Consider the following 287,452-nt stretch of genomic DNA (forward strand, 5'->3'; position numbering starts at 1 on the left):
AGAGAATTTAGGACATGATAATTTCCTAATGAAATTGATTGACTCAGTTTTAGGCAGCCTCTCCCTCTGCTTCAGGTCTACAGCACAAAATCTCTGTTTTCTTACATGGGCTTTGCTTCTCTTTAGGACATCCTGAGTTTCATTTGGTTTGCTTCTGATTTTTACACATACAGAAGTAGAAACCCTGAAAAGTGGCCTGTGCAACTTTTAACCTTTGTTTTAACTTCTTCTGATAACAAATGGATTTTTATTGTTCCCTTTGGTCTTAGAGACTTATTTTTTCCTCTCATCTTTCCTTGATCTACTAATGAAGAACAAGCTCCCAAAAGAACTACATTCCAAGCAGCAAGAGTTACTTTGGGATGTGTAAATGGGGAAACATTTGTCTTGAGAGCAATAAGCATGGTCAAAACTAACACTACCAATGTGAACACCTTGTTGGCATAAGCATATTGTGTCTATGTAGACAAAATGAAGTGGTGTCCTTTAGTTGCATTAATCTCACCTTTTACTAACATGTTTATAGCATTAACTTGTATGTTTATGATTGGGGTCTCCAAACATCCGTTAGTGTCCAAAAAATCTAATGTGGCCTCTTTTGGCTCTGTGCTGTTGAGTGACTTCTGTCTGGAACTTGACTAGCAGGCATTTATTCTCTCCTTACCATTTCAGCTCTTGAAGGCAGGCTAATGGTGATGATAGGATGCAAAGATATTAGGGAATATTCTTCATCATGTCAGAGATATGCAGAGGAGATAAGACTCCTTATGCCTGTTTTGCAACCAGGGCTGAGGTTATTTCCCACATCCAGGAAGGTTGTTGGAAAGATGAATGTATTTGAAACTGACACTGTGGTAACACAGAAAGTATTTTTAAAATAGTGCTGAGTAAGAGATGCTTTGTTTCTTAAATGGTTTGATAAAATTTTCTCCTTTACTGCAGAACTTGAAGACCTTGAAAATCTGTCTGTAGTCCCTGATAAAAGGTGTGTATCTTTACTACAGTTGCCCCATGGCTCTACCTTTTCTGCTGGAGCAGCTTTCCAGTGGTTCTTCTGGCTGGGGCAGGGAAAGTTGTGGGAGTGGTAAATTGGGCCTTCTCAAGGAAGGGGAAGGAATGCTGCTTGACAGCAAATGTCTCTGGTGCTTGGCTTAGCAGTGTTTCTCTGGTCCCCTAGTCTTGCTGGAGGTGGTGTCTGTGGCTCTTCAAGGGCCTGAGTGTATCAAAGAAAGAGGGTAGGAATGAAGGAATGGAGAAAACTTTTCCTGGGTGCAGAAAAGACAGTGTAGATGCTGATGATGTGCTGCTATTTTTCACTGACAGTATTCCTTACCTTTCAGATCATCTTTTGAACCAGGCTGCAATTCTGCTGAAGCAACAGCCCAGGAGTTATGCAGAGCTTTCAGAAAATACTGGTTGCAGACAGACTCTGCAGTTCAGCTGTCTGGTTGCCTGAGCTCATCTAAGCAGAGAGTGAGTCTGATCTGAAAACAACGAGCTCTTTATTCAGTTCCCCAAATAATCATGGTCTCACTGCAGCTGCTTCACTGCTAGGAAAAGGAGGAAGCTACATAAAAAAAACCAAAACAAATACACATGAGTGCTTACAGTTTATTAGTTCACTTTATCTAAATTTTTAGAAAATGTTTTCTCTCTCCAGCAAAATTCAGCCCACTTAAAACATGTAGTTGTGAACAATCAGGATGTGCTTTCTTCTGGGACTGATATGAGGGATTTTGAAGGGGGACTACATGCAGGTGAAAACTGAACTTTAAAATACTGGAGTGTAAAGGGAGATAAAAATCTGCTATAGCATTTAACATATGTCCAGTTGATGGGCTGGTTATCTTCATGAGCTTGTCTTTCCCAATAGTCTGTGCTGAAAGAAGAGATTCCAAGAGAACTTGAGTCCAGTTTGAATCTGGCTGAAGAAATAAAGATCATATCCAAGTTGAGAGGATCTTCTGGCTGGTCCCCACCAAGATCACAGATTATATTTAATATTCATCCTTCAGTCAAGTAAGTGTTGAGGAATCTGGGCATTGTCATTTAGTATAGCACGGGGAAAGCTGATGGAAGGAGCTTGGGTGATTAACAGATCTCGTGCATGTGCAGATGAGCTGTGAGCAGGTCTAGAGCTGGTGCATGGCACAGCCTTCTGCAGTGTCTGTCACCAGCCTCACTAGAAAACAGATGGCCTCTTTTTCTGTCTCTTGGCACATCCTGATTAACACAGCATGTACAGTTTGCCATGTGATAATGCACGTACTCTTTGGTGTTACAGTGGCAATGTACTTAGCTCCTGAAAATTTCATTTTGTGACACTACCTGGAGAATATTTTTGCCTTTCCCTGCTGTCCTGCTAGTATTTTATGGATAGCTGGTTTTCAGAAAGTGAGGGGAGGCAGCAGGTCATGTGTGAGGAAATGGCTGTCTCACCCTGTATCAAATGCTGTGAAGTGCACACAGTAAGCAAACTGGCTGTTCCCTGTGTTGTTGCAGGTACAGTTGCTTTTTCAGTTGCAAATGTGGATTTCCCCTCTCCAAACCCTATGATACTGATGCAACCTTAAGAAATGGAAATAATAATTTAAAAACAATTTTTAAATTTTAAATTAATTAATAATATTTTAAATTTTAAATTAATAAAATTCAAAAATTTTAACTTTTTAAAAAATAATAATTTAAAAAATAATTTACTTCTTTCAACAAGCGTTACAGAATATCCCTTCTTCATGTGAAGGGGTAGAAGTCAGCTCCTGAGGTGGACGTTCTCCCTGGTGCCAATGTTAGCTCTTTTGCACTTTGGAAGAATGTTAATTAAAACTGTCTTTTGGGTGCTGAATGGTCTAACTATTTGCCTCTGTATACAGGAGAGATGCAGTGGTGGCTGCTCAAAACTTTACATGTGTTGGCTGTGGAACCCCAATAGAAAGCAGTAAGTATTACCAAAACTGGCAAGAAACCCCTAATAAGTGCAGTACTTGTACTGCAATCAGTACTGTAATCACACTTTAATCCTCACCAGCACAGATGTACCACAATTTTTAAATTATCTGAGCTAGAAGAAAAATCTCATTGTTGGATGTGCCTGCAATAGTAAAGCAGACAGTGGGATCTTTCCGGTGTCTGGAATTTTTCATACAATACAGAATACAATACTTGATAGATGTCCTTCTCATAAACCACAAAAATTCATAAGTCATAAAATAGAAAAAAAAATATACAAAAAAAATCAAGCTTCCTGGCTGGAAAGTGCTGGTTTTGCATAGTCCAGTTGTTTCTTTTAATAATTCTTTCCCTGTGCCAATTTAGACGTTGCCAAAAGTCTCTTTCTGGGGGCTGTAGGCAAGCTTATGGAATCTGTGGTTTTGTTCTTTTGGGGTGTCTTTTTAAAACTTTTTGTTTCTTTAGATCTCGATGACAAAAACTGGTTTTTTTATTTAATTCCTGATTCTTTGTGAGAACTGCTTGAAAGCACAATGATTTACAGAACTGACAAACAGACCTTACCTAAGAAATCTTTGAAGTGGCTCTTAAGTCTTGCTCTGGGTCAGCTCACAAGAGTAGCATTTGTGGTGTCCTGTAAAGTAACAACAATCTATGATAGCATATTAAGCTGAGCAAATAGGAGATGCTGTAATAGCTGGGAAAAAACCCACAAATCTCTTGATGTGAAGAGGTATTGTGCCAACATGACTCCAAAATTGGTGGAAGTATTTTTGTTGTGTATTTTATATAGTGTTTCTTTTGTGGTTAAAGCAACAGGGTTTTTCTAAGATGTTATGTTGATAATTATAATCAGTTGAACAAATATGGAATTGAGGGAAACTTTCTGTTCTAATGCCAAGTACAAGCCTTGTACATGTGTTCGCCACAATAATAAAACCCTCTACTGAAAAGAATAAAACAAAAAAAAAAATCCCTTTCTCTGCATTCCAGTAGATCTGAGTTATTTAGACAGACTGGAGTTATGTCCCATAAGTTTTTGAAATACTCAGAATTTTATTGCTGTCTTCCTGCAGAATATATCAGGAGACTCCGCTATTGTGACTACCTGGGGAAGTACTTCTGTGACTGCTGCCACAGCTATGCCCAGTCTTCTATTCCTGCACGAATACTTTCAAAGTGGGATTTCAAAAAATACTATGTCTGCAACTTCTCCAAACACCTACTGGACAGCATATGGCAGCAACCCATTTTCAATGTGTCATCTATTAACAAAACCCTCTACACGAAAAGTAAAGAAATGGACAGGGTCAGGGTAAGTGTGGATTTTTTTTTTAATTAGGAATTTCTGGGTCTGAGACTTTCAGGAAGAAGTCCTTAGGGCAGGATGTCCTCTGTGTGCATGTAGTAAGGAGAAGGGTTGTTTTTTTCTGACTTATCCCATCACCACTTCTGGGACTTGCCTGCTTTTCCCTCAGGTGAAGGGAGCAAAGAGAGGTGTTTCCAACCTATGCCAGAGGTCTCCTTAGCCCTGTTTTCTTTGGGAGGTGTTTCCTTTGTGGTTTCTAGTTTTAGTGAATATAAGGGAGTTGGTCTTCAGCAGTAAATATTTACATCTTTCTGGCTTTTGGCTGTTGAAAAGTTATGTAATTTTGGAATGACTCCTTAATTTTGTGGGCCATTCGGGGAAACATCCTTTGCTTATGTATGAGCTGTACCTCCTACAGCTTCAGGAAGAGTGTTTTGCTGAAGATTGCAAGTAGGCATGTGTTCCCTTCTTGGCTGAGGAGCTTTCCTGGCTTATCTGTTCTTACACAGGTGTGGGTCTAGCATGCATCAAGACCTGCAGCCATATTTGGCATTAGGACTTGCTTCACTTGTCAGGAAATAAAAATAGTCTTTGCCTGTTTTGGCTTTCGTGCATTAGAAAATCCATTTGTTTAATACAATGCTAAGTGTAAAGTCCCTTTTTTTAGGTGTGGCTTAGTACTTGCAAGGGTTACAGACTCAAAAGTGGTGTTCCTCACTTAGGAATATATAAATGCAATGCTTTTGATTTAAAAACAGCTTTGTTTTTCTCCCCCATCTTTTAGGAGGCGCAAGAACAGCTTTTTCATTTAAAAAAGCTTTTGAAAACATGCAGGTTTGCTGAAAGGTATGGACTGTGATTATGCATGAAAAATAGCTTAATAAAATGTACATTATGTGCTTATAGAGCCTTCTTCTCTAGAGACATTTGGGTGCAGTTTTAAATAAGTTGATATGATCATTAGAGAACTCCAATAAAAAAACTGCCTTCTATTGCACTGCAAATGTTGAGTGAAGTACAAGTTTTATGTGGTAGCTGTTTGTTGTAATATAGTTTGGTTTTAAATGTTGAGTCCTTTTAGTTAGATGAGTATTTTTTCCTGTTCTGTTTCTCCTAGGTTCTCGCTCCTTAAAATGTCAAAGATACTTACGTCTCTGAGGATATTTGTCTTTAAAAAAATATGTTGGCTTTTTTAAATTGAAAAGTGTGTTCCTTGAGCATTTAAAGATTTCTTCCAGAAATCTGTCATAATGCTCAATTCAGTTTATTTTATAAAAATGAAAGTAGTAGTAAGCAGTAGTGATAAAGACCAATAGCTCTATTTCCAGAGTTCACCTGCTCAGCACAAGCACAGTGTCACCCAGTAGTGACCTGTGCAGGATAAAACCCCTCAAAGTCCTCTTTGCAAAGCAAATAAATAAGCCTGGCTTATTTTATTAGATACTATTTGGGATTTTGCCTACTGTTCCTGAGGCAGGAGAGAGCCCTTTACACATTATTTATGGATTGCTGGGATAACTGTGTATGGCAACTCCAAAGCTGAGGAATGCATGTTTAAAGCAGAGAGTTTATTCTAAATCCCAAACCTTCCAATTTTTATTAAAGTGATTTCAAACTGGGAGGGGAGGTAGATAGCAGGAACTTGCCTTGTATAATCCCCATGTGACTAGAGAAGTGAAAGATGCTTATTCTGGAAAGACACTTTAGAAACAACTTTTTGTAACTTTATTTGGGTTTTATTTCTCTTTGCAGTATACTGAAAGAATTTGAACAGGTTCCCAGCCATCTGACAGAGGAGCTGCATCTCTTCTCACTGGATGATCTGGTGAAGATCAAACGAGGGCAGTTACTGCCCCTTCTTAAAGATATTCTGAAGAGCTCCACCTCTCATGTAGATAGCTGTGAGGTAAGGAAAAAACAGGGCTTTTAGTGTCCTTGCAGCTGCTACTGTAAGGAAATACCCCTGCTGCCATTCCCAAATAATTTTTTCTTTGTTTTTAATTCAACCCTTTTGCTGTTGTTGTAGCTCTGTCAAGCAAAGGGTTTTATCTGTGAATTCTGTCAGAGTGCAGACCTGCTCTTTCCATATCAGACTGCCAAATGTAAAAGGTGCCCAGGTATGTTCCAGACTGAATGTTTTTCTTTCTTGGGGGAATTTTGGTGAATAGAACCATTTAGACTTACTTGAAACATTGAGAACTAGCTTGCATACATTGAGAACAACTTTGAGAACTAGAACTGAAAGCATGCATATTTGAAAATCTGCATGTGCATTTGTAAATCATGGACAGCATGTATCTTCAAAAAACAGCCTGTGGCAGCTGTTTCGTATCAGTGGATTTAGAGAGCAAAACCAGGCATTTGCCTGACCATGGGGGAGGCTGTTTTTTGGGTCTAGGCATGAGAGAGAGCTGTTTTATCAGATCTTGCCAGCATTCAGTGTAAATTATTACAGTGGTGGTGGTTGTCCCAGCCTTGCACTGCTTGTGTTTACTTTTGTGCTGATATGTACATGATAGAACACGAGTCAAGGAACACAGCTGTTGATTTTTTTTTTAATTTTATTTTTTTTTCCTCTAAATGCTACTCTGTATGCATAAACAGAGTGCAAAACATGCTTTCACAAAGCATGCTTCAAGTCTGGAGGCTGCCCCAAATGTCTGCGGATCTCAGCTCGGAGGACTCTTTCAGAAACTCCCTGACTGGTGCCTCAGTGAAACTGGGTTCCTCTGACTGTTGGCTTTAGAAGATGCTCAGAGCCAAATCTTCAGGTGCATGATTAGGTGTTAAATAATGTTGTTTTAGACATTACTGTTTTTAATGCATGTCTCCTTTATGGGGGGTAAAATAAAAAAAAAACAGAAAACCAAAAAATAAACGTCAACTTCATTATTGTCATTGAAAACTCACCCTGAGGGAGTTTCATCTTAATGGTGACAGACTGGATGTTAATTTTTTGGGCTGCCTTTTGTTGCTATGTTTTGTCCTTGGATGTAAGATTTTTAATACTGTATTTTTTCATGTAAAAATGATTCATCTCTGTAATTCTGCAGATAATGTATAGATAGTAAGTGAGCGTTGGAAGCCTTTGCCTATGTTCAATTTTGGAAATGGGGAAAAAGTGGTGAAGTACAAAATCATTCTCTGAAAAGCTCTACAATAAATAGAAAAGATTTGTCTGCAAGTTTTAGGCAAATGCTAATCTGAAATTGTTATGGCAAATACTTATTGTGAACCAGTGAATTTTAAGTTTCTTTTAAACACATCAGTTCAACTGCTTGTGGTGAGTTAACTTGGACTGCTGCTAGGTGCTCTTCACACTTCACCCAGCTGCTCTCTCACCTCCTTCCTCAAGAGGACACAGGAAGAAAAGATGGAAGACCTCACAGGCTGAGATACAGACAGGGAGATCACATGCTAGTTACTGTCATGGGTAAAAAAAAAACCTGACTTGGAAAAAATTAAATGCATTGTAAATTAGAAATTGAGTAGGGTGGTGAAAAGCAAAGACTAAACCAATAATTTTCCCTTACCTCATCCACCCATTTTCCAGGCTGAACTTTGCACATTCATTCCTAATTTTTCTACCTTATAGCCTGCCCCAAGTGGTGCCAGGCAGATGGGGAATTGGGGTTGCTGTCAGTCCATAACTGCTCCTTTCTTCTACTCCTGCCTCCTCACACTTTTCCCTTTCTCCAGTGTGGATCCTTCCCATGGGCTGCAATCTTTCAGGATAAACCTGCTCCTGTACAGGCTCTCCAGGAAGATGTAGTTCCTTCAGGAAATATTCATGTGCTCCAGTGAGGTCCTTTCCATGGACTGTTGGAGAATCTTTGCTCTGATGCCTAAGGCACCTCCTCTTTTTTCACTAACTTTGGTGTTTTTGCTGCTGTTTCCCATGCTCTTTCTTAAATACAGTTTTAGCAGTATCACCATCGTGGCTGAGGCTCTCAGCCCTGTTCTGTGGTGTGTCCATTGGAGCTGGCTGGAAGCAGCTGTGTCTGGCATGGGGCAGTCCTGGCCTCTGCACACACAGGCCACCATGCAGTCACCCAGTGCCAACATCTTGCCACCTCCACCAGCTACTCCACTCTGGAAGTTTCTTTCCAGAGCACTTGGAAATGTGAGGAGAGATGGTGAGTGATCAGGAGAGATGCTCCTGTTTAAATCCACCCTCACGCTTGCAGACGGAGTCCTTGCCTGAAGGTGAAGTGCTGGAAATTGAAAGCAGCTTTCTTTCCCTGCCCGGTTGGTTCCTTCTAATGAAGCCCTTGCCTTCAGAAAGGTAGAACAGCTGCTCAAACCTGTAAAACCATTTTTCTGTTACTGCTGTGAAGTACCAATGAACAGAGAAATCCCAGGACCTGAAAGTACGAATCAGTGTTCTGATCTCTCCAGCGGGATGCTGTTAGTATTTTGAATTTTTTATTCTCATTTTGTGCATTCTTTCTTGCTCTCCTCATCTGTTTGTTCCACCTTTTAGCAAGGAAAGGATCTGCCACCTGAGAGTTCACCTCTACATTAATGTTTACAGTACTACTAAGCTCACTAACACTTCCACTAATCTATTTTTTTCTGTGATCAAAACCAGCTTACCTACTTACTGCTCTGAAGCAAGATTAGTGTCTCTTACACAAGCTCACCAGTGCAGGGTAAGAGGTGGTGAGAAAGAGCCTGCTTTTGCAGCTGACTGTATTTAATGTTATGCAAGAGTAAATTCTCACTTAAGTTGGGTGCACAACTAACTGAATCACATGAAAGGCCTTGCTTGCAGGGATTTTGTGCTTATGAAGGAGTAGATGTGAATGTTCCTTCTGTGGGATAACCTGCAGGGCAGCTGAGTCTGTCTTTTTCACTATTCATTAGTTTAGAAGAGCTGATCTGGTTTCTGGCTGTGCTTTTCATGAATGTTGAAGTCTCAGTCTACAGGAGTGGAGGAGTGCACAGGAGGGGGAGTGTCAGGCAAAAAGTTTTGTGCATCAAGTGTTGATCCTTCACATCCGTTCAGTTCAGTGCAGGTCTCTGCAGAGCCAGTACAGCTTATCCTCACTAATTATTGCCACCTACTACAACACAGGTTGCAGCAAGAGCAGATCCTCCATGAGTTGGTAAAGCTGGAAAGCAAAAGGCCTGAGAGTATCAACATGCTTATAGGCCAAGTAAAACTGGCTAAAATGTTCTGCTGCTGAAGCTAAAGTAAGGAGGAGGAAGTTGTGAGATGACCACCAGGTTTGTCCCAAGTTGGAAGGAATAACTATTTTCTGTGTTTGAGGGGATACTGCATTTGACTGTTGGGTCTGGAGGGGAATAATACCAAATCCACATTCTTGTGTGCTGGTGAAAGCACAGGAACATCTGAGGCTATTTCACCCTGAATGTCTTCTCTGGTGAGAAGCAAGGTACAGAACTAGACCTGTAAACACAAGGTTTTCTCAGCATTGCTGAGGGAATAGTGTTCTTTATCAGCTGCTATCCTAGGATACCATAAAGCAACCATCATGAAACTGAAAGCATGCATTATTTGCTTGGGTGATGAAGTAGCTTGGACAGAAAGGGATGACTTCTGTGTACAAACCCTCTAAATGGCTTTAGGGTGTTGCCAAGTTCTTTGAATCCAGTTTTGAGGCTCATTAAGCTTTCAGCTCAATACCATGCTCTTCTGAGCATATCTCTATGGGTAAGTACTGAGTTTGGTCATTTCTGAGGCTAAACCAGATAATAAGGTATATCCAAGAAAAGAATTTAAGAAACAAAAGCTGTATAGCTACAGTGAACTTTTTTGCAGGAAGTAAAATCCTGCAGTGCTTATATGTGTAAGCTCTGAATTCTTTGATAGGAGTAGACATTAAAGGGTTAGGAAAACTTACTAAGGAGTAAGTTCAAACTTACTAAGGAGTTGGGCCAGTTCAAAATAAGCTGCCCTCTAGCTAGAGAGCTGAACATGTTTCACAGAGGAGAGTTGCAAGAGACCTGATTGTTCAGCTGTGAAAATTGTCACACTTTTCTGTTTGCACGAGAAATGAGGACCAAAGCTCATTCTTTACTGTGAGTTTTTATGTTGCCATGTGGATACAATGGGAGCACTGCTGAGGGAACTGAGGGAACTGCTGGAGGAGCACTCTCAGGGGCTTTGGTAGCAGAGAAACCTACTCCTAGCTAACTGCCCACCTTACTTCAGAGGGTGGGCAGTTAGCTAGGAGAGAATTCACTTAAAGACAGTATTATTAGTAATTTCCATAGGCACAAGGTTTCAAAGGAACACAATACCAACATCCCGCTCTTGCAGTTAGCAATTTTGCCCTCTTCTCCGATAGTTATTTTTTTATACTGATGTGTTGTATTTTCCTTAGTTTCAGTTGTGAGTTTTCTGGAGGTGGAAGTGCTTTGCTAAGGCTGTGTGCAGTGCATTGAAGCCAGGATTTTTCATGATGCATCATACAGTTATTACTGTAAACAACAGAATAATACTAATTATCAGGTGTAGTACAGCCTCACAAATACAGGTTTTGTTGCCACTGTCAGCAAGTATGTCAAATACTTAATAGTTTTATGAGTCTGTATAATTCCAGGGATGTCTGTCACACCCATCAATGGCCAGGATCCAATAAAAAGTGCTGAATTCAGTATTACAGAGGAACTGAGTAAGAAAAAATGCAGTCTTCTGAAGGCCTTATTTCAATGGTCCTTTCTAGTGAAAAGTTTTTAATTGCCTGGAGATCTTTTCCTCGGGCTGAGAATTGTCCTGGTCAGAACATCTTGATTCCAATTTCCTGCCAGCATCTGCCTGTGATTAAGAAACGGTGAAGTCAGCTTGAGTGATGGACAGATGCTTGCTCAAGAGAGCCCAGGGAACAGGGCAAAATGCTTGTGAAGCATGTTTCAATGTCAGCTTTTAGCTGGCAACAGAATTTTATTCACGTGCCTGTCTTGTCCCAGCACTGTGTTGCTGATGCTGTAAACAGTGTAGTGTCTGGATGACCATGGAGCTGTTTGGACACTTGCAGGAGTTGAGCTGGACTGATTTTTGACAGCTGCTCTGCTTCTACTGTCCCTATGTCACTTATCTGAAATTATCTAACTGCTTTACTTCCCCAAGAAGCAGCAGCAGTTCCTCTTGGATTCCTTTCTCTGCTATTTTAGTCAAGGCATTTCCAGTTGTCCATAGAGGCATAATGAAAGAGAGATAAATCCCCAATGTTACCAGACCCTCTTCTCCTAGGCCTGCTTTTTTATTCACTTTCAAAACCATTTTTGCTTCTTTACAGCCCAGATGAATATCTTTATGATAAAACAAATAATGTAATAAGATACTTCGGCTATTCCATAAGCTAAGGATGATACTAAGGGAGATGTTTGGAGAGGAAAAAAAAAAGAGAAGCAAATCTATTGAGGTGTTGTCAGCTTGAAGAGATGAAAAAGTGCTGGCAGGTCCTTAGGGAGGCTTGCCTACTGCCTTAGGTGACAACACCAAGAAGCATTTCCTCCAAGAAAAGGATCAGAGTGCCTTGCATAAATCAGCAGTAATGTGGTGCTGTGGTCACTTCAAAGCAAGTCAGTGACTGCCAAAATGCACTGTTGTGCATCAAGGAGTATGATGTGGGAAAGGAGAATTTATGTGCCTCACCTGGGAGCTATTTTACTGTGCTCTCATCTCTGGCCAAGAGTTGCTGTGAATCAAGCTCCCCCTCCTTGAGTTCTCAGAAGGTGAAACTAAAAGCAGGAATGGTTTTACTGGAATAGGATATGATTTTAGGCCTCTTACACATTTCATGGATGAGGCAAAAGAATGTGAGTATTACTCTATGTCATAGCACAGAGGATATATATCCATGCTTCTATAACAGAGGATTTCCTAAAAGCTGATTTGGACTGTAGTAATATCTAGCTCCAATTGCAATCTTCTTTCACAGGAAAATACTTTGGCACAGCATTGCCCGGGGTTAGCACAGCATTAACATGGCCAGCATGAAACAACACTAGAAAAAATATTTGTGGTCTATGACTGAAACAGAGCCACAGGGCCACTTAGAAGTGCAACAAAAGATTAAGAAGTCACTGAAGAATAAAACTATGATGGGATGAGATCATGTGTAATTAGAGAAAAGTGTGGATAGCAAAATGCAATCCAGCTGAGGCTTAAACAGCCCTGAGGAAGGTGATGGTCCAAATGGAAGCACATCCCAGATGAAGACCAGCAGACTGAGCAGAGAAACATCTCTAACCCTGAGTGACACAACAGTGATGGAGACTGACTTTCTCAGAGAGGATGAAATGCACAGAGAAGGCTGAACAGATCCTGTCTCTTTCCTATAGTGAAGAAAAATTGGATTATGTTTCATTAATATATTAGTCAACATGTTAGCAGCACCACTCATCAACTGTCCCTCTCACCAAAGAGCTCTGGTTGTCCCAGCCTCCCCTCACAGTGCCTTCAAAGACCCCTGGCTCACTCTCCATGCTGAATAGCCCTGCATCCACTGTAGGGGCTCCTTCTGTGGGTCCCAGCAGTCAGGCACAAGGCCAGTGCCTGAGCTGGACAGGCTGGATTCCCCTAACCCAAATCCCCAGGATTTCTGCATCTGTCAGACTGATGGGAAAGCAGAAATAGCTACCAGCATATCCCACACACTTCCTATTTCAAAATTGCATTCTGGCTACTTAACACGTGTACTTCCTTTTTCACACAGCAAATGTGCACAACTGCTGCTGCAGCAGGTGCTGGCTGCTGATGGACAAGATGTTTCCCTGTGTCAGTCTTCCAGTTACTCCAGCCAGGAGATGGGGAAATCCACAAACAGCCTCTCTGCTGGATCCTGATTGGGCCTTTGATGCTGGGTCCAGGGCCTGTCTCCATGGCAGTCTTGTCTCAGCACTGTGCTGAGTGCTCACCAAAGGAACACGATGACATTATTCCCATATTTTCCCAGAAATTTTCCTTACATTTTCATCTTTCCAGACCTCCTTTCCACAGGGAAACTCTCCAGGCCATTCTACCCTATCTTTTAGTCTCCAAGTTTCTGTGGACACCTCATTCACTACTACCTTTGAGGGGTTCCTAACTCCCACAGCAATGCCTTTTCTCCCTAGCATTTCTCCCTCTTTTTCTGGCATCTGCCACCTGTGGTTGTCTGGAGCCTTCAGCAATCCTTCCTTCTTACCTTGCCTACCAAGAAGGTGCACCTTGGTCCCTGCAGCTTATTGCCTCCAGCTGCTGTCTCCTCTGGGCACTCATCTCAGGCCCAAGTACTTTCCTGCTCTCTCTCCTTGTTCCACCTCCAGAGGAGCAACCCAAAGAACTCTGATTTTCCAGCACATATCATATGAGTTGGCCTTTAACTATTACTAAGAGCCTTCACTTTCTTCAGGACTGAAATCCACACTTGCTGTCTCCTGGGTACATTTTCACCACTCATCCTTTCTTCCAACCTGACCTGCCACTGAAGCCTGAAACACGTCAGCAACTAAACCATGACTGTTTCCCAATGATCCGTGCTCACCTACATAGCTTCCCAGTCAAAGGAATTCAGAATTCAAGCTTAGAGGAAAAAACCTCTTTCTAATGCTGTAAGATGGAGCTCACACTTTTTTCCCACTTCATGTTGATGACAGAGCACAAGCACATGCTTTTGTCTGAGTAAAAAAAACACCTGATTGTAAATCCTCAGACTTCATAATCCACAAGTGCTCTAAACTTACAAATGCTGTTTGCCACACCTCATGAAAAAATGACACTTCTTTTGTCTTCAAAGCTCGGCTATGATCACAGGTAACACAGTATCAGACTGTCCTCAGGGTGTTGTTTTCCAAACCAATACATCCATAGGTGTTGTCAGTCTTTTCTATGCACTGGGTCTTACCAGGAAAACAATTACTGAAACCATGCTAGTGCCTTAGGGCAGATTTCTCAAGCAAGACCTACCATCCACATTTGACAGCAGATGGCAGAAAACCGACCTGCTGGTGCTGTCCCTGTGCTGTGCTATAGCTCATTTCATGCACTGCCCATGCAGGGGCAGAGGGCAGCTGGTATTTACTGTTTGCTTGTCCTGTCCTGCCTGACCAAGGATGTGTGCAACACCCTGTCCAAAGAAAAAATGGCTTATGGCTACACAGGACTTGTCTTCAGAGTTCTGCCTGAATCAGGGGAAGAAAGAAGATGGAAGCTGCTGACACTGAATCATTTCTGATTCTACCCCAGTGAAATAAGGGATTACCTAGGATTTTCCTTATTTTTGCAAAAGAAAAAGAAAAAAAGGGTTTCCCCCTCCCTCCTCTCTGCTAAGCAGGCATCAGAATGAAGCAAGGAGGGGGAGTGGATCAACCCCCTTTCTTTGTACTGTGACTGCAGTGCTGTGACATTTGACACCTGTGAGTCAGAGAGTGAGAAAGAGGTCCCAGCGTCATGCAGAAAGTCAGGGCTGAGAATCCCACTTGAGCAAGAGGCTCTGGTGTGGCATATCACCCTCTGTGTGGTAGTTCATGCACTGGGGCTTCAGGAAATAGTGGAATTTATACACCATCTTGAGCTTCTAGTTATGTGTGAGGGTTGTAGGTTGCTTGTAGAAGCCCCAGGTGGCCAGTCTGGTATTTACTGGTCAGCTATGTGCCTGCAGGTAGGAATGCCCTCATGCCTGGTTCTGGGCTCCTCAGCCATAGGCAGCTCCACACTGAAAAATAAGATATCACATACATTTTATACCCTGTGCAGTGCCCTAGGACTGTGCCCTAAGCCAACATGAGGGCCAAGAAAGGAGTGGTGTGTGTTTCATAGGTTGATCAGCAGGATGTGCCTTTACCTCCAAAGGGATTTGGTACAGTTCACAGGCAGGAAGAATGAGGAAAGCAGTGACTTGTATCTGTTCACCTCCCTTGCCACCAGTGTAAATCAATGAAGCAGAAACCTCAGGTTTCCTCTCATCATGAGAGCTGGAAGATTCTTCCTCAGCTGGGCTCCAAAGGACACTATAGATGGTACAGGAGATGGGGCTGTTGCAGGTGGCAGAAACAGGCACGTGTGCTGAGCAGGGAGCAGTTAAGAGTGAAAAGCAAACATGCAGAACAGCAGGAGCAAGTCTGTTGGGAGTTTTGTAAATGTGATGGGGCAACAGCCCAGTGCTGTTAAGCACAGCTGGTTGCAGTTTTTTCTGTTGTAAGCTCCACTTCATTCCCCTAACACAAACATCTTTCCTGTGCTTGCCTAACACAACTGGGCTGCACAAATGATGGTTTTCTGGTAGGAGGACACAGTCCTGCATGCTCCAACTGGTCCAGTGACCAGCCCTTTGTGTTGGCCTAGAAATCTGTCTGTATTTTACAGGTACAAAATGCCATGGGTGTAGCCACACAGCCAAGGAATGCAGTACACAGTCTGCAATCATTGGCTTTTCCTCTGAAAGCTATGGGAGAGAACATGCTGCAGTTATTAACTGTGGCCCAAATTCTCTCCACTGGCTGTGCAAAATCAGTGCATGAGTGTATGTCACTCACATTGCCCTCAACATGCAAAGGCAGGAGCTCTCAGGGTGTCTTGCTTCACCATCCTTATGTCTGCACATACCTGCTTTTACATGCATGCACACAGAGACACATATTTAAAGGAGCAGGGTCCAGTGTAATACAATCAAGAGATGGCAATTTTAGCTTTGACTAAATTACATCTTGTCTCAAATCAGGCCACATCTGAGAAGCAAGAATGCTGTGTGCTCATCACCCAGTAGTCAGTAATTTCTGCACTATCTAAACATGATGTGTAAGTCAGAATTATATTTTTAGTGATCTCCGGATAAAACAAAAAAGAAAAAACTTCTAACCTCACATAACCTTGGTCCTCTGCCTCCAGAGTACACAATTTCAAAAATCTGAGTTAGTGGAAAGATCAAACTGAGGTCCCCAGCACAAACTAGCTGTAATTTTAATATTTTCCAGTCTTCTGTTTGAGGACCTGTGTAAGCATGAGCTCTGTCTGTAGGCCATCCCATGCAAAATATGATGCCTATGGTCCGGCATGTGGGTCAGATACCTGAAGTTACACTGCAATAAATACTGCTAGTAAAATGCTCAAGTGTAGTTTCAGGGCATGGATCTCATCTAACACCAGCTTTACATTTAAAGGTGTAAATGGGAGAGTTGGGGAGTGGCCTGGATGAGGAGGAAGGCAAATTAGGTTTGAAGGCTTTCAGAGAGGAGATGAGAGGAGCCTTAGTGGTGAGCTGAAGAGCTGTGTATTCCCGAGCAGCAGCTTTGATCGTGGCTTTCATTTCACTCCACCACAGAACTTCTGAGGGTGACATGCTCCGTATGCAAGGTAGGAGAGACTGTGGGCGAGTCAAACAGTGCAAATCTCTCCGAACCTGCCATTCTATGTCACCATCTCTTCTCACCATGCTCCGTAATGTAGTATAGAATTTAAAAATTTAAAAAGCCGAGCGCAGTCTCGACCAGAGGCATCCGCCGCTGCGGGGACGAGTGCCACTAGAGGGGGCTGGCTGTACACAGCTGCCGTGCGTGCACGGCCCGCCCGTGTGCGGGACAGGGCGCACGGACGGCGGGGACAGACAGACGGACAAACGAGGCCCCGCAAACACGCCACGGTGTAGCTGGAGCCACACAAAGTGCAACTCCTGCCCAGAACCAGGGGCAGAACCAGACTGCTGGCCTCAGCAGGGCTGTGCTGCTCTCTGCTGCTAAGGTGGGTGCGCAGAGCCGCTCCAGGCGGGAGAGGAGCGAAGGCTCATCCGAGGAAGGGATGCCCGCCCCCCCAGCATCTCCAGCGGCTGCAGGACACAGCTGCACCGTGTGCTCACAGCCAGCTTGGCACCTTCTCGTTTCTCCAAGCTTGCCCACTTCTATTCCTATATTCCCTTAGCTCCTTGCATTATTCACGTTTTGTAAAAGACACACTGAGTGCCAGCTCTCTGTGCTGCTGCCATGTCAGCAATGCAGAGTACATCCCTGCTGCCCCTGAAGCCTGGCACAGCGGCTGGGAATCTGGGCCAGAAATCCCGAATGCGTTTGGAGCTCTTTCAGTCTGGAGACTCTTCCTATTAATTAATCCTGGAAAGCTTTACAGCCATTCCTAAAATAAAGGAAGAAAATTTTTAAAGTTATCCCTAGAGCAGGTCAGTGTTATCAAATGTTTTTTTTTTTTTTTTTTCTGTGGAAGACACAGGACTACTGTTCCTTAAAGGCATATCTGCTCAGGCAGGATCAGACACACTCCCTGTCCCTGGCACAGCCCAAACTCTCACTTAGAAACCAGAGAGTGAGTATCTGAGAGAGTGCTGCACTTGAGATACTCTTACTACTACTGCTACTACTACTACAGTAGCATGGAAGACAATGTCACTGCAGCTCACAGCTCCTTCTCTGCCAGCCCAGAGCACAGAAGGTCACACATGTCTGTGTTTATCTATGCCTTCATGTGCCTTTGCAGAAGCACCTGCTGTACTCTGTGCTCTGTACTGTACTCTGCAGTGCAGAGTTCACTTTACTCACCATGAGTAGCTAGCAACAGGTGAGACAAAGCCAAAGGTCACTGTTAATTTTACTGGGCATCTTGCTAGTTTCTGGATTATTTTGATTTTCAGCCATAGGTTCCACAGTGTGCGCAAATCTTCTGGAATTACATAAATCCCAAACAACTTTAAAGGAAAAGAAAATTCTCTCTTATTTCTCTACCATGGAGCTTTTCTTTTCCTGTTCCTCTCAAAATAACAGAGTGGTTGTTCAAACTACCTGTTCCATGGTAGGCATTGAAACTGCTGTGGAGTTTCAATACTAGCTATTCCCCTCTGTATGTGAAGCTTTAACACTTAGCCAATGGCAATCTCCTTGCAAGTGACATATTTCCCTGTTTTCTGTGTTTGAATAATACTTATAATTTGAAAAAAATCCTTCAGATTTTCTCTTCTCTGCAATGCCCATGAGTTCTATTAAAACTCTGAATTCCCTCTTGCAGTTCTCTTTCTGCTACATAATTTTCTGCTTCTGCATTTAAATGTCTCCAATTTCACTCCCAGTCCCCACTGCTGTCTATCCCTATTTCCCTATTTCTGGCAGCATGTGGCTGGGTACTTGTAACTGAGATTAATGACTCCTGTGAAAATCCCAGCAGAAACAAGAAGTTGAGGTTTTTACTATGATTAGTCCAGCAAGTGGAGAAAGAGTCACAAAATTACTTCCATCCTTCAGCTCCACAGAAACAAGATTTTGGGTGTGTTAACAGAGTGAAGCCTCACTGTGTCCTTGGCTTGGCCTTTGTCCACAGGCAACTAAATTCTCCTTGCAGCTCCTCAATGCACTTGAAGCCTCCCTGCTGCACACACAGGTGGGTGACTGTTCTGTGGGGACCACACAAGGACACCACTGAGGTGGAGGGGAGAAGGGAAACTGTGTCTGCCCAGCTGAGCAGAGGTTGGAGCAGCACTCACCAGGAAGTGAAAAGCATTCCTCCTTTGGCTGAGGTGCTTTCACTCCCTGTGACCCTAGTGGAGCAGAGCTCACCAGCCACAGGTCAGTGAGAATAAAGTGATACATGCTGGAAAGCAGAAAGGGTGCTGGAGAGAGAAATGGGGGCTACTAGGCTGTTGAGTTTGTGAGGTCCCCAGGATGAGGTGAGAGATAAGGAATCTGACTTCATGTTCTCAGAAGGCTGATTTATTATTTTATTATATTATATTAAAGAATACTATACTAAAACTGAATTAAAGAAAAAGGATACTGACAGAAGGCTTAACAAGAATGATAATAAAAACTCGTGACTGACTCCTCAGAGTTCAACACAGCTTATGGTGATTGGTCATTAAGTAAAAACAATTCACATGAAACCAATCAAACATTGACAATTGGTAAACAATGTCCAAACCACATTCCAAAGCAGCAAACACAGGAGAAGTGAATTAAATAATTATTATTTACATTTTTCTCTGAGGCTTCTCACCTTCCCAGGAGAAGAAATCCTGGTGAAGGGATTTTTCAGAAAATATGACAGTGACACTAGGCTACACAGCCATCATCAGGCATGCAAGATTTGTGGGGCCAGAGAGAGAGGTCAGCAGAAGGCACCTGCCTTTGTGGCCTAATTCTTAGACAAGCAGGAGGCCCATATGTAAGGCTCTGTCTTTGATGCAATTTATCCAGCAGCTGTTTTGGGATAAATACTGTGTTATTTATTTACTGATGCAATTTATCCAGCAGCTATTTTGGGACAAATACTGTGTTCCCATCACTGGGACAGAGGATTACATCTGTGCATAGGAGGGTTTGGATGCAAAGAGGACCTGTGTCACCAGTTTTTCATCTCTTCCTTAGCATTTCCCTCTTCTGTCTTGAAGTCCCACCTGCATTTATTATGCTGTGTATCCAGCATCTGTGAAAAGCCATTTCCAGACTTTCCAGCCTCAAGTCAAACAATATTGACTGTTGAGACAATTTACATTATTGACAATCAAGACACACAACAAAACCAAGGCACTTCCAGCTGAAGGTTATGAAAACACCAGGTTTGGACAAGTCCCATAGGGCCATTCTGGGAAGTCTCTTTCTCCTGTTTAGTCCAGGTTGTAGCTGCAGGTATTCCATGGTCAGAGAAGACTCAGGCACAGGATTCAGTGCATCCGGGCCCAAAGTCTGTTACAGACCTAAGGCATAAATCCTTCAATACAGAAAATGTTTGCCTTTGGAATAGGCAAAAGTACAATGTTTGTTACAGAGATCAAAATAAACCCCTTCTACTGTAGCTGTGAAAAAATGCTGGATTTTGTAATTTAACCAAAGATATTAAAATCTGCCACACTTAATAATAATGTCTTGTAATGTGAGTTGTAATAAAATCAGAGGGGTTTGATTTTTCTAAATTAAAAAAGCATTAGAGTTTCACTATGTTTGTGTGTTGTATCACTGGTACAGATGCCATGTGGGAAACAACGGGGAGAACCAATAAGCCCTTACTGAGCAGTACAGTGGTTGAGCAGTAGCAGATCAGAAGCTGGAGCTCTGATCCCTGTTCTGTGGCAGGCCATCTTCAACATCAAGGCACTTAGGCAAAGTGCTTTTGTTTGTTTGAGGTCTTAATGTTTAGAAGAAGCATCAGACATTTCAGATTTGGGGACTGCAACTCATGAAAAATTCAGGTTTTCTTCCTATAATAAACCAAATGTATTTACTAGAAATGCCAAGATTTATTTGCAAGACCTTCTAAAGTTTGCAAAAATGTTGCAGTTTTGACAAATATGTCCTATATGTAATTTGTGGTCCAGGAATAGAGTCATCAGTTTGTTTTGTTTTGGTTTTTTTGGTTTTTTTTTTTGTTTGGTGTTTTGTTTGTTTGTTCGTTTGTTTTTTGTTGTTGTTGGTTTTTTGGGGGGGTTGGTTTTTTTTTTGTTTTTTTGTTTGTTTGTTTGGGGGTTTTTTGTATTGTTGTTGGTTTGGGGGTTTTTGTTTGTTTTTGTTGTTGAGGTGGGGTTTTTTTTTTGGACAAGCCTTATGATGTAAAATGACATAGTGCTAACAGAAAAAATCTGATCCCTCTCCAAGTATCACTGAAGGAAACACAGGGTCAGAATATAACTTCATTGATTTTACCTAGGGCTGAGTCTGCCTTTCATTTTGATTCAACTGTATATACACTGATAAAACAGACCTTTCAGAGCTGAAAGCACTGATACCATCACTGCTCCAGCTGAGTCCCAGGTTGTACAACAGAACAACATAACATGAGATCTTGTATTTTTAAACTATTTTATCCCATTTACAGTTCCTCTGCTGCAATCCAGATCACTTTTCACAAGGTCCAGAAGACAAGACTCAGTCTGAGACATGAGGTTTCTGTAGCATCTAAGTATGTACCTGCAATGATGAGCCAAAGTCCTTGCCATACCAAGGTCCACTGCAGCAATCACAGACAGTAAAACTCTGCTGGAGAAGAAACTGGGTCAAAACCTTGGCATAACCCTTCTAAAATTATGTACACACACCCACAGCAGCTCAACCTCCTCACTTATAAATGCAGATTAAAGAAATAATCTGGCCTCAGAATGGCTGTGGTTCATCACTAGAGAAGGTGCTTAAGCTTTCCAGCTCCACTTCAGTGTGGGCCCACACCACTGCAGAGGAGCCATTACTGCAGCCTTAATGCACAGTCTGCAGGGCTCCCGTGGGGCAGGAGGCAGGAGTGTCAAAAATAGAAAGATGTGCTGTTCAGCGCTGTGAGGTGGAGAGAGAGGGGAGAAAATGATTCTGCAGTTCCCAGAAATGGAGCTGACATAATTTTGTCTCAGCTGTGAGCTTCAGGTCCGTCCCTCTCCTGAGCAGACTGCTTGGCACACGGCCACAACGTGAAGCTGCAACACACATTTGTCTGGAGGACAGGAGGCAGTGTAAAATCCTAGGAAACCTCAGATACAAGGAAATATTTGCACGCCTGATAAATCTCCCTTAAAAGTGGTTTCATGTTCGTTCAGTTACACTTGATATCTGGATTTGAGCAAACCATGACATACCTCATACCCCATTAATTTTGTGTGAAAGAGTGGACCACTTATGAACTTCCATTCTCCTAGTACTTGTACAATTACTGATCTGGGGTCATCTCTGCATATTTCTTATTCATAATACTCCTTGGGGGAGGCAAGAAAATGGGACATATTTCTGTATTGCTCATCCATTTTTTTTTTTGTTTTGTTTTCTGTCTTTAATGTCTAGGCATTTTTCCTTTGGGTACTTTCTGGAGAAGCAAATGGCAGCCACATGACCAAGCATCTCAGGCTAATGAATTCTGAATATTCTGAATAGTGTTATTCCAGAACAAGGGGTGCAAAAAGTAATTTTTTGTTCAGAGGAATTTTAGTGGAAGATTCAAAATCCCAGGTAGCAAAACAGAGAGCTGGTTCTCTTCAGTGTTCAAACACTTGATTTTTAGGTAACTTGAGGGATCACTAGGCATTTATAGGCTCTTCACACCATATCCAACCTTGACCACATTATTGTTCTCCTAATTCCTATTTGGTGAATCAATAAACCAAGCTGGTATGTACATTTAAAATGCTATGTGTTTCTCATAGTGCACTTTGCATTCTAGACACAATTGTATGTACAGTACTTTTCTAATGATACTTTAAGTACCTGGATTATCTGGAAAAACAGGAATTTGAACATCTGAATTTATTAGACATGTATATACAGATAACATCAAGTTCAGCAAAGAACAAGTCTCATATGAATATTTTTTTTCCTACAGATTCTATTGGGTGACTCCCCATTTTAATTTTTATCTCACCAACACTTCACACTGCTTAAAAACACCCATACGTGCTTTAGAAATACATCTTCTCTTTCCTTATCATAGAAAGCAAAAGTATGTGAACACATATGGTGAGTTGAGGGAATGATCATATTTTGTACAGGAATATTCCACTTATGGCTATCATCAAGGTTCTTGCAAATAGTGGCTGGGTCTACACTACCCACAGCTGTTTCTGGTATGCAGTTATCATCTGCTGTTTTTGTTTCAATGAGACTTTCCCATAGGACAGGAATAAGAAGAAGAAGGGGGCAATGAATCTTTCACATGTATTCAGTGGCATAATTAATATCCAAATACGGTCCAGAGCATTATGATGTACAGATCTGTTTTCATTTTCTGTTGTTTATGTACCTGAGTGTGGGATCTCAGCACATCGTTCCCGATGTCCAGAGATGCCAGGAGAACCCTTGGGGGTCTCGAAAATCCTGGAATGTTGCCAAGAGTGTTTGGTGGCTTGATTTTGATCCATCCACAGAATTAACAAGAGTTTGAGGACTTGAGAATCATTTTAGAGTGAAGGGTATAAAAGGGACACATTTATAGGGTGAAATATAAACTTTAAGGTTTTTGGTACAGGGGGGTTATGGAGACAAGATGGAGGGATCAGGGCGTGTCTCGTCCTTCTTCTTTCTTCTTCTTGTCCTCCATCTCCTGTGGTGATGTTGGCACTTGGGGATTGGTTTATGGTGAAGGTGCACTTGCTAACACGGGTGAAAAGTATTGGAAAATAAAGGTAAATATTATGTACGTAGATTTTAGTATAAAAAGACATGACCGCCCCATGGGTGGGGAGAGTGCCCTTGGCTGCCTTGCAGATCAGACCTCTGTTGGGCAGACAGAAAATTTTGTAGATAAGAAACAATAAACAATCTGAAGATTGAAAAGCTGAAGAGTCCAGACTCGTCCTTTGAAACGCGTGCCACCCAAGAGCCACTCTACCCATGTCCGGGCAGAGACAGACAGCCAGACCCGACACCTGAGGTTCTTGATGTCATCAGGAATAAAGTTAATATCATTATGGGCAACATCCAAATACTAGAGATCTTCTAATAAAAACAGCCTACAAGGAAATAAAATAGAAAGATGAATTGGGAATTAAAATTAGAAATTACAGAGAACCATGGAGTCAGAAAAATACAGGCTGAAGGGGACCTCTGAAGTCATCTAGTCCTGCTCTGCTCTACAAAAGGAGAAGTGAAACTTTTCAAAAGAGAAGTCTGACTGCTAGTAATACCTTCATTTAAGTCACTTATCTGACATTTTGTGGTCTTATATAATTGGCTGCATACACATGCATACACATGATGAGTCAGAAAAGTAGGGAGGGTGAGGATAATGTTTTTAAAAAGTTCGGGAAACTACTGGATTATTTCTTTAGGTCAAGAGTCCTGTGCTCTTGAGGGAGACAGCTGAAGGTCTAAACTGGTGCTGCTCTGAGCAGGGCTTGGCCAGAACTCTCTTCCAGCCTGCATCTACAACTCTGTTGTCCAAAAACAGTCTTTGCCCAGGCAAAAGCTTTATATCTAAGTATATAACTAAACTGTGAAATTTCAGCTTTACACCCCTTCAGTGAAGTTATGGAAAATAAGCAGAATGGACCTGTATAGGAAAGAAGAGTAAGTTATTGAATGACAGATTAAGGCAGACAAAGGTAACATTAAAGGGGTGGAGTCTGGAAAGTGAAACAAAAAGTAGGCCCAAAAGAGACATATAAATTGAATCAGCTTCATAAAATAACACTCTCCCATATTGTTCAACTGTGCTAGACTTCCCTCTGCAACCTTCCTATGGCATACTGGATATATTCACTCAAGAAGCCCAGTCAATTTCTGCACTATATTCATCCTCTAGAGAAGATCCAAACCATTCAAACATGCAATCCAAAACATCTCCAGAAACCAGGCAGGGAAACTTCTGCAGCTTGTTGCTCTTTTACCAAATTCTTTCTTTCATTTATAACCTAGGAAGTTTTATACAAACTCCGATAGGAGAACACCAATCCTGCATTCTTATTATTGTTACATACACTGTCTCAAAGTACATAGATCCTCAGATAATATTTAACTCTTGCCTTATATAATTTCAAACACACTTTAATATATATATAATCTGCCATCCAGTTCCATATAAACCAGAACTTAATCATTTTCACAACAGATACACAATAATGTGTATCTATGCAATGTACACTACCTATTAATCCCTGTAATATTATCAAATATGAATCTAAGGGTTCCAATAAATACAACAAAATCTAAGGGTTATAATAAATACATAGATGAGTGTAAATAATGAAGATTACTATAATGAAATAGAAGTTATATTTTATTTTTATAATTACTATAATTAATAGAAGTTATTTTTTCCAGCAAAAATGAAAATCCAATTCAGACATTCTCACAGGTAGCTGTGAAATATTCAAGACATGAACAAGACAGTCTGAAGAAAAACTGATGTCTAGGTCCCTAGTGGAAGCATTGTGTTGCTTCTTGTAGCAGAAAACTCCTTTTAGCCTTTAGGGTATATTCCTTAAAGATGCATTGCTCATGTTGCTGTGTTCAAGAGTCAATAGCAGCTCCAGTATCTTCTGGAATTGTAACCTCATTGACAGCAAAGTGATCTTGTGTTTCTTACCCTGCCACTGCCTGAAAATGAAATTATTTAAAACTAAATATTAGTGATTTAAAACTTAGTATTAGAGTAGCTGTGTGAATAACTGATTCTCATGGGTGTTTTTTCTGTAGTACCCTTGCCTTAAATTTTCCATCATTTATTTCTTCTTTCTTTTGTTTCATCCCCTTTTGCCATTTCCTCTGTAGCTTTACTGTCTCATGTTCTTTCAGATGCATCCTGAATAATTTTTATGGCACCTGCCCAGCACTGCACCTATTGTGAAATTGTAATTCAACCCAAGTTATGTCAGCACCATTGAAAGTGGTTGGTTCGGCATTTTTCTTCCTGAGTAGACAGGAAGGCTTGCAGCTATGTCCGGCAAATACCAACATCCAGGATTGTTATTCTTATGAACTAGATCTGGGAAGTATCCATCATCTTTCTGCTCTGTTGGGAAATTTCCTTTGGAGGAATCAAACCTCTCGTTAATTCATGCAAACCTGTAGTTCTGGGCTGCAAGTGGAGTAGCCCATGGATATTATCTTGGCTAAGAAGATAGGCTTATCTCTGTTGGAAGCACATAAGGCAAGAACAAATGTGGTCAAACAGGCTGTGAAGTACCAGGGTCCAGCTGGGTATGAAGAAGGGTCCTTTGAGCTGGATTTGCACTTGACCATGGCAAATCTGGTGAACAGTCTGGGTTGTATCTTTGCATTCGATTTTGAAGGGACTAAATGCTCATTGCTGAGGGAAGTGTCTGTTTGCCTGACTAACCCTTGAGCACTGCCAGACCCTTCTTTTCCATTTTCATTATTTGCACTCTTTACTGCTCTAGCTGGATATCTGTCCAAAAAGCCTTCCTGCTGAAGACAAGGGAAAGAAATGTATTTATAATGAGGGATCCTCAGGCATCCTTTTTGATTAAAAGATCATGTGACACATTCTCCATGCCCTATATGCATTTTTCTTGTTCAGAGAAGATGCACCAACAATTGGGACCAAGCATCTCAGTGTTGGAAATCACAAAATACGTTAGGTTTTTTTCAACACAAGTGCAGTTCTCCTGCACACTGTTCTGAATGATGTGCTGTATCCAGTAGAAAAGTTGGCTCTGAAGCAGAACAGAAAGGACAGGTTTTCAGAGGTACCTCGTGAGTTTAATGAAGAATGAATGAGCAGTGTTTGTTCTCCTGTGTGTGAAATATGGCCACTTGTATCACTGACAAGTCCCTGTTTAGGGATCCTGAATCCATTTGCAAGGCGCCATGTGCCAATGCAATGAGATCTTTCACCTGAGAAGTAGATGGGGCTCCTTTGGTGAGTGTTCCCTCCCCTTATGCTCCACATAAGGGTTCCATGTATCACCTAAGCCTCATCCTACATGGATCTCCTAATCCTATTGAATGGGAAAGGCAAATCAGGCAAATACCATATGAAAAAAGGCACCATGGAAGGGACATGTTTGAAGTGTGATGGCAGATGTGAGGTCAGTCGTGGTCAAGGAACAGGAAATTGTGAAAGGAACAAAGGAATAATCTTCTAGAAATTGTCTCAACAGTGACTGTAGGATGGGACACTTCACAGAACTTCAGCCACAGGCAGCTTCACAGAATTTCTTGTGCTTTTTATAGCTGTTGCTTGCATGTCTGTGGTCACAAGGAGGATGATGCCTTAAATAGTCAGATATGACTTAAGTCTATGAAAAACTGATGAAGTTGGTTGAGACAAACTTGAGCTGAGCTCCTTGCTTATCTAGAGCCTGGCTCAAGCAAGGGCTGACAATGAAACAATGCCTGCCTGGAGTGACCTCTGACAGAAGTCACACAGCCTTTACAGCTGCCTCAGCAGGTGGAGGATGATTGAAGTGTTCTTTCTACCTCTGGTGGCAACTGCAAATTCTGGCATAAAGAAAAAAAAAACCCTCAAAAAGCCCTATTTGCATATAAACTTTTGGTCCCATAAGAATGCAAATTAAGAGAAAAGTGACCATGCCTTATATTTGAGTCCACAGTCACCAAAACCCCACCTAGAACATGTGATTCTTCCACTTCATTGGGAAGGGCCAACAGTTATAGTGTAGGCAAGAGGAGTTCCAGGACCAGAAAAAAAAGGAAAAAAAAATGGGGGGCAGGGGAAAAAAACCTCTGCCTGCTTTGGATTGGTCAAGACTGTGTCTCTCCTCTGCCCCTGAAGGGATGCTTAGGTGAGCTTTGCACCTTCAGCTACATTGGAGTGGATATATTATATAGGAATCATATATATATATATATATATATATATATATATATATATGTCACTGATAGATCTGTTGCTGTGCCTTGGGTAGCAACATCCACTAACACTCTGTTGTTAGTGCATTTATCACTGACAATTCTGAACCTGCTTTCCTGTTGCTCCAATCAACTGCACTGGTTTTGAACCTGGATTGTACAAGTTCTTACTGAATTTGACGAGGCTTGTGAGAAACAACTGCTCACTTTGAAAATTTAAAAAGGTTTATTAAGCCTTGACAAAAATACAACAAAAGGACTATATAAGGAAAAATTTGCAGCACTGACAACTGCCCTCATGGATACCTCACAGCCAGTTCATCTTCAAGGTGGATGCTCAGTCTTTTATACCCCTGGGGGTTGCATCAGCCAGCCCTGGCCCCTCCCAAAGTCTGTCAGTCAGCTCTTCTTTGCCATTTAACAGTGGAGACTGATTTCTTTTAAGTTGATTGGAGGTCAGGTGTTGCCATGCCACACCCCCTAAGCAACAAGCTTTTCCATTCCCAACTGCCCCAGGTAAGGGACACATGTGCATCCTTCTTTTTACCTGTCCTAGACAACCCCAGCTGTCTGATGGTAAAAATACGGAGGGGGAAGGGGAACTAGGAGGAGAACACAGGACATCCTAAACAACAACAACATAACTATACACCACTAAAGCTTTCCTTCATATTCACACAATAGTTATCCCTTAATTGTGAGAGCCAATCATCTTATTATCCATCTATAACAGGCTGATAGTGTCAAATTGGCTATAATCAGAAATTAAACCCAGCTACACCCAGCCCCTCTGATCTCTGGGGTCCAGCTGGAGTGCAAGAGGCCTCATTTTCTGCTAAATTTCTATATTCTGATTGCAACAGTTGGCACTGAGCCCTAGTGTCCCGCACCACTGGGAGGTTTGACCCTGGCTGGATGCCAGGTACCCACCAAAGCCAGTCTGTCATTCCCCTCAGCTGGGCAGAGGGGAGAAAATACAACCAAAGGCTTGTGGGTCAAGGTAAGGACAGGGAGACATGGCTCACCAGTTACCATCACTAGGAAAATTTGACTTGGGGAAATGAACTGAACTTATTAACAATTGAACCAGGGCAGAGTAATAAGAAAAAACTCAAAATCTTAAAGCATCTTCTCCCCATCCCTCCCTTCTTCCTGGGCTTAACTTCACTCCTGATTTTTCTACTTTCTTCCCCTTAGTGGTGCAGGAGGACAGGGAATGGGGGTTGTGGTCAGGAGCTACCACAATTACTGAAGGGCTTGGCCTTGGCCAGCAGTGGGTGCATCCTGGAGCTGGCTGGCATTGGATCTGTCAGACATGGGAGAAGCTTCTGGCAGCTTCTCATGGAAGACATCCCTTTATCCCCCCTCACTAAACTGTGCCATGGAAACCAAATGAAAACACTAAGTCAAAGGTTCATTTTATACACCTCACACTGGAACTGGGCTCAGGGCTTTGCCACCAGGGCTATCTCCAAAGACCTCAGTTTAGAGGACCATTGGGTCCTGAGCTACCCCTTGGTTTCTGAACAGCACTGCAGACAGCAGCCAAATGGCTGGGCAGAGGGGAGAAAATTGTTGTGAACAGTTGTGAACATTTTTATCAAGAAAGAAATACTTAGTAAATTATCCTTCACTCAGTCTCTTTAGCTCCACAGTGTTGATGCTCTGTTCCCTTAATGAGGGAGGCTCATTTCTTGGGACCTGCTGAGGGAGAAGTCACTCTTTACACATCTCTGCCGCAGCTTAGCTCTCAAAGAAAGCTGGGACCATTGGCTTATCTCCCTGACTTCCCTGCCCTCAGCCTCAGTGTCTGATGACTTCCAGCTCTCAGGTGGGCACAGCCCACCCTCCATGACATTTCTGCTGCCTTTTTAATCAACAACCTCATTTTGTTACAGCCCCACTTTCTACACTCCTCTGTGAGGGAAAAGCTAGTGACAACACAAAATATTGTCTTTTTTCCAGCCCAGGGCTTCTGCTCTTCAGTCTCAGTCTCACACTTCATGGAGCACAAAACAATTCCATCCACCAAGATGATGGAAGTACCATTGCTGATCAATGGGCATGCTGCTGCATAAATATCTTTCAAGTGTGATAGTTCCATTTGGAGAAATGATCCTTGAACAAACTTTACTGCCAGCTCTTAGATTCCTGTCATGTTTACTATATAAATACACAACCTCTAAATAGCGGTCATCAGTAATATGTACGACTAGAATGAGAGCCAGCACAGCAGAACTTTGATTCCAGATCAAATGTTTTTCTATCATTTTTTAAATGGCTTAAATCATTGAATCACAGCTCTGGTAATGAGCCAGAAATATTTACATGTGTTTGGGCAGCGCCAGACTGGAACTGTATTGCACCTAAACAGATTTTCCCAGACTTTCAAAATAATATTCAGCAGGGCTTAATAATATCAAGGGATATTATATTATCTGACTTTTCATCCTTACTTCTTTAACTGAGTTTTCTTTACTGTTTCTCATACTGTTAGAAAGGTATTACTTTTAATATATTACTGTCACTCCTTTTAATTTAATATTACATAATGAAGATATGTACAGTATGACAGTATTCTAACAAAATGAATATTCAAATTACTTACCATTTTTCTCAGACATCATAAAAACCCTTTTGATGTATTTCCTTCCTCTTTTCTTCACTGACTATGTGAAGATTGAGGAGTTTTAGCTATTTATATACTCCTACCAGATTACAGAAGCAGGATGGAAAAACCCCCAAACTTGATTTGGTCTCTTAATCTCAGTCATAGGGACATCATTGTTTTTCCATGCTACAACTATATTCTACTGAGCTGATCTGTAAAAAAAACCACTGTAAAATTTCTGCATTCTGTTTTTTTACAGTGGCTCCTGGGGCCAGAGGTTGTTGACAGAAGTCAGTGAACCTGCACAGATGCCAGGGTTCTTCTCCACAGATCTGTTTTCAGGAGTGGTGCCTAGTTTCCATCTCATTCATATATTACTTAGGTTAAAAATGTTATAATTAGAGATCATGTTATTGTTTTTCACATCTATTTTTAAAGGTTAGTCCTTAAATATTTAATCAATAGCTACTTTATATAAACTGGAAAGAGCTTTTCATTCACATATATAAGAAGCACACAAAATGCCTGGTTATTTCTAAAGCATACTGCACAGAAAGTTCTTTCTTCTTTTAATTAGAAATCTCTGATCCTTGTAAAATAATATAAGCCAAGATACTTCTTTTCACAGGATTGCATATTCTGAAAAAAGCATGACCATCCCCCAAAATGTCATTTTTTCAATTTTTTCTGAATCCAAGCTGTATCTCACTTCCCCTATGGTTTGACTCCATGTGATCAAATTTTATTTTTCTTAACACCAGCAGTTTTTCCTGCTATGTCTCATATTTTCTGATGAGCTAAGGGGAATGCCTCTATTATCCAGTGGGTAGCATTCAAATCTGATAGGTGGAAGGCTCAACTTCCAGGCCCTGCCAAGAGGACTCTTCCCCAGTTTACATGAGGAGCTTCCCAAAGAGATGCAGGTCATATGGGTCATACTGCAGTCTCCTTCACACTGCTTTGCACTAGGGGGTCAGCTGCCAATCTATCTTCTTCTGTGTCAATTTTAGAGAGCACATGGCATTTGTAACTATGAGCCACAGAAACTGTCTATGCAGTTTACCTTTGTCAACATTCTCCCTTGGTGCAGACAGTTTAGACAGCAGCTTAGGAGGCAGAGCTGCTCTATGGAGCAGCTTTGGCTGCTCAACCATTTCCTGCTTAGCCTTTGTGCCTGACAGATTAATGAAGATATTTCAAAAATCAGAACAAATCTCACAACACAAAACAAAATAAATAATCACCTCTAGTTTCAGGTGCTGAGCTATGAACGTCTGTTAAGATAAAGCAGGTAATAAAAGATGAGAAGTGGCCAAAAAGGGCATTTGTTCTCTTAGTGATAGATTTAACAGTTTTTCTAGTTGTCATTAGTGTTTCAGGAAATAAATCAGTGACACTAATTAAAAAAACCCCAAAAACCCAAACCTGTTCTACTAACACCAAATGCTTGTATTAAAGAATGTTATTCAGCACTTAGGGTGATCCTGTGCAGGGCCATGAGTTGGACTTTGATGATCCATGTATGTCCCTTCCAACTCAGGACATTCTATAATTCTATGATTTATAATTTTATAGTTATATGACCTCTATCACAAAAGGTGAGGAGGCAGTCAGAGTTTTTAATCTCTGAATCAAAAGAGGAAGAGTAAAATAGAGAAATGCCCCATGCCAGACATTGCAAAAGCTCCCAGAAACAGTTTTCTGCTGGATAAACAGATTTTATAAGAGCAACTACTAACCCTGGGAAAAGGCCGAATCTGCAAGTAGTAATTTTATGCTTCTTTCTAGTTTCCTATTAGTTTATGAATGCATACAATGACACTAATTTCAATCAAAGAATCTCTGATTTGGTTTCAGAAATCCTCTTATTAGTAGCCAATTTTAGCAAATCTCTGAGTCACTGTAATTTTCAAGATTATCTATATCCTAAATTGCAGAACGTGTTGGTTATATATTTTTTTTTCCTGTAGGACTGAAAACATCTTAGACATCATACAGTATAAAGACTCAGTCCTAAAGAACTGGAAATCAGAAGGAAAACACAGAAGAGAGAGCACTGATGAAGGTGACTTTGAAGAGAAACCGAAAGTGCCATCAGGAAGCTAATGGCTTACAGAAAGATTTACCAAGATTAAGAAAACTGTCACATACACCTAGAAGCAAGGACACCTCTAGGCAATTTTTTTCCCCAGTAATTTGATTTGAAAATAGATAAACCTGAGACTTCAGTACAATTTTGCATGTGGACAACATTAATTCAAATCAAATGCAGCATCATATAAAACTGTGGTGGAAAGAAAAACAAATACTAGGATGAAAAGAAAAAAGACAGTCCCGAAGTGAATAACGAGTTCAGACCTGACACTTAGCTATTGGGCTTGGATGGCACATAAACAAGGAGCTGGGGAAAGGAAGAAATGGGGGAAGTTTAAAAAGGAAGCTTGGAGTTCAATTATAACCGTGCTGAGTTTGAATAAATGGACAAACATTGCAATAAGATGAGGTACAATGACACAAAAATGGTTCCTGATGTTAACCAGAGGCTGGGGACAGTGCCCTTGCAATAGACTGGAAGCACAGGAGGAAGAATATATAATATTGAAAAACAAAACCCAAACCAACCAACACCAAACAACCCAATAACAACAATAACTCTCTTCCCTCCCCCAATACAAGACCTCTTAGAGACCCAAAGAAGTTGAATTTGAGGAACAGGAACAAAACACTCTATAATTATGTTTGTACTTGATAGAGCTTAGCATTCCGGTCTTTTCCTCTTTGGGATAGCATTTCTGGCACCTGCCACACGGATATGGCACAGGGGGTAATTAAGCTTGGAAGATAGCTCAGGAGGTCTCTAGTCCAAGCTCCTGCTCACTGCAGGGTTGAACTATAAGCTCTGAGTGGATTACTCAGATCTGTAAGCAAGGATGGAAACCCCACAACCTTCTGGGCAACCTCTGGGCCTCCTTCCAACACTGATAAAAACCAAAACACAAGTGCACACCTGACTAGGGCACAAATCCAAAGATAAATGAACTTGCATTCTCTCATTTATAGGTAACCTCTGTGGAAACTGGATGACAGATCAAGGATGGTGAGAAATTATCAATGCCCTGAGCAGCACTGCCTGCAAAATTCCAGGAGGAAGAACAGACTGGAAAAGAAATGAGAGCTTAGGATGGAAGGGGAGTGGAGGAATTCCTGAAGTGAATGTACACAGCACAGCTCAGAGACGGGGAAAGAGGTGAAAACACAAGAGGAAATCTGAAGTTAAAGAGGTTGATGACAAGAAAACTGGAGACTCAGTGGGGGGAGTGGAGGAAATGCAATGAAGAGAAGAAAGCGCAGTGCTTCTGGCAGGGAAGAAGAGTAGAGGTGTTCAAGCTACTAAAGACAGAAAGGTTAAAAGCACATCAGAGAGAGAGGGAACATGATTTTGTCATGAGATAAAAACTGACCATTGTATTTGGTGACATTTTAGGTAAAAACCAAAATGCAATCAGAAGAGAATCGCAGAATATTCTGAGTTGGAAGGGGCCCTTACAGGGATTGAACCCAGGGCCTTGGTGGCACACAAACATGTTTGTAGTTACTGCTGTAGGTCCAATTCAGTTCAAGGCACCAGGCAGCTGAGCCACCAAGACCCACTGGTGCTTCAGGAAGGAGAACAGAAAACTGCTACTGGGGAAACTGAGCATGGTGAAGGATGCAGGAGCAAAGGAAGGATGTGTCTGGCACGAACCTGCCAGTTTGCTCCTTACTCTGGGAAAACAGCAAAGTTGGGGTCTGAAGAAAGTGGAAAAACAATTCCCAGCAAACATATGTGGATCAAGAGGAACCTGGATACAGCTGTATTCTACTCTAACCATGCACAAGCACCCGGAACTTTCTGCTGCACAGTACCAAACCCGGGCGAACACGGATGAGGAGAAAGCACCTGCTCTGTGTATCACCTACAGGGGTACCCTTTAGCAGCGCATTTCACCAAGCAACGCGCTGACTGCCAGGGTCACACACCAGGCTGGCCTTGGGGACGCTCCCGGTGCCGGGGCGTGTCCGGGGCGTGTCCGCAGGGCCTGGGCGGGGCACGGGCGGCGGCGCCGGTGGGAGCGGGCGGAGGGGCTGCGGCTGCGGGAGCGCGCCCGCCCCCCGGCCCGGCATCGCCTGTTGCTGCGCCGCTCCTCGCTGGTAACTATCCTCTGTAATCGTGGTTCTGGATGGAGCAGGTGGTGATGGTGGTCCTTGTTGTTATTATTATTATTTTTTTTATTGTTATTATTGCTGCTATTATTATTATTTGTATGTCCCCTTCGGTGCTCACGAAGAAAAGATTAAAATTAAAGTTGCTATGACGCGGACTCCTCCGGGAGCGGAGTCACCGCTCTTTCGCGGCGGCGCGGTGGGAACCGGGGGGCGGTGCGGGAGTCCCGGGATGACCCTGCCGGCTGCGGGGAGCGGTGCGGAATTCCCCGGATGGCTCTGCCGGCTGCGGGGAGCGGTGCGGGAGTCCCGGGATGACGCTGCCGGCTGCGGGGAGCGGTGCGGAATTCCCCGGATGGCTCTGCCGGCTGCGGGGAGCGGTGCGGGAGTCCCGGGATGACGCTGCCGGCTGCGGGGAGCGGTGCGGACATCTCGGGATGACCCTACCGGCTGCGGGGAGCGGTACGGGAGTCCCGGGATGACCCTGCCGGCTGCGGGGAGCGGTGCGGGATGCCGGGATGACCCTGCCGGCTGCGGGGAGCGGTGCGGGAGTCCCGGGATGACGCTGCCGGCTGCGGGGAGCGGTGCGGGATGCCGGCGGGGGCCGCAGGGGTGCGGGGGTGCGGAGCCGTGCCCGGGGAGCGGGGGAAGCGGGACTGTGCTGTCGGTGCCACGCCGTGCCCCAGCACGGCGGTGCCGCGGACGGTGCTGGATGGGGCAGCAGGTGTAGAGCTGGTGCTGCTTCGTGGGAACCAGGTCGAGCTGAGCCAAACCTTTTCAAATTAATCTCGGCTATATAATTACTTAGAGAAATAGGCCCGGCACCGCAGTACTGATTCAAGCAAGTCCCTTTTGATAGAAATTTTAGCTAGGTACAAAGTCTTTTGAGAATGAGTGACAAATGCAGAATAGGGAAAAGAGAGAGACAGGAGAGGGCAGGGGTGAGGGTGGGATGCTGAAGTGGAGGCAGTTTTAGCACCTCTGATAACTGAAAATATTTTCTTAGGGACTGCTGGGTAGTCTGCCTCTGTATTCTGTGAACACTGACCACCCCCTACAGTTTTCTCTCTCAAAGAATGCTTGGCTCATAAATTTAATCTTAGTATTTCTTTTTTAAATTCACTTGTGTCCACAGGGTCCCACTAAAGACAACTCCTTTATATCTGTAATAGTTTTGAAAATTTCTGAAGGGCACTTGCTGTGCCTCACTATTGAGATGAAGAAGCTGGTTTGCATGTTGCAGATGACTCTGCTGTTTGTCTCCTGCCTGCAAGGTTAGCATTTCCCTACCAGGCTGGCAGCAATCAATTTCCCTCTTTCCTCTGCTTCTCTCCTTCCTTTGCACGTATTCCACTGCATAAAGTGAGTGGAATAGGCTGAGGGGAAAATTTGGATGTCTTTCCTCCAAAGAAGCTGCGTAAATGAAATTAAAGGCATGGCTGCAACATGCATAATAGGTACCAGAGAGGAATTATTTAATGCACCAAAGCATTTACATTTTTCTTTATGTAATTGTCATTCCAGGATCAATACAGTGCCTGAGTGATTTATTTCATCATTGGCTTTTGTGCTTAGTGGTGCGAGGTGGAAAGGAAAACATCCCCACAAACAAATCCAGCCCATTATCTGTGTGCCATGTGGAACCGGGGGCTCTCCCCTGCTGGGCTGTGAGCCCTTTTGGGCAGGAGTAGCAATGCTTGTGTCTGCACCATGGAGCTGCCCTCCCCTGTGTGGTGCTTGGGGCTGGGGTGACACCTCATGTGTCACCACCCTGACACCCCTGTCTCTGAGGAGGAATAGGAGCATTCATGTCTGCCTTGGGGTGAGCATCCAAACCTGGGAGCCCAGGCACACTCCTGAGTGTGCTGGTCAGATGTAGCTGCATGCACTGAAGGTGGCAGCCTCAGGAAGGCTAGGAGGATACCCAAAGGGTGCCAGAATTCTCCTAATGAAACATTTTGCATGTGCTCCTGCCATTGGCAGTGAAATACTGGGTTGCAGACTTCCCTTGCAGGTAAATGTAGAATTGAATACAGGAGAGTGACTTAGGCTTCCCTCCCTGAGGAACTTCTGCATCCTCTATTTTACAAGGAGGATGAAATTTTGCTCTTATATGGATTTCTGGCCAAACATTTCCAGGCTGCTGTGGGATTGTTTTATTTCTCCTTTCAGTTCAGAGGAATAAGGTGGCCTTTGTCTGCAGGATCAAAGCCTGTCTTTTTTTGTTCCAGCATAAAAGACAATTACAAGAGCTGTGCTTAAACCACCATCTCGCTCAAAGGCTTGTGTGAGTTTTCTCTGGTGGAAAAGGAGCCCTTTTCCACTTTCTCTAGCAGACCCTTCCCACAGTGATGGCAGGGGCCATGACAGCAGGTGGATGATGGCACTGCCATCTCAGCAGGTGTCTGGTGTGACAAGACACATGGGAGGATCTGTGGCCTGGTCCCCAGCAGTCTCTGTCATTGATCTCCACTGGAGCTCTGTCTTGGGTGACTGGTGGGATGCTGCTGCTGCCATCAGCTGCTTCCAAAGTATTCCTGTAATGACAATTGGTGAGATGTAGTAAATGGGAATGAGAAGATCAGCAATAGTAGCAGTCCAGCAAGATAGTTTGCTGTACACATTATTCCTGAGTTAGACAACAAGAGGAAACTCAAATGAGACTTCCTTCACCACACTACTGTGGCATGCAGGGTTTCCTGGCCATTAATGCTTTCTCCCTCACAGCCCATCCCCATCTCCATGATAGACCTGCAATTCCTGAATTTTCCCATGTGCAATGCACACTTCAGGTAGCCCTTGATAAAAAATAAGTCCTCAGAAAACACTTGCCCTCTGATCATCCATTCAAATTCAGAGAAAGAAGGAGTGACAGGGAACATGGACAGGGTTTTGTGGGACCACATGCTTGGAGATCAAAGGGAGAAGCTCAGAGCAAAATGTCTTTTGTTTCTTCATGGGTACATGTGTAACCTGTACTACTGCTAAATAATCAGATCTATTTATTTATTTATTTATTAGATAAACAGACGGTTTTTCTCAGGAAAATACAATAATTCATCTGAAACTGTAGTCTCTTCCTTGTTATTAGAGAATCCACGTTTCAGTTTTGAGGGATGGATGAAATAAGTACCAATTGTAACAGTGTGGGTTACCAAAATGGAATGAATTTTCCCCAGAAGCTAGGACCATGCTGCTGGTCTTCCTGCTGACCTTTAGCATTGGCAACAGAGAGAGCACTTAAATGGGAGATTCACAAATTGCTAACAGCATTACAAGCTGGACTCAAAGGATGGATTTCTAAATTGATTGTGGACTCTGCAAAGAAAACATTCTTCTTTTCTCTCAGTATTTTGCTTTTATCAGGCTCTCTCCTGTGCTGCTGTAGGCAGAGCCCCTGACCCAGCCAAGAGCCCTGATGCTGGTCCCACTGCATGCAGGCCTTAAAGCCTGAGTGGAATGGGGAATAGTCCTGATGTGCACATCTGCAGCCTGCAGGCTTCCTCTTTTCCTTTCTCCCTTACCTTGCAACCTGGTGAGTCTGAGTGTTTCCAGTGCCTTCATTTCCTTCTCACTTACAAGAAGACCTCTAGTCCATTTACTTCTTATGGGAAGAAAGCAGCCCACTTAATCAGCATTTTAAATAAACCCCAATTTGTATTTTAATCTGTTTTAGTCATATTTAATCAGCTGCTATTGTGAACATCCTTATACATTTTTTTCCCCCTAGGGTTTTACTCTGAATCAATATTTAACGTATTTGCCTAGTTTAAAATTGATGTGTCTTTGTTGGTTTTCATTATTGACCCTTCAATATTTACTCTTCCTTTCCTGTTGTGACATTTTAGCAGTAGTGGTCCTTTATTAGATTGTGACTGTATGCCCTTGACTACTGCTGTTTCAGGAAGGCACTGAGGTTGTTTGCAGGGCTTTTTCTTTAAAGAAAGTCTCAGAAGAAGGTCAACACATCTCATTTTGCTCTTGCAAGCCCTTTCCTGCAGAAAGTGGACCGTTTTAACTGGGAACACTCATAGGAATGAGCTAAGTAAGCATGCATTTACATCAGAAAAGTTTCCTTCCTTGTAGCATTGAATTTTAATGTGACCCACTGAGTATGAGGTTTGGGTAGATGAACTCCAAAGTTTCCATCCCACCTACATACACACAGTCTTTTCTTCTCAGCATATTTAAACTGTACCACGAGATGGAAAAGCATGGTTAAAACTCAAGTGTCAAAATGTTTGGGGAGAATTATGTGGCAGCACATTTAACATTTACATCACATTTTAATCAGTAAGTCCAAAAGCTTTTGGAAAAGGAGGTCACTGTCATTCTGAATTGATTTTCCCAAAGATAAAGCACTATAAATGCAGTGGTAAAAATATTTGTTTCCAAGACCTGAGTACTTTACAAAATGTGTTTGTTCCTCTAGACAGAAATAGCCATATTTTTTATAATAGTGGAATTTCTTTCCTCATTATAGTTCCTGACACCATGCTGTTGTGTTGCCTAACCTTGAAATGAAAGCAGTTTTGTTGACTTTTTACAAATGCTCCTTGCCTAGTTTGAATTGAATTGCCTATCCCTCTCAGGGCAGATAAAAAACCCCAAAAAGTTTCATTTTCTTGTGTGTAGTAGTAAAAGGGAGCCAGTGTGCTGGGTAAAAGAGGAACTGAGCAGGAAAAAAAACTGAAAAAGAAGCCAGTTACTGCCTTTTTTTGGTTTTGTTTTAATAGTTTTATATGGTCATCATTTTAGGTAGCAAGGAAACAAAACCCAGTGTCTGCTCTTAAGCAGAAGTTTCAAGTTGAATCACTGAAAACATACCTTAAAATAGTATCTTAGAAGCAACTCCTGTGTTTCATGATTTTGTGAAGAAACATGAGAACATTCTCTGATTTTTATAAAGAAAAGGTCCTGAATGATTGATTTTAGGAAGTTGTCAATGTAATTTTTCTTTTGCTTATTGGAAGAACTCCAAAGATGAGATTTCAATGAATTTCAGAGAAATTCTTATTTGCATTTACAAAAAACTAAACAATTTATGTTATAAGCCAAAATCTCTCAATAAACTAGACATCTTTTACCCAACTTTTAAATTCAGAAGCATGTCTATTAAGCATCAGCAAACTCTTCTAGCATTTTTGCCCTGTTGTTTCCTGTACAGTCCTTGATGGCATGACATTCTGTAATGGGATGATTTTTTTCTCTCCTTGCCCTCCCCATACGTGAGCTGTCTTTTTGTACAGGTGGGTGTCATGAGTTCACTCTTCCATTTCTTCACGTCTATCCAGGTCAGAGGTTTCAAAGGAGAACTTGGATTTCAGATTAACTGGTTTAAGAGATCCAGGCATTCTAGAATCTCAGTTCAGCCAGGGTTAGAGAAAACAGCAAAGGAGCACAGCATAAGTGGAAATAGCTTGGGTTACATTTTGCAGTCACAGTGAGGTCATTTGCATGTTAGTGACTAGGTCAGCTTGGCTCTAATGAGCAAAGTCAGAACTGTGATTAACACAGGAAGTGTGAGCAGGGACATGCAATGAGCAGCAGCATCAGTTCATTTTTTTTTTACCCTAAGAATTAAAATGAAGTCGTTTACGTGTTCTTAAAAAAACCCAAAACAACTAGTTTCCCCTAATAGCTCTTAACTTGGACCCAGCTCATCAGGAGGAGTCCTCACTGAGTGCTCTGCTGTGAGGCTAGGAAGAAAAACTCCTGGCTCCTCTTGCCAAAAAGAGCAAGAATCAGAGGAAAGTGTCCCACTCAGCAGGTACCCAAAGCCAAACGCCTTGTCCAGGTGTCTGGTGGGGTTGTCCCTCCAAAGAAGCCATCTCTGACTGTGGGAACAGGCTCCCTTGTACCTGTAGGGAGGGGATGGGGGGGATACCTGAGGTGCCATCAATGGATAATCCTGGGAGCATCTGCTGCCTAGGAGTGTTGCAATAATAACATGGAATCACATGGACAGATGATGGCAGGGCGAAATGAGGCAGAAAAAGAATCACCATGCTCCTCCCTTCCTAATGAGGAGAGGGTGATGCTCACTGAAGGTCTCCCATGCTCATGAAAGAATGTGTCTCAGAACCATCATCAACCTTTAAAAAGCTTTTACTTTTAAAAAGAAATTGTCTTTGAATGTGTGTGTCAGTAGGAAGCCTGGGGTTTGGGTTGTATTGAGGTGTCAGTATGCACAGGGCATTTGGGACAAATAATTTAAAAATTCCTGCAAGAGAAAAATACTGTTTTGCACAATTTGCTTCTTGATAATGGTAAGTGCTTTACACGATGAGGCAGTTATCAGTTTCTTTATTCTTATATTGCAAACACAGTTCTTACATTTTCTGTTTGCCTCAGAGAGATTGCTAGGTCATAAAAGAGATACCAAAGGAGAGATACTTCCCCGAAAATGAGGAAGAGATTTATAGTCAATTAGAGAGAGAAAATGTCCTTACAGAGATCCCTTAGACCTACCTTCAGTCTCCTGTAAGTTACAGGATAGATGACACTTTTTACTTCTGGTTTCTACTATCAGAAGGAATCAAAATATTTGTTAATATGAATCACACTTTTTAAAACAAATAGCATCCTTCTCCTGACTACTTTTCATTTTGGGCATCCATTCAGTTAAAAAGGCAGTGCAGTCTTAATATTGTGATGTGCCCATGAGCCCCAGTAATTTTGTGTGAATGCTACACACTTAGATGAGAAATCAACTTTTCAAGCAAATTCAAAAGCAGCCCTTAGATGAGGGCTGTCATTTTACAAGGTTGTCAGATAACCCTTGCTTGCTGCAAAGCTGTGAATGCCCAAGTATTTGCCTGTGTGTGCAGTTCTTAAATCCCAGTGTCAAGACTTTGTCAACATCCCCTTTCAGAATAACATGCCCAAGATAGACAGGCAGAAGGTCAGAAGAGGAACAACAACCAATACTTAGAGTTAGGCCTCTATTTCAAACAGTGAAAGGGCTCTTTTGGACAAATGTTTTAGAAATATCTCTCTCTTATTTTTTTAAAGTTTTTTATTATTTTTTTGAATGGGAGAAGTAGAATAGATAAGCTGGCAGCAGCTCAGTTGAGCTAGCTTCTTTAAGCAAACTCAGATTTTTCTCAGAATCTCAGAATTTCTGCACTACTGTGCCTTCATTGTCTACATGCACATATTTAATTGGGCCTTTGCAACCAATGGTAACCAGAAATCCTGGTAGCTGACCACCATGTATCTGCCTTGTATTTATCCTCTTATCCTTCCTCAGAGACTTTCTTGTGGTGGGATGTGTGGGCTGTCTTGTGTAGACAGAATCTATGCAGTGGCATTGTCCCAGAAATTTTAGACAGAATTATGGAATAGTTTGGGTTGGAACAAACATTTAAACATCATCTAGTTCCAACCTCCCTGCCATGGGCAGGGACACCTTCCACTAGAACAGGTTGCTCAAAGCTCCATCCAACCCGGCCTTGAAAACTTCCAGGAATGGGGCATCCACAGCTTCTCTGGGCACCTTGTGCCAGGGCCACACCACCTTCACAGTAATTTAACTCTTCCTAAGATCTACTCTAAACCCATCCTCTTTTATCTTAAAGCATGCCCTTGTGAAAATTTCTTCCTCAGCTGTCTTGTAAGCCACTTTAAGTGCTGGGAGGCTGCTAGAAAATCTTGGAGCCTTCTCTTCTACAGGCTGAACAACCCAGTTCCTCATAGGAGAGGTGCTCCAGCTCTCTGATCTTTTATGTGGCCCTCCTCCGGATTTGTTCCTGTAGGTTCATGTTCTAATTTAGGGGTCCCATCTCCAGAGCTGAAGCAGCACAGGTAGGGGTCTCATAACAGTGGAGAAGAGGGGGAGTGTCACCTCCCTTGGTGCTTCTTTTCATGCAAACCACAAGCACACGGCCTTTGCTTAAATGCTGACTTATTTTGCAAGGGCTGGTAGGAAGACCTGCTGAAAAGATGTCCTTTGGTAAAAGCCGGGGTTTGAGAATGCAGGCACCTGTGTGCTGGGAAGGGAGGCCATGAAGTGTGGAAACCCAGAGCACCAGGAATATTTCTCTGTCTGCTCTGGGGTGCCCTGACCCCCAGGGGAGCACTGACTTTGACCCTCATTCATGGAGAAAGTTTCCTAGACTTCAAGATAGACTAGAATCCACAAAAGTGTGATTATAGAGAGTAGTGTAGGTGTATCACGGTGAGAAATTTAGGTTTTGGGATTTTTAGTATGTTGTGGATGGAAGCAAGATGGAGGGCACAAGGGGTCATCCTGGGTTTCTTCTTCATGCTTCTTCTTCCTCCTTCTTCATGGGTTTGGGTGGCATTTTGTAATTGGGCAGAAAAGTCTGCATTGCAGCACTTTGGGATCAGTTATTGGGTTAAAAGGGAAAATAATCTAGGTGTCAGTTCTTAATTGGATAGTTTAGTCTTAAAGAACCTTGTAACAAGAGATTTTTAGACATTTTGTGCCTTCTTATGAAAAGCTGCTGAACTCACAGTAGTGCGACTGTTTTACTCATAAGAAATAATAAACACCTGAGTCCAAACATGAACTACCATCTCAAGTGCCTTCAATCCAGACCCAGAGAAGCTGATAATGAAGTTTTGATGGAAGGCTGCAGAGCAGCTGGTGCGGGGATCTCAGTAAATGCACAATCATTTTTTTCTCATTCATGAGTCTCCATCTCTTGCACTCACTGGAGGAACACACCCTTGGGCATAGGGCAGCTGTAGCATCATGGTTCTTGTGCCTGCTGTTTTCACAGTGCTGTGTTCAGAAATTAACTTGGCAAAGGCATCCCTGGGCTTTAAGCAGAGAATGCCCTTGATGCTGGAATCCCACTGGGATATGGAAGTACACTTACTTTTACAATCAAAGACAACAGCTCTTCAGCAATGGAGGAAACAGAGCTTGCAACATACAGCTGAGACTACTGTGGAAATGTAAACAAACCCTAAATCTAGTCTTTGCAAAGGCACCTGCAAACCCTCTTGTTTAAGTGGGATTTGCAAGCCAGAGTGTGCCCCGTGCAGCTGGGGATGCATTACAGGGTCAGTGTGCTTCTCAGGAGCATGGTGGGTCTCACTTCTCTGGGGAAGGAGTCAGGAAGAGATGGGTGTGGGGGAGATTGTTGCAAGCCATCAGAGCCAGACCCCAGTTTTTCTTCCTCTTCATGTTGCAACTGCAGGAACAGCTCACATGCACAGGAGAGAGAGGAACCAGGCAAATTGGTGGGATCTTCTTCAGTGTGACATCTTTGGTGGTCTGCTATAGTCGGTGTTTCTGTCAGCTAAACAGCTTCTGACAGCTAAAATGGATGTTTCATTACACAACTACTCAGTCATGTAATATGTAATGCTGTGAAGAGCTGAAGAACACACCTAGTTAGACATAAACCTTAGATACTTTCCAGAGTAATGCTTAGAAAAGGATTTAGAGTTCCTGTCCTGTCAGAAACTCATTGCTGCTCACGTGAAGCTCATAACTCACCAGGTGGCCAAGGACACAGAAATGCCTGAAGGAGCATTAAACAAGAAAAAGCAAGTTTAACCATCAGGCAGATTGCTTCTGCCACTCTTGACACTAAACCCTCTTTCCCTTGAGCTATGTAATGATTTGTGCTACTCTTTTATCTCAATTCACCCCTCCTGTGTGTCTGACCTTTAGTCCTGGCTAGCAAAGTGGACTGAAATAAAAAGTAAGGATGCTCCTTCCTTTTCCCCCATGCTTTGCAACTCTCTGAATTATAGTGGTAGAGCAAACCATTCTTCTGTCTGTCTGTTATGTCTGCTTTCTCTTACCTGCTTCTGTCTGTCATCTGGAACAGTGCAAGACCTATGGGAAATCTATCTTTCTTCTTCTCTGTCCTTCTTCAGTTCCTGGAACCACAGTGCCTGGAGTCTCCAGGATCTTTTGTAAAAATCTGCTATAGGAAAAGAGAAGACAGAAAGGTGTGAAGGAAAAAGCGAGCACCCAGGAGCATTCTGGAAAAAAAATCTCAGCTGCATTACACATTCCTCTATGCTTGATGTGCCATGGAGAATGGCCAGCACTTCACCATGGCTGATGCCATTTTCACCCTCAAGCAGCAGACCTGTGCCTGGTCCCAGGTTTTGGGGTGCACTCCTCAGCCAGTTTGTGCATATTGCCCATGGCAGTGCTTGCCAGGTGCTTCAGTGGGAACGTGGCCAGCAGAATGGGCCTGGGGCAATCCCAGCCCCAGGCTCCCTGCATGCCCATGTCCTGTCCTTGGCACAGCTCCAGCTGCCTGGCCAGGGGCAGGGATGGTGGCCATGCCTCAGTTGGCCATACAGGCCAGTTGTCCATTTACAGGTCACAACCTACAGGTGATATTGGCCAGTGGTATCATCTGCAGAGATTTCCTTCATCTTCAGTGTGTCCAGGGGTCTGAATCTCTGCTGTTTGGGAAGAGCTGACCTCAGAGTTGATGGATTTTGCCATTCATTGCATGAGGCACAGATAAATATCCAGGAAGGGGCTAAACAGATCTGCCTGAGCTCATCTCCAAAGCTATACTGCTCAGTTGCTCAGCTGTACAATGAGGAATGGAAACTGGGCAGCAAAGCCAATGGGGGCAGTGACACTGTCCCTTTTGGGGTTTTGGTTTAGGAGATGGGTTGTGTGCACCTGTTCCCTTCTGGTCAGTGAGTGCCTGGGACAGTGGACTTCACTGATGGCTTGGGGGTGGCCTGCAGAGATGCCGTGGTCTGGGGATTTATTTAGTGGGATGCAGAGATGGATTGGACCAAACACTTGCTCCTTGTGCCTTGCTTCTTGAGCTGTTTATACAGGGGATTTTTGGGCAGCTATCTGGAATAGTTTGGGGTTTTTTCCTTGCTTTGTGACAGCAAAGAGGGGGAAAGTGATCACTGTGTGTGTCGCTTGGATAGCACAGGGCTTTTCTCCTGGAAAGCCTTGGTTTCTAAATTTCTGACACCACACACACACACAGACACAGACACACACACACACAAAAATACAACAATACAGTTGTGGAGTTTTTGTTTGCTACTGAATTGTTTAACATTTCAGTTTCCCCTGCGCCTCTTGAACACTTTGTCAAAAGAGCAATTAATGCTTGTTTCAAGTTTGTCTTTTAGATAACACTCCAGCTAAAGTTTTGTTCTCTTTTTCAAGAACAGTCCTTTAAGGGCTCTTTTGAGTCTTCTGACATTTGAAAACACACCTGATGTATTTGCCTCATTAGCTTCCAGTGTGCATTGGCCACAGCAGCACAGAAAATGGAGCATCTAAGTGAGGATGCAAAAACAAGGAACTCCTCTGCTTGTCCATGGATTTGCTCTGAATGCTCTGCCCAGGCAGCTCCTGGATGATATCCACAGGGAGCAACACAAGCAGCATCTCTGGGACCAAACTCATGCACCTGACATGTGTCTGACACCTCACCGTGGTACTTGGTTTCGAGTGGTGGATCTCCCATCTCTCTGTGCTCCCTCAAAAATCTTTCACTTCTGCAGTGAGCAAAATTAAAGGCTGGTCTTCTCTTTTGTAACATATGACTTCTTGTAGGATTTTGTAGGGGGATAGAATATAAGAAAATAAAGATAGTGTAGAAAATAATCTTACCCCTAAGGAGTTGCAGCTGGGCCAATTTTCAAAGATGAGGAACAGGCCTGACTTTAACAGGCCACAGCTGTAGCCAATGAGAAGAAGAGGGCTATAAAAGAGTGGTTGGCTGATTGAGAAGGGAGCTGGAGTCAGTTGGCTGCTTTGTGACGAAGAGTCAGTTCTCTGAGGAGCTGCCCATGAGACACACCAAGAAGGTATGGAGCTTTTGTGATGAGGAGACAACAGTATGGAGCCCCTGCAATAAGATGACAACAGGATTTCTAACTTAGCAACTATCCTGCTATCAAGGGTCTTCCTGACTATATTCATAGTCAGGTGCTAAATATGTTGTTTGCTAAAACTTGTTCAGGCTGCCTCAAATTTTTGCTCAGGTGTGTCTTGGCCACTGTTACTGTCAAAGCCTGGCTGCTGCTCTAGAGAGAGACTTTGAGAATAGGAGCATGCCTTTGGGAGGATACCCTTCAGTTGCCTTGCAGGGATTCTGTATTCGCATCTCTTCCAGCCTTATCTCAGTGGATCTTCCTAGAAATATCAATGCTGACCAGTAGGAAAGGTGTTTGACCAGGAAGATGAATTTTAAAAGAACAAACTAAAAAATCAAGGAAAAGCTTCTTTTTGCTTACTAGAAATTATCAATGCTGATACTAAGAATATAAAGGAATCATAATTGGATTTTTTTGGTGCCAGCTATAATCAGTATTTCTCATTGCTAGAGGGGGCAGCATTTCTCCCTTCCAAAGCCTTTTCCTCTTTTTATTTTTTTTTTTTAATTTATATGTGTCATGGAAGAGATGAATCCCAAATACAAGCTCAGACCAGAAGTCTAGTTAATCACTAAGTAAAAACATTATGAGGACTAGATTTGTTCACATTCCTTTACAAAAACAGAGATGCAACAGGTAAGAGTTTGTTGGATTCAGGGCCTTTGTGAAAAGCCTGACCTCAGATCACAGAATAATACAATAAAAGAATCACAGATTAAGATTAGATTAAGTTCAATGGTAAACCAAGCACTGTCAAGTCCACAATTAAACCACATCCCTGACTGCCACAACTACACATCTTTTAAATACTTCCAGGGATGGAGAGCCAACCACTTCCTTAGGCAGCCTGTTCCTGCCTAGGGAAGAAATTTTTCTTAATACCAAAATAAACCACTCCTGGCACAACCGGAGGCCACTTACTCTTGTTATGTGGGAGAAGAGACTGACCCCACCCTGGCTTACAGACTCCTTTCTGATAGCTGTAGACAGATCCCTCCTGGGTTTCATTTCCATAGGATGCCTCCACTAGAGAAAACACTTCCCCCCCTCCCCAAAACGCAATCTTTTTATTGTCTTCCTGCAGCTTCAGTAGATGCAGGGCATGTTCTTCCTGAGCAAAAGGCTGACACTCAGCAAGGGCATGGACAACCTAGGGCTGGCTTTCACCCTTCACCTGCAGGAGGATGCCTGCTCCCCCTGATGCAGCTCCAGAAGTAGGACTGGCTCTGCAAACACAAAAACACAACCCTGGCAAGGCTGGAAACAAAACCCCTTCAGTTTAGCAGTGCAGGGGGAAATATTTTTTTTCGCATGTGCTGTAGAAACCCCGCAAGTTCCTTCTGTGTTATGCAAAATTTCTCCTCCTGACAGGAACTAATAACTGCTTGTAAGTGTTTCTGGGCAGCAGTTCCAGGGCAAAACTTGAGCCCCAGGCTTGCATGTGAGAGGCTGCAAACAAGAAATGGAGATTCTGAGCACAGTTACAAATTTTATGAGGAATGCTGGCTTTAAAGCTTGAGAGCAAACAAGCAGAAACTGCCTGTGCAGGAGTGAGGAAATGACCAGAGGTAGATGGAAAAGCAGGGAAAAAAAAAAAAGAGACAATGTGTAAAGGAAAAATGAGATAATAACGGAAAACATGCCAAAGAAAGAGGAAACTATGCAAGAATATAGCTTTTTAAAAAGCTGAAAAGAAAAAGAAGAAAACTAAGATAAACACAGAGCAGACAGACTAGGATGTAAAATTTCTAATATGTAAAATCCTATAAAGTCAGAACATAATGATAGAGGAGGAGACTATGTTCAAGGAGACATATGCAAGTGAACCCATGTGCACATGATGCTTTGTTCAGTCCTACAGGTATTTGTGTTCAAATTTTCATCTGGATCCAAAGGAAATTGAATTATTATTTTCTTGGCAAAAAAACTGCCTGCTGTTCAGGAGAACAGTGTAATTTACAATCCTGGGGTTTATTTCTCCTGCCATGGTTTGCAGCAGAAGACAGGTACTTGAAATTTTGGCAGTGGGCTGGCAGTGCCTGAGTTTGCAGTAGAACAGCTTTGTTTTGGCTGTGACAGCCACCCTGTGCAGGGCAGGGGCCCTGGGAAAGCCCATTCTGCTGCTGTGTCAAAGCTGACAGTGGTTCACTCTCCAAAAACTGAGTGAGATTGAGGCTGAAAGTACATGAGAAGGTTGGTTAACCAGAAGTAAGCTTCTGCCAAATCAGATTGTCAAAAATCATTACTTTGTTTCCTCACAGTTTAGCAAAAATATCTGGCATAACAAGAGTAATTAAAAATAAAATATTTTTTGTCCCATCTGTTTCTTATGCTTTTTTACTCCTGTAAGCCTCTGGTCACCAAAGTCACGTTTTCAGGTATTTCCTTCCATCACAAAGTCAAATTATTTCCTGAAAGAAACCCAGAAAAACTAGGAAACACATTGGACTGAGTTAGGCTCTAACCAAGACACTGGTTTTCTTTTGTAGGGCTACCAAAACAGGACAGACAGTATTGTTGCAACAGCCTCCATGAATGACAATTCTAGACCCATCTCCATCTGGGAATGGGTTTATCAGCTGGAAGAGTCACTGCCAGTCTCTGTGGGAAATGTGGGACTTGCAGCTTTCCTGGGAGAGCCTTGGAGGTGTGCCCTTCTCCCACTGCATCCAAACCTGGGAGCTGAGAGTGGCCAGGCTTCTCCAACCTCTTCTTGTCTCTCTCTCACCAAGTAAAACCTAAGATTAGCTCATGCACTCTTATTAATATTTCACTGCTACTCCCCTTTGCAGCAAATGGATGGTTTTGATCAATAATTCATGACTGGGTGTAACCTATTACACTTGAAGTGGGGTGTACACTTTCCTGTTATTTATTTATCATTGCTTTTATTTTACAGGGTGTTTTTTCCCCTGCTATTTATTTTTCACTTGCTTAAACGCCTCTCCTTCAAAGTTCAGACTGCTTGCAGGAAATTAATCTTGTGCCTTATGACTTTTAAGTAAGACTGAGCTCTCTGCAAGGGCCCGAGACTGAGCCACAAGGAAAACTTTCAGACCTGCTCAGCCACTTCAGTGCCAGAGATCTCTTTGAAACAAATGATTTGGGGAATTTGGAAACAAATCCAACTGCTCAAAGCTCATCCATGGCCTCAAGAGCTGCCTGCTTTTTGCTTCACAGGGATATTTGGCTACTTCTGCTGAGGGAACAACCTGCTCCAAGACCAGCAATCAGGTGTTGCCCTGTCCCCTCCTTTGCCACTGGGGGCTGTTCTATTGGAACCCTCCTGAACACAGGTTTTGGGGAGTGTAAATCTTCCTGGGTTGGAAGCTTGCAGGTTGTATCCCCTAGACAGAAGTGGCCTTCTCCTTTGTGGAAACAGTCTACTTATTTGAATTTTGTGGCTCATCTTGATTCACAAATAAGATAGATTGTAGTGAAACTGAAATAAAGATTTCCTTAGAAGACCCTAAGACAGATTACTGAGTATAGGGCTTGGAAATTGAAAGCTGCACAAGCATGGGAAGTCATAAACCAGTCTCCTGGCCTAGCTTTAACAGGCCATCATCCTCCTGGTCATTCCTGTGCCCAGATCCAGGGGAAAGGGTGAGGCTTGGAGAGCTGCTGATCTGAGAATTACCCTACCAAAGTCATGCTTTTCAGTATGACTGAACTTCTTTCTACATTGCTCCTTCTCCAGCCTTGCCAATATGTAAGCCTGGGTGTCCCTCCCTGACCAAGCATAAATGTCTTGTTGCTGATGGGCACTTGGGGCTGCCATATTTGCTGTGTGGCACAGGCTTCATTCACACCTGTGTGCATGGCATGGGCCATCACCCTCCACCCTGCCTCTCCTCTCCACCACTGGGAATGCCCACACCAGAGGCCCACGGCGGTTGGTGACTCCTGCCATGGGCTGTGGTGGTTGAATGGGGGTTGGAAACCAGGTTTCTCAGGGAAGTAGGGCATGGTGGCAGACTCCAGCTGGAGGCAAAGCTCTGGCAGGGGTAGATCCAGCCCACTCCTTCCTGCATGGACAGATTTAGACAAAGAATGAGATGCTCTTGTTGCACCAAGAGGTATTTCATGATACCATGATTCCACCCCCAACAGATCCCAGTATCCATGTTGGGACAGGTTCAGTGGGATCACCCAGCATTGCTTTGCATTCTCAGGGCTTTTTCTGGCATATATAATGCAGGAGGAACACAGTGTAAAAGGTCTGAGTTTCACATGCATTCTGCAAAGCCCCATCTGTAGTATTCTCTCTCCTGCAGAGATCACAGGTGGCATTTCAGGGTACACTGCTAACACAGACCCAGCAGTGGGTCAGATTACCAACTGGCACCTGAGCACATGCCATCAGAGTAATGACTCCTGCTTCACAAAGACTCATTTACCTTTCAACAGCTTTGAGGTTCTCAGGGTCCATAGTCAGAGGCAGTTCAGTGCCTAAATCACTAGTGGTTACAGGAAGTGTCACTGACTTTCATAGGAACAAGGACAGAGTCACAAAATAAAGGTGCAACTCAGCATCAAGCTGTAATGGGAATTAGATCAGGTCCTCTGTACTTATATATGCACAAGATATTATTTGTTAAAAGGAGATAATTTTAAAATAATTTCCATTATTTTGATTTGCCCTAATTTTTCATGGCCCAGGATGTTCCTCTCAAAGGGTTAATTTAAAATTGTGCTGGCATTTAATCAGACACTTTGCAAGGTCCACAAGAAGCTTTCATTCAGCTTAGAAGATCTGTGCTGCAGTCCCCACTCTGCTCCCTACCACACTCTTCCCACCCCAGAGCGTGGCCTACAACCTGTGACCAAATCAGCTGGGGCGAGGAAGAAGTGGCATTGTACCAGTGGGATTTTGCAAAGTAATGGCTTTTGGAGAAAGGCATTTCCTGAAGCAGAAGCAGCCTGCAGGAGGGCAAGTTCAAAATGAGAGCACCAGGAAAGGCCCCCCCAGGAATTCCCGGCCCTAGTGCCCATAAGGAAACAACTGACCTACAGCAGAGCCCAGCTCCCTCCTCAGCTGGGGATCCCTGCAAGCCCCTCCTAGCTGCCAGAACACAGCACTGCCAAAGCTGCTGGACCTCTTCTTAGGCAGATGCCCCAGATCCTTCAAATATAATTCCCATTCATTGGTGGAAGTGGGATTACTGGTTCCTGCCTGCTTTTTGGGTTGTCACTTACTTTGCCAGGAAATATCCAAGCCTTGTGGCAGGAGAGCACAGGCAGTTTCTTGTAGTGGGATAGAATATAAGAAAATAAAGATAGTGTAGAAAGTAATCTTACCCCTAAGGAGTTGCAGCTGGGCCAATCACGAAGGGTTAGGAACAGGCCTGACTTTAACAGGCCACAGCTGTAGCCAATGAGAAGAAGAGGGCTATAAAAGAGTGGTTGGCTGATTGAGAGGGGAGCTGGAGTCAGTTGGCTGCTCTGAGGAGCTGCCCATGAGAAACACCAAGAAGGTATGGAGCTTTTGTGATGAGGAGACAACAGTATGGAGCCCCTGCAATAAGATGACAACAGTTTCTGCCCTCCCCAAGGCAGCTGGTGTGAAGGGGAGGGAGGTGAGAGCCCTTGGCAGGCGAGGAGGCTGAAGTGAAAGTGCTCTGTCACTTGTAGCTGGCTCAGGGGCTGAGGCAAGGAGCAGGTAACTCATGGAAGGCTTTGGAGCCTCTGGTAACACAGTCTGGCTGATCTGCAGTGAAGTATGGCTGCATAAAACAGGCAGCAGGATGGGAGTGTCAGTACTGCCAAGAGTACTTGGAAAGAAAGGCCCTTCAGGCACAGGCACAATAAGGGTCAAGACTTGTGAAGTGGTGTAGTGGTGATAACAGCAGAGAAAAGATTGGTTTTGACCTTTTCAGCTGTGTCTCAGGGGCATGGTCTGTTAACAACTATAGTCCTCCCTCTGCAAGTGATTGAACACAGTGCATGCTAACTTATGGTACTTAATTTATAGACAATCATCTTTGATATTTCCTAATGTCTTTTCCTGTAATTAGAGGGCCACCTCTCCTTTACTTTTTTTTACCTTTAATGGACATAAATCTCAAAGCAGCTGCATTGATATTTTGGCCCTAAGACTGAAGCTGTAGGTCAAGTGTATTGTTTTTCTGAGATGGGACAGTAATGGACTTTTAACTCAGTCCCACAGCACAGCCTGTCCTAACACCAGCTGGCCTGTTCCTAGCCATAAGCATACTTTGTGGCAAAATGCAAGCTATTTATATTGTAGAGTTACAATTCAACACCCTTCTAGGAAACCAGGACTGTAGTAATATCATGCCCTGTTTATAGAGACATCATTCTCATGGAATCCTACATTGTCAGCAACAACACATCATGGAATCCTACATTGTCAGCAACAACACAAAGGTCCGTACGTAGGTACGAGTTAACCAGGTACAGGTAGGAGATAACTATCACATTGTCCCACTGAAATGTGTTTCAGTGCTGCCCAGTAAAATTGCTATTTGTGTGGCATTTTGAGGATGCACAGTGTAGGCTTTAAATAGTGTGTCATGACAGGGCTTCAGCCGGGGTTGTATCTAAAGACTACCTAAGTTTAATAATATTTGGTGAGACAGCATTATTAGCTATACAGTGACAATCCAGCAGGTCTTGAAATGAGGCAGAAAAAGGGATTCATGATCCACATGTCAAATTTTTGTTTTGTGTATGTCTGCCTCATAAATCCATCATACTTTAAATCTCACCCTTGCTCTCCTTGTATTTCCAAGCTTGTTTGAACACTTCCTTAACACAGCTGGTGCCTATGGGATGTGCTGATATTGAATCAGTGCTGAGGACACAATGTTGAGCTCAGTCTAGGTCACATGACTATAAAATACCACACAGCATGGTGGAAACTCTGAGTTGCTCCCCTACCTTTTGCATAAACTGTAAGAACTCAAGAGAGGGTGCTAAGTGTGTTAAGCAAACATATCTGATAAGGAAACACCCACCCCAGTTTTCCTGTGTGAGTAGGATGTTAGATTTAGAGTGCACATCCCTTTGGTGCCCTCTTCCTTATCTCAGAAAAGACATTGCAGCATTTAATGGGATATCATGGAGACCAACAAAAGAAATTTAGGATTTGGAAAAGGTCTGTAAGAAAAAAGCTGGGAGAAACCATCAGGCTCATGTAAAATATCCTAGAAAACAAAGAAGAGGAGCTGTGGCACAGCTTATCAAATAATCAAATACTATAGAGGAAGTATTTTTTCAATAGAAGTGAGTAACCCAAAATGCCTGGAAAGTGTTTCAGTGTACCTCTGAAGAGAGCAAATGTATGCTGATTCAAGGATGGATCTTAATTATGAGGATTTGCTCATGAAAGGGCTTCCTTGAACCTCTTTACAACAGTATGTAGCTCATGGGCTGGTGAATGACAGCTTTTTCATTAAATACATACAGTTTGGTAATTGTTTACACTGCCTGTTTTTAGAGGTAAAAGTCAGAACAGAAGTTTTTGAAAAATCTGAAGGATGATTCTTCAGCCTTTGTAAAGTGGCAAGAATCTTGCTGTTAAGGCAGGACATTTCCTAAAATCCCTGTGGGACTGATTATTAACTTTTCTCTCCTGATGTGTTTTCAGATCTAAGGCTTCTGCAATGCTGCATTGTTGGGGCTTGAAAGATGGTTTATATTTGCATCCATTGAGCACTTTTACAAGTGACCCTCAGTGCATTGGGAAATGTGTCCTTGATCTGTGTCAGTTGTGAGGTGCTGTGAGGAGTGCTGTGTTCTTTCTTAGGCTTCCCTATTCACTAAAGAGTTGGATAAACTGTAGGGAGACACCTGGATGGTACTGGGATGGAGCACAACAGATCAGAGGATAGGGAGAGAGGGCTCAACTTGTTCAGCCTGGAGAGGAGAAGGCTGAGAGGGATCTTGGCCAACCTTGCATTTGCACCAACCTCATCAGAGCTCACAGAGAAGATGGAGCCAGCCTTTTGTCAGCAGTGAACACTGATAATGAAAAGGTCACAAGCTGCATCAAAGGAAATTCCAAGTACTTGCATAGAAGAAGTTTTCCCAGGGAGGGCAGTCCAATGTTGGCAGAGGTTGCATGGTGATGCTGAGGAGTTTCCATGCCTGGTGACTGTGCTCCAGCCTGGCCTGGCAGCCAGCCCTGCCTGGTGGGTGAGGTGTCACTGCTGTTCTGTGCCTCAAGTGTGGCCACCCTTACAGTGAAGAGAGGGAGCGTTTTGAGTGTGCCTGTGTTCCTGAACAAGAGTGGCAGTGAGAGGAAGCGGCACAGAGCAGTGGCCCTTATTGGAGGAGAGCTGAGATGAAGAGGTAGAGACCACAGCATGCTTTGTTTCCTTATAAAGACAAAATCTATTGCACTATGGGGTTTTGTCACCACTCACTTCCCTCTCTGGGCTCAGTTGTGGGCTTGCCTAGTTGCACTGCAAAAAAGGAAGAGTTTCCTTGCCTGAAGTGACAGCTGCTTTGCAGTCCCTCCACCCTACAAGAGGTTTGGTTTCTTTCAGAAGTTCTGCCCTTTCTGTTGGATTTGCAGCTTCTGAGCTCTTCATTGCTCTGACCCACTGCTTTAGCCCAGGAGGTAAGATCACAGCATCTGGTGGTTTTTTGGCAGGCTGCTCTCACTGAGAACCCCAGCAGTTTAACTGCACAGGAAATTGTGGCTGCCATGAAAAAACAGCAGGTTCTGTATTAGTGTGAAGCATTTTCCAGTAGTTTTGTGCACGGCAGTTCTACTGACCTTCAGGAAAGTGTTTGACAGATTTAATTTGGCAGAGTGGCTTTTGGCTGAGTAGAATGGTAGTCTTGGAGTTGGTATTGGCTTGGAAAGGCATGATAAAGTAAGAAGCTATTATTTAGATTGAAGACTGGATCCACGTAAGAAGGGAATTTTAATTTCAGTGATTAGAAACACTGATTCATAAGCATAATGTATTTTGGCTCATAGTGCTTACAATGTAATCTGCTGGCTGTTAGGACATGTATATCAGGTTTTTAGAAATGTAATTTTACTTTCCAGTGGATAAATAAAACTGATTCATATTAGAGCCTGATTGCAGTAGGAACTTCTGCTTTTAAAATAGTGACATGGCGGAGGGGGTCCTAACGTTATATAATGTTATATTTATATACCTTTTAAATCTTGACTGGTAAATCTGGTCAGGCTGCTCCCTTGCCCTCTTTGGGGTTTCAGCTCAGGCTCTGGATGAATTGAGAGTTGTGATTGTCTACAGATATTTTAGGTGGTACTATTGTGAACAGGAACCTCCAGGCTTAGCTATCTTTGTAAGAGCAGTAGCCTTGCTGGTTTTGTCATATAGTGATTCCCTCAGCACATGGATTTGGTTTGAACACTGGAACTTTAGGTCTTTGTTATCACAACCGAAGTCTCAAACCAGGCTGGCTGACTGATCTTGTACTGCTACAGGTGTCAGGTGAAGATGATCTCTAGCAAATGCAGCTGGCTGCTCAGCAGATGAGGTTTGACCACTTTGCTGAAAGCAGATCACACTCTGGCACCCCTCCTGCAGAGGAACTCCAGCAGGTTTCACCTTCCTCCCCTCTTGCCTGCCCACAGGAGCAGTCTGGCCTCCTGAGCTGGGGAAGCTCTCATGAGTAGACAGGAGATGTGGAAACCCCCTCTGTGGTGGGAAACTCCACTGAGAAGTGATGCTAGAGCCAGGAGGGACTGGGAAGTACCTCTGGGAAGTACTGCCTGCTTGCTGGTAACATGAGCAGGAATTTCTGCTTCCATCCTGACCGTAAGGTCCAGATTTACTTAGCTCAGAAGCTGAATGTCAAAAAAGGGATGTGTTATCTTACTGGGTTTGAATCTGCTTCTTCAACTGGACTAGAGTGTCTCCTTGGACTGAACATTATTATGGTCATAAAATGTTTGTCCTTAAATCTAGTGGTGTTGCTCTTCTTCTCTTACTCACAGAACCTACAACACACTCCATTGTCTTGTATTTTGCTCTCAATTTTTTTGACCCCATTTCTTTCTGATTTCAGTCATGAGCAGCTTAAAACAGCTATGTAGCTTGGAATGGAGTTATCTTGTTAGAGAACCTACTGTAGAAGTCATTACCACATGTTTTTATAAGGCATGAAAGAGCTAGGAAGTGATTGAGTAAAGGGGAAGGAAGGAGATGGGGGAGATCAGGGGAATAAAGTGCATTCAGAAGTGTAGCTCATTTTCATACCCAGCTCCTTCATGCAAAACAGCAGACTCCAGTGAAATGCTGATGCAAAACGTAAAATGTTTATCAAAATGAAAAATATTTAGGAGAAAATCTGAAACAGTGTTTAGGTGCTGCAGGATGGAGTACAGGAGGGTCTGTTGGATGCTCTGTGCATTTCCACAGTTATCCAAGGGGAAAGCTGTAGGATGGGAAATAAATTCCTGCCCCTTGATGAAAAAAGTAGGGTGTCCTGGACATGGAGGCTGTGAGAGAGGAGAGTGGCATGTCCAGGCTTGGGGACCATGCCATAAAGCCAAATCATTCTTCAGAGGAAAGGGGAGCAGGAGGACTGTGCCTTCTGCTGCTCCAGGTGCTGCTTGAGTTTCCCACTGCACACTCTCAGCACAGCTCCCAGCACAGCACTGTCACAGGATAGGGGTCCAAGCAACAGCACAGCTCTAAGGAGGGCTATGTTCAGATGTGCTTTTCTTTTTCTGGTCTGATTTTGTGGGTGGAAGGGCCTGGTCACTGCTGGAATCACTGAGGTGTCCTGCAAAACTGAGGACAGAATTCAACTCCTGGCATGGGAGAGACAGCAGCAGATTCATAAATCCTCATGGAACCAGGCAAATGCAAATATGTGTTTGTATCTAAAAACCTCCTTTTTACAGCTGGAACATATTTTTAATGTTTTCCGTGCACAGAGGAACTGTTTTCCTGCAAATGAACTGGAAGCAGAGGCTGTCTCCTCTCTTTCTTGCGTCAGTTACCAGGCTTCCACAGCGCATTTGGGTCACTACTTCATGACCTGACCACTCACCCTCAGGCTGAAGCACACAGGAACAGGAAGAGAAGATTCTATCTGTCTCTCCAAGGTTTTATGCCCATCTACCACCCCAGCTGTGCTGGGATAGAGTCTCATACCTATATCCAAAGCAGACCCTGCAGATGCTCTCCTCTTCTCCCCCCTTTGTTAGTGAAGATGGAACTGGGTGGGACACCTGTTGAATGACTGAAACTGTTTGTCAGTTTGAGAATCAAAATGTTCCTTTATCTATGGAAAAATGTTCTCACTTTAAAGCTAGCTAGTCTGTGTTGATAAAGAGATGAGAAAGATAAGTGACCCAACAAGAAATGCAGGGTACTGGATCAATTTTTTTTTCTTTTTTAAGAAAAATGCTACAGACTCCGAAAAATAATATGCACCTCAATGCTGTCTCCCTAGTAGGATGTATCTGACAGATACAAGACACATAAGGAGAGTATTTTTAGATTCAGAGCTCTGCTTTTTCAATGTCTTAATTTCCTTGAAGGATTAGCCCTTCCTGCCACTGAGTGGTATATTGGAAAGAGATCTCCATCTCTTTCCAGACCCTGTGGATTTTCCCTTCCCTTCCCTACTGTTGATCAGTATTTGATTTAGGACTCGGGCATCAAACTGACAAATGAGGTCCTTTATGAAATGGAACATTAACAAATAACTCATGGGCATTGCTGTATTCCTTCTGAACAGTGATAAATGTATTTTCTCTGTATTTTTTTTCAAATTGTATAAGGAAAAAAAAACCATATGAAGTGCAACATCTTAATAATCCCAGTGCCTACATACATGGCAAGATTTGCTGTTGCAGACACCAGTCTTTTAAAAAACCTTTGAGGTGAAGACTGTCATTTATTGTGGGCTAAATCATGAATCTTTATAATGTACTAGGGAGGAGGTATTTGCCATATCTTTAGAAAGACTCCTCTCTGATTTAAACAGCAAGATGCCACCCAAACTGAAGGTACTGTGATCCAAGTTACCCATTGTTAACAGAGCAAAGGATGTTTCTGTCTACTTTAGGATTTAAAATTTAGCTCAGCATCTTTAAGGAAATTTTAAAAAAATACTCATATTTATCTGTAGTTATTTCAGTAGGGAAACTGTCACAGCCCAACATGCATAACATGAAAAACTAACTTTTTTTAGTGAACCTCGTGTGTTTGAAAATGTTGCAGTTTGTGCTTCATAAATGATTTTCAAAGTCCTTGTGTAAGACGTGTGTCCAATTGGCATGTGGTTCCAAAGGTGTTTGTGTTTGCTGATATTGTCAGCCATGGTGAGCAGCTGTCTGAGTTACTCACCAGCATGGAAGAGACATATGAACTCCAGTTTTCATCTTACATGATGAGCAGAAAAAAAGCTGTCACAAAAAAAAAAAAAAAAAAAAAAATCCCCTCAGTCTGCCTGGAAGCTGTGACACCAAACAAGAATAAAGGACATCGATGGGATTGTTTGTTTGTCTAAGGAGGCTGGGTACCCCGAGCTATCACTTTGAATGATCACTGGCAGCTCGCTTTAATTCAGCATTAAAGCTGCTATCCTATTTTGCTGTGGGTGCAGTATGGATCACCCTGCTGGTGCAGGGATGTAAGTACATTATTTTGATCAGAACTGTAAGAGAAATAACAGCTAATAATAAATATGTAGGAGAAAAGCATGAGAGTAGCAAATATGCTGAGACTGAAGTTTAATTGAGAGATGAGCTATTCTGGATTATGCTAAAGAACATGTTTGGCTGATTGCCAACAAGATGGCTTTGCCTGCTGCATTTTAGTTGAAGGTTTTTGCTGATGAGCACAAGATGAAACTTGAAAATTGAGGAACTTCTAGGCCACACTGCTGTAGTTTTGTCACCTTGATTCTTCTTTCAACATGAGATCTACTGTATAGTTTATCTTTTTGTCACCCTTTAGTGACAATGAAAATGGCAAAAACTTGTCTCCAGGAGGAAAGAATCAGAACCTAGCTCAAAAATCTTCTCTGGTCTCCTCCTCAGCCCTCCACACTGTAGGAAATCAGCTGAGACAAATAATTTGAACAGAAATGCATATGGATATATGGACTTGTGTGTAGACTTATGAGAGAAAGGTAGAGGGAAATATTTCTGGGGAGGAATATCCTATCAGGGATATTCTGAAGAGTGACCAGGAATAGGCAGGCATCCAAAGGTGCAATAAATGTGGGACAAATATTGAATATGTCTGAGATACTCTTGTTTTCCCTTGTACTTTTCTGGCCTTCAAGATGCTTCAGATCTGTCACGAGAGTTTCTGCACCATTCTAAGGACTCTTCTCTCTAATTCTCTCTAATCCTCCCTGCTGATGGCATGATCCAGGGCAGGCTGGGCCTTGGGGGAGGATTGCTGGGGCTGCCTCTTTGATGTGAGCTGGGAGGGAAAGTCTATTGCAGAAGAGAGCTGGGGAAGTATTCCCCAGCCCTTACAGAAAGCTGGATGTTGGAAATTGAATTTGTGAGTGAGAAAAGAAAGAGAAAAGGAGCTAGAGCTATGAGCTCTGGCAAAGTGAAAGGAAGAGTTTTGTGTGTGCAGGGGGACAGTCTCACATTGCCCCAAGAAACAGCTGACAGCTGTTTTGCAACAGCCAGTGCCTCTTATTTCATCAATTTCAGAAAAAATAAGCAAGTTTGAGGAGAAGATAGCAGGAAATTTATATATGCCAGGGAACATGTGTCATGCCCCTCTCCAACAGCCAGACAAGTTATCAGATAATTAGCAAAGTACCAGTGCCTTAACACAAAACAAAGCCCTGATGGTAGAAAGTGAGTAAATTTTAGTAGTGTCTTTGACTTTCTTGAAACTAAATTCACAGTTAAGTTGTTCCTGACTAAACATGTTTGTGAAGGACAATGTTGTCCCATGAAATGTGCTTTTTTGCTTTGGGGAAAGGTACAACTTCATGTCTATCTATGAAGTGCCATTTCATGTCTTCAAGGTTTTAATTGTCTTGCTTGCAACAAAGCTTAAACACCAGAGCAGTGGAGAAAAGTATCAAACAAGGTAACCATTTAATACAAGTCTTGGAAACCTTGACGTTTTAATGGCTTTGCCATTTATTATTTATAGTGCATGGTGGATGTACACTTTGCCAAGCAATGCGTAACCAGGCAGCTCCTCTTAGAATGGCTTCAAAATCGAAAAGAAAATGAAAGAACATCAATATCCCTGTGTTTCAATTTAGCAATTATGTTCAGGTTTAAGATTATTTTAGTTCTTCCTTTATATTCCAGTCCAAAAATAGTTTGTTATTAGATCTCTTAAAACATCAGTGTGGTCATAGGTTCTTCTGAGGATAAGGTCAAATAAAAGGAAGCTTTTAGGGCATGGCTGTGACATATTGGTTTGGAAATGATGGCTGGGAAGGGAGTGCTTTGCTAGAGGCTCTTTTGGTACCAGTTTGCTTGTGTTCTCACCTAAGCTGCTGAGAATCTCTTCCCTTTTTTACACCAACCGGTAACTCAGCAGTCTTCTGAGGAGGAAAGAGTGTATTTGCACAACTTTGTTTTGCTTTTGCAATAGTGGGTTTATGCAGCTTGCCAAACTAGGAAGAAGTGTTGCTTCCAGGCAATGTTGTAATCCGGATGTCCTGAAGCCATCTGAATCTCAGACTGTCTCAGGGAGTTTTCTATTTACCTTCTGAATGTTTATTACCTTCCATTTATTTCTTGTTGGCAGTTCCAGTGCCTTTCTTGCACTGACCCAGGGAGGTGTCTTCCCCATCTCAGCATACTGCCTCAGCATCTAAGCACGTGCTGACTTTCACCTCACTCTCCCTGAGACACTTCAGCTCTTTCACTGATCTTCCATCATACCAAGTTCAAGATTCTTCCTCCCAGCTGCTCCTGATCTTCAATATCTCATCTGTGCTGACAGCTAAGCTGTTTGTCTTCAGTCTACACCAAACTCCCCTCTGTTTTGCCAAACCTCTCCCCCTCCCAGCTTTTCTCTTTGCTTCTGGCCATCCATCACTTTGCTCAAAGCCATTGCCTGGTTCTCACCAGCTGGTTTTCCCTTTGCTCCTTCCTCAGGTGGCTCCTCAACAAATGTTCCCCCCAAAGGAGCTCTTTCAACTTGTTCACATTGCTCATCATCATTGCTCATCCGCATATTCTCCTTTCCTCTTATATCACCCTCTGCATTTTTTCTCTGCATTTGCCTGCTCATACTGATTTTGCAAACAGTTTGGAGTGGAGCAGTGCACTGTGTGCTTGTGAGTTATCAGTGATTGGACTATTCACTCAGGATTGTCGGATGCCCTCTTGATGGGATGCCCAAAGTATTTTCAGTTTGCATGGGAGATGGTGAAGTGCTGAAAGAGGTTGAACTCTAGAAGCATGTGGCTCTGCTCTTGGCTGGTTAAATCAGTAAAAAATATTGGGCCTGACCTCTTCTACTACTATCCAGAAGCATTTTACACCTCTCTGTGCCTCAATATTACCATTTAATGATTTAAGCAAAATAAGCATTTTAAATACTGGAAGGTGGCTTTTTGAAAGGGGATTTTCTCCTTTTTTTGCTGTGTGTTGCTGAAGCTCTGGACTTTCATTCACTTGATTTCCTTATGTTTTGTTTTTCCTACTTGAACAATTTAAAAAGTGACAGTGATTTTTTGTTGGGAATAACTCTGAAGCCTTTAAATCTGAAAATTCTGGTGCCTTTCTGAATCTCACTGTTGTGAAACCACAGTGGGGTATTAATTAGCAACACCCACTGGAACTGACAGGCTGAAGTCAAGAGGTGCTGTGAGGGCGAATCTGTGGGAGAAGCTCAGTTGTGTGTTGGAGCAGGCAGTGACCATCCTTCTGTCACCTGAGGAGAGCCACCCTGCAGGTGATGGAGGACCAGTCCTTGTTCTTGGTGTGCGCCTGAGATGAATCTGATTGCTCAGCTAGGTGTAGTTACCTTCACAACAGTGGTAATGCTGACCTAAAGAAGTCAAAAGGGGTCATTACAGCAAAGCCCTTCATCCTATAATTAGTATAAATGTCCACATATGTAAACATATGTACTTCTAATAGGATTCTCTGTGTTTAACAGATTACTTAATTACATATCAGAGGTCATGACTTCCTGGAAGAGGCCATTTTATGTTGGTGATATTTTTTTCTCAAAGTTACTTTGCAAAAGTAATCTTATAGGCAAAAGCCTGTAAGGTTTCCTACCTCTTAAGCCTAGAACAGTCTTCATGCTTCATTTAAAGCTGTGTTGTGAATTATATTGCTTGATCAAGTGAGTGGACTAGAAGGAATGACCTTGCCAAGGAATATGGACTTTCTGGCTGATAGTGTAAGGTTTTCATGTGGCCAGGTGCATTTTAGTTAACCCACAATTTGTAAAAACACACAGCAGGCAACAGAAAAAGATTGGCAGTGAGGAATCAGAGGCAGGAAAGATACCAGGACGGACCGGGGGAAGAGTATAGATCTAATTTTACCCTAACACACATAACCCACGTTGCTAGTGGATCATAGGGGTTTTTGAAAGGTAGTCCTTGAAAGTATGGTGGTTAGAACCCACTGCAAGAGCAATGGCATCGTGGATTCTGCTGCACTTCTCTAGTTATCAAGGTCGGAGTGAATGAACAGATTTTTTTATTGCTGTCCTCATCCTAAAACCACAGTGATTAGGCAGGAAAAGGGTGCATGATGCTACTGGGAGGCAGCAGACAAGAAGTTAACCACATGAGTTGCTTTTGGGCTATTTCAAAGCTGTGTCCATAGTGGTTTTCACAGACACAAGGAATCAATGCATGAGTTCTGCAGAGCATTGACTCTGAAGCCCAAATAGGCTGTACATAACTCTGTGTTTTTACACAAATTGCAAATCTAGGTTTTGGTTTTTCTTTTTTTTCTTTTTTTTTTTTTTTAATTATGCACTGTGAATTTTAATTTGGGAATGGCATATTTCTGATTTTTTTCCTCTCATTTGATTACTGTATCTACAGCAACCACTTTCCCAGGATCAACTCAGGTTTCCATTCCATTCTATTTAAATAGTTGTTTGGTTAATTAATACTTAAAGAGACATAGGACACTATAGTCATTCTCACAAATATAGAATAATAGATAGTCTGTCTCCTGAATAGTTTCCTCATGAATATATTCAAGGGACAGTAGGACAGATGGGGACATTATCCCCATCTGAAAAAGCAGATGGGGATAATGTGCATCTTCTGGCAGTGTACGTAATGATGCCATAAAAGAAAGTGAACTTTCCCTTCCTGGTTATTAAGGAAAGTGCCTGTAAAGTGAAAGTCTAATCCTTGCTCCTGTTTTATATCTTTGATGAGAGGAAAGACAGGAAAACTCCTTCTGGCCACATGTTCCTAAAGCCACCCAGCCTCAGGCACTAACTTAGGCACCTTGGGAGGAAAATACTTGAACTCCCACATATCCAGGGAGAGAAGTAGCTGACTTTTGGGAAGCCAGACCTGGTGCTCTGAGCACCTTATGAAGGAGCTTCTCTCAATCCCTCCACCTTGTCAGGGTGAGCAGCCTTCTCATTAGGTACCCAAAGGTAAGTGGTGCAAATGTCCCCTGAGGTTCTGGTTCCATCCCAGAGCCTTGGGAAGCACCTAGGGCTGCTTCTCTGTGAGCACTGTTGAAGAAATGACTGGATAAATGTGTTTCCAAGGGGGAATAACAAGAACCAGCACCATTTAGTCCATTTTCTCCATGAGAAATGAAAGTCAGCAGAGGTAGGATTTAATTCCAGTTAATTAGTATAAATAAAACTGTTGTAATTTTGAGCAGGGCCTGGCAAAACAACAGGAGGGACATGGAATTGTATTTCATCTACACAGGATTTTATCCCTTCACTTGATTTCAGGATGCAGAGAGGAGCTGGGTTTTCAGCTATGGTGAGCTGCTCCAAAGCTTTGAAAACCCAAGTGAAAACCTCTCTCTGTTTCATCACAGCTGCAAACCCATAAAGCACCAAATGAAACAAGTGTCTTCTCCTTGCAGACCTGCCCCTCACAGAAGTCAGGATGGCATCAACAGGGCACTTCTCCGAGGAGGAGATGGCAGAGCTGCGGGAGGCCTTCAGCAAAGTTGGTGAGTGCAGCCAGCAGCAAAGGCACTGCTGAAGTGTGAACCTGTGGCCAGCTCTTTTCTCATGGTCTGACTGACCAGCTGTGAGGAAATGGAGTTTGTTCCAGCACTGATCACACATCACCCACAGAAAGCCCTTTTCCTGCCACTGCAGGCCTCCCAGATGAAACCACATCATCTCACTGCAGAGCACTGGCCTCTTACACAGGGGGGTGTTGGGGCTCCAGCAGGATTAAAAAAAAAAACCTCAAAAGCTGTACAGCAAACCATGTTGGAAATATTCTCAAGCGTCTTCCCAAGAATATTGTTTATTCACAACAAATTATTTGGAAGACAAAAAGGTCCTATTTTAATGTAAATTGAGTATTCCCTATGGAAAGGAAGAGTGTGGAGAGGACAAATATGCAGATGGATAAAAAATTTGTAATCCCTTCACAATGACCTTTCAAGCCCTTTCTACCGTGTGTTTTCTTTCCAAACCTTTGACATCTCATCTGATTTGTCTTCTTTAAAGTCACACAGACCCATCACTGTCTACCCAAATTCTCAGAAAAGAGAAAAAAAAGAGAAAAGACAGAATTTCTCACAGCTCACTTAACTCCTATCAGCCTCACTGGATTATGCACTCATCAGCTGTCTGTGCTGATTCAGGTGGTGGTTGGTTGATTTCTGAGCACACAACAGTCTAGTCTGGCAATCTTAAAAATCTGGTCCCTCTAAATGTCCCGTACACCCAATGCCCTGAGAAGGCAAATCACAGAATCCTAGCATGGTTTGGCTTGGAAGGGACCTTAAAGATTATCTAGTTCCCACCCCACAGCCATGGCAGGAACACCTTCCACTACATCTGGTTGCTCCCCCAAAGGCTGGAAGGAAGCTCTCATTCCTCTCCCAGACATTTCCCTCTCCAAGTCCAGATCCTTTTGTTGAATGCCATGGTGAGATGGATGGGATGCTCTTTGCAATCCTTGTTAATCCTGCTACTGATGCTGAGAGCTGACTGTCTTTTTGCAGCATGTGACTCAAATTGCAACTTCCTATGCAGGAAGTCAGCTCACGCTGCTCTGAAATCACCTCAGCCTCCAGGATGGGGAAAAGAAGCCTGCAGAAAAAGAAAGACACAGATACTGAAAAGCAAAATATAAATAACTATATATATATATATACATGCATGCATGTGTATATATATACATCATATAACTATATATATCTATATATATAGATATATATATATATCTGTGTCATAACCACAGTGTTTTAACAGAAACTCTCCACAGAATAAACTCAGTTTGCTTTTTATCTGTGGAGTTTTTCACTAAGTGGAGAATAAAGGGCTATGAACCTGTATTGGTGATCTTCTGATCAAATACTATCCTGTATTGGTGATCTTCTCTACCAAATACTTGCAGGAACCTCAGCAGGAGCATTCATGTTAGCACCATCACAGAGAAACACAGAAATATTTATTTTGAGGATGACCATATGCAGTTCCAGCCTACTTCTGATGTAATTAGATCCAGAAAACAGGCCAAAATCACAAATTATATCTATGGATAAGTGCATATGTGTATTGTGTCAACTTTATTTTCTTTAGCTGTTCTGTGGACGGGATGCTTCCTCTATAGATCACATTTGTCAGTGTGTAAACCTTGGAATAGTAATTCTATCCATTTAAACCTAGCTTTGTTAAGATATTTATATGTCTAAACATATAAATTCATCACTGTGAGTTTTTCTTTGTTAAAAAGTGATTGTAATTATTTCTTGAGTGTGAATAACACCAAAGCAATTGAAAATACCAGATTTCAAGACAACAAATCTTTGTATATAATGTACCTTTCCTTGGATAAAACAACATCAGCCTTTATGTGCAGAAATGGCACTGGGCTGATGTAGAATGTAAAAGTTTGCTTTTATCTTTGCAGATATCAGCGGGAATGGCTTCATTGATACCAATGATTTAACAGAGGTGTTGAAGGCTGCCAATCTCCCTCTCCCAGGATACAAAGCCAGAGAGCTCATTCAGAGTCTGACAACCACGGGGAATGGCAGGATCAGTTTTGATGAATTTATTTCAGTAAGTAAGGTGTTATTTATTTCAGTAACTCAGGGTGATCCCCCAGGCACAGCAGAGGCACAAGCACAGGCTCTCATGGGCACCTCATTAATCCAATGAGTCTCCTCACTGGAAGAGTTGAAAGCAGAAAATAACCAAACTAGAAGTTCTGCAATTTACTGGGACAAGTTATGTGAATACAGCTGCTCATTGCATAAATGTCATATCGTTTAGTTTGGTTGATGCAGCAAGATATAGTTTTTCAGTTATACACTGCAAAAAGATGATGTTCTGGCTAGATGATTACAGAAAGTGTTAGCAGATCAAAACTGAAAACTTCAAGGGGCACTTTTTAATCAAAAAACTTATTTTTCTGGTCTGAACTGGGTCAAAGGCAAATGCTAAAATAGTGGAATTTCCCTCAGGATGGAGAAGTATATTTTTACTTGCTGTTTCTTCAAACCCAAACTGCTGTGCTCCAAAGTAACATTTCTATTACCTAGCTGATCTTTGTTCCCTGATTTGAAAGCATAAAAGCTGAGTTTAATCCTTTTGTACCTCAGCAGATGATACACAGATTATACCCAGAAACCCACTGAAAATACTAAAGCTGCCCTTCCCTATTCATGAAGCAATGAGAATGTGTCTCCTGGCCCAAGAGATCACTCTTTTAGCTTGGTTTAATTCTCCAAAATTCTAAAATCCTCTCTCATGGCTTGAAAGATTTTCCGAGACTTGAAGAGTGATGATGTTGCCAAGTCATTCCGGAAGCAGATCAACAAGAAGGAGGGGATCTGTGCCATCGGTGGCACGTCGGAGCAGTCCAGCGCTGGCACACAGCACTCCTACTCAGGTGGGTGCAGCTGTCCCACCCTGACAGCAGCCAGTGAGCCCTGGCTGCAGCAGCACAAACACCTGCCCACTGCTGGCCCTGCTCACCAGGGAGGTTCCCCACTGCTGGTAACCCATTTCCCTGCACATTTTAGCAGGCACTCATTCTATAAACTCCCCTTGCAACCAGATAGTTCCTGACTTTTTCCCATGGAGGGCACAACTGTCACACAACAGTTGGTTGCTGTCGTTACCTGCTGGGCACAGCCCTCACAGAAGCAGTTCCATGGAGAGGAGGTTCTACCCTTGGCAATCTTCTGCAGGGACAGGAGTGGGGGACTGGCTCTCTCTGGGGAAGGGGGAACAGAGGATGCTTCCAAGGACTCCATCTACCACCTCCTCTGAGCTACTGGGAGCCATGTGAGCTGCTGCTGGTACAGGATAGCTGTGCTTCAGCCCTGCTGAGCTACTGGCACATCTGCCCATTACCCTCTGAGTGCTCTTTGTCAGAGCCCACTCCTGGCCAGGCTTTTCTAGATATTCCACATGAAGAGGATGTAATGTGCAATACAGAATTGTTTGAAGTTATGTGGAGTTTCTGTTTAGCAGAGTGGTACAACACTGCATTCTAATGACAGTGAAAGCACAAATTACCACTTGCAGAGCTTAACATCTGCACTATGCATTTGAACAACAGGGACTTCATTACCAGTCTCTATAATATGCCTGATCTCATGACCCACACAACCCCAGTGAGTGGGAAGGGGTATTGAGGGAGTATTAACCAGCTCAAGCCCTTTGCTGTCCTCCGCTCCTTTGCTGGTCTCCTGAGAGCCTCTTCCATGCAGGGTTTTGTGGATCAGTCACACTGGTGGGAAAGGCTCTCCCAGGAGTTCTGCCTTTGTCAGTAAAACGGTGGTAGAGGCACTGCACAGCAAACTGATGGATTTGATGTTGTGTCCACAGAGGAAGAAAAATATGCCTTTGTCAACTGGATTAACAAAGCCCTTGAGAAGGACCCTGACTGCAAGCACGTGGTGCCAATGAATCCAGAGACAGATGACCTCTTCCAGGCAGTCGGTGATGGCATAGTGCTTTGGTAAATGATACCTTTCCTTCTCACAAATGGGAACCATGAGTCTGCAAGAACTCACATTTCTGTTCAAAGTGAACCTGCTGAATTTACATTAAGCTCAGGAGCGTTTGCAGACTCAGGGCCTTGATAATACTAGGGTTTTTGTGCTTCTTTTATCTTCAGAAATATAAAGCATATTTCATGCTTAATGAGAATTTTTCCTTGCCTCTAGACACTTAAAATTAAATGAAGTAAGTGAAATTTGAGGAGCTGCTTGGTTTTATTTTTGCCCAAGGACTTTTGGTGTTTCACACAAAATAGCACAAAATACTGAGTGCTTCCTCAGACATTTTTGACACAATAAATTTCTTATACAACTTCACCTTGTGGCATTCTTGGCCTCACACCTAAGTACAATCTGTATGTAGCCCAAAATAATTCCTTAAGTATTGAGTGTGTGCCTCTGTGTATATATGTAGAAGCAGAGGGTGATAATCTGTTTTTGTTAAGTAACTCTCCAGCTCTTTGATTTGTCCTGCAATGTAGAGAACCTGTATTTTGTGCACACATAGCTTAATGTATTTCTTGGGGTTTTTTTTTATTTTATTTCCAGTAAGATGATCAACTTTTCAGTGCCAGATACCATTGATGAGAGAACAATCAACAAAAAGAAACTCACACCCTTCACAATACAGGTACTTAAACACAACAAAATCCTTTGCTTTTCCCCTTATGATGCTTTTGTGTAATCACTTGGAGGAAAGGCTGGTTCGGCCCAACACAGTCAGGCAAAGTTGTTTCTGGCACAGTGAGATGCTCAGATCCATGTCATAAAAACATAAAGAATTATATTCACATTTCTTTCCACACATATGAGCAACCTGACTGACCAAACACAGCAAATAATATTCACCAGATGAGAGCTTTAGATGTTTTTGTGGTAGATGCCATATGAATGAATAATACAGAGATAATACAGTGACCAGTTGCAGTTGGAGTATCTCTCAGAAGGCTGAATCCCTCTTTTTAAGACATGACAATGGACCTGAAATCGCAACTGCTGTTGTTGCAGTCTGATGTCCTCACCAGAATATTAACTGTGACTCTGGCAGTACCAGTGCAACATGCCTGGAATCAGACCATTGCTGTTGCATGCCTTTTACAAGCCAGTATTTCACCTTGAATACTGAATCTCTCCTTTATTTCTATCACATGTACATATAGATGATTGTTTGAATGGACAAAAAGGGTGTTAATTTTCACTACTTAAAGTTTATTGTGTTTCTCACACAGCAGTATGTAGAGAGATATTTTTATATGAACAACATCTATGTACCTGGTACAGAGTATAACTAGATATATGGAACACATCTGAACCTAACCCAGTTTAGCCCTCAGCTACTCTGATTTGATGGAACATTAGCCAGACTCAAGTAAGCTCAGAAGCCATTAAATTGGATTTTTATGCTGTATACCTCGTTTTTCAGTTCTAATCATTTTGGTCAGCAGCCTAACTTAATGATGCAGCTCAGATCAATCCCTGTCACATGTATACATGATTTGATCAATATAGCTTCCACTTTAACTTAACCCTTTTACAGCTGTCTGCTGGAGAATAGGCAATTAATTTGAAGTGGTCCAATTTTTCTAGCTTATGAGAATTTACACTATGTCTCTCTCTGCATTTTGTATCTAATCAGATCTCCCTGTCATGACAGCAGTGCTGAAATTCATGTGAAAAACTGCAAAGCTGTGTGATAAATTATATTTTCCAGGCTTCTTTGCCTGCCTCACTTGCCCTCTGTTTACAAAGCACCTTTTGTATACTGTAGACCTGAGGATCAGACTTTCTTATTCCCTTTATTTTAAATGGAGAGGAAATGGCAAAGGAACATAATGTTCCTGAAATATCACTTTTATTTCTGCCTGTCACTGTGAATCACTGAATCCCTCAGCTTCCTCTGCACACTCCCAAACCAGGAGTCCATACTCCAAAGTTCAAAAAGAAAATGTCCAGATATTACCAGTTCTGACCTTGGCTGAACTGCAAGGCTAAAAACTCATCAGGTTGATTCATACTGATTCCTGGGACAGTGTGTTCTTTGCAAACACTGCCAGCTAGCAGCTTACTTGTATCCTAGGTATCAGGGCTTTTGCCGAGTGCTTAGGGAGAGGAGAGCCTGGAATATCTGCCAGTTGATGGGGCTGTAGCTCCTTTCCTCCTCCCCGTGTGCAGGACTGAGCAGAGAAGAGTTTGCCCCATGCTGAAGCTACATCTGTACTTGAGAATGAGCTCGAGCAGTAGCCCTGGGGAGAGCCTGGCCTGGGTAACCAGCATTGAGCCAGGATATCACTGTGGATGTAGCTGTATGCTCTGAGCTCCAGTGCCTTGTGATCTGACATTTGCCACCTCTGCCAAAATGAGGTCCTTTCTGTCTTTGTGTTGAGACCCAGAATCTGTCTGTAAATCCCCAGGAGAGTCTGCATTCCCCTGCCCCTGTGGCCAGACATGTGTCCTGGGCTGCACCAAAAGAACTGTGGCCAACAGGTCATGGGAAGTGATTCTGTCCTTGTATTCCCCTCTGGTGAGCGCCCAGAGTACCCACCTGGAGCACTGCCTCAGGAAAGACGTGGTTCTGTGTGCTTAAATGCATTTACAGTGAAGCTGCCTGCAGATTTCATTCATTTTGGCTGTGCTCCCTTCCTGTAGCCTCAGCTCTCAAGTTCTGCATCATTCAAAAGTTCTCATCTTCCCCTAGGAAAATCTGAACCTGGCCCTGAACTCTGCTTCAGCCATTGGGTGCCATGTTGTTAACATTGGAGCTGAAGACTTAAAAGAAGGGAAACCTTACCTGGTTCTGGGTCTTTTATGGCAAGTCATCAAAATTGGACTCTTTGCTGACATAGAGATCAGCAGGAATGAAGGTATGTATGGCTCTTCCTTTCAGTGCCCCACTGTCATCACTGCAGAGTCTTTAGGATAAAGCTATTAAAAAAAACCGTGGATTTTATTTTTTTTCTTCAAGTATTCGTTGTCTCTTTTCTTGACTGGTGTAATTTTCCTTGCTTTTCACAAGCTTCAGCACTCAGAAGTCCAAGGCTTTCTGCAGAGTTGTGTGTTCAGAGCCTTTTCATGCTCATTGTGTCAGGATGGTGGTCTGCATCCTGACCCAATGAGCATGAAAAGACTCTGAACAGTGGTCTGCATCCAAGTATATTGGTGTATTGGTGCTAAATCTGGGATAAGCAAATCTGCATTCAGGAAGCTTGACTCCTTCTTGCTCCTGATTGCCAAACATCTTTCTTTGTGAAATCATAGTTATAGAATCATAGAATAATTTAGGCTGGAAGGAACCTGTGGAGGTGCACCTTGGAGATCTGACTCAGACATCCAGCCACTTGCTTTCAGCAGTACAACACCTTAAGTATAACATCTTAATGTCAGAGGAGGTAGCTCAGGGCCTTTTCCTGTGTTTTCTGGGCAGCCTGTTCCAGAGCCCAACCACTCTTGCTTTGATTTTTTTTTTTTTTCTAGTTAGAATCTTGTTGGTATTTCCCTTCTGGTACCTTGTGTCCACAGCTCCTCATCCTTTTCCTGGGCATACTGGAAAAGTGCAGATATGGCCCCTCTATAATGGTTGAAGACAATACTTGCTCCCCTCTCAAACCTCTTTTCAGGCTAAATAGACCCAGTTTTCTCATCCTCTTCCCTTATATCACAAACTTCCATCCAAACATTTTTGTGTCCTTCCACTAAACTCGCTTCAGTTTGTTAATGTCTCTTTTACACTGGGGAGCCAGAAACTGGACCCAGCATTCCAGGTGTATCTCACCAATGCCAAAATTCTCCATGAAGTAGCTTCATCATGAAGGCTGTGGGTGTACCTGCAGTCCACACAGCACCTCATCTCATTGCTTTGTTCCCCATGCCTCTGGACAGTCCCTCACCCAACAGTGACGCTTCTTTCCTCCAGTTTCTGTGCAGGTGTTACCTTCATTGCCTCAACCCTTTCACATTTCTGTCCCTTTCATTGCCAGAGCCACCAGTTCCCATTCCTTTGTAGGTAGCCTTGCCCTGCTTATTTGCTGTTTATTTCCTTTCTGGTATTTTCTCCTTCACTTCTCATCTAAGACTTCATCTAAGGCTAGACAAGCCAAGAAAATTCTGATTTTTTTCAGGTTCTCTTTCCCTCATAGCCCTTTTCTGCAGCTGTTTCAGGTAAAACTCCCCTTTCTTGAACATGAGACCCTGTATTTCCAATGAACTTTCATGAGCACATGATATCAAGGCAGTAATACATCCCAACCTCTATGGGAATGATCTGGGATGCACTTAATATCATGTTGGATTTTCCCCATGTCGTATCAAATGGTGGCTCAGAGTAGCTTAGAAGACATCTAATCCACTCAGGTTCTCATCCTTCGTTCATATAAGCTTTTAGCTAATAGCAGTTATTCATATTAATTCCCCAGAGAAGGTCTTTGAACATGGCACTATTAAATTGCATTCCATTTTTATTACTGTCATCTAGTTCGTTCTGTCTGGTTTCCTGATCATCCTCTGTATTGACTATGCCACCTATTGACTATCATCTTCACGTTTTTAGCATGTTGTAAGTATTTGTGCCAAGATAATTGATGCAAAAAAAATGAGAAAACATTAATCCAAAAATCAATCCACAGTCAACTCCACAAGAATCCTTCTTCCGGCCTTCTGGCAGTGTCAACACTGTTCTCTTCATAAAATCCTCTGTTTATTTTCAAATGCTTCTATTATCCCCCTCTAGTCCCCCCACCCTATATCAAATTATCTGTGTAACTCCAGTTATGGTATGTCTCCACTGTTTCCTTTATGTAGCCAACCCATAATTCTTTCAAGGTCTGACAAAAGATACTGGAAGAAAATCAGAGCAATGTAACACACTCTCCCTTTTTTACCACATTAATAATTAGTTTCTATGTTAGTTCTTCTTTGCAAAGCCAGTTCTACAGCCTTTCATGGTCCAAGGTTTCCAGGGTCAATCCTCCCATCCTGCCTGTTCCTCCTCTTGTGAACATAATATCAATTTATCTGCGTAAATAGGGTATCTCCTCAATTGACAGATGAATTAGCCCTACTGTCCCACAAGCCCACGAGGTCATGTGCAAGTATTCCAGAATGCCTGAGTGAATCTAGTTTCAGTATGAAGGTCACTGAGATTTCTTCTATCTAAGCTGCAAAAAGCCTGTGTTCATATTTTCATTCCAAGCTTGCCCCTGTGCTCAGCATCACTGCATCCAGCTCTGCACTTCTCAGCACAGGAAAGACTTGGACCTGTTGGAGTGGGTCCAGAGGAAGGCCACAGAAAGGCTCAGGGTGCTGGGGCACTCCTATGAAGGTGGGCTGAGGGAGCTGAGATTGTTCAGCCTGTAGAAGAGAAGGTTCCAGAGAGATCTTATTGCAGCCTTCAACACCTGAAGGGGCTTATGAGAAAGACGATGACAAAATTTTCAGTGGGGCCTGTTGCAATAGCAAAAGGTGTAATGGTTTTAAAAAAAGAGGGTAGATTTAGACTGGATATGAGGAAGGAGTTTTTTGCAATGAAGGTGGTGAAACACTGGCAGAGGTTGCCCAGAGAGGTGATGGATGCCCCATTCCTGAAAACATTTAAAGTCATGTCAAATGAGGCTCTGAGCAAACTGATTTAGTTGAAGATGTCCCTGCTCATTGTAGGGAGGGTTGACAAGACCTTTATACTCATGGGCAGTTCTTAGACCACACTGAAATTGTCTTCCACTTGTATATGATCCACTACTAGATACACAAATTGCAACCTTGGAATCATTTTATTGATGAGACCCTTTTTCTGTTTACATCTTCTGTCATGCTAACCCAGCTTGAATTTTGGCAATATTTTGGCAACTCACATTTTACAAACTAGGGTAGGAAAATGTGAAAGAGAGAAAACAGTTACACATTTTCTTTGACAAGTATTCACATAATTTTTCTTTTTTTCCTGCTTAGCCTTGATTGCTCTTCTGAGGGAAGGAGAGAGCCTGGAGGATCTGATGAAATTGTCCCCGGAGGACCTGCTGTTGAGATGGGCAAACTATCACCTGGAAAATGCAGGATGCAACAAAGTCAACAACTTCAGCTCAGACATCAAGGTATGAGAAATACTGACCAACAAAAACAAAACAGCAGCCCTACACCCAAATTCCTGCCCTCCACACAGGGACTGTGCACTGAAACACTCCAAGGAGCTGAGACTGCTCTGTCAAGCACATGGAGCTGGGTACATAAAATGCTTTCATTGGGGTTTACCTTTTCACTCAGTAGTATTCCTCCTCTTCCTCCTGACCTCCCAATTATCACTGCCAGCTCCTGCACACCAGATGCCTGGGAAAGGAATGGCTGCTGGCTCTGGACAGGGCATTAGACGCTGTATTTTCAGTTCCTTACCTCTATTGCTCACCTCCTTTCCAAATCTCCCTAAATTACTCGTGACCTGGCTTTTGTTTGGAAAAGCCTGGACCTTACTCAAACATGTAGAGAAAGATGATTGGGCATTTCCAGTTCCCCCACTTGATCTTTCCTTCACCTAGGCTATGTGCTCCTCTGTCCCAACATTTGCTATAGCCCTGAATGCAGTTTTCTGTGAGTTTTAATTCACTGGGACTATTGGGAATACTACAGCTAGACAGGGAGACACTTGCAAGGGTGGGTGTCTGTAGTCTAGGCAGTATTATTTCATATACTCAGAACCTCTTGGGCTTGTGGGTGCAGATTTCAGCAGAGCATTCTCTTTAGGACTTTAGTTGTACCCAGACAGATGTAGCAGAACCTGAGTGGTTCCCACTGATTAATTTCAGACACTAAAACCCAGTGTGAGTCCCAGACAGCATTCCAGATCTGTAGAGGCTGTATAAGGGAGGATATCTGAGCTGGCTTACAAGAAAGCCAGGGGCTGGCCAGCACACCAACCTCACCTGACTTCCCTGCTCCCAGAATAGCATGGGAAAAATCCAGCTCCTGAGGTACCTGGTCATAGGCTTCACTAGGGACTGAAACATAAGCACAAGCATTTAATTGAAATACAGAAAAAAAAAAAACACCAGGGAAGGCAACAGGAGGGGTAGAGAGTCACATCTGATAATGCAATTTTTATTGTAACAGATTTTTGGTTGAATGGGTGGAGGTGACTGGAGAATATCCATGAAAAAGGAAGGGAATGGAGTCTTTCCCATCTTTTTGTGTGCTGGCCAAAAAGACTATGGTTCAGCCGATTAAATCTTCTCTACAACTGAAAGCTAAATCACAATTCTGGTGTTTACAGTTGGAAAAGAAGACACATATTTACAAGATTTCAGTGTTTACAGACATTCTCTAACTAAGTCTGTCTCCCCACCTCACTTCTGTTGTAAATAACCACTTCCTAGTTACAGTACATAGTAATACAGATGTAAAATATTTAAAATAATTCAGGTAGTCTGCTTAATATTTTGAAGAGCATCAGTTGGGTTAGTTAGTCAAGTCCCTAGACATTAAAATGTAGCTTTATTTTCAGTTCTTTGAGCTCTTTTTGAAGTGAGTTAATATTTTCCACATATGGAAGCAGCGTTGTATTTCACAAAAGATTAAAGACACAACATGATAAACCCCTGTCTTGTTCTTGCCCTTTTGCCTGAAAAATGCTGATATTGTTGTCAGTGTTAACTTTTGTCCTTGAAAACTATGCCTTCTCTTCCACAACTGTTCCAGCCTTGCTTTGAAATCCACTTTAAACATCTGCTTTCTCCTTCTGCATTTTCTTTTATTAAATGCTCAGCAGCCTGACTTCTACAGCATTATAAAGGTATGCATTTTCTTACCTCTAATTTTACCTTCAGATTAAGTGAATTCTGATATCATTTTGTTGTTGCTGCCCTTTCTGTGAGTTCCACACACAGTGTTCTTGTCTCGTGTGTTGGGCATTCTCCAGCACATATATATTGTGCTGGAGAAGGGGAGAAATAGATCTGGCAAACACAGCATAAAGTAGGAATTGCTAAGTGCTTCCAGCTTAATTAATTTAATTGTGTAGCCCAATGATCGATGTAATAAAAATGAAGCATGCCTGCACATTGTTCAGGGGAGCACTGGTAAGCAAAGGGCTGAGCTTTAGATGTAATTTTTCTTCCCTTTAATTTCTCTGTCTGTCACAGGACTCAAGAGCTTATTACCATTTGCTGAACCAAGTTGCCCCCAAGGGAGATGAAGAAGGCATTCCAGCTATTACTATTGACATGTCAGGATTAAGGGTAAGATGAGATAAGTTTGGAGTAAATGCCAATATTTTCTGTCCATTACTTGCATTCCTGGCCAACACAGGGCTGCACTGGGATGTCAGAACCAGCAAATTCTTTCTTGCATTGCAACATGATCTTGTAAATCAGAAATCAAAGCTTCCAAAGAATTAAAGAAGAAGAATTAAGAGTTATGTGTTTGGATTTTTGTTAGATAGTAACTCTGGAACTTCAGCAACCATTTAATCACAGTGATAAACTACTAGCATGTAACAAGTGTATTTAAATACATTTATCTGTGAATTTCATCAAACCATCACGTTTATACGGAATATGGCTGTAAAAGCAATATGGTGAGGTGGTTGAATCATGGACAAAGCCCATTTGAAAACACAGACTTGCCATTAGTAAAAGTGGGAATGGGAATAGCTGTAAATCCATCAAGGAGCTGCTTTAGCAGCTAGATGACTGCAAGGAGACCCAGGTGGGCTGGGTGCAGAGCTGGGGGGGTGAGGCTGATGTCCCATTTGTGCTGGGCAGGAGAAGGATGACGTGCAGCGAGCCGAGTGCATGCTGCAGCAGGCCGAGCGCCTCGGCTGCCGCCAGTTCGTCACCGCCACCGACGTCGTCCGCGGCAACCCCAAGCTCAACCTGGCCTTCATCGCCAACCTGTTCAATAAATACCCTGCCCTGCATAAGCCAGAGAACCAGGACATCGACATTGAAGGTCAGGAAAATGCAAATATCTCACGGTGCACCATGATGTTTCCCTTGTGTCTCCTTCTGTTCATGGCTCAGTGCTGTTGGGGGATAGAAGATAAGAAAATAAAGATAGTGTAGAAAGTAATCTTACCCCTAAGGAGTTGCAGCTGAGCTAATTATCAAAGATTAGGAACAGGCCTGACTTTAACAGGCCACATCTGTAACCAATGAGAGGGAGAGTGCTATAAAAGAGTGGGGTGGCTGGTTGAGAAGGGAATTGGGAGTTGGTGCTCTGAGGAGATGCCCATGAGAAACACCAAGAAGGTATGAAACTTTTGTGATAAGGAGACAACAGTATGGAACCCCTGCAAAAAGATGACAACACAGTGGGCTGTAAATTCAGTTAGGGTTTCCTCTCAAAACACTTATATTACTGAAGTATGGTGTTTTGCAGGGCTTTGATTGATGTGTCTTTGTTTTAGGTGAGACAAGGGAAGAAAGGACATTTAGGAACTGGATGAACTCCCTCGGTGTTAATCCACGTGTAAATCACTTGTACAGGTAAGATGAGGTATTACACTTCCTTCAGATGATAAATACAGCCAGCAAGTTGTTTGCAAGAATATAAAAACTTCTGGGCCCTATAAGAATGTATGCTGCTTTGTGTTTCCCAGGAAACTAGGTTTACCTCTGCTAATAGTTGAATTGTGTTTCTTTCCTCTGTTCTTTGGACAATGATGTACCTTTTTTGTTGTTTTCAGTGACCTTTCAGATGCCTTGGTTATCTTCCAACTCTATGAAAAGATCAAAGTGCCAGTAGACTGGAACAGGGTGAACAAACCACCATATCCTAAACTGGGTGGCAACATGAAGAAGGTACAAAAAACTAGAATATCTCCAGTAGTGATGTCTTATCCTCAGTGAATGCCTGAATAATTTCAAACAGCAATGTGGGTATTTATGTTGCTCTACAGTCCCAAGGACAGCACCTTAAATGATTTTTGTGCTTAGTCAGTGGATAATTTTTCATTCTGAAAAAGAAATCTACATTAGACTCACTCGCTCTGTTGACAGGTGAAAAATATTTGTTACGTAAAAAGACTTGACAACTTTTGTATCAGTATTTAGAAACTGTATTTGCAGATCCCTTTTGCTACTGCTTTAGGCACTGATTGTAATGCATCTGGACCATGAGATGCATGGCACCAGCTTAATTGCAGCTGTCTGGATCACTGCCCTCCACATCAAATGAAGACAGTGATGATAAGCATTCTTGATCAGGTGCATCAAGAACCAATCACACAGTTGCTGCTAAATGCAAAGCTTTCTCCCAGCTATCTGGATGAGTAATTGCATCCAGTTAGACCAGAGTGATCAACCAATCTAAAATATTGGCTGGGACACTAATCCTTTGTCTCAGTGCAATGCCATGATGCTGGAGCTACCCATCAGCCTTACACTTTTATTTTCCAGGCTAATCTGCTTTTCAGGCCCTAATAATGAAGTATAGCATTTTCTTCTATGTTAAATGTTCAGAATGGTATTTTTGGGATGGATCTGCCTGCTGGTAGTCAATCAGCTGTTTTATCACAGAGCCCCAATGTTCCTGTTTGCCCAGGAAGATCTAGGCTGAGTGATCCAAAGAATTTAAAGTAATAGTGTCTTGTCCTCTTTCTTTTCTTTTTCCTCTATGTTTTTCACACTGCCTTTGACAGCTTGAAAACTGCAACTATGCAGTGGAACTGGGAAAGAATCAAGCCAAATTTTCCCTTGTCGGCATTGCTGGGCAAGATCTGAACGAAGGAAACCGTACGCTCACGCTGGCCTTAATCTGGCAGCTGATGAGAAGGTGGGTCAGAGCATTTTGGTGTGCTCAGTTTGCATTGCAGTAGTTTCCTGATGCTCTCACTGAGGAGGCTCCACAGGCTACAGCCTTCTCACTCCTCTGCTTGCACTTCAGTGCTAGGGCACAGTGCCCTTCTGCTCACTCCTAGTTAAGGATGTGATCAGAGCATATCTTGTGGGCAAGGCCATTACAGTCAGCTCATGCAGAAGATTATTATTGTCACAATCTGCATAGCAACAAGAAATCTTTATTGCATAGAAGAGAGGAAAAGAAGTTAAAAAGGTCTCTGTATCAGGGAATGGGGACGGTGTCCCAGAAACAAGGAATTGATGCAGAAGTTTTGTAAGCTGCTTCCTGAATGGGCATAACTCAGTCCCTCTCCCCATTTTAATGTAATTCTCTGTGTGTGCATGTTTCTGTTTTTAACAGTGCTGTAATTGAAAGTAAAGGGCCCCAGTAGTTAGGAACTGAATACAAACTGAATTCAGACTATAGAGAAAGGTAGAGGTTTATCAGTAAGATAGTTAAAATAGGGATGAGGTGATTACTTACCATCAGTTTGGGATATCTTTCCAAGGTGTATGCTGATATATAAGCAAAGTACTCCAGGCTTGTTTTCATGCAGAAGGTCAGTGTAATGTGAGCAGAAGGATTCCCTTCTATCTCCAAAATCAGTGATTATTTTTTAAGCACTATGAGGATGAGTAATTTACAATGAGATACATTGAGAGGAATTCCAGGAATTTTAAGTAACCAAAACTTTTAACATTCCCAAAACAGTGATTAAGGAATTGGGGGTGAATTAAACTACTTAGATTAATAATTGTGTTATAATATAAATCATATGCACTGTGAGTGTGTGTGAGGCAAAGGAATATCAGATCATTGGGATAATCCCAGACAAGCTGTGCAGATAGAGGACAGTTCTGAGGTTACAGCAGACTTTGAGCAAATATCCTGGCTTCCCTCCTAAGGTACACCCTGAATATCCTTGAAGACATTGGTGGTGGAGAGAAGGTCAATGATGAAATCATTGTCAGCTGGGTCAACGAAACACTCACTGCAGCTGGGAAGGATTCAACCATCTCCAGTTTCAAGGTACAGGATTTTTTTTTTCAGAAATCTCTGCTCAGGAATCTCTTATCCAGAGTGCTTGTGTGTATGATATATAGATGTGTGTATGGTATACAGATGTGTGTATGCCTATACACACGCACTATACATTATGATATAACTCACTGCATAGCTTGACTATTTTTTCATTCATTTATTTATTCATTCAAGCTTTTAAAAGCTTGTTTAAATACACTGGTTTTATTCAAGGGACTTTATTGTGAAAAAGTAATAGAAATATGATATGAACCCTACAGGAAACACCTTGAATTCCAGTTTGGCTTGGGAAATCAAAGGATGGAGACAGGAATGATGACTGGAATTAAGAAAGAACTGCTGTGCAGTTGGATATGAATCAAAAGCAATTACAAATGGCAGTATTAAAATGAACAATAGCGATACATTTATAACCTGGTAGTACCATCCAGGGGGACCTTGCCCTATTTTGCAAGGTACCACACAAACACAGAAATTTATAGAATGCTTCCGGTTCCACTAACCACACAGTATCTATGACACTTCCCAAGCTAGGGAACACTCTGTGGATATAAATCAGCAGTTTGCACCAGGTGAGGACAGATCCATCAAACTTCGTGTAATGAGTTCAGGAATCACACAGCTGGTCCCTCTCACCTCTCCCATCAGCAGATGTCTGTCAGTGTCATCTCCCCACAGGAAGCAAATGCACCAGCCCTGCACCCCATCTTTTGCTTTAATGACACTGTATTCTATGACAAGGTGACCTGCTTCTTGGATGAGGGAAAGGCTGTGGATGTCATCTACCTGGATTTTAGTGAAGTCTTTGACAGTGTTTACCACAACATTCTCCTGGAGAAAGTGGCTGCACATAGCTTGGACAGTTGCACTGCTTGCTGGGTAAAAACTGGATGGCCAGGCCCAGAGAGTGGTGGTGAGCAGAGTTACATCCAGCTGGCAGCCTGTCACCAGTAGTGCCCCAGGGCTCAGTTTTGGGGCCATTTAACCTCTTATTGATGGTCTGGACAAGCAGATCAAGTGCATTCTCAGTCAGTTTGCAGAGGACACCAAAGTGGGTGGGAATGTTGATCTGCTGGAAGGCAGGAAGGTTCTGCAGAGGGATCTGGACAGGCTGGATTGATGGAACAGGGCCAGTTGTATGAGGTTCAATGAGGCCAAGTGCTGGGTCCTGCACTTGAATCACAACAGCCCCAGCAGTACTACAGGCTTGGGCAAGAGTGGCTGGAAAGCTTCCCAGCAAGAAAGGACCTGGGAGTCAACACTGGCTGAACATGAGCCAGGGTGTGCCCAAGTAGCCAAGAAGGCCAATGGCATCCTGGCCTGGATCAGCCATAGTGTGGCCAGCAGGACCAGGGCAGGGATTGTCCCCCTGTACTCAGCCACACCTTGAATCCTGTGTCCAGTTCTGGGCCCCTCACTACAAGAAAGACACTGAGGTGCTGGAGCATATCTGAAAGGCAACAAAGCTGAGAAGGGCTCATAAATCCTATGAGGAGCAGATGAGACAAAAGGAGGCTCAGGGGAGACCTTATCACTCTCTACAACTGCCTGAAAGGAGGGTGTAGCCAGGTGGGGCTCAGTCTCCTCCCAGGTAACAAGTGACAGGACAAGAGGAAATGGTCTTGAGTTTGCAAATGGCCAGGGGAGGTTTAGATTGGATATTAGGGGGGGTTTCTTCCCTCAAAGGGTTGTCAAGCCCTGGAACAGGCTGTCTAGTGAAGTCACCATTACTGGAGGATTTAAAAAATGTGTAGACATGGTGCTTAGGGACATGATTTAGTGGTGGACTGGGAAGTGCTAGATTAAGGGTAGACTTGATCCTAAAAATCTTTTCAAGCCTAAATGATTCTGTGATGTTTCATCCCTTGGGTAAAACAAAAAATCCTAGAGAGAGTCCTTAGTCTGCCTTAGATAAAAAAAATATTCTAAGCAGCCCTTTGTGAAGATCTAAATGGTGTTTGACTGAACTGTCCATTGCTCTCGAGTCCAGACTCTAGCTTTGTGGGAGTTCTGTCGTCCTGTTCTTGCATTTAATTTTATTTTTTGTCTATGCAGGATAGCAAAATCAGCACCAGCATGCCAGTCCTGGATCTCATTGATGCCATTCAACCAGGGTCAATCAAGTATGACCTCTTGAAAACAGAGGACCTGAATGATGAGGAGAAACTAAATAATGCTAAGTATGTTTCTGCCAAGTGGCACTTAGCATGAGTTACCTGCTCAGGCTGGCCTAACTCTTGTCTTTAAAAATGACTCTGCTGTCCTTTTCATCTGGCACAACCTCATGTGAGAAATACCACCCGAGTTAGAAGCATGAAGGCAGAGGGAGTTAGGTAGTAAAAAGAGTATCAATGGAAATACATTGTGTAATGTTGTAGTTCCTGCTTCACAAATCCCTTGAAAGGATTGAAATCACTTGGTTTCATAAGCTCCTATTTTCTCATATTAAATTTAAAATTCTTTCAGATATCAGGGAACAATGCCAACAAATAGTGAAGAGGGATTAGTGACAGCTCTTTAGTCACCTACAGGTAGAAAAAGGGCATATTTAAGAGAGAAGGGGGAAGACAAGATTCATGCCTGAAAAACTGGTTCTCTAGATGTGGGTATTGATTTTTTTTTTTCCCTGAATGCAAATGATTTCCTAGCAGAGAGTCAATTCTGGGGGCACCTCCCTCTCCTTTCAGAGTTACACAGATCATCTCCTGGTCTGATCATCAGTTTAATTTCTCTTCTACGCAGTAACTACAAAGGAGAAAAGGATGACTGTAAAGCAATCAGAGCTGCCATTATTTTTGTAAAGACTTTTCCCACTGTTCTTTTTCCTTCCATTTCCTACCATCTGTTTTCTTTCTTTTCTTGCCATCCTGTGTGTACTTTCTGTGTATTTTATTTCTTCATTCCTCTCCTGTTCTTTTCCTAATTTCCCACCCCTGTTCCCCCACGTTCCCAATGCTTCTCTGCATTTTGGGGAAAATTTCACAAATATATGTGCTCTGAAATGGAAAGAACATGGGATTTCCTAGCTTTTTTAAATGAAAAAATAGAAGAGACAATGGCTCTGAGAACAGCCAGTGGCTCTGAGCAGGTAGATGGGAATGTCAAGCTGTACTTTCTGGGTATGACTGAAATAAGTCCCCAGATGTTGATTTCCAACAACACTGATTTCCACTGACATCAGCCTTCTGCTTCTGTCCTTGCAAGTTTGTTTATGTGCAAAGTCTGAGTCTCAAAGATTGAAGGGGAGCAAGGTCCATAATGGCTGATTTTGAGGATAATCTTTTAGGGGATGGAAGATTAAATGTTTCATACCAGGACCTGCAGATCCCATCCTGCAGGTAATCAGTGCTCTAACCATCAGGGAATGCACTCTGCCTTTTATTAGAAATGTAGTTCTTTATGAACTTGTCTCATACGTTTCTACAGAAAAGTTTAACTTCGGTAAATCAGTGAAACCCACTCTGGTATTGATCATGTAAAACACTTAACAGGGTGAAAGTTATTGCTACTGCACTAATTTCTGTCTTTGTTTTTTCCTTTTTTTCTCCCACCCCTGCAATACAGATATGCCATCTCTATGGCAAGAAAAATCGGAGCAAGAGTCTATGCCCTTCCAGAAGACCTGGTTGAAGTAAAACCCAAAATGGTCATGACAGTGTTTGCTTGCCTTATGGGAAAAGGAATGAAGAAAGTTTAAAGCACAAAAGACTTGCACTGATGCCTGTTATTCACCCTTTAGATTCCTTTAAACTGGATGCTGTTGTCTGTATCAAATAAATATGCAGGATGCTCATGCTTTTAAGGCATGAATGTTATACATGGTCCCAGGCCATGCGGAAGTTGTGTATTCACATGTATCCAGGAAATACTTTGTTGCTTGATTTCTTTGCCTTATTTTTCCACTTTGGATTACCTATAACCATTTCAAATTCCTAAGCAAGTTTTTGACACTGAGGCCTAAGCATATCCTTTCATTAATGGATACCAGGGTTTTCTGTGGAGGTCATCCAGTGACAGACAGCTTTTAGGACTGTGACATGTTATACTCTGCTTCTGCCTGAAAATGTTGTCGTGCTTTTTGTAGCATTTCTGCCATACTTACCTTCAGTTTGCACCTGGGATAACAAAACAGGTTTCCTCAAGCCAATGCAAGTAGTAGTGACTATTTCTGGAGAGGTAGGATCCTCTGAGGAAATTCTCGTGGAAAGAAAGAAGTGTTTGGTGTCTGTGACGTGTTGCTGGTATGTAAACTGAGCAGTACTTTTCCCTGCAAGTTATGCCTCTGCCATCCATGGCATTACTCACAGATTACATTACTGCTCACCAAAAAAACCACACTGCAGCCTGGTCCTCCAAGAACATCCAAACTCTGGAACCTTGGCAACAAACATTCTCCAAGGGATAATTCATTTTTATGTCATAATACACTTTAAAATGATTGCAAAGCATGATAGTAATGAAAGCCATGTTAAAGAAACTAAGGGAATGTACTCAGTAGCAATACAATGAGAAGTGAACAAAGGGATGCAGAATGACATATTTATGTAGACAATAAAAATTCAAGTGTTAACTTCACAGACTTGCACTCAAGGGGCTGTGGCTCTGATTCAGGAGAGCATTTATACCTGTGCTAGCATAAGAAACACATACTAAAAATGCTCCCCTGAACCCGGGCTTGGATCCTCAACAGAGCTAAATCAGCTTTGCTTTGCAGCTAACAAGGCACTGTAAATTTGCCTCAGTTGAGGTCCTAGCCCTGTCTATGGATAGTCAGTGGGATATATTTGCACTGAATCTCTTCCTTGGCATGAGACATTTACTGGCCTTTACGTGGATTTTACTGTGGTGAAATGCAGAAGGAGGGAATTTTGCCTTAATGCACTCCCGTTGACACAGTTCTCTCCCTCTCCCCCTCCCTTTGCTCCAGCCCTTCAGAAATGCCTTAACAACAAACCAATAGTCTATGACATGAGACATCTCTCCAAATAAAGTGTTCTATAAAGCCAAATGTGTAGTCCTTGCTTTTAGTAGTGGATGTGCTAGTTGGTGTGTGTCATGGAGCTGAAATGGGGACAGAGGTAAAAATAATCTGTGGGCTCACTGAGAATGTGTCTTCTGCATTGTTACTGAAACCACAGATTGCAGAGAATGGAAAGAATTCTTTCCTAGGCCATCTGTGAAAATTCCCCTCTGAGACACTGCCAAAGATGGGACATTGTTCTGGCTGGACTTCCAGTATGATTTCCCCATTTGGTGCACTGCCCATCATCCTCTTTCTTTGCCCAGCTACCCATAAATTTTGCTTCTTTAAGCATTCTGCAATGCAAATATGCTGCCTTGTTTCTGCAGGAATGGCCAGATCCTGATCAGATCTGACTGCCCTGTTCCTCTTAAGAATTTAATACAGGATGAGAAGAGTACAGCATCCTAAATCCCATTCTGTCTGGTATTTCCCAGTATTTCCCAGTGCTTCCAGAGGAGGAGAACATCCAAAGTGCTATACTATGGAGATGTCACCCCAGCTTATTGCCCAGGAAAGGGGAGTTATGAGACCATGGCCCCTACACTACTCCTCCTCTTTTCAGGTGTGGCACCTGCTGTTGCCAGAGAAGAGGGGTGGCACTGAAAAGGCAGCTCCATCCCCTTTGTGATTGACTTGGGAGTCCTTCAGAGGTAAACCAGAGAGAGGAAACTCTGACTGCAGAGCTTCTCTCAGGTGAGATGGCCATGTTTTGTGTGAGTCTCATACACGTGTGTTTGCAAAATGAAGGGGCCATTTTTTTGTTGGATAAATGGTGTAGATCTGAAAGGACTGGGTAATCCTGCCTGAAGACAGCCCTGCTTCAGGTTCCTTGTTTCAGGGAGATGGTGTCACCCCAGACTCAGGGGCAGTCACGAGTGATGAAGTAGATGACAGATTGAACATGGCAGCAGAACCAGGGCAAGAAAGATGGCTTTTCCCTTGACCCCAAATGAATGCAGGTGTTTGCCATCCCCAGAGAGTAGAAGGGATTTTCAGGCATCTTCCATTCACCAGCTTTTAGCAACTCAGCTTTTTGCACAGGGGTAGGATTTTTAGAGGAGTCTGCTGAGATGGGCAGAGAGGAGGCGTCCATACATCATGCAGTCCCACTAGGCAAGGCGTAAGACATCAAGGGCTCTGGGGACTGAAAGCTGCCTCTGCCTCAGGCCCTGGAGAGGGGCCAGGTGATGTACGGTGTTATTTGAACCATGTTTTGTGGAAGGGGCTGCTTTTCCTCCTCCTCCTCAGCATCCCAGCTCCCTGGCACGCATCCCTCCCCGTTGGCAGCGCTCTGCCTGCGGGCTGCTTTGCGAAGCAGCATCAGCGAGCGCCATCCCGCACTCCGCAGCAGGGACAGATCACCACGAGATGGCACTCCCTGCACCCAGAGCTCCCACACCGGCTGCAGCACTGCCATCCTCTGAGGAACGGAGAAAAAACCTGGATCCTGAAGCCTCGGCACAAAGCCAGCACTCGCCAGTGCGCGAAAGGGAGTAAGTGCCGCTGGCAGGGATGCCACGGTAAATCCCTCCCAGATCTTCAGCCCTGGCTCTGGAATCTCACTTGAAAGACAAATCTGTCGTGGCCCTGAAGGTGTGGGAATAGCTGCATTCTGGTACAGGAGTAGAAGTATTTTCACTTTTCAGTGCATTTCTGTTTAATCAAGTATGCTTATTTATTTGATGGACTTGAGGTTTTGCTTTCATGAACTGGTAATAGCAGCCTGTAATAAAGGTCTCTCTCAGCAGGTGCTGAAAGGGTTAAGCCTATGACAAACATCACTAAAAATACCAACCAGGATCTGGAATTTTTTGCTGTTGCTTTCCTCAAACTTTTTCCATCCCTCTTAGAGAAAGCAGCTGTCTTTGGGATTCACTCCCAAATCAAGCTGGCTTTGTAAGCACTTCCATTATTGATTTTCATTGCACAATTAATCATAATTTTCAATGCTTCAAAAAGGCTTAGACACTCACACGAATAAAAATAAAGCATCAGCATTTAGACTAAATAGGAGAAAAACCATGAGAGCAATCAATCCACATGCCTCAGGGTACAGTCTGATCACCAGATGGACTTAGAAGGAAATGTCCCCCCACAGAGTAGTAAAGTATAATTAGGTGCATGATGAGGATTTTACACCTTCTTGTAAATCATCTACCCTAGCTAGAAATCATCTGTTCTAGCCTTAGAAAGGGGACAGCAAGCTGTTTGGCTGGCTGCTGTGCTCTTGTAGAGATAAGGTTTTCTCTATTTCCTCCAGAACTGGGACTGAACCAAAACCCCAACCTGACATCACTCATCCTTCTAAGTGCAGCTTAATTCTGTTATGAGCCTAATCACAAACTTCAGGTCTGGTGTCCACTGCTGCCTAAATGAGCAGCAGCTTTGATCTGGCTTCTGCTTGGAAAATAGAACCTTTGGAAAATAGGTCTCAGTCAGCTGGCTGCAAAAGGCACAGGAGCAGCACTGGTCCTACAGCAAGTACCAGTGACTGCTGCTTTCAGCTTGATGGAGAAATGGATCCTGGTGCCTCCAATGCTGCAAACCCATATGCTGAGTTCCTCAGAGTCAGCTCTCTGTCTTCTCCCACTTCTGGCAGCCTCCTCCACCATATGAAGAACAGACTTGCCAAGAATTTGGGAGCATTTTCCTTCAGGCTGCTCAGCCACTCAAGCCCAGTTCTTTTCAGGCAAGCAGACAAGGCAAGCAGCAGAGAGCAGCACCACTGAATGCCTAACTCTCATTGCCTGCTGTGTGGTGAGCCACTTTGGAGCTAAAGTTTACCCACAAACCTAAGTAGCTGTTCATTAAGCAGGGCATGAATCAGAAGAGCTCTGTGTACTGGTAAGGTGGCATCTGTGGACTTTGTACAGCTTAATGTGAGAAAACTGTGAATTAGGGCCAAGCTCACATTATAATGCTCTACTTTTTTTTTTTTATAATTGTCAATCAGTGCTCGGTGGTGGTTCTCTTCTGCCACCAGGAAACATGTGTTATTCCCCTGGCAATTCCTTGGCTGCTCTGAAAGTAACACACAGCTTAGTTCTCAGCAAGTAAAATTACTATATTTATAAAGGACTGTTTTTCATTGCATCTTATTTACTTTTTGTGCCCTGATAACTTTTCAAAGTGCTTTATGGGAAACTTAATTTGTTCCCAGAATGCAAACTACTATTATTATTCCAGATCCATGATAAATTGTCCAAAGCTTGGCCAGAGTTCACACAGGCCATCTGCTCACTGGTGTTACTACAATATGCCTGAAATTTGTGAAAAGAACAGAAACCTACATAACCAATCCCACCTAGACACACTGAACTCTGGGCATTTGTTAAGGATCTAAAGAAATACAGCAATGAATATCTGTAAATGCACAAAGCACAGAGAGGAGCCCCACACATCCACTCTGGAATTCTCCTAGCAGGTGCTTCACATGTGTGGTGCTGCTTTGATTCATGCAGGCAGAAAAGCAATGTGAAAATGAAAAGCAAAACACCCTGCATGTCTGAGAGGTGGTGAACAAGGCTTAGGAGCATCAGCCTTGCCATGCCTTCTCCTCAAAGCCTGTGTTTGCTTGGGTGTCAGTGAAACCATCCTATGGTTAGGTAATGTGCCTGTGAAAGGCTCAATCAGCCACAGCAGGGAAAACAGAGATCCTGAGGAGGGATGCAGGCCCTGCCCACCAGTCCTACATCCACTGCTTGCTGCTTGCTGCACCGTCAAATCACAAGTGGCGTTAGGGAGATGTGGCCTCAGTGCCCCATAATGCTTCTCAGACCTACCTGGGGTGATGCTGTCCATGCAGTGATCAGATCTTGCATACCAGTGGAATGCCTCTAGAAAATTTCAAAATTTGTAGAAACTTCCCAAATTTGCAGTTGGAGCCAAATTCTAGAGCAGTGATGGTTGTCTCTGCAGTGTGCATCTGCTTGCACAGATTGATGGTGGTGGGGACCACACCAGCTGAGAGGGGTGAATGAAAGAGGGCAGGACCTTTGCTCTATGGGCTTTCTCTTCACCAGCATCCTCAAACAGGCCCTGGCACCTTTCAAACGGGTCCCAGCATTCTCCAAAATCCCAAAGGAAGGGTCCATTCTTATAATCTCTGACAGACGCCATGCAAGAAAAGTAAGCAAGTGCAAGGAATGCAAAGAAGAAAGAAAATTCTGTAGATCCATCCAGAGACAGGCAGAACACATCCCTGCTCCAGAGCTAATTGCATTCTGGGTTTGTGCACACGTGACTTTTGTACACAGAGGGGGAGACAGGTGTGCATCCATCACGTGCAACTTGGCCAAAGTGTGCTCTCTGTAGGTGGTACTTGGACACCTTCCTCAAGTGCTCAGCGTTCTGCTTGGAGTGCTCCTGGGACTCTCTTTGATATCCTTTGTTTACCAAAATAAAACTTGCCTTGCAAGTGCTCCTTGCTTAGACACTGGCAAACAAGTCAAGGTGTACTGGCAAAAAACCAACGTGAGTCACTTGGACAACTGTTGTTTGTGTGGTGGCTTATAACAGACCTTCAGGAAGCAAAGCTCATGAAGAAAGTGTTTAAACAGTACAGACACCTTCCCATTTACCCCAAACCCTGCATACACTATAGCAGCTTTCTCTCTGCTAACCCAGGAGAGCTGGCTAGCAAAGAGAGTAAAAGAAAATATTTAATAAATAAAATAGATTGGCACAACAGAGTCCTCAAACATGTATTTCCAGCCTCTGCTTATACCTATCAGCCATGATTGAAACATACTGCTGAGGTGTGTTTCCTTCCAGGTTAATCCATCATTTTCTAGCACAAGCAGCATCTGATTTTTATATTTGAGAATGATGTGAGGGAGAAGAACAGAAATTTAGACATAGTCCAGATTTTCCCCTCTTGGTGGTTTCATGGGCTGCAAAATTGTTTCCTGAATGAAATAACAGAGGTTGGTGACATTGGCCATGTATGCAAATGATCACAGTGTCCTACAAAGATTAATTGGTTCATGAATAAAGATGAGGAGCTGAGGTGTGCAGGGAGAAATCATTTATCAATTATATGCCTTGGAAAACTGAAAGATGATGCAGCCTTAACAGCTGAATGGGTTTGAAAGGGGGACTTGTAAATTGAGTTCTAATTCTGTTCTGCCACATTCATAATAAAGAGCTGTTACACTAATTGCATCCTTGTGTGGCTCATGAGCAACAGCACTCAGCTGCATCGCACAGTGAGCAACAGAGATCAGAGTTTAGTTAGATTTTAGTCATCTTCTGCCTCATGTGGGAAGGATGCTCACTGGTTACCTTTGGCCCCATCAGTAGTGATAATGCACCAAAAAATGGCAAGAGCCCATCAGCAATTTTCATGAGATTATTTTGCATTTGGATCTGAATTTAAAGAACCAGTATGGACAGCACAGACTCACTTGGCTTTTATGTTCTGCTTCAGTCACACACATGCATCAGAACAATTACCCATCCCTGGAGGGACTTCCTGATTAACTGGAAACAAGAGGATTCTGGAGGATCAAAACCATAACAGACTATGCTAATCCCAAACAAGGAAAAAGATCTGAGGGATGTGGTTGCTGATAACAGCTGACCTCTGCTCCTCCTGCCCCTTGTGAGTGCTTGTTAACAGGTTTACTGTTACAAACAGACAGCACCAGCCTAGCATGGGCTTTAGCACACACTGAAATACAGACTCAGATCTGAGGATCTTGATGAGACTTGTTATTTAAAATCTTGCTGCTGGATACTGTGCAAGCCCCAGGATCAAAGAAGACAGTCACACTTAGGTCACAGTTGAGTATAAGGGAAATCTCATGACACTTGGGTTGCTGAAAACTACAGGAAAAGCAAAGCGACCCCCGATGAAGGGAAGAAATGATGCATCTGACTCCATTGATATCAGAAGGCTAATTAATTACTTTATTATACTATATTATTCTATACTTTATTACACCATATTACACTGAATCTGCACAAGCACTCAACTCCACTCAACTGCACAGAATCTCGTGGCTGTCAGCAAACCGTCCTGACACACACACGTAGATTCAATTGGTCAGTGAATCAAAACACTCACACCAGAATCCAATTACCAATTCCCTTCAGGTAAACAATCTTCCACAATGCATTCCACCTGTGCACAACAAGAGGAGCAGCAATTGAGATAAGAATTGTTTTTTCTTTCTCTGAGGTTCCTCGCTGTGATTCCCAGAAAATATCCTTGGGAAGTTGTGCCTTGCTTTTCTCTGTGAAGAGAAATGTGGCCACAGAAAACCAAGGGTGACACTTGGGAGAGTCACTGGAGATTACTCAGTGGCACTGCTGCAACTGCTTGAGACCATATTGCTACAGCAGTTCAAGAAGTTTCTCCTTTGACTTGTTTTATCTGACATCATTCCAGGGGCTGGCTCTCTTTCACCAAAAAGAGCAGCCTTTTGCAGGAGCCCAGGCACAGCATCCCAGTGTGTGCTGAGGGATCTTGAGCAATGATAGATACCCTGACTTAGCAGGGATAGGTGTGTTGGTCTCTGCTGCTGCCACAATTTTGGGCACTGACATCTTAAAGCACCACACAAAGATGTGCCAGAGCCTGGTCTGGCTGAGGTACAGCACCCAGTCTCTGTCCAGGGGACACTGGTGTTACTACATGAACGTGCAGAGGGAGAGGAGAGACAGCATCCAGTCAAAAGAGTGAAGACATCTCTTTAGAACTGCCTTTAAAGTGTGATTATATTTTTAAAAGCAATGTAATAATGGCATCAGGAGGCTATATATATTAACAGTCCTAATTCCCAGATGCATATTTTTCAACAAAGAAATCAAGAGAATACTTCGTTAATTATCTGCTCTGAAAAGCAAGACCTCTCATCCTTCTTTAAATGAAAGCCTGTGCATCTCCCAGTGGGACCCTAAAAGTTAACACAAACCAACACAACTGAAATTGTCCCCCATTAGTACAAGGCCTCTGGTCATATTTGCTATGGCAACACTTGCATGTATCAGGTCAGCACAGCCCATGGACTACCCAGTGGAGAAGGAATAATTAATTCAAGTCCAGCAAAATCTTTGAACTCTGACAGAATTTTTGACCAAGCAGCTCTTCACCATGGAATGCTGAGTTAGCAGAAGTGAAAAGGGCTGCTGGAAATGATCAGTTTTGATGAATTTCCCAATCAGAGAAAAATAGATTTGTTCAAGAAAGGAGGATTTCAAATCTCCCCAAATTCGACAAAAACCTCACCCTGCAACAGTTTCTAAATTGAGTCTTATTTCCTCCAGGTATTAAAACAGTCTGTGGAAATGCAAGTTAATTTTCAATAAAATAATTAAAATGCCTTAGAAAAAATCAAGCAGCAGTCAAAATTCTCAAAATTAAATGTTTTTATTAACTCAATTGTTTTGACAGTTGCCCTTCACAATGTTTTTTAAGACTTCATTTTTTCTTCCCAGATAATCTGAGAAATACTTCCCAGGTTCTCAGAAGTCCTTGAAGGTTATTTAAAAAATTACTGCTGCAGGTAGAGTTTCCTCAAACACCCTTTTTTTTTTTCTTTTTTTTTTGTATGAAATATTTCCTTTGCATTCCAGAAACCAAAAAGCAAGTAGGAAATCAGTAGCTTTCAAACACCGTGTGAACAGTCTCTTCCAATAAACTGGAGAATTTCCTGGCAAAGCCACCAACACTACAAAAAAGTCTTACAACTACTGTTTGTCTAAAACTCTCTTCTTGGGTAGACAATAGAAGGTGTTCCCTTTTCCCACTTAATTAACAGCCTAAGACATGTAGAGATAGGATCCTTTCCTTTCTTCAGTAAGAGCAACCCAACTCCATCAGCTTTTCAATCTCTTCTGTTAAACCTAGCTCAGCAAATTTTTTGTCATATCTGTACATGAAACAATTCCACATGAAAGTGTGTCTGGATGAGCAAGTTTTCTCTCCTGTATTTTATTTTTATTTGACAGCTTCCTTTTGCCTGTGTGAGGAAAGAGCATCTGAACCACTGGTTTAAAAATCAACCCTTCTGGTGGAGTGCTGCCCTTTCTGGGAATGGCCTCTGTACCTTACCAGAACTTCCTGTTTGTTTGAACAACATCTAGAAAAGATAAGAACTAAAAAGTCTAGGTAAGGCATCAGTGATTTCACTTCCCATGAGCCTTTCTTTGCCTTTCCTTTTGGTGTCTGGTTTGTGCTCAATTCCAGTTTGGGGATTTTCAGTGTTGGTGTATTTTCACATATATTTCAGCATACCCATTGGGGTATGATTCACCTCTGTTGACTTCAGTCACCTAAAACTCAACTGTCTGGCTTAGCACAGGGCTGCCCTTCTGAAACAATCAAAACAAACAAACAAAAAACCCAACAAAACCAAAACCAAACTCAGGGCTGTGTTTGACTTCCAAAGGCCTGGGGCTGCCTGCTTAGGTGGAGAATTGGCTCTGATCCAGACCACTTCAGAGCAGTTCTAGAGGATGTTCATGGATGCAATCTAGTCTGAATTACCTAACCTTAGCTCCAGGGCTTGTTCCCAGCCATTTTTTTACCTAGGGTATAGCTATAACCCTAAGCTACACCTAGAGCATCAAATAATTTTGTTCCCCAATTCACATCTAGGTCTTGGCTCCCTGGTGTCCCCATTATGTACATATTGATGCACTCCTCAGTCCTCTTCTGGAATGAATTCCCTCTGAAAGAGGACTTAAACCAGGATAATTAGCTGTGTCTTAGTCAAGTTTGGATTTTTTTCTTCAAGCATGGAACAGAGATGAAGATCCCTATCTATTGTGGACATACCAAATTCACACAGCTTTTCAGCATGTCCTGTATGGAGACCTGCGGATAGAGATACGAGGAGCAAAATCTTGGGGGCATGCAAAAATTAATAATAATGAGATGAAGAGTCACTTGTACTTTTTCTTGAAAAGTAACCTTTATGACATCCATAAGGAAAATACACTGATGTCAAAGCACCAAAAAAACATATGTTGCTCCTTGTTTTCTCTGCTAGCAAATGCCAGAAAAAGAAGGTTTCCTGTTCAGAATTGTTCTGTTTGGACTTAACCTCATTCCCACTGCTTTGAACCAGATTCATGCTTGGCTGTGATGCTTTATAAGAGAGATGGAGGCACAGCACACTGCTGGACCTCCACAAGTATTAGAGGATTACAAAAGCTTTGTGCTTGCTGTTCTTTCTTATGTCTGTGGTTCGTAGCTGCAATAGAATAAAAGGCTGAGATGACAAAGTGATTTGTCAATATGAAAATGTTCAAAATGTATTTTATCCTCTTGTACGTGGATGACATCAATATGAGCAGCACCTCCCCAGAGAGCTCTGTCATATTGACTTAGCCACCAGGAGCTTGGGGTTGAAGTGAGAAGCAATATTAAATTTTAACTACTCTTTAAATAACATTTTTAAAATCAATAATGTGGGTCCTGAACCCTTGTCTTTTCTATTGCATTTGGTTCTGTTGTGAATGCCATGAAGATGAAGCCTTACCTGTTCTTTTTTACCTTTTTTATCTTGGTTCCAGAGAAGCATGCCTTCACTATTACAAGGTAAAGATCTACTGATGCTACTAGGTGTTCTAGTGTGTGGTGGGTGGGACAGGGAAAGTATTGATGCAAAATAATTCTGAGTTGCATGAGAAAACATTTGTCAAAGGCTGACATATATTTATTGCCCTTGTAATTGGATGCGGGGTTCAATTTAACATAAAGATGGTGGGGGAAATGAAATTATTTTAAGTCTTCTTTGCATCCATAAATCCTGTGTTTTTAATCGTATTAAGACTACTCTTTTTGGTCTAAGTGCAAATCTATTCTGTTCATTCAGTACTTTTGAATGCCAATAAAGGGCATTTGGAAACTTAATGGGAAAAATAATTTGCTTCATTTGCCTTAAAACAAGATCTTAAATGAATTACTTCTTGAGGTAGAAAGAGAAACCATTTCAGAAAGTGCTAACAATCTGTTTTCTTTCCAAAGCAGCTTTTATGATGGTTTTTCCAGGCATAAATCATTTTTGAATAACCATTTGGTATTTGTACAATGTTTCAGAAGCAGCTTTATTGTTACCTATTGATAAACTTCAGAAATGCCCTGAAGCCAAATGCTTTCTTAAAAGATGAGAACATATGTCAGTGATGAAGACAGGCAAAGTGCTTTTATTTTCTGCATGTACTACTGGTTTAAAAACCTGAAATGTTTTAATAAGTAGAACTAAAAGGATAAGGACCTCATATGGTGATTTTAAGCAAAGCTGAACAACCTAGAATTAAATACAACCTGCTCCCAGAACTAAAATATGTACACAAATAAAATGTGAATTATTTCTCATATCCCTTCTGTGATTTTGCACCACTCTGCAGACCTGTGAGAGGTGAACACCATTGAGGTTATGCCTGAAAAAGAGGATATTTCCTCTCCCTTTGTGTTCCAATCATATTTCGTTGTGGATTGCTATGGAGGTAGGAGAGTTAAAGTAGGGGGAAACGAATGTGGGTTTAGGTGAATTCAATGGAACAATATTGCTCTTGAAGATTTATTTATTTCATGTTTAAATAGAACACTGAATATCTGACTCTTAAAGAAGAATATGGTGTTTCCCACTGGAAAGCAGGAGCCTAATCCCCCCAGCCCCAGTTATGAAAATGGCTAAAAGAATGAGACTCATTTGACCAGATGGAATTTTTACATGGCTTTGTGTAGGAACAAGTCCCCTTCACCTTTCTGTACAGGTAGTGGGGAAAAATATGTGTATTTAGAAGGCAATTCATTTCAGGTTAGCAGACACCTTCTACATACACATATTTCAAATTAGCTCACATCTAAATTAGCTCAGGTTAACCCAACCCCTAAAGCACCTGTTTCTTTATTAAGATAGTGCCCAGCTCAGATGAAGATGTCAAACCCATCTAAGACTAACTGAAATGTAACTTACTCACTTACAGGGTAAGATCTGAGTAAGGTAGTGAGGGGATGGCAGCTGGACTTCTACCAAGAGGTAAAAGGGAAGGAAAAAGAATGAAAAACAGGGAGAGAGCCCAGTGGGTCTGTGGCAGAACACTGGAAGAAGGAATGAGAAGGCTCTTTTCAAGGACAAACTGAAAGCAATCAGGGAAGAGGGCATAACAGCAGAAAGAAAAGAAGTCCAGCTGTACAGGGGCAGCAGGTAGGGCAAGGAAACTGGGGGTAGAGGGCTGATTCTGAGCTTGGTATAAGGGTAATAATTAAAGCTTTTGTCTGGGTGTTTTCTACAAAGAGTGGGAAAGAAGATTGATGAAGGAGGGTACAATGCCCAATCAAAGCAGGGGAACTGAGAAAGGCAACAATTAGAGTTTTGGCAGCTAATACTTGCCACACTGAAGTGCAGGAGCAGAATTTTGATCAGCTTATTCAGTGTATTCAGGTCTTATCACAAGAGCTAGGGAGGAACTGTAACACCTGTTCAGTACTTACCACACTCGGATGAAATATTTGTGCAACAAACGGTGGGGTACAAGTACACATCAGCTTCCCCACTATGGTGCTCTCATGCTGTGGAAATCATGCAATGAAACCAGATGCAGCAGGCCTTTTCTTGGCTCCTGTGTGAAAAGACTCCCTCAGCTATGAGAAGACATTCATTTTTAAAGTAGCCTCAACCACACACTTCAGAGTGCACTAAAGATATGGGCAAACTGCCCACCTTGCCTATCCCTGATTGTTTTTTGATGTTCTGTCAAATGATGATGGAGGCAAAAATAAGGTTGGCATGTTGTTGGTTCTGCATGAGAAACAACAGTAATTGCTTGGAGCCTGGCTAAAAGTAAAGACGAATCACCTGGTTGCCAGATGCTGTCAGGTTTCTGCCTGAAATCAGTCACAGCAACAAGCTGTGACAATCATGTTATGCTGCTTGAAAACCTTAGTTTTGAGAGCCTTGCCTGTTTTCTTTTCAGGACAGTCTTTGCATACAGGGCTGGCAGGGACTTTGATCGTGCCTGCTTTATACAGTGCCACCAGTTCCACGTGATTAGATGGCTGAGAGCCACCCCAGCCCAGGAAATGGAAAGAGGGGTCTAACAATCCCCTGAATCTCCTTCTTCTACATGCACAAATTATTTTAATTACCTATCCAATGCAATTTTTTACTACATGACTTGCAGGACACTGATGATCAGGACTCAATGCAGTGTGCTCTTTTTTTTCTTTCCAGAAAGTGAATTTCACTTCTGTCACCAACAGTGGCATCAGGCATGGAGTAGCTGGGAAGCACCATGTCATGGACAGCATGTCCAGACCATGGTTTTCAAATAGAAAGGGAATACAAGTTACTGGGCAAAGATGTGGAGGACAGTGGTGCAGACCATCTGAAATAATACCAGCAGGGGGACACAAATGAGGAGACCAGAAAAACCTGACTGAAGTAGGAATGCACATCTACAAAACATCATGTTTGGCTTTTGCCAAACCTGTGAGGGCTTTTGGCAGACTGGGAGGGCTGATGTCTCTGCTGAATGGTGGCTGAGAAACTCAGGGGACCATAGGAGAGCCATCTTCCTGTTCTCAGCTAGTTTTCAACTGCTGCTGCTGCACTGTGGGTTAGCTGGGGCTGGTGGCTGTGGTGCTGGTGCCAGCTCCCAGGAGCAATCTCAGGGTTCAGCAGTAAATAATGGCTACCAAAGCCCTGCACCATCTTTTTCATGGATTTTGATGACTGGTAGATGCAGAGGCTGGAACCAGATTCAGCATCTTCACTATTGAAGTGTCTTTGGGTTCATGACACCCAAGCCAGGGAAGATGAGGGAGGTCAAGCCTGCTTCTTCCCTTTTGCATGAACTGGAGCTGTTCCAAGGACCTGTGCTTTACCTAAATACCCTTGTTTTTCAGGGATGAAGTTTTGTGGGCTCTCCCACAAACTGATGAACAAGTTGAAGCTCTTCAGGATTTACTGAACACCACTGAGGTAAACAGATTATTCTGTCTCTCTGAACTCTAGGCCAAATTTTCCCCCCAAATGCCCTAATACGGCTTCTTCCTCACAAGAAAGATCTAGCCCACTTCCATTTATTTGTTCTAATACATCAGCTCAGGAAATGCTTGGTTTTAATTTCTCACTTCCTTCTGATTTACATGTGTTTACATAATGTTTCAGTAATTAATTATATCGGAGCTCATATTTCTGCAATTGATTTTGTGTATTAAGGCACTGCAAAACTGGGAAAACACCAACACACAGTAAGTAGAAATACATTTGCTAGGGAACCTCAGCACTTTTGACCATGTGATCATGACCTATATATGGCTTGCACACCTTTAAAGATCAGGACTGGATTTTTGTGGTATTTTTTTAAAGGTAGCACCTGGAAGATAAAAATATCTTAAATAATACTTTTGTATTATTATTACTTCCATCTTTCATTAGATAAAGGAGTATTTAATTAAAGTGAGACATCTCTTTTCTCACCCAATCACACCCTCCCAGTCTGAAGTCAACACTGCAACAAAAGTGTAACCATTTCTTCAATCAACATAATTTACAGGATGATTGAGAATGGGTTTCATATGACTAAGAGCTTTTAAATGTGTCTACACCCAGTCTGTCTCTGTCTCTCTTGGCTCCTATTCATTTTATGCCCACTCCAAAATCCTTCTGCTGTCCCTACTAGCATCTTCTAATCCTTCCCTTAAGTTCTCAGTAATGTTTTGATAACCTTGCTCTTTTCTACCTTCACAAGTCAAGTCACATATACATCTCTTTTTCTGTACCAATATAAACCTCTGCTCCTCCATCTTTTATTTACTGCTGTGATTCTTCATTTTCTTGTACAAGGAGCCCCAAGAAGTCAGGAAGAAGAACTGCAGCACATTCAATGCGAGAGGGCTTGTGGTGTTTTCTTCCAAGTCATTTATGGGAATATGCCAACCAAATATTTTTCATGGGTTATAAACCAGACAATTTGTTTCTATTACTATAAATTGAGGAAGCTATAAGAAAAGAACAGAAAGGGAAAGGGGAAGGGTAGACACAAACAGTAACTCCCAACCAATTTTAATGGTTACCATTTATTGTTCAAACAATATTCCTTGTGCAACTGAACCATAAAGGAAAAAAATAAACCCTATTGTCTGGTGGCTTCATGCTGTATGCCCTAAAAATTCATCCAAGAATTAGGCTGACTTTTTTCACACTCTAAATTTATGCCTAATTTACTGCTAACTGTCACCCCCAGATCTTTCTGTATTATTGGTTCTGAAGTTTCAGTCTTTTATTGAATATGCTGGCTTCTGATTTTATTATTGTAAAATATTTAACTTTACAAAGAACAATCTAATTTTCTTACTTTTCTCCATTTTCTAATCTCTGTATTGCTTCTTCAACTTGACTTATATTCAAACCCCTTCTGGCATTTATTTCCTCGCTGATTAAAGAATCAGAGAATACAATAACTACAAAGACTGGTCTGATCTTCATTAATTCTCCAAATACCCTCAGGGAAAATAACCCTCAGCAGACTTGAAAACATGTAATATAATAACCAGCTAAATATATCTATTATACTAGAAATACTATCTTAGAAAAGGTTATGTTCTTGCCTTTGTTCTTGATTTATGAATTTTTGTGCAGAAGTCATTATAAACCTTTCTTAAATACACACATTTCACTTCCAGAAGTAGCAGAATGCTACATATCACAAGGAACATTAAACTGCTTGTTACACGGAGTCTCTTAAATTGAAAACATATGCTTTGATTGTTTTCAAAATGCTTACTAAATGTTAGCAAGAATATTTTTTCTTTCCTCAGTTAAAAAAAAATAAAATGTTTTTGGAAACTTTGTAGGTCATTCTCTGGCAACCTGTTGTGGTTGAAAACATCCAGAAGGACAGAGAAGTCCATTTCTATGTCAGGGCATCCAGCATAAATAGCATAAAAGCTCAGTTAAGGCAACTGACCATCCAACACAAGTATGTATTTTTTATTTGTTGTCATGAATGATTCTGTAAAGTTGTTTGTCATTTATTTAACAGGAAGTTGTGCTCTTCCTTTGTTATTCAGAGTCTTGATTGGAGATGTTCAAGGAATTATTGAAAAACAGACTGTCAATGACACAGTCAATGCTCGTGGATCTTCCTCATACTATGAAAACTACCATTCAATGAAAGAAGTAAGCTGTTTTTGTTGTGAACATCTGTAGATGCAAAGGATGAAATTTGTCTCATGGTTGAGAATGGATATAAAGGGAAAGAAATCATCAGCAGTTAATAATTACCACTGCATTGCACAACAATTAAGAGTTCTATTTATTGTAATGCCTTCATAGAGATAGAAAGAAGCATCAGACAAAATCTCTCATACGTGTATTGAACTGTCATTCAAAGGCAGTAAACAGAGAAGCAAAATGAAGTCACAAAACAAACATGTAAATATTTAAAACATGAAATCAATAACAATTTAAACAAATAGAACTAAACAGGAATTTCAGGGCTACATTTGGACTGTGTTGTGATTGCATCTTACCGTTGGTTTTAACAAAAATTAGAGTCAGGCATGTGGTAGGTGGGTTGAATTATTAGTTTTTCTTTTCCATCAGATAAAATTTTGGGAGGTAGAATGAATTTAAATCTAGACTACTTTCAGGGAGGAAGGAAAACAGTAAAAAGTAGATCCACTTACTAACTTCACCCTTGCAGATATATCATTGGATGGAGGCAGTAGTGAAAGTCCATTCTGATCTCCTCCAGAAAATATATATTGGATCATCCTATGAAAAGCGACCGCTTTATGTTCTGAAGGTACACCTGTGACTTACTGCAAAAACTTTCCAAGCACTACTGTAAGCAAATGATGGGGTTTAGCCAGGACATTTCCTTAAATCTATACCTACATTCTTATTTTTTGTGATTTTTAGAGGTTCTAAGCTGTTCTAGCAAGATGCGTTCTGTTGCAAACCCATTTGACCAGATTAGGTTCCTTTCTGGGTCACAAGGAAGTTACCACATCTAGGCCATCATGCAAAGGCATGAAATACTGGATACCCTCCTCTGTTGATGTTGAAGCCAATCTAGTTTGTTGCCCTGCACAGCTGATGGCAGACTCCCCTGACCTCAGCTCTTGCTGTAGTCTTGGTGCCTGTGTTGGGACTCTGCAAGCAGCCTGAATGGCTCTGACTGTATGTAAATGTAACCTGGCCCAGGATCAGTCTGAGCTCTCCCTCTTCCATCTTGGTTACATTTTCACTTCCACATTTATGTGGTACCCTTTCCAGTGGTGACATTTGAATGCAATCTCTCTTTTGTCAGATTTCTAAAAGCAAGGAAAAATCAAAAAATGCCATATGGATTGACTGTGGTATCCACGCTAGAGAATGGATTTCTCCTGCTTTTTGCCTGTGGTTCATAGGTCATGTGAGTACATCTGATTGCTGTTTTCAAAGGAAAGCAAAAAATCTTGGTAAATGCCATTTACCTTTGTCCAATTGCATTCTAGGATCCATAAAACCTTAATCCATTTACTCCAACACATGATATTTATGTTTAAGCTGCAAGCATAGCAGAGTGTGTGTGTGTGTACATGCATGTAGATAAGGGTATGTGTGTGTGAGAGAAACACAAAGTCACTGGGAGTAAATGCAAAGGAGCTCAAATGTATTATCAAGCATGAAAGAAACCTCAAAGTATGTGCAGCAAATTCAGCAGAGGCATTTATTGTTATGAGTGGTCAGGGTTGGAGAAGGCATGCCAGGAAAAGCACATGTTTGGTAATCTGCTAGGGCCGTGTCTGTGCTGCCCTGTGGATTGCAGGAGCGCTCTTGGCTCCGAGTCACGCAGCACATGGTGACTTGTGTCCATATTACTGCAGCTGGCACTGCCTGGAGCAGTCAGAGACACACAGGGTGAGCTCAAGCTGTCCTACAACCCTTGGCTCTTCTCTACATGCCTTCCTAGAGCAATAGGTACCCCACACTTGCCTGCTCCAGACATGGCACAGTTCCACACCAGCAATCCACTGACTGTGATGCATCACCTACTCCTGTGTCTGCTGCTACTGCTCCTCCTGACTCCATGTTTTTCACTTGTGCTCCTGCTTTTTTTCTGGATCTGCAGAGAATAAGGCCACCTTCTTCTGAAGGTATTACCCCTGCTAGTGACACCCTCATGTGAGACCTCCAGAAGATGACCAACAACAATCCAGCTGTAGTACCAGTTAATGGACAGTAGAAAATCACTGATGGGTTGAGCCTGTAGATTAAACACTGATGGGATGGGCTTAGATCAACCAGACTTGATGTGTGGCCACAGACAAATAGCCACATCTATCTTTAGTATTTTTATTATCTACACTGCTCAGGAGAGGGAACAAAGGTGCACCAAAAGAAACAACATCCACAGTTTACAACTGGATTTTAAAATACATTGCCTGGGTCTTTTTGAACTTAAGGCATGTCTACTCAACTCCTTATGCTGAGCTGCTGACCTAGTCCCTGGCATGGACCAGGAAAAGGCTCCTGAGGCCTTTCTGGCCCAGACAAGGTTGCCCATTTTGCTCAGTTAATGTTCTGAGATATTATTTATTATTACTTTTTCACAAAAGCAAAGTTCACAGTAAAAATAAACTAGATGGCACTGAGACTTCACAGCCACCAGTACTGTGGTCAGAGGAACAACATAGACGAGTCCTTGAAATGTGAATTATGATTTGGCCATGATGGAACTAAATAATATGAATGATGAAGATAACAATAATGACAATAAAAATATAATAAATTTATTTATTTTTGTTATCAATCACAACTATAAAATCTCAATGCCTAAAATATTTGAAAGGATATTGCAGGAGTTAGGGACAGATACAGCTGAATGTACCTTGTGACCCACTGATAATCCCAGCTTGCAAGGTTCCACTGGATATAAATGCATTTGCCCTTTTCATGCTGCTCCAAATAATTACCAGCTGTGCTGTCATTTTGCCAGTGACATGTCCCTGCAGCATTTTTCAGAGGTAACAAGCTGAACATTTAGGTTCTCCATTCCTTTGATCTAATTTATGTGGTTTAAATTCAAATTTTGTTTCTGTATCTCTTCATGAAGCAATGTTTTAAAATTTGACATTAATACACATCTGCACACAGGCACTAAAATCATCAGCTCTCCCTAGCAAATCCTAGGCATTCTTTATAATGGATCCACTTTTTATAATTTAATTTTGTCGTTAAGATTGTAGAAAGATTGACATTTCTCATTTAGTCAAAGGAAGCCCATTGCCTGAGGATAACTAGGAAGGATTAAAAATGAAAAAAGGTGATCTAAGTAAGGCATGCAGAAAAAAACAAGGATGATGAAGGACTTAGTCTATTCTAATAGTAACAAACCCACTCATCTAGATTAAAATTTATTTCTTTGTTATGGACCAACAACCAGGTTCAGTATCACTAAAGCCTTCAAAATAAGCTGTGAGGCAAAATTAGCAATGTAGATCATACTGACTCTTGTCACATAGTTGCATTAAACTCACAATGCAACCAGAATAAATAATGTTATGTACGGCAGCCATTTGAAGTATTACTTGTTATTTTGGATCTTGCTGTATTTTGGGCAGGAGAGAGGGTTTCTATTACTTACACAGGCAGCAAAAGCTCGAACCTTGCTATTAATAGGCTTCATTTCTGTCTCATGACCACCCACTAACACTAAAGAACTGCAGTGTCTCTGACTGACTGTATCAATTTTTCCTGGTGGCAATTCTGAGCAGAGAGCTACTTTGCTATTTAATCATTTCCATGATGTGATGAGCCTTATCAGACTCAGGTAGACTGCTCTGATAATTGCACAATTATTTTACACATGCCACCAGGTACCTTTGCAGGAAGGTAAGAAAAATAACAATTACAAATGCTTTTAGTATATTTCCCCTGTGCTTTATAGGCAATCCATGTGCGTGAGAGAGATCGGACCATGACAACACTTCTGGAGCACTTTGATTTCTACGTCATGCCTGTGATAAATGTGGATGGCTATGAGTACACGTGGAGCCACCCCTCTGTATGTAGATCTTTTTTGAAAGGTTGCTCAAGGTACTGATTTGCTTCTTATGGGGATTATCATTGTGCATGGCTAGGGCATAGTTATCATCCTGAAACTGCACACCCCAAACTCTTATTCTGTGCTTGGAATTTCTGCATCTTTCCCCACGGAAAGTTTTATTTGTGCTCCTAAACTCACATACCTGCCCAAATGGTATGTCTTCTGCCCTCCTTCCACAGTCCAAATTCCATTGAAATCAGCATGTGATTGCTTCTGATCCTACCCAACATTTCCTTTTATCACCCAGCCTTGCTGGCAAGCAGACTGGTTTTAGAATTTTCCTTGGTCTTCACTAGCACAGGACTGTAGAGGCACATGTGGGAAGTCACATTTAACTAATCAGTGAGGTGGTGCATTGACTCTTCCAGCATTTTTCCCTGAACATGGCTTGTGCGTCTCCTTCCATAGAATCGGCTGTGGAGGAAAAGCCGTTCCTCGCATGGTAACAGCAAGTGCATTGGTACTGACATGAACAGGAATTTTGATGCACACTGGTGTGGTAGGACATCATTTTCTTCCTATTGTACCCCTGCCTCACTTTTGGCCATTAAAATTTTTGATTTTGGAAACATTTTCATGTATTGTTCCGTGAAGTTAAGACAAAGAAAAATGCAGCTGAATATCTGTTATGAACCGGTGACAACTTTCCCAGCTTTAGATAATTCTTTCTGGGACTCAGGATTTTTAATCCCTGGAATTATCTCTTCCCAGCATAACAAAGCCCCTTGCATTGCACCATAACACACCTTGGGGAGGCTGTTGGTGGGTAGAAAGAAAAAGAGAAGAGGTGACCCTTGTCATGTCAGCCAAGGCCTGTTGCACTATCCAGCTGCTCCACTGTGGTATACAAACTGATCAGCTCAGTCATCCTTCCATAATGCCTAGCTGACCAAGATTTTTTGGCCCTTTGTGATTCTTATGAAGACTATATCATGTTTAATTACTGCAGGCACTTTAGTACTTGACAAGATTGTTTTTAGTCAGCAGAATTGCTGCCTTAAAATGTTACCCTATAGATCAGATCTGACTTCACTCAGGGCTGACACTAAAGTCCTATAATGGATTTCAGTCATTGTAGCCCATTGCTAAACCATCCATGGCTGTTATATCAAGAAATACACACATTTTTTTCCCCTAAAGATCCTGAGTGCTTCCAGAAAGTTATTTGGTCTTATTGTGAAGACAGAAGTCATGAATCCTATTTGTCTTCTTGATAATTTGTTTCAGCGTCAATTTTTCTTAAAAATTTTAATTTTGATTTGTTTCTTCAGCTTCCCATTGGGAGTTTGCTTTCCCACAAGATTAAATAATCATGTAGAATTCCCTTTTTCCTGTAGTACTTCTAGATTTTAAGATGTGATCTCACAATCATGTGATCATTTTAAATGAAGCTTATTCATCCTCTCCTCTAAGACTTCTTATCCAGTCATTGAATACTTTTTTTTTTACATCTTCTCCTTGATTGTTTGTAAGAGCACAACAGGTGAGAAATCCTGGAAGGCTTGCAGAGATTTCTACAAGCATGAGAGTTCTTTCCATAGCATGGTGGAATCCACGATTTCTTGTGTTTTAGCACCTTACTCTGCTCTTTCTTTTCATACTCTTGCATTTTTCATGAACAGAAATGCAGAAGTGAAGAAGTAAAGCAGTAAAACTGTGCACTTTTTTTTTTGGTTAAAGGTCCAGGAGCATCTCACTTTGAATGCCAGGAGACATACTGTGGACCCTACCCAGAGTCTGAGCCTGAAGTGAAAGCAGTGGCTCGCTTTGTCAGAGACCACAAGGACACCATTAAAGCCTACATCACCATGCACTCCTACTCCCAGCTGGTGTTGTTTCCATATTCTTACACTACGAACAAAAGCAAGGACCATGAGGAGCTGGTAAGTCCTCCCACCTCCTGAAGTTTCACCCTTATTCCAGAGCTATTCACCCAGCTTGGTCAGTCTTGTAATGAAGGAGTCACCGTGTTGGGAGGATCAAGAATTAGGAAATGACATTTTTCTTGATGTTCTTAACAAATTTAAAAAGTCTGGGCTGGTCTAGTAGTGTGCAAGTCAGCAAGCTGCTTCTGAAACCTACAGAAAAATGAAAATATTTATTCTAGATTGATTATACATCAACAACACCTAAGATCTTGAAGATGCTGCTAGAAGAGAACAACAGAGTCCTGTTGTTCTGGACATCTTGAAAAGATCTATATGTGCAAATGCTTCATTATGTTTTATGGTTTATATAAACTCTGAAATTAATTGGGTGTGTGACCCTTGAAAACACCCTTTACATACCTAAGCAATGAGGTATTCTGGTGGACACTTGCTACTTTTATTAAGGCTTTTGTTTAAGGAATACTTATACAAAAATTGTGTTCGTGGTAGGATGGAAAATATATCCTGCATATGTAGAATTTTACTTTCTTGAGCCACCAAATGACACAGCACAAACTCTCATTGAAAACAGTGGAGTTCAAAACAGAACAGTTACTCTTTTCCTGTAAAGCAGAGAGAGGTGCATTGATTCTGGGCATTTCAGTATTCTTCATGGCTTAACAGTAGGGTTCTCACAATTTAAAAATTTTCCTGCCATATTTGTCAATATTACTTAAATAAAGAGTGACTTAAGTACTGTGGCAGAAAAGAAAAAATATGAGATGAGTGAGAACAAATGGTTTGACAACAGTTTACTGCCAGAAGTGGGGATAAGGTCGCATCTATACTTTTTATCTGTCTACAGCAGAAATACAATCTGTAGCATGGGCATATGCTGAAAACTTTTACCACATGCAGTGGGTTTTCTGGAACCTTTCATATGATTATTTAAGTAGTGTGAAATCCTGAGCACACTGTAAGTAAATTCTAACTGTGTACATTTTATCTATTGTCACAAAATCTTCAAGGTAATAATGTTTTGTTTAATTTCAGGAAAGTCTGGCACAGAAAGCAGCTAAAGCTATAAAGAGGACAACTTGGAAAACTTACAGACCTGGCGCTGGTGCACAAACAATCTGTAAGTATGACTTTATGGCAATGAAAGGCATGACAATATATCCTTGCTAGGATCAGAAGACAGCTTTTGAACAGAAAAAGTTCTCCTTTCAGGCAATTTTTCTATTTTCCTTTCCTCACATAGATTTAGCTCCTGGAGGATCTGATGACTGGGCTTATGATCTTGGCATTAAATATTCTTTTACCTTTGAGCTTCGTGACACAGGAACTTACGGATTTTTGCTTCCTCCTCGAGAAATCAAGCCAACTTGCTTAGAGGCCCTTTCTGCTGTCAAAGAGATAGCTCAACATGTTCTACAAAATTTGTGATGTTGAATATAATTTATTCCAGCACGACTGCACTAAGTTACTCACAAAAATGCAATAAAAAAAAGCTTATCCTTTATTATTATTATTATTATAATTCTTCATACATAGGCAAAACCCCAGGATGACTGCACCCCTTGTATTTTAGAACACATCAGTTTTTTTCAGCCATATTTATATACCTGTCTCTATAATAGTAGCTCACTGCACCACAAGTATAATAGAGAGTAGTGTAAGGGGGAAAAAGCACACATGTCCCACTAGATGATGGGAATTCCAGGTAAAAGGGTCTCTGACTCCCTCCACAGAAGAGATTGCCTTATTTAGGTAATTTGTGTTATTACAGGATTTGGTTACAAGAGAACAGCCCCACTTGCCGTGTCCCCTGTGTGACAGGAAGGGTGGCCACAGCAAGGCGAGGACACACGAGTGGCCAAACCAGCGAGTGGCAGCACCCAGAGGCTGCTCCACTACAGCCAGCCCAGTCCATTCACCCTGCAGCCAAGCACTGGCCTGAAGACTCTGTAAGGAGGATTTAAACCAAAACTGGGCAGGTTTAGATTAAGAAAGAAGGGTTTTTTACAATAAGGGTGGCATGGCACTGGCACAGGCTGTCCAGAGAGGTGGTGGATGCCCCATCCCTGGAAATATTTATGGACAGGTTGGATGGGGCTCTGAGCAGCCTGTTCTAGTTGAAGATCAAGGAAACACAGATTCATTGAGGTTGGAAAAGACCTCTGAGACCATTATGTCCAAGCTACAATCCAACATCACCCTGTCAATACACATGAGTGTATTGCTGTACACTCATGTACATACAATACAATACAATACATGTACAGTATTTCCTTAAACACTTCCTGCTACAGTGATTCCACCACCTCCCTAAGCATCCATTCCAATGTTTAATCATCCTTTCTGTGAAGAATTTTATTCGTAATGTGCCACTTGAACCTCTATTGGTGCAGCTTAACACCAGGTGTTCTCGTCCTGTTACTTGTGGCCAGGGACAAGATCTGGCTAAATCTCCTTTAAGGCGGTTGTAGGGAACGATCAGGTCACCCCCGAGCTCCCTCAGCGCCTCCTCCCGCTCACTCTGCCCCAGCGCCCCCGCCCGCCCCATTGCCCTTCCCTGGGGGCGGAGCCGGGCGCCTGCCCCGCCCTCCCCAAAATGGCGGCGCTACCGCTTCCGCCCTTCCCGCCACCGCCCTCCCAGCTGCGACGTCACCGCCGTCGTCACCGCCGTCATCATCGGCGGCGGCGCGGGCGGCGCGAAGGCCGCCGGGAAGGGCGCGCGGAGGCGGTGGCGGCGGCGGCGCTCCCCCGACGGCTGTCCCGGCGCGCGGGGCGGGAGCGGCGGGTCCGCGGGGGCGCGCGCCGCTCCGCGCGCTCCTCCCCCTCCTGCCCGCGCCGCTCCGCGCTCAGGCCCGGGAGGACGGACCCCCCCCTCGCCCCCTCCCACCCTCTCCGCCCCGGGCGGCGGCGGAGGAGGCGGCGGGGAGCGGCGCGGCAGCGCAAGGAGCAGGTGAGTGCGGCGGGGCGGCCGCGGGCGCGGAGGGTGGGGCGGAGGGGCGGGGCGGCCCCCCCGCGTTCCCTTCCCCCCGCCCGGCCCCGGCCCGAGCCTGGGCCCCGGCCCGTGGCCGCCGGGCCTCGGGTGCGCTCGGCCTGCGGAGCCAGCGGCGGGGAAGGGCCGCGCTCTCGCCCGGCTTGGTGCGGGGCCGGGGGCGCACGGGGGGCTCCCCGAGGAGGGGCGGGGTGAACGCCCGGAGGCGCCATCCCGCCGTGTGCCCGGGGTGCCCTTCCGTCAGTCGGTGGTCGTGCTGGAGTCTGCTTCCCGTGTAGTCCCTGATCGTGGGGGGTTTTGGTTGGATTTTGGTTTTGTTTGGGTTTTTTCCTTCCACTTCAGTAGTGCTCTTCTCCCACTTTCTGGTAGTAAAATAGTTTCTGCTCTATGTGCTCAAGAGGGGCTGCTAATTTCGCTTATATGAATTCACGCACCACCATTCCTTCAGGTAGCGCCTACAGCTGACTCGCATCCCTTCCAGAACTCATAGCCGGGCACGTTGGATTAGTGTGTTGTGGGTGGTCTACTCAGGGCCTCGCCTTTGGCTTCTCGATGGGGTCTCACTCCACCATTGATTTCTTGTCAGCCTTCTGCGAGAGTGCTTGAAGCTCAGGTGTTTGGCTCTCAGTGAGTTAGCAGCCAGCGCTTTGAGGGATCTTGGGCTGGTGCTGGAACACTCACGGTTCCTCTGTGCACATGGGAGTGGACAGACTCAGCCAATGCACCTGAAAACTGAAGAAGTGTGGCTTTATGTGGCTGTGCCCGAGGTAATACACCCTGCTTCTCGGCATGTGTGCAGAGAGTGACGGCACGGCAATGTGCTGATCCAGCTCACAGATAGGAGGTGATGTCAGTTCACTAAGGCAGTCAACTTGGACCTGTCCACTCCAGTCTTCACAGACTGTCTCTTAGTCTGGGGAAACATCTTCTTTGAGTGTGAAGACTTTGTTAGACAAGGCAGGGAATACTCTGTATTTCCTGATATGGTACTGAGGCCCGATGTTTTTATTTGCCTGTGGAAATCCAACCATGATTTTATACCTGTGCAAACATAGTTAGCAGTTGCTTGGTGCTACTAATGGAGAATATCCTATGTGAAATTAGAGGGATAGGTTCAGGTAACTATGGTGATGGGTTACCAGCAAGGAGTTTTTCAATTTGGATTAATTTATAGTTTTCTGTCAAACAGGCTTCTCTGTGTGAGTATTTGACTGCTCTTTTGGAAGGTTCATTATGAATGCATTTTACCATTTTTAGTAATATTTTTAGGTAGTAAACCCATGGAGCTTCTTCAAATATTGCTATTTTATTAGCGATGTGACACAGAAATGTTAACATGGTAATAGCACCCGAAATATTGTCAGTAAAAGATCTTAATTTTAAAAAGTGCAGGGAACCATTCTCAAAGCTGTTATTCAGTTTTCAACACGTATTTAGTTTATCAAGGAGTGTTAATAATGAGTTTGTATCTGAATATCTATAGGACTGAAGTAATTTCACTTGTTATTTGAAATGGCATATTATTTATTTCTTCACAGGTAGGATTTTCTGGAGTGATGTTGTGCATAGTTTGCGTGTGGTGTGGTGTGCATGTGCAGACATTGACATGCTTATGAGTGATGTCTTGGACTTCCTAAAGAGATTTTTATCTCCCTAAATGTTTTCTTGTTTTTTGAACTTTCCTTTTGTTCTGTTACATCTCAGTTTCAAGTTTTCCTGTAGAATCCTTCAGGATTCATTTATTTGGGGGGCTGGATTAGGTTTTTCTAACAGAAAATCAGGCATTTCAGATATCTCTTGATTATGACTTAAGTAGTATCACACTGATTTTGAAGAAAAATGTTAAGCATGCTTGACACCAAAATTTAAGAATGTTGGTAATAAAAATTACAGAATTTCAGTGAATGCTGTCAATCATATCATGCTTCATGGATTTCAGTTCATTGGTCAGTGCTCAATAGGTGCACTCACTTCTCTCAAGTCTGTCACATTTTAGATGATTCATGTAAATAACACTGTGATATGTTCTCCTTCAAATGCTAGTGTAATTAATGTCATTAACAGATTGTCTCTCACCCTGGGAAAGTTATTTCCATTAAAGAATAACATAAATGCATCCGTGAACGAGTTATCCTAGTGTTATGGTATTTCTAATTTATTTTAGTGGTTGTCATGGATTTTATTTATGCATGGAAAAGTGATAATTTACGGTTAAAATTTTAGGTATAGAATTTATTTTAGGAAGATGAAGTTTACTTTGCTTAGTTTCAGAAACTTCATTCTATTTCAGAAGTAGCAGAAAGTTCAGTGCCCCTAAGAGTCAGCAGTGCAATGTCATGTACCCGAAATAAAGAAGTGTATAATATTCTACTTAGAAATTTTTTAATTTTTTTTTTTTTTTAGTCCTGGTAGTAATTATTTGAAATGTTGAGAGTGCTTAAGGCTCAGTCCACACTGGTGCTCACAGCTAATCCCACATTGGTGTTTGATAAGGAGATGGCAATTCAGAGGCACAGACGTCTGATGGAAAGTCACTGCACTGGCCATCAGCGTGGGATTGGTAGCAGGGCTGTGATCATCAGTGGTGAAACAGCACAAGGTGAAAATGTTTCAGAAGGGGAACCTTTATGGGATGTTCCATTTAAATTGTTTTTGGTTGTCCATTAATGTGCAGTCTGAGAAGTTTGGAAATTAAACACATAATTTTTTCCACTTAGAGTACTTGTTTATGAGCAAGGAACCTTCTCAGAAACAAAAAAACTGTCGTTATCCATCTGAGATTTTCAATATTGTTTTAATAGTCTCTTTATTTTTCCAACTCACTTGGTCCTCCAAAAATGAAAATGGGACTGACTGCATTTGCAAACACAGTCTCTGAAATGCATAGTTTGACAAAGTGAAATTCCTCAGTTTGCCTCAGAGTAATGTGTCCAGGCTCTAATCCTGCAGCCTTTGATAACATCTGTATTCACTGAGCAGTGGAATTGCAGTTCTTGTTACATGAGGGCGGCCCTCATGTGATAGTATGTGCATACAGAAAATAATATGCTGTGCACTCACAGCATGCTGGATTTGTTTCTTTTGAATAATCTATCATGAAATATCTCTTCTGTTAATAAAGGATCTATTGTTAATTGCAAACTGGTAGATATGGGCCAGACTATGAGGTTAGAATTGACAGATTGCTACCCAAAATAGCGCAGGTTTTTGTTTCTCATTTTAAGTTGTTTTGGTTTTTTTAAACAGGGGGTTTTACAAACCTTAGAAGATTTAGGGTTGAATGATATTCCTCCTAATTTCCATCTGCAAAAATGCAGGGAAAAAGGCGGTTGGAATTAAATTATCTGTTCACTTAGGATGATGGTGCCTCTTCATCCTCTCTGCGTTTGTAACTATCCTTTTAAGCCTAGTCATCATCATAACTTCCTATACAAGTTAATTCCCAAAAGGTACTAAATGCTGGGTAAAAATTAACATTTAAAATGAAAGTTTTGCCTCTGTTTCCATGAAAACAAAAGTACATTGGAATTGAGGCAAAATTAATATGATTTTTCTGTATGCTGCTACGATGTCAGTGTGTACTTGTGTATTAGATTCATCTGTCCTTCATGTGTTGAACCTTCTCCCAATGCCATTGCCAGTGTCATTTATCTAACTCTTTTAATTTCAGATATGGCTCTTTTAACTGTAACTATTGAATCTAAATTAGGCATTTGTTATATGATTGTCTTATTAAAAATGCTTTTGCATGTGTCAGTTGATTTTTATATCTTCTATTAAAATAATGTGACTGCGTGAAGCTGTAGAAATTTAGTAGTTTTTTCCTGAGATTCTATGAGAATCCTGAAATGGAAGGGTGCTCAGCTAGGTGAGATGTGGTATTGTTTTGCTTTCTAACTTTAATGGTTTATCCTGTCAGACTTTTTAACTATTGCTGCACATTGAGCTGTCCACAATGACTCCTAATTATTTTTCTCAGAAGACTGGACTAATTTGGTCTCATCAAATATTTAGACAAAATCATTTCTCCTTGTGTGCATTGCATTATATTTATTTGCATTTCATCTGCTGTTGTATTACTCAATTCTCTAACTCAATTAGATCTTTCTGGAAATCTCTGTTCTCCACAGTTCTCACTAACCCAAATAATTTCATACTACTGGAAATTCTAATGTTTGACTGTCTGCTTCCACTAATTGATGTTAACCATTGTTTTTAATGTTTGGTATACACCATATGGTTAACTTCTACCCTCCCTGAACATCTTGGTTAATGTCTTGATTATCTGAACCTTTTTTGTGAGATAAAATTCTTCAGATAATCAGAGGCTTGGAGAAGGAGTCAGTAGAGCAGAGGTCTACTGAGAAATCTCAAATACACAGTGTAAGCTTTCTTTCTTCCATTGTTTATAAAGGAGCTAAAATGCTTCACAAGAGCTTCAACACAGCATTTTGCTTGTAGAAAATGCACAGTTGTCAGACTCCTAGGGAAATCTTGTCATGGAAATAACTGTAGGGTTCAGATAATGAAGTGTCCACGTTTTTACATGATAATATTTTGTTTCTCTGAAATACAACCTTACCATATGGAAACTGTGGGAACATATGGCTCATCAGATGGTGAAAATGTGTATTAATCCTCTCTGGTGGATGCTAGTTTAAATGTGTATTACTCTGGCTGTATGGATGAAGTTTGTCATTTGTAACCTGTTTGTGTATGAGGTAGTTTAAGTGTGTGTGTTCTAAATGTGGTGATGCGTGCAGTGCCTAGAAGCAGAAGGGTAGGAGATTAGTGTTTGGCTAATAATGAGGCTGATGGCACATTGCAGTACAACAAAGAGGTGTGCTTTTGGGCTGTATATAAATTGATGAGTACCTGGCAGATGTTCCTAAATTGATTTTATTTTTGTTTTCATCAAGTAGAATGTAAAGAACAGAGATTAGTTTTTGAGGCCCATTTTGCCCTTTCTGTACGATCTGCCTGTAGTGCTAAAAATATATGTTCCTTTTCTTTTCTTTAAATATGGTTGTTTTTTTTTTCACTATAACTCCTTCCTTTCTCAGGTAAGATAAATTGTGTCTTCTTGTTTATCAAAGTTACACTGTATTTCCTTTAAAATCTGTTTTTCTTAATGAGAAGGAGCTACTTTTTGAGCAGATTAAGAAGTGCATCATCATTATGGAGTTGTGTTTTTTCCTAAACTCGTGTAATTCCAAATAGTTGTAGAAATCAGACTGATAACAAACACAGGCCGTGGATGATAGCAAGATGGCTTTCAGTAGGTTGTCATACACAACAAGGGGGAAAAAAATAAAGCTCTTATTTTTTTTAATTTGTTTCAAAACTGGGAGGTGTTTTTAGTGGTTGAAATTGGTTTCTGAGAGGTTGGTGAAATAATATTAAAGGTTCTATTCACTTTAAGTCACTTGAGTTCATGCACCAAAAATACACAATGAAAGAAAGCATCTGTCCTGTATGGTGTTTGCTGCCTAAATGAATAACATGTCATATGATCTTTCCCAAGGGGAAGCTGAAGAATCCAAAGCAGGTCATGAAATGAAATGAGAAATTATCGTTACTGGTGTTCAGCTGACTAGTTCAAGTCAGAAGCATTCCGTGTTATTAGATACATTTCACTCATATATGACTTCTTTTTCTTTCTTCATCACCTCTGCAGCAACTCTTGCAACGTATTTCATACTATTTTATTCATATGAGTTCAGTGTCAAAGCCCCAAACTGAAGGATTTTACAGTTTTGCTTTTTTTTTTGGTTGAAGTAGTACAAAATGTCAAAAATTAGAAGGAAGGTCACAGTGGAAAATACCAAGACCATATCCGATAGCACATCCCGAAGACCCAGTGTGTTTGAAAGGCTTGGACCCAGCACTGGAAGTACTGCAGAGGTGAGTTGTAAAAGTGTTCTTCTTTTCCTCCCCACCCCAGCATCTTCTTTTCCAGGATTTATGTTGTGGGAAAGAGTAGCTCACAAGCAGCAAATACTCAGATGTTACTGAGGTTAAGTAAAGGTGAAAAGAACTCCTTAACATATGGATGTTCAACATGCTAATACTAGAATTTTCAAATACCATGTATTGTGCCAGCTTCTGGATGGAGCAGTAGTACCGTGCATATTAGTAGTGTTTCCACCAGCCTAAATTTTTCTCTGCCAGACCTGATGCTCTTTGTTGATTATTTTTTAAAAATCAATTATATCACTGGTGGACAGAAATTACAGATAAATGGGACTTAATGTGGAGTCATTTGTTTGTTCTGCCACACTCACACCAATGGTATTTCCAGAAAGGAGTGTGAAATTCACCCAGTAATGTCTGTCTCTTAGACACAGTGCCGTAACTGGCTGAAGACTGGCAACTGCCTCTATGGGAACACATGTAGATTCGTACATGGCCCTTCACCACGAGGTAAAGGCTATAGCAGCAGTTATAGAAGGTAAATCAAGAACTCACTTTGAATTCTTCACATGCTGTAGGAAAATAGCTTTTGCAACTCTGTCTTTTGTTTTGTTGGTCTTTTTTTTTTTAAGTGAAATGCTGTGGTGTGCCTAATTGTGTGTTATATCAATAACCAATTGCCTTATGAAGCTGCTTAAAGCAAGTATTTTGGCAATGTGCAGGATTTTTGTGTGTATACAGCTTTAAAAAATTAATAGTCAACTGGATGCAGATTAACTATATATTACTTGAAATGGGAAGTTCAAATACCTTAGTACTTTTTTGTTTTGGCATAGTGTCACTGCAGCTTTCTGGTATACTTTTCTGTCCTGTACTAAAATGCTGGTTTGCCATTACTTACAGCAGTGCTTACACTCACAGCCCTCTTGTCTTTGCTATGTTACGTGATGAATGTCTATTGTTTCTCTCATGTTGTGAGAAAACACTTCTCTTCAAAACATGGCTTTGTGACTTTATCTATCAGATATTGAAAAATGTCCTGTATTGTAGGGGAGATCAAAAAAGTTACCTAATTTTTCAAAAGAGAATATTTTTTGTTATATGTCTCTTCGTGTGTTTCTAAAATTTAATTTTTTTCAACTGTCCTTTGTGTGGCATAACACCTAACTTAACTGAAGCCAAGTATGGCAGCAAGCTTGTAGTGTTCTTTCTATAAAGGACAAAAAGATGGTATGGTTTTAGCATAGTATCTCTTTCTGTGAAGGCTTCACAATTTACAAACAGCTGTCCTTTATAATGCCAATATTACCTATAGATTATGGATGGGCACACTGAAGCATTAAAGAGTAAAGCAACAAAAGGAAGGTTGGCCTGATGTTAGGGTTCTGTGTTTGGTTCTTTTTCCTATTCATATGGCTTGCTCTTAGGATGATCTTGACTTTGCTTGTTTGATCTTCCATTGCTTCCCAGGTGCTAGCAGCTGGGATACAAAATACGTAATACTGAGTTTAATGTTTCTTTTGGTGTGTAAAACATTTTACTCTGTTCTGTGCTGAATGTTCCAAATGAATAAAGTAAGCGATTTACTGGTAGGGATTATATTTTAAAACAGTTAAAATGTCACTTTCTCCTTGCTTTTAGTGTTTGGAACACTCAGTGCGTAGTTCTGCTTGGTCATTTGAAGAAAAGTGACATTTCTTTTAATGATTAAAGCTGTGTTTATGCTTCACTGTCCCCAGTGACATTTAAGAAAAACGTTGATTTCCTTCTTCTTATTGCTAACTTTTTTACTAGGACTATTTGAAAAGTCAAAGGACAAACCTTCCTGCTTATTTGCTTGGCACATTCAGTATTTAATAAAGGTGTTCTTAAAAGTAAAAAGGAGGACGAAGCCCATCACCTCCACACACACCCCACACCCCCCCCCCCCAAAAAAAAAAACAGACAAATGAAAGAGCTGTGCCTGTCTTCAAAAGTTTCCACTAATAGCTCTTGGCCAGGCATAGAAAAAGCTGGTACATAATAAAATGGTGGGGTGGCATTTTCATGCCATTTAACATTAGAGAGATTTTCACAAATGTTATCCAGGCATTTCAAATGCAATTTTATTGGCTTCAGGCAAGCCAAACTAATGCTGCTTCTGCATCAGTTCAGTTAAAGCAATATTCTTGTTCAAGTATCTGGGATAGCAAAATGGCAGTGTGTCTGCATGTGTTCAGTCAGCCTGCCAGGGAGCTCTCATCTGCTTTGCAAGGAGTTGGGTAGGACAGAGCATGTCTTGCTGCCTTTCTGTCTTCATACCTTCTGCCCCAAGTTCCATACCTGCCTGCAGTCAGTCCTTTTGCTAATGGTTTTATCTGACCATAATGCCTCCCATAGTTCAAAACATCAGCAGACAGTAGGAAAACTTGATTCTGAAGTATGATAAAGATTGATTTTAGAGCTAATGCTGCCTCTCACAGCAGGAATTTTAACCTTGCTATAAAAAAAAAACCTAACGTGTTTTTACATGAAGCATACCTGATGATATTATTGAGAATACAGTATTAGATCTGCCAGTCTTCCCAACATCAGAATTTAGGTGAAGCTAAGAGCTGTGTGTAAACATGTTATCCCATGAGGAATTTTGCTCTTTCTGCACTTGTAGATTGTTGGTTAGTTGCTTGGCAACTTCCTGGCTGGCTCCTTCATGCGTTTGTTGAGATCTATGCCATTACTGGGACCTTTTCTTAGTCTGACTGGTCGTCTTTATTTGGGATCATCACACTGCATTTAAAAATCAAGCCAAGCCAGCAGTCATACTAGGAAAGAATGTATGGATTTTGAAATTTCAAATATGGGAAACTGGAAACAGGGCAGTGTTTCTTGAGCAGTTATAACGTGTACATAATACACAAATATTGGTCATCTGCCTCTATGCACGTGTGCTCTCACACAGGCACACAGAAATATCTTCGGGTAGGTGTGTTGCAAGGTCTGCCTGTTGCTGGATACTTGCTCCTGACACTGTAAGAAGTACAGGAGCAAATCAAGTCACTGTTACAAATGTGCATTTCCTAAATGCTGTTAAACATGGAGAACTGAACTGTTGCAAGAAGTAATGCTGTTTGAAATCACTTAACTGCCTTAGAATTTGAAATGAGGAAATTCTTCATTTTAGGCCTTATTTAAAAGATAGGCCCAGCTCAAAATATTAAAAAGAAATTGCATAATGCCTTTTGTGTGAAAGGTTCTGTTTTCAGTTTTTCTGCAACTGAAGGTTGCAGTATAGCTACATCGTCTTAAGCTGCAGAGGTAATTTGTCATGAACTGTTGAAGTTCAACAGTGAGCATGACCTGGAATAACCAAAGATCCCTTTTGGAGTGGGCTGGGAGAAAGTTATGTAGAAATGAAGCTGTGGCACACATAAAAGAAAATCAGCTAGTAGACCAGCTTGTTTTTCTGTGCATTCAGCCAAAGCATCTGAAAACAGTCATGGCTTCATGAGTAATTATTTCTTAAAGTTTGACTAATTGTCAGCCTTATTTTATTAGAGTTTTTGGAGGGTTATGATGTCTTTGGGGAAGGAGAGATAAGGTGATTACCATGACTTTGCTTTGGTGTTCTCCTAAAGCTGAAAAAAGCTTACCGAGTGACAGCAAAACCAAACAAAAAATTGTCCAGCAAACCCCAGGCCTGAATGTGTACCTTTTAACTTTGTGGGTTTTTTTCATAGCTTTTATAATATTTAAGTAGATTTGAATAATGCTTTAGCACAATACCTTTTTTTTCAGCATGGGAGGGAACAAAAAAATTTTTAATTGGCTATGAAATTGGGTACTTTGTATCCAGTTGGTTTGGATACTTTGTTTTGTACCCCAGCCTGTAACTTTAAAAAAAAAAGTATTAGAATGTCAGATGTGACTCTGTAAGGTACGTGAGCTGCACTCAGTGCATGTTCTCTTGCTTTCTCCTTCAGCTAATGGGATTTTTTTCCTGAAGGTATTCCTCTCGAGGAACAGTATTACAAATACATTATTGATAATCTTTCTGCCTCTTAGCTTAATTTTCAGTTTCACTAATCCAAATCCTTTGTATTTGTGGCTTAAATATTATTAAAAATTAAGGTGTTGAATTACACTTTAATGCTGAAAGACAGTTTATTTGTTGAGATAGCTGATGGTTGGGATGCTTCAGAGAGTTTTGGTAATGCAAATAATTGCCTTTTTAATATGGAGGGAGGGGAAAAATACTTAGAGTCATAACCTTTACTAAATCCAGACACTTTAAAGTTCATATAGTCATGCATGCAAAGAAAATAACTTATTTATACATTTTATGCTGGTTATTATTTGATCCTTAGTGATGAAAAAAGCAGAGCTCTACTCTTCTGTACATTTCCTCTGATCTAGATTGACCTGTACTTACAATTTCATGGAGAATTAAATGCTATAAAAAATGAGAGCAGTCATTGATCTTTGTCTCTGTAGGTCCTCATACATTTAACCCTGTGATGCAGTTTAAAGAATTAAATCTAGGAAACAGTGCAGAGGAGGAAATGGAAAAAGTTACTTTTTCAAATATGTGCAGCTTGAAAATGAAATGGTATTAAATTAAATTTTTGTATGCATTGACTGTGAAACAGCCATCACAGAAGTACAAGACTCAGTATCAAGACAAATGTATATGAAGAGAAAATTTGTTTTCTTGAACTGAAAGGTCTTCTGAAACAGTTCCTACATTTCCTTAGCTTAGGAATTTGTTTGAATCACAGAATCACAGAATGGTTTGGGTTGGAAGGGACCTTAAAGATCAGCTGGTTCCGACCCCCCTGCCATGGGCAGGGACACCTTCCACTCCACCTGGTTGTTCAGAGCCCCATCCAGTGGCCTGGAACACTGCCAGGGATGGGGCATGCGCAGCTTCTCTGGGCAACTTGTGCCAGTGCCTCAGCAATGCAATGGTTGTTCTCTTCTAGCACATAAGGGGTGAATGAACTCATGAATCCATACTAAAATTATAGTAGTGTAGGATGTTCCTCCTCCCACATCACAGTAATATCTCTTACAGAAATTATATTGTAAAGGTGCATGACTAGCAGAGTTCATCCAGTATTTTGTAATTAAATAATGAAATAGTTATTAGTGCAAGATGGAAAATGGAAGAGGCCTCCAGGAGTTCATTTCTGGTTCATGGTCTTGCAGCAGTGTTTTCCTGTGTAGCAGCTTCACCTAGACCATGGGAGGATGGTGCTTAGGTTATCTCTGCTTGCAGACTTCATCCACATTCAGAGTTGTGCTTCTCTGTGACTCTCATTGCTAGTCTATAGTAGTTTGATTCTGCATTAATTGTGATTTTACATATATATACGTAATATATAGAGACACTTATATTTATGTAATATATATAAAAGTTGTTGCAGCTTAGATTAAGGAGAAGGCTAAATCTTCAAGTATTTGGTAAGAGTGATTATGAAACACATCTGCATGATGGTCAGAAAAAGGTTATTCTGGATGGGAAGCTGATCTAGAGTAGTAACTGAGTAATGCCATATATACATACAAATAGTTTTTCTTCTTAGAGTCAAGTCTTCCTTGACTTTCTGAAAGGAAAGTTTTTATAATGCTTAAGCCCTTTAGAATGGCATATTTTCTTACGCATCCACCTTGCCTCTGGGTGGGAGGTTTAGATTTTTCTGGATATACTAATAAAATAATAATTAAAAGACAGATAATACTCCTTTAAGAATAGTCCCATAGAACTGGTTATATTATGTTTCTGTATTGTACAGGTCACCAGAAAGACCCACTGGAGATCTTCGGGAAAGAATGAAGAACAAACGTCAAGATGTTGAGGCAGAGCCCCAGAAACGAAGTACAGAGGAATCATCCTCTCCTGTTAGGGTAAGAGTGGAGTTTGCAGAACTCCAGAATCCCTCAGTAACAATTGGGCAGTGTGTCCTAGAAACCTTATTGTTGTGACTTGTAATATTGAAAATGTTTTAAGGAACTGATCATTTTGTACATAGCATATCACATTTTTTGTTATGAAGTGTCTTAACAATTGTACTGTTTTGCAATTTTGTAGTGCTTTCTGGTCTTTTGGTTCCCAAAGATTTTATAAACCCCACAGACATAAAATGTGCTATAAATACTGATAAACAGGTATTTAAAAACAGTGCAGACTCTTTGATTATTACCAAGAAAGTATACTAACCATTGTTTCAGTTGTCCACTATTTTCCCCCCAGCACTTACTCATGCATCCCGACCTAAGTTGTTCACCCCAAATTTGCCTTTGATGAAACCATGCAGTTACGATTGTGCTGGTTCATTTTGCCTTCCTCCTCACATACTCATCAGGCACCCCAACTGCTTAATTAATGAATTTTGCAAAAAATTCATTATTGTTCTTATTTTGTAAGCATCTTTCTGCAACCCTGTGGCCCTCAAATATCAAAATTTAATTATTTTAAAACTGTGTTACCTGTTTCTGATGTTACAGGCAAATAGGGATAGAGTTCGTAGTGTGACCCTGTACCTATGAAGCAGTAGCACCACTGTGTTCCTGCACCGTGTTTAACACCATCTTCATATGAATAATTTTTAAAAGGTTTTATTTGTAAAAAATCAGTTTTGCTTCTGCAGGTATTGACAATGTTCTATCATTTCCTCTTGGTCTGTTCCTACTTGTTGTGTAAAATAAATCTTTTTATGTCAGCTGTAAATAAATCAGCAGCAGCTGCTATCATTAAATTTAACTTTGGCTTACCTTCCAATCATGTTTTCAGTTGCTGTTAATTTTTGTAAACTCTCAATCTTTTTACTGAAATGTGTTTCTTTTATTTTCTAATAGCTTGAATAAACTGTTCAGTTATTGAGTACATGGTTGGTGGGAAAATTTTTTTTCCAACCGTCATTAAAATTTGCTGTAACTTCTGTCCTGGTACAACTCTAATTTTGATGTAATTCTTACTATTGAGTAGTTAACCTTGCTTTTTATAGTGTTCTCTAAATGTAATAATAAAATACTCTTAAACAACTAAAACCCAAGTGAAAGTGATCTGGAAGCAAGAATCTAAAGGAATTGGAGAATTAGTGTTAACGTATCAAAGAATTATTTATAGATTAAGCACACAGCAGAGTAAAACATACTCTGCTTCAATCTCATAAAATGGAAGATTGAGGAAACAGCTGACCTTTTGTTTTAGTTCCATGGAGGCAACTCTCAAAATACAGGATATCAAAGAAAATATTCTGGAACAAATAGATGAAGAGGGACAGTCGTCAAGAGTTGCTTTGCAAAGAACCAGGATATCTAAAAGGACAGAAGACTCAAGTGGCTGAACTGCTAAGAAAAATCTTGCTCCATCGGTACAGCTGCTGTTACGGTGGAGATCTAATATGTTATATTTGCATACTTCATTAAAGCTTTTGGGGTATCAGCAGAGCTCGATAAGAAAACTTTGAAATAATGAAAAGTAGCTTGTTCCATAAGAAGTTTCATAATTTTGGTTAAAAATAAAAAAAAGACCAATCAGAAACATTTCTGCAGACAAAATCTGTGCTTCACCAGACTACTAGACTGAAACTTCGATGGAGAGTAGTGGTTAAGAGAGAACTGCCTGACATAGGTCAAACCTGTTTTGAAACAAGACTTCTGAGGCATATATATAGATAGTCAAAAAATAGAAGGTATAGTATTTTAGGTTTAGAAGCCAGCTAAGGGGAAAATTTTAGATTAATTTGAAATTGAATTACGCATAATGCTATTGTAATTAATTTAAAGAACTATAATTTTAAAGAATGTAGAAAAAAGTTGGACAAATGTTCCAAATTCCAATATTCCAAATGTCAGACTTTGCAGAAGATTTGAAAACAGTACTTGGGATTACTGAAGTCTGAGGAGTGCCATGGGGTTTGGGAAAGATAGTTTTTGGCAGTACAATGGCAGATGAAACTTGGTGTTGGCAAGTGCAAGGTCATGCACAATGAAGAAAGTATTTAAAACAACGAATGAATTTTTTAAAAGTAACTGAAACCACGCAATAGAAAAATAAGTTATTGTGGACAGCTCAATGTAACCATGTGTTCCAAGTGAAGTCACAGTTGTAGAAGCAAACATTCAGGTATATAAAAATGGAATAGAAAATGATTGATAATATGCTGTAGAAATTCATGGTCCAGTTTTATTTGAAATGCTGTTTGGTTGTTATCGCCTGTGTGCAAGAAAATACAGTCAAAGGTCTTCTTGAAGTGGGCAAAGAGGTGAGAAATAAACTGGAGAGAAGAAAGGACATGGGATGAATGTGTGTAATGTATGTTTGAGAGAATGTGAGTTAGATGCGTCATATTTGTACTTTAACCCAGTAGAAAGGGTGGCAAATTAGAAAATGACAAGGGACAATGCTATTTATGTTATATATAATAATTCTGCCTGGTTTTCAGAAGATAGGCATGCAAAGCTGAATAGGTTCCACAAGAATCTAAGACAGTATAACTACGATAAAATCTTTTCAGAAGAGATTTTTTTATTCTTTTGAGACATAACTAGTACAATCTGTATGTATTTAGGAAGAAACTTCCTATACTGGCAGTTTATAGACTATATCCCTTTTTATTTCTTCATGCTTTGTATTATTATTTGCAGAGACGATATGCTGTGTTATGTGGACACCTACATTAAACTCAGTTGTTTTTGTGTTTCTTGGATTTGTGTTTGGAATTACTTCAGCACTGTATGTTAGTGTATGAATCATTATACAAATAATTAGATGAGGTTCCTGCTGTTACTGTATTCAGTTGGAAATTTTTATTTTAAATTATGAGAAGACAGTTATGTTCGTGTGTATGAAGTCTTACCTAAAGTCTTAACGTGGAAGGTGTGTGTGATTTGGGAGAAACAGTGGGAGGAGCTTAATGTACATTTAGGAAGGTTTTTGTAAGGAATGTGTATCACTTGTTTCGTATCTGTGGATTTTGTCACTGTAGCTTTTATTTCCACTGGAAATAGGACTCAGCATTGTCTTCCATCTCTGAAATGGGAACAAATACCACTTAATGTCAGGAGAACTTCAGATTAATTTACTTATGTGTTTCTGTAGCATGATAGTAGTTTACACTATAAAGATATTATACCTGGAGCAAAGTAGTACTGTAGTACTAGCTTGCCCAAAAGGTTGTAGCTGTAATACGTGTAGCTTACTGTAGGTTTAAAGGAATCTGTGCTTTGGAATGACTTTATTTTGCTGCTGCGTGTATGTGTGCAACCTGATAAGGTTGAAACTGAGATTTCTGCAATGCAAGAATTGTAGGTTGTATCAGTCTTCTGTTCTTTCCATCAGTGTTGGCAAAGTAACACTTCTTGGCTAGAAGCATGTTTTACAGATTGGATTAGTCCTTTTGTACTTGGCCAGGCTTTTGTGGCAGTAGTGGGAAATTTATTCAAGTAGACACCAAGTCTTGGGCTGTAGAGGGCTGATCACATGGGACATAGAACTTCAACTTGAATAGACATTAAATAAAATCTCACAGAAGTCAGCCATAATGTCCTGAGTTTTTCCCTTTCTTATGTGGCATCTCTCCTAAACATCAACATATGAAACTGTAAACATCTATCCAACACCTGCTATGTTTAGCTGTATGCATATACCTAAAACCAGCATAGACAAAGTCTACTAAATCATTTCCTCTTAAGACAAGCTACATTGCTTTTTAATAAATAAATATATAATAATGTAAGTATAATGGTTCTTGTCTAGTAAATGACATTTTTTCAGAGTCTTCAGAGAAGTTGTTAACAAGAGTGAATATGCAGCATCTTCAGGTACCAGTGACAGTCATGCTATTGGCCTTTAGGAACTTAACTTACTTTATTCTTGGCTTGTTAAGGGAGAGACAAAAAAGGTCTGTAAGTATATGAAGGGAACATTTAATTCCCATAGTATGAGGGAATCAAATGTGTTACAAGTGTAACAAGTAAAATAAAAGGAATATGTTGAAGATTTTTCAGTGAGAAAAATTAGGTTCTAAACCATCATAACTTAAATTCTTAATTAGCATGCCCCAGGAAAAATATACTCAATTTCTAAGCTGATATTTATTTTTCAAGGTGCAATGTTGTCAAAATCTTTTTTCTTGACAACTAAGCAACATTAGTGTGAAATACCATGCTTCCCCTATATTCAGTATTTCAGTTTGATAGCTGGTTTTGTTCTCAGTTCTTCTGTAGAAATACGATTGTGCCACTACCGAATCTTTCCACTGAAAGGAGAAAATACAGGCTCTTGCAAGATGCTTGTATTGGCTTTTAAGTCTGAGGAGGTAGGCATGATACATACAGGTTGTGTAGTATTTTTAACATGGGTTATTAAATGGGACTTGAAGCACTGACTTGCTGCATGTTCTTTGATGACGAGGTATTTGATGAATTTTCTTTGGGAGATTTTTTTAAATTGGCTTAGAGAGGTTGTCCTACTGTTCATATTTCAGTTTGCTAGTAAGAGGTAGTGTTGAATTAATAGAAGCTAGTATTCACATTTAAGAAATTATGGTTTTGTTTATGTTATAGGGCGTAGTTGAAGTATGTAGAAGTATACAGCCCAGTAGAACAGCTGTGGCCTTCATGGAGGGTGGGCTAGAAAAATAAGAACAGTCTTACAAAAGAAAAGAATGGTTGCAGAGAAGACTTGTTATGCTTAAATATATTTAGATCTCATCCGAGTAATTTTCTTTTAAAGTAATTTGCTTTGGGGCATAGTAGAATTCTGGCCCGTAGACTGAATGTCTTTAGTACATGTTGAGACAGTAGCTTAGTGGATGTAGACTTGTCTGCAGTTGATGTCAGAAACCAGCACGACTCAGTAAGTTATGACCTTCTGCATAATTTTAGAGATTTACATCATTTAACTAGAGATAAGTTTTTAACATTGTTACTGAATAAAAAGGAATAGTTGAATTTTACTCATTTTTGAGTGGCTGACTGCAATTTTATTTTGTTTCCTCAGTGTATTTCTAAGGTAATGTTGAAGTTTTAAATTAAATCAAGATCTAAATACCAATAAGGAATAGCTAGTGAAATTCTCAAGCATCTCCTTCTCTTGATGTTTTTCCCACATACCAACATGAAAGAATCCCCAGAAAAACAAGAGGGCACTATGTGAGCTGAGAACAACAGGGCTATGGGACAGATTTTGCTGTTCTGGTTTCCTGTTTAATAAATTAACCTGAGATACTTTAAGCTTGAATTTTCTTCTTTTGCTAGTAGTGAAGAAACTTTGTCCTGTGTTCCACTTGAGTCCAGGTACATCACACAGAGAATGTTGCTTCAGCAGATGCAGAGGTGCAGCTATATAGCTCTGTACTGGAATTTAGCAGGGACACAAGAGCAGCACAGCATCAGTTGACTTGAAAACATCTTTTTTCTTGTACAGATAGTCTCTGGCTTTCTTAGGTGTTCACAGGACATGGGAAATGGGTGCTACTGCATTAGTTAGACTTCTCTTGGAGACAGTGAAAGTCAAACACAAAGCTGTCAACGGAACTTGATTTGATTGTGTTGCTTTAGAATTTTTCCCCTTCTGCCAGCCAAGTGTCTCTGGGTTTATTTATTATCTCCTCCTCTTCCATATTCTTTATCCTCTGAAGAGTTCAATGGTTCCACTTCTGAGGCTCATCTGCCTTGAATATAAATATTCTTATTTACAGCTGAGAATTCTTGCTCAGGCTGTTAAAAATACACTCTTTAAGTGTTCATTAAACTTCTGGTCTTTAGAACTTAATCTCTTATTTTGGTGCCTATTTTAAACTTTATTCTCTGATATGTGCTTGACTCTTGCCCTGCCTTTAAGCCTTCTTATTTTATGAATGCTTTCTTCTCTTTTCCTCATCTCCTATTTGCATTCTGATTATATGAAATTGCATTAGAACATGTAGCCTGTGGAGTCTCTGCTTGTTTAGGAGAGTATTTGTTCAACAGGCTAAAGGGAAAAATGGTTTTTGTGCTATGAAAAAACCCCAAAATACCATGTAAAATACACCTGCTTCTTCAGGCTTCTTTTGAAATAAAGTTGTTTACTCTAATGCGGCATTTTTCCCTTTATAGAAAGAGTCCTCACGAGGAAGACATAGAGAAAAGGAGGATATCAAAATTACAAAGGAGCGAACACCAGAAAGCGAAGAGGAAAATGGGGATTGGGAAACAAATAGAGAAGGTATGTATTGAACTGACAGTCCCCTGATGCCTCAGAGAACTGTGAGATTTCTGGGCTGTCTGCCAAGTAGAATGCTTCAAGATTTGGTTTCTAAGCAGAATACTTTGATGCAGTAGCTGTTAATTTTTTTTTTTTTTTTTTGAGGAGAACTAACAAGTTACCTGAGTTGGACTGCTACAGTGGTTCAGTGGTTAAACCAACTAGCTTTAAAAACAGGCTTTTTTTGGTATAGTCTACTCCATGGTGAATCTTTCACATTAAGGTCACTAGATGAATCCAAGTTGCATCTAAAGTAATTTTGGAACCTGTCAGTCTGAGAAGAAAGTGGGAACTCCTTTGAATTCAAAAGTCAGCCATTTTTGTTGCATAATTTTTAATGGTGTAAGCTGTCATTAACAAGGTCTCTGTTAGAATAACAACAGTTGAAGGTGGACATCGGTGAAATATTTATGTTTTAAAAATATTGAAGAATGCTAAGTGTCTTGCATTACCTTTGTAGTCACTTCTGTATGAGTTGGTGGGTGGGAGTTTTTGGATTTGGAGGACTTTTAGTACTTACTGAAAGTTTCATTGTTGCTGTGGGCACTTTTTTTCTCTCCTAAGTTTCACTTCTGTTAGAGTCCAGGTTGACCTGATAGTAATGTTACAAGAACTTCTACTGAGCTGTGGTGTTTCTGTAGTTTTCTGAGAATCTGTGTTTCAGAAGTAGTTACAACATTGCAAGAAAAAAATGGGAATTCTGATCCCATTGGAGAGAATTCGCATATAATGAATATATTTGCAATGAATTTCACCTTTTATGTAGTTATGTAGTATGTATGTAGGAAGGGAGTGAAAGCTAATAACTTTTTAATGAAGTTGTCTTTTTTCCGACAGATATTTTCCCAAAATGCTTTTTGGATATTAGACTTAAATATCCATAAACAAAATTAATATAAACAGAGTGAATAAATTCAATTTTCAGTAAGATTTCAGTTGCCAGGTTGGAAGCTTAAGATATTAACTGTCCATGACTTAATGAAAAAGTGTGAGAAATAGCATTTTTTCTACTGTGAAAACCAAACAGTGATAATGTTGTAAAACCAGATGTAAACTCTTGAAGTGTATGTTCATCCAATGAAAGGGTTAATACATAACACCTCTCTTATTTTAAAATCAATGTTTACATGTAATTAATTAAGTATATCAATTGATTTGTAAGACACTGTATTAAATAAACCCCTCCAGTATCATGTGTCACTATATGAATCTGTCTCATTTGAGTTCCCCAGTTAAATAGTGCTCTGCATATTTTCACTCCCTGTGAAGACACACAGTTCTAATTTTCTTGTTATTTAAATATAAAGTGGTTTACTTTGTTTCCCTTGCTTCCTCGGATGAATGTCCATGAAAGAAGTTAAGGTGTTCTTTTTAATGAAGTTTAAGAGTTGAACTTCAGGTTGTATGGAACTAACTGGAATTACTTCAGGATTGCACACAGAATTGGAGAAGAAATTTGGCATGAATGCCAAATTTCCTTGGTCCATTCATGCACTGCTTAAAAGTCATGGAGTAATATTTATGGTTGGCATTTAGTATGCTAAATGTTATTGTTGTATTTTTCATAAGAAATTGTCTACTAATCAATTTACTTTTTTTTTTCTTCAAATAAAGACTCTGATAATGGAGATGTTAATTATGATTATGATCATGAGCTATCTTTGGAAATGAAGCGCCAAAAGATTCAGAGAGAACTCATGAAATTGGAACAGGAAAACATGGAGAAACGAGAGGAAATAGTAATTAAAAAAGAGGTTTGTATTATGTAAATGTGAAATAAGAAAAAACAAGTCATCGGCCACTTCATAGGCTTGTAATTGTTTCCCAGAAGACTTAAAGTTTTTGAGCCACAAATGCACAGTTGTGTTACATGGTAGTAAATAACTGGCACCTATATAATTAGTATGTGACTTGAGTACTTGAAGTGAGTATCTGATCAGTCATCCAACACAGTAACCAAGTTTTCTCCTTTGTGAAGTCAGCTATTAAATGAGTAAGATTTAATGCATTTTAGTAATACAAAACTAGTAAGATCTGTAACAAAGAAGATAGAAAAAGGAAAACACAAGGCATTTCCCAATCACACTTTCCTCCTTGCCTTGTAGTAACAGAATAGAGTGACAGAGACAAAGCTGTAGCTGTTAGAAACTCTAAAATTTTGGGGAAGACTAAAAAAAAAATCCTCTAAGGATGTCTTTCTTTTTCAGACAAATGCGAGTGTTAGTTGTGAGTATACTGATTTTAAACCTTAAGTTACAGTTTTTGTAACATATTACAGAGTGCGTCACCTTCTCTTCCTCCACACTTTGTATGTTGTCTTCCTTTTATGCTGTTCTCCACAAACAGTGTGATGAGGTTGAAGGAGAGATGTACATGGTTCTCATACTCTCTCACTTGCTGAGTTTACGTGCTTGACACACATATCGGCATACAGTTACACTTTTGAGCATCAATCTATAACTGGTTAATTATATTCTTTCCTTCAAGATTTCTCCAGAGGTGGTTAGATCTAAATTATCACCATCACCATCACCACGAAAGTCCAGCAAATCTCCAAAACGAAGATCCAGTCCCAAATCATCATCTTCAGCTAGTAAGAAAGACAAGAAAGCATCTACTGTCTCTTCACCACTTTTGGAGCAGCAGAGGTCAGTATATAGATGCATCTTGCAAGAGAATGAGAAGAGAACCACACTTACATTTATTACTGGAGTTTTCATAAATAATGTTTTCCATTTTCCTTCCTTTCAGTGCCCCTGATTATATAAATTCAGGAGAAGATCTCTAAATTGTGCATTGTGAATCATCTTATGCAGATAATTGTCATATGGATGTAGTTTTCAGTTGATTATTTTCATGGTTTACAAGCGGATCATTTCTCTGAATCTCCAGAATCTTTGTGAGGCAATGAGAAAATATAAACCATTGAAAAGAGGAAAACATTTCTGTTTGAAATGCTGCAGCCTGTAAAGCAGCCTCTCTAAATGTTTAAATTTGACCAATTGCCCATTGTGTTGGTATTGCATGTTACTGTTCAAGATAAAATGTGTGGCTTTTAAGCAGGGAATTTCTGAGAATTCAGGAGAGAATAAGAAGTGAGGAATGTGGGGGGGCAGGGAAGAATTAAGGATAAAATATGTAAAAATCAGGGGATTTTATCCAGCTGCAGTGCCACCAAAGTCAATCACCAAAGCTGCTTCTAAAGTTCTTGCTGGCCACAAGATATTTTGAATTGTTGTTTGCAGCTTTTAGATAGGAAAGAAATTACTGCAGCAGTGTAACCAGACACATCTGTGTTTGGGAAAGTCCCCTGTTTAACCTATTTGTTAAAATCCCCTTTAAATAGAGACAGAACGACATTGTTTCTGCTGCAGGAATGGTATAGCATGTGCTGGTATACTACTGACATATGCAGTGATACCTAGTTGATAGGATTTATCTTAGTGGTAAATTATGCAGAAAATACATAATGTTTCATATTGTGAGATGCATACTCAAGAATGTTTAGATGCTTCATCTTGTCTGGTAGTTAACATTAAATTGAAAACATGAGTAGTTCAAGTGTGTGTGTGTCATTCGGATATTGCATTGCAGAAATGGGAGTATAAACAAGGTACTGTATGGTTTTTGTCTTCTGATGTACACAGTTCATGTAAGGGCATTTTATCTTTGAGAACTGGTTCTCTCTGGACAGGAACAATTCCTATTTTTGTTCACTTCCTTCAGAAAAAAAGGCTATAAATCTAGGAGCTCAACATAAATTTTTACTATCTCTACTCACCTTTCTGTCAAGTGCTGCTATTGAATGGTGCTTGCTAAGGGAGTTGGTAAATCCCATCCTAAAAGCTTCAAGGCCTTTTATGTTAGAACTTTCCTGTCAATGTCGAGAAATTATTGTTTGAAATAGTTGTCAACTCTTCATTTTTATACCCCCCCACCCTGTTAATTTCTCTCTAGGAGTTCTAAAAGTACTCAGAGTAAAAAGAAAGGTCCTCGTACCCCTAGCCCTCCTCCTCCAGTACAAGAGGAAACTCCCCTGGGGAAAAAACACAAGGAAAAACATAAAGCAAAAGAACGTTCAGAAGAAAAGGCAAGGGACGTGAAAGAGAGAGGGCGTGACTTTGAAAGGCACAAGGAGAAAAAAGAGAAGCAGAGGTAAGTTGTGTTGCATCATTAGCTTTTAACTCTAACCTTGCTTTTATAATTAAATTCTATAGAACACTGAATAGTAAGGGTGGTATTACCTACTTTGCCAACAACCTTTTCAGTCCTCAGTGAAGTATTTTCAGTATGTTATGTAGGTGGGTTGATAGACTATAACTAACAGATTGGTAGGTTTTAATTGCATTACTTAGTAAGTTTGTGAAATGCCTCTTTGAAAGCTTCATTATTTCTCAAGAATTTGGATCTTCACCAGTGGAGCAGGTTGTTTGCCAAAATCTTTATTGAAGTCATTCACTGGTCTGATTGCATGCTTTTCTGAAATCTTAGAGGACTGATATCTTCACAAGTTGGCAGTGTGCATTTAAACTTTCCCTAATCTTCAGTAGGTTCAAGTATTTTTGAGGTTGTCAAAGACTAGTGACATTTTAGAATTGCTTCACTTTTGCATTTATACATATTTATATATTTAAAAAATGGTGGACTACTATGACTATTCTATTATTTCCTGGAGCATACATGTCCACTTAAGCTGAAAGATACATGATCTGCATTTTTATGTCCTGAATTTTCCTGATGAAAGTAGGGTACATGTTGTGAAGTTGTACTTTGTAACTGGCATAGCAGACTAAGGATTGGAAGAGCAGTGAATCATGCATTTTTAATTGATTAAATAAATTCCACCATACTTACTTGAAAGTATTTTATTTCTCTCATGATTGCACACTCCATTACTGGAAAGAAGTCACGAGCAATAGAAAGGAGCATTCTAGGTAGTGCTGAAAGCACCATGACAGTACTTGTCTTATCATTGTACTATTACCAGGTATTGCTGTGGTGACTACAGCCTTGTAGTATTCTGTTGGATTTTTGTAATTTTTTTCTCTGTTTTTCACTGTTGGATTTTTGTCATTTTTTTCTCCTACATAATAAAAATGAAGTTGAAATGTCAAATCTCTGTGAGGTATGGTCAGTGAAATAGTTGAAGGTTTTAATGGATTACTTTCATTCACTTGCTGCTGGGATTAGCCTTTAAAAATGTGTTTGAGCTTGAAGCTGCGTAAATAAAGTTCTGATATTACAGAAATTTTTTAATAAGGTAGCAAACTATTTCTCCATTGTAAGAATTCTGATTTACCACCACATGAAATGTTAGGTAAAATTACAATAAGGTTTTTTTTTGTTTTACCATGTTCTAGATTTTACAGTCCAGTGTAGCAAGAAATTTAGTGCATATCTTGCATTCTTGAGATTTGCTAGCTTAAGGTAATTTCATATGTGAGATCATAACAAATATCTGTATAACATTGCTCTTGACATGGTAATCACAGGTTCTGTCTTGGAGGTGTCTGTAGTTTCTTAGAATTGTGCTAATGCCATCTTAGCCCTGTTGAACAAGCTTCTCTTTATGTTTCCCAGGGATCCATCTGAAAGCTCCCGTAGACAGAAACGTTCTCCTAGTCCTGCAGATCACTCTGGCAGCAATTCTTCCCCTTCCAGGGAGTACTCACCACCTGCTGCAAGGCGAAAGCAAACCTCCCGAGCTCCAGCCAAGTCAACCACCCACAAACATAACTTCTCTCCCTCGCGCAGGTGGGAGGTCAATTCTGTGGATTTTATTTCCTTTAATACTTCTGGTTTGGAAACTTCCTCTCTTGGTTTGACTACTTGTTTGTGAGTCTGTTGTGAATGTTTATGCCTCAAACACTTGAGCTCTGAGACTTTTTTTTTTTTTTTGCAATGTTACTACATGGAGGGTATCTGTCATGCAAATGTTTTGCCTTCAGGTAGAACTTCAGAAGTCTGATATGAGATACAGTCAGTCTGTGAGCCTTAGGGAACTTTCTTCCTCCCTAACCTTCCCCTTTTTAAGAAGTGGAACGTGGAAAAATATTTTACCTTTGAGATTGGAAATGGGCAGAGTTTCTTCTAGAATGGGTAAAATGATACGCAGGTCCTGGTTCTGCACCTCTTTCTTGAGAAGCAGTCACAACTGGCTAAACAATGCTGTACAAAGCTTCTTGCAGGAAGTTTTAGGGAAGGTATCATATCTGTTAGTTCTTGAGACTTTGAAAAAATGTTTTACCATCCATTAAAAATGGAATCCTTATTTTGGCCTGAAAGAGTATAAGCTCAGGTTTAGGATGGCAGTGCTAAATACTACTGTAGTCCCATGTTTGTATAATGGAAAGCAAGGCATTCTTATTTTCTGCACCTCTGTTGAAGGGTGGTAGAAGCTCCAGACGTCATACATATTTCTGCATGCTGATTTATCAAAAGCAAAATAAAACCCATCCATTCAGCAATCCAAAGAGTTGTAAGCAAACTGTTTGGCTTTTGTGGTGACTCCATTCAGCTGGAACAACATTGGATTGTTTTATGGTAGATGTGACTGCTGGACATTTTTGCTATATTGGATTCTTCATAGGGAAGAGAGTTCTTCCTGGAGCAGTAGTACGGAGTCTGGAGTCTGCAAAATATCTCTTTGGTACTCTTTTCCCTGGTTTTTAACTTACTCCAGTGTCCTGGTTTCAGCTGGGGTAGAGTTAATTTTCGTCCTAGTAGCTACTGCAGTGCTGTGTTTTGGATTTAGCATGAGAACAAGACTGATAACACACTGATGTTTTAGTAATGATTACCATAGTTTCCCACACCCTGCCAGTGAGCAGGTGCACAAAATGCTGGGAGGGAGCATGGCCAGGACAGCTGACCTGAACTGGCCAAAAAGATATTCCATACCATGGAGCATCATGTTCAGTGTATACACTGGGGGAGTTGGCCAGGAGAATCCAATTGCTGCTCAGAGACAGGGTGGGCATCAGTTGTGGTGAGCAAATATGTTGTACATCACCATTTCTCTTGATTTTCTTCTTTTTCTCTCTCTTTTTGTTATCTCCCTTTTGATTGCTATTATTGTTACCATTGTGGTTATGTTTTACTTTATTTCAGTTTCTAAACTGTTCTTATCTCAACCCAGAGGCTTTACTTTTTCCTCATTCTTCTCCCCACCCTGCTGGGGGTGGGTGAGGGAGTGTGCAAGCAGCTGTGTGGTACTTAGCTGCTGTCTGGGGTTAAAGCATGACATCCAGTATTTTGCTCATCGCTGTCTGCTTGTATCAAATGTTGTGCAAGGGAATGTTAAGCAGGGAAGATAAATGGGCCTTCTGCTAGAAGCAGGGAAGGCGGTTTGAAATACTTTGTCTCTATACCATTGAAAGCCTTCCATGCAAGCCAATCTTCGTAACTCTGAGTCTCAAAATAATGATTTCACAGGGAAAAATAAATGTAGTCTTAGTTTAAAGACAGTAAGTCATGAAACTATTTTGGATTCTGTCAGTCATATATAGCCTTGACAGAATTTTACATTGACTGCTTTGGAAGTTTTACTACTAATTCCAGGTTATCTGTTTCATTTGCATATAAATTGTCATCTTAGAGGGATGCAGGCTACTTGTTTCCTCAGAACAGTGAGATTTTTGAAGATATGTTGTCCAGGTGTGGCTTTATAATCCCCACTCTTTGTCATCTCTGGAGTTTTGTGAAGTAGAAGGGAGTTGGAGTTAAAGACAGTATATATTTCATGAGAAAAGATATTTACAAGTTACTTTGGTGCTGATAAGGGAAAAAATACACCACTACTGAGCCTTAAGACTTGAAGTGTGTTTTTGCCCACGTTAGTCATATTATGAGGAAATTTTTTATTGTTGTGTAAGTTATCTTTAGTTGGTGACAGAATTTCGAAGATCAGAAATATTTTGTGTACGTTTTCTTATTCTATCAGATGTGAGTTTTCCATGTTTGTGTAAATAGTCATGTTGGCTAACATTTTAAGTAGGTATGTGTATGGTTTTTCTGGATCTAAGAACTCCTTGAAGATCAGTCCTTGCAATAAAAGGTATTTAGAAGTGTATAAGGAGGAGACACTTTTTTTGTAAAAAAAATTCAGTGCTGTTGTAAACAAAAAAATCTTACTTACACCTCATAAAAATTATCTGTGTAGTTTTATTATGAACTCCAAAAAACTATTTTATATTGAAGAAAAACTGGTTTTTGTTTGGGAATGGGAAAGAAGATAATGATTTTTTTCCTGACTCCTCCTTCCCTTCCCCTACATTCTGGTAGCTATGTAATACAATTTTGATTGGAGAAAGTTTTCCTGGGCATTAAATAAACAATAATCATTTAAAGATAAGCCTATTTTGAAAACATATACTTGCCACCCTGGAGGGAGGCCAAGTTTGATGTTTTATAGAAACAGCAGGTATTTTCAGCAGTTAGAGGGTAGACAATACAAAAATTATTTTAATTGCTTTTTGTATGGTATGTCAAGAACCTTTTAAGTCAAATTATTACACGTGCCTGTTTTAACTCTTCCTTGCAGGTCTGCTTCTCCATCAGGTCAGCATCATTCTCCCATATCCTCCAGACATCACTCCTCGTCCTCACAGTCAGGCTCCTCTGTTCAAAGACATTCTCCTTCCCCACACCGCAAAAGGACTCCTTCTCCATCCTATCAAAGGACAGCCTCCCCGCCTGCAAGGCGGTCGTCTTCCCCCTATCCCCCACACTCTTCCTCTCCACCTCAGAGGAAGCGAAGTCCTTCGAGACACCGCTCTCCTGCAAGAGACAAGGGAAGGCACGATCGCGATCGGACTTCACAGTCTCATGACAGGCGCCACGAAAGGCGGGACGGTATGAATGAAAATAGCACTTCAGAGTGATGTTTGTTAGTTTGCAAAGTGCATTTTGAAACTTGATTTTCAAATTGTGGCATTGTGTGCACCCATCCCAGTGGCTAGGGGTTGAAGAAAATACTGGCTCTGTTTACTCTGGCTGTGCTGGTGATGCTGTTTGCAGGTACTGTGTAATAATGTACCCCTGGCAGAACTGCTTATGTAGGCTCAACTGATTGTAAAGGTGCTTGAAGGTATCTGTGTAGGTGTTCTGTGTGTAATGCAATGGTGGTGTCAGTAGGAAAGTGATTTTCACAGTAGGCTACACCAAAGTAACTATTACTCTTTTCTGAGAGGTGCCGAAATCCAGTCCCCACTGATGGCTTTCTATTATCTCTGTAATTGACATTAAGTGAGGTGTCTGCAAAGAAACAGCCATTCCCTCTGTTTGGGTAATATGTGATGAACAAACATGCTGTTTGCCTCAAGAGACAGATTACAAAGAGTATGTACGTCAGCTCTATTTTAGACTGGCTGTAAACTTACCTTTCTATTGCAGTAATATTATAAATATGTTGTAGAAAAAACCCAAAACAAAACAGATCCCCAAACCAACAGATTTTAGCAGGGCACTGGGGCCTTACAAGTGGTCTAAATATAGCACAAATGTTTTGGAAGTGTCTCTGTGTGTGTGTAGAAAATAAGAGGAATCCATGATCAGAGGAGTGATGACCCTACCTTAAAATTTTTTAAGTGCTCTTGCTCTTTAGTATGTTTGACATTTATTTTTATTATTCTTACTGTGTTTTGAATGGGTAAATATCTGTAGAGATTCATATTCAGAATAAGATCATTAAAACTTACTGAATGTATAGTTGGATAACCCAGCATGATCTTGTCCTATTTCTGTATTAATTTTGATTTGGCAAGTGTATTTTGAGTATGTTGTTTTAGTGTTCTTTTTGTGCTAAATATTTGCTTGCTCAGATTAAGCCAGGTATATAACATTCTTTTGAACGTTTTACAGAAACAAGAGGGAAAAGAGAAAAAGAAAGAGAAACAAGAGATGATCGTGACTATGACCAAGAGCAGAGTACCTCCAGGGACCACAGGGATGACAGAGAGTCTCGTGATGGAAGAGACCGGAGGGACACGAGAGACACCAGAGATCGGCGGGAGCCACGGGAATCCAGAGATACTCGAGACTCCAGAGACACGCGGGATTATAGCAGGGACACCAAGGACAGTCGTGACCAGAGGGACTCACGCTCCACGCGAGACTCCCATGACTACAGGGACAGAGAGAGTCGAGATGCCCATAAAAAGGATGACCAGTATCAGGATGACTTGCGTAGCTATGGGAGATCCCATGGCAGAGAGGAGAGCTCTCGTGCTGAAACGAGGAATGACTCCAGAAGTGACTCCAGAAATGAGAGCAGAAGTGATAGAATTGGCAGAAGTCGAGGCCGAGGTCCAGAATTATCTGACAAAGGTATTGTGTAATTTAAAAAATTCACGTGTCCCTATCATTAAAGATTGAGCATTTGCATTCATACTGCCTTGTTTGATATTTCATATGCAAGTACTGCCAAATAGTTCATGCTTTTAAAGCTGTGTTCAATTCTGTTGTCATTAAATTAAAACTGTTGTTGAAATTTATAGCACTTCTGTCTTCTCCATTCATTAAAGTGGCATAAGATTGGTATTCTGCCATCCCATTTTAAAACAAAGCCTAACCCTTACATCACTCTGTTTAATGTTTCTGCAACCCTAGGTTTTCCCATTGGCTACAAATACAAGAGGCTGATGCGTAGTGGAAAATTCATAGGTGGTAGTGCATCTCAAAGCACTGGGCAGCAGGTTTCTTATGCTCTTTCAAAAACAACTGCATGGTGTGTGGTGCCTGGAAACCATTTCTCACACACACCCACCTCTCCTTGCTTCACCGCCTTGCCCTGTCTGATTTCCAAAAAGTGTGACTTTATTCTTTAAAATGGTTTCTGAAGTCTGATGCATTAATAATAATAATTATAAAAAACAACAACTTTTAATAATCTATAATTTATTTTGCTTGTTGTAACATTTTCATTGGGGAAATTATGTGCATTTTTTACAGGAGAATGATCTCTGCTTTCTCTGCCTATTCTTGCTGCACTATTAGCTTACAGCCTCTTCAGAATAATTGTGAACTGGCTTTTGGACTGATACTTCTAGTCGGGACACCCCATACTATGACCAGGGCATGAGGATTCAGAAAGTCTTGATTTTGCAGTTTGCAAATAATAACTTTAAACAGTTAAAACATATGAAATTTGAGTTGTTGGTTAAGTAGAGTTTGATGTTACAAACTCTTCAGCCCATGAACAGCTAATTCAAATTTATTAGATGTCAGTACATCAGTTGGTATAAAGTATCAGTGGATTTCCTCACGTGTGGAAGCTCATGTTTTGTGTTGCTCCATCTCCATTAGGAAGTCGGGGGACTAGAGGATCCCAGGCTGATGGTCACAGCAGTAGTGGGAACTACCACGACAGCTGGGAATCGAGGAGTAGCTACGCTGATCGGGATCGCTATGACAGTCGGGATCAAGCAAGGGACTCCTCCTTTGAGAGAAGACACAGTGAACGGGATAGGCGTGACAACAGAGAAAGAGGTATTTTCATGTCTGGTTTTACTCATACATTTGTAGTCAAATGTACATGTATGAATGTGTGTGTTTCTCTCCTTTTTCTATCTTGTTCTGCCCCCACACCAATTCATAAATAGCTCATCTGACACCACACACTGACACTACTCCTATCCTTGACATAACTTCTGTTGAAAGATCATTCATTGGCAGTGTATGCACGAATGCTGTCACCTTTTCTCCAGCCCTATGGCTAGGTTTTGGCATCTTCTGTGTTTATTCATCCAAGTATTATTAAAAAAACTAAACTTCAAAGGATCTCATTGTACAACTTCAGTGTAAAATATTTTTGTCTCCTCCTCCACTTCATGGTTCCACAAGCATGTTAAGCTTAGAGTCATGATTGCATTTTGTTACTGATTCTGTTTGCCTATATAGAAGCATTATGCTTTTGTTCTGTAAATTGCTTGAGTGTGTTTTGGGGAAGGCCTAGACTAGACTAACAGTTATGGACTACTTGTTACTAAAGTAAGTGACAATTTAAATTTATGCTTAATTCAAGTATTTATTGTCTGAGGAGTGGAATAGTGATGAGTGCTTTGCTATTGTCAATAATTATTAACTAAGCATTGATACAGATACCAATGATCAGGAAAACAGCATGCAAGACTTATTTTGACATAGTATGCAAGATGTCAGACTTCTGTACCAGAAAGTGCACGATGTTGGCTTGAAGGAGCTTAGCACCAGCTTACACTCTGGAATATATTTATATTGCTCACCAATTAAGAGAACAGGAGGAGTTAGGGAAATGAAAATAGCGTGAAAATTGAAAGAGGAGCTGTGAAGGCTAAACATGAAATTACAGTGGGTTATTTTCTGCCTTGAATTTTGATTTACAGGTGACAGATACATTCTAGCTGCTGTGTAATTTCAGTTTTTCAAAGAGCTATTTTGTATGCCACTTCAAAAGATACTTTTTAGCCTATTGAAACAGATCTGTTGTGGCTTGCTCCCTGTGAAAGGCTCTGCTTCAGATTCTCTCTCATCTTCAAGGCAGGATTTCAACAGACCTAAACTCCAGGCTTCCTTTTTCATGTCAGCTGAAAAATCCTGAAGACTGAACATGTCCTGGGGGTTGGCTTTTGCAGTCTGGCTTTCATCTGTTTCACCTCCCCAGCCCAAATAAATCCTACAGATATATATAATACAATTCTGTGTTCTTCATATCCTAACAGGTTTTTAATTTATTAAGAAAAACAAACATCCACCTCCAAAAAAACCCAAAACAAAACCCCAAACCAACAGAAAAAAAAAACATTGGAAATAAAAGCATGCAATGACAACAAAATAAATTTCTAGGAAGGAAGTTGCTTTGAATGGGTTGTGTTTCCCTTTGGGGGGAAAAATAGAGAGCATAAATTCAAAATTTGTTGTCTTCTTCCTTAAAAACTTAGATCGCTTTTTGTAGTAGTAAGTCCTCAGAGTTACAATTCAAGACAGTTTCCCTAATTAGACTGCAGTTTTAGTATCTGTCATTCTGAGAAAAATTGAGATATATTTTGATTCTGTGATATGCAAGGAGTATGATTTAAAAATGCAAGCTTGCAAATTTGAGCTGTCTTTATTCTACTACGGCAAATAGGCGAATGTTCCAAACAACCACTGGAATAGTACTTCAAAAAATGAAGTCACGTAAGAAGTGCTGACTAGCTGCACTTAACTGTGTAATACACTTGCAGTGTTTGATTCACATAAGACTTTCATGTGGATGTTTTGTCACCAAAACTGACATAACAAATAGGAGTTACAGAACTTCTTTATAAAAATCTAATACTTGGTATGCAGAGTAAATCATAGTAGAGGTGCTGTAGGGCCCATTGAAAAATATGAAACCTGTTCACAGAACCGATTGCATGGATTGATGGTTTACCTTTTTAAAAAGGCAGAAATGTCACTCAGCTTTGCTTTTAATTTTATGTGGTAACAGGGGAGCACGAAATCATTGTTAATTCACTCAGGGATGAAAATTGATTAAAGTGATGTAAATGCACGTTTTATTGATTTAGTTCTGTCCAAACTCTGCCTGCTCACGCCTAGTGGACATTGTCTCAATTTACAGCAAAGTGCACTCAGCCTCAGAGTAATGGACCGAGAAATACCAATCTCTGTTCATGCCATTTTTTCCCTCTTTTGTGTAGTGTTTTTATATATATGTTGTAGGAAAATAGTTTTATTGATTTGTTGTGGCTCAAATACTACTAATGTGAGCATAGAAATTGCTATGAAGTAGTCAAAACTTATAGAAATGCTCAAAAATATCCAAAATACAATGAAGAATACATAGATAAGTCTGTGGAGAATGAATACAATTGGACAAATCAGATTTCACTATCCTTCTGGATCAGTCATTTTCTGCATGTTTAGTTTTCCCTCTGACTCTAATCCACTGTCTGAACAACAGCAAGCTCAGATTCTAAACTGTAAGACTCTGCAATGAACACAAATTAAAACTTCTGGCAGTCTGCTTCCCCTATCTCATCCTTGCCTCTCCCCTATCTTGTAGATTTGGTTGTGTGTTTCTGTGCAGGGATCTCATCTGTGATGAGACAAGCCAATATTTCTAATTTTGCAGAACTTTTACTCTGTGTTGTAAACAGCTTGAATCCTTGTAAAGTACTTGATTCCTAATAGATTTAGGAAGTAAAATCTTTGTACAGAAGTCTTAACATTTGTTGTGCATGCCATTCCCAGCTTTTTAAGATTTTATACCAGATTTGGAATCATTGAGTAATGCTATAGTAATAGGTACATTGTGAGGCATACATTTGTCTTTTGAAGCTATTCAGAAAAATCTGGTAAAAAAGTAAAGATTTTTTTGGCAACTTTTGGTTAAGTAGGCAAAGCTCACTTCCTAAATGTTGAAAAATTCTTTCAAAATTAGTTCTGCTTTGTGTCTTCCTTCCTCCCCAAAGGGAATATTCAAGTTTCTGCAGGGAGTTGCTTTTCATTTAATGCAAACCAAGATCTAGATTGTCAAGACATAGGCTCTTTTTTATTAGTGCAGGGGAAGCTGTGTGTATCTGTTTAGCACTTGGTAATCAAACCTGCTTGTGTTTGCAGATCAGAGAGCAAGCTCACCAGTACGGCATCAAGGACGGAGTGATGATCTCGAGCGGGATGAGAGGAGAGAGGAGCGAAGGGTTGATCGGTCTGATGACAGGAGAGATGAAAGGGCCCGGGAGAGAGAGCGGGAAAGGGAGAGGGACCGAGAGAGAGAAAGAGAAAGAGACCGGGAAAGAGAGAGGGAGAAAGAGAGAGAGTTGGAACGAGATCGTGCTCGGGAACGGGAGAGGGACAGAGAGCGGGACAAAGACAGGGAGCGTGAGCGGGACCGAGACAGAGACCACGACAGGGAAAGGGAACGAGAGAGGGAGAGGGAGAAGGAGCGGGAGCGAGAGCGGGAAGAACGAGAAAGGGAGCGAGAACGAGAGAGAGATCGGGAGCGGGAGCGCGAAAGGGAGAGAGGTCGAGACAGAGACAAAGAGAGAGACCGCCAGAGAGACTGGGACGACAAAGAAAAAGGAAGGGAAGAACGCAGGGATAAGAGAGAAGATATTCGAGAAGAAAGAGGCTCAAGAGATGTCCATGAGGAAAGAAAATCCAAGTGAGTGGATCTAAATGTTACTTCAGTCAAAGAAAAAAAAAAAGGTAGTCTTTTACTGCTGAATTTGGTAAGTTAGTAGAGAAGGGAGTATCTTAAGGAAGAAGACAACCTATTTATGCATAGGCTTGGTCTGGGGCTGTCTCCCCTGCATCTGTGTGGCACATGCTGGTAGCCCCCAAATTGGTACTATGCTGGTGAAGTTATTCCAGTGTTTTGTTAGTGCTGAATCATGGAACTGCTCATGAGCTAAGAGTTGAGTCTGACAATGTAATTTTCCCTTTTATGTATGCTTGCATTGTCTTGCCTTTAATAATACAATCACTAATGGAAACATAGTAGAAAACTGTGGTACATTATGAAGTCTGAAATTCAAATAGCAGCCATCTGGGTCGGGGTTTGTGACTTTGTTAATTAAATTTCTTTGGAACATACATTACCCTTTGCACTACCAAATTTCCAACACCAGTGAAGGCGTGAAAAATGTCCCCAGTGTTGTGTTGTGCTTCCTTTAAGTGCGTAGCTGTTACTTGGAATGGCAACTTAGAAAACTACAGAACTTCATGACATCTTTAAATGTCTTCTGTATGAGGTGCTTAGACTTCAGGAATTGTATTGATGATAAACTCAAAGCATCCTAAGGAAATTTGATGGTTCATGTTCCTTTTGCAGGAAGCGTCACAGAAACGAAAGCAGTCCAAGTCCCCGTCAATCACCCAAACGTCGCCGTGATCATTCTCCTGATAGTGATGCCTACAACAGTGGAGATGATAAAAGTAAGTGGGAGTGAGCTCTCTCTGCAGCTGGACACAGGTTATCCTCTGTCTGTGGAAAATAACTTCCAATTTTAAACAGAAAAAACATGGGGAAAGTTTTGTAACTGTTCTCCATATTTTTATGAGCACTACAAATTTTCTTCATCTTAATTTGTCATTTATCTTCATTTTGTCATTATGTGCTATTTCTACCAGGTGATAGTGACTTCCACATCTTCTGTGTAAGGTGCATGTTTACCGAATTGGAAATTGTCTTTTGCTGCTGCAGCAGTAGAAAAACCTAAGAAATCTAACTGAAGTAATGGGCTATGTGTTTTAATGGACACTTTTTTTGGCATGCAGAAGACAGCAAATGCTCACATATTCTTCCTACACAATGAAGGCTATGAAAAAATGTTCTTCTTAGAACAGGATGTTCTTTTCCTCATTTCCTTCTCATTTTGCAGATGAAAAGCACAGACTCCTGAGCCAGGTTGTGCGGCCGCAGGAATCCCGGTCACTGAGCCCCTCTCACGTCACGGAGGAGCGGCAGAGTCGCTGGAAAGAAGAAGAGCGAAAATCGGACAGAAAGGAAAGTTCCCGACGCTATGAAGAACCAGAGTTTAAAGACAGAGTTTCTTCAGCAGATAAGCAAAGAGAGCAGCCAGATGCTTCAGAAGGTTCCCGGTCCAGGGTTCAGGAAAATCTTGGACACCGTCCTTCTGAAGAAAGAGATGCTTCTGATAGAATGCATGATGACAGCAAGAAGAAATCTAAAATACAGAAAAAGGCCACAAAGAAGAAGAAAGATGATGACAGTGGGGTGGAAAGGTACACTAATGAACCAGCAACCGAGGAAAGCCAGGTCTTTTCCCCTAAGAAAGGTCAAAAAAGGAAAAATGTGGAGAAAAAGCGGAAGAGATCTAAGGGTGATTCTGAAGTTTCTGATGAAGAAATTGTTCCACATCATAAAAAGAAAAAAGGCCCAAGAACCCCTCCTGTAACTAAAGAAGAACTGGTTGAAGCACCACCTGAGAAAGCAGTGGCAGAAGCCCCCACGAAGAGAGAAGATACAACATTTAGTGACTGGTCAGATGAAGATGTTCCTGAACGTGGTGACATTGTTGTTCCAGAAAGAACCACTGACGATTCCCACAGAAAAAGTCACAGGACGAGGGTAGAAAAGGTGGAAGCCCCTCATGTTACTATAGAGGATGGACCACACCGTAAGCCTGTGGACCAGAAGCGCAGCAGCAGCCTCGGCAGCAATCGGAGCCATGCCTCCAGCAGGCTCAGATCCCCCTCCAATGAGTCAGCGCATCGCAGTGGAGACGATCAGACTGCACGGAAGAGGATCCTGCACAGTAGCTCTAGGGACAGGGATAGGGATAGGGACAGGGAGAAGAAGAGCTTAGAAATCACTGAAAGGAAGTCCCGAATTGATCAGCTGAAACGAGGGGAACCCAGTCGCAGCACATCTTCAGGTAATAAGATATATTTTAGTGAGACTGACCTATCATTCTGTGTACCAGTCCCAAATTGTTCTTCGTGGCTCTAATTAGTGTGATAGGAGAGGGAGGTCCTGTCTGCATTTCATTGTAAAACTAGAATGAATTAAGATTTCTGCAAGTGTTAATATATTTGAAAAGCTGATTCTCAGTGGGCAGGATTACCATTTTGTTTACACCAAAACATTCAGTTGGATTTGGTTCATGCTGTCTGGGGAAGAACGTAAATTGTAGGACAGAAAAACCTCATGGAGAAAATGCTTGTGCTAACAGAACATTGAGGTAGTTTTATCATCTAAATAATGTTCTTAAATTTGTTATTAGTGTTAATTTTGGTATGGAAATTCCTGAAATTATGCAAAATTAGGTACATTTTTTATGATTCCTGTTAGGCATACTTTTAATGCACATGGAAATCATCTTCATTACAAATCAAAATAGTCACTTTTTTTTGTGTGTAGTTGCTGTGAAAAAAAAAATAGGTAAAATATTTTAAAACTGAAACAGCATCAATACAAAAATATTTTCTTCTGAAAGCATTTTGGTTCTCTGTTCTTCTCATGGATACATGCCTGAAATTATTTTTCTGAATTCATCATTTGTTAACTAAAGCATTTGTAGCTTTTAAAAGACATGTTATAAAAATTTGGAAGTGGCAAAAGTTACCTCATGTTTTTCAGTAAGGTTAAATCTTCTAAGGCAATGTGAAAGCATTGCTAATTTGAAGATGCTTCTTTTGAGAAGTATATTTTCATTCCTGAATCTTTAAAATGCTTTGGTCTAGTAAAATGGTATTACATTTATGTGTCATAGTCATGCTTATATATATAATCTTTTATCCAGATCGTCAAGATTCAAGAAGCCACAGCTCAAGAAGAAGTTCCCCTGAGTCAGATCGTCAGGTTCATTCCAGATCCGGGTCCTTTGACAGCAGAGAAAGGCTCCAGGAGCGAGATCGACATGACCACGATCGAGAACGAGAGAGAGACAGGAGAGAGGGGAGACAAAGGGACTGGGACCGAGATGTGGACAAGGACTGGCCAAGGAGCCGGGAGCGAGACAGACTCAGGGAGCGAGAGAGGGATAGGGAGAAAAGACGGGAGCTGGAGAGAGAGAGGGACCGACAGCTGCCTGATCCTGCTGAAAGGGAGAGAGAGAGAACTCTTGACATCTCTCAAAAGGAATCAACAAAGCACAGTGAAACAAAACTGGACAGGGATCACGAAAAGGAGTTTGATGGTGCTTGCCGGGACTCAGCAGCTTCAGAGAAGGAGAAAACAGACAAAGATTTAGGACCTTCACAAGGCTTTGAAGATGGAAATGAGGCCGAAAAGGTAGAGAGTCTAGAAGGTGAGCTATTCTGGGAAAGAACCTGGACTAACAAGTGTTTTCTTCTTTCTCTTTTAGCATAGTGCTAAATAGAATAATTTTCTACTGAAAAGCTTATTGGCTTCAGCTTCTCTGCTGTGGAAGCAGACAATGAGAGAAATCTGATGAGCATCTTTCTTATTGTTAGTTATGTTAGTGCTGTTTCTTCATTTTGAGAGAAGTCTTGAAGCAAAGAAGCATTAATTATCTGAGCTAATTTCACAAAAATGCAATGTTTCGGAATAAGCAGTTTACTAAAAGATAACACCAAAATTTAATTGCCTTGTTATATCATTTTAAGATCTGTTTCTTATTTTGGGAGTGACAGGTAATGAGTGAAAAAGAAAGAATGTGGACTTGGAACTGTTTCTTAGGGGTTTTTTTCTGCCAGAGCCCAATTATCAGAACTGTTTGTCTGATTAGTAGGTGAAACATATGTATGGCTTGGCACAGTAGTCCCAAAATAACTTTCCTGAGGTAATCTTACAGGTATTTCCAGATCTAACCTTATCTGAGGTGATCTCAGTAATATCAGCTGAAAATGCAGCTTCATTTTGCTGGCCCTAATGATACTGGGGTAAGTGTGTTTAGAAAGGGGCAAACACTGACAAATTCCTAGCAGTTTGTTACATGGATTAGAAGCTTGAGCTTTGCAAGAATAGGGAGTTGGGAAGTGCTTTTACATGAACAGCATAAAAGAAAGAGTCTAAATCCAGAGTAACTGGTGCATGTTATGGTTGTGCTCATTGTGTTTGCCGTTCTTGGTAAGAATTACCTGTAGCGTTCATTGTTGATTTGGGCAGTTAAATCAAATGCTGTCTCAAGAGCGTGGTGAGGAGTATTTAGTACTTAGGTCTTGTACCTGATTACTCATAAAGTGGTCTTTAGAGGTGAGAGATCCTGTTGGGAAAGTTTCATTTAAGGAGATTATCTGTGGAGTGGAAGCACTTGACAAAGACAGTATTTGAAATGAGCCTGGAAAAGCCTGATTTTGCTACAATAGACAAAATTAACTATTTTTAAACTAGAGGAAAAGCATGGTGTGATAAATCTGAGGGTACCATGTAACTTGAGAAAAGAGGTAATGAAAGGCCATTCTTAGGTGCATGACCTGTTCCCAAGAGGGCATCTGTAACCATATAGGCTGTGCATGTTAAATGTGTTCTTAGGTCTAGCCTTTCAGTTTTGTTGTGTATTCTTTTGTCTGTTTTTCAAAGGTTGTGTTCTAAATTCTCTGCAGGTTATTATCTGTAGAGTGTTATGGTATATTTAGGATTTCTTATTTTTTTTAGGAAAATCTATTTTGTAAAATATTAGATGGCATTCCATTTTATTAAAACATTGTATATAGCATGGTTATGATTTTCTAAGGTTTAGTATACTTCATTATCTTCATTACTTTGTAACTCCTCTTTACATTGCTCCATTCAGCTGATGAGTGTGTTGAGTTTTTAATGCAGAATTAATATAAAAGTACACTTCCACATAAGAGTGGTAAAAGATAGTCTAGAAATTATCAAATTTTTACTTGAAATTCAAAATACAAAATAATTTTTAAAAATTACACATTGAGAACTATGAATTGTATTATTTTAAATTTCTTAATACAGTAAATTTTTAATGGGTCCAGGCAAGTAGTACTGGTAAACTAGTGTATCTGGTATATCAGTGTGGATGCAGCAGATGGATCTTACAGGCAGTGAATATTTAAAGTTATAAGACACAAAATGAAATCTAGTGTGGATCACCTTATTCTCCTTTCTAAAAAGGAAAAACTTGTTAGAAAACTTGTTAGATGGGCTGATGTTAGGAAGGTATGTAGTATTTACTTGGGCAAATAAGTGTTGTATATTGTCTTAACAAAATATGTCAGGATATTACTAAATTATCTTAATGTTTTGAACCTAATGTGTTTGCTTTAGGAGTGAGCTTAAATGATACTTTAGATGCTATATGCTTCCTCCAAAGCATTGCCAGATGGTTTGAGTAGTTTGTTTATGCTCTACTGGTTTGTCTTTTACTTGCTTTTTCCTTGCTCATTTTTAGGTTAGTTGAGGTTACTACTTTTTCTTCTCTCACAAAAGCAAGCCGAAAAGAACCCCAAAGAACAGGTGGGGAACTTAAAATGGAAACAGTTTCCCTCTGGCTGAGGGAGCTGGAAGGTATCAGAATAGTCATTCACAGAGGAGGATCCCTGTCAATTCTGTCCAGTTTGTGTGGCACAGCTCATTGTTAGTACCCATGGTGGAGAACCATAATAAAGCTTGAGTTTGGAGCAATGGAATTTTTAAGTGCTTGAGTCAGATTTTTCAGTCTTGGAGGTGAGAGGATGTCCCTTTTGTGAACTGCAGAATTCAGTGTTTGAGTGTCTTGTGTTCATAGGCCCTAAGGAATGTTTCCAAATAAAGCACATGTATTTGTGTGTGCAGATAGTATGTGGATGGAAAGGAGGGTAACAGCTAAAAGAAGTTTGGCATGGCTTTCTAAAAGCTCTTCTAGTGACTGCTACAAAGAATCTAAAATTCTGTACATATTGTTTCATCCAGGCTACCTGTTACCTTTTGTATTTTGGAGTTTTGTTAGGGCCTTTGGACTTAATCCTGATTTTAGATTAATATGCTAAAGCATCTGAAAGACTTTGTGGCAGTAACTTAATTTTTTATAAACTATTTATTATTGTAAACTTCATGTCTGCTATCAGATCATCAACATGTATGTTGTGAAAATGACCTTCTCTGAGTAGTTTGACTAATACTGCACCAAAAAATTGACCAGTATATGTAAAATTCAAACTGCTACATTGTGTATGGGAGGTATAACTTCACTGTTTCTCTGGGTTAATACCAGTTTTTATGTTGAATATACTTGTTCTTAAAAGCTAGCAGTTTATTTTGCTAAGCCTTTTTGTCTTCACACAGTGTACAGGACGTTTAGAAAACAGATATGATTGCTTTAAAGCTACAGTATATATCTGTCTCTGTAGGAGGAGAGGATGAGGCAAAGACTAATGATGTGCAGTCACTGGGGTCTGGTGCTGGAGAATATGAGCCTATCAGTGATGATGAACTGGATGAAATTCTGGCAGGTGATGCTGAAAAGCGTGAGGATCAACAGGAGGATGAGAAGATGCCTGGTAAAAGTATATCAACCCCCTTTTGTGATTATTTGAATATAAAGATTAGATCCGTGTGCACATAATGCTGTTGTGATGTTGACAGTATTTCTGAATTAGGAGTGCAGTCTGTGAGCAGATTCTGTCTGTGCTTGAATGCTTTCAAGTGCATGGGGAAGAATGGAATTGCTTAATTGTCCTAAGTTCAGTTGGGTAATCTGGGCTCTGTGAACTACCTTTCTGAGCACTTAATTTGAATCCATCTTAGCACGTTCAGTTGTACTTTGACTTTCTGAATGCATAAGTAATATCTCCAAACCTGCTGGCTAAGCAGGATCTGAGCAACCTTTCACGAAGAGATTGCAATAAAAATAAAACATAATATTAGGCATGGGTTGAGTTTTTTTAATCCATATAGCTTTTTATTTCTATTTCTTTTTGTATTTCTGCCATTTTCCACCCATCCAACTGAGTTTTGCCATTCTTACATGAAAGGTCCAAGAGGTCTGCAGAACAAAGTTCGTCTAATAAATATTGCTTTCAGGAGACAGCTGTGTGCACAGCATGTGAAATTAATCAGCGATAGTAAGGGGTGGTGATGTGATAACTCATTCTCTGTCAATGTTTTTGCAGATCCAGTGGATGTTATAGATGTAGACTGGTCCAGTCTTATGCCAAAGCAGCCAAAAGAACCACGTGAGCCTGGGGCTGCGCTCTTAAAATTCACACCAGGTGCTGTTATGTTGAGAGTTGGCATTTCCAAGCGATTGGCAGGACCAGAGCTCTTCACCAAAATAAAAGAGACATGCCAGAGAGTGTTGGAAAAACCTAAAGGTAACTTCTGCGGGGATTAAACTGTCTTTTTGGTGTAGTGAAGAAGTCCTTACAAAATGTGCATTAGTTCATTACTTTAGGTTTCAAAGACCACAGAAAGTGTATAATGAGTATTGTATGAAAATTACAGAAATGTGATACAGCAGCATGTTAGTCAGATTAGTGTTTTGATTTCAGCAATGGTGAGGAAGTCTAGACTAATAAACAAAACAAAATTGATTTCATCTTAGTAGAATATTGTGGAATATTTGTGAGACCATTCATGCTTTCCTAGCCTAAAGTGTATTAGCAGTTTCTTAGAGAGCTAAATATCTTTTCCAGTGAACTGTATTATTATGTAGTAGTAGTATTTCAAGAAAGACACAAGATTTATTATTCTCATTCTAAGGATCCTTTCTAGAATTCATAGATGGGGGATTTGGATCAGAATGAAGGCACTAAGTTAAAAATGTATATTATACCTCTACTAAAAGTGGGAAATACAATAATTTACAGGTTTGGAATTTGAACAAAGTGTATGTCATAAGACAGGCACAACAAATGGCAAAGGCATCAATTGTACTAGTGCTGTTTATTACAGTTCTGAGTGTTAGCAGGGCTTTTCCATGAGAAGGAATACTAATTTTTCTCTTTCACATCTCAGGAACTAGTTGAGCTGCTTGCAACAACTTGCATGGTAGAATGGTTCTTTTGGGACAATGAAACATTTGCTTTCTATAAGACCTCTATGCAAATGATTGCAGGATCTAAATGTTAGAAAATTGTGGCTTATAAATAATAGTATCTGTGGAGCTCATGTTTTTTAACTCAGTAAATTCTAGTTCTTAATTTGAAACAATGCCTTTCACTTTACATTATTCTTTATGCAGTTGTCTTGTTCTGAGAACCTCACAGTCTCAGATGGGGGGGGGGGGAAATATCCAAAACTTTTAGCTGTGGTAATCTCCATCTTGAGCCATTTAAATTATTTAACTGTAGGAATTGTGAGCTATTACACCTGCTCCTACATTTTTTTAATCAAATAAAAATACTGAGTCTTCCTGAGCATACAAACTCATATAGTCAAGGTATGAACTGTGTCTCTCTCCCTGTGAGCTTTAATTTCACTGTATACTTCAACAGTTCTTACCAGGGATTCCTTGCAACAGCAATTGCACTGCAGGATCACTCCACCTGGCTGTTTAAAATGATCCTGAACTAATCTCACCAATCTTTGCATGCTTCCCTAGAAATAAAGTTCTTAGTGATGATAGGAGGCTCTCCAGCACTGCCTTTGTATACTTGGATTCATCAGAACCTTGCTCTGGAGAGGATGGGGGATTTGAAGTGCCTCTCTTGATTTCCCTGTGCTGTGTGTGTGCAGTCTCACACATCAGAGTTCTACACTGCCAGTAGGCTTTCAAGTGTATGCACTTCCTCTGCAATCTGCCAGGTGAATGTTCTCTGTATAGAGATTACAGAGCCACAGCACATATAGTGCAAAGAAACGCACAAATACGGTGCCCTGAAAACTGAATGAATCGGGGCTAGGTGTGCTCAGTGTGTGTAACAGTGCAAATGTAGCATTTTCACTCTGGACTTCATGGTTGTATAGTTTGTCTCCCTGTCTTATTCCTGAGGTTGGTGTTCCCATCTTTGTTCTTGTTGAGGAATAAATTGAAATATTTCTGGTAATACTATTAAATGCAGAAAGTAGGGAAATGATACCTTGTTTCAGGGTGTGCTTTTCAAATTATTTTTCCTTTGGAACCAAAAATCTGTAGTATGTGATGTGGTGGTATTGGGATTTTTAGCTGACTTGCCCTCTATTATATGCAATTGTTCCTCTAAGGATATGGACCTGCTTACTTGCAAGATATGCTCAGCAAGCATCTGGCATCTGAGAAGACTCTGCAAGCTGTCCATGTTACCTTTGAAGTGGCCTTTTTGTGTCTTGTCACTTATTTCCATTTTTTGATTGTCCATTGAGGTTGTCTTTGACTTCAGTGCAGTTCTCTTTAACTTGCCCTTCATTTCATGTAACTTTCTTGTTTCTTTTCACCTTGTTTAAAAACTACTGAGTTTCATCCATGTTCTGAGTGGTTTAAAAAATGCATATTTGCCCTCTCAGCAGGATTGGACTCAGCCATGTACCTTTCCAGCTTTTTGTCTATTACATGACAGTCTTCCTATTTATTGTAAAGGGGCTATAAATCAATGAGCTCTGGTCTAGCCCTGTGTGCTCTTTTAGTCTTTGCATTTCATAGAAACAGACTTGTTGCAGGGCAAGATTCACCTCACAGCCATCTTTTCTAAAAGTGTTCTTTCTGTGCACTGTTTCTTCTGGTTAATGTGTTGAAGGACTGGTCTGTCACCTTGAGTTCTGTTAAATGCTTTAGGTGAGCCAGTAGGAAGGGGTAGTCCATTGGCAGCTGCTAACTTGTTCTCCAGGTTCATCCACCACAAATGAAAAAATTATTCCAGATAGTTGTGTTTCACTTCTGCATAGCCATACAAAAACAGTGTTGACACTAGCACAGTTACCTGATGTCTTGCAAAGAAGTGAAACTTGGGCTACTTTATGATTAATGCAAGTGGTAAGCAAACACCTTTTGTCCATCACATGTCTGACTATAAATCATACCCTGTCTTCTGTCCAAAGCTGTCACTTGATTTTTAGGCTTCCCAGTGATTGCTGTCTCAATATTGCTTTCCAGTGCTAAAACTAAATACAAGGGTATCCATCCTTCCCTTTCCATGGTGAAGGATTTATTAGTGTTATTTTATAAACTCAAATACTCTTTTTTTTTTTACCAAACCTTGATACTGTTTAGAAGGCAGAAATACAAACAGTAAAAACGTTAAGAAAATTCATATGATTGTGTGGTGCTGTTCAAAAATACCATGTGTATATTAATCTTTGCAAATCTCGATTCTTTCTAGATGCAGAAAACCTTTTTGAGCACGAACTGGGAGCACTGAACATGGCTGCGCTTCGGCGGAAAGAAGAGAGAGCAGGTCTTCTCAGCAATCTGGGTCCTTGCTGCAAAGCGCTCTGCTTCCGCCGGGACTCTGCAATTCGGAAGCAGCTCATGAAGAATGAGAAGGCAAGTGGTCTGCTGACAGGGCTGGGTCAAAGTGTGGGAACACAGATGCCCCAAAGCAGAGCTTTTCTCTGAGAGATAATTTTTGTGTTTGCTGTTCTGAAGGAGATCTAGTCCTTTCAATAATAAACTGACTTTTATTTAGAGAGGTTGCAAGGTATTTATTTTTTATGTAAAATGAGAGCTTAATGTAAATTTGAGACTAGAGCTAGTTCCTGTTTCTTATAATTTTGGTGTTTAAATTCTGGAGATACATTTTCTATATTTAGAGTATACATAATAAAAATAATTAGGTAAAATATTATTTCAAAAGTAACTGTTGAATGACTTTCTTGCTTAAGATTCCATGTGGTTTTATAAGAATTGTAAGAATCCAAGTTAAAATTAAAACTTCTGCAGTGGGTTTTGTGATTTTGTATTCTAGTCGAAAAATCATTAATTCTCCAAGTCTTTTCTAGTGGTACGATTAGTATGATTAAACCTGTAATTATTGAGAGTACTTGAGGTTAATTTCCCAGCTTGCATATTAAAAGACATTGTTTTCAGCTCTTCCTTTTTTAAAATTCAATTTCCAATTTCAACAGGGTGCAACAAAACAAACTTACACAAATTCTGCAGCAATGGACAGCGACTTGTTACGGTTGAGTCTACGGTTATTCAAACGAAAGACTGTGTGCCAGGTTCCTGGGCAGGAAAAGACAGAGGACAGCAAAATTCCACAGCCAGCTCTCCAGCAGGAAGTGTGTGTGACTTGAGAAAATGGCTGCACTGGCACTTCCTTGATTTTGAGTTGATTTCTCACTACCAGTGTTGGTGTTGCTGTTTAGAACTGGTGGTTATAAAGCGGCTCCAGAAGATGAAAGGAAATATTTCATTTGTACACAGTTAAGAGTATTGGTTTTAGATGTGAATAGGAGTGAAAAATTGAGACTTCTGTATGGAGGTCTTCGCAATTTTTGTAATATTGAACCTTACACTGTAACATAAACCTGTTTTATGGTGCATCAAGTGTAATAATGTGAAGATGTCTGGGTTTAGCAGTTTATAACATCAAATGATATTAAACTGAGGAAAACTGTCGGTGTATCTTTTTTTCTTATTATGAATGGGTATTTCCACCACCACCTTGGTCCCTCAGTACACTTCTGAAATTTGTTAAATAGCTGTGAGTCTGTTTGCCTTCTTTTTTCCAAATCCTCTTTCTTATAGTAGCCTCTGGTGTGGATTTGGATCAAACTCTAGCTCTTTTCCATCTTTAACGTGGTTTTTTAATGTAAAGAAAATTTCCTTTAATTCCTTCTGGACACAAAAGCCTAGTCCAGTCAGTTAAGGCTCTTTTTTGTTGATTAAAGAGAAAGTTAAAAAAAAAATAAACCAAACCAAAAAAAAAAAGCTTGCAGAAATTATTTATGAGCAGTTTCTATACTTATGAGACTAACTGCATTTTGGAAATGCTGCCTGCTTTCAAAAGGACTGACTGGTGCATATTGAAAAATATCTGAAGAGGAACGCAGTCATTGGTCACAGCCAGCAGGGCTTTGTGTGGAAATTGCTTTTCAAACCTGATTTCCTTTTACAATAAGGTAACCCTACTTGGTTGATCAAGGAAAGCCGGTTGATGTAATCTGCTTGGATGTCAGTAAAGTTTTTGGTACTGTCTCTCAAATACCATTCTGGACAAAAGGGATACCCAGGACGCAGCTGGATAAGCACATCATGTGATAGGTGAGCAACTGCCTCATGGATCAGGTACACAAGGTTATAGTGAATGGGGTGACATCAGACTGGTGACTGTCACTGTGGGGTTCCACAGGGCTCCATCCTCAGCGCTGTGCTCTTCAACATCTTCATTAAGGGCTAGGTAAGCTTCCTAGTGCTACTAAGTTGGGAGGAACTCTTGATTCCCTGGAAGGCAGAGGGGCCCTGAAGAGAGACCTGGATAAATTAGAGATGGGCAATCACCACCCATGTGAAGTTCAACAAGAGCAAGTGCCGGATTCTGCACCTGTGATGGGACGGCCCTGGAAGTACAGACAGACTGGGGAATGAGAGGCTGGAGAGCAGTGCCATGGAAAGGGCCCTAGGGGCCCTGATTGATGGCAGGTCAGGAGTGCCCTGGCAGCCAACCCTGTCCTGGCTGGGGTACATCAGGTACAGCATCACCAGCTGGGCAAGGGAATGGATTGTCCTGCTCTGCTCTGAACTGGGGTGGCCTCACCTCGAGTGCTGGGGGCAGTTTTGGGTGCCACAATATTAACAAGACATTAAACTATTAAAGAGTGTGAAATGAGGACAGTGAGGATAGTGAAGGGCCCTGAGGGGATGCCATAGGAGGAGCAGCTGAGGTCACTTGGTCCATTCAGCCTGGAGGAGAGTGGAGACCTTGTTGTGGTTTTCAGCATCCTCAGAAGGGGAAGAGGCGGGGCAGGCACTGATCTCTTCTCTCTGGTGACCAGTGACAGGATCAGAGGAAACAGCATGAAGCTGAGATGGGAGGTTTAGGTTGGATGTCAGGAAAATATTCCTCACCCAGAGGGCGGTTGGGCACTGGAACAGCTCTCCAGGGAAGTGGTCACAGCACCAAGCCTGACAGAGTTCAAGAAGCATTTGGACAAGGCTTTCAGGCATATGGTGTGATTCCTGGGGTGTTCTCTGCAGGGCCAGGAGTCTGACTTGGATGATTCCTGTAGGTTCCTTCCAGCTCAGGATGTTCTGTGATGATTTTTATATTCTGTTAATTATCAGGGCAGATCAATCCCATGCAGCAGCCTGAGGGTGTTTCATAGTTGCTGAGTTTCAGGAGGTTTTGTATGTTAGGTGTAGAGGCAGTGACCAATTATGTTTTTGCTGGTTATTAAGATTTCAGAGGCATGTTAGGGACTTGTCAAGCCTGGGCTCAATTTTGTAAGAATTGTTTTATTACAAAAGGGGTGAGGGATCTTTGGATCATACCAGTAAGGTATCTTTAGGTAGTCTGTGTTGTCCTCCATATGAAACCAAGACTTCTAAAACCTCAGACTGAGTCTCTGTATACACCTCTGTACTTTTCCTGGCATTAAACTTGAACTGTTACTTTGAATTCTGCTCAGAGAGGATAAAAAAAAAATCAATAGCTATACCTTGATACTGGATTGCTGCAGAACAACTTGCTTTCGTTGTTCTCACACAGGTTGAAAATGAGTTATGAACCACTAAATTTTTTGACAAGTTTATATCAGTTTCTTATCCTTTTTCTCCACTTGGAACCAGCACACTGTGGTGGGATGTTGAGTCTGCTAACAGCAGGTCTGTCTCACATCTGTTGTGATTGCTGACAGTTGTATTGGCTTCAAGCAAAGGCCTAACTATGAACAGCAATGCAATTCAAATACAGAGATTTCTTACTATGATGCTTTCTGTAACACCTAGTGCCTAAATGTTCTTCCACTACATTTAAAGAATTGTTGAATAAGACATGAGGAAGTTTCTAGTTCTGTTTTTAGTTCTATTTTTTTGAGTGCCCATGCAGCAGTGTATAGTATTCATATCAAATATAAATAATGTGAGAAATCTCTGCCTTCTTTTTTTTTAATTCTTACTAAATTATGTGATTCAGGCCAAACTTAATTTTATGTTTTTCACTTGCTGAACATTCTTAGCTTGCTAACTATTATTTGTGATGTCATTGATGATTTTATATACGCTTATAAAAAAATAACGTGTCTTAAACGCTGTAGCACCTGAGCAAGAGTTAACAAACCAATTCTATTCAGCATTTAAGTGTTCTCACCTGTTTTATATATAGTATAGTAATGCTGCCTTTAAGCTGAAAGTATCAGATCATTGCTACCAATTATGTTAAAGTCTATTTTAACCTCTGTCTCTAAAAGACATAAAAATATTTGATAGCTAGAAACAGCCTTATCTAAGACCGCAGTACACAAAATAGATCAATGGTGTGGCATTTAATTACACTGTGCTTTAAACCATTTTCCTGTAAAACAGTCAAAGTGTATATATGCGCTTAGTTTGGAGAAGAATATTTCACATTACCCTAGAAAATGCAAAATAAAGTAGGTCTGATGGGCTACTATGAGTATCTCCTGAAGTGATAGGGTCCCATCAAATCCAGTGCTGACCTGTACCATCATTTGTTGGGATTATACAAAGAATAGTGCTGAAATTACCTCTTACACACTTTCACTTTTATTTAATTTGCAGCACTTACAACTGAAAAAGTATGTTACAGTACTGGGAGAAAACATGTGTGTTCCTGTGGGAAGCACTAAGATTTTTTTCAAGCATTTCCCTTCACCTGGCAGGAATTACTGTACAGGTAGAGCCCATTAAGTGTGAAGTTCCTGTGTATGAGTATTTTGGTCTCCATCATTTTAACTAAAAGTAATGTTTAGTTTGCAGGGAATGTAAGTTAAAAACTGTCATTGGATAGTTTTACAATAGCTTTAAGAAAAGGAGAATTGCCCACATCCCAATTTCAGAAAAGGGCATAAAACTTGTCTGAACTGCAGACCTTGCTTTAGGACCTCCCATCTTTGGACCCTACACACCTTCTCTGTGTTGATCATCATTTCTGTGACAGGTCTTCTTGCATCTTTTCCTTCTTCCCATTTCTCTCCTAGCTTGATTTTGTGTGGAAAAAGAATGGGTGGAAGAATTTTAGTCATTTCACATTTTGCAAGGCTTCAGGAGGATACAAGAGACTAATGTATCTGGCAGTGGGTCTAAATGCGTGCCTTGGGTGCCCCTTTGTGCTCTGGCTTCAAGTCAGAAAACATGGAGAAGCATCTCTCCCTACTCAGTTTCTTCTTTTAAGCTGTGGCAGTGACTTTAAAGCAGTCCCTGAACCAGATTAGAGACATCTGCCCTCTCTGCTGCTGAGCCCATGCTGTGCCTAGTTGGATGATAAATTAGTTTTAAGGATTCCTGAGGTGCCACTGGCACGTGGCACTGCAGGACAACGATCTGTGCCTGTGCTGGTGCATGAACCAGGCTTTTGTCCCAGTGAAATGCTGGGGCCAGCTCCTGCAGCCAGAACAGATTCAAAGGCAGAGCAGATTTTTAGAGCCTCGAGACACAAATGGGACTATGACCTGTATCTTGGGGTAGTGTCACATTCATTATCCCAAACAGTACTTTAGGGCTATTGCTGCTTCAACTAGTGAAGGGAGATAGGGATTTTGACAGTGGGCCATCTGCACAGTGTACTCAAAAGGCAGAGTTTAAACAATTTTGCTAGATTAAGGCTTTTATTTGAATTGCCTTGACACAGTTGTATTCTCCTGTAGGGATGCCCTTCAGCAGGGAACAGGCTGAGTGGAGCTGGACACAGCCTGTGTGTTCAATTCCAAATTTGCTACCAGCTAAAAGAGTTCAGGAACCTCTTGTTTTGCAGTAGCAAGTCAAAGTCTGTTTTTCAAAGGGTCCTTTCACAAAGCAGCTGTTTTTACTATGCAAGTCTTTGTTTTAATGCCAATTGGAGGGCCAAAGTTATAGTACCAAATGCTTGGTCTCACTGCACACATTGTAAAGTGAGTAAGGGATTGTGGGCAGTGTGGGTGTCCAAGTGTTTTTGGATGCAATTTGGATTTGAATGCAATTGAGAATGGCAAATGAATTGTTAAAATAATAATAAAAAGCTCTAAGCAAAGCCCTAAACTCCAAAGTAAAGCAATGTAACCAAACGTCAAAATGTGAGGAGTTTCTTCAACAACTAGTCCCCAGAAAATTTGAAAATTGGTCCCATCAAACTCTATAAAGGAGACCAATCATGTGGGAGAGACAAATACTAAAACAAATGCCCAGAGTTTTATGGAAGAAGACTGGTTTTGTACTGAACAGCCAGTATTATTGCCTCTGTCCTATCAGCAGGGATCAATTGATGAAAGGGGGAAGATAAACATCTTCTGGAAAAGCTCAATTTCTTAATATCAGTTTTCACTGCTGGGGGTGCATCTACCACAGGCTTGCTTTCTTTCATTAGTGATGGAGCTGAGGTATTACCTATAAAAATTGAAGTGTCAGAATACATGTTAGTACAAACTGCTGAGGCACAGAGTGATGTGCTGCCAGATTTTAATTGTATATTCATATGTGAAAGGGCTGTGATAGCTGCAAGCATGCAGATCCTAACCATGGGAAGACTGAAGCAAAGGATTTTGGATGAGGATTTTAGGAAAGCTCTCAGCTTTGAGTGGAATGGAAAATGTTCTTCTCAGTGACTTAATGATTCAATTCATTGTTTGGATATATTATGGGTATGAGGAGTGCTTGGGGCACTGCCTGGAAAGTACTTGAGGAAGAGAGTAACAGAAATGGGGCATATTTGAGTGATTTTGAGTGGCATAGGTTGTAGTTTTCAGCCCAGGACCTTGGCTTTACACTCCTAGAAGCTGGGAGCTCGCTCATCAGAATGGAGGCAGAAGGATCTAGGTGTGCTAGGTGAGTACATGAACCACTGGTGAAATAGCTCTGGAAACAGGCTGTGTGGCTGTAACATGATTCCAGATGGATGTTTCCAGCAGGGAGAAGAGTGGTTTTACTGCTCTCTGTAGTACCTGTGGATTCTCACCTGGTCTGCTCTGGTCTGCTTCCCTGTGCTTTTAGAAGCTGGATTCAACCTACAGACTCAAAGAGCTCTGAACATGAGGAGGAGCATGGAATAGGAATTCTGTCTTCTGAAAAACTGAGAAATGGGGAGAAAAAAACTGAAGGTCAGAAAAAGAACAGGTGGGAACCTACACTGCTGATATGTATTTTTAAGATGGCTACTGAGATCTGAATAGGTGCCCACAGGATTTACCTTCTCTCTGAGTTGCAGAGGTGCTTTGTGCCAGCACAAAACATACAGTTGGCTCTTAGACATTGTGCCTACATCTGTGCCTTGCATGCTCACAGAAAATGTGCTAGCAAGAGGTTTCAGAGGACTTCTGAAATGTCTCACACAAGGTTAGCAGGAAAAAATTAGCCTGTGTTGAGTGAAGAATAAAGAAATGACATGAATTTAAAATTAACAAGGAAACAGAAGGAAAAATAGAGGATTAACTGATCATGTCTCATCACAAACAGCTCACAGTGGGTGACCTCCCTGTACATTTGTGATTTGGGAAGGAGCTGACTGAGAAGCAAGATGAGAAAATTTGCAAATCCCAATTACAACTGGAGGGAAACCCAAGGAGATGTGTTCGCTGCCATGTGGCTCATTCATTTAGCCCATTTCAAGTCCTTCTGCCAACCAGCATCGAGATGTCCAAAAGTGACTTAATTTGGTTTGCTCGGCATGGGTTTGCTCACAGGAGTCTACAGGGATGGGTTCAGTGAGGAACTGCTGGAATCTTCCCCCATATCTGGCAGATCCAATGCCAGCTGGCTCCAGGACAGACCCCCACAGGCCAAGGCTGAGCCCAGCAGTGACAGTGGTGGTGCCTCTGGGATAACACAGTTAGGAAGGGGAAGGAAAAAGCCTGTACCATTGTAGATGGAGAGGGGAGTGAGAATATATGAGAGAAGAGCCCTGCAGACAGCAAGGCCAGTGGAGAATGAGGGGCAGGAGGTGCCCCAGGCATCAGAGCCGAGATTCCCCTGCAGCCCCTGGTGCAGATCATGGGGAGGCAGCTGAGCCCGTGCAGCCTATGGACACTGCAGCATGTGGAAGAGCCCACACTAGAGCAAAGGGATGCCCAAAGGAGGCTGTGATCCTGTGGGCAGTCCATGCTGGAGCAGCCTCCTGGCAGCACCTGTGCAGAGAGGAGCCCACACTGGAACAGCCTTGCTTGCTTGCAGGACTTGTGACCCTGTGGGGACCCACCCTGGAGCAGTTCTTGAAGAACTGCAGCCCATGGGAAGTTTTCAGGTTGAAATTAATAGAGGACTGTCTTCCAGAGGAGTACCTCACATTGGAGCAAGTAAGAGTGTGAGTCCTTCTGAGAAAGAGGAAGCAGCAGCAGAGACGACAACCAAACTGACCACTGCCCCCATTCTCCATTCATTGGTGCCACTGAGGTGGGGGAGACAGGGAGTTCAGGAGTAAAGTTAAGCCCAGGGAGAGGGGAAGAATGAGGGAAGATTCTAAGGTTCTAAGACTTGGGGTTTATTTCTCATTGCTCTACTCTGATACTAAGTTAAATAAAATTTCCCCAGCTTGAGTCTGTTTTGCCCATGATAGTAATTGATGAGTGATCTCTCTCTGTCCTTATCTTGTCCCACAAGCCTTTCATTATATTTCCTCTCCGCTGCCCAACTGAGGGAAGTGAATCCAGTGGCTTTGGTGGGCACCTGGTGTCCAGCCAGGGTCAACCCACCATATTGACATAACACTGAAGCAGAAAATTTAATCAATGTCTGTACCTTGTAGTGCAATAAGTTTGTGGTATTGGTGCCAGAAGGAAACCTACAGTTCACAGGAAACTTCAATCTGATGTAGGGAGATATGTGTAAAGCCAAAAATAGAAGAATATACAGAAAAAAAATTATGTATGCAGAGGTAGAAACTGCACAATGAGTAGGTTTCTAATGTAAGAAAGCCTATTGCAAAGCAGGTGAGAACCTGGGAAAGGCATGTAAGATCTTACATCAAGGTTATTAAAATTCTGTGCCCTTAGACAGGAAAGGAGTAATAGTAGATATTATTATAAATTATGTGAAGTAGTGGTCCAGAAAAAGAAGCATGGAAGATAATTTTTTTCTGCTCCTTATGACAAAGCTTAGTCGATATTCAGTAAAATTGAAGACTGGCAGAACTGAACAATGAAATAGAAATTCTTGTTTTCCACACAATGTCTAATTAGGCTTAGAGTTCAAGCTGTAGGATGTGGCAGAAACTAAAACTTAACAAAATTTTCAAAATATTTAGGCATACTTTGAGCACATACAGCTGTTTCTGGGAGGTAAACTAAGACTGTGTCTAAACCAGCTTCTATTACATGAACTTTTACACAGTGGGGAAGGCTGTCAGACATTGTGAGCTCGTGGTATCCAGCAGTTTGTTTCTGTATGAGCATGCTGTCTTAACTGCTGAAATGGGATAGCTGCCTGCTGGGAAAAGTCCCTGACCCAGCTCCAGATCACATAGAGCATTTGGTTGGGAAAAATTCATGTTGGGGCGAGCCAGGTTCCATCACACAGTCGTTCAGACTCAGACACGTTCCTGCACTTGGGAACCATCCTGGGCATGTTTGAAACTTTCAGGGTTTCATATGTGGGGCTTAAATGGCTCATCTCTTGGAGACTGTAAGAGCTGCTGAGCAGCCTATGTCAGCCTGTGTGTAACTCTGGTAGAAATTAGGAGGATCTGTCTGATGGTTTTTGAATTTCCCTTTGAGGTGTCTGGTTAGGACCAGAGTAAGAGATAAATTGAGAGATAACATGTCTGACTGTGACATTTTTCCTGCATGATCTGAATTCTATTTTTTTTTTCTTTAGGGAACTGGTTTTTTTGCCAGCTTATCCAAAAGCAAGTTGTGCAAATAATAAATGCAGTTAAATCCACACTTAGCAGCAACTATTCTGTTCTCCACTCCCCCAAACAGTGGTACTCCTCTTTGAAAATCTCATCTGATACATGAACTGTCAAAACATAAATGGGCGACTGTGACTTTTCTACTGTCTGCTCTGGAATGATAGCAAAATCTATTTGCTGTATTCATGCCTTTAATTTCCATTTTTATTGCTATAATCTCACCCACTTTTTTTTCTTTCTTAGTGCACAAATTATGAATATGGCCTTGCCTATTCATCAGTAGAATCTAAAGTGCATGCAGCGTGTGATGCACAATCCTGTCTTGTTGTTTGGTCTAGTTAATGCTGCACTCATAACTACACATAAAAAATGGGAGTGCTGCCTGATGACAGCTTGGTGTAAATCATGGTATCCTCTGGCCAAAGTGGAAGCATGGAACCTTAGCAGATCTGAAGCTTAAAACAAAAAAGAAGAGGGATAAACAGTGCTTTTAAAACAGTTCTAAACCTGTGAAAAATAGAGTTGTGCTGCTGTTCTGTTTGTTGTACAGGTTTGAGTGGACACATGAGCCTTCTCCTGGAACATAGTACCAATGGCATCACCATTTACACTGAAATGTCATCATGGGAGGGCTACGTAAACACAAGATCTGCTCATAAGGAAATGCTCAAATTAGGGTCCCACTTTCAGCATCATTTTAGGAAAAGCAATTTAAGCCTCTTCAAATTCAGTAAGAATAAACCAGCCTGCTTTGGCTTAAATTACTGGAGCCTATAACAAAATGTATTGGGTAGTTAATAAATAAGGCAAGTGGATAGAGTTTGAGAGTCAGACTTTTTTTTTTCTGGCAACAAGCATATATCAGTTCTAGGCTCAGCTCAACCATGCACATCTGGATAGAAAGGAAATATCACATTTATGTATGGGAGATTCAACTCTAATTTTCACCTGTATAAACCAATGTGAAGTGTGAAGAGAATGACATGATAAAATTGATGTACTACCGAAGTGATAAATCCAATATCTGGAAAGATGTTTTCCTTCCCTGCTTGCTTCTGAACCGTAGAAATTGGTTTTCAGCTCTTCACCCGAGAACAGCAGAGGAAGATTTATCACGTGGGGTTATTTTTTTCTTTAGAAGTATTTTATGTTGCTCTGAAAGCACCTAATCACCATGGTATTGATTTCTGTATCAAAAGGGAATATTAGTTAAAGAGCAGGAGTTTTCTTGGCTTTTGTCACTGATTGTTACTGGAATACACATATATATTTTTACTACAGCTCCCAGAGGGTAATTTCTCTGATCTGGCCATGGGACACAGGCAATGGAGTTACTGCCATCATGCTTGAGCCTGTGGGGTGCCCCTGCAGTGGTCTTGGTGCCATGGAGGGGCCATGGGCTCAGTGTTCTGCTCCTGGCCATGCACAGCTCCAATGAGAAGCACCAACATGTTGGCCATGGCCCAGGGGACTGTCACAGCTCAGGCTGCCTGCGGGCAGAGGTATCCTAAGCATGTTTGCAATCAGCATCTTTAGGAGGATTTACGTGATGTCACTGTTTTAAAGCACGCACAAAAGCACAAGGTCTGCAGCTACAAAAGAAATATTTTATCTGCAGACAAGCATCTGATAAATGCTGACACCGTCCCATAAAGGAATGGAGGAGAAATCAATGTAACCCTAAATTAATTTGAAGTGTTGGAGTTTCTTTCCTCTTGCTTTTTCAAGACTAGGGTAGCTTTGTGATTCATTGATCAAGAGCTGGGAAAGTTTCTTTCCAGACTTACAAAATTAAATTTCATGCTTCTTTTGACCTGGATTAGTGGTGGACAGAGCAATATAAAGCCTGGTCCCAATTATTTCTTAGCTGTCACCACTAGCCTGCTCCATCCCTCCCGTGCTGACATGTGCTGCTGCTTGTAGGCTGGCTGCTGCACAGAAGCTTGCTGGAAAAGGAGTCATGGAAGGGTTACTAGATGGCAATAGAAAGCTATTTTAAACAAAAAACATTCAAAAAGCCAGAAGAACTCTTAGGTATGTCTTAAAATACATTGCAAAGAATATTGCAAAGACCATTTTAGAGATATAGTAATCTTTAGTATGGCTTTCCTTCTAATTGAGTCTTAGACTCCCACTGGTTAAATGACTGACTTTCTATCTACATGGTTAAATGTACTTTTTTTTTCCAGATAAAAATTTATGAACACTGCTCCTGTTACAAATCCTGAAGTACAATTTACATTGACAATAAAATCTTTAACAATTGCTAAAACAGTTAACCAGCACACTGGAACATTCCTCATCATGGATCTAGCCTTAGGAATTTAACTAACAAACATGTTATTAACCACTGATGAGGAAGAGATCATTGCTTAATTAATCTTTGTACTGAGCTAATAAGAGTGTTGAATAGGCCTCTCTGTTGAACTGGGTTGTTAGTACAGATTGCCAGTTCCCTCGGGGGGGAAATCCAAGGCCAATATGACATTAAAGTTAGCCATCCAACAAAGAAGATATTTTAGGCATTAAAAATAACAAAGCCAACCGTCTCCATTAATAATATCATAAGGTTCAGTGGCTGTGGATGTACAACTGAGTGTACGTGTGTGTATGAATTACTGTGCTCTTTCCTCTTCTGGTAAGAAAGAAAATCTTTTGACAAATAAGATTTGTCAAAAATCTTATTTAGATTCAGTGGTTTTCATCACTGTTCTGTTGTGGCATAAATTAAACCTGTCACACTTATCTGAGGAAGGCAGGTTCCACTGATCAGGAAGGCAGAATCTGACACAAACTCTAATGTCATCTGCTTATCCTAAAAAGACAAACAAGATCAAAAATCCCTTCATATTAATGAACTGGATAAACCCTCTGCTTGATACAATTTGATGCCACAGTAAAAGGCAGTGTGACCAGATTGCCCTTATGCTTCACAGCATTTTTAGCAGTGAGTGCTCAGGTTTTAGCCATGGAGCAAGGTGCCCATGCTTAATATTAAACATTTGTTTTGGAAGGCATTATAATTCTCTGCACGAGACGTTACCTACTGCCTTGAGCTCCCTTTTAACACACACGTTACATCTTTTGGGAGAAGAGAAAGAGTCCATAAAAAGAAAGGTTGGAAACAAATAATTTGTCCTTGAACGTCTGGTGTTAGTAATTCAGAAAGGATATCAGTTTGTCTGACTAGAGTCCCTTCCCCACTCAGAGGTGTTGACTCTGTGTGTGCCTGCATCCCATGATCTGACTATCCCATTCAGTGTGTGATTACATTTGTTTTGTATGAAATGATCTCAAAAATGGCTAGGCAGGGAATTTATAACATGAAAATGGCAATATGACAAAAATGCATTCATGCATACCTGTATTTTTGATGTTTGGCTTTTATCTTGCCTGAATTCTCGCTGGCTTCATGTTTAATATACTGCACACACCCCCTTGGCAAAACCTGGGTGTGTCTAGGTGAGATCAGATCCTTGCATGCCTGACTCCTCTGTGACCAGCCTTTGACAACTCACAGGTTTCTTTCATGGTCTTTTGCTAGGCACACTTGAATACTGATAAGAGTCTTGCACTTCGGGAGTGTGGTCATAGCAGAAATCATCACTTAGTGGTCCATGGACTGGCTTCTCTGTGTTGTCTATGTGGTCTTTAATGTATCACATTGAAGCACCAAGGCAAAACCTTCTTGATTAGCAAACCCTTGGAGACCTCTAAATATTGCCTCACTTCATTACTACTGCAAAATGATCAATATGCCTCACCAAAATTAACTGTACATTGGACATCTCCCTTGCCTGATTACTGTGCATATTTTATTCCTCAAGGATAATGGAGGTTTGTTCCCTGCCAAGATGTTATCCTGGTTGTAGGCACAGCTGCAGAGTCTCTCTGTGCCTGTGGTCTTTTTGGGAATGGGCCTTAGCTACTAATCAGAAGTAGTATGTGCAAGTGCACATGACTTCTGTTTGGTTAGTTTGAGCTGAAATTCATAAATGGTAAGTGAGTGATTAGAATAACACACCCCTGTTCTTTTTTAAACATCAGGATGAGGGCTGTAATAACTCACTCCTGACTGTCTACAGCACATGTTCACAAACCAGAGATGTTTTTCTACCCCTCAGTTCATACTGACCTTTTAATGCAGTAACTGAAGCTAATGTTGCATGTACAACATCATATTGGCTGCAGTGCAAACATTGGTTTTGTTACAAATAATTAGTACAGCCCTAGTCAGACATTTTCTCATTTATTATTTCCAGTTGCTTCATGGTTATTAAATGGCCACATTTCAAGTGTGGACAAGTGTCCATGATGATATACAGAGGTCTGTTAAGTGGAAAACTTAGAGATGCCTTTGTATTACTCAGATCCCTCAGAAATACTGCTGTGGTCGTGCTGTCTTCAAAGATATATTTGACCTATCCTGGGTAAGCACTGCTAAAGGTTAGAATAAATATGCATGTTTTCTATGCTTATTAAGCCAAACTCTAGACATTAAGAGAACACAAGAGGAGTTTCCACTGGTCTCCCAACTAACACAGTAAATTGCTCATGCTGGATGCACCTGCCTGCCTCAGCTCCGCTCCAGTCATCCATGCTGCTGTTTTTCCATACATGCATTCATAGAAATCCATTTGCATGGAAATACAGCTCACTAGTGAAGCCTTTGCAATGTAAATCCAGCTTAATATTATCAGCAGTGCTGCTTCCTGCTGTGCATCAAGGTCCAGTGTTTCCCGCTGTGCATCAAGGTCCAGTAAGCCACTCCTTCATGTTGTGGGCTGTGGGACCCCTTCCATGTCCTGTGTCTTCCAGTCTCTTGCTTTCCATTGCACCTTCTTCCATGAGCAATACCAGGTCCCTCTTTCTGCAGCAGAGGCCAGCTGAGCTGCTGCAGTAAGTGCAGGAACCTTCTAGACACAACACCATAAAATTGTCCATATGCTGTCCTCAGTAAAATCTTCTTATCAATGTTATTCTTGCAGGATCCTTTCTGTACAGAAGGAGTTAGATCCCAAGTGAGTGTGAGCTTCAGTGTGGGGGTCAGTGACAAGGTTGGAGGGTGCTAAACTTTGCTCCCTCCCATCTCACCACCACATCCTAACCTGTGACCCTAACCACTGTCAGCTGGGTCTGAACTGTGACAGTGCTAGGGAAGAGAGAAAAGGAAAGATGAAAAGGAAAAGCAAGTGACAAGAGTGCAAATAAATGTCTGGAAAAAGGAAGTGCAAGAGTTAGAAAATTTAAGAGCATATATTGTGAAATTTCTATTCATCAGGTAGTAAAAATTTACACAGAGAAAAGTAATTTGCTTTCCAGGACAGACCTAGCTCCCAACAAAGTCATGTTGGATTCAGGGACTTGTCTTTTACAAGATTCTTTTTAAGCAAAAAAATGCTGTGTCTTTTTACCAATAAAAATCTGAATGCCAGGATCAGGAATCCAGCTGAGGATAATCTCCAACTCCAGTAGTCCTGTTTGTCCAGGACAGGTGTCCCCCTTTCCCTCTTTGCTTTCAGACCATGGTATTTCATTTTCTCAGTTGCTCAGGACACTCTTTTGTTTCCAACCACATCCCAACCACTGCAGCAATGGTCCCCATCTCATTTTTCCCTCTCCTGTTTGGGTATGTTCCCACCACTGCTCTGACCTTCAGAACTGAGGTATGAAGCATCCTTGCATGATCTCCTGACACTAACTGGAGGCTGGGCAATAAAACGAGGAGTTATCAGGCATTTACATTCTGAAGTTAATGATGAGGAGTGTGAGCCTTCTGAACATCTGTTTCCCCTGTTTTCAAGGGGGGCTTCAATTTACTCCTGGTTCTCACCCACGTGGCTGTTGTCAGTAATCCCCCCTGGGAAGGGCTGTGGAATGAACTCCCTCTAAACTGTGGTACATCTCAGTTTTGGGGATATGATTGTAACAGCCATGAGGTTCAGGAAACAGCTGGAGACCCCTGTAGGGATGATGAGAGAAACACAGGGAGAGCTGTGATGTCCTCAGGTCTGGAGCCAGACTCAGGGCTGCACAAATAGGAGATTGTTCTCCAGGTGGTTGTGGTCTCTTCTCCAGGGCACCACTGTCCTGTCTCCTCAGCTGGGTCCTAGACTGGGAACTGTTGCCCAGGGAGGAGCAAAGATCTGACCTGAAGGTGAGAGAAGAGCCAGAAACTTCTGAAGTGTCAATTTCCAGAGGAAAAAGGAATAAGAGGGAAAACATAGTAGGACAAAAGCCCCAGGATTGCACGTGTATGGAAAAGGAAGTAAGGAGAGATGGATGAAGGGAAACTCTGGGTAATGATCACTGTTTGGAAATGGACTTGATGGCCATAGGGGCAGAATGCTGTTCCCCAGTAAAACACAGGCAGGGGTGAAGCTACCCAAGAGCAGCCATCTCCTGATCCTGTGAGTGAAGAGGACAAATAGGGAGCCCTGGAACATGGTCAGGGTGTCAGAGCAAAATGTAGAATGGACTCTTTATGGAATAAAATGCCTGAGTGGATTACAAAGGCAAACAACAAATATAAAAAACAACAAATAACAACAAATCATCCTGGTGCCCCTGCCTTTGACTTTCAAAGCCCTATGAGGGCACGTTGTTCAGCTGTTACACCCCTCCCTGCTTCAGTGGCACTGGAAGTAACCTTCCCCTCCCTGAGTTCCCCACTTTATTGTCTTTAATAACCTCATGAAGGGTAATGAAGCATTTTAAGTTTTGTGTCAAGCTGACTGGTGTGGTGGGGGCAGGAAAGGCTTTGGGAAATTGGGTCAAGGCTTTGAGATGTCTTTGAGCAGGGGCCTGGGGTGGGAATGTGACATCCCAAGGCTCAGCCCTGGGGTCAGGATGCTGCTGCAGCTGTTTCAGCTGAGAAATCCCTGCCCCACTCAATGCCAGCTCTACATCTTTTCCCAAATTTTCTTTAGTCCCTCTGTGACTTTCATGTGGAAATTTTGGGCTGAGACAGTACAAGGGTTCAGGACAGAGGGAGGATCCCCTGAGCCCCACACCTGCTGCCCACCCACAGGAAGAGCTAGAGGCAAGTTTGAGCATTACCTCTTGTCAGAGGAGTTCCCCCACGCCAAAATCTAAGAACAAGAAGAGCTGGGGGGAGCTTTAAAAGCCTGATGTCAAAAGTGACTTTCATCACACTGCTTGCAGTCATCCAAGCGCTGCGATGCTGGTGCACTCCCCAAATTGGATCTGTGACAGCTGGATTCAGGGTGGAGATGTGGGAAGCCTCTGTGGTTTACCAAATAACAGGGAGAGACAGGAAAATCAACATGTCACACGGTGTCTGCTAGCAGGCCGATGGACTTACCCAGCTCCACATATTTTAACAATTGTGGTGAATTTGCTTTGCTTTTAAAAGCAGACAGACTTTCAGGCTTGCAGACATTTTGAGACTAAACACCCCACCCTACTCTGTCCTCCCCATCCTATGCTGAGACCTTTTTTTGACCTGCACAGATTGTCTGATGAGGATTTGGTTCCAAAATGCCATCTCCAACATCCAATAGGATGTTGTAATAAAATGTTTGGGGTTTTTTTGGCTGTTTCCCTTTTAAACAAGGTAACCAAGAAACCCCAATTTGCACCCCGAAATGCTGATTGCATTAAGTAGTTCGGTCCATCAGGTTCCCAGTGACACTGTCTGTGAGTTTCAGATAAAGATGGGGAACTAAAGTAGCTTAGTGGATTAAAGGAATTGCCTTTCCCACCTAGACACCTTGGCTGGAATCCGATTTTCATGTAATTGCCCATTTGCTTCGGGGGAGGGAGGTGGGGACAGACCACGTGAATTTGTGTGGTCATCTGGCAACCAGGGGTGGTGGCAGCCACTGCAACCAGGGCCATTGGCTCCCTGCAAGTTCCCCTACCAGATGCTCCCTCCATATGAGATTTCCCCACTGCTGAAAATTTATTTATTTACTAGCTATTTCATCCCCTTTGGCATGAAATCACTACCCCTCACAGCAAATGTGGAGAAGCTTTTCCCAGTGCAGAGTACACTGTGACAAATTCTGCCAAATTCATGTTCATGAAGAGTAGTGCTCAGACAGAGGAGGTGCTAAATGGTTAACCTTTCCATCAGACCAGGGAGAGGCTTTGGCTGTGAAAGCACCAGTAATTTACCTTCCATTAAGATGCTGCAGCTTCTCCTCTATTTGAAAGCTGCAAGAAATTGTTTTCGAAATAATAAGACTTTCTCTGTAAAAAAAATATCATAGGTAATGGAAAGATTAAAATGGGGGTTGAGACACCACCAATCTATATATTCAATCAATGTCAGATGCTTTATGCAGTCACTCACTGCTTCCTGATACATGTTACTAGGACCGTACCAGAAAGCTCGGGAGAATTTCCAGGAATTGCTGCTATTTAAATTTCTTTTAAAATTATTATTTTTAGTCCAGCTTTGAGGTCTAAAACAGAATAATTGAAAGTTGTCCAAATTACTGAGATCAGTGGAAAATCTTGCAGAGAACCCATTACTTTTGGTTTACAGTCCTAGGGTCACTTTCAAAGGAGCAACACAGCTCTCGGGGCTGTTCCTTTCACTCTTCAGTGTGGCTGTATGAAATGTGAACTTTCTTAAAGGATGTTTGTTTCTGTTTGCAACTGAGGCCCATTGTTCCTTATATGCCAAGACATCCCAGAGCACCTGAGAAAATGTGTCCTGAAGAGCTATCTCTTAATTGTTGTGTTCTCCAAGGTGGAACATCACAATTCTGTCTGGTAGCAGCACAGTGCAATTTTCATGAGTGTAAAATTTCTTCAAGATAGCCAGATTTTGATTAGGAAGAACAGAAGCAGCCAAGCTGAACCTGAACAGTCAATATCCCCATTTTGCAGATTTCCTTTTTCCCTATAGTATCTAGCAAAACAGTCTATGAAAGCAGTAGGGAAGAGGAAACCACTTCTTACCTCTGCAAACAGAAGCTGGTCCCACTCTGCTGGTTGAGGCACAAGTGACCACTGTGTTTCATGGGAATGATGCATCCACATGACAGAGAGAGTCAGAAATACCACTTAATGTCGAATTAATCCAACACAATTTAATAATAAGGCACAAAGGAACAGAATTGTCATTTACCCTTGGATTTAAGATGCTTTGTATGTAAGCTGCCCATTTAAACACTCTCCTGTTAGCATTTGCTGCACATCCCAGTTTCACTGCCCCTCGCTTCTGGGCTTTTCCTGACCCAGCTTTCATTAAAGCTGCTGCAAGAGGGGTCCACTTCTCTCCTCTCTCAATATTTTCTGTAAGAGTCTAGAAGAACACTAACCTTGACATAGGACATGGCATCATTGCCTCTTCCATTTGCTATGTGGTGTAACAGTTACTCCCTCTTGTGAGGATGCAGGAGGAAGCCTGCTCTGCAGCCTAAACAAGGGAAAAGTTTTCCTTGATACTGAATTGAGCAAATGGATGGGAGATTGTTCTTGGGTACTACCTTCAGGGTTGATTCTAGGCTGCAGCAAGAGCTCATGGGATTCTTTTCCCCCTGGAATTAGGGATTTCTGTTGTCTGTGCTGATTTTCAAGTTTCTGCATGAGAAACCCATAGGTTGCAAAACAGAAACATTTAGGAGTTTCTTGACAATCAAAACTTTTCAGATCATGAAAAATCATTAAAATAATCATGTACTTGAAAACATGTAGTGAGTGCAAATGCTGGTTTTTTTCACTGGAAAACATCAGGGACAATTTTCTTCACCAGTCTGGCATATCAAGTCACACATTAGCCTTTGCTCCTTTCTTACCCTGCTTCATTTCCAGGTGTTTTGCCTCCTTCTGCCCAAGTGCCTCTCTCCCTCTCTGCCAGTGACAGAGGTGGTGCTGTGGTCAAAGGGTCAGTGCATGGTCAAAGGGTCAGAGCTCCCTGCCCCTGCAGAAGCCTGTCAGCATCATTTAAATGTCCCGGAGACCAGTGGAATTTCATGTCCTCTGGTGTCAGGGGAAAACCAACTAACAGATTTACTTCTGGAAGCAGGAGAAGTCTGGAGCTGGAAACGGGGAGTAGGGCACAGAAATGAGGGAAACTTCCAGGCCCTGCACAGGTTCTCCTGCAGGCAGCAATGGGTCACTCTACCCCTGTGTTGATCCATGAGGGACACTCTCATACTCAATGTCAACCCACCCCCCTGCCCTGTCCCCTGCCCTGTCACATAATGTTCCCCAAGATCCTCAGCTGAAATATCAATGTGCAATGACAATATTACCAGGATACATTCATCTGCCTTACTCACACCAGATTAAATAGCTAAAGAAATTCCTATTTACCCCAGTCAGTCACCAAATACAGTTTATTTAACTTACAACATTGAAATAACCTGGTGGTCCAGAGGGTTGAAAAGGAGCAGAAAGTATTTCCAAATTGATGCAGTGCCCTGAGGGCACCTCTGCGGTAACAAAGTGCACAGACCTGACTGGGCTACAGCCCAGCAAAGTGAAGTGGAGTGGATCTGTCCCAGGTTACCTGCAAATGAGACTGACATTCTTACACAAAGCAACACCCATCAGGGCTCCGATTACATTAGTCACAAAGCCTTGGAAAACCATCTATAAGGACTTTCTCTTCTTCAGGAGAAATCAATTGATGAGATCTGCAAACAGTGGAAAATCAGATGTACAAGAAGCAAAAGCCATTTAAGCTCTTTTCTTTGCCCAACTTTCTCATGATGGAAACCAGTAATACTAGAAACAGCTGCTAAGTGTGAATTAATCAGGGTGCTGTGTTCCTCCTCCCCCACATTCCTTGCCCTGGCCTTGGAGGCAGAGAAGCCCCTATCACCCATGGATGTGGCCACACCCAGACAAGCTACAGGAGACGAGAGATCACCATTCCAAGACTGGGCAGCAGGAGATGAACGGGACTGTGATTGTGAAAAATGCATGAGCTGGGAAAGGTTGGTTTTCCCAGGGGCTTGAGGACCCATGTGTGGTCTCAATGCTCCTTCAGGTGAGATTAGGGTGCCATGGCTGCCTCCCACCCCTGCCTCACTCTGGAGCACCCAGACTCTATGCCAAATCTTGGCATGGGGATGTGACCATGCTGTCCCCAAGCCCACACCTCTGACCTCCTGCTGAAGGGCTCCAGCCCCAGGCAGGCTCAGCCAGGCACCAAAGGGCCAAGAGACACAGGGTGGCCAAGACTCCCCCAGTGGTGTTTTGGAGGAAAAAGTGTGCTTATTTTCTTTGCTCAAAGGAAATGTATTCAGGAGCCAAGATCACCAGAGGTGTGAGGTCCTCCTTCAGGACTTTGTCCCACTTGTGCTTGTGCACGGGAACATCTCACCCTCAGCAGGCACAGCAGAAATGCAGACAAGGTGGCAATGCTCAGGCTGCACACTGGATCAGGCACTGAATGATATTGGGATTTTAAAAAAATTGAAAAATAAAAATTCGAGGAAAAAAAAATTTCCAATCTGAACTTTGAGACTGCAATTTGTCCCAGCTCCTCCTTTCTTATGGTGGGCCATGGGCCAGGATGGGTGGTAGGTGTTCTTTGAGGCAGGATGACTCCTCTTGGACTTTGATTCAAAGCCACCACACCAGAAGATTCTGCTTCATGCCTTATCCTCCAGTTTTGCTACTTTGCATTTCAGATGCAGGGGCATGGTTTATAGCCCAATTCCAAAAAACAAAGACCTAGCATCTATTTTTTATGCTTTGTTAAGTAGCTGTTTGGATTTTTATGATTCAACTCATATTCATGGGATTTTAGGTTGTGTGCAGCCATCCACCAACAAGATTAAATAAAAAGTAGAGTCCCTTTATTGATTTGCTTTTGGTTAAAAACAAACATGGCATATATAATTGAGATGTACACTGCTTGTAGATAGTAGAGAAGACATTTATAAAGCCATTGAAAGAAATAATTAAACTGAATATATCACAGCCACCTTTCTGAATCATTCAAACAGGGAAGTTTACACCCATAAAAGGCTGATACTCCTTCTGGCAAATTTTAATACAATAATTTGGTTTGTACTTTAGATGCCTGGCATATTTTAACCTTGGAGATAAATGAATCTCAGTGGGATTGCTGAGTAATTAAGAAAAGTGTGTCTGATGGGCTTGCTTCACATGGAGAGGTGAAATAACACTGTGAGAGTCAGCTGATCATTTAATATCTTTACATTAAACAAAAAAAAAAAAGAAACAAGGCAAATCCTGAGGCATGCCATTGTTATGCTGTGTGACAGGGATTGCTTTCAAACAAGTCATGTTTTCAGTGTTAGCTGCATCATGGTTTTTAAATTGCCATTTAAAATGTAAACCAATGAGCATTCTGGAAGGAAGTCCCCTGAGACCCCCTGAGCCAGAGCATGGTGGCCTCGAGGCCAGAGGTCAGGGCTCATCTGCTCACTGGGGCTTTCCTTGATTGAGGGCAACAGCTCAGGGGGAAAGTGGCAGTGGTGGAAGGGCTTGAGGAGGAGCAGTTTGGGGCCTGCTGGCTAATTACTGGCAAGAGATCTGCAGGAGCTGTTTATTTTCTAGTAATAGGTCAAGATATAGTCAGGTTGGTCTTGAGAACTTGCTTTAGGGTTTTGTGTTGAGCCATCTGGATGCTCAGTTTTACTGAGGGCTTAGACTCCTGGTAAGAAATGTCAAAAAGCAGCTGAAACCCTGAGCCCCCAAAGAAAGGAAATCAGGCTTTGAATTACTGCCTGAGTGCGGTGTGCCATGAGGATCAACACACACAGTTTTAGTCCCAGTGCTACTGCACACAAATCACATTGGGAAGGCTCCTTGAGCTACTCCTGCCAGCAGAGGGACGCTTCCACATCAAGACATTTCACTCGAAGTAGTCGCTTTGCTGGGAAAACCTTGGAGAGCAGACTCTGGGAATTTTCCCCCCAGAGTAAAGCAGAAAGCAGCAGAGTTATATCCCAGGCTGGAGCTTTCAGCCTTGGTCTCTGCTGGCTGCCCAAGGTCAGGCTCTGCTCGCCCCTCGGGAGTTGGCTGTATCACAGCCAGGAACGCGTGGTGTCAGCTGGGATTTGTGCTGACAATATTGCTCTTGGTTTCAGTCAGCGTCCTCCAGCATGAAAAAGCATTCCAGGAAGGAGGTGGCTGTATCCCCAGGGATGATAACTGATCTCGTTGTGAAAAACATTAGTTGTTCTCTGGAAAACAGAGCCCCCATAAAGACATTATGCAATTAGGGCCATTGCTCCTTAAAATTATTATTTTCCACTAAAAGATGTTGTTATTATTGGTGGAGAAGTGGCTGCAGGAGCAGTCCACTTGACAATTGTGTCTGAGAGCATGGGGCAAAAGCACCTGTTTATTGACTATATAAATCAAATTAATTTAGTTACATTTACAAACACGGGAAGAAAAGCAATAAGGTCTGTCATGTGGCTGTGCCCCAAAACAGGCAACACTGTCAGTATTGAAACTGCTCTCCCCAGGGAAACCAGAAATGTGATGTGGCTGCAAGTATTCATTTGGTTGTTGTCATTTCCAGTGCTACATATTTTAAATTTACTTCAAGCTCTGTTGAAAGCCTATAATGGTGAGGAATTACCTGTCCAGAGGGACTCTGGGTGACATGCCCACCAGCACAAAGGGAAGTTGTGCTGTCTTGCTCCATGGAAATAGTGAATTAAGGGTTTATAACCAAGGTTAATAACTTCAGATATATCTCCTTCTACCACACAAGGAAAGTGAATTATTTATAGGCAGAAGTCCTACCCCCCTAGTTGTCACCTTCTGCCCCTCTCCACTCCTTTACCAACATACTTTGCCCTGTCCATGACTCCAGCCACACCTAAAACATGGCACACAGCATTGCTCTTCCACCTGGGATGCAAACAAGAGGTAAAAAGAAGTCATATTTGGAAAATCCTCCCCAGCATTTCTTGCTGTGGTACTTGCCACATTATCCAAGGCCAGATGGGCTGTGTGATGCAGAACCTGGACACCTCAGCCTGTGTCTGACTTGTGAGATGCTAATCCAGGGGCACAGGGAGGCACAATCCCAGCAGACCGTAGCCCAGATGGAGCTGGGGGGCTTTCACTGCCCTGGGCACCTGGCAATTGCAATCATTGCTCTGCTTCATCTCCACTTCATTCAGCATAGTCACAGGGGTATATTGAGCTGAAGGACAGCCCCAGAATTTGTTTCAGGGAGGACTGAAACAGAGGGGAGCCACCTCATTTTTTTCCTCCTGAGATTATCCTGAGGGTGAAATAAATAGTCTAAGAGGGAAGTTTTGCCATCAGATACCTGTCTACAAACGCCACTGGTGTCATGGGACCACCACATGTGAACACAGGAAGAGGATCTGGTCCTCCAGGTGAGGCCCTTCTTCGTCAACATCTATTTTTGTGCACAGTTTCTGGGCAGATGAGTCCCTGCACTATCTCTGACTTTGATGGGCTCAACCTAAGCTATGTGTAGGCTGGAAAAATGCCACCAGCTGCCAGGATGCCTTTGGTACTTGTGCAGATGTGAAAGGACTCATTCCAAGCAAGCTGTTCCTGGGTGTAGCTCATGCAGGACGGGCGCCTCTGGTGACACGCTGGGACAGGGTAATCATCTTAACAGCACTTGGCACTGGATACTGCCTCTCATCCTCATCGCTCCCAGTCTCTGTGCCATTAGCTAATTGAGCTTTGCAGCAGTGCCTCAGAAACACTGGCTTTGGCAGGCACATTTTTCAAATGACTAAATACAGATTTGGAAAGGCTACACGTGCATCTTGGCAAGTGGTCATCTGTGGGATCTATGAGCCTTTAGCTGACAGGAGCTGGTGAGACCCTCAGATAGTGAAGGTGGCCCCTGGTCTCACCAGGACTACAAGGGAAGATACTGCTGTAATCTGTCCCAGAAACTCTTATGAAAAGTGATTGGAAATTTAGAAAAGGGGTCAGAAATTCAGTCACTTGTCCAACCATTCCCAACTTGAATAATTTATCATTCTTGTGACCCAGAAGAGCAGGGACTTCATTTTGTGTTGCTGAGTCGTTTGGATAACAGCCCTCCACCTCTTTCTCCATGCCCTCCTCCTTGGTGGGGGAGTCAGGAGCAGCAGTACCTGGTTCATCAGGGCTCCTCTGCAGCCCCAAAAATCTTCTCACCATTTGACATGAGCGCAGCGAGTTTGTCTCCTTTCTGCTACCTATCCGTTCTCTTGCACGTCCCCATGCGTGTGCCTCTGTGTCTGTTCTAAAGCAGCTGGACTGAAAAAAGCCCACTGGGACTCTGGCAGGCTCCTAGGGAGGCCCCCAGCATCCTGATTGCACACCACACTGGAGCTGAGAGCACACTAAGGAGATTAAAGGGCAGCAGCACAGCTGCCACCAGCCTGCATTGCCGACTGCCGCTTCCCCTGGCTCAGCACGGCTCTGGGAGCAAAGAGAGGGCAGAGACAACCTCTCAGGCAGGCCTCCCAGCCACAGGAAAGCTCCTCATCCCTTAAAACCTCCTCAGAGTCAGAGGCTGCCTCTGAAGAAGCTGTTGCTCACACTGTCAGCAGGAAAAGGAGTCTCCTCCGTGCATCATTTCTGGCTCAGGAGCTTCTTTGCTCCATACGGTCCCTCCACCCAGCCGCTGTGGCCTGGGGCAGCAGAAGTCTCCGGTGGGCACTGTTAGGCTGGCAATTGAAAGCAATAGGTCTTTATGGTAATTTGGGCACCAGGCAACCACTATGAATAGGAAATGATGGCAGTTACTTTATTGAGTAACAGCATGAAAATGTGAAGTGCCTTTATTGAGCTGCTGGCTTGCTGGTGAGAGTTAAAGGAGATGCTCTCTCGGGTATAACATTTGCAGAGAAGTGGCATGAGATACTGCCATAAACTCCTCCTTTAATAAGCGAGCAGGGGAAGGCAGAGAATACCTAATGCAGCTATGTGAAAGGACAAAATTAAGATGGTAGAAGCAGCAACATTTTTCCCTCAGCAGCAGATGTACCCCAGGGAGAAATTAAGAATTTCCCTCTTGACCCAAGAACTAGAAAACTCATGTAGTGCTAATATTAATGTAGGAAGGATGGCTTTGAAAGGAATAAAAGAAAAACACATCTTGCCACATCAGTGCCCTCCAATACCAGCAAGAAATTTAAGTCTCTGCTGAGGGGAAGATTAACAGGGAAGAGACCAGCTCAGCAGCTGTGCAGTGACAATGCTCTGCAGGTGGCCAGGGGGTACAGAAATGACTTTTGCTCTGTGACAGATGGGGGAGACCTGGCCCAAGTGTGTAAAAAAATGGCAGTGTGAATCCCCAGTTATTCCAATGATGGTGTTGGATTGCAGCGTTGCAAAGCAGCTCTGAGGGCAATGACCATGCACTGTTGAAGGTGAACTGCCCAGGGGAAGCAGAAAGGCAGCACTCAGGAAACACTGGGGAAAATGGCAGAGTTGCAAAATTGGCTACAGTTCAGCAAATTCTGTTTTCTCACAAGTTTTGAAAGATTGTCTGTGGCATTTATCACTGATATCTTAATTGGTGTGTTATTTAACTGCTTTTGATAGTTCTTGCCCAATGAAAGCTGTTCTTCTGAGAAAATAAAAACTGTTGAGACATTTAGGATCAATTTCTGCTTAAAGCATGTGTACAGTTCCAGTGCAGCTATTGCTTATATCGATAAATGTAGTCAAAATGGATTTCTGAAAACTTTTTTGGCAAAATAATTCACCACAGATAAAGAATTTTGGTAAAGCAAACACCTTCTGACAACACTTTGCTTTTGAAAAAAGACAGATGATTATTAAATAAGAGAAAAAAAATCTGCTTATATTCTCACCTCCCATCATTGCAGTCACCCAATAAGATGAGAGGAGGGAGTAATCTCCCTGCATTTTTGGGGGAGATCTGTGATTCTCCTCCATGCCCTCAGGCAGCTCTGGCTTCCTTGTAGCTGCACTGGTGTTAAACCTGCCCTGCAAGAAAAGTGGAGGTGTGGAATGGAGACCCCAAGGAGTGGACAGGTCATGCTTGTAACCAGAGTACCATGATGTCTCTTTGCTTCTGTACTCATTGATGGTGAAAAGCAGATCAGGTTCGAGAAGAGAGGAGAAGGGGGAGGAAGAGGAGGAGGAGGTAGAGAAAATACACTGAGAAGCTGCAAGAGTGACCTGACCTTGGGCAAGAAAGGTGCTTTGCAAAGGAAACACTACCTGTCTATTTGGTTTAGTGGAGGAGGTTTTGGGTAAAAACTGGGTCTTTACATGCAGAAAGTCTGTGATGGCAGAGATTGCCCCAGCCCAGTGAGGGAAAGCATAATGACTTTCTGGAGTCAGAAGCTCATGTAGGAAAATAATTCAGACTGAAAATATTATAAAAATGCTAGTGGTGAAGATACATAATCTTTGGAAGAACTTAGCAGGAGGTGCCACTGGTGTCCTTCATGGGAATCTTCAAAGCCAGACTTTTTGGAAAGAATGGGCTCCAATCAAAGCACAAAGCAGTCAGTGTGAAGAGACACAGGTGGTGATCCTTGTCCACAAGTCAACTCAAAATGCCATCTCTGTAGTCACTACAAGGTGCTGGGCTGGGGCAATAATTGCACTGGCCTAGTGAGACTTTTCGTATGTTCTTGCCTAAAAGGACAACAAAAAAATTATAACAGTGCAAAAACCTCTCCTCAAAACCTGCTGTGAGAGCCAGGAGAGCACATGAAGCTTTGTACATTGTTTGGATCCAAAGGATGCAGAAAACTGCCTGATGTCCCAGCCAGGTGGCAGGTCAGATTGGCCTGGCTCCTTTCTCAGGGAAATACAAAGCGTGGAGCCAGAGGATGCCCTGCATGAGCCAGCCTTGTCAGAAATCCTACCAGCACTCAGAAACATGGGCAGGCTGGTGAAGGGTCTGAATGGACACTCATGATCCCCCCAAGCAGCATATGCTCTCCTGTTTTTGGGATAAAGACTAATGTTGGTAATGTGGCAGGTTAGGTTTACTCTATGGCTGTTGAAAAGAGAAAGCAGCATGCAGGAAGGTGACTCCCAAAAGTGCCCAGTCAGAAAAACAAACAAATCTGGTTGAAACCCAAAATCTCATGTTGGGTTTGGATGGAGCAACCCATCTCCCAGGCTACCATCCTGCCAAGTCACACAGTGCCTGGACACCTGAGGTTTCCCAGGAGGATTCTGCTTTCACCTTGGCAGCTCAGACTGAAAAGCTGGACAGCTATTGCTGCTGTGGTTGGGTTTTGTGCCTGGCTGATCCTATTACCGTGCAAACCTGAGGCAGCTGCAGCAGCAGCTCAGAGCTTAGAGCATTAAAATCCCGTGCGTGTTACAGTGATGCTACTTGAGCTGCTAATTTGGCAAAATCTGGATCCTAATGGAGGTTTAGATCATGGACTTCTGCCACTTCCCACTTGTCTGCTACAGAATTAGCCATCTTGGAAGTGACAGCTGCAGTCACCAGAAATTTGCAGCCAGCAGTGAAATGGGGTTCACCAAGCACCCCTTGCAGGTGAACTCGTTTCCCCTCTCTCTGGCTACATCCATACAGCTAAATAATGACATTAAGGACCCATTCCATGGTGTGAGACCAGATGAGTCAGCAGAAATTGGACTCCTAAGCCTGGGTGAGACCACCATGAACTCAAATTAGTGGAGTTATGCTGGTCTGGAGCCTCTGTATGTGAAAGCAGAAGAAAGAACTGGATCCATACCCACATGCCAGATGATGCTACTGATTCTTTGTTTGCAAGAGAAGTTGCTTGCACAGACAGCTGCTGTGTCTTGGTGGATGCTGGGTCCCTCATCAAGCAGGTATTAAAAGTGTTGAAATGCAGTAAGCAGGTGCTGTGTGGGAATCTTTGGACAAAATATGGGCAGTAAAATATTTTCCAGATGTGCCACCATGAATGTAAGCTCATGCACTGAGCACAAGTTATCTTCAGATGCACTGAATGCTCATTTTCATCCTTCCCCACAAATATTGGTGGCAGACAGATGCTCCTCAGAAGGTCACATGTAGCAAGTATGATGGACACAGATGCACACAGGGATTTGGGCACTGCAAAGGTCCCTCACCCATCCTTGAATGTGGTCTTTTTTTGGAGAACAACAATCTTTTCTGTATACCAGCCCAGAGACACTAACACATTTTCAGGTTGAAGATGATCCTGGGTGCCTGTGGGATCAGGGATACCTCTCCTGCCAAGCCTGGAGGGCAGCTGCGTCTCAAGGGGGGTGGATCACAGAATTGCCAGAGCCCTGAGTTTAGCAGGGCTGCAGGGATGGGGGGTTCCATCTCTGCTGCTGGATATGGTGGTGCTCCCAAGTCTAGGCATTTAGTCAATAGTCAAACAGAAATGATCTCCACTGGAATAACCAGTGTAAATAGCAAGGACCTTTAGCTCATTTATGGCTTTGATGGCAGAATATTTCCACTGGTAACTTGCAGACTGAAATTTCATGGTATCAAGATTTGTGCAGCTACTAACTACAAATCAGGAAAAAACAAATAATAACTTGCTGGAGGCTCACAGTTACTTCTGGAACAGAGAGAGAAAGAATACATTTAGGCAAATCGATTCACTCACTAGTCCTCAAGTCTGTCTGAAAATATTCTCAAAGTGTCACTCAGCACTGCAAAAATTATCTCATGTTCTCATTTACAACCAAATGCTAGGAACTGAGGGATACATATTCCTCCAATCCTCAGCGGTTTTTTGGGGGTTGTGTAGTCAGCTGTTGCAGCATTCACAATTTTCACTTATTTATCTACTGAGGTCTTTTTCTTTTTTTTTTTTTTCATGCACAGCCTCTGCAGTCTGGCAGAGGCAGGATTGCAGTATTGATTTAGGAAGAGGCAGTTGTGACAATACAGTCCCAGGCTAATTCCCGTGCTGTATGGGGGCTGCTCTGTCCGCAGCAGCAGCCTCACCCCCAGCATGGGGCTCACTTTTAAAAAGAAGAAAAAAAATGAAAGAAAAGCTACTTTTCTCTGTTCTGCTTTGAAGGGGAAAAGGATTACCAAGGCTAAATAAGCCATCTGAGTACTTAGGCTAGCAAGCCTAAATAGTACCCTGATAGGAAGTTCTGGCAGAGAGCTAATTAAATTAACTCTCTTTGATTTATTAACAAGCAGAGCAACACATCACACAGGATTGTCCCATGAAATTAATGTGCTTTCTGATTCCTTAGCTGCTTCAGCTCAGTCACCTCCCAGCAAACCCAGTTACGGGGACTCAAGTTAATGAGACTCAATGGCTCGAGAAGGATCCCTGCCCACCAGCAGAGATATGCACTGGTAATAATACCTAAAAGCATGTTTACTTTCGTTGCACTTCCCTAATTCCTCCTTAATGCCTAGGACTATCTAATGGCTAATTCGTAATTTCCTGCTCACTGATATGCAGATGAACGACAAGGAAAAGCCTTCTGCATGTTTAATTATTCTGTTGATTTAAAAGCCACTTTTCCCTCAGTGCAAGTTTCTCTGTGTGTGTGATGCTCTCATGCATCACATATTTCATTATTTTTAGAAGCATGCTCTGTGCCTTTTTATGCTCCCATAGTTCCAGCATCCAGTAATTACCATGTTTTGTGTCCAACAGACCTGATCTACCAGCAAGTGTAAATCAGGAAAACATTGCTGTCTCTAAATGGAGTTATTCCAAGTTACTCCAGACCTGAGACCTGACCTCTCCTCTTTTCAATGATGGAGAAAATGTTATTTGTGTGCTGGGACTCTTGTGAAGTAGCAGGATATAAAATTTAGAAAACTTCAGAGCAGTGAAAATCCAAATTGAAGCCTGTGATTGCACAGACAGTAAGAATCTATTTATGTAGCAAGCTCTACTTCTGCTTAACCCCTGCAAGGAGCTGTAACTCTCTTTGCATATTTGATTTTTCTCCCTCAGTAAAACATAGTCTGCTTAACCTATTTTTGCTATTTTGCAACAGTTTCACTGGAGGGTTCTTCCCTGCGCCTTACATTTAGCTTTGCTATCTGAGCACTCCTTTGTTAAATTAAGGTAATTAATAAATGGAGATGTTAAGCAATCAATTTTGCCTGCATATCTCCACAGCCTTACGTATGACTGGCTGTAATCACAAGATAAATGCAATGTGCTGATGTATGGTAATGTTCAATAATACATTCTCCACCAGGCTCAATTCATCAGGGAGTTTCTGGAGGGGAGGCATTTGTTATTGGCTGTCTCCGGACCTCAAGGATAACATTCCTGTCCTTTCCATTGGCCGCCCCGCTGCTGCAAGCCTCTTCCCGTCTTATTTTGATGATGAATATGAAGGCATGCTAAGCTGTGCCAGAGAGCAGCTCTCGCCGACTACACTCCCACCCCGGGCTCAAGGACTCCGGAGCTCCCCGGCTGCTTCCCCTGCCCACTGCCAGCAGCAGCAGCAGCAGCAGCAGCAGCAGCAGCAGCAGAGCAGGAGCAGCAGCAGCAGCAACGCCAAAAGTTGTGATGCTTTTCTTCACCCAGTGCTTTGGGGCTGTGTTAGATCTTATTCACCTGCGGTTTCAGCACTACAAGGCAAAGAGGGTTTTCTCAGCTGCCGGGCAACTTGTCTGCGTCGTCAACCCAACACACAGCCTCAAGGTGAGTTAAAAATATATTTTCTCTTCCAACATCTCCTCGTCGTCCCCACCGCCGCCACCCGTGATTCTCCACAGGGAATGAAATTGTGCTCTGGCAGCAAGGGGAGAGTGCTGTTAACACATTGCAGCCCTGGCAGAGAGGATGTTTGCATTGTCTGAACGCATGATTCCCTTTGGAGCAAAGGAGAAGCAGCCCGCTGCTCCGAGCGACCGTGGGAAGTCGCGGCTCCCCCTCCCCAAAGTTTCCTCCTGCATTTCGCCCACACGATGAGCGTGCATGTTGCAAGCATTTAGTGAAAATGATTGGAAAAGTTAGTTGGATGAATTAACATCCCTTTCTAGTCGAAGGGTGCTGTGTGGTCTCCCATGCTGACACCCCAGCACAGAGGGATGCTGCCAGGCGGTGGGGAACAGGAAGAGGGGGGCGGCAGGAGAGGGATCTCCTCTGCTGCCGTTTGCAGAGGAAAACCGGCTGTTTCTGTCTCCTGGGGGGAGTTGGACACATTCCTCTGGCGCTGAAACTGTCCTTAAGCTGTTTGCAAGGTGAATCTATTTTAGGAAGGAGGATATATTTGCTTTAATGCAAAACTATTTATAGTCCCCATAAAAACATTTCTTTTACTTGCACGGTTCTGAATTTTCACTGACAAAGTGTCAACAGCTCCATCTATACCGGAGCCTTCATGTTTGTTGTAAAGAAGGAGCAGCAGGGGGAGAAAGCAATCAGGAGGCTTTAATTACTTTATCACACTAGTGAATGACCAACTTTAATGAAGTGGCTTCTGTTTTGTGAGAAATCCTTGCTGACCTGACTCATGAGGTAGCTCTGCTATCCTGATGCAAGCTTAGAAATTAATTTAATTCGGGACAACTTATTTTTGGCACTGCAAGGGTCCCTGGGAGGTACTTGGAGGGGGCTGTAGGAAGCATCTTTCCCGAGCTCCTGGTCCCTGGGACGTCCATTGATGGGGTAAATCCCTCTTCAGAATAGCATCACCTCACCAAAAAAAAAAAAAAAAAAAAAAAAAAAAGAAAGGGCATGTTTTCCACAGTCATCTTTCCCGTCTCAGGCTGTGCTTAGGCAGAAGGAGATTGTTTCTAGCAGGGCGCCGGCTCCGGGAGGATTTTCCCGCAAGGCTGCGCTCTGAGCGCTGCCGGCTGGGGCACGCACTGCCCGGGGCTGAACCGCTGGGGTGCAGGCTCGGCTCTCCCGGCACCGAGCTCCTCACAAGATAAGTTAAAAACACACAGCCCTGTCATTATCTGAAAGAGTCTGGTTGTCTGAATGGGTAGAAGAAATAGCTGCATTCCTAAGTGCACGGGGAGATTTTGTCAGTGAATTCTTCTGTGCTCAACCCTTTTATGAGACTGTCTCCTGCTACCTTCATCTATCATTTTAATTTTATTTTGTTTTTAAGTGAGCAGAAAAAAAGGCTTTCAACACACAACAGGTCCCAGTACAATTTCAGTGCCAGTGGAACTGTCTGATAAGGTCCCATAAACACACAGGGAGATGACTATTGCTCCACTGTTACATAAGACTAGACCCAAGTTTATCATTTCAGGTCCTGCTGAGTTGCAGGTTTGCTATGTTTGGAGCTGCAGCTGTGTTAAGCATATAGGGCACTTCATTTTACTAAAATCCCCTGTGCCCAAGCTCTTCACTTTTAAGACTGAAAGCCCTGCAGAAAGATGAACAATCTGAGTCCTGCTGTGGCAGCCTTTGAATGCAGGCATTGGAAGCAAATTCTCTTGGAAACAAACAGGACACTCTAGGAAAAGGTCTGGTGTGTCAGTGAAGCCCCAGTAAGAATTGTCATAACTGAGGTGGGAATTGCTCCCCTGATAAGGCTGCACTGGGAACCCAAAGGCACAGGAGCCTGTTGAGACACCATTCAGATGAGCAAGCTGATGAGAAACCCTCTGCTGTGATAAACCCCTCTGATTGTAGAGTGAAACGTGCTGTGCAAGTGCTCCAGGTTACCCAGGTCACAACCAGCCACATAAATATGGTGGGCTTTAGCCCTGATGTGCTCCCCAGGTGTTCAGCTTCCCTCCAGCTGTGTAAGGAATGCATCACCACTTTGTGGCAGCATCCAGAGGAGATGTGGGGATCAGGTCCCTCTGTGCCCAGCATGACACAAACAGTTGCTCACCCACAGCAGCCTGTGGGCCAACTGGAGCCTGCTGGCTCCAGGCAAGCAAGGCACCTTGCCCAAAGCCTGGTGTCAGACTGAAGCCAGGTGAACGTGCTTCTCAGGGTGCCCATTTCTCCCCCAGGGATGCACAGGGAGGCTGTTGTTGCTCTCAAAAGGCATCTAAGGGACCATGAAATGTGAAAGGGCCAAAGTTATTTTTCTGTGGTGATTTACAGTATTATGACTACTTTGATGTTTCTTAGTCTATTATTTCTAGCTGGGTCTTTTCAACTGTAACATTTTGTTGACAGCCCCCAAATCTATCTTAACAATTGACAAGTGGAGTGAAAATTGTATTAAGGTTCGCGGTCGATGAATACAAACCTGCTAGGAAACAAGGGCTGGGAGCAATGTAATTTCTCCCCTTTTTCTTCAAAAAAAAATTTGTGCTTACTCCAAAATCATAAGCCCTTTGCAAAGGGATTACTTTATTCTGTATCTCCACAGTGCTGGTGCAAGGGGACTCCTGACTGATTGGTGCAAATGATGAATGACAGGCATCACACTCTGGTGTCATTATGCACATTGACATCCTTCACACGGGCCAGGTCTTCAATCAGTGCCAATACACATAACTTCATTGAAGTCAACTGCTGCAGGACCTCCATTTTCACTCCTTCCACCCAAGGGAGTGCTCAGGGATGTAGTGGGACTCAGCCCACACAGGAGGATCTGTAGCTGGTGATCACTTATGTGTGTCAGAGATGTGGCATCACAGAAAGCACTCAGTGAGCAGTAGAGGAGCCCTGGTGCCCTCCAGGGAAGGTTGCACCAGCTTCTGCTTTCACAGACCCACAGCCAGGCCAAGGGGGCACTCCTGTAAAGTTATGCCAGAATGCTGTCATCATCATCACAGCCTGGACCTCTGACAATGACCAGAGCCTGTCACTTACCTCTTCTTTTAGGAGAGATCCAGAGGTTGGTAGAGAAGCACACACTTGGAGAGAACCCCATGTATTTTTTCCCCCTGAAAGGCTCATTAATTGGGAAGGCTTATGAACATTTCTGTGTTTCCTAAAGGGCAAGATGGAAAAGTGTCAGTACAGACACCTCTATTGATCTGCTGCTATTTTTCCTGCACTCAACAGGCAGACATGGGTGACTCTAAGAAAGAAAGACAATTTTGCAACTGTCCCCCTCTGTTTTGTTGGTTTGGCAGGAGTATGAACAGGAGGGGGTGTTTGTTTTGGAGCCTTTGTCCTTCTTGCCACTTTCTGCTCTTTGTCCTCCTACAAAGCTTTCCCAGACATAGCAGCATCTCACAGTGCTATGCTGGGATCAAAATTCACTTGCCAAGCAGAGAAAACCACTTACTTACCACGCTTCTATAGGTCACCTTCCTCGTCAATCATATTGTATCCATTACTTTGTAACCTGCCTTCTTTCAAGCATGTGGTCAACATGACATCTTCCCTTGGAGAGACAGAGCTGGGCAACAGAGCTCTCTAGCCAAGTAGCTGCTCCCTCCAAAGCCATAGCAATTAAAGGAGCAACACTTATGCTGCTGCCTGCAGGTCCCAGCATACAGGGAAAGTTTAAAGGTTCTCCATTTGCATGGAAGAAATGGGCAGGGTTTTCTCATCCTGCAGAGGTGAAGCTCTGTGAATTCTTGTCCATTTGCCCCCTGTCAATAACAATTCTCCCCAGAACTGCAAACTGGAAAGAAGGTGAAGTTGAGGGGGTATCCTCACTCCTTAGCATCAGTCCCTGTCCCAATAGCCAGGCAGGGGACAGCAGTGCAATCACATTCCAGACAGGTGCTGATGCTTCATGAGATGCTGCATATGGCTGAGTAAAACAGATCTTCTTCATTCAAGGAGTTACTAGCTTTTTACACACAATTTTTATTTCTTTGGGGAGCATGAAAACTGCTCTTTTAAATGATAAAAAACTGTGTTTACGTTACTCTTGTAAAAACACCAATCTCCACCTCTGTAGGACTTCAAGGAACTTGTTGAATTACAAAAAAAAAAAAAATTATTCAAACAAGGTGATAGAATAGTTCAATCTTAATATTCTAAAAGGGTTGTAACATGGTTTATGGGTCCAAGCTGTCTTTCAGCTAGTTTTTAAAGCAACAAGCAAATCTGCTCTGACTTAGGGAAGGGATTTGAATCCTGTTATAACAGTTTGGCTCTACACCCAGTGCCCAGCCAAACAGCATTGTAATCCACTTTATCCCCAGGAGGATTAAAGTGCTAGGGTGCATTACACCCCCATGAGATCTATTTACTGGTGCAAGGGAGGAGAGCAACTATGAAACCTGCTGCTAACAATGCCCAGATGCCACTGTCTCAGCCCAGACAACCTCAAATCTCCCATGCAGGGCTGTGATTTGGGGACAAAGTAGCATTTGGCCCCAATGTCCAGCAGAATTTTGACAGCTGCAGTGAGAGGATCTGCAAAATGCTCTGCTACCTGCAAACCTGGGCTCCTCTGCCTGTTTCCCACCCCAGCTGTGAGCTAGGGCTGTGTGAGCACTGGGCACCTCAGATTTGAAATCCTTTTGTAGGGATGTGGATAGCAGCAGGCAGGGCTTTGTCAGCCCTGCCTCTGTTTGAAGGAATTCCAGCTGACCGGGTCACCCCAGGAGGCTCGGTCTGTCCTGAGATGTGACTTTAAGGGTGCCCTGCAGACAGGAGGCACAGCAAGCTCAGGCAGCTCTCCCTGGGGGCTCTGCTGCCTCCTGGCCCCAGAGTCCCTCTCTCCAGAAGCCATTAACCTTTATCCTGCAGATCCATCCACCTGCAGCGCCGTGGGCCACGGCAAAGGGCAGCACAGGATTCACTGCGAGCGCGCTGCAAAGCGGGACAGCTCCTGCTGGTCCCACAGAGTAACAACCATGGTGTCTCTGGGGACAGGGAAGGAAAGAGCCCCCACCTCAGAAGTTTCTGTGCTCACAGGCTCAGGCTTCCTTCTCCTCGCCTCCCAGCCCAAGCAGAAAGTCAATTACCACTGTTAACTGGCCCTGCGTGTTCTGCTACAGCCCTGGAGGGGGATCGAGTGGGCAAGCACTGAGTCCTTTCCTACCCACATTTGATTTTGGGAGTGAATTTGAGGCAGTAGCACAAGGGGTAATGGTTTTAAACTGAAGGACGATCGATTTAGATTAGATATAACGAAGAAGTTTTTTATGATAAGGATGGTGAAACACTGGCAGCTTTCCCAGAGTGGTGGTTTATGCCCTGTACCTGGAAACATTCAAGGTCAGGCTGGACAGGGCTCTGAGCAGCCTGCTCTTGTTGAAGATGTCCCTGACTCATTGCAGAACTAGAACTGAACTAGATGGCCTTTAAAGGTCCCTTCCAACTCAAACTATTCCAGGATTCTCTGATTCTATATTAAATCTGACCTGCTTGCAGGACATTTGAAGTCAAATGTTATGAATGGAAGACAGTGCTGTTATTTTAATATTAGAGAAATGTCTCTCCCGTTGACAGGGTGTTTGACAGCAGGGTGAGGAGTAGCCATCAGACACTGCCACACATTACTTTGTAATCCACCCACTCTGATATGGCTCAGGAATATCAGGAATTTCTCAGTGGAGCCCTTTGGATTAGACACAATAGCTCAGGTAACTCTCTCAGGAGAAATACTGTCCCAAAGGAATTGCTGTGACTAACACAGAGGGTGCAGAGGAAAAAGGAATGCTTTAATACAAGGCTTGATTACATGAAATCAGTGGCAAGGTCTCAGTCTGCTTCCCAGCAGATCAAAGGCACACTGAATATGGTCCTGCAAGTCTCTGCAGGTGCTAAAATGTCCTCAGTCAGGTTCCCAGACACCATGAATTTTGCCTCAAAGTCAGAATTTACAGAGTGCAATTTTTTGTTTAACCATTAAGATTCTCACCTTGTAGCAAAGAACTCCCAGCATATGTAGCTGGGTGACATTTAAAACCTTCATTTTTTTCTCAGTAACAACCTGAGCTTCTTATGTAATGTAAGAAATTGAGTTTAAAGGTAGCACATTGGATCCTAAGAGCTCTGGTAAAATGAGGGAGAGGAGCTGCTGTGTCTGTGCCCTGCCTTCCTGGGACTTCGGTGCTTTCTACGCTGTTTAAAAGCCCATAATTCTTGTCCTGCCTGGCTCAGAGCTGAGACTTTGTGTCTCTTTTGGCACCTCCAAAGTCTTCCCCCTACAACAGGAAATTGGCACCCCTCAACTGAGTGCTCAAGAGAGAAAAACTGAATCCTGCAATAATTTCACAGGGTGGCAGTGGGGGAAGGACAGTATTTATGCAGCTTTACTGGCAACTGAGTGGGGAAGTGAGGAGGAAGGGAGGATGCAGCCATGCTCTCCTGGCTGCATGCTGCTCCCCTGGCATGGTGACCATGGGAGCAATGACCACGATGGGCTGCCCTTGGCGCCTCTTGTGGCATTGGCACTGGCACACATGGCATGGCACAGGATGGCACAGAGCCATGGTTCTCTTTGGAGCCCCTGGAGGTGTGTGTCAGGCAGCACATGAGCCACCAAAAAGGAGGGAATTCCTTTGGAGAGCTCCACAAGGTTTGGGCATACACTGTGCCTGCCTTTGCTGTGAGTTTTGCAGCAGAACTGAGCAGAGCTGAGCCACTTCAACTTCTGATGGAGCTAGAGGAAGCTGTTTGTGTCTAGCTGAACATGACAGCAACTTCCCAGCCCACCTCTGTCTGCATGTGGTGTATCTGGAAGTAAAAGACATGGATGTTCTTCGTTGAACACCTTATCAGACTGCATTCTTTTTCTTTCTTTCCATATCTTGCCTCTTTTTGTTAAGTATCTTTTCTTCTCTGCTCTTGCTCTTTTTCATGTTTCCCATTCCCTGCTGTACCAAAGTCTTAAAGCAAAAGGTTCTCCTCATCTGTCATTCAAAAACCTAATTTGGGGCTTTTCTTGCTCCTGCTGAAAGGAAAGCATCACTAACTTCACTGCAACTTTGGATGTCTTACTTTCCTCCAAGCTGTTTCAGAAGAAATCACAATCATTCAATCCTTGATGTCACCAATTTTGCTATTGACAGATGAAGTTTCACTTTAACATGATCACAGGCAAGACCAGGAGAGCTGCAAAAAGCAGTGAAACATTGTGTCACCAGCTGTGGATGCAGCTGGCAAGGGAGCCAAGGGCTTTACATGCCTGCAAAACTTAATTGCCATCCTGCACTGGCCTGGAGCTCGAGCAAGCAGGTCCAAGTGAAGGAGCCACAGCCCTTGCTGTCCACCCAGCATAGTGAGACATGGAAATGATCCCACCAGCTCCCCAAAGAGAATATCTGCCCTCTGCTTTGGTGTGGCAAAGCAAATCCACTTCCAGCAGGGATTTAAGCTGGTGGTTTCGTGTGCACGCCGCCAAAGTAGACTCACGTCCCTTCTGCTTCCACGCTGCAAGGGCAAGCAGCTGGGCAGGGAACTGGCTCAGCTGTTTTTCAGAACCTCACACAAAGCTCTTACCCCTTGGGATTATTTATGGCTGTGCTGAATGGAAAAATTTCTCTCGTGCATGGAGACTTCCTGAAAATTGCTCTGGGTGACCTGCTGCTAATAACCACCTGCAATGCTTCTGCTCAGCTCTCCTGCAGCATTCTCCAAAGAGGGAAGAGGGGAAGAGCATCTTGGCACTGCCAATAAATTTCCTGACACGTGTGCAGTGTACAATCTGAAGTACTTTTATTTATTTAGAGGCATTTCTGAGCATCTTATATAACATTAATGGATTTATCTTTAGCTCTCCCCTTTCGTCTCAGCAATACCATGAAAGCGTCACTGGAGGAGAACAGCAGAGACCTCTGAGTACTTTGTGTGTTTATTTTGGTGTTCTTTTTTTAAAAGACAGAAATGTTTGAAACAACTTTGGGAAGAAATTAACCACCTATTTCCATGCCAGATGCAATGCTTTCAGTTCTAATCTTCTCTTCCAGAGCAATTTCATTCTGAACTGATCCAAACTGAAACCCTTTTTCACTTCCAGATTAGCCTCCTCAGTAAAAAATAAATCATTCAAACAGCCTTAGTATTTCACACATGGAAATATTAGGGTTCAGAGTAGCTGATGAAGTGCCCATCAGCTCCTAGTAAATGCATAGCTGAGAAGAGACACGAGTCCTTGTGAATATTTTAAACACAAGATCACACACTCTTTCATATCAAATGCCAGCTGAAATGTAAAGAGAAACAGAGAAATGGAGCATAAATAAGACAGAAAAATATTAAATTGGTAACATCTCCTTGTGCAGAGCACAAATGCTATAGATGAGCAAGGAGGCAGATGCTACAGAGCAGAAAACCACATCAGCAGAGGATAAAAATGTTCTTCCACTCCTGGAAACCACCATGTGGAAAATAGGCAGAGTAATAAGCCTAAAAATGGAGTAAATGACCACCACACAGGGATTACACAGGGCAGCTGGGGTGAGGGGGTGGTTACAGGCACCTTCAGGCTTTGTGAAAATGAGAGGCTGAAATGGGAGCAGCAGGATGGTGGCAAGTGGGATGATTGTGGCAGTACCCCAGCCTCAGCAGGAGTGCTCGGGGCACAGTGTCAAGAAGATGCACAGATGGAAATAGATGGATGTTTTGCAGGATCAGACACTCAGACATACTTGTTCTGAAAATTATCAAACTCAGTCCAGCAAAGGACCATATGAAAAACCTGCTGGAGTTCAGCAGACTTACCCACCTCTTTTCAAGGGCTCAGGGCATACTGAAGACACCCTCCTCCTCAGCAGGGATGTCTGAGTGCTGCATTGCAATGTCTGCCCTGCTGAGGGCACCTGGCTGCACACAGGGAGGTGCTCTCTATGCTGGTTGGACTCCCTGTATGAAAAGGCACACCACAGGCCAGGGGAGTCCAGGCTTTGCTGGTAAAAGGAGGGCAGTACTGTGAGTTCCCTGCTTTTTCTGCCTGAGAGCTGAGGTTCTCTCTGTGGTGCAACATCCTTAGGAGTCCAGGATCAGCCACATTTCAAAGAAAGACTGATTTTCTTGCCATCAACAATCAAGGAAGCTGGAAGACTAGCTTGGGATGGATATGTCATTTTTGCCTAGCTGAAGTTAAATTAAATGAGCCCCTCTGGTACCCTACAGTTCCTTTGACTCATGCAAAAGGAAAACCAAGCAGGATAGTTATCTCCTTAAGACAAATCCAAAAGTTTGGGCCCAGTAACACCGAATATTATGTTCGCTGTTTCATACAGGTTCAGGTAAGACAGCTTCCTTTCCACTCCAGAAAAGAAAGCTTTTAGGGAGATTTCAGATATAGCAAAAAATGTCTGGCAACATAACTGAATGCTGGAGCTTTCAATTTATTTCTACTACAAGAAACTCATCACCAGGAAAAAAGTAGGGAATTACTTTTTGAACTAGTTGACAACAGAGAATTTCAGGCAGAGTGAGTGAATAAAGCATGGATTTTATTACCTTTTCCAAGTAAGACAGAGGGACAAAGGGCACCTACATGGTAAATAAGCTGAACATGAGCCAGTAGTTTACCCTTGGGGCACAGACCAGCCTCATCCTGAGCTGTGTTAGCAGGACTGTAAACCAGCTGCAGTGCAATTTCTGAAATCGCATCCACAACTGCCCGGAACTCCTTTCCCACCCAAAGTGTTCTGACCCTGCAATACTCTATAAAAACAGAACTTGGTGCTAACAATGTTAGTAATGTTAGTAAAATATGAGTTAGTGTTAATACAGGATAAACACTAAATTGAGAGTTTTTTCAAAGGACTCTGATTTAAAGCAGGATTGAATACAACATTAAATAATTTAGAAGTTTTCTTCAAGAAAGTATCCATTAATCTGAATAAAAAGACTTGAACTTGAAGCAAGTGCAGCAGTGTAAGGGTGTTGAGAGAAATTTTGAACATTTGCCTCAACAGTGACCAAACCAAGTCATATCAGAAAACTGTATCTGAAAAGAACAAAGAAGGCAGACAGAAAGTCTTGTGGGTTGCACTTGGGAATCCAAGGTGCAGCACAGGAGACTGACACCAGTGAAAAAGTATGGAGCTACAAGTATCTGGTAATTTAAACTCATCCAAAATGTGAATCCTCATGGTGGTCCAAAGCCCAGAGACATCACCAGCTAATTAAATCAGTCTGGACTGGAAAGGAGGTCACTGTGGCAGATGAGGGATGGCAAATGACAGTAAGACATACTCCAAAATATGCTTTGGGACAAGCACCCTCATTTGTAATCACAAGCAATGCTAAATAAATTCTGACAATGAGAAGACATTGTTCAATATCTACCAGAAAAAACTTTGTACCATGGCAGAAGTGTAAACATGCTCCTAAAGAGTGCTGAGTGGAGAAAATAATGTGGAGCAAGTCACATGGAGAAAATAATCCACTTGGACAAATCTTCCTCTCATTCTCCTTGTGGGATGGCTTCCAGCAGAAAGAAAATTCCTGGGCTTATTCAATTAACTGCTTCATGATTACTTTCCCCCTGTGGTAGAATCCCTGATGCTTCAGACCTGCTTTTGGATGTGCAAGCTGTGTTAATTTGCTGTGCAAAGAGGCACAAAGCAGAGAGGTTACTTAGGTAGTGTAATTTCTGTTCCCTGACTGGATTCTGGGTCTGCTCACAGGCTCAAAGGAGTCTGTTTTTGTTTGTCTTTGATCACTGAAAGACAGAGGTGCAGGATGAAATAGCATCACTAGAGGTGAGGAAATGCTGATTTTCCCAGCCTTTTTAGGCCAGCTCATGTTTTGCAGTATGCAAGTCTGTGGGTGACCTGTGTTTTGTTGGGGGGCTTTATTGGAGGGAAGTATTGCCATTCCCCATGACTTTGTTGGTTCCTTAAAGGCTGTCATAGCTCTGCTGCAGCAGCAGCAGAGGGGGAAACAAGCTTGGTCCTCAGGCCAGCTCCAACCCATTTCACAGGCTTTTATGGGCTTATTAAAATAGTTTGCATTTGTATGTCAGACTAGAGAGACAGCTGAAATGCTGCCTTGGCAGTGGCTGTGTTGGTCCTGGAATCAGGAATGTCCTAGGCCACCATAGCAAGATTCACCATAAGGTATCTGACAGGAGCCCAAGACACAGGTCCTTCAAAAATGTTTTGTTTCAGGTTTGTTGGCTTGGGAGATATGTTCACATCTTATTTTCTCTTCTCACACTCCTAGGAAATAGTTGTGGTGTGGTCAGGGTGTTGTCTGGCTCATTCAGTTTCTTCTTTGTCATCATTCTGGCAAACACTTTTTGTGGAAGTCTTCACCCTTGTTAAGCCAAGCAGTGTCCCATATAAATATTTCCCTCAACACATTAACTCAAGAAGGTTAAACTTCTCATTATTTGTGATCCAGGGAGTGGCTGAAAATACAAGTTTTTCATAGCCACATGCCAACCTCAGCAGAGTGCAAACTCAAAGAAGGTAGCAACGCAGCAGGAGCACATTCCTTACAAATAGGTACGTGTCTGCCTGCAGACAATTCATAGCTGTGCCCAGGTCAAGATTTAAACTGTGTCAGGAAAACAGATGCAAATGCTTGCAGTAATTCACCCCATACAGCCAAACTGGAACCCTTTGTCCAATTACTGTTCCTGCCTGGAATCTCAAAGGTCTAAATCACATGGGAAATGATACAGCTTTAAAAGAAAATTCAACTTTTACTGAGTTTTTTCTGTCATAGAAAATATTTCGAAAAAGAAACTCAAAAATATTAAGGTTGTGAATGGTTGCACAAACATAACCACTGGTTTGTAAATAACTGATTATAAAGACTGAATTTTGTTTCAGGCTGTTGGTAAAAGATGAAGGCACTATCATAAAACAGATCTGAAAGCAGTTTAATTTCCAGAAGCTTCACAAGGCAACTGGAGATAATTTATACTTGCAGCTAAACATGAGCTTACTGGTATCTCTTAATAATTTTTAAGCTTTTAATGATTTTTTAATAATAAACCAGTGATTAGAAAAGAACATCCCAGTTCACAGATAAATCCAGGCTGTGTCTGGATATTTTGCTTATTTGCTGCTTTAACTAAAGCAACTTCAGTTTGCCAGCGGCCAATGAACAGCCGGTAGCAAGAGAACTCAGTCTGATGGAGCAGATGCTGGGAAAGGGAAAACCTTTTCATTGCTCACTCAGAGGGAAAATCTGCCAAAAGCAGCCTTTCAGCATTTTTTGTAATAGTAACTTTTGCTTCTTGGTTTTTAGAAGAAATTTGCAGATCAAGTAGCTTTTGAGGGGTTTGGTTTTTTTGTGGAAAAGTACCTTGAGGCTCTCTACAGGCAAGTCAGGCAGTGGACTGCAGCCTCCTTCAGTTCTGGATGACCCAAAATTACAGCTCAGGTGCTCCAGGAAGACCTATGCCACCTGGTACTTGCAAATAGCTGAGTGTTAAAAGTTGAACAAAAATCTACCCTCTGTAGCCAAGAAGTCCTACAATTTAGGTCTGGATTTTGTCAGTAATTTGTTTCCCTGGTGGGGAACAACCCTATATCTTGGTGGGCATCACCAAGATTTCCCCAAGGCCCATCCATCTGTTCCTGAGTTCATGGGCAAAATCAGGTTACAGGGAACAGTGACAGAGTCTGCTGTGCTTTCCTCTGCACCCAGATCTGCCTTTCCCCTCCATGTACAAACAGAGCCTTTGGGCACACCAACAGCCCTGGCAGGCTGTTTCCTGCCCCTCTAGGTCTTGGAGCCAAGATGCAAGAATAGATGGAGCAGAGGTGCAGCAGAGGCTGGATATGAGCCAGGCTGAGCCCAGGGGATAAATAGATGCATCAGGTGGGTGCTGTGTCTGAACTAACAAGCCCTGCAGGGACAGGATCTGTTCAATAGCATCCTGACAAGGCCTTGCGGTCTATCTGCCTCCAAACCTGACAGGCCATGCCATGGGCACTCCATCACGCTGCTGGAGCTGCAGGAGCCAGCATCGAGCTGGGATGCCCTGCAGGAATCTGTGTCTTTGGTTTGTCTCTCTATAAATTAGTGAGGGACAATATTCTCTGACATCAGTTAAGTAGTTTGGGGTGGAAGCCAAAATAGTTAAATTACCTGTGTAGGTTATCTTTCATTGTGTGTGCAATGGGCCCATCTGCAAAACTGATGCTGTTGCCATATATACTGTGAAGTTGCCAATCTTTTTGGTGTCAGTAAGGCCAAAGGATGTGCTCTACTGATCTCATCACTGTAAACAGGTAAGAAAAAAATGAGGATGCTGAAGCTTAACTGTAGCCATCTAAGTTGATAATTTTTTTTATACTTTAATTCCTTAATGATTATTACAATGTAAGTAGAAAATATAAAGCATTTTGAGAGCATTAAGTAATACTTGGAGGGCTCATTAATCCATGGTTAATATGCAGCCACCACTGAGAAGGGAAGGAGCAATCATGCCGCCTCAGCATTGCGCAGTGTGCCATCGCCGCCCGGCTTAGGGAGGGAGGCAGAGGATGGAGGATGCCCCCTCAGCCTGGCACTGCAGGAGGAGGCACAGCTGGAGAGAAAATGAGGGTCTGAGGTAGACACCTCAAGGCACACACCTCCCTAACCTCCCTTGTTGTTGTGCATTAGGGTTTGGGGCAGATCTGTGTCAACAACTCAACTCTTTCTCCTAACCAAAACAGCAAAGTATGGCACCTTTTTCTTTCAGCTTCCAGCCACCTAGATCACAGCTGAAGACTGTGCTTTGGAAAAGTATGTTTCAGCGCAGCAACCTCTCTGTTTTTCTCTAGCAAAGGCAAGACCCCAGGGAGCTCAATCATCTAGGCTTCACCACACCAATGACTTGATAAAAAAATAAACGTGTGGAAGTATTTGCCAGCCTTATCTTCACTAATAAACAAAAAAGGTCTTCAGCATGTTGGGTTTTTGTGGTGGTTCCCTGTGCACAACAGTGATAAAACTGTGTCTCATTCAGTCTTAAGTATCATGAGTTGCCAGACCTGAAGAAGTCTGTGTCTGCAGTGCAGCCACTCAGTCTCTGGGCTTTAAATATGGAAAGGGGAGTTAATTCTCATACAATATATCCAAATATCAAATGGGAAAAAAAAAACAACTACTTGTCAGATCAGTGATCTTCAGGAAGTTCTTAACTGGCAGAAATTTCAAATGTGTACTGTGCACTACCTTAGGACAGAGCCAAACAAGAATGGAGGGACATATCAGGCCGTGGGAGATGTATGTGTTCTATACAGTCAAAAGAAAGATCTTCCTTTGTCTTGCCAGGGAACTTAATTTTCCTGATACCTATCACCACAGCGAATGAGTAGGGAGGCTGTTGCAGTTCCATATGATATTTTTTTCATGCATTATCTTCACTCTCAGCGTGCAAGATAAGGCTAAGGCTGACTGGGATGCAATACAGTGTCATTGTGGCCAAATCTCCACATGGGAGGTGGTTGCCCTAGCTGTAAAGTAAAGAGTGCTGCAAGAGCAGGAAGCCTTTTGTTTTGATGCGTTTACCCCTCACAGCCTTTCCCTAAGGTGAAGAAGGAAATAAATTTATGTGCTCAAGGGGTAAATCCTTCTCTGGATAAAAACAGCAGGGGTGCAGGGCTTCCTGATATCTCAAGCCTGCATCTGTGCTCTGTGGCTCACACATGGGTGCTCCCCATGGTGGTAAGTGGCCTGTGGTGTTCTGCAGTGCTGGCTACCACCCCAGACATCGTGGCCAGGGAACAGGGAGTGTGGACAGGTCACCTCCAAAATATAACAGCTTGCTGCTATAAGGTCAGCCCCCTCCCTGCTCTGTGCTGCCCTTGTTGCTAATGTGGGAGTGTCTTCTGTCCACCATGCCTACACTAACCCAGGAGATGTGCCCAGGGAACCAATGAATGCCATACCTTTATGTAATGCTCCTGATTTTCCAGAACTTTTATCTAAGCATAATCTATTGGTGTTATTTAATTACCATTAAGCAGCTGCCTTGTAGCATCCAAAATATATCTATTTGCCTTAATTTTGCAGTATGGCAATTAACTACCAACAAATGATTTAAAACATATTTACAGAGGGAAATGTCAGAGATGCATTATTTTTTCATGCCCAGTAAATGCACTCACAATAACCAATTTGGTATTTAATTAACTTGCTTATGAGCTCACCTTTGAGAAATATTATTTGAGAGAACATTTGGCTATGATGCTTAGGCAGGCTCTCAGAGGAAGAATGCACCAGCTGCAGGTCAGCACCAATTTTTTGCTTTATTATGTCAGGGTGTTTTGCTGTTTGTATGGGCTTAATGTAGTTCTGGTCTTCACATCATTTCAAAGTTAAACTATTAAACATGCAGAAAATCAATGTGTAACAGAAGATGTTCATTAAGAGAGCCTTAAATCAACTCTTCTGTAGACAGAGCAGATACCAAAAGCTTTCATAAAGCTTCTGGCCCATCATGATCAGAGGAGAGGAGATGGTTACCATGAACAGCACATTTCTGTGTTTCAGAACCAGGGTTAAGTAATACATACACACTAACAAGCATTAATTAGGAAGGGAATTTGCACCCATCATGACCTAGCAACAGCGTCCTTCTAGTGTTCCTTCTGCTGTAACTCCCCAGATGAGATGGAAATTGCACAAGTTAAATGGCTCTTCCATTTGTGCTCCTATTTGAAATTTGACTGACATAACACAGGGTGAAGCTCTGGTGAGGGTACAGAAATTTTCTTGCAGACTTAAATTCACATCCTTTAAAGCTAGAAGACGATCTTATGGCAACCTAACCAGGCTAGCTGCACAAATCCAAAACCAAGGTCCTTTCTCAGGAGCTCAAGGCCATAATTTCAGTTCCCAGAAGTCTTTTAGAAAGTCCTCTGGTTTGAACACAATGAGTTTATTCAATAGAGATCACATGTCTATGGGTAAAATTTGATATTTTTAGAAATTGTACTGTCAGCAGAAAAAAAAGGCTACATTTGATTTCCTTGGAAGGCTTTGGCAAAGCCGGGAAGGCATTGTTCAGTGTTTTCCTCTTCCTGAATGTTAACAACATAGCAGCAAGGTTCGTATCAATTTGGTATAGCCTTGCAGTAGGCTTACATTCCCTTGGAGTTTATTACATTGCCTGCTCCCTCCACAGCTCCTTTTCCCTGTGCTCTTCTCCCTACCAGCTTCTGCAGGTGCAGATACAGCTCATCTTGACTGCTGGATCAGCACTTTCTGCCCTCTGAGGCTTTGTGAAAGTCACCCCAGCTTGCAAACCTCCTGACTGATGCTTCAGCACTCTGTAAAACCAGCGATGTCTGCACACACCACCTACCCCAGAGCAGAGTCCCAGCTCTCCCCAATGCTTTCCAGGTAGCTGCAGCTTTCTGCCCTCACCCCATTTTGCTGGATTTCTCCTTTACTTTTCCCCCAGCCACCTCCTGACCCATCCAGCTGGCTTCCCCATCCAGGAGAGGGCAGAGAGCACTCTACCTGCAGAGCATCTGCTCCTGCGGGCTCCTGAAGCAGCCCTGGTCACCCCATATCATGGGGATCAGCTGTGAGCTTTCTACTCCCTTCACCCTGGCCTTACCAGCCTGGCAGAATTAAAATGCCTTAATTCTACTTCTCTGCTAATTAAGTATTGAAGCTCCTGTTTCAGGGGACTGGTACTGGATATTCTTGTACCTTTTTTTTTTTTTTTTTACCTGCAGTATAGAGTCCGTGGCTCATTGATCTGGAAAATATCATGCTTGTCTTTGGCAAATAGCTCGGCTTCTATAAAATGTCCCTCAAGTAGAAACTCCCAGTCACCTTATAAATATTGTCACCTGCATTTTAGAGGAGGAAAAACCAAGGCCTTTCTGAGGTTAAGGCAAGCTCTGTGACAAAGAGAAGAGAAAACTCCAGTCTCTTTTCATTAAGATGTTTTCAGTAATTTTGTGGAATGAGAGATGAAATCTCCTCTGAAGTCACAGAAAGTCTCACGGGGTCAGCACTTAGAGGTTCACACCTCCCATTAGCTGAAAGAAGGGATTTTTTTTGAAGCTGATCAAAATACATTTGATGTTGAAGTTACAGAAAACCATTAATTATTCTGGTTTTGGAGATAATCAATTCAGGCACCTGTTCATACAACAAACAGCAATACAGTGCTAAAAAAAGAAGAAAAGTAAATGTAAGCTGATAGCATTTATAGTGAGGAAAAGGTGTCCTTTGAAGGACAAACACTATTCTTTATCTCACCCCAAAGTCCATGGGCTTTGTGAAAGCATCCCAGCTCTTCTCAGGGCTGTTTTGCTTGCACAAACAATCTAGAAAATTAATTAAGGAAGTTGTTTTCTCATCTGTGCTGCATCATCTCAAGATTGTACTAAACTTCTTATACAAAATAGAAAAAAAAATGAAGACAATGTTGGGTGCCTGAGGGCAAAAGTGCAAATTTCATGCAAGATGCCTCTTTGTCCTCAAGGGCAGTGCTTGGGCAGTGCCTGTGGGATGCTGCCTTCCTGATGTGCCTCTGCTGCTGCTGGTCATGCAGGGGAGACCTACAGCAAATGCCTTCTACTGATTATTTAAGAGGAAGAGAGAAGTTTTGATTGAATTAAATCTGTGGTAGAATTTACTTAGGATTAAATTGCAGCAAAGTTTAATGTTCCTTTTGAACAACTGGGAGAACGTTGTGCTCATTTCCTAGAGGTTTTATCCACTTTTGAATCAGAACTGGAGAATGAGCAGTCTGAGTGGGAGATGGTTTCAATGTCAAAATGTAGGGACTGGGTTTTGTTCTCTCCCCTATGGATGGGCAGGTAACAATCCCAGGGCACGAGAGGTGCATGGCAGCAGCTCTGGAGCTCAGCCTGATTCTTTGGCCATTCTGCAAACTGAGTTCTCTGGAGAGCAACAGGGTAATTGTCCTGGAAGCAGACAAATCTGCATTTTTCTCATCACCCGAATTCACAGAAATGTTGATGATACTGCAAGGCTTTTACTTTTCTCCTGTCTTTTTCTTGTTCTTAGTATAGCCAAGTGGTGTGCTGTTAATGGGCATGCATCAAACTGCTTGAGACAGCATGTTCAGTACTGAGAGCAGGAAATAATCATTTCAGGGCCACTGCTAAGAAAACCTGTCGAAGTGTCTGGGGGCAGAGTGAATATCTAGTACTTGGGGATTAATTATCTGGAATTTAATGAGGCCAAAAGCTAGGTAGCAATTAAATGTCTGTAGATGGAGAGAGTAGTTTCATAAAATACTTCAGTGGTGAGGCTGGCTTAAAAAGATTTTGCTCTCCCATCTCAGGCTGTTACCAGTATTACTGGCTTTAGGGATGTGCTGTGAACGAGATTGCTGAAGGGATCTGCATTGCAAACTCTTTTGGGGGATTATATGTGAGGTGTGACATTTCAAAATTAGACTTAGGTCTCTGCCAAATTGGAGGAAAGAAGGAGATGTGTGTGTTTGTGCAGCACATATGCCCTTCTACACATCAACATAAATGTGTTGCAGAAGGGATGTTTGCCCAGTATCAACATCTAAGACTGGTGGGTTATGTATAAATAAAAGAGGGGTGGGAAGTAACTTCTTTCCTGAAGCTAAAGACAAATTACTTCTTCAGCTGTTCAGGGTTAGCTCTTGCCACAGCAATTTCACCTTGGAGAGATGTAGCTAGGGTGCTGCAAAAAGAGCCAGGGTGTGAGCTGATTGTTCAGGTGTGTGGATGATCAGGAGTTTTATTTTCATATGTACATATATGCATAAAAGGACAGTGGTTTTTATGAGTAAATTATACTCTGACAAGTCAGCAGGAAGTCCTATTTTCTTTCTAATTTATGTTAAGGGCGTAGCAGGTCAGGGTCAGTCTCTTCTCTCAGGTAACAAGAAACAGAACAAGAAGAAATGGCTTCAGGTTGTGTAAGGGTAGGTTTAGATTGGATAGCAGGAAAAATTTCTGCCATAAAAATGTAGCCAAGCACTGGAACAGGCTGCCCAGGGAAGTGGTTGGGTCACCATCTCTGTAGGTATGTAATAGAGATGTAGATGGGGTGTTAAGGGATGTGCTTTCGTGGTGATCTTGGCAGTGTTGGGTTAATGGCTGGACTTGATCTTAAGTCTTTTCCAATTTAAACAATCCTGTGATTCTAAGAAATATGTGAAGAGTTCCCATCTACTGTTTTTAAGAAAAACATGCTGGACAGTAAATCTCCTGACCACTGCATGACCCACCATACAGATGTCCATGTGACATTAGCCAAAATCCAGTCCTGTTCTCTGCTTCATCCAGTCCAGTTTTTCTGCAGAGTTCATGTTTTCCTCTGAGTACAATAACAATATCACTTCAGTTATTGCTGTTGTAGCAAGCAGATCAGACACGCTCCCTGGCATCTCCATACAACATATTAATTCTGATTATGTAAAATATTACAGCAATTATTGCATCAAGCAAGAGGCAGACAACAGGATTAAAACACTATGGCATGACACATATAATATGAAATTATAGACACATTACTTGACTAGGTATTATATTAGTTTGCATATGGGACCTAGGAAAAGACTTGCAGCATCAAAGATCATTTTATTTTTAATTCAAGAATCAGAATATAGCCACTCTGGGCTTGAGCAGAGCCCTTTCTTGCCACTTAGAAAAAGACTGATGGTTTTCTTACAGCCATGAACCAGCTCTCCATCACATATTTTGTTTTTTAAAGCTGTAATGAGATCAGACATAGCTCAGCTTTCCTTAACTCTCCGCGGGCTTGTATCAACGCAGATGTTCATTAAGAAGAGATAATGGTTTAAAAGCTCTAATTTTGTTACCCTCTCTGCCATCTAAACTGATCCTAATGTGATTAGGAAAGTCCTTTCTTACTTAGGCAGGGTCAATTTGTCTCCGAGGAGGTAGGGAAAGGAGACATTGAGGGTGCCAGTGCTGGCTCCGTGCTCAGAAATGTTATCATGGCGGTGAGCAGACTTGTTAATGCTGTGTCCTTCATCACATCCTCAGGCAGGGGAGGGCAACCCACTTTAGTCTTTCCTTATTTATCTGCATTTATCTGGAAGCAATGGGCTGCCACATTTCCGCAAGTGCACTTTATACAAAAAGAGGCTCCCAAACCTGGTCACTGAGGCTGCACCCATCACATCTAATTTATCTCAGCTTCACCTCAGTGGAGGACCACAAGAAACCCAGTGAACTGAGAGCAAGTTGCAGAAATGTTGGCTCAAGAGGTTTGATTGCCAGAGCTCCTAAACATTTCGTGTCACATGGAACCAGACAAGAAGTTAAAGCAGTAATAAGGAAGTTTAGCCTAAGTTCAGAGAACACCAGAGTGCTCTCACACCCTGTGTGAAATAATACTAGCAACTGAAAAAGGAAAAGTTCTAAAGATATGTTGGTGCAGTGCTGGGCAATGGGCCAAGATTTGGCTACAAGTACAGGGAATGTCATGGGCAGCAAGTTGCAGGCTGGAGAGTCACTATGGGCTATGGGGTCATGAGAGTTTCAGAGCCACAGAGTGAGGAGGGAGCAGCAGGGGTGAAGGGCAGAGCTGCAGGATGAAGCCCATCAGAGGAGATACACATGACATAAGCTATGCTGAAAGTGCCTGTGGTCAGGCCACATCTGCTCTGTTTTGTGACAGCCTCACACCAGGGATGTGTATGGAAACACCACTAAGCTTTCATATGGGCACTCTTATCTGGCCCTGGGGTGTAAATTACCACTTCCCTCCTCTGTAGTTCCCCATCAGATGTCACAAACAAACTAATTTCAAAAGATGGTGTTACTCTATTCCTACTGCAGTTGCTCTATCTCTGGCTTTTTTTGCCCTTTGTGGTAAGTTAACCCTGACCAGCAACTAAATATCTGCAATCTGCTTGCTCACTCTTCACCGGCAGGATGGGGGAAAGAAACAGAGTGAGAAAAACTCAGATCTTAAGAGAAAAATAATCTAAAAAGAGAAAAAAGAGAGAAAACAAAGAACATGTGATGCTAATACAGTCACTTGCCACCTCCCAGCAGCAGACTAGTGTCCAGCCAGTCTCCAAGCAAAGCCTACTTTGAAAAGAATACCCTCTGCCCAATTTATTGATCAATATGACATTCTAGAATATACATTTGACCAGCTGGGCCATCTCTCCTGGCTGTGTTCCTTCCAAAATTCTCAACCAACCCCAGTAAACTTGTTGGGGAGAACCAGAGTGATAAACACAAATCTTGATGTGGTGCAAGAATTTCTCAGCAATAATTAAAATGTCTGTGCTTGACCAACACTGATTTGTGTTCAAATCACAGATTTGTTGGTCACAGGTCCAAAGTCCAGACCATAAGGGCCTCTGTGAAGAAAGTTAATTCTATCCAAGTTGGACCCACTACTCCTTATTTGATTTCACTCCACACTCTCACCTTCTTGCACACTGTTCTTTTCTGGTGCCAAATATAAAGGAATGTTTGACTAAATGGAGAGCCTCTTTTTACCCAGTGGAGGGAAATAGGCATGCCTAGAGCAGATGCAAAAGCAGATCACAAAGTGAGTCCATGCTATTCCCTCTGACTGTTGGGAGATCCTGTATTGACTAGGTAATAGCAGATGTCTGTGAAGCTCAGATGTTAGGAAGGTGACTCAAACCTCTTGCCTTTGAACCCTTTCAGTGATCTCAAAACTCTGAGACACAGAACAAAAATCTTTAACCAGATTTCTCTTTTTGACATCATAGACACTAGTCCAGTAGACTGTTACTTTCCACTTACCCGAATGGTTCATATCTTCAAAACGTCTTTTGCTGTGGCTCTTACTAAAATCTGAATTGTTGCCCTTCAGAAGAGTCCACACCTTGATATACTACATACATCACTTTCCACTTGTGTACAGGTGAAATACAACTTTGGCTGTGTTTTTTACCCATATGCCTTTGCGGTAAACTTCAACACCAACAAATAACAATGAAAGTGTTTCATGCTCATTACCTGCAGAGATGACAACAATTCAGAGGGAGAACAAGAACAAAGAAAGTGGATTTCCTTCTATTGGTCATGCTGGCTTTGTGTACTGGGGAGAGGAAGCAGTAACCCTCCTTTTCTAGGTCACTTTGTTCAGGCACCTTTTGCTATGCACAAAGAGATTCTGTAAGCAGGATATCCACAACTTTGAAGTATAACACAGTTATTTATTGGTTGAAACAGACAAAGGATCTCTGGGATGTAATGTGTTGCCAGACTAAGCATTAGAATGCTCAGTGCCTCCATCAGACATCTGAAGAGTCCTTGCTGGGCAAGTAGTCAGCCACCAGGCCAGGAAGGTTTGCACTGTGACTTGCTCTCAGTGCTGCTGAGTTTCCAGTCTCCAAATCTCTTTGTTGCCATTGAGGATTTTATCTATTATTTTATCTATTTATTATTCCCAAGCTGGTGTTTTTCTTCTTGAATCCTGTAGTTGATACTGTCTACCTGTCCCTACAGAGCAGAGTAATTCTCTGTAATCAGTACATTGAGATATCCCAGGTTTTCAGTGGTCCCCCAGTAAATAAGGGGTGGATAAGTTACCATGAGGGATGCTGCCTTAGCCAGTGTGGGAGGAAATTGTGCTATTTCCTCTACCTGTTCATGAACATGACCTGCTGGGGATTCAGGGCAGGGTCCAGCTCCTAAAATACAATTAGATGCTATTTGGTCTCTGACTCCAAAAGACTCACTTAATCACTTAGAGTCATTAAGAATCCCTATACACCAAAGCTGCCACTGAAAATGTGTAAATGTGCCCAGTGTGCCTCTTTGCCCAGGGCTGATGTCCTCAGGGCATCTTGCTCAGCTCTGCATCTCCCACTTGTACCTCCCTGGGTGCAAAACCAGACAGTCCATGCTCCCCAGTGGAGTAGATCCTGTATTTAATTTGTGGGTGTTCCCAACACACACTGACAGTCTAGAGGACAGGAGAAGACGCAGTTGCCTAGGAGCAGCTTTCAGTCTACGTTTCATCCATTGTTTACAGAGCAACTCAACAAGTAAGAAGCCTCTCCCAAAAGGGAGGGAGCTGCAATCTGCTACTTCCCACAGGAGTGCCCTAGTGGTGGAACAGATTGAAGAAGGGATCACCTTCCACTCTTTCTGTTGAAGCAAGGTCATCATGCAGGAAAAAACACAAGCATCTTGGAATAGGAAAAATATGATTCAATACTTATGTCTCTTATGGAAACAGTGAACCACAGCCTGGTTTTTCTCTCTCCCATGAAACACAGTCCACAGAAACTAGGGCTCAATCCTAAATTTATCTTCATCGTGTCAGCACACAAACTGTGAAAGCCTCTGCTGTCCCCATGTCTTCCTGCTCCTGGCAGCTCAGCTCTGTGGAATGGCTGCAGTGGAGCTGCCCTGGCTTTGCTCCACTAAGAATTTGGGTTTACAGCAGTTCACCCTTTCTGTACAGTGCTTTTTCATGGAACCTTTTATGCTCAAAGCTGGGGAAAAACCAATAGCAGAAATAATGAGAGTGGCACAACAGTAAAGCAGCCAAGTGAGAAATGTCCAGCTCCAGAGCAAACGAGACTCATTCTGGCCACTCAGCACCTGCTCTTCTCCCTGGAGCCACAGCTCCGCTACCAGCGACATCCACAAAACCTTGAGGTGCCTCCACTGAATCATGATGTCACCTGCCCACAGCTGAGCATGTTCAGCTGAATGTGACCCCTCACCAAGTGTCTGTAGTTGTGTGGATGGGATTCAGATATATAATGAGAAGCCAAGTTTACTTGAGATACCCTTGCTCCAGAGTGCCAACATCAGGGAACAAATGACATGAAAGGAAATAATGCACTCCTATGACTAGAGTATACACTTAAAATTAATTTCCTGTAGCTGAAACTGATGGTTCACATAAATCTCACTCTGCTTTTAAGCTAGGACATCACCTCTGCTTAATTGATATTCGTGCCTGAAGACGAAGAAATCAATTTGGCACATTTAAGGAGACTTTAGGTTTTTTGTGTAGAAAGTCTTTCTCTGGTAAATGAGTTTGTCTTTTTATAGGCTCGGGTTTGTGAAACAGAAGATAAACCTTTAATAGTTACCTGCATAGATGTAGCCTTTCTTGGTAGTTTGGAAACCAAAACACCTTTCCATCAAATGCCTGGGCATGTGTAAACTTGCACAGTTAGTTCCCATTCTTTCCCTCACTGGCTCACTACCCTGGGGTAAGATGTCCCTTTGTAACTGTTTATCACTGAGCACACGATCAAGTCCTGAAGAGGCACCTGCTGAAATGGGGGTGTGACACTTCCATTCCTGTTTTATTGTTCTTTAGCCATTGCCCACCCAGTAACATCCTCAAATTCAGGTGAAAGTGGAAAAATTGGGTGGTAAAGCCCATTTTAACATCAAGCTTACAGTGTGGGAATATCAGCATTAAAAAAACACAACATGTGAGAAAGCTCAGCCCCATTTCTGACTGACTGGAGTTGGGATGTGGTTAGCAATGCATGCTTACAAGCACACCCTTCCTTAAAGCTCTGAATCAAGCAAGTGGAAGAGCAAGGAGTGTGTGCTAGATTTTGAAATGAGCTTGTACAGCAGGTTCGGTGCATGGTTATCATGCCTTGTTACACACACTGCCTCATGTCCTACAATTTATGCGCTAAGTATTTCTAATACAGCAACCACATTGATTTCAAGGGCAGTTTGCAAAATGGTGTGACTCTGCAGCTGACAGGGAAGGTAAAACCTGAATGCCCTCTCCCAGACAGAGAAGGGCTGCAGTATGGCTGAGGAGTTGAAATCAGTCCAAAAGCTGCTGACAAAATGTGCACTTGAAGAAGAGAGGCTCTTTACAAAGTGCCTTATGAAAACAAACACGTACCTGACGTGTAGCTGCATCTTGACATAAGATGCCAAAAGAAAAAGCCTTTCACAGCAAAGTGCTTATTATTTTCACTTTCAAATGACCAAGTGCTTAGGATAGGTGTCAAAAGAAGTCCATGAAGGAGTGAGTCTCTGTGCAGCCATTAACCTTCAAGGGCTTGGGAATCAGGATGCAAAGTCCCCTGATGTGGATTTTTACCTCTTGCTTACACATGCTGAGCCACCTCTGGGTGTGGGAAATTCAGATGTGGCTCTACTTACCAAACCACAGCAGGCCAAGGCCACAACACCAACTTGCAATTATCCACACAGTGTGATGGGCAGCATTCTCCCCAGACTGGCACACATCAGCAAGCATTCTCCTTAATTGCCTTGGAGAGACCAGGAGTGTTTCCACCAGACTCAAAGCAGAGGCCACTCTGTGTGAGCTGTAAATTAAACCACATGGACAAAAGATGTTCCACTTCATCTCAGGACCAGGAAATGACTCCTGATTTGTTTTATTCACCTGTGTAAAGGTAGCCTCTGCTGATAAATTAGGGATGAGACAGTGTGAGGCCAGATAGATGGATCAGGAAGAGAAAGACTCAGAGGGCTTGAAGGTTACCAGGGAGCTCAGAGGCAAGAGCAAAATGGGATTCATCTCACCTTAGTGTAAGAACTGAAAACCTGATATTTGCATCTCTCCACAGGCAAGTGGAGAGAAATAGCCAAGTGAAAACAGAATCAGGGCAATGCCAGACCAAACTGGGAAGTAATTTTAGCTGTAGCTCTGCCACCCTATGGCTACAGATGATTTACCTCAATCCTGATGCTATTCTATGCAGTCTTTTCTAAATTTTCCACCTGCATTCCTGTGTATGGTCTGTAGCAAGGAACTCCAGCAAAAGGCCATTTGCAAGTCAGTTTAGGTTAACACCACTGTCACTGATTTTCATTTTCACATGTGACTGGTAAGAAAGAGTTAGTTGTAGATTACCTTGCTCCCTGCTTTAATGCAAAGAATTCTTCTTAACACTCTTTTAAACCTCAGGATAAAAACCTTTTCTCATCCTGAAACATTCACTCTCCTCTCATCTTCTACCAGGGTGACCTTAACGTCCACCACTTGGAATTGTGACTATGCCTTGCCTTTTCTGTTCTTTCTCGTACTGTCCTTTCTACTTCACTGCCTGAGTTACATGACTTGAAAAATAGTAGCCAGCCATCACTGTCACCTGGTCTTGGCACTTTCTAAGTACAAAGGAAATTAAATATTGAGCAGTAATAAGTGAAAATGATCCATGGATCGGTATGGCAGATCATGAGAATACTGGGGGGCCTTGAATTACAAGAGCTTTTTCTTTAAACCATTCTAATTTCACAAGACCATCTATGTACTCTGTACCCAAGGGCACTACCAGGCCTGCAGCATTTAACACAGCACCAAGTCTTCTCCACAGTCTATTAACTTGGATGATCTCTGACTGGTTCAAGCCACAGCTTGAGCAGACCCTGTTGCAGACCCTGTACAACTCTGCTGCTGATGATTGCCATTCTGGTAAAAAGAAGAAAGCAGCATGGGCCTGCTCCTCCATTTACTTAATGTATCCTCACTAGCATTGCCCTGTAATTTATCTGTTACCAATCAATACTTAATATAATTTTAGCAAATGGTGCTGGAGAAAGCCCAAAAGCTAAAGCAGATCTTCATGTAAACCAGGCAGCAGAAATAAATGGAGAGAAAGCTCATGTGGAAAGCAAAGTAGAGATGGTACTTTCTGTGTCTGCAGATTTACCCTGTGACAGAGTGTGGACAAACCTCTAGGAGTGAAAGACAATGAGACAGTTTTCCATCTTAGGACAGGAAAAAAAAGACGCCAACTAAAGACTAACTATTAGCTGATTAAGTTGGCAGGCAATTAGTAGAATTTTCTTTCCTTCAGTACATGAGACAAGGCCAGGGCACTGTGTCATGCAGTTGGGAAAGGCTGGAGAGTTGGGGTAGGTTGCAAGGAGGAGAGCAACGTTGCTGGATCGGGGAAGGCTGACCCAGGGTGCAGCTGGAGCACAGGCTCAGACCAGGATGGGTGTTGTGTGCTGAGCCACTAGGGTGTGATGGCCCCACAATCTGTCTAGGGCCAGGCGGGGCTGAGAAGAAGCCAAGCATGTGTGGCTTGAGTTTGAGACTGCAGAATTTTGCCTAGTTAGGTTATCCACGACATTCTTCAATATTTCCCCTAAAACTTGGAAGCTATTGGTTTCCCTGCACTGAGGATGCTTTTGAAGGAGACTGGCTTTGTTACTTGGCAGCAGAGATTGCTTTTCAATCAGCATCAGACTAAGAACACAGGAATCTGTCACAGTGGCTGCTGTTGGGAGCAAAGTGTCCTGTGCACTTACCTCCTTTTGATTCAAAACCTCTTTGGTGGGCAGTTTAGCTGCAGGCAATAACAGGGGGAAAAGAGCCAAGAAAGTACATGGCTAACTGCTCCTTTGTCTCTATGAACTCCAGCCTGTGGCAGCTGGATTACACTTCCAGGTAGCAATGGGAGGAAGTCTGTGAGACTGGAAAGTCCTACTAGGCTCAAAAAATTTGGGCCCACAGCTCAAGGTCCTGTTGTCACTGAGCTTTTCCCTCATATAATTCTAGAAAGAGCCTCTGGTAAAGGCAGTGTTCATCTCATCATCAATTCAATTTGCCATAGCCCTGCTAGGCTCTTAATTTCTTGTGTTAAAACAACAAATGAGATGACCCAACTGCAATCTCTAATAGGTATCATGGGTCAGTAATCATTCATTTATTATAGTGCCTCTCACCCGAAGGACAGAGATGAAAATTTGTCCTCCTAATGGCAAGAGCTGTAAATTAGTTTTATTTCACTGTTAAATCTAGCTGCCTGAAAATTAGGATGACCAGCTCTTAGCTGGGAAGAAAATGTGTCAGCTCAAGGGATTTTCTGCATTAGGCAAATAGGCAGCTCATAATCACCCATTAAACAGTCACAGTGGCTGTGTTCTGACACCCTTGCTACTCAGAGTCTGAGTGACTGCTGATACACTGAACATGGTGAAACTTTGCAAGCCTTGTGCCCACTTCTGGGCCAGTGACCCCAGCTCCACTTCTAGCTTAGCAAGAGAAGTGAACATCTCCTCCAGGTGCTTCTGGTAATTTCATCTTTCAGGAAGATAGACATGATCAAGATAGGGATGATGAATTTCTCTGTGAAGGTACATCTTATCTCTGTTATTAAGGGAGCTTCAGATGAGTAGGTCAGATTTGAACATGCTGATCTTTTAGACGTGTACATTAAGATGAGACAAATCTGGCCCAAAATTTAGCCATTTGTTTGTCACAGGTGTTTCCTCAGCTGAATATTGTTATCTTTACCCTTGAGTACTTGCAAACCCTATGGGTCTAAAAGATGTTATTCTGAATTAGCATGGACTCTCAGTGGAGTTGGAATTTAAAGGGTAAGCCATCACTGCATACTTATAGGGTGCAAAAGAGGGAAATGAAGGGGTTTAAAAACAGATGGAAGCTCTGTTGACAGGGGCATGAAGGTGCCTAACAGCCTTCACCGAGCAAGTAGCTGCTGGTGAAATTGTAGAAACACTTGAGTGGCTCCTCCTGGGAGTGTGGGTGTCCCTCTAGTAGTCACTTCACACATTATTCATGCTTTTGGCAAGACAGACTGCACAAAACACCACACAGCCATTCCTGCTTGTTAAGCCTGATCCCGGAGGGCTGCCCAGAGCTCTCCCAGCTCAGCCTGGAGCCAGCAGGGGATATATTGCTCACCCTGACTGATGCAGTTCCTGCAGCAAAGCCATGCTGTTCACTGCAGGGTCACATCCCAACAGGCTGCAGGGATGGCAGCAGACATCTCAGTGGCCTGAGGCCACCCTCAGAGGGCAGAGAGGCTGTTGTTTACACTGTAAGAGGTGGGGAGCAGATGTTCCCTCTGTCCCATCCCGAGAATCCCTGCTTCCTCTGTGCAGCCCTTTGGGAAGAAGGAGAGAAGTTTATCTCAGGAAAGAAAGGCAGAAACACCTTCAGTGTGATGAAATGAGTGGTCTGTCATCTTGTTCAATAACGTGTCACACAGAAAGCTCTCTAAAAAGCTCTCTATAGAAAGCTGAAAATAAATTTTAAAAATCTACCCCACTGTCAAATCCTCAAAACCCATAAGTGTATCAGAATAGTCGTAAAATTATTACCTTTTATGATGTGCAAGTTATAGAATATTGTACAGCCAGAAAAGTTTGTAAGAACATGTATTAAGCTGCCAGCATGGGGAGGAACTGGCTGAAGTTAAAACATAAAACCTTGCATAAGATAAGTGAGGGTGTGACAGCAGATATTAAAGAGTGAGAATGGCTTTGAATAAGAAATGTGGTCCTCTGCCTCCTTTTCCTGGTGCTCCACTTGCACCTATTTCCTATAGGAAATTTCCTACTTCCACTGAAACAGGACATTTTAGAATGGAGAAGCAGACAGACCAGAGCTGATTGAAAGAGCCTGTGGTGTTGCAGCCAGAGCTGCATAGTCTATGCTAATGGATTTCTGACTTTAAAAATAACTAGACTCTAGGGACTGCAGCTCTGCTGGGTAATGGGTCTCTAACATCTGATTGTGTCTGTTTTCCCCATGAACAACCTCGTCATTCCCTGATGATAACCATGCAGTCAGCCTCACCTCCATGCCTGGTAAAATCATGGAGCAGATCCTCCTGGAAGATGTCAAAACCCGTGGAAGACAGGAATGTGATTAGAGACTGCCTACATGGCTTCACCAAAGACAAATCATGCTTGACTATTTTGGCATCTTTCTTCACTGGAGTGGCTGCATCAGTGACAAGGGAAGAGCTACAATTGCCATCTACTTCAGCTTCTCTAAGGGTTTTGATACAATCCCCTAAAATATCCTTACCTCTAAGCTGGAGAGAGGTATGGGTTTGATGAATAAGGAATTGACTGGATGGCAGCATCCAAAGAGTAACAGCCAATGGCTCAATATCCAAGTGGAAACCAGTAATGACTGGTGTGTCCTATAAGGGTCCCATACTGGGAGCATTACTATTTAATATCTTCACCAGTGACACAGGCAGTGGGATCAGTGCACCCTCAGCAAGTTTGCAGATAACATCAAGCTGAGTGCTGCAGTTGATTCATTTGAGGGAAGGGATGTTATCCAAAGGGACTTTGACAGGCTTGAGGAGCAGGGCCCTGTGAATCTCATGAAGCTCAAGTGCAAAGCCCTGCAGCTGGGTCAGGTCAATGCCAGGTATCAGTCCAGGCTGAGTGATGGATGGGTTTGGTGCAGTCCTGTGGAAAAGGACTCAGAAAAGGACCTGTCCACATAAAATCAGACATGACTCCACAATATGCACTTGCAGCCTGGAAAGCCAACCATATCCTGGTCTGTATAAATATAAACATGACCAGCAGGTCAGAAGAGGTGATTCTGCCTGTCTACTCCACTCCTGTGAGACCCTACCTGGAATACTGCATCCAGCTCCAGGGATTCCCACCACAAGAAGGATGTGAACCTGTTGGAGCAGATCCAAAGAAGGGCCATGAAGGTGATCAGAGGCTGGAACAATTCTCCTATGAAGACAGGCTGAAAGAGATGGGGTTGGACAAGAGAATGCTCCAAGGACATCAGATTGCAGCTTTTCAGTTTATAAAGGGGACTGATAAAAAAGATAGAGAGACATTTTTACCAGGGCCTGTAGTAACAGGACAAGAAGTAACAGTTTTAAACTGAAGGAAGGCAAGATTAGAATAGACATAATGAATAAAATCTTTACTGTAGGGATAGTGAGACAAGGAAACAGGTTGCCCAGAGAAGCTGTGGATGCCCCATCCCTGGAATTATTGACGGCCGGTTTGGATGGGACTTTGGGAAGTCTGATCTAGTGCTAGATGTCACTGTCCATGGCAGGGCATTGGGACTAGATAATCTTCAAGGTCCCTTCTACCCCAACCCCTCTGTGACTCAATTGTGCTACACTCCCTCTTGCTGTTGGCACACAAGGTCAGAAGGCAGGTGCCAGCAGGCTAGGGAATGCCAGGGGATTCTCTTCCAAAACAGCAGAGCTGCAGGAGGCACAGCACAGAGACTGGCTGACTCAGCCTCTCCTGGATAGGATGGAGAGTAGCTTTCTGTAAGCAGGAATGTTAAATTAGAAGATTGCTGTGGACTTTGGTTTTCATTTTTTTGTTAGTTTTTTTTTAACAAAACCTTTTAAATTTTCAGTCTATTAATAGCAATGGAACATTGTCTTCTCAGGCTAAACTGAACCTCCCTTTCTGTTCTTTCTTTCTACCTGCATCCTCCCCACATGAAGAAAACTTCTAGAAGAACTATTCTTTGAGAATTTGAGGGGGAGGATGAAGAAGGAACAGGCTATGATTTGCACAAAATTAAAAGAATATTTGAGACACAAGACAAATGTTCCCAGAGAAATGCCCCTTTCCTTACAGCAAAGAATATGTCAATGAAGCATTTGCATACATTACACCAACTAAATTAATTTACCCAGACTTGCCATTTGCTTTTCATGCCCAAAGCTAGCAGCTCACAAGGATTTTCTGGGTTGTTCTGTGGGTTTTTTTCTCCTTTCTTAAGCCTGACTACACAAACTCAAGACACATTTTCATCTGACAGTGGAATGAGGATGAATTTTGTGTTGCCTTGTAACAGGGAGACTTTTCTTTCAGTGCCACACTTACATTGCAAGGTACCCAGAGCAAGGGAAAGCTGAAAGTCACTTGTGGAGAATGGGCAGAGATGTGCAGGGGAACAGAGAGTTACTCTGAGCTAGAAACAATTTATTTTCCCCTCTTCTATAACCTGAGCATGACCCCCACCACACCAGGCCATTTTGGGTGGGTTTGGGGTGCCCATTGCTTGCTGGTACCAGCAATGCCTCAGCAACAGACATGACTTTAGGACACTCTTTCATTTCCTCAGAAACAGCTCTCAGGAGAAATTCTTAACTAAAAATATCAAGTGTTTTATGGCTCATACATTGCTCAGTGACTGCTACAGAGGTGTAGGCACAGGCAGAGCCTATGAGACAGGACAGGGAGACAGGGTTGGCAGCACTGAGAGCCCTGTATTCCCTCCTTGCTACACCTACCTGGTCCCAGCCTGCTGTCTGCACTCCACTGTGACCAGTCTGGCACAGGATTAGCTGCACATTGCCCTGTGACAGTTGTCAGAGCAATGTGACATAGACCACAGAGCAAATCCTTGGCCAGGAGGGGTGCATAGATGAGATTGGAGGGGTGCATAGATGGGATTGGAGACACTGGCCCCACCAAGAAAGTCTGTGGGCTTGTTCAACAACCACCACCCCATCCCTTCTCTCCTTCCAGCAGACCAGTAATGTTTGTGCCATCTTTTGGCACTCCTGAGGTGCATCTCTGAAAGAGCAGTTAATGGATTTACATGTCATATAATTGTAATAGCTGGAGATTGTCTGATGGAAGGGGAGAAATTCAATTGTTTCAGGGCGGATTTGGTCTAATTATCTCAGATGACACCAGCAAATCTGCTTCTCTTGGAGACACGCTGTTACTGTAGTAACTTGTAATGAATATCAGATGATTAGTAATTTAGAGGCAGTCTGAACTGCTAAGTTTATGAGCACAGTGGGCAATCATTTCTTCTTTCTTTCTTTTTTTTAAAATTCTTTTCCATATTAATTTCTTTTTCAGTGTGAATGTAAACCACAAAATCAACAGGTCAGATATTGGGCTCTTGTGAACTCTGCCTTCCCTATCAGTCAGAGCAGATGCAGCTTGGAAGCGCTTTATCACTTTGCTTTTAATTAAAGTCTATAATGGTTTTGCATTTTGTGAACAGGCTTTATCCAAAATACAAAGTGGATAAAGGATGAAGCAAATCTTCTGATAACTCTGCATTTTTGATTATCTCTATTGTACATATGCAGGCTGCTCGTTCCCTCACCCAGAGCCAGGATCAGCAGTGTCTCATGAGCAGCTGCTGATAAACAATGGATGCACCCTGCCCTTGTGGAGAAAGAGCTGATAGGGTGTGCCTTGTCTTCTGATACCTGCCTTGGGTGGCCAAAGGGGATGGCATTAGGAGGCATCACACTTGCTTAAATCAAGGCATAAAATCTTCTAGTCCAAAGAGAAGCTGGTAAATGTCTGCACACCCCAGAGCATCAACAGTTGCAATGCAGCATCACATACACTTTGCCACGGTTTGCTATCACTGCACTGTGCCCAGCCCTAAAATGCAGCAGAGGGAATACAAGTTGCAAATCAGGTCCCAAGGGCATGTCCCACCCTCCAGCCTAGCTTTTTATTTTGAGTAGCAAATAACTGCCAGATGTTCCACAGGAACTGCCCACGCACACGGTTTTGCTTGCATCTAATCAGTCTGTTTTATTTCTCAAAGAGAGCATGGAAAGTGATCCCAGGTGAGATCCATCAAACACAGCAGCTAAATCAGGATCGTTTTCCTGGCTGTCCATGACCCTGCTGCAGCTTTGGCTGAGGGTCAGCAGGGTGGTACATCTCCCCTCAGTTTGAAGCACAGGAAGTTTTGGTGCCCATCTGGCCTTGGAAGGGTTCATCAAACTTAGGTTTGAAGTAGGAGAGCTGGAGAGCATGACCCTGCTCCATCCTACCACTATCCACATGGGTCTCTCTCAGAAAGCATCTATGGACTGACATGTTTTAGTGTGGATTCCATTTATATTTCATTATAATTACATTGTTTTCAATATATTGAAGAAGGTTGAGTTTGTTGAAGTTTTTTGCTGGCACTTCAAGAGCGCGTGACAGTTAATGCTGAAAAAAAAGATTTTTTAAAAGAAAGCAAGGGGATTTAATTTGAGAATAACATCTTTCTTTTCACCTGGGATACATTTAAAATAAAGAATCATAGATTTGCTAGATCTACCACAAAACCAATTGTTTTTTTCCAAAATACTTCTATATATATTTGAATTCATCTCATATTTGGGGTTGTCTGATAGAGAGAAGTGCGTGGTACACCATGGACATGTACTAAAGCTGCATTTTCTCTGCATAGACAGAGGTGTGTAATAAGCATGAGGACAGCCATTAACACATCCTGTATGCTGTGTCACCAAGTCATGCCTGATTATGTTGCAAAGTGAGATTAGTAAAATGAGCTTGAAGTTGTCCTCTCACTGCCATTTGATAGTAGGGAAAACAAATCCTTCCACTGCCAAAGCTGCAACCAATATTCAGTACTTAAGAAATTCAACTGATGCATTCATAATGAACAGGATTTTGTGTAATTAAAATTTTAAATAAATCCCCAACATGATCTCTGGCTCGGATTTCTTAATTTCAGATATGAAAGTACAGCTTTTGACAAAATAGGTTGAGGGGGTTGGGGGTTTTTTCTTCTCTTTTCTTTCATCTGAAAGACTTAAAAAATCTCATCAGCATATTAAAAAAGAGCAGAAGATAAATTAAATGAAGACCAGGATTAAAAGACTCACTACTTTCTTTATGTCACCTTTATAGTTCTTTTGAGCTTCTGTCCCTGTGAGGTGGGTGTAAGTAACGTGGAGGTGGATGTTAGTGGGTGGCAAAGCTTTTATGAGGCAGAAAGAAACTGAGGATTAGAAAATTACTGGAGGCAGTTTCCATACAGATGAGAAGAAGCAGTCAATCCCTGAGAAGCCAAGAAATAGGAGGAAGACAGTAAGAAAACTGAATAAGTGGCACATTTCACTGGCAAAGAAAATGCCAATTTGTTTCAGCAGAAACCCTAAAAGTTGCCGTGGTTGCTGAAAGTTGCTGAAGACCCTAGAAGCTGCTCTCTCAAAGCAATCTCACAGCTGCAGGCCCAGGTCCCTCTTTGTCAGCAGAAATCTTTAGGTCAGTGTCAAAAACCCCCTGAGTTTTCCCTGCTCATTTGCAGTTGCTTACACACCTACAGGGTGACTGCATCTCCTGTTGTTCCTTGTCACAGGCAGGTTGGTGGGGTTGTAACAGGGGGAGTGAGCACAGCCCCTCTCAATTCCTGGCTCCCACCAAAGGTTGCAGCTGCCATGAACATGTACAGCTCTTACCAACTCTCCTGTAATCCAGCCAAGAAAGCTGTGGATGAACAGGAAAGGGTTTGGGTACATGGAAGGAGAGGTTTCCTCTTGGGAGGAGGATTAGTTTGCAATGTCTCAGGGTGTGCTAAGGTTGGGCTGGGGTAGAGAGGGAGCACTGTCTTCTGCTTTGGGCTGGGCGGCATGTGTGGTGGCTTTGGTTTCACCTTTGCAGTTTTCTGTGTGGCCCTGCTCAGAAGCCCCACCAGGGTGGCCTTCAGACCACACCACTGACTGCCCCAAGCAAGGAGACCAGAGAATGGGTGAATTGATGAGTGTTTGCAAAGTGTGTGTGACCACTGGAGAAAATGCAGTTGCACGGGTGTGAAGTGTCTGGAAAAAGATGATTATTTGCAGCACCTGCTTTCCTGTCAGAAACACTTATTTACTGGGCAGTGAACCAGTCCCTGTCCTCCCTCCTTGGGATGTTCTCAGCATGCATTGGCACTGTTCACAGGGATGTGAAAGGCTGATTTTTGCACATTATGTGCATTACAGCAAGTAAAAGTATGAATGAGGCATCCAGTTTCCAGTATAACACTGAAGAACACTGGAAAGTGCTGAAAGGTGACACAACCTTTACTCTGAAGACCTGAGCAGTGTTTATTCTTCTACAATGTGGTGATGCTACTTGCCCTCCTTATACTCTAGTTCAGCAGTGTCCAGGCCCTCTCCCATGGGACGGGAGCACTGCTTTCAACTCTCCCTTACCCTGTGGGATTTATCTTGAGCCAATTAACCATCTTTAAGTCAGAACTTCAATGGCAAGACATTTAGCTGCTCAGGGCAGCAGCTGCACTTGCTCTCCCTGCTGAAGCTGTGCCAATGTGCAGCAGAGATACACAGCTTGAGGCATGGTGGTGTATCCAGTGCCTGCACTAACCAGGGCCATGAACTCAGCCAGCAGAGGTGCAGTGTGGGTTGCTGCCTCTGTTTCCACTATTTTCACCGTAGCTGGTCTAAAGACTTAACTAGTTCAAGCACAAAAGGTCCCTCAGAGCATGAGGAGCAATAGCAAAGCCCTTTCTCCTGGGTGGGTGCCTCAGGTTTGCAGCTGCAGACTCAGAGATGTGTTTGTGCATTCTTTACCTCTTGGAGGTCTTTAACTCTTGCATCTACCCTTCATCCTTCCCCTGAATTTTCTATCAAGTGATTGGAGCTGTAATGATAGTAGGAAGCCATAGATTTACACCCTCAAGTGAGCAGGCATCCATTTCTCTCTCCATGGGCTGCGTTGTCTCCAGCACAGCAGGAGAAGCCCATTGTGGTACACATATTTCCTGACTAAAATTGAATTGTCCTTCTGTGTCTTGTCTAGAAACCAGTTAAACCTCTGTGGGTGTGTGCTGAGGATGGGTTTGGTCCTGTCTGCATGTAGAGAGGGTGTCCAGAGGGATATTCTTTCAGCACCACTTAGAATCAAGTGAATTTCACTCCAGGACTCTTCATGGGCTGGGAAAAGAGCTGACAGTCTTCAGAGTTAGGGACTTACCCCTCAAATATCAAAGGCAGAACAAATGTGTCACATCTAAAGCAATTTGTTGCATTTTTAGCAGAAACCCTGTGTCGTAGTCCGAATCTAGTCATGGTTTGGTTGGAGGATTTTTTCCATAAGAAAAGCACCATGTGCTTATAAATTGGCCTTTGCCAAGTTACATGGTCTTGAAAAGAACTGCTCTGTAATAAGCTGCATCATTAAAAAGAAATTTTTCTGTGAGCAGCAGAGCCCTGGTTTCCTGTGGTTTGGTGCCTCATGGTGGGATTATGTTGCATCTAATGAGGAGTACTCTGGCTGAAGCCTTTTCTCCTGTTCATAAAGACACTGTCTCATGTGAGTTCTCTGGTGTCTATAATCCATTTGGGATCAAACTGCCATTGTTTAGGCTCTCTCCTGTCTGTCAATGTAATTCTGCCCACGTGGCCGACTGTTCCTCCCTGGAGACATGAAAGGGTCATGCTGCTGTACCCTGATGCCTCTTCTCTCAGAAATGGTTGAAAATTAAAGCATTTGAGAATTCCATCCCATAGTTCAATTTGACTGAAATTGGCCAACAGGCTAAAAGATAACTGAGAATAATACTGGACTGACACAACAATATAATAAATCTAATTTTATTAGGTAATTGGGCAATAAATGGTAGAAAGTAAATACTGGAGCAGATTAAACATGGAAAAACTGTTCATAAATATTTATTCAAGCATTTAAATACACTCAAGGTGACCATTTTTTCCCTGTTTTGCATATCAATTCACAGCCATAAGAATGACCAGCAAGAGCACAAACACCTCGATAGTTATACTCACACCTCAAAAGTAAATGTAAAATAATATTTTTTCTCAAACTTTTTTTAAAAAGTGACAGAGATTTATTAAACATTTCTTTCTAAATACTATGAATTTAAAATTTTGAAATGACTGTCAAACAATTCAGAAGCCAGATTTTGAAAAAGGTTCTTGCCAAGCCAAAGAATAAAAATAGATCACATGGTTTGTACTGAGTTTCAAGAATTTTCAATAAACCTGAAATGAACAAAGTTAGACCAGAAATCCTTTGTTGAAGTGGTTTATAGAAATATTTCAGAAATGTGAGTTGTGAAAAGGAATTCATAGTTATGTGCACACACAGAAATCCACAAGTTTAGGAAAAAAGAAAGATATATTATATAAGTTGCTCATTGTAATTTATTTTTCCAGTTCCCAAGCCATAGAGACATGTTTGTCATAAAAAGATTTTTGAAGACATTTGTATTTTCTTACCTTGGGTGCAGTTTAGATGGATGAGCTACCAGTGTTCTCCATGTTTCTCAAATTAGGAGAATGCATTTCTAAATTCAATTTCATCCTCAGTGGAAATGGTTTCTCTCACTCTGGTAATCTTTGGTGAAGAATTATACATAGTCTATAAAGCTTCAAATTTCAAAACCTAATTTTAAATGTTAGTCAAGAGGTTAATTTAAGATTCATCTTCCAAAAAGGGAGTTAAATAAAACTGATAGAAGGCTGGAACTTGTCAAGTGGTTGAGAGGTTTATCAGCATGTGAGTATGAGTTCATTAGTTTTAATTAGGATAATCACTAATTTTGCATTAACAGTTTGGTGAGAGAAAGTAATTGCACACACCCACTGTATTAGATTGGGAGATTAGAATTCATTTTATGAGGCAATCAGCATTTCAGGAATTTTTTTCAAAAGGCTTTTATGATCTGCCATTGCAGTAGCCTCCTTCACCAAAGAGTTTAAATTAACCATAACTTTCATCCTAATGGGATGCAAAAATTAATGTGGAATTAAGTGTGAACCAGTAATCCCACTGCGATAAGCAGGCAGCTAAAGCCACAAACCTTGATTAGTTTATAATGACCTGTTTTATTTCCCAGACAATGATAGTCATTTATCTGTCCTCAATTCATTATCTTCTCAAAAAGTTTATATTCTTGAATTTTATACAGCAAAACAAATAAAATATGAGGAAGGGAAAAATAGAACAGTACTATTGAAGTAATAATTGTCAAAAGAAAAAACTGCCAGCTTCAATAGTAAGGCTTAATTTGTCAATTATTCTTCATATCAAATGCCAGAGAAGAAGAAACAGCTCCCTTTGACACCCAGTGCCTTGGGAAGAGCCATGAATTTCACAGCAACAGCAATCACAGCCCTGCTCTATCCATCATAACCTTTGGCAGCTACTGACACAATGAGAACAGATGGAATTGTCATCCTGGTTGGCAAGGAAGCCCTGGTCGTCTGAGATTTAGGACAGTTTACCCAAGAGATTGCCTTCCAACACATCGTGCAAGTTCTGGTGGGGAAAACTACTTACAGCAAGGCTGTAATGAAAGCTTTCATGGTATCCATAACAAGACAAGATAACACCCCCCTTGCAGCAAATCTACCACCCATTATATGGGATTATGCTTGCCCCTGGATAAAACAAATCTCTGCTCAAAAATCCCAAATCTGCAACGAGTTGGATGGGGCATGGAGGAGAACAACTGTTAAATGTTAGAACTATAATGTAGTTCATGCAATTTTGGGTACATATATTAAAATAAGGGGATGTGGGACACTATTTAGGGAATTACATTAATCTTCCTAGAACATATGTTAAAGCAAAATGTATGTATATATGTACATACTGCTATAAGGGACATTAATGGATGTAAGAGATGTACCTTTATAAGAGGAGTTCAGAGAGACAAAAAAGTTTAAACAGCTGAAATTTAGGCACAGCTAGAGAGACTGCATCTCAGTCTCTCTGGAATCAGCTGGTGTCACCTTTAGAAACTGAACTACTCCAGCTATGCTCTGAATCCTGCACTCTAAGGGCTGCCTCACTCTACAGGCTGCAGAGGCAGTCCCAGGTAACCAGGTTTCTGTCTTGGGTGGGTGAAGTAAATACTCAAAATTGGGTAAGATGAATCATGACCAGCATGCCTGTGCCTTAGGGTTTGTCTATACACACAGTTATTGTGGAGAGACATTACTCTTCCTGAATAGCATTACCTGTGAATACACTTTTGGCTGAGTAAGACTTATTTCTCTTCAACAACATCCCCTTGAGAGAGTCAGAATAGTTTGCTTTTAGTCCTCACGTGGAATTTTTCTGCTGCCTTTTTAGCAAGCTGCCCTACCTTAATCTAAATTTACTTTAGTATAAAAATGCCCTAAATCTGCCATCCCATCACCTTTGAGAGCAATTTAAGATTTATGGTAGTAAGAGCATCAATTAGGCACAAATACATTGACCAAAAAAATAGTGACAGTATCATATACAATAAAAACTGACATTTATTTCACAAATTATGGGTGTAATAAAGCCTATTGTTTCAGGAAAAATGCCTGTATTTGCCCGTATGTTTCATTAAAGAATAATAATGCCATACATATTTCATTCCCTTGTTCTGAGCAGCAAAACTCTTAACTATATAAAATGCCCCATGCTGTCCTTGCTTTGTTGGGTTGTTTTTTCTTTTTAATCAGATTTTTCCCCCTGAACTAATGAAATTGCTCCTTAAACACATACATCATTTTCATTTGAAGTGACTTATCATGGCTCAAAGAGTTTGTCTGTTCTCCTGGAGAACAAGGCAACTGCCATCTCCTTGTGCTGTGCAGATCCAGGTCAGGACTGCCTCTGATCCCCGGTGTGCTGAGTTCTCTGCACCCCCACTGGTGCTGCCTTAGGTGGAGTGTGGGTGACTGATGTCTGTGGGGTCTGCACCTTGCACATCTGCACTGCTTTCTGGTCCGCTTGCTCTCACATTTAATTTCTCTCTTCCCATAGTATGCACCGACCCGCTGTGCCGCTGCGCAGGCATCCACAGACCAAGGCATCCTTCCTCCCTGCCATCACCATGAAGTGGTGCACGACCCCCAGCTGGTCCCCTGCACGTGCCCGCTCTTCTCCTGCCCATGGGAAGGGCATCTGGAGGTGGTGGTGTCCCACCTGAGGCAGACCCACCGCATCAACATCCTTCAGGGCGCGGAGATTGTCTTCCTGGCCACGGACATGCACCTGCCCGCGCCCACGGACTGGATCATCATGCACTCTTGCCTTGGCCACCAGTTTCTGCTGGTCCTCAGGAAGCAGGAGAAGTATGAGGGCCACCCCCAGTTCTTCGCCACGATGATGCTGATTGGCACGCCCACCCAGGCCAACAACTTCACCTACCGGCTGGAGCTCAACAGGAACCAGAGGCGCCTCAAGTGGGAGGCGACGCCCAGGTCGATCCTGGAGTGCATTGACTCTGTCATTTCGGACGGGGATTGCCTTGTGCTGAACACTTCCCTGGCTCAACTCTTTTCCGACAATGGAAGCCTAGCGATAGGAATCGCCATAACCACCAGCAAAGTTCACAGCTCCGAAGCTGAAATGTGATGGGGAGGAGGAAGAGGAGGAGGAACCACAGCAACAACAATGGTGCTCTAGCTGCCTTCTGAGAGCCAGAACTCGGGGACTTTTTATGGGGGGTCTCGGGTCTTTTATGGTATTTAGTACTTGTCCACAGTGGGCATTATGTAAACATCCCGTGGTTACGGTCCCTATGTCATGTATTTACCATTTTGCTAATACAGTTTTATGAGAAATTTTAAAGAGGCTAATCAATTTATTGTCACCCTCTAGCAGCACTGGAAACAACACTTGTTAATGAAAAGTGCACCCAGGGAGACTGGCAGAAACCTTTGGTCCAACCATGCTCTGCAAATATGTTTCCTTCATTGCCTGCCTAATGGACCAGAGGCCCCCGTACCTGATGAAAGGTCAAGTGTTCCACTACAGGACAAGAGCACCCAGGTTTCCATATTAGCAACAGTGATTTAACTCCTGTCTTTTGGGCACAGCCAAGCCCTGTGGGAGCTGGCAGTTTCAGAGCTCCCTTCAGCTTCTGAGGAAACAACTTTCTCACCCAAACAGTGAAAACTTAGAAGAAAAAGTCACCCCCTCTGCTGAGCAGAGGGCTTGGAAGCCTTATCCTGCTTTAAACTGGGAATGGCAGCTAGTGGTTGGTCACTGTGAGCATGGTTAAATCTTAATCATAAACAGCAGGGAGAGGTTGCTAGATGGTCTGACCATAGGATGGATATAACCATACCCAGCCATTGGGGCATTCATTTTTTTAGCTGCTGTTTCCTTAAACATTCAAAAAGAGATTTTCAGAAAATAAAGCATAAGGAGGGTCTTAAGCTGGGCACTGATCTTGCTACTGAATTCTGTGCCAGTTAGACCCTCAGTTTGTGCTGCTAAATATTGACGCACAGCAATATAGATAGGACAGCTATTTGCAAATTGGCTTTGAGATTTGACAGGCATTCCTTTGAAAAAAAAACTCAACTTTTTTTGCCTTGCATACATTTTGTGGGGTGGTAGTGAGGGTCGACTGTCACTTTCTTCTCCTGAGGGTATTTCACAAACAATGATGGTCACAAAAAGACACAGGCTTCTCTAAGAGCTTCTCCCTTGGATGGTTCCTTGGGGGAGAGTTGGAAGCAGGTGGTGGTCATCTCCTGTCACTCATTCCCATCTGCAGTCAGGCCTGTTTCCTCCACAGCCAACAGCAGCAGTGAAATCCCACTGCAGTAGGTGACGTGTTGAAGGAGGGGGCTCAACAGATAGTGTGACACATGAGAAGCATGGGAAAGTGTCTTTTCCTGTTTTCCCTTCTGCCTGTGTGTGGCTGTGGTCTGGCTGCTCCTGAATGCTTTTTCAAGAAACATCTGGTGGGTTGGGTCAGTTAGTAGCTAGAGAGTGAGACTCATAGTTTGAGCCCCTTGGAAAACCAAGGAAGGGGGGAAACAATCTACGAACAGTCCTTCAGTGTTTCAAAATGCATCTCACTCTAGCTCTGGGTAGGCAAAACCACTGATGCTGATCTCTCCCACCCGTTGCTCTCCTGAGGATTACTATAAATGATGCATGAAGTAAAATGAATTGTAGTTTTCCTGAGATGAATGCCATGCAGGTAAATGACTTCTGAGGCATAGATGCACCTCGCCCTGCCTGGATTTTCACAGCAGGTCAGAGAAGGGTGAGGGTCTCTTCAACAGGCTGCTCAAGCTGAGGTTTGAGGAAGTCTCAGTCCCTGTAAGAAGGCACTGGAGCATAGCTTCCCAGCTCTCCCATCTCTGAATTTAGGGGGCCAAGGGTGGCACACTGATTTGCAGAGCCTCGCTGGAACAGGCGGGCTTCAGAGCGGCTGGTTTTTTCCCTGCGGTGTTAAATATTCAGGACCAGCAAATGCTGCCCTTTCCCTAAGTGATAGCAATAAATAAATCATTGGTGTTTTTGTGGACTGAAACTGGCTTCTCCAGCTCCTCTAACAATTCTTCTGTTGGTGAATTAAAACAAAGCAAAGGCAATAAAACCTCAATAAAACCAGTTCCTCTAGTTTAAACTTCCTGAGCTCTTTGTACTGTGAGGTAGAGACCAAATGTAATGATGCTTTTGTTGCCTGACCACAAGTTCTAGGGTGAGAGATATTATTTAGTTATTCATTTTTTTAGTCTATTTACTTCTTGTTAGTTGGCACATTTTTTTCTTGAAATATCGACTGAAATGTAGGCATTCTGGGGCATGGTCCTCGCCAAAGGACCGGTGTATTTCTGGCAGGATGAGTGTAACAGTATCAGCTCTCTGGAATGGGTATCTCCATCCCTTGCCAGCACCCTAGTTTTGAAGGAGGGATAGTGGAAATGTGACCTTCCCAACATAACCTGCCACACATCCCATGTGTTCTTCTCCCAGAGCTTTCCAGTGACCACACCAACAGTTCAGCTTTTCCATTTTGTTTTCAGTCTTTTCCCTTCATCTGATAGCTGCCTTTCTCAGCACATTTTCAAGCCCTCAAACTGTGGTTTCACCCTGTGACTTGCAGAGCCCATGGCACTTCTTGCCTTCTCACATTTGTACCTGTTGGATGCCATTGTTTAAATTGTTCTCACTACTTTCTGAAACCAACCAAGTAACATCCTTTATCAATTTTCTCCACATCTGCAAAGACCCAGCTCTGGCAGGGATTTCAGAAATTCAGATACATTGGAGTACTGATGAAAATCTTGAAAATCTGTCCAGTGTGACTCCCAGTAAAGAAAAGGAAGATGTATTTTGGGGAGAAATGAGATATGGTTACCTAAATCCAGCTTTCATAAGTGTCTCAACATGAAGTGCAAATGTTTTAAGGTATATTTAAGGACTTTCTACCATAGAAGATATTCTAATTCTGTCATAATTCAAAGCCTATGAGCAACCTTGTACTGCCATAAAGGAAAGGTGAAGCAAATATTCCGCATGGTAGGACATAAATCCTAAAATACTGGCAAGTAGGATGAACAATGAAATTCAATTTGTAAGCATTCTTTTAGTGCTCATGGTATAACATTTTTTATAGCTCTGCTTATGGTTGAAAGGCAGCTGAATCTTGGCTTCCTAAATTTGATCTGAAATCAGGCCTTCTAAAACTAATTCTGAACTCGAATATTTTACATCTTTACAATGTATTAAATCTGAATTCCTGCCTTCCTGTGAAGAACACAGCGCCTTACATCTCTTGGAAGTAAGGAAGTATCCTTCATGTGGTGCAGGAGAAACTGAGGTCTTTCAAAATTGCTATGCAGCTGTTGCAAAATTCTATTTTCCCAACTACCTGGGAGTCATGTTCCCTCTTTGTTTTGGTGGTGTTTCAGTTGTCTTTTGGTTTTCTACAAAATATTGGCTTTGGGTTTGTGGTTTTATTTTTAGGATTTTTATATATCTCTGTTCACAGATGGATTTTCTTGTGCTTAGTTTAGTAAATTGCAATAATAATTTCATCAGGCTGAGACAGATGGATTGCTACCAGACCCACTAGAAAACCTACTTTGGTTCATCAGCACTATCCATCAGACACCATGTGAATGTAAATGTCAGATCTGCAGTAAAACAGCATTAGTGCTTTCAGCTCAATCCCATTATGAATTAAGCTCACATCATATATCCATGACTCCTTATAAATCAGCTGAAGCATCCTGAGTCTCATCATCTTGAAGATGACAAAGGATCTTGCTGTGCCAATGCTGGCTGTAGGGCTTGTTGAGAAGCAGGGCAGTAGTCCTCTTCCCACTGGATTTGATATCACACCCTCTGTTTCATACCATCCTTATGAATACAGGCCAATAATCTACTGAAGGAACAAGAGGTGGTAAATTCTGGACAAGTTAGGGTTATAGCAAAATTAGTCACTTACAATAAATTGCTGGATGCTACTGCATGGCTCTCTTTTGTGCATCAGAGGAACTAAATCCAATTGACAGTACTGTAGTACAGGTGATTTATCTGTTTTTCTAGCCCAACACACACCTGACAAACACTTTAATTGGAGAAGAGTCTATCAGAACAGACTCAGATGAGCTTCTTCTGCAATTGAATCAGAAACAGCTTCTCACATGGAAGAGCTGCAGATTTTGAACTGTTCAGACACAAGCATAAGTTTTTAATTTTTTTTTTTTTGAGTTCAATAAACTCTGCCTGCTCACACCATCAGAGCGAAGGGCAGAAAACAAAGATTGCCATGTGTCATCACCAGAACTCTTCACACACAAATATGATTCACCTTCTGCAGAGATGAGCCTGCAGAAACAGAGAGGGTTTCATTTCACAGCAGGGTAGCACAGGACACCACCTGCAAGCTCCAGAGCCGTGCACATAGAGCAGAGGGCAGAGCTCATCCTCCAGACAGAAGCTACTCAATAGGAACCCCTCAGAGTGCGGTCACAGCGGGGCTGCCAGGAAAGCAAACAGCAGGAGTTAAGGGTCTGTGTAGAGAGGTTTCTCTTCTCATCAGCACCTTCCACCTGGCTACAGAGTCTCTCCTCTCCTGGGAACCTTGTCTCTGGAGCAGTGCAGGTGATCAGATCACCTGAGTCTGCATGTGAGTGGTCCTGCACAAGGATGCTGCATCGTGAGTGCGAACATCCAGCCCCAGTACTGCCTGGCTCCTTTGGGATTGGTGGGCACCCAGCTACCTGCAGCTGCTAGTGATTCCTCCAGGTCCTGACACCTGACAGTTCTGCTGTCTTTCACCTGCATAGCTCCCACCAGGGCAGTAAAGTACTTGCTGAAAACCACACAAAAGATCTTTGGCAGAACATCCCTTTAAACGTCTACCTCATACCCCTGGCTAGGACTACAGTCATTCTTTCTCTCTCCACACAGGCAATACACTAGTGCATAGTTTTCTTATCTCCCTTTGGGCTCTGCCACTCCAGAAAATACATGTGAAAGATTAGGAGGCAGTGATAATCTTCCAGGGAATAATGAGGACTAACTTTCATTGCAAAGATGGCTCTTCTCACAGTACTTTCACAAAAGGATGCCAGGTTCCAAGAAAGAAACTAACAAACTCTAGTGGAAGGCAAATAGGAAACACCAATTGCAAAGCCTGCTGTCTTTCAACCAGAATGAGCTTTATTTCTTCCAGGTAGGGAAAATCCTCCTGAGACACTGCCTATCTGAATACATCACTTAATCTTGTAGAAAGCTCCAGGACAGAGAGGTTCTTCCTGTTAGAAATTGCATCAAGTAACCTTATTGAAGATAAATGGCTTTGAACTTTCATAGCAACAGTGATGAAATGCTTCAACGTCCATGCAGCACAGACTGAAAAATAGAGCTTTTAGACAAAGAAATAAACTTATTCAAATGCAAACGTGAGATTTAGGGCAGAGTTTCCAGGTGATCGTAAAAGCACTTTTCTTATTGCTGAGACTGGATGTCTGCATAGCAAGAGATATCTCGCTGCCAGCCAGGTATTATTGGCTTGGGTTCAGGAAAAACTCAGATATTCTTTGTTTCTCTGCTAAGTGAGACCACTTAAAGAAGTAAAGCAAACACTGTAATGCATGAAACAAGTTGGAAAGGATCTTTGTTTTCAGATCAGACTGCCTGCTGAGCAGACTGTGGGGAAGGGACTGCATCTCCCACCAGTTCAAGGTGAATCCAGACTGGAAAACAGAGTCTATATAGACATTTTCTTCATGTTGCAATCTCTGCTTCAGCCACTAAAGATAACAGCTGCCAAGCAGCTGGCTTGAAGACTTCGATGACTCTGAGACTGTTCTCTAAATATCTGCTAAGATCGACTTTTAGGCTGAGATGGCATCAGGGCACGAGACAGGAAGGCTCCACAGAGGCTCTGCAAGGCTCCTCAGTGAGAGTGCATGGAAGGGATGCAGGCAAACCTTACATCTCTGCCTGTGTCTTTCACAACAGAACCACTGGGTACACCCACAGGGATCCGTCTGGGTCTTCCCTAACAAACTGTGGCAAATAGCTGGGCCACAAAACTGGATGCTACCATTCCAGAGTGGTTCACTCTAACAGCAGTCAAAAGCAATGTGTGTTCCTCCCTTAGCTTTGAGAATTAAAACAGCATCTGGCACATCAGAAACATTTGGCCTGTTCTTATCACCATCAGATATTTCCTATTTCAGGATACAGGTTCCTCTTGGCTTGTGACTGTGACAGTAGAATACAAAACATGGCTGGATGCTACTGCAACTTCCACTGTACAGTTCTGATCCAGAGAGAGATCTCTGGGAGCTACAGTAACACAATGAATAATTGTATAATATACTAACATAAAATAATAACACAGTGAGAGCAGATAACATCTTTAAAAGTAGCAGCTGATATTGAAAGGGGTCATTACCTAAAGTGAGCTTCAGGAGAGGCCTGTGTTTTTGCCTAATTGAGATGTGCAGGGAGATATCCAGAAGAGTGACAGTCTCAGGACAACTCTGATTACTCAAAGAAATGCTGAACAAAAAAAAAAAAAATAGTGCAAGAGTCCTGAGTGAAACAGAAATATATTGCTGTTGCCTCTGGGCAGCAGTTTCTTGTAGCATGTGTCCTTGGAAAAGGAATTCCAGTAGGCAGAGAGGGTTGAACTTCAGCATGTCACAGCTGCTGCACCATCACTTCTAGAGTTTTTGCTAAGAAATATTTAATCAGGACTGCAAAAAAAAAATGGAGAGTATAAATATCCACTGGATGGTGTGACCAGTGTGAGAGCTGCCAAGGAGATTTATCCAGCTTCCTCTGGGTAAGCCTCCACACAGCTCCTCTGCTGGATTGGCAGAATACAGGGACAGCCCCAGGTATCAGGAGGACTGGCTGGATTCCTGGCAGACTGTAAATTGTTTTTGCAATTGTACAGTGACTGTGTGTGATAAACTCCCATGCTGAAAACCAGTGAAGATTAAACCTGAGCCCTCCAGCAGTGTGTGTCTGCACTGGCTGATGCTGACAGCCAGGCTGTGGATTATGGCAAACTCATTGGCCTTACAGCCTATATGCAGGACTGGCACGTGTTGGTGGTTGCGTATACACTGAGAAGTCATGTTGAAAAAGGATTTCTGCATGAGCTATGTCCTTAGTATGTTGAGGGCAAGCATGCAATCATACTGTCTGCTGGATCACACCTCACCCATGCCTCCTGATTGCTCTTCTCTCTGCTGGAAACATGGATGAACCAGAGCTGAATCACCAGCCATGGAGATCTCCAGGCACTGAGGCCTGCGATGGACACCACAGGGGTGTTCATCCTGGAGGGCCCATGGCCGCGCACAGAGGGAAACACCTAAGAGCGCTGACCCAAATATGGAGAAATCTTTGTATGTGAGCCATAACGTCACATTTCCACATATCAGAGGATTTATTTCTGCAAAACACACTCATCCTCACTCAATTTGCCACCTAAGTGAAAGCCCTGACATTACTTATGAAGTTTCCATATGTGGTGGTGGTTGCACTTCCCATTCAGCCTCAAAGGCTGGCAGGTGAGATGGGCTCTCAGTTCCTCAGTGACATGATTTTCTTCTATAGGCACAGTGTAGCTCTTCTCCAGACTTAGTGATACTCCCCTAGGTGCAGACTTGCTGCAGAAACCCCTCTGCACCATCTGGCCACGAGATCAGAATGATCCATCCCAGCCCCAGAGCTGTAAAGCTGTTATTTCACACTGCATTTGCTGTGGGGTTATTATTTGATCTGACCACAGCACAAGCATCAGAACCCACCCTGCCGTAACAGTCCCACCGTTTGGCCAGGTTAAGGCACTTGCTCAGCCATGGTGGGTCAGCTGCCCATCCTGGAGCTAAACTAACCCTACACATGACACCCATCTACAAGGCTGATATGCTGTCTAACAAAACAAACCCCATTCTCCTCTCCTGTTTGCACTGAGTAGACACAACAGCCAGCTCTAGAGACAGGTCTGAACCATCACAGTTTAGTTAGAAGCTAATATGCAGGTAAAAATTGACAGTGGGACTAATGATAGCAAAATTTAATTTGGGTACAAGGACTAGTGGACTTCAGCAGCAGCTCAAAACAAGAATGGGAAATGCTGATACTGATTATGGTAAGTGGGGATTATGGCAATGTATCCAAATGCAAAGGTGACAGGAAAAAGACGCTCCTAGGTCAAGAGGCTTTTCTGGAGCAACCTTTAGTTTTGGTGTTAGGGCCCTGGCAGAAGGCTGACACAGCTTGGGTTTTAGACCAGTCAGGTTGGGCAGCAGCCAAGAACAGCTTTTATTCATTACATGTAAACTGAGCAAATTGTTCAGGGAAGGGAGTCAATAAACATGGAGTCTCATGGCACAGTTTTCCCAGAGTGACCTTTCAAAGCATAATTGCATGTTGAAAGACTCAATGGGAGTTGTCTCTGATCAGAGAAGCACTAATCAAATTGGGCTAGGGACTTACCTGTACTCAAGTGGGGGTGTGTCAGAAAAGGGCTGTGTAGTTAGAGACTGCTTTTGGCTAGGTCCCATGTGAGGCTGTGATTGGAAGAGCTTCAAAAATCTTTGGCCTCAGGCTCTCTGGGAAAAGTAAGAAATAATAGTGGTGATACTGGGAAGCATCTTCATTATCACTAGAATCCCTATGGCTTACTGCTCTCTTCTCATTCAGTGGTGATAACCACATTCAGATCACTTCATCTAGGAGGGATTTTGATTGTGTTCATGGAAGTGCATGACTGATCCTCAGTCCCTCGGACCACAGCCTTCAGGCTGCAGCTCCAGCTCAGTGTCATGGGCTGTGGGGTCACCATTCACAAGAGCTATCCCCTCATTGCCCCACCTCCAAGCTTCTTCCCTGGAAAGCAGCCTTGCCCCCAGCCTGAACACCCCACAAAACTACCCTTATTGTTCCACAGGTAACAATCTCATCCTCTTACAATGCTTGAAGGCCTTCTCTTTAATTCCATTAAGATTAACCTTTTCCAGCTGAAAAAGTTAACCCGTGCCACCTTTGTATTACGTCAACATAATTGCACAAGTATTCATATCCCCAGAGGGGATATCCTGGGCTTCTCTTCAGCCTTGTCTTAGATGCCACATGCCATAACACAGTATCACTTCCCAGGACAGACACATTGAACCCTAAGGCAAACTAGCTCAAGGCATCGCAAATCGCGCAGCAGTTGGAAAACCAGCCAGAGGCTGAGAGGAATCCTTCCAGCTCCAGCAAGCTGATAGAGGCATCAAGGAGTGCACTGAGGAGTGCTCAGAGCTGGGCTGGCAAGGTGAGCACCCCTGGAGCTCAGCAGAGGACTATGGAGGAGAGTGTTTCCTGGAAGATGACTACTGCATTATTAATGGCAGTTCAGGTCACTTAGTCCAAACACTTAGATTATCCTCTGAGACGCTGGGGTGTGCCCATCTGTGAGCACCAATGACAGAATTGCAAAAGCCCATTTCCTCTTTTAAAATTCAAGCAGTACTGCTGTGCTACTATGTCAAGAAAATGAATCCTTTGAGAAATTGAAACTGTTCTTTTTTTGGATAGACAGCGCAAGGCTGATCCTTACAGAACCATAGAATTGTTTAGGTTGGAAAAGACCTCTAAGATCATTGAGTTCTACCATTAACACAGCATTGCTAAGGCCACCTCTAAACCTCAGTGCCACATCTCAAATCTTTTAAATGCCCCCAGGGATGGGGACTCAATCCCTTCCAATGGACAGCCTATTCCAATGCTTTACCACCCTTTCCATGAAGAAATCCTTCCTCATGTCCTACCTAAACTTCCCCTGGTGCAGTTTGAGGCTTTGTACTCTCATCCTGTCGCTGGTTGCCTGGGAGAAGAGGCCAACCCCACCTGGCTCCACCCTCCTTTCAGGCAGTTGTAGGAGTGATAAGGTCCCACCTGAGCCTCCTTTTCTCCAGGCTAAACTCCCCCAGCTCCCTCAGCTGCTCCTCATCAGACTTGTGCTCCAAACCATTCCCTAGCTCTGTTGCCCTTCTCTGGACATGCTCCAGCACCTGGGAGTCCTTACAGTAAGGGGCTCAGAACTAAACACAGGATTTGAGAGATGGCCTCACCAATGCCCTTGGGAGCAGGGGAACAATCACTGCCCTGATTCTGCTGGCCACACTATTGCTGATACAGGCCAGGATGCCATTGGTCAAGCACAGACTTGATGACAAGCACAAATAACCTGCCTGAACTGAGGTAAGATATGCCAGATTGGAATATAAGTGAAGAAAATAGCATAGGAATAGTTTATTTACTGCACAAATCCTAAGCAGTGTTTTTCTCCACACATATTTTGACACATATTTGTATTTGCTGTCATTCATATGCCACTGTCTCCCCAAATATTTGACTTTGTCTCAACATGTTACATTTCATGAAGTGCTCTAATTGAACATGCAATGAATGGTACCTCAGAGAGAATTTCCTAATCTGAACCAATATAATCTTCTAGAAATCCTTATGATGATGCATAACATGAAAGAGCAGCAATAAACCTTTCTATGGGTATCTGTAAAACGTTTAACAATGTGTGCCATGCAAATCCTATTTGACATTCTCAGCTTGCATCACCTGCTTGCATTGGAGGGCTACTTTTATGAGGAGGGTGGTGCATCATGAGACAGTTGAAATGAAATACTAGGAAGAAAAATTGCAAAAATGCACTGCCTGTCAAAGCTTGTCTTACAATTTGTTTGCTATATTTAATCATCTCAGTCCCAATTGCTTTGAAGATAAAAGTGTCACCATCACCAAAGGCAAAACAGAGGTCCCTGTACTCCTGCTTGGGCTGTCCCTCATGAGCTGGATTTAGGACCACCTGCAATTTGTGGCAGGAGCTTGAGAATCTGCATAGGAATCAGAGTTTTGGACCTGTGTCTAGCCCAAAGCTGGTCGGGTGAGGAAGCAAAGAAAGGGACTCTTGGCATTTTCTAATCTTTCTTTTATTTCATTAAATGGAAACAACATGAATCCGCTTCTCATTTCTTGCAGGCTTTGGGCATCGATTTTTGTCTGTTTGGGTTGTTTTCTTCTGGACAATTAATGGGGAATATACTTTAATATTACTACATAAGTTATCAAAGACCTTCACAGATTAATTACTTAATTTCAGGTGGGTTATTTGCAACATCAGATTTGGCAAGATCTCTAACCCTATTGCCTGTCAATTCCTGTTAACGTCATTTTTTTCTTTGCCTTCTTATTGCCAAAACCTGTTTCAGGCTCTCATGAAGCTTGATAGGAATTGCCTTGAAAATTCAGCTGAGTGATCAAAACTGACCAGACATGCAAGATGAATATTCATGGTTTATTGAAGCAACCTCCACCTCAGAGCAGGATACCTTCAGCTGACCTGTTATCTCTCATACAAATTACTGCCTCATTACCATTCGTTCCTCTGGAACTCAGCTGCAAGGGACAGCAAGCTCATGTTAAATAATTCAGAAAAAGAGTGGAAGAGAACTGGTCCAGAGTGAGGCACCTGAAATTTCCTCCTGTATCTGCAAATGGAAGTGGACTTCAAGGGACTACAAGAACCAGCTTCTCCCATTGGAAATGGAGCATGGGTGTTAACCCCTTTGATTTTAGACAAGTGGAAGATAAGCATCTGCTTTTGCTCAGGTGACCTATAGTTTCTCTTGTGCAGGGTGGAGGTAGGGCACTTTGAGGATGTGATACATTTCAGGTATTTAGACATCGACTTCAGGAGGCAAAGAATAAAATCCTTATATTGTTAACATCAACCTCCACTCTTCTGGGGCTCAATCTCCAGGAAAACCAGCCTGAAACCTACGCCAAACACCACAGGCTAGGAGTAAAGGGTACTCTGTGCTTGCACTCCTCCCAGATGTTAAAATTTCTGAGGAAGGTCATTTATTTACCAGCTGGCAATGACAAAATATTGCCAAAGGAGCTCCCTGGGCTGTGGGTTAGCACTGGGATCCAGTTCAGCAGCAAACAGAATTGATTTTCACTGTCCTCATTTCTCTGGCCTGCCAGAGCAATCCTTGCCTTTCTTTCACCAAGGTTCCTTGCCTTTCTTTCACCAGGTTCAAACACCACTTTCAAGATTAACAACTTTTTTCACAACAGACACATAAAAAATTGCTGATGATGGAGGAAGGAGATGTGAGATGTGATTTTCCTCCATTTACCCATGAACAAACACACTGGTGGTTGAGAGCAGACATGATTTGCAGAGAAGCGAATTGTGCCTTAAAACCCCAGGCAGGAAGGGGCAGAGTGCCTTTTGTGAACCAAAATGATGTTTGGGGAAGGCATTGTGGTAACTCCTTTAATACAGCCAGATTTCATGTGCAGCAAGAAGAGGCACTAAAAATAGAGCAAGATGCTAATGAGGGCCTGGTGCACACCATCTGCACAATGAGATGATGATTCTTTTTGAAAATGCAATAATTTAAGGGGTTGTTTCATTTTGTTTCTTTCTGCTGCTGCAAAATGTTCAGAAACATGAGGCTGTTTGGGTCTTCATTTTTTTCTCCTTAATCTTAGGAAAATGAAATTGTAATGGACAAAGAAGAAAACAACTCAAAGCAAGAGTTGCTTTATTTTTCCTGAGGCTGCTCACATGTGATCAGCAAACAAAGTGGGTCAGAGCAGGCTTTCATAACACTTCAGGTGCATTTCCACACAGTCCAAGATGGGGGTTCAGGATATTTTTTACAAAGAGGGACTTTGACTCTTTTCCCAATTTGTTGCCAGTACCACTGGGAGGTCCCTGTCTTCAACTTAGTCATCTCTACACCCAAAACCATCCTGGCAGCTCAGGTCAGCCTGGGACACTTGCTTTTGTGGCACACCACTGATTCCTTCCTTCCTGATTCCAAAGTCTGCCCCTTTGGCTCACACACACTTTCCCTGGGGATGGACATCCCACTACCCTGGGAGGAAGCCAAGCCAGAGGGAAGGAGTTGTCTGTTAGGAGCATGGGCACAGCAGAACCCAAATCCAGAATGAGATGCAGCTGTTGGTGGTGAAGCTGAGCCATCCCCAACTCTGGTGCACCCAGGCAAAATTGCCCAATGGTTTGGGCATGATAAGGACATTGAACAATGCAGGCCTATATAAACTACACCACTGAAGGGAACCAGGCTGAAAATCACAGCAGGAAGATAAGTGCTCAGGAAACATCTTTTTTTCTTCCCATCAGCAAGAGCCAACTACCTGCCTGTTAGTCTATATTGGTGGACCATAAATGCATGGAGCAGATAAGGAACTGTTTTCTGTGCTTTCTGGCACAGGCACACTCATCTCACACACTCATCTTCCTTATTTGTAGGAATAATTGCTACTCTGGGAGGGAACAAAACAGGTATTGTCTCTTAATGCTCCCATTAAACAGAACACACAGATGGTAATTAATACATCATAGCATGGCTAAATTGTAAGGAGTAATTGCTGCAACAAGAAGTCACCCCAAGAACAGCAGGATTCAGATTAGTGTTCATTTCAAGATCAACTACTTCTTCATTCCTTTAAGAGCTAGGGACCAGCTATTCCGCATTATGGAAGATTTATTTGTCTGCTTTCATGAGTTTTGTGTCACAATGGAGCTTTGTTATCTTTAATAGATTCATGTACTCCTTCCCTAGTGCTTTGTCAAATAATAATACTTACAAGGCAATAAAAAGGAAAAGAAAGCACAAAGTAAAGAACCACCCCCTGTACCATAAGTCCTGGGTAGTGAATATGTGTATTTGTGTGTTTATTTTTGTGTGTGTAGGAGAGGGGTTGTTTATTGCACCATCCAGTGCCGAATTAAATAATATATGTACCATCTACATGCAAATGGATCCTTCATTTAGGTAATAAACTGCACCCCTGTATAATTCACCCAAACAAAGGAGCTGCGAGGACACCGCCACTAATCTTCAAAAATCAACTGTGCCTTTTCAAAAGGGATTTTTGTCTTTCTGTGAATTGATCAAACTTGACAAGTAATTTCAACCTAATGTTCACGGCTACCCTCCTCTCTCTTCACCATCTGTAGGTGAGAAATCCTATTTTCTGGAAGTGACAGGGTAACGCAGGACGCTGCAGACATCTGTAAAAAAAAAAATTGCTTTTCCCAGAGCTACAGGCACACCAAGGGTGGATTCAGAAAGGATATGAGTGGTTTCTAACAAATGATAAATTCTTTATGCCTGCAACTGCCCAGATGGAGTCACGTATGTTAAGCCACTAAGTTTAATGAGAGCATCTGAGAGATTAAAACATCTCTATTTAAAATACTATCGTAGAAATGCTTCACTGGAATAGCCTTGCTCTTGTTAACAAATAAAGACTCTCAGAAGAAATTAATTCCGCAAACTTATTGCATCAATGAAAACTACATTATAGACAAAGACTGAATGCAAACTCAATTTGCTTTCAAATTTGTTTATAAAAATACCAGCTTTGACTGAAAGCTGATCAGTCCCACATCAAGCAGTAGAGATGAAGTTGAAAAAAGGTCAGTTATCATGCCAGCAGGATCACTGACCTGACTGAGATTAATCCAAAACAATTACAAGAGAATCATGTGCAAATTTTGGTTTTTTCTCACAGGAAGTACAATTCCAGATTTAGGGTCACTTTGGGCCATATTAGGAATACAGCACAGCCCCCATGCACCAGTGGATGGAGATTTTTGTATCCCTAGGCCAAGAGTATCCAGCCTCAAACTTAAGCACATCTGTGTGCAATCCATATAAAAACACCAGTGCTGGGGGAGTAATTATTTTCTTTTTACTATGCATATTCTTTCTCCCTTTCTGGATCACTGCTACTCCTGCAAAATTGTTCAGGGTTATTTTCCCTAGCAAGTAAGAGGCTTTCATGTGATTCATCAGATGCCCTCACACCCAACTTGAAGTGAAAATGTCTTTTACTCACCATGCCTCAATCTAGATAGCTGAAGCCATGAGTTTCCTCAGCTGCTGGGTCCTGCTGCACATGCCCTGCCTCCAAGAACCAAAGGCAGACTCTTCCCACACAGAGGCCTTCCCTGCATCCTCCTCTCTTCAACCCTCTCCTAGGCATGACCCATTGTTTTTATAGACAGTTCCAATACAGCTGGAATTTACTGGTCCTTTAATTAAAACACCACCACCACTGGCTAATTAAGAAACCACCCTTTGGTAAACAAATCTCCATAAGACATTCCACATGTTCACAAAAACAGGTGCAGCAAATGAAGAATTGTTTCTCATTCTTTTCTCTGATCTTCTCACAGCCTTTCCCCAGAAATCCTGGGAAAGTTTTCTATTGCTCTCTGTAGCCAGAGAGCTGCTGCTACAGGAATGCTTTAGTGGCATTTTTGGGACAGATCTGCCATGCATAAGCTGAAGTGCTCTTGAGCAGGAGGAGGTGAAGTGGTGGCCAGCAGAGGGGAGATAGGGCTTAAGGCTAGCTGAAGGTCAGGTTAAAGCACCTGGCTGGGCAAGGCAAAGAGGGTGGCAATGCACTTTGGTGTCATGATAACTTTTGAAGTTCTGAAATCTGCTTTAATTTCCCCATTAGAGGAAATCCCATAGCTTCTGATGGTTTCCACAGAAGAGGATTATGTCAAGGGAGATTGAAAAGGTCCCTTGGAAGATTGAAAAGGTCAGGCTTTTCAGGTCTTTCTGTATTTCTGCTTCTTTGTTTCCCTCCCTCAAGGATTTAACCAGATGGTCCACCTCAAACTTCACTAAAACAGAATGGGAAAACAGAGTCAAAATCAATACATGATCACAAAATGTCTTCTAAATGTCTTCTTCAGGAAAAAATAATAGAAACTAGTAAAAAAATACATTTTTTTTATTAAAAAGAAAAAAAAACTGTGTCACTAGCCTAAATGTATTTTCCCAGCCATCCTAGCTGAAAGAAAAATTAATCTCCTTTCTGTTGTCAGGTCGCTGGACACTATGTTAGCTCCTCAACCAAGACAATTATCATCCTCTCAAGGTCTGGTCATTGCTGGGCAATGCAGGTCATAGGGTTTTCTGATTGCACAATGAAGAGCTGATCCCTTAGATTTGCCCTGTGTGGATGCTGGCAGCAGTGAAGTCAGTAGGGCAAGGGCAGACTGGCCATGCAAAGACAGAGATGAGATTGGGTTTGGTCACAGAACTCAGCAGAATGGATTTCTGAGGCAGGAAAAGGCCAGGTATGTTTGTTTCTACTTCAATAAATGGGATGAAATTTAATTTTCATTTTGTGTAAATAAATAGCTGTTTGCCAAAATACATTGGCCTATACTGACAACATTACTATTGCACATAGAACAAAGCATTTATAATAATTCATCAATTTCTTAAATAATATTTTTTCCCTCTAAACTTTTGAGCTTCCTGAGGCTGTGGGCTTAAACCCATGGTGAGCTCAGAGAGACAGACTCTACTGCTGAGAGCTCCTCTCCTCTCCTCTCCATCAATCATCCATCAAATCAGGCAGGACTGGACCTGCTGTTCTCACCACCAGCAGAAAAGGTTTATTAAGTTTTCCAGATTGTTTGGGTCACTGAAGGGAGGAGGGCAAGAGCTCAATGGCAACAAAACCTTCATTTTTCTCTGAAAGGAGAGGCAGCAGGCTAAGTTACTGCCAATTTTCACAAAGCCATAAAAGTCCAGCAGTATCACTAAGATAGGATTCAGTCCACGGCTCCTCATTATTCAAAGGGATGGGAGGATATGGAGACGCCAGAGTAATCTGGAGCAGACAATGAAAGTTGTCAAGTCTCCTCTGAGTAAAACTGCAAATCCTAGCACCCTAACCCTAATCCTCTCCTGTGGAAAGGGGAGATTAGTTTGGGTCCTGAGAAAAGATAACTCTATCTTTTCCTGAAGTTACATGTTAAAATTCAATCTTCTCTCAGGAGACGGCAGGCATGGATATTGCTTTTTCTCTCCCTCTAATTAGAAAACCATAAGAAAGCAAACACTGCTGCTTGCACAGTGGCTTGTGTAGCAGAGCTCTCTGCTCTCTGATTGCTTCATTAGCACCCCAAGGCTACCAACACCACCAGGGAGGCCAGACATAAGGATCTTTTTCCAGTCCTTGGGGATTACATGGTGTTTTGTAAGACACTGAAGCAATCCATAAACTTTTGTTCCATGTACACAGGAGTGAATCATCAGCAAGTAGGCATGCTGTCAGGGAGAATGCCAGCATGCCAGGACACTTCAGCCCCTCTGCTCCTTGGTTCTCTAGTCATTAGGGGCAATTTTTCAATGGGATTATATTCTGCATCATCTGCATAACCAGGGGTGATCCTGACATCTCTGAGGCTCCCAATTCAGCCAAATCCTAACATCCCTGAAAGCTGCCTTTAATGTCAGCAGGACAGGCTGTGAAGGCAGCTTTCTCAGCAGCACTCTGAAGGGATGCAATTATGTGTTCTGTAATAGGGAGCTCATAGCCCATGGCAGAGCCTGAAATGGCCAATGTCCTGTAGGGACAGGGACAGAGGCAGCCCCACAGCACAGCTGGCAGCCAGTGGGGTGAGCATCCAGAGGAGGCTCAGTGCTGGAACATGGTGAAAACACTCCCCTCTCTGGTGTCCTCCTCCATCCTTAGTGAGAGCCCTGTGCATCCTTTCCTGGCTGACACCTTGACAGGTGTGCAAGGCAACTAACAGGGAAGGACCATGAGGAGCAGAGGGGCTTTTTCCAGCTCCCACTGGTGTCAACACCTCCTCCTCACAACATGGCACATCCTTGACAAATTTCCTTCTCTCAGTTTTTCAAGCCACTGCACCCACCAGTGCCTCCACATGGGGCTGCCAGGTTTCAGCAGGAAAAGGCCAGTTTTGGAGTACAAGGTGGAGCAGAGAAACCCACCTGGAGAAGTGCAGTCACCACAGGGCAGGGCACTGTCACTGTAGGGGTCAGCAAGGCCTGGGGAGAAGCACCAGAATGAGTCTCTGCCTATGAACAAACCCTTCACAAAGCCTGGAGAAGATGACAGAGTAGCAGCCTGCATTGATGTGACACTTTTTTTGTTAGCCCAGCTGTGACTGTGCTCAAATAGTGACAATAATAAGCCTCTGCATCTTGGATTCCAAACCAAACACAGATGAAACCTTTGTGATCAACTGGAAACCCTGCTGATGTCTTTAAAACATGTCCATGGGAGGACTACAAAGCATTAGCAGTAATATTTATTTTTCACAGCGTAACTGTGTTTTGAGAAGGGGAGGGCAATGCTCATTAGCAGCGCCAAATGTACCAACCTGTATTTTCAGGCTATAAATATGGTTGCTAGAGTTAATGGAAATATAATGGAATGAGATGCTTTTAAAAGTATGGGATTTAGCACAGTCAGGAAAAAATTCATAGGCATTAAGGAAATTTTAATGAGAAAATCAGCTTGCAGTAATTTTACAGGCAATGATTATTTCCTTGGTTTGACTACCCTGAATAGCTTTGTCTTTGGTATGATGCACTTGCAAGGTGTGCACATGAGGGCAGTGAATGATGCATTACAGGCCACAGCTGTGACTGTCCTGGAAAAGAAGCATGGTTTGATGTACAGAAGATTGTCAGCCTGGATGAAAGGCTAGAGCCTGGCCACCCCCTTTCCACCAAAGAGCAAGGGAGGGATCTTGGACCTGCTTTGTCCATTGGCTGCTAGTGACACATCATATCACAGTTCAGTCATTTCAATATTTGGAGCCACCTACCCTCCTCCTCTGGAGCTTGAGCCGTGGCTCTTGGCATAGGTAGTGCACCCTGCCCTCCAGCAGCATTGTGCTCCTAATTAGGCACTCAGTATGAACCCAGTAATACACAGGATTTTATCACTACACTTACACACATCCCCAGCCACCTTACAGAGGTTTTCTCTTTGCTAGGAAGTGACCAGAGCTTTCCCCCCCCTCTGGGGCTGATGGACATCACAGCAGTGAAGCTGATCTGGAGGGACTGAGTGGTGCTAATTGGGCTGAAAGGGCCAGGGATTTATTTCACCTACCTTGGGGTGCCAACAGCGCAGTGATCTCTCTTGGCTCACTTTAACTGTCTGTAGGGAGAAATGGGTGCATTTAGCATCTGTCCCACCTGACTGCTTTTGGAGCTCTGGACTAGGAGAGGTCTTGCACCTTGAAGGTGCCTGTTTGCCTTCACTGGAGATACCACTGACCATATCTGAATTTGAAACCTCCACAGGAAACTTCCCTTCTGAACGCACACAGACTTGGTCAGTCCTCCCAAGAGTCTCCTGTAGTGAAGCTGGAGTATAGACCTACATCTGTCTTCTCTGCTGATGGTTCTGGAAGTGCCCAGGGGCCCAAGCAAACAGCAAGAGAGATGGTGTTTCATGGACAAATCATTATGGTTTCTATCCCACAGTTCCAAGTGAGGTTGCTTGGGCCTGCCTTATAACATCCTATAGGTACAGAGGATCAGGCAGGAAAATGCCTCCCTTGTCCCACAGAGACAGCATCACCAAGATCCTCTGCTCAGAACACATCTTGCTAACCTTGCATGATTGAAAATGTATGGGGGCAGCATGGTTAAATCTGTGTGCATCTTAAGGGACATAGCCTCAAAGAGACACTTAGTGCTGTGCCTGGAGTCTGACATCTAGAATATCCTCTCACCCTTCTACAGCTCTGCACTAGTTATAGAGAGAAAACTTCTTCCACAAGGCAATATTGGCTCTGGTCCCTCGTAAAGGGCTGGATCATGGTAGTGAGCCAGGGAAGAAACTCCCTGCAACAAAGACTGAAACTGCTGGTGCCAGCCACTACAGGTCCAAAATTCATAAATTTTTGGGAAAGGAAGGAACAAATCTCCTAGTATGGACTTCTTGACAAAATTAAGGTCCATTTGATTTCACTCAGTACTCTGTCACTGAGCTCAAAACTTCTTGCTGAGCTGTGGCATGCACTTTAGAACATCCAATCGCTTTCCAAGGTCACCAGTGAGAAAATAAGACTGAAGGCATCCAGGAGGATTGTCACTTATGGTGCCCTCTTTCTGAGTACTGGTCATGCTTTGCATAAAAAGAAAACTTCAGCCCTGTCAGACTGAAATGATTTGTTAATTTTATGCTCAGTGTTCTGCCTCCACATTCACTGCTCACTCGGACGAACAGAGTGTGAGCCTCCAGAGTGGGAGCTGTTTGCTTTGACAGGCTAAAGTCCAGGAAATGTTATTACCTGAGCTTTTCTTCTTTTTTTCTTTTCTCTATTTTTTTATGGTTTGTTTCTTTTGTTTATTTGTTTTGTTCTGGATTTAAAAGGATTAAAGCGAAAACTCAGAGCCAAACCTTCATGCCTGAACTTCAGTGACTGCAATACAGCAAGATAGCTCTGACCATTTCGAAACTGTATGAAACCCATGAAATCAAGTAGACACCTCTAACACTGAGAAGTCACTGGAGGGACCATCCATGATTTTATTTTTCTCAGTGGATTTATTCTGTCATTTGTTTTGGGGTTTTTTCTTTCCAACATACCATGAAATTTAAAATTAAAGACCTACTCTGAAGAGAAAGAAGTGCAAAAAATGTTATAATTTGTCTAAGGTGCTAAAGAAGAAGTGAAAAATTCAGCCAAGATGTTATTTTGTCATCTGCCTTTAAAACTAGAGTAGATTGCTCTGAAACATGAATAGTTCTGCAAAGAGCCATTAGTGCCATTTGGAGTATTGCTTCAAGCTTGGCTGCTTGCAACTTAATTTCTCCAACAGTTTCTACCTAAAAGCAAATTTCGTATGAGGAAATGACACTGCAAATGTGGATCACACAGAAACACTTTTCAGCATCAGCAGAAGTATCAGTCTCACAGCCATCAGGGAACTGTGGGGTTGTGCAGAGCTCTTGCCTCTCCATGCCCATGGAGCCAAAAGGGATGGAGCAAACTGTGTCACTGTCTCATGACCATTTTCTTGCTAGCTCTCCTGCAAGTATTATATTAGTAAAATGTCATCCCACAGAGTTTTAGTTTAGTCCTTGTCACAGACAGCACAAAACCAGTCACCTTTCTTTTAAATTTTTCACTTTGATTTCACTCACTGAATTCTCTGTGGACTGAACATGTTTGCTTCAAATCTTGTACCAGCAGAGTACACAAATGTGCATTTATTATTCAATTGGATATTAGTAGAATGTCTTGTAAACACTTTCAGGATGGGAAACTGTGTCTGTGCTAAGGCAGTCTCTTCCTATAGAGGAGGGAAACTAATGATAGTGTGTGAACAGTAGTAAACCTCTTCAGTATTTTGCTGTTGTCAGCTTTTTTTTTATGCAGAAAGCTGGACTTTGCAGCAGTAAATGTTTTAGCATGAGGAATCAGAGAACTTTCATTAAGCTTTATAGTTTAAAATGCAGATGCTTACATCTAAAGCAATTGCTGTGGCTTCCTCTATATCCAAGGAAATAAACACTTGGGGGATTCTGCCACAGGCCCCCAGTGTAGGTAGTGATGGCAGCAAACCCCCCTGCACACTGAAGACCAGAGTCATGATGGGTCCCCACAGCCTTCCTCAAGGGTAACCCAATCTTTCCCTTAAAACTTGAGAAGCATGTGTTTCCAGCTTTGAGCTCAGGTCATTGATTTCTTTCCTCAGTGAAAAAAAATGAAGCCTGTTTGCGGATAATGGCGGCATTTCTTCCTTCGCAATCCATTGGAAAGAGGCAGGTAGTGCTACTGAGCTGTTCAGTTCATGGGATTTATTTGTGCTTTCAGCCCACTTGGAAGCTTCAAAGTACTGTGTAAGTATTATTGGGACTGGGTGTTCAAGACTATCTGTTTCCAGTCTTACTAGTGCATGCTTGAGCACACAGCTCTACTTTGTAAACATCAAACCCCCCCCCAGCTTGTACAGGCATTATTTATTTATTTATTTATTTATTTATTTATTTATTTATTTATTCCTGGACCCCTTTAAAGGATATGGAAATTAATTATATTGAATTCCATACATATACATGTGTGTGTGTGTGTGTGTGTGCACATGTGCATACACATATGTATATAGGGCTTATATATATTTTATATATTTATGTGTAATAAGTTGGAATTACATTAGAAATGGATGATCCAGAAAAGTAATTAGCAAAGCATGGGCTGTGCCTCTTCACCTTCATTTTACCTCTGATACATGTATTTGCACAAGTGCCTTGTTTCCACTCTTGCTGCCTGCATTAGTGCCAACATAACCTGGTAAAATAGATGCAGGATGGTGAAGCTGTGGGGCTGAGGAAGCAAGAGAATTCAAATGACTGGGAAAACCCCCAACCATAGTATTTCCTGGGGTATTTACATGGCACATATATTGGTTAGCTTATTAACAGGAGGGTCAGAGGCCAGGCAGAAAGGAAAGCTGTGGCTGCAGAAGAGCAATCCCCCAGCATAAAGGTCATCCGAAGGGAGGCTCAAGCTCTGAGAGGCTGCAGTGCTGCAGCCCAAGCCCCAAGACTCATTTCCCAAGGCTGAGTGCAGCAGGCAGCTGTCCCTTTCTGCAGACCAAGAAGTTGTCAAAGAGCCTGGCTGTCTACCAGGGCATGTCAAGCCCTAAGGTAAAACAGATAGATCTTCAGACTGTTTTGCATGTGCTCAAATCCCTTTCCTGGAGACTGTTACTGGGGATAACTTTTATAAAAGCACCGGAAAAAAAAAAATGAAAAGTTACCAGGCAGCTGCCTTTTGGTCTCTGCCTTCACACCATCTCTCCCAGAGCAAGTTGGTGCTGGCTGTCCCTCTGTCATAGCTATTGGGCTGGAAGCAAATCCTGGGGAGTGCCCACAGGGAGCTCCCTCTCTGTCCCTCTCCCTTCCTTTGCTTTCTTTCTCTCTCAAAAACAATGTGTGCTCCTATCCAGCAAAGTAGTGGAGCAGCACAAAGCTGTGACCGGATGCTGTTGTGGTGGGACAGTCGGGGTCTCAAAGGAGGAACCGGATGAGGTTAAGTTTTGAAATCTGAGAGCTGACATGACAGGAGGGTGCAAATCTTGGGAAAGAGGCTTGTCATCAGTCCCTTTCCCTAAATCCATGCCTTTCTCACACATCCTGCAAATCACTTCTCACAAGGCCAGAACTGATATGCGTTTTGTCTTTGGGGGAAGGACTCTTTGCAACCCATAGTAAATCACAATATAGGAACTCTTCTGACATGATGTCTCTCTTTTCATGGAGCACTCAGCTGGGTACAGTGAACACAAGGGACTTCAGCCATACCTGGCTGCTTTTTCTATTCAGAAAAATTAGTACAGCTCCATACCTGAGCAATTCTGTCCTGCTGGGAACTAAGGAAGTTTAAAAGAAGGTGGCAGGTCTTATTAGAACAGCACAGCCCTCTACACCAATGCACTTCTGAACTACATCTACATGAATTTCCACTGTGTTGGAGTGGCAGCCCTGTGGCTGCACTCACCCTGCAGATTTGCCACAAGTTGCAGTGGCAGAAATCTCAAAGCTAGATTATTAAGAGGAAACATTTCATGCAGGAGGGCCTGGCCATCCCTTTTGTCTGTAAAATTTGTATCTCCACGTTTGCGCTTGCAAAATACTTCTCTGTGTACTTGCATCTCTCCCCACTCTTATTTAGCCCAGCAAGCAGCTGAAGGTGGCAACACTTTCATCTGAGCTTGCTTTTCAATCCCAAGTGGAAGGAGTCTGTGCAAATTGCAAGGCTGACCTTCTGAAATGAGGCCTTGAGTTCCCCCTCTCTTGTATTTAACTTGCAATTTACCACACAGAGGGAAGATAAATTAGATGGGTTAATTAGGAAGCTCTGGAATACTTTTGATCATTGTGCTATGCAATAGTAGATGCATCTTGTATTTAGGACCCTGAATATGCTGACATGAAGCCTTTTCTGCATGCCAGCCTTGTGGCATCTCCATCACAATAAAGGAGAGGGAGGGCAAGATGGAGTAGCCAAGCAAATCAGGAAAAACAACCAGCTAAATTGAGTGCTTTCTAATCTAATGCATTTAAGTCATACTCAATAAAGCTTGCCAACAGTCCCTGGCCTCTCTGCTGCAGAGTTCACAGAGGCATCTGATTAGAATAACATGTATCTTCTAAAAATCCTCATTTAAAAAGATTTTCATTCTGGATAGGGAATACATAATGAATTAGAAATGTCCCTTTGGGAGTGTGGGGTGAAGGGGGGCATTCAGCAAGCCCACCCAGCCCCGGAAGTCTGGCTGCTCTCTGCCTGCTGCAAGATGGAAAACCCATCAGCTACAGCAAGTTTTTTATTCCTTGCCAAAAAAAAAATAAATATAACAGAAATAGCCCTGATCAGTTTTGTATTCAACTGTCTTCCTGAAATTATGTGAAATCAAGCCCATTTTCAAATACCAGCAATGGCAGTCACTTATCCAGGAGTCCTCAAGAACCTCATTCTTCAGAAAAGTGTCAATTTCAACATGTGTGTTTCATGACTTAAAGTAACTTGTTCAAAGTAAGGCTCTTGAGATTTAAGGGATGAGAGTGGACAGGATGTGAGGAGAGATGAGGAACATGGTGAGAAAATGGATAACCACTATATCATATCATGAGAAGAGGGGCAGAGCCAAGCTGTGACATGAATTGTTAAGAGTAAGAGGAGAGAGACATTTTTCCTTTTTTTAAAGACAAGTTAAGTTATGTCTCTGAATCTTGAAAACCAGACTACATGATATGTTGTAAACGAGTACAGATTGTGCAACAAATGTTTTGTCTGTATATTTGCCTGGAGCAGCTTCATGGACTGTGTGCATCCATGTTCTCTTTTTTTAATACTCTCTTGAAGAGTCTGAACTTTTTCCACTTGCAAAATAGTTGGTGTCAGTGCCACGAAAAGAGTACTTTCCTGGACAGTCTTGGTCAGGATAATGCTAAAGCTCCAGAGATGTTCTCTGGCAGTGTCACTTGCTGCTTCCCCCACTGCCATCTTAGCAGAGCACATCAGCCTGAATAATGTCACAAATGGAGTGTCAAACCTTCTAGAGCAGGGTTGTGTTGGTGTGTTGTATTTCACGCAGGTATTAGAGCCAAGAAACCGCTCAGAGTATCAGACCACACCTGAGCAGAGCTTTGCTGGCAGTGATGATGTTCAATGAACCTTCCCTCATTACAGTCCCGTTTCTCCAGACTTCCAGTAACTTTGCAGCCTGGGAGTCTTAGAGGACAGGTGATGGAGAAGCTGTTTCTGTCCAAGACATGTCTATAGGTGTAATGGAGAAGGGGAGAGATGGGTGGATATTCAAGAGAGATCCATACTGGACTTGATTAGACTCAATGACCTTAGAAGTCCTTTCAAGGGCAAATGATTCTATGGTTGTTTGCCCTTATCCAACAACCTCCTGAATTGCTGAAATACCGCAAAGCTCAGGGCCATTTAGAGGTCTTTATGCCCAGTCAAAGCTCTAGGTCTGGCCTGGTGGGGTGGGATAACCTCCCTTTTCTAATCCAACTTCGCCTGTGGGAGGTGATGAAATCTGCATGGCTCTCTGCTCCTGGCCCAACACCCACACTGCTGTAAAATCCAGTTGGTGATAAAAGCCTAAGATAGCTGAAAAAACGTACAGTCAAAACAGAGTTTCTGTGTACTGGCGCATGAGAAGAGCCTGTGATATCACCTGTATTCTTCAGTTGCATCTGCAGTCCCCATGACCTCACAAATCCTTTGGAAAATTGGACAGGACATACTTCATGATATCTGATGCCTGGAGGACCACTGAGGTGTCTTGGACTTGCAAATACACCTAAACTGAGCAGTAAAACATTCTTGAAACTTGGTACCAGACTCTGCTTTTATTTTCTCTGATAAAAAGGTTTCAATGTAGTACTGGTTTTACTAGGAATTAGACTGCCAGCTTTAATGTGGCATATGGCATTTTGTTGTATCAACAATTAGGTATTTACAGGCATGTCGTTTTGTGCCTAAGGCCAGCTTCTGCCAAGCAGGGAGGATTTGCACATATGATGCAGATTTCCATAAACAAGGAGCTTAGGCAGAATAGCAGAGCACTGGAAGATTGTGCTCAAGTCTGATTGTACCATGAAGAATTGCAATTTCTCCTTGCTTGTTCCATCTTGATACAGCAATGCACTACCTCTAACCATTCCCTACAGTATGTGACATTAAAAATAATTTTCCATTCTCTTTATGGAATTAAATTAACACTGTTACCATCCCTCCTTCAGAATGTTTAAGAATATATAGGGAACCTGTTTTTAATCTCCAGCTGACAGACACACACAGTTTTATACTTCCAGTATAAGGAAATTTGCTCCAATCCCCTGGTTGCTTCCTTCGAGTGCTCTTTTCCAGGCATATGAAATCTCTGACTTTTAAAATAGTTAAAAATAGCTATGGGTTAAGAGCACTTGAACCTTCTCATTTGAAGATTAATTTAGGAAACCTGACAGGGTTCATCACTCTGTTCCTGATCTGTACAATCTATTAACAGCGTTGGCGGTGAAGTACCAGCTAGACAAAGGGAAAATGACTGCTCTCAAGTAAGCTGTTGAAATAAAAAGATATTAAGCAAAAGGCTTGGACATAATTCAGTAATGACCTTCATCAGCTGAAATGTTTTTGTGTTTTTAAGTGAATTAATGAGATATAATTATTAGTGTTCTTGGGGATGGTGATCAGAGAAAGCATTTTGCATAATGCAAACAGAACAACACAAATGGAAGCCCTGTCTGTCTCAATCAGACAAGGTCTCTTTTGTTATAATTAAATGTTATCACCTTCATTACTTCTTAAAATGTGCTTCACAGTTTATACTTTGACATCCTCATACCACCACACCATTGCTATTTATGGTACAGTCACATCTGCCATAGCAAAGGAGGTTTTGAAAATGTTTTACCTGACTTTTAACAGATGGATGTTAATAGGATATTTATTTACAGAATAAAATTAAATTGAAACTGAATCTTAATGCACAATTTACATAATCAGCTTTGTTCTGAGCTGGTAAGCTGTTTTTCCAGCACTTGGGACCCTTCAGCCACAGCTGCATCAAAGAAACAGCCACTGAGAATGGAGATTAAACAATTTCCTAAAGCTATAAGTCTTGATGAGAATCTATTATTCCATATTAGAGTACCATAATTTCTCCAGACACTGCCATAAGATCAAAGATGTATGTTAGAGCTTTGGCATAGCCCACAATCAAAAGGAAGATGTTCAATTTGCATTTAGAAAACATTTCTGCCAATTATATTTTTCTGATGATTTGAAAGTTTTGTGATTTTACCTTTTGCACCAAAAGCATTTAAAAAAAAATCTATGAAATCAGAGACATAGAAAGGCTGAAAATACAAAAGGTATGCATTTGCAACAAATTAGGAGAGATTTGCTCATACTATTTGTGTGATCTACGTACAACCCTCTGCCCTGCTGATGCTCAGCTCAGCTGGATTTTGGCACAGGCTTCAAGTGGCATGGGACAGAAACTTCAGATGCAACGCAAAAACTTGCTGGGTGCCTAATCCCTGACTCTGAGGCTGCATGAATGGCTGTCGGGCTGCATGGGGTTGTTCTGACCCAGGTGTAGGACCCAGAATTTTTCCTTTTTGAATCTCACACAATTGGCCTCAGCCCATTGACGCAGCCTGTTCAGATCCTTCTGCAGAGCTTTCCTACCTTTCAGCAGATCAACACTCCCACTCAACTCCATATCATCCACAATCTGACTGAGGGTGCACTCTGTCCCCTCTTCCAGATCATCAGTGAAGATGTTAAACAGAAGCAGCCCTAATACTGAGCCCTGGGGACATCACCGGTGACTGGCCACCAACTGATGTACCTCATTCACCACAACAGAGTCAACATTGACAACAGCCTTTCCCTCAGCTATTAAGCAGGTCACCTTGTCACAGAAGATTAAGCTTGTCAAGCAGGACATGCTTTTTCAAACCCATCCTGGCTGGGCCTGATCCCCTGGTTGTTCTGCATGTGTCACGAGATGACACTCTTGAGGATCTGCTCCATAACCTTTTCCAGTACCGAGGTCAGGTTGACAGGCCTGTAGTTCTCCAGACCCTCCTTCCAGTTGACTGGAGGTTAGAGAGTTGACTCACATTTAGCCAGGACTTCTGGTGAATGGTGGGGAGTGCCTTGGTGAGCCCTTCCACCAGCTCCCTCAGTACCCTTGGGTGGAGCCCAATGGGCCCCATACACCTGTGTGTGTCTGGGTGATGAGGCAGGTCACTGACCGTCCACCCTTGGACAATGGGTCTTTGTTCTGCTCCCGGCTCCTGTCCTCCACCTCAGAGGGCTGGGTACCTGAGAACAGCTGGTCTTACTGTTTAAGCCTGAGGAAAGAAGGGATTAAGTACCTGAAGTCTTTTCTTCATCCTTTGTCACATATTTCCTCCCACATCCACTTAAGAGTCAAGATTCTCCTTAGCCTTCCTTTTCTTACTGATGAATTTATAGAAATATTTTTACAACAGTAACCAGTAATCAGTTTTATTTGGGATTTGACCCTTTTAATTTTCTCCCTGTATAACCTCACAACACCCCAGAGGTCCTTCTAAATTGCCTGCCCCTTATTGTCATAAACTGACATTTTTTTCCCTTAGCTCCATCTAAAGCTCTCTGTCAGCCATTCATCAACTGATGTGAACATGTCTCAGGCCTCGACTCTGCCCACCTAACCTTGGCCACTCCAGGCTCTCTGCAGTCAGCAGGGAAAGACCTGGACCCTCTGGCAATCCTGCCTACCTCCACCAGCTGCAGAAGTTACCTCAGGTGGCCATGGGTCTCAGTTACTGCTTTCATTTCAGTGTCTCCACCTAGCTGAGATGAATACCACTTTGGAAAATGTGGTAAAGCTTTAAAGCTTTCTGCTTTAAAACCAGTCAACAGCCCCTGTAAGACAGAATTTCTTTATGAAACTTACCTGAGGAGCTACTCCCCCTCTTCTTTGCACCTCAATGCAGGAATATTTTGAGTAGTCTGTGCCCAAATGGATGTGAAAAAAAGAGGATGGCTAGTCCAGGTTCAGCACAAAGGCTGAGTGAAAGAATTTCACTTTATCCTGCATTTAAATGTACAGTTCTGTCTAATTCTGAGCTAAACTGAAATTGGCTGGGAACTGGCTGGGAAAGAACAAACTGGGCTGCTGAGAACACCAATGAACAGTCTGCACCACTGTGGAGAGGATGGCTTTTGGCCAGCACAACAGCCTTCGTAGTACATCTTCAACTTCATGAAATCACAAACAAAACTCTGGGAAAACTGTCTTCAGCAGTTAACAGGAGCAAGCCAGGGCTCAAGGAAGCTCCTAACACTTCAAAAAACATTCTGAAATTGCAATTTAGGGACGAGAGAATGTGGTGAGGCTGTTGAGATGAGCACAAAAGGCCAGAGTGGGTGTTCTATGAAGACAGTACAAACCCAGATGTATTAGACTGTCTAGTAAAAAATGAGAACAGGAAAGTCAGCATTTCCACAGAGCCCAGCTAGAGGCAATAATCCAATTCACAGGGAAGTAAGAAGCTGATGGTGACCTTGCCAAAAATCCAGCTTTCCAAAAATAGTACTGATAAATGAATAGTAAAAAATAAGGACATAATCAGCAACAATAAGCAGAGACCGAAAGTTCGTCTTTTTACAAAATGTAAATTATGCACTATAAGAATGACATCCATCCATTTCAAGCCAGAATAGCTACCAATTTCCAGGGACTTGTAAACCAGTGAGCAGACTAGAAAAATGTATTAAACTTATTCCATTTTTTCCCAAATTTTATGATAATTATTAAGTGTTTCCTGTAAATGTCTGCTGTTTCTTCCATTTGTACCTGAAATAGTGTGCAAAAGCTGTCAGTCCAACCATTCTCACCAGCACACACTCTAGAGATGGAAACGTGTAGGATGGCACCATTGAAACGATGAATGGCACTGGCTGGGGACATGGAACAATGCAGAAAATGGGAAGTGCTTAGGACCCTCCCCATGCAGACCTGTGGCACTCTGCAGGCCACTCAGTCAGATCTCACATCTGTTCCCTTAGCATTAATAGATCAAGCAATACTCATCATCATCTGCCTTTCCAACATCCCCCAGAAATGATCCTCCGCTGTTGTCACCGACATGCTCTTTTATGTCACCAAATTAGCAGAGTCTGGAGATCTGGTACCTTCTGGGATAATGAGAGTGTCCTAGGGTGACTTTATGATGCTTGTATCCCCAATTGTTTGTTCTGTTTATACTGGATATTAAGTTCTGCACCTTTAAGACTGGTTCTGAGAGCGAAGGGGGGAGAGAAGAAGGGCAGAGTTTGTTATCAGGGACTGCACTTGCTCCCCCACGTCGTGCTCCTGGACTGTGCTGTCTGCAGCATGGACAGACAGCAGGAAAGAGCTCTCCTTTACTCTTTTTTTAGTTGTCTTTTTAGCTAGCTGAGGCAGAGAAGTTCCCCAGACGGTGTTTTTTTTTTTTTTTTCTTTTTCTTGGAACTGTTCAAACCTGCTATGGACCAAAAACCCAGGAAAACACTGGGAGCTCACACCTGTGGCCCACAGCATTCCCGTGCCAAAGGGACTGATAAGAGACCGAGTGAGCCGAGCTACACCCCACAAAAATGACTTTCTGAATTTCCCATCTCTTCAGAACAGTGAGAGATTCCATTGTTTAATATTATTCATTTTTCCATGTTTGTGAGTATTTTGCTTGTTAAATAAACAGTTTTTTCCACTTTTCTCAAAGGAGATTTATGTCTCCTGAACCAGTGGGGGGCAGGGCTGCTTGAATTTGCTATCTAGAGGGACCTCTTTGGAGGTTTGCCCCCAAATTTGCCCTAAACCGGGACAGAGAGTTTGCACAGCACAGAATCCTCCGCAAGATTAAGTGCTGGGCAGTCCTTTATGGACATTGTCGTCTCACTTGACAGACTTGAGAAAACTTGAAGGAATGATAAATTTAACTTCTCTGTGAGAGATGCCAAAAAATATTTACCAGGTGTAGACTTTTTCATAACCAGGAATATCAAAGATCCAAAGAAGTGGTCAAAGCGCAAAGGACTCACAAAACCTAATTCCTTCCAGAAACATCATTAGCATTCAGGAGAAGTGGTGTGTTCCCCTCAGGATCCTACATGTGTGCATGATATTTAAGCTCTGCCCAAACTATCTCAATTTTATTCACAAAGTAATAATTTCTCCACACAATAGAGAGATCTGAATCAGCTGCTTAATGAAGGCAGTGCACAGAAAGCAAAGCCAGGGACTGGGACACACTCCCAAGCTTGTGCCACTTCACCACTTGATGAAGCACCTCCTCTGTCTGGAACTGCCAAGTTTCTCACTCAGAGAGCTCCAAACCAAATGTCTAAGTTTGAGTTAATTGTCCTCAAAGTAATTATAGAGGCAACAGAGAGAAACAAGGGACTCCAGCTGGTGACACAGCCTACTTTTAGTCTAATAGGAGTGAGATTAATCACAGCCTGAACATGCCCATTCCTTCCTACAGGATAGAAAGGAAGCCCAGGAAGACTAGCTGAGATCTGGATGTCCTGTCCTGGATGGACACATAACATTAGATGAGATGACTCCTCCCAAACACCTGGTGGAAAGATGCACTCCCAAGTGTCTTTCTTGCCCATGTATGGGGACATGGCAAGAGTTGGTATTCTGACCACTGGCAAAAGAGCAGTTTATTTCTTCTAATGGAACACAAATAAGTTTGTTAAGATATGAACACATGGTCAGAGGCATTTTCTTCTGCTGCCCTCCTCTGAACCTCTGCATTAGGGTCTTCATAGTCCTGTTTCTCCCTCTTACCAAACATTATGTTCAATGTTTGGTAACATTGGACACAAACATGGTGAGGGAGATGGCACAGAGAAAAGCAGTGTCTGAAGGCACAGAACATAAACATGTTCCCCAGCACAGTGCTGAGGTATTAATCTATTAGTAGCTATAACCCAGTCATTAAGCAGGAGCAACTTGCTGTCTGCACATCCACCTATTAATAACACTGTTCCTCTTCTTCTCACCCGATTTTTACAGATGCAGCCCTACCCACACCAGTGAGAGCCAGCCATTTAACTTCATGCCTGAGAGATTTCCCTCAGCATCCCAAAGCTGGAACAGCAGAAGAAAATACCTCTTGTTTTAAGCCTCTGAAGTAAACAGTCATCACTTGCACTTGGCATGGTTGTCTGAGTGAAATACAAGGTGAAAGATAGTTCATGCTTTAGGTAATTCCATGGCAAATCACTTAAAGACTTTTAAACTAGAGTGACAGCCTGCTTTTGGGGTCCTGTTGCAACAGATAAACCTCACTGTAACCTCTCCTTTGCTTTACAGTAATGTTCCTACAATTGCTCTGCAGAAGGCTCCCTCCATCTGTCCTGCCAGATTTCTTACAGACTCCCATATTCTGCTTGAAAGATTGTGACACAGTGCACTGCATCTGGACTGTCCGAGACACAGGGAATGCATTTCCAGCCACTCTGGCCGCACAATTGAGACCAGACCAGAATTTCAAACCTGAGCAGATCAAAAGGCTCTCATCTTCTGTGTCAGCAGATCACTGCAGACTGGCCTGTCCATTATAGTGTGAGTAGATGCCCTTCTAAACACTGACTTAAGCCATGGAACAACCATCAAAATGCTGCTTTTGGCAACCTATACTCTTGCTCTGAGGCAGGTAAAAACCTGATTCATCTGACTATGCAAGAAATCAAGAGGGACCTCACTGCTCTGTGCAGGACAAGTCCTGCTGCCTGCTCCATTCTCCTCTATGGCCTCCACCATGATGTCTGGGAGGAGAGATCCTCCTTTATTAATCAATGCTTTTTTAGCAGAGACTGTGAGTGTGCCCCTGGACTACAAGCTGGCACACTGTAATCAGAGTTGAGATCCTCAAGCAATAACATTCTGAAAATCTAGGCCTTGTTATCAGAAACTTTGAAATAAAAATGCTGGAAAACATGATTCCTGACCACTAGGCAAATTCATGGCAGTCACCTACACCATATAACCAGAAGGTGAAATGTATCTAAGCAGTGCAAGAAAGTTTCAGAAGGATACGATGTTCCCAGATATCTTCAGGCTCTATTGGGATTTAATTAGGTTTCAAGAAAAAAGGAGAGAAGCTTTCTGGGAAATGAACTAGCAGTTCTAAGTCCCAAGCTTCACATGTCTCCAAGCTGACGCTCAGTTGCCAGCTTCTGTCCTGCTTCCTCATACATTGGGGAAGTGATGGCAACAATCTCCTTTTCCAGCATATCCATTTGAGCTCTAATGTCTGACACAGAGTTTTTCACAGCATTCAGCTGCAGCTTCAGTTTATTGTAATCCTCTTGGAAGGATCTGTTCACGTCATAGAGATTGTGACAGCACTGTTTCTCCCCAGGAGGATGGCTCATTTTCAGGAAGGTGTGGAGGAGCTCACATAAGTCCTGGAGAGCCCAGAGGATTTCATGCTCTCCTGGCATACTTGGGGCAGACTCAATCTTATTCTGAGTTGGAGTAGTGCTCTTCCTTTTACCTTCATGTTTCTGCTGGGCGACTGGGCCAGGGTTACCCTTTTCCACAGCTGCAATGGTGTCAATGTTCTTCTGAAGATCTGAGCAGGCATCTTTGCTCTCTTCATGGACTGTGATGGCTTTTTGGCCTTTCCAGGTAAGCGCTTTATTCTCCTGCTGGAAATCCTCAAAGGTTTTATTCTTTTCCTGGACTGCCTGGAGAGCTTTGTTGCCCAGGCTGAGCTGAAAGCCTGTGCTCCTCTCTTGGAAGAGTGGAAATGTCTTATTTTTGTTCTTGAGGCTTTGCTGAATAGCATCAGTGTAAATTACCTGGACAGATTTGTTCTGTGACTGGAGATATTGTAGGGCCTTGTTTTCTTTCCAGAGCATCCTGTTATTGATCCAGAGGACCTGGTTTTCCTGCCAGAGTGCTCTGTTCTCCTCCCAGATGCTCCACTCATTCTGTGCCTTCTTGCTAAGGAGTTTCTGGTGTGAAGAAAAGGGTGGCTGGCAGTAGATGTCACTCACCCATTTCCCATCAATAAAGACAAACATCTCACCCCTTGGCTTCACCAGAGGCGTGATGCAGTCTGTCTCAGGCTCTGTGTGCTGCATGCTCTGGTTCCTCTGATCAAAGGCAGACACGGCCCTTCTTTAGCAAAATGAGGAGGACTGTAGGAAAAGGCTTCTTCCAGGGCTTCCACACGTGCCTGCTGACCACTGCCAAGGAGCAGGTGACACGGTGGGGCTGGAGAAGCTTGATTAGGACTGGAAGAACAGGGAACACAAATACATAGATTTACTGCCAAAATTCCAAATCAGAATCAAACTACATCAATGACAGGACAAACTAATAAATCAGTTCTCACAGTTAACCATGTTACCCCTTCGATGCTGAAGGGTAAGGAATCCACCAGATACCTTGTTGATAGAAGCTGAGAAAATTTGCATTGGTAGATAAAGCAGCTCTATGGCAGCACTAAAAGCTTTCTTATAAAAACCTGCACTTCCCCTTTATCTCTCTACCTCATTTTTACAGACCTGTAAGAGAGCAAAAGACTATTTTCTGCCTCAGAAAAGCCTGTTCCCAAATGACTGATGCACAAATACACTAAAAATTGTTATGAGGCTCAAACAAACTTTTCAAAATAAAACATTTTTTACAGGTTCATAGAAAAAATCTGGCCTTGAGAGCAGGCTTTTCCTGCTAATGCTGAGTAGCCTGTGTTAACAGGATGCCACAAAAATGCAGTGACAGTTTTGCTTTTTGATCTTAAAATCCACAATATGCACAAACCAAAGCTTTGGGACATCAAAGCTTTGTTGCTCTTTGCATGGTTTTTTGACAAGCTCCCATCACCACAGTCCAAAAACTGTCACAACCCATAGATAATTCTCCACCTTTCATTCTCATTTCTCCTGTCACTCTTACTCTTTATATGCTTTGATAGCTCTGTTATTTTTCTTGCTTTCTAGACCTGCAATAGTGATTGCTTATCTTTTTCCTACAGTCCATCTGCCTCTTTTTCACATCATCAGAAAACTCATCTCTAAAATCCATACTGCAGGGCCAAACCTCTAATGCTTCTCATTTCAGACACAGAAACCTCAGACTTATCTGTTGAACACTCTCCCCTCCTTTCCTTACCCCAAATATTGCAGCTAAATCACCTTCTAACCATGAGAGAACTGGGGCAAATTAAGGATTTCAGTCTTTTACATGGGAAAAAAAGTAACGACCAACCAGGCAATCAAAAACTATTGGTTTGTGCCAAAGAAAACCTTGTTTTCTGCAGCTTAACCAAAATTAAATGTATGTGATTTTCATGATGAAGTTATTTGATCTGAGGTTGAACTATTTGTTTATAACCAAATTGTTGGAATTCTCAAGGTTTCTGCACAGAGTTTCTAACAGCACAAATGTGCCTTTTTCTAGGTAAAAAAAAAAAATTAAACAAATAAATGAAGAAGTTATTTGAGTTTCACTCAGGTGTATTCCTCTCCCCTTTCTGAGGTCTCTCAGCTTCCCTTCTGTCCCTTGGAAAGCCCAGTTCTGCCTTTCTGTCTGTGAGGAGAGTTTTACCTTCATGAATCTTCCCCTCATATCTCTACCCTAAGCATCGAGCAGAGGGTGACCCACAGCCTCCAGCTCTGCCATCTCAGTGTGTACCCCCTGTCCTATTGCTGCCCTCTCCTTTTCAAAACCTGTTGCTCTCCCCTTTCCCTGTCATTTGCACCAACAACACCACATGTCCAGGCTCCTCCAAGTTATTTCTTAGAGCCAGCATCCATAGATGCATCCTGCAACCCCTTCCCAAGCTTGTCCAACCCCTTATAAAATTACTTCTTCATTGAAAATCCCAAATTCCTGCATTTAGGAGAGGGCTATTGCAATATAGGTCTGTTTGCATTAACATTTGATTTTATTGCAACCTATTTACTGTCTGAATTTCAGGGCTGTCTTCCACATCATCTGCTGCTTTATCTCATGTCACACTTCTGTTTTCATAACATCATTCTTCTGCTAAAAAGGTATTTCCCAAAAACTCTGGTTTGGACTTTTTTTTTTCCCACTTACACTATGTCCAGAGCCATGCATTGCTCGATCCCTTACACTCCGTTCCCCTGCAGCCTTTCCTGTTCTATTGGGGTGCCCAGTCCCATTTTTTCCCCCAAAAGCCCCAAAATGGGGGCCTGGTGAGGGGTGAAGGGGCAGAGGGCAAATCAGCCACAGAGGGAACAGACTCCTAATTATCCAAGGAAGATGCAGAACACATGCAACATCAGAAGCCCAGACCCACGTGCCTATCATGGACAAGCAGCTACAGTTCTTAAAGTCACTTACAGAGAAAGTGTTTAGATTGCACATTTTCAGGATAAACAGAAATGTACAATATATATGACTTGGAAGGACATTACCTCGGGGACAATTAGACTTGACAGTGGCTCTGTCAGCTCTTTTGCACTGCCAGGGAGACATTGACCCAAGCTTTAGGGAGATACTTCAACATCTCAATGCCTCCCATATAATTTTTTCCCCCATCTCTGAATAATCCCAGGAAATGCTGGGCAGCTGGGTGGATGGGCAAGGCAGCCAGCTGCAGGGAAGCCACAGCAAACCAAGAGAGGCTGGGCAGTTTGGGAGCACACCATTGCAGCCCCAGCAATGCTCACCTTCTCAACGCGGCCAGCGGTGCGCCTTCCCTCTCCCCAGAGCCGAGCTGAGTTGCTGGGGTGTCCAGAGGTTGCGGGGTGCACAGCAGGGGCAGGGGACTGAGGCTGATGCGAGCACTGCAGGACCTTGTCCCAGAAGCAGCCACCTGCCCCCCAACCCTCCAGGGTCTGGGAGCTCCTACACACCCTCCTTGCACAGCTCCTTTCTGCGCTCCTTTCGCGCTGTCCTCACAAGATGGGCTCTGCCTTTTCCCAGCATTGCTCTTCTGGGCTTTTTCTCATGGAAATGACCTTCCTGCTAGCTCGGCTCCCATGCCCTTTTCTGAACCCAGGCTTCCTGACCTCCCTTTGATGCTCGTAACTGAGAACAGTTTGGATGGATTCTTTCTCCATCACACCCTCTTAAAACAAATTTTGCTTTTATTCTGAAACTTCAAATTCTGTTTGCTGCTGAACTGATATTGATACATTCAAAAATCACTTCCTTGTATGCACTGTGAAAGTTGAAGTTATTTTCTGAGGACAACACAAAGCTCTTCTTTGACTGTAAGTTTAAGAGCAGACTATAGCTGAATGCTAGTAAGAAGAAAATAGAATATAGAAGGCATTCACACATGCAGGTTTAGATATTATTTGTAGCAGCCATTTCCACTTCCACATCTTTACATTCCTAATTAATTCTTTCTTATTTGCTACATCTTTCAGAAGTGGATTTTTTTTTCTAATCAGGATTCTTGAATAATAAATAGAGCATTTCATTTATTTTTCAGTGAAAATTACCAAGTTGACATCACCCTCAAGGTGACTGCTATTGCTTTAGGAACTTGGAGGTATAGTTCAGCTTTGGTGTTATATGAAAATTATAAACTCAGGTATAAAATCCTTCTCTGTAATTGCTCCCTTGCTTATATTTAATCTTAGACGACAAAAACACATCACAGGTTACTATGGCAACTCCCCAGGGAGTATCCTTCTTTATTTGAGCTCCAGGATCCTGTATAGGAAAACAGAAAAATGTCCTCAAAAGAGAAAATATTTTATCATGGGCTGTTTATGCTTGGCCTGCCATCAGATGGGAATTTAAGGGTGCTACCCAGTGCAGACACTTTTCAGAGGGGTGACTGAAGTGTCTAATCTGAACTTCTGCAGAACCGTGGCTATGGACTCTGAAAGTGACCTTTGATAAACATTTTAAGTTCTAAGAGGTGACTAGAAACTGAATTAATAGAAAGAAGTGCAGCTACTTAATCCAGAACCATGGAGAACTATCTTGATAGTGAGCGTACCTTTGCTTCTCTCATGCAGTATTTTCCTTAAAGTTTTGTAAAGTTCTTCTGCCAAGTCAATTTTTACTGAAAATTATTAATTCAAATGCCAATACATTTGGATCAAATTTAGTGAATATCATCAAATGTGTTTATGCACACATCAGAATTGGAAATGTTGCAGGAGTTCACAGCAGAATTTTTTATAGCAGCTACACTTATTTCTGAGCTGGACTCTCAAAAGGACTGAGATGTCATTCACAAGATTATAAAGGCATAAATAATGCTGAGTGTGTTCCACTCCCTGCCAAGAGACAAGTAACCCCTGCTCTGTTAGAAGGGTTTGAACTAGCTTGCCAGCTGAGTATTTTGTCCACAGCTTCAGACCACTGAATTTCTCAAAGATGTTTCACTGTACAAAGTATTAAATATTATTTGGAACCAAAGCCTTTTTTCTCCATCCTACCTGTACACCTTATACCAGGCTGCTCAGCTGACTTTGCTGTCCTTCTTCTTGGAGATTGTCTGGTTCTAGAAGGGATCCAGTGGGAAGGAGTGTGTGATCCCAGACACACTCATGTAGTGTTCTCCATGTTCCGTGCTGGGGTGCAAGAGGTCACCCCCCAGTGATGGGTTGAAAGCCAGGGGAAGACCAAGGTATGAACTGCTGCCATGAAGATTTTGCAAGAAGGGCTCTGAAGACCCCACACCAGCCTCCTTTCTATTAGATAGTGGTATGTACCAGCAGTAAATGTCAGCCCTTTCCACCTTTTGCTTTTGGATTAGAAGATCTGGTAAAATGTCTAAAGTGAAAATAATCTGTGTGGGGGTCTTTCAGCAAAAAGCATGCTATATTCCCAAATCTTTATTTGATAGAACCAAAAGTGTCTGCTGCCACTTTCTGCCATGCCAAACACATCTGTGCTTTTGAAATGCCAGCCTCTGTTCATGCCAGTGCAGGCTGGTCTCACCACACACTCATCCACTGTTCTCCAGGGCATTAAGCCTGGATGTGAATCCCACCCAGTCACTAAAAAGACTCTTGCATATCTGAGTGCTCTTGAATCATCTCCTGACCTCAATTGCTGGGTAGCGAGTAAAAATTATGTTTTCTCAGTTTCTGAGGCAGTGAAATGTCTGGTAATATCTCAGCATTGTATTCTGCCCAGGAAGAGACAGCAGTGTGAAAAACAGTCATGAAAAACTCCAGATCGGTTTTTTTTCAGGCAGATAAATGGCTTGAGTGGCCCACCTATGTCATCACCTATTTGGACTAATTGTCCTTCCAGGGACACAATCACAGGGCTGCTGCCAGTGTGCCTCAGTGTAACCCTCACAACATCCAATGTTGTGCAAATCACCAACTCTGCATTGTCAGCACTGGGTCAGCTGAAAGCTGAAATGAAAGGGGAAAATATCTACTTTCATCTCTTCCCTCTGATCCTAATTTTATTTTAGACTTTGGGTAAGTCATCATTTCCTCAGGTTCTCAATGAGCTTGGGATGCTAACTTTCTGATGTAAGCTGTCAAGAGAATTTAGTTCTTCTTTGTGAAGTGCCTTGAACATGAAAGCATGACAGCAAAGAAGCCCTACACACCACTCTTATTTATCCCCCTGATTGTAATACACACATGGTTTACAGGGTGAAGCAAAACATTTTACTGTTGCCAGTAAGTGACATCTTACAGACATGTTGGGCTTCGTGTTGTTCCACCTTTGATCTCATTCTCACTTTGCTTGCTTTGTACTTTAGCTATGAATATTTTTTTTGAAGATCATCAAAACCCATGCGTAGTCTCTTGGTCAACTCTAAGCCATTTCCTGTCAACGTTGCTCCTGTGTGTTGTGCCTCTGTGAGCCTTGCCAACAAAAACCATGTCACTCTCCTAGTTCTGTCTGAACAGATCAAAATTTACAGAGCACTCCATGCTGCTGAAAGAGCCTGTTGTTCACTGCTGAGTTAATACTGGCAGAAATGATCAGTGGTGCACTTGTTTCTGTTCTAAGGGCACAGGGGCACAGCTGACATTGCCCCTGGAGGAGCTCTCTGCCCTTCCTGTGCACAGGGACAATTTGAAAGGGGACAGTCGCCTCAGTGTGCCATGTGTGAGTGTGGGGTATCCCCCATGGCCTCCCTGGGACCCCCTGAGAGGCAGGCCTGCCAGCAGGCTGAGCTGGACACGCTGTCCCTGATCCCTGATAGCCACAAACCCCAAACAGCAACAGGCACCAGTGTTCAGGACAACAGACTTGAGCCCCCAGTGACCTGTCAGCCAAGTGATGCTTCAGGCCTCACCACTGCTCTGGTTAGGTCTCTGCTGACTGTACCTGAGCTCTGAGGTCCTCCAAACAGGTGCAGTATTTGGGAGTTGGGGGCATTTCAGCTCATTCTGAACACAGAGCAGCTCTTCCATGTGACAAGTCTCTGGGTGAGAGGAAAAGTCAACAGCTCCATTCCTGATTGACAGGGAGAAAATTAAGGGTTCAGGCTTATTAAGCAATCTCTAACAGTGATTTATGGGCCCCTGTACATTTTAATCTAACAAAAAAATTTAAATCATCTAATTAGCTAAGTGTGTAATCCTGTATATTAATTGTCTATTAGCCACTTCTTAATTATAATGGAATGCTTATCAAATAACATGTGATGGCCACGTAGCACCAATTTAGGTCATTATCAGACCAGCTCCTACTTTAATAAGGATCTGTTCAACTGAAGTCTAAGCATTTCATTTTATTTTAAAAGACAGAAGAGGAAGAAATTACCTTAAAAGATAATATTCCATTAGGGCTTTCTAGACCCTTTACTGTGAACAACACTACGTGAAGAATCACAAAACCCACGTAAATTGTCCAAGGAACTATCAAGGAACCTGGAAACCCAGATCTTGTGTTTAAGTTTGTCCAGGAGTTCCTTGTTCATGCACACAGTCCTTCCAGCATTTTTGTTTGGCTTCCTCTTTGTAGGGATGTATCACTCCTGAGCTTGGAGCAGGTGACCCTTGATTATTAACCAGCTTCTCTGGGCCCATCATCCTTCCAGGGAATTCTACCAAGCAGATCCCTGAAGAGATCAAAATCTGCTTTCCCACAGTCCAGATGAGTTTGTTGTGTGATCTCCTCAGTGTCCTAAATATTCTAACTCCATAATTTTCTGGTCACTGCAGCCAAGGCTGCCCTTGAGCTTCACATTCCTCATCATATACTCTTCCTGATGAAAACAAGGTCCAACATTAGCACCTCTCCTCATTGGCTCCTCTATCACTTGAAGAAGGAAGTTATTATCAGGGCACTGCAGGAGTGTGCTGGATGGTTTATGCCCTGTTGTGTTGCTCCCTCAGGAGACATCAGGGTGGTTGAAGTTCCCTATAAGGACCAGGGCTTGTGAAGCTGAGATTATTCCTACCTGTCTGCAGAGGAACTAACCCACTTCCTGGTCAGGAAGCCCATAGCAGATCCCTACTATGATGTCACTTGTCCCTGCTCTCCCTTTAATCCAGACCCATAAGCTCCAAGGTGGCACCTGATCCATGCCCAGGCAGAGCTCCATGCACTCCTGCTGGTCATTGACATGGAGGGTGACACTCCCTCCTCATCTCCACACCCTGTCCTTCCTAAAGAGCCTTCATTCCAACTCTCCAGTCACAGAGCCCACCCATCACAGCCCTGCAGGCATGAAAAGTCCTCTGATTCCTCTGGTTTATTCCTCATTCTGCTTGCATTCAATAGAGACATTTAAGCTGGGCCCCCATTGTCCATGATATTTTCTGAAAAATCCCTTCGCCAGGATTTCTTCTGGGAAACTGAGAAGCCTCAGAAAAGAATGTAAACAATAATTATCTGATTGCTTGGGAATGTGGTCTGGAGATCATTTACCAACAGGTGCATCTTTGATTGGTTCCATGTGAATTGTTTTAAATTAATGACCAATCACCATCAGCTATATCAGACTCTGTGGAGTCAGTCACGAGCTTTCATTATCATTCTTTTCTAGCCTTCTGATGTATCCTTTTTCTTTCTTTAGTATAGCTTTAGTCTAGCATTTCTTTTAATATAATATCATATCATAAAATAATAAATCAACCTTCTGAGAACATGGAGTCAAATTCTCATCTCTCACCTCGTTCTGGGGACCTCACAACACCACACCCCATTAAACTGACTCACTGTCTGGAGTGGCTGGAATCACACTGTGCTGCTCTTCAGGTGCTCTCATGCTGACCTGTGACCCCTTCTCCAGGCTCTGAGCATCTCTGGCTGGCACTGGCACCACACTGGTAGGAGTGGGATGGATTGAGGTTTCCCTCCCCTGGCAACATCAGTTTAAAGCCATCTTCATCAGCCTGGCAAGCCTATGGGCAAAGACACTCTTCACCTTCTCTGGCAGATGAACTCCACCAGCTCCCAAGGGATCAGGTTTCTCAAAGAGACTCCCATGATCTAAGCAGCTGAACCTCTGGTTGTGGCATCAGTGCTGTAACCATCCTAAGATTTTATACAGACTCTCCCTCACTGCCCTTTCTGATTACTCATGTGTCATCTTCTGAGCTATTTTGAAATAGCTCACTCAGACTTGTACCTATGTTCCAACAGGCAAACACCACTGGGTACATCTCTCTCTGTCCTTGTAGGCATGCAAGATTTGTTCTCCCATGTTTCTTTATCACTAGACCTGCAGAAGCAGACTTCTAACAAGGCACAGGACCCATCTGGTAATCTTATTAAAAATCAGATTTGGCTTTCAGAATCAATCTTTACCCAGTGGGTTTCTCAAATGGTAGTGCTGTCACCTGGTTTTTGCAAAGAGCTCTGCACTCAGCTCCCAGGACTATCCTTCCACAGCATTTTTGCCTGTTACAATGGCACACAGATTTTTACTGGAGCTGATGGGCTTCTGCAAAGCAAGCATCTTATGAAAGATATAAATATCTTGAAGAACGTCTGAAGCTTAGCGCTAGACAGTGTAATTTTGCCAAACTAGAAATGCAAAAAGAACATTAAAAAAAAGATAATATAGGCTCATAACTAAATTTAAATGTGGAGTGGTACTGAAATGAGACCATTTCAAGCTCTGTGGAGCACTGGTTTACCTTTTCTAGCACATATCATGCTTTGATGGGCCATGGCACACTTTGCTTAGAGAAACACAATTTTAACATCTGCTCATCCCAGAGTTTAAACTGGGGCCAGAGTGCTCTTTTAATGGTATGCCAGAAGAAGAGAGGTTTAAACAATGAAATAAGAGAATAAACAGTTAGAACCCAGGTACTATTGTTAAGCACACCTAGGAACAATTAAACAGGCAATTTTAGAAATGTTATGTAACCCCTAGGAATGATTTTATACTGGAGAAGCAGCCCCTTTTACCCATTTCCCTCAACTTTAAACCTGAAAAGTCTGTCCTGAGGTGAATGGAGGTTACAAAAGTTACCCAGTTTTCCAAAATTGCCTGCAAACCTTTGTGCAAATTTAGGGTCACTCTCTGTCCAAGTGCACTGCAGTGGCACTCAAAAAATAGCTGGAACCAGAACACACATCCAGCCAGAGAAATGCAATGAGAAAGAAATAGGTTAACTTGTCTTCATATGTGTCCAGAGGATATCATTAACATTAATGTAGTCATAAAGCAGCACCTGCTGGCTCAACGCAACACATCTTTGCCTACTACCACTTAACTCTTCAAAAAATAATAGAGAACAGTTTTTGCCCTTCTGCCCCAAGCACAAAAACTTGTTTCCTGTTAAGCATTATTAATTATAATGTCCCTGCTGCTTTGCCTCACTGAAATGAACAGTCCCATTAGTGACATAAGCTTCATAGCAAGGTGTATCCCAGCAGGAGCAAGTGCAGAGAGTTATTGGGCTTTAAAAATATTATACTGCTTTTTATTACTATTGTTGTTCCTTACTTGTTATAGAGCTTTCACTCTTAACCATCCAGAAGGGAAAAACCCCGCATACCTCAGTCAAAGCACAGATCCCACCTAGGCAAAGGCACAAAACCCACAAAGATGTTCAAATTATGGTAATGTCAATGACTCAGCAAACAAAGCCCAAGCAAAAGGCTTAGGTGTGGCAAGTCATGTGATGAGATGGGCAGAGACACTTCCCAAAAAAAGCTGTAACCATGTTCTGCATTGCTAAACGTGAGCTGCAGTCAGATGCTGATGGGAAGAGTGAAGGTGAAGGGGACCCTTCCTCTGCGGTCAGGTGTAAGGCACTGTGACTGTGCCACTGCACAGCAGCTGGGTGCTACCAGCTTTCCCTTGACTCTTGACTCTCCTCCAGGGTCCTTTAGGACCAGCTCCTCCCCAGTGCACTCTAGCAATGCAGCCACTCCTTGTGCGAGGTTTCTGATGTGCTGTCCAATGAGGTCACTCACATATACACAAGATTTGTGTCTCTGATTTACAGTGTGAAGGTCACTGTCTCTCCTGCAGGGTGTCTCTTACAGCCCATTTCACGTGCTGTGTCTGAGCTGCCAGCGCTTTGTGAGCAGACACCACCAGGTCTGAGCACTCCTGGTCTGAGCAGACTTGGCTGTACAAGAAGCAAAGCTAAACCTGTTCTGCTTAGGGAAAGGACAGCTCTTCCCTTTCCACCTGTATGCAGGGATGAGGTGGCAGATATATGTGATGCCCATTAAAATATTTTACATGGTATTTAACCTGAGCATTTTGGCAGAAGCCATAATCCATCTGAGCTGTCTGTACAACATAAACATACAGTATGTGGCAGCCAGCCCATTAACTGAAGTGCTGTTTTGCATAACACAAACACTGAGGTTAACATTGTGCTTGTGTTACCCGTCCTATCTTACCAAAGTCACTTTCTGCACAGACAGGATGTCAGGAATATGATTTACTGGTTTTGCTTGTCAGTGCATTGCAGGTGATCACAGACCAAGTATCATTGCTGAATGGACAAATGCCAAGGACACTGATTCCTGTATTTAGAACAGAAAGACAGCAATGTGCAACTAGTTTCTGTCTAAAGCCAAGTTGCCATTAGTAGCTTGCAGAAAACTGCATGGTTGCTCCTCTAAAAGTGTGCCTGATTGCATGTTTATTCACAAGTTTGAGCTGCACAGAAAAGTGCAGTTGTTCTGGCTGCTGAATCTCTGTCAGCCCTCCTTTTATGAGACATTCAAGCCTTTCCAGAGCCATGATATGCTTTGTATTATTTGCTGCTGGGATTGTCACATCTTCTATATCTAACAAGATACCTGGAGACTGTCCTTCTATTTCTAGTAAAGATTTCTACCTGACACTAATAAGAAGACAGCATCCCAGCACCACCTTTTTGAGGCAGAAAGGGGCACTTCAGTGACCTGGGAAGCCTCATCTGAAATAACTAAGCCAAAGCCTGCCATCATCTTACAGACAGGGTACATGCCATCAGCCCGTATCTCCCTCACCTTCCACCTCCATGCTGATTAATTTCTCCAAGTCTCATCTCGAGAATTGCTGAATGACAGAAAAAGAGATATTTCTGTGACTCACAGGCCAGTTTTTGCAGTGCATCTTTATCTGCTTTGCCTGATTGATCAAAGATACCATTATCTGCTGTACTCTGCAATCTCATTGACTGGGTTCAGCCTTGCTAACTTCTTGCCTTCAACGGTCATAAAGCTTGCTAAAAATAAAGTTTAAAAAAAAAAAAAGCTTGGGTTTTTTTTTCACTGGGCTGTGGATCTTTATAGAGGTCACATTTCCTTCGCACCCCTCAGAGAAGTTACTTTCTTTCTGATGACAGTGGATTACCTCTTGCAAATAATGAGACATCTGCCTAAAAGATGTGCCTAAAAACATTGTTATAATAAAAGACATTATTTGTCTTTGTTTTTTCCTTCTCCTTGCATCAGCTCCACCCCACCAAACACAGAGCCCTAAGAAACCAGCCATGGCCAGCCATCTCCATTTACTTCTACACATATCCCCCATATTTCCTCTTTGGGGAAGTCCCAGACAGTACTGTTTAAAGGCAAAAATTTAGATGCAATAAACACACTTGAGCAAATGAGATCAGAAATTTCTTGCCTTGTTGTTGAAACACATCATCCTTGGTGCACAGCTGCCACCAATGCACAGCCACACCTGGGTGATGGCAAGGGCTGAGCTGCAGATCTCCTGGGAGCCCTGCTAAAGAAACTGCTTCTGAGATTCAGGTGAATGGTAATGCCAAGTGAAACTGTTATCATTCTGTGGGATACTTGTATTCTTCCTGAGGAGAACACAGAAGTGGAAGCATAGGCACACTCAGAAATCTGAAGCAGCATTCCTTCCATATTATGCATATGAAACATCAATACCTGACATCCCACAACTTTTTTTTTCCCCAAACAAGAGAATCACTGCAAAACTTCCTAAGTAAAGAAAAGCAGATGTGGTTAACAAAAGAACTAAAATATGGTTGGAGCAAGAATCTTATTAAAAAGATAGTTCTTTTAAATACCTTGTCATTTGCAAATACATTTAAAATAAATGATAGAGATAGCAGCTCTTCCTTATGCTGACATCTTTTGTACTGTGCCTGAGAAATCACGGGTACAAGTTCACATACATGTCACTGTGCAAAGTGCTCGTGGTAATCATTTTCATGGGGAAAAATAAGCACTTGAAGGCTCATATATTTTATGTCATGAATTCAGTTAATGCACACATCAATCAGATTGTCAAAGCTGTTTACAGCCCATGACTGGGTATTTCTAGCTTTTGACACATTATATCAAAGAGAACCAGAATCCTTGAAACATAATTTTATAGCTCTCTCTCCCTCTCTACTCACAGCTTTCTTCCCCTATTCAATTCTTCTGGTAAACTCTTTATATCATTTGCAGCTCTTTCAGAACTCCACAGTCATCAGCTTATTAGCCACATCAAGATCACATTATTCCTCTTCTGAGACCCTGCCCTGGGTTTTCCCCAAAACTTACAAGGACTAAGATTTGCAATATTTAGGTAGGTTCAACTACCACATCCTTCTAAATTAAATTGCTCTGGTATTCCTTCATGCACTTGCACATCACTATCTAGTTCCTTTCATCCAATTTCAAAAATGTACTGTTATTTTGTTTTTTCCATGGTCTTCTTTTTTGGTTTTTTTTTGCTTTTGTACTTAATGACTTTGTGTCTGGCTGTTGATTACAAGCTGTGTCTCGTCTGGGGTTTGTTCAAAGTTTAGAACTAGTCTAAGATATTAGTCCCAAAAGAGCGTGTGAGAAGGAAGAAGGGCTGGAGGATCTATATTTTTTCTTGTGAAAATTTAGAACCCTGGAATTAGAAATGAACCTTTCTTCTATATTTTTCTGATGAAAATCATTAAGAAATACCAAGTTTTGTCTCCATGTATACCGCATGTAACAAAACAGGGATTTTGGAGTCAAGTATTTCAAGCCATGAAGACACAACACTCACTAACTTAGTGAGTACCAGCACAGGAACTTTCTAGCAACATGCACCGAAAGATATAAGCTCAGATGTGCTCTACACCATCACCAAATGAGATCAGCTTCACCTGATGGACCATCTTTAAGAGACAGACACTGGACTTGACAGCCAGCCCATGAAAAATGAAGAGGTGTGATTTATTCAAAGGACCAAATATCTCACAAAACTGGGGAGGGGGAAGGAACAAAAATGGAGGAGGGGAGAGGATTCAGAAACAGTCCAAAACTTGTGGAGGCAACCGCAGCATAAAAACAACCAAACAGGACTACTCCAAGAACTTGGTCATAAAGTTTAATGGCCTCTTATTTATACAAAGCCTTCAGTAACACAGTAAGAAGTGCCTGTTTTTCCTCACTTCACATCTTTACTGTTGAATGCTTTCTTTTCTCTCTGTCTGTCTCTCCATTTTAATTTAAACAATATATCTGGTTTGAGTGTGACTATAAAGCAGACTCTTAGCAGGGACTCAGAGGTGTGTGCCAGCTGGAAATAGCTCCACTCCCATCCTTTCCCAAGGTCATTCCCCACCAGCCATGCCTGAGGACAACAAGCCTGCAGTGCTTTGATCAGCCAGGAATGTGCTCCAAGGGTAGCAAAGAGACAGTGTGCCCCAGTAGCTTGCATCCAGCAGGATTTCAAGTCTTTGAGATGTTGTCAAACATTGTTTTCCTCCAAGACATTTATTAAACACTAGATTATAGAGTGTCCTGATAGGTTTGCATGAAGGACGTTGTGAGACTGACTGACAGACTGATGGGATAAAGATGTCAGGAAAACATTCAAAATTTACTTTTGGCAAAAGTCAAGAAAAGGAAAGAGAAAGCCTTCCAAATCTCGCTGCAAATAGACTTTCCCACAGATTTAATGGGGAAAATAGATGTGCAGATTCTGAGACACTACTTTGAATCACATTAGTGATTTGAGATGCTTCATCATTCTCTACATCATATGAACTGCAGACTTCTGATTTCCCAGAGTCTGCTAATAACAAGCCCTGTAATTAGGTATCTGTCCTTTGCAATCAGCACTACAGCTTTCTGTTCATAGGAGAAAAATTGTAGGGTGGGGGAACCACTCAAGAGCATAGGAAAGATGTCACTGGTGTAGTGTGGCTGGCTAATGGTTTCAAAAACGTTATTAGGTATGCAGCATGTTAATAAAAATGTTCTTGCTCATTTGTCTGTCTGATTGAACCCACACAAGTGTTGGGTGCAAGTTCATTTTCTCAGACTCCAGTAGGTAAGAAGAAACAGATTTCTTCTGATTTCCTCCTCCCCTGTACCCATGAGCCATTTGCCTGGATGACTGGCCACAGACTGTTCCTGCTCATTAGGCAAGATTTGCTTTTGAAGTTTGATACAGCAAGATGATGTAGAAGGGCATGATGGAGAGATGCCGCCTAGGGATTTACCCTCCTATTTTACCCTGTTTTTTATTTTGCCCATGCAGTTTGCTGTTCTTTGACTTGAAAAGAGGAGCCCAAGCATGTCAGCAGGCAAAAATCAGACTGTTACTAGACTATCTTGGAAAGCTTTGAGAGGCAGCAACAAGGAGGCTTCAGTGTAAAACCTTGGCCTGTTAAAGTCACAACCACATCAAATGCATGAGGGATTTTACATCCAAAGGTAGAGACATTTTGCCAGTATTATCACATCCATTAGAAGCAAAAGAGCAAAAATTAATCTGATTATGCTGCCTACAGTACTGATTACGCTGCCTGCAGTAAGGCAAAATTCTGCTGCTCACTGCATTGCACTGTTGAGGTCACAGCAACTCCACAAACCATTCTGGTGGAATTCCTCTGGACCCCATTAAATGTCTGGAGAAGTAAATTTCCCCACCAAGTTGTCTCTGACTACGTTTTAAAAATTAATTTAATGCCAGAGCATCCCATTCTTCACTCTGGCAAAACTACCTTTGGAGAAAGCAATGACAGCTCTCAGACATAATTTTCTGCCCAGTACTTGCCCAAGAGTCTCTTCATCTCTGAGGTTTCCAAAGCCAGGAGGGTTATTTTCAGGGACACACATATTAAAATTAATGCTAAATCCAAAGGACTGCATGCTGTGGGGCTTGATTGGATTTGGACAAAGAATGTCACTTTCTAAAGTCAACCCTGCATGTAGATCATTTTTTTTCCACCACCTAATCATGATTGTGAGGACGTAAATCATGCGAATTACAATGAGCGGAGTTGATGAACGTGCGCCGCAGGAACTCCAACTTCAATCCCCTTTGAGGTCACCACTGGGGAAAGTCTCTTCCCTAGGGCTGGATTTCTGCTGCCTGGCACATTCCCTCCTTAGCCACACTCTTTTGAGGGAGATGAGAAGTACACCACCTTTGCTTCTGTTTTGTCTCTCCTTTTAACAGGAAAATGAAGACCCATAAGCGTCTGTGAGACTTCCTGTATTTTTCCTACATTCACTTACAACCAGGCTCTTAATAATTAGATATAAAGTGAAAATCCTCAGGAGCACAAGAGTGAAGTCTGCAAGTGCACGGGAATTCAGTCCTCTCAATATTTATGTTTAGCATTAAATACTTCATGCAAAAACAATGACTTTGACTCCCAAGGCCTTCCCTCTCTTATCTTAAAAACTGTTCATACATTTGCTGCGGGATCCCTATGCAAATATAAAAAGGGGATTAAGTTGTACGTGTAGTAAATCCTGTTTTTACACTAACTGGGCAAGAGCTAACAGAGGGCCTTTGGATTAAAAATAGGTCCCTCTTTGCTGAGCAGACTAAAGTATTCTTACCTCTGGCTTCCCTGCCATGAAGAAATTGACTTTTTCCTGGTGAGAAATTAAAGTGAATTATAAAATCTATAGTGTATTAGAGGTATGTTCTGTAAAATAAACGATTTTGATTTAAATAACTGTATATTAGGGAATGTCCCCTGCCTCCACAAAACCACTCTTTGTTTTGCAGTGGGAATCTGTGTCCCAGCCCATGTATGACATTGCATAAGAAACTTCCATGCCCTTAAGGAAATATTGGGAACACAAGGTGAAAGTTGACACCACAACTCTCTGAATAGAAATAAGCGCTGCCCCTGGCCCCAGACATCATCTTTGACCATCATCTGGTGTTTTCTCTCCACCCCTTGCAGCAGGATCCAGGAGGAGGAAAACTCCTCCAGTCTCATCAGATCAATTGTTGCTTCTACGACCACACATTAAACTCACTGGCATTTTGGCTCAATTTTTATGGCTTGTCCCATGAAGAGGAAAATGGGGCTGTGGCGTTGAGCTGAAGGGCACAGAAAGCAGAGCGCTCAGCAGTCAGCCAAGCTGTGGGACTGCTGACCTGGTCACGTGGTTTTTTGTTTCACCCATTTTCATTTGTTCCCTTAAAACATTTTTTTAAAACACCAAAACAGTGCTGAGCACAAGGAAAATTCCTCTCTCTGTGTCTTGTGAGACCAACCCCTGGGTCCACAATGAACACAGTCACCAGAGTGGAAAATACCCCACAGAGTCTGATGGAGGGACTTAAAGGAACTGACTGCAGAGGGTAAAGCACAGCTGGAGGAAGCAGAGATGGAGCCACAACTTCCTGACAGCACCAGTACATCTCACAGCTGGACTCAGGCAAACATTCCCTTTAAACCTAGCTTTCCTTTCCTTTCAAGAAATCTCTGAGAGAAATGTAGAAGCAGTTTTTGCCCAAGTCATTAGCCTTTGCAACTTCCCCAAGACCTTTCAGCTCACTCAGCTGCCAGAATAAGCAGCAACCTTATTTCACCTCTGGATGGTAGAAAAACAAGGCATATACAAAAAAGACTTAAACTCAACAAGCTGGAGAGCCCTTTTGAGGACAGCAGGGGTTACTGACACAATCCATGCCCCAGCACTGGCAGATGGGTGGGGTGAGGATGTTGGTGTGCTGTGGCCCATGGGGGCAGCTCGTGCCAGAGAAGGCTCAAGATGCAGCACATGGTAAAAAAGAACAGCAAGGAACACTTGGGTGGAACCTGTCCACCATGACTTAGATGATGAGATACCCAGGCTCTCCTTTTGGAGAAGCACAGAAGGACACTTCACCCACCTGCCCTCAGGGCTTGCCAGGGGCAGGGTGCCTCAGGCATCAGCAGTATGATCCTTCCTCCAGACAAGCTCACAAGCTGGCCTTCCACTTCCAGCACACCAGGCAGCCGTGACATCTCTGGATGTGATCTCACATATCCTCCACCACTGCAAGTCCCTGTCCCCTCCATCCCGCAGCCCTGGCCCATCTCCCACAGCCCCACCAAAATACCCGGGAAGAGCTGCAAGCTGGCTGGAGCCCTCACCTCCTTGACTGAGAAATGTGGTGTGGCAATGTGAGAACTATGGCAACAGAATCCTCATAGAATCCCAACAGAACCCCGACAGAACCCCAGCGAATCCCCAACAGAACGTACAGAGGTGGGGTCCAACAGCCAGGCAAAACAGTGAGAAGAAGTGTCCCAACAACACTCAGGGACACTGAGGACAAAGAGGGTGCCCCAGGCACCTCCCAGCAATCAGATCTCTGCCTGGTCCTTGTGGCAAGGAGTCTCCTTTGGGCAGGCTATTCCTGCCCAAAGAGGTATGCCTGTTCTGTGACACCTGTGCAGAGTTTGATGGGGACAAAGCTTGTTTTGTGGCTATCAGATACTGCTTTACCATTTATCCCCCATGTATCACCGTTGAAACCAAATTTGCTGTTCTTCTTTCCTGGTTTCCCTTTCATGTGGGAGATGAAAACCAAACTCCTGATGGAAAAAAAAGGCATCCTGTACAGGAGTTAGGCAGGAAGGAGGGGGAGAAAGCTACAGGATGTTCCAAGGGCCATCACTTCCCTGCAGCAGGCAGGGGTAGAGACAGAAGAGTGGGTAATGGGATGTGGAGAGATAGAGTCAACCTCCTCCCTCAGACCCATCCCTGAAATCAGAACTTTCCTGACATGTAGGAGTAACAATTAGCCAGATCACACTATAGCATACCTTAATAAAAATTAAAAATAGAAAGGGAAAATTGAGAAAAACATTCTCAAATATATATCGAGCCAATCCTTGTGAGAGCTGGAGTCAGTGCACCCTCTGCTCACTCCTCTCTGGCTGCAGATACTGCCCCAGTCCCTAGAAATGGCACATGGGGACAACATATCCTGGCAGGTAGCTTCTTGCCAAGGTGCCTATGAACAGGGCACAGGCAAGAGATTTTTACTTCATCTGGTAGAACTGTGCCTCAGCAGGGTCAATGCTGACAGCATTGTCCCTTGGTGTCTTTCTCATTCTCCATGTTCTCTTCACACACAATATTCACATTCCTTTATCTCTTTGTTTTCTTCATCATAAATTTCTACTTCAGAACTTGTAGTTTTAATACAAGACAGTCCTGTGAGTATATGTATTTTTACCTTTGACTTAATATAACATTGAGTTATCTGGATGTGCAGCATAAATAAGAGGCTCTGTTGAATAAAGTAAGGATAGTTTATTCCATCAGGGTAAGGAGAACTTCTTAGGTCTTTCTCAATACAACTGCCTCTATATAACTGTGGTTTTTTCTGCTCTAAACCTACAGCAGTTGTAGTTACTTGGTATCACTGCAAATTACACCACTGTTGTTTGGGTGCATTGTGACTATGACTTAAGTTCTACGTTTAGGGGCCAATGGATTAGTTATGCATTATTTGCCAGCTCTTAGAAATGCTCCTTCTCATCTCCACTAAAATATTTGGCTGCTGTAGAGGGCAGGACAAAAGGCAGTGGAGCTGGGGGTCCCCTTTTGCAGTGCAGGACATGAAGCAGGAGAGACTGTTCTGCCAAAAGTCCTTTGCGAGGATCAGGTCCTGTGAGCCAATATGAGGAAAAATGTTTCTACCTGCAGTTTGCTGCAGTGTTAGAAATCAAAACCACAGCCAGCAGTAACTTCAGCTCTGTGTTACCCAGAGCCAAACCCAATAAATCCCTGGTGTTGCTTCAGATGAGTCCTTTACTCTTCCAGAGCATGAAAGAGACAGAACCACAGGCAGTTAATTGGGGATTTCTGTGCTCTCAGACAGTCCAACTTCAGACCACTCCTTGTGTCTTACACCACAAGTCCCAGTACACACGCTAACAACCATGATTTATGGCTGGAGTTGCTTTGCTTTGCTGTGCAGTGTGATTTCTGTGCTCCTGAAGTGCCAGGCTTTCTGAAAAGCATTCATGGACTCTACTATGCAGCTGTGTGTCCTGTGTGCTCTGCATCCCAGGCAATGGCATCTGCCAAAGTCAGGTTTTAAATTCCAACAGCGGAGGTTGGTAGACTGATTCTGCATAGCCCTCCTAAGCTGTTGATGCTGACATGTTACAAATGTAATTTTTTCTGACTTACCAGAATAAATGGATTCCATTTGTAAATGGGGGTGTTACTGGTTGCAAGCAGAGGCAGCTGGTTCTCATCCCTGCACCTGCAGAACTGGCATGATCTTTGAAACCTTGAGGCTGAGTGAATTCTCTGGGGCCTGGATCATCACATATTTGCCATACATTTCTATAAACCTACTAATGGCCACTGCATGTTACAGAGAGAGAGTCATCCACTCAGCTGGAGCCAATGTCACTTCTGTGGTGAGACCCAGGCTTTTGGATGCACCCCTCCAAATGGAAAGACACTGCTGAGATGAGTATTGCTGGCCTTGCCAGTGCTTACAGGACTGGCAGGATGCAACAGGCACAAGAGCTGCACAACAGGAGACCACTCTAGAATCTTCTGTGTGATTTACAATGACCAATTGCTTTCCAAACATCTTTCAAAGTGCAAAGTACAGAAACAGAGTTATTTTAGGAGATTGTTTTCTCTACAAGAGTTGTGGTTATAACTCAGAATTTGGAGACCTACTCTGGACACAGCTGCAATGGCAGAAATAGATGAAACAACCTGCATGTTTTCAATAGGCTTGTTTGGCATTTAAGGTATATAAATGTGTTGTGTTTTTTTAGAGAGATTTATATTCTACTGGGTTATGTTATGTATTTGAGTGTACATAATGTGTGCCATAGTAACAACAGTACTGTGTGTATAATGTGCACACTACTCTCCTTGAGTCTGTAAATATTTGCACTCCTATATGTATGCATACACAAACTTATCTGCCTCTCTGGCACTTAAGGAAAGGTAGAGTCCCCCACCCCAACCTGCCCTTGGTAGGTGTGTTAGGCTGTAGCTCTGAGCACCACAACACCTCTGGTGCCAGCAGGTGCCTCTGCCCCAACAAAATGGGGAGACTGCAGTGATGCTTTAGGGGGAGACCCCAGTCCCTGCTGGGCTGTGGGTCGGACAGCTCCTGACATCAGCTGTTCCATTGAAAAGCCCTGCCAGAATATCACATCTGAACAAAGTCAAGGCACTGTCAGGCGCCTTTCATTGCAGTGGGCTATAAACTAGGAGATTACAAATCCCATAGGATCCAACAGGCGTTGCTTAGATGGAAAGATTCCCTCTACCAGCACAAATATCTTGAAGATTGTGATGGAAAGTAGAGGCTGACTAAACTCTGGTGTACCTAGTATTCTCTCCAGACCTGCTGGGGTGCAGAAATTCCACTGCAATGTCTGTGTATGGATGTCTCTCTAGTCTTGTGTACACAGCACTCCTTACCTGTTGGGATATGTGCAGGGATCTTACAAAAGGAATTAATTTAATTGACATTTTGCAGTATGACACAGAGTTTAATTCTCATTTGATGACATTGCACTCTCTGTCTTCTGCCTCTGCCTGGGGAGTTACAGATGTGCAAATGAAACCATTTCCCCTGAGATGATCCTACAGGGAAGGCGTTGTCTCTTTTGCAGGACCCTGCAGAGCTGCCTGGGACACTGGGTCCCACCAGGTGCTGTCAGTGAAAGAGCTTGACAATATTTTCCTGGCCATCCTTGCCCCCAGTGGGGCACCCCAACCCAAGAGATGTGGTCACAGAAAGGGTCAAGTCAGCTTGATTCTTAATGGGGGATGATGGGAGAGCTCAGAGTAAGGAAAAGAAGGCTTTGGTGGTGAGGCTGGTGGTTGTGGTGGGAATACCCACGTGGGGCTGGGCAGCTCAATTTGCAGCCTCACCTTGCTCAGGGAGGTGCCACAGGATGGAGATGGCAGGAGGTGCTGCGCTGGCCTCCCCTGGCCATGTCCAGTCTGGCTGTGTCTGAGCGCACAGCAGCAGCGGGCTGTGAGATGAGGCATGACAACAAGAGCTAAAGAAATACCGGGGCAGCGGCGCCAGGGAGGCAATTCCACTGTTATTAGCACAAACACAGCCATGGCTCTGCCTTTGTCTGCTGATGAATCAGAGGAAATTGCCTCTGAGCCCTTCGCCTTCCAGCTACTTCAGCTGTGTTTTGTTTCTCTAAGATTCAAATATTCTGACTAGATTTCAGCATATTATTATCAGAACAGAAGAGCTATAGAGAAAGTGAAGCCTCACAGAGGAAATAGCCAGTAAATGTTGCTTTGAATTCTCTTGCTTTTTATGACAAACTCTGATGTCAGGGACAGATATGGCTTTGGAGAAGATGTGTTGCAGTGCTGCAGATGTATTTGTGAATACTTAGTGACAATTTCCTCTGACATTGCAGTGGGCAGCTTATCATAAATGAGATTTTTAAGCCTGTCTTTTTGATGTAACTGATTTTTCTATTTAATGCCAGTCCCCATGAACTATGAGCTTACAAAACCAAGAGCACTCTTCTTTGTATGCCAATCCTATCTGGCCAGATTAGCAAAATGTTCTATTTGCATTTTGCAAAAAAATTGGACTTTGTAACAAAAATATGCATCAGATCAAGTGAAAAATGTGACAGTTTGATATCAAAATCCCAGAATGGCTCATGATGGAGAAGGTGAGGCAAACTTCCAAAGCAGGAATATTTAATTTTGGCACTTCCAAAATGTGGCATTCCATCCCTCTAATTTGCCATGGGCTTTTTGTTTCCAACATTTCTTCTGATGAAAAGAAGCATGCAAACAAAAAAAAACCCACTCCATATTTAGAATTCAATAAAATACTTCGTTTGATCCTCTTCAGTTTCTTTGAAAAGTTCAACATGAACACTCAAGTGCTGCTTCAAACTGTGTGGAAGCTGCTGATCTGGGAGTTGCGCAGCTTTGATGTGCCAAGTGCCAAGAGAGGGTACTCTAAAAGTTACTGTAATTCAGATTATTTGGTGGGACTGTCCTGATGGGCGTGAAACCTCAGTCTGGCAGGTACAGCGCAAGAACAGAGACAGAAATTGTCGGTTCTGAGGGCTTTACCCTCCTCATCTATGAATCCCATGGGGTCAGGGATACATTTTTGTGTGGACTGATGCAGAGAGAATGGGATAATCTATTCAAAACATTTTTCCACCACTGAAACTGTAGTTCTCCACACTTCTTGTATGAGGTGATTTTTCTCTTCTGTTTTGGAGAAAGGATAGGAAGGGTGGCAAGGCAACATGAACAAGCTGTATATGAAGGATGTGATCCTGCCCTTGGGCACTGCCGCTGCTGCTGCATGGGTCCAGGCAGGGAGCTAAACCCTCAGGTTCAGGGCTTGTGCTCTTCCACTGGGTTTCAGAAATGCTCAGCTCAGTTGTGCTTTTATTTATATCAATTCCCCATTTTCAAGGTAGCAAGAGAAAATATATTAAAAGCCTTACTAATATACATTATAAAACATGCTTTAAAACATTCATGAAGAGGAAGAGTTCAAGGAGAGCAGTCAGTGTGAAGCAATGGTGGGGTGCAGGGACACATATGGGTGAAACACTGTGCACAGACACGAGGCCAGGACAGCCCTTGCCACACAGGCAGTGTGAAAGTGGCATTGAGCTTGCCCCAGAGCAGACTCTGAGCTTGCCCAGATCCATGCACTGCTATCCCAGGCCAATGGCAATCAAAGGGCATTGCAGCAGGGACACAGGTGGTCCTGAGCTGAATGAAGACACGGCCAAAACAGCCAGGTTAAATGTGACTTCCAAGCACAAGGTGGAGAAACATGATTATTACCCTCTGCTTGGCAGTGGGGAGGCACATCTGGAATGCTGTATCTTGTCTGGGGCTCCCCAGGGTGAGCGACAATGTACTGGAGCAAAATGTCACCAAGACATGTAGAGGCTGGAGCTTATGTGCACAACAGGAGGCTGAGAGAAATGGGTCTGTTCAGCTTGGAGGAGAAAATACTCAAGTACCTCTCATTGCTGCCTGAAGCTACTAAATGAGAGGGTGAGGACAAAACAGACTTCTCAGAGCTGCACTTTGGTGGGATAAGGGATGACAGACACATACTGGAGTATGGGAAATTCCAATTAAATATTAGCAAAAGTATTGTCAGCATAAGGGTGGCTAAATATTGGAGTCAGAAAGGTTGCAGAATCTTAGCTTTTGGAAATACTTAAAATTTGCCTAGGCAAAACCCCAAGGATTCTGATCTAGTAGACTTGCTGTGAGGAGAGTCCTGGACCCTGGTGGCCTCCAGAGGCACCTTCCAGCCCTGCTTGTTCTACAGCTCTGTGACCACAAAAGCTCAACAGGGAAAGTAGAGTGACAGCAGTACAAAGATCAGCAGAGCTAATGACATTGAGATGTCTTAAAGTATGATTAAGAAGCAAAGGGATCTTAAAAGACTGTTACTAGAGAAATGGCAGAATTGTTCATGAAAGGCAGAAATGACAGATTTTTCCAAAACTAGCTTCCTAAGGAGATTAAAATTAAGCAACATAATTAGATTACGTGAGAAAAGGATGCTTTGTGTCCCAGCAATGAAAGATGTGGTGTAAAGCTATGTTCTTCACAATCAGGAGTTGCCAGCTAATCTAGACCAAAGAGCAGTAAGAGAAGCCTTTGAAGGTCTTTCTGGGTCATTTGCTATCGGTTTTCACCATTACCTGGATCAGAAGAAAAGTTCCAGAAAACTGAAAAGAAAATTATCCCAAGAGAAGGATCAGAGGAGAATTAAAGATCATCCTTAATGAGAATTCAACACAGAGTTAGGGAATATGGCTTTTACCAGACCAAACAACTCAGTGATTTCTTTTAATGAGATACTGTACAAGTTTGATTGACAAAGGTGAAAATGCTGATACCCCATACATGTGCTTCTCTGTAGCACTCGAGCTCATTGTGTCAGGCACTTGTATCACACAAGTAAACCAATTTAGCCTTGTGGATTCAAACATGCTAAACACCGTGTCTCAGACTTACAGCCTTCAGAATGCAAGAAATGGTAACAGAGGACCACTGCCAGAGCACCTCGGAAACAGCCCTGGCTGGGACCTCACCTGGGCAGTGTTGTCACCTTGAGCAGTGCTGTGCTGGTCCTGCTCAGCCCTTACCTGCTCCCTTCTCAGGAATTATTCCACTGGGGAAGCCCAGCCCACTGAGCCATCCCAAGGGGACCTGCAGTGCCTGAGTGTCTGTGGGCTCCCACAGTGCTGGCAGAGACCCCTCTGCCGAGGGCAATGGAAGGGTTTGGGTCTTCTGCATTGATGAAACGCCTGGAAACAGCCATCTCAGTCTGCAGTCAGACAGAGCAGAGGAGCATCATGCCTGATGGGAATTGACAGGGAGGGGCAGGCCAGGAAAGAGGAGGTTGTGAAGCACTAGTTCTGCCAAACTAACCTTATTATTTTTCCCTCCTTTATCTTTTGACATTAAACAGATTGAGTGGGAGAACGGAAGATGCAGACACAATTAAGCAGATATTGCAAACAGGAGGGTGAGTTGCTTTTTATGGCTAGTTTATGTTTCAGACACACAACTATACAGAATAATGCAATAAGAAAAACCATGCAGTATTTACCCTGGGTTTATTCACTGCAGGTCCTCTGAGAGCTGCTTTTGTTTGTCTTTATTTAATTGGCATGGTCGGATGGCCACCAGCAGGTCCAATTAAACAGATTCAATAGATTCCACTGTACATTTTTATTTTTTTCTCCATCAGTGTGTAGCAAAAACTGTCCAAAATAATTTGTCTGAGTACTAGTAATGATTATAAAGTGCACACTATTCCAGCCTGCGCACAGTAAGTTTCAGCTGTACAGCATTTTACAGCCAAAGCAAACTGGGTTAATAATGAAATCACTGATGCAATCTTTAGTACAGCCTTAGTGGGGGAGAGGATAGTGTGTTATTATATGAGATATTTGGTTGCTCAACTTTGAGCATATCTGAAACACAGAGAGGCATTATGTCATCCTTTGTAGCTATCTTAAGTTTTGGCCTGAAGCGTTAGGTGGGAACAATTTAAGAAAAGCTCACCACTAGGACCTGAGCATGCCCTCAATATCAGGTATTTGTTTTAGTGCTTTGTTGAATTGGTGCCTAGTAGATCCTCTTGAAAAGAAAGTGATTTTCAATCTAATAAGGTTATCTTAGTGTGAACATTTTAACTACATCAATCAATATGCCCATCAGGAGTAAATGACTAATGGGATTTCTCTTTTCTTTCTTTCTTTGTTGCAAGAATGATGAATTGACTTTGCCTGTTGCTAAAGATTCTCATCTCCTTAATGCATTGCAGATATGTTTAATGGACACAAGCTGTCAGGGTCTTGCAGTAACCAGTTCCAACCAAAAACATTTCCCCTTCGGATTTGGTCATCATATCCCAGTTCTGCTCTCACAGTGGAAAATTTGAAAAGGCTGGAAGAGGAATATGGGGCTTCTAAAGAAGCCTTCAAAATGCAGAGAATGCAAGACTATATTGAGCAGAGTAATCTTGCTCTCTTCTACAAAGAGACAGCTAGGAGAACCAGCAGAGGTTTTGTCTGTGATGTGGAGCCTGAAGAAGCCTCCTTATCCCTTCCTGCTAAACAAGCAAAAATTGCAATTGAGTTTCCTGAAAGATCTCTGAAGAAGGAAAAGATATTGACAGGTATTTTTGAGCAATCTGTTACAGGGAAGAAGAGAGAAGAAGTCAGCTGCTCTGGAACTTTACTAAGTTGCTCTCTGCATATAATAGAATCATAGAATGATAGATCATAGAATGGTTTGGGTTGGAAGGGACCTTAAAGATCATCTCATTCCAATCCCTCTGCCATGGGCAGGGATGCCTTCCACTAGACCAGATTGCTCAGAGCTCCATCCAACCCTGCCTTGAACAATTCCAGGGATGGGGCATCAACAACTTCTCTGGACAACCTGTGCCAGTGTCTCACAACCCTCACAGTAAAGAATTTCCTCCTAACACCTAATAGAAGTCTCTCCTCTTTCAATTTAAAACCAATTCCCCTTGTCCTGTCACTATCTGACCATTGAAAAAGTCATTCTCCTGCTTTTTTATAAGCCTCCTTTAAGTACTGAAAAGCCTCTAATGTCGTGTCCCTGGAGCCTTCTCTTTTCCATACTGAACAACCCCAACTCCCTCAGCATATCTTCATTGGATAGAACCATCTGTTTTCATTTTGTCTGGATCAGAGTTGCTCTATTGCATGTAAATGCCAGCAAATTAATATTAGACAGTTATCTCTCTTATAAGACTCTGCAAGCTCTGTTTACTTCAGATAGACAGATAAATAGATAGGCAGGTAGATAGATACGGGTAGATATGTATATCCTTCTTTTAATAGCACTTGACAGCTCATTAAGTAACCCTGCCAGGGTGGGGTCACAGCTGCCCCTGTGAGTGGGTGAGGAAGGGACAAGTGGCTCCACCAAAAGCCACTGGGAGGGGACAACACAGCAGCCCTGTAGAACTGCAGCAGGTTGCCTACACAGGGAGAGTCTGGCTTTCTGCAACACAGACTGGATCACAAACTGGGGTCCAGGTGGGACAGCTTGGCGTTTTCCTAGGTCTAAACAATTTTTTTGGAGGAAAGATTGGACTTTTTCTGTTAATTCTTCTTGGAACATAGTATGAGCAGGGATTCTGCCTGCTATAGGAGAGCCCCTGGCACAGCCAGCATGAAAGAGCCTGGCTATTCCTTGAAGGAAAGGGTTACCTATTTCCTAAGAAATTCATGCATTGGTCCTCCTTGGGGGATATCAACAGAAGAGTTTTCTGCTCACTTTTGCATTTTTCTCAATGCAAATTTGCCAGCTCCTAAGAATGAGAAAAAAAAAATTGTTCACACACGTAATGTTAATGTTTTAAAGAGCTTTCCACATGGAAATCAAGTATTCTTATCAGGAATACATGTGAGCTGCATCCTTGAGGACAAGTCTAGCCTGGCAAAAGGCTGAGAGTCTGAAACCACCACAAAAGACAGGCAGCAAATGCATGCAGAAACCTCTCTCAGTGCTATCCTAGGCAGTCATTTCTTGGATTTGCATATCACAATTAAAATTCAGGTGATATATGAAGTTTGTTTCAGTAGAGAAATAGTATGTAGACACAGGAAGGTTTACCAAGGAAAGTCAAATATGGGAATGCCTCATTAGGGACCCAGTGTCAACATTTAATAGGTTTTCAAGAATTTGTACACTACTATGTAGATGGGCATTTTTTGGCTTCTTTTGATTGCTTTTCAATCTTTTTTATCTTTCATAAGAGTGGCTTATGTAACCTGAGCAGTAACCTGCATTTCAATGCTTTTTCTGGCTCCCTGTCATAGCTATCTATACCTCTCTTTTTTTACCACGTGTCTTACTCTTCCACATTTTCTTTTCTACCATCTCCTCTACCACCCTACTGCCCCTCCCAAATGCCTCCTCATCTCCCCTATTTCCCAGGACCCCTGTGTGTCCAGAGGCACCTCTCCCCTCTCCCACCTCCTTCTGCATACACCTGCCCTAAATCTCTTCCCTCTGTCCCCTCTGAGTTTTTGGAAATAAGACACTTGGTATGGAGACACTGAGGTAGGTTGCACAAGAGCAGTGTGACCGTGAGACAAGGTGAGATGACACCAGCTGACCCCGTAGGTGTGGGCTGTGACACCCCCAGGCCTGCTGTGCTCTAGCACAGAGGGGGAAATGTGCAGCCTGTGGCCACTGAATTAAGGCAAACCTGGAGGAGAAAGGTGCTGTTCTGGCAGCCAATCCCTCATGGCACCACACCTGTTTGGGCCAAAATCACCATTTTGGGTTCACTCCTCATTCTTGCAGCATCATGACCTTCCCACAGAGGGGCACCCCAGTCCTCTTCACCCCATTGCTCCTGTGCAGCCACAGGGAAGGTAAAACACCCATGGGAATATGCCCTTCCAAAGAGTCTCTAAAATAAGGAGACCCAAGCTGTTTACAGAGGAAACCTGAACAGAAAGGCAAAGTAAATTAGCTTGTTACTCTTGCCTCTTCCTCTGCAAAGCCTGCCCTCAGTCTCCAGCAACTTTTTTTATGGTTCCTTTTCAGGAGCTTTTTCTTTGCTCTCCCTCAATTTATTATACCATTAAAACCAGTGGGGAAAAATGTTCCTCGTTAAGGTGAGAAGGTTTTTTCTGAAATACAAAATAATGAAATGGTAA

At 42.4% G+C, this 287,452-nt stretch overlaps 6 protein-coding genes across 14 annotated transcripts in view; 5 read left to right on the top strand and 1 right to left on the bottom strand.

Moving 5' to 3' along the window:
- The window catches only part of RUBCNL (rubicon like autophagy enhancer), a 23,081-nt gene extending 15,639 nt beyond the window's left edge, over nucleotides 1–7,442 (top strand). For all 3 annotated transcript variants that reach the window (XM_066571269.1, XM_066571282.1, XM_066571276.1), the window contains 9 exons: nucleotides 943–985; nucleotides 1,341–1,473; nucleotides 1,874–2,019; nucleotides 2,874–2,938; nucleotides 4,026–4,264; nucleotides 5,043–5,104; nucleotides 6,011–6,164; nucleotides 6,285–6,375; nucleotides 6,863–7,442. In XM_066571269.1, coding sequence (XP_066427366.1) covers nucleotides 943–985; nucleotides 1,341–1,473; nucleotides 1,874–2,019; nucleotides 2,874–2,938; nucleotides 4,026–4,264; nucleotides 5,043–5,104; nucleotides 6,011–6,164; nucleotides 6,285–6,375; nucleotides 6,863–6,960 — 1,031 coding nt within the window. In that variant the 3' untranslated portion in view covers nucleotides 6,961–7,442. The remainder of the gene's footprint in view (nucleotides 1–942; nucleotides 986–1,340; nucleotides 1,474–1,873; nucleotides 2,020–2,873; nucleotides 2,939–4,025; nucleotides 4,265–5,042; nucleotides 5,105–6,010; nucleotides 6,165–6,284; nucleotides 6,376–6,862) is intronic.
- A 26,732-nt stretch (nucleotides 7,443–34,174) lies between these two features.
- On the top strand, nucleotides 34,175–85,084 carry LCP1 (lymphocyte cytosolic protein 1). Of its 5 annotated transcripts, none has more exons than XM_066571323.1 (17): nucleotides 34,175–34,244; nucleotides 64,105–64,194; nucleotides 66,117–66,268; nucleotides 66,971–67,100; nucleotides 68,045–68,177; nucleotides 68,767–68,848; nucleotides 70,913–71,078; nucleotides 74,158–74,300; nucleotides 75,962–75,988; nucleotides 76,338–76,433; nucleotides 76,959–77,145; nucleotides 77,603–77,681; nucleotides 77,882–77,996; nucleotides 78,836–78,969; nucleotides 79,941–80,064; nucleotides 82,132–82,256; nucleotides 83,641–85,084. In XM_066571323.1, exons 2-17 carry the CDS (start codon nucleotides 64,128–64,130, stop codon nucleotides 83,771–83,773), a joined length of 1,893 nt encoding a protein of 630 aa, XP_066427420.1. In that variant the 5' UTR covers nucleotides 34,175–34,244; nucleotides 64,105–64,127; the 3' UTR covers nucleotides 83,774–85,084. The 5 variants fall into 5 exon arrangements, with proteins under 5 accessions (XP_066427420.1, XP_066427390.1, XP_066427398.1 ...); XM_066571293.1 differs by lacking the exon at nucleotides 34,175–34,244 and adding an exon at nucleotides 34,645–34,718; XM_066571301.1 differs by lacking the exon at nucleotides 34,175–34,244 and adding an exon at nucleotides 34,645–34,718 and having other exon boundaries at nucleotides 75,965–75,988.
- Nucleotides 85,085–94,569: 9,485 nt separating this feature from the next.
- CPB2 (carboxypeptidase B2) lies at nucleotides 94,570–107,469 on the top strand. Its single transcript, XM_066571335.1, has 11 exons — nucleotides 94,570–94,646; nucleotides 97,962–98,037; nucleotides 99,915–100,039; nucleotides 100,131–100,239; nucleotides 100,766–100,867; nucleotides 101,375–101,479; nucleotides 103,997–104,113; nucleotides 104,564–104,654; nucleotides 105,836–106,038; nucleotides 107,077–107,161; nucleotides 107,285–107,469. The coding sequence occupies exons 1-11, from the start codon at nucleotides 94,570–94,572 to the stop codon at nucleotides 107,467–107,469; spliced, it is 1,275 nt and encodes a 424-aa protein (XP_066427432.1).
- A 1,503-nt stretch (nucleotides 107,470–108,972) lies between these two features.
- On the top strand, nucleotides 108,973–154,034 carry ZC3H13 (zinc finger CCCH-type containing 13). Of its 3 annotated transcripts, none has more exons than XM_066545005.1 (19): nucleotides 114,803–114,934; nucleotides 115,372–115,481; nucleotides 120,715–120,826; nucleotides 127,025–127,133; nucleotides 128,787–128,926; nucleotides 129,660–129,820; nucleotides 131,130–131,327; nucleotides 132,753–132,926; nucleotides 135,715–136,025; nucleotides 137,034–137,498; nucleotides 138,477–138,659; nucleotides 141,756–142,299; nucleotides 142,969–143,072; nucleotides 143,519–144,535; nucleotides 145,403–145,909; nucleotides 148,911–149,066; nucleotides 149,673–149,873; nucleotides 152,796–152,959; nucleotides 153,541–154,034. In XM_066545005.1, the coding sequence occupies exons 1-19, from the start codon at nucleotides 114,818–114,820 to the stop codon at nucleotides 153,709–153,711; spliced, it is 4,944 nt and encodes a 1,647-aa protein (XP_066401102.1). In that variant the 5' UTR covers nucleotides 114,803–114,817; the 3' UTR covers nucleotides 153,712–154,034. The 3 variants fall into 3 exon arrangements, with proteins under 3 accessions (XP_066401105.1, XP_066401102.1, XP_066401103.1); XM_066545006.1 differs by having other exon boundaries at nucleotides 114,809–114,934; nucleotides 148,911–149,060; XM_066545008.1 differs by lacking the exons at nucleotides 114,803–114,934; nucleotides 115,372–115,481; nucleotides 120,715–120,826 and adding an exon at nucleotides 108,973–108,991.
- Nucleotides 154,035–183,561: 29,527 nt separating this feature from the next.
- SIAH3 (siah E3 ubiquitin protein ligase family member 3) lies at nucleotides 183,562–225,060 on the top strand. The gene is made up of 2 exons (XM_066571347.1): nucleotides 183,562–183,955; nucleotides 224,251–225,060. The coding sequence occupies exons 1-2, from the start codon at nucleotides 183,821–183,823 to the stop codon at nucleotides 224,842–224,844; spliced, it is 729 nt and encodes a 242-aa protein (XP_066427444.1). The 5' UTR covers nucleotides 183,562–183,820; the 3' UTR covers nucleotides 224,845–225,060.
- A 32,694-nt stretch (nucleotides 225,061–257,754) lies between these two features.
- CBY2 (chibby family member 2) lies at nucleotides 257,755–261,520 on the bottom strand. Its single transcript, XM_066571358.1, has 2 exons — nucleotides 261,350–261,520; nucleotides 257,755–258,943 (listed from the first exon to the last, which is right to left on the bottom strand). Exon 2 carries the CDS (start codon nucleotides 258,788–258,790, stop codon nucleotides 257,843–257,845), a length of 948 nt encoding a protein of 315 aa, XP_066427455.1. The 5' UTR covers nucleotides 258,791–258,943; nucleotides 261,350–261,520; the 3' UTR covers nucleotides 257,755–257,842.
- Nucleotides 261,521–287,452: the final 25,932 nt, after the last annotated feature.

Source organism: Molothrus aeneus, chromosome 2, assembly GCF_037042795.1.
Source record: "Molothrus aeneus isolate 106 chromosome 2, BPBGC_Maene_1.0, whole genome shotgun sequence".
NCBI lineage: Eukaryota > Metazoa > Chordata > Aves > Passeriformes > Icteridae > Molothrus > Molothrus aeneus.

Excerpts from the sequence above, each read along its gene's own strand:
- LCP1 (XM_066571293.1), top strand. The coding sequence starts at position 34,694 with ATGACCCTACCGGCTGCGGGGAGCG. Across the intron at positions 34,719-64,104 it reads CCTACCGGCTGCGGGGAGCG|ACCTGCCCCTCACAGAAGTC; the intron begins GTACGGGAGTCC and ends TTCTCCTTGCAG. Across the intron at positions 77,682-77,881 it reads CGTGTAAATCACTTGTACAG|TGACCTTTCAGATGCCTTGG; the intron begins GTAAGATGAGGT and ends TGTTGTTTTCAG.
- CPB2 (XM_066571335.1), top strand. The coding sequence starts at position 94,570 with ATGAAGATGAAGCCTTACCTGTTCTTTTTTACCTTTTTTATCTTGGTT. Across the intron at positions 101,480-103,996 it reads GCCTGTGGTTCATAGGTCAT|GCAATCCATGTGCGTGAGAG; the intron begins GTGAGTACATCT and ends TGTGCTTTATAG. Across the intron at positions 104,655-105,835 it reads TTTTGATGCACACTGGTGTG|GTCCAGGAGCATCTCACTTT; the intron begins GTAGGACATCAT and ends TTTTGGTTAAAG.
- ZC3H13 (XM_066545005.1), top strand. The coding sequence starts at position 114,818 with ATGTCAAAAATTAGAAGGAAGGTCACAGTGGAAAATACCAAGACCATA. Across the intron at positions 115,482-120,714 it reads TATAGCAGCAGTTATAGAAG|GTCACCAGAAAGACCCACTG; the intron begins GTAAATCAAGAA and ends TGTATTGTACAG. Across the intron at positions 149,874-152,795 it reads AGTGTTGGAAAAACCTAAAG|ATGCAGAAAACCTTTTTGAG; the intron begins GTAACTTCTGCG and ends GATTCTTTCTAG.
- SIAH3 (XM_066571347.1), top strand. The coding sequence starts at position 183,821 with ATGCTTTTCTTCACCCAGTGCTTTGGGGCTGTGTTAGATCTTATTCAC. Across the intron at positions 183,956-224,250 it reads ACCCAACACACAGCCTCAAG|TATGCACCGACCCGCTGTGC; the intron begins GTGAGTTAAAAA and ends CTCTTCCCATAG.
- CBY2 (XM_066571358.1), bottom strand. The coding sequence starts at position 258,790 with ATGCAGCACACAGAGCCTGAGACAGACTGCATCACGCCTCTGGTGAAG.